At 44.9% G+C, this 256,087-nt stretch overlaps 4 protein-coding genes across 11 annotated transcripts; all 4 read left to right on the plus strand.

The window, feature by feature from the left end:
• The first annotated feature begins 11,605 nt into the window (after positions 1 to 11,605).
• LOC127582260 (inter-alpha-trypsin inhibitor-like) lies at positions 11,606 to 22,084 on the plus strand. Its single transcript, XM_052037426.1, has 4 exons — positions 11,606 to 11,691; positions 12,412 to 12,578; positions 20,589 to 20,762; positions 21,852 to 22,084. The coding sequence occupies exons 2-4, from the start codon at positions 12,485 to 12,487 to the stop codon at positions 21,881 to 21,883; spliced, it is 300 nt and encodes a 99-aa protein (XP_051893386.1). The 5' UTR covers positions 11,606 to 11,691; positions 12,412 to 12,484; the 3' UTR covers positions 21,884 to 22,084.
• A 1,503-nt stretch (positions 22,085 to 23,587) lies between these two features.
• Positions 23,588 to 161,209, plus strand: exd3 (exonuclease 3'-5' domain containing 3). 7 transcript variants are annotated; one of them, XM_052037328.1, is made up of 22 exons: positions 23,597 to 23,616; positions 33,821 to 33,889; positions 38,133 to 38,199; positions 50,372 to 50,436; positions 59,092 to 59,262; positions 62,888 to 63,055; positions 70,108 to 70,161; positions 71,706 to 71,845; positions 76,286 to 76,386; positions 84,119 to 84,192; positions 87,900 to 87,938; positions 95,696 to 95,862; positions 105,361 to 105,514; positions 106,380 to 106,593; positions 108,207 to 108,316; positions 112,280 to 112,490; positions 114,139 to 114,305; positions 117,357 to 117,524; positions 120,161 to 120,214; positions 120,394 to 120,525; positions 159,398 to 159,491; positions 160,203 to 161,209. In XM_052037328.1, exons 3-22 carry the CDS (start codon positions 38,166 to 38,168, stop codon positions 160,535 to 160,537), a joined length of 2,652 nt encoding a protein of 883 aa, XP_051893288.1. In that variant the 5' UTR covers positions 23,597 to 23,616; positions 33,821 to 33,889; positions 38,133 to 38,165; the 3' UTR covers positions 160,538 to 161,209. The 7 variants fall into 7 exon arrangements, with proteins under 7 accessions (XP_051893286.1, XP_051893290.1, XP_051893292.1 ...); XM_052037326.1 differs by lacking the exon at positions 33,821 to 33,889 and having other exon boundaries at positions 23,588 to 23,616; XM_052037330.1 differs by lacking the exon at positions 33,821 to 33,889 and having other exon boundaries at positions 23,588 to 23,616; positions 87,903 to 87,938.
• Positions 161,210 to 187,088: 25,879 nt separating this feature from the next.
• On the plus strand, positions 187,089 to 187,672 carry nrarpa (NOTCH regulated ankyrin repeat protein a). The gene has a single exon (XM_052036760.1). The coding sequence runs from the start codon at positions 187,099 to 187,101 to the stop codon at positions 187,438 to 187,440; it is 342 nt and encodes a 113-aa protein (XP_051892720.1). The 5' UTR covers positions 187,089 to 187,098; the 3' UTR covers positions 187,441 to 187,672.
• A 10,503-nt stretch (positions 187,673 to 198,175) lies between these two features.
• Positions 198,176 to 238,976, plus strand: LOC127581960 (NADPH oxidase activator 1-like). Of its 2 annotated transcripts, XM_052036757.1 has the most exons (11): positions 198,178 to 198,576; positions 205,501 to 205,583; positions 207,187 to 207,295; positions 211,461 to 211,595; positions 219,193 to 219,300; positions 223,380 to 223,439; positions 224,754 to 224,858; positions 227,279 to 227,424; positions 232,938 to 233,043; positions 235,040 to 235,163; positions 237,649 to 238,976. In XM_052036757.1, the coding sequence occupies exons 1-11, from the start codon at positions 198,403 to 198,405 to the stop codon at positions 237,828 to 237,830; spliced, it is 1,332 nt and encodes a 443-aa protein (XP_051892717.1). In that variant the 5' UTR covers positions 198,178 to 198,402; the 3' UTR covers positions 237,831 to 238,976. The 2 variants fall into 2 exon arrangements, with proteins under 2 accessions (XP_051892718.1, XP_051892717.1); XM_052036758.1 differs by lacking the exons at positions 223,380 to 223,439; positions 224,754 to 224,858 and having other exon boundaries at positions 198,176 to 198,576.
• The last annotated feature ends 17,111 nt before the right edge of the window (positions 238,977 to 256,087 follow it).

Raw genomic sequence — 256,087 nt, forward strand, 5'->3', positions numbered from 1 at the left:
ATGACAATAAACTAATCTGTAATCTACTGATTTTACCCCACATAACTCCACACTCAAAGTACTCGTTCGGACCCCACTCACTCTCCATATACATATTAATATCCCAGCTAGGCTTATTGTGCCCAACATTTATTTTAAATATAGCAATATACACCCTGCATCCAGCACCATTAATACCATGGCCAGTCTCACTTCACTCCATCATCTTGGGTGGCAGTCCAATCATCCTATGTGGGATGGACTGAGAATGGATCCGGCGTCCCACAACTGAGCATCCATCTTGACTTCCTCCTGAGATCCCCACTGCCACTGAAGCCAACTCAGTTCATTCCGCATGATATGAAGAATGGGCTGAGATCACTGGATACAGCAAAGGCTTCAGGAGCAGACAACATCCCAGCAGTGGTGCTGAAAACCTGCCTTCCCGGACTAGCTCTGCCTCCAGTCAAGTTTGTTTGATCCAGACCACCATCACCGTTATCATACTGATGATGGAAAGCAGACTGGGTAGTAAATTGGGTGCTGAAGTGCCATTGACGATGCTCTCAAGCAGCACTCACTGACCAATAACCTACTCACTGATGCCCAGTTCAGGTTTCACCAGGACCACTCAGCTCCAGATCTCATCTCACCCTTGGTCCTAATATGGATCAAAGAGATGAACTCCAGACATGAGGTGAGAGTGACTGCCCCTGACATCAAGTCAACATTTGTCTGTGTGTCAACAAGGAGTCCTGGTGGGACTGAAGTCACTGGGTATCAAAGGGAAAACTGGAGTCATTCCTCAAAAGAAGGTGGCCATGGTTGTTGGAGCTTCCATGGGTACTGACTATTTCTGGTTGTAGTTCCCACGGGCACTGCCCATGTCCTGCTATATTTCCCATGGCACTGAATATTTCTGGTTGTGGTTTCCGTTACTTCTCAGTATGTGTCCCACAGGCACTGATTATTTCTTGCTGTGATGTCCAAGGCATTGACAATTTCTTGCTCTGGTTCCTACAGGTGATGTTTATATCTGGGATGGTTTCCATGGGCACCACTTATTTCTCAGTCTGTTTTCCTGTTACTTCTTGGTACAAAACACAGAAACGTAGATAGAGCAGAAGTAGGCCATTCAGCCCCTCTATTCTACACAACCATGCTGATCGTCCAGATTCAGTATCATATCCCTTTGGCCATCAGTACCAGATCCAACTCCTTCTTGAATATATTTAGTGATTTGGCCTCAGCTGCTTTCTGTGGTACAGAATTCCACAGGTTCACCGCACTCTGGGTGAAGAAATTTCTCCTCATCTCAGTCCTAAATGGCTTATCCTGAATCCTTAGTCTGGACTTCCCTCACCATTGAGAGCATTGTTCCTGCATCTAATCTGCTCAATCCCGTCAGGAATGGATAAGTTTCAATGAGTTCTCATTCTCCTAAACTCCAGTGAACATAGGCACACCTATCCCAATCTCTATTCAACGTCAGTCCTTCCATCCCTAGGATCAGTCTGGTGGATCTTTGCTGAACTCCCTCTACAACAAGAACATCCTTCCTCAGATAAATTCAAAACTGCACACAATACTCAAGATGTGGTCTCACTAAGGCCCTGCACAATTGCAGCAAGACGCCCCTGCTCCTGTACTCGAATCCACTCACGATGAAGGCCGGTATACCACGCACCTTCTGGACCACCTGCTGCTCTTGTGTGCTTCCTTTCATCAATTGGAGCACAAGGGCTGCCAGTTCTCGTTGCAGTTCCCCCTTTCCTCATCTGTCATTGTTCAGGAAATAATCTGTCTTCCTGTTTTTGCTATGTGATATTAATCCTCATTACCCTGCATTTGACCATACATTCTCCCACTCCCTCAACCTGCCCAAATCACCCCGGAGCCTCTCTGCATCCTCCTCGCATCTCACCTTCACACCCCACTTTGTGTGGTCTGCAGACCTGGAGACATTACATTGAATTCCATCATCCCAATCATTAATATGTATCATGAATATACGTTTCCCACTGGTATTGATTATTTCTTGTCATAATTTCCATGGGCATTGTCTGTTTCTGAATAATGGTTTCTGTGGGCACTGACTATTGTTGGATGTGGCTTCCATGGAGACTGACTGTTTCTGGGAAAGGTTTCCAAGGGTACCAGCTACTTCTGGGAATGTTTTCCATGAGCACTGATTACCTCTGGGTGTAGTTTCCACGGGCACTGACTGTGCCCGGGAATGGTTTCCATGGGCACTGACTGTGCCTGAGAATGGTTTCCATGGGCACTGATATTTCTGGGATTGGGATACAATCGCTGGGGGTTTACATATGTAGTTCACGTCAAGTGGCAGGGCAGGTTTCAAGGTGGTTTCAAAATCTTACAGGTTCCTGCGCTCTATTAATAGAGGGACAGTACCTGTTTGCAAGCATGTCAAGATGATCCTTGAGAGAGCAATGGCTTGGCCAGAAATTGGAATACTTGCCCACTTCCTGGCACCACACTTTAAGACTGATGCAAAGGCTTTAGCAAGGGTGCGGAGAGATTTACTGAGATGATTGCAGAGATGAAGGGTCTGAGTCAGAGAAGCTGAGGTTGTCCCCTTTCGAACCGAGGAAGTTGTCAGGAGATCTGATTTAGATATCTGAAATTGTGCAAGGATTAGACAGAGTAGGTCGAGGGAAACTGTTCCCATTGATGGAAGGTCAAGAAACCAGGAGCACAGGATGAAGGTGATTGGCAAACAAACCACAACTAACATGAAAGGAACACGAGAGTGGTTGGGGTTTGGAATACAGCGCTGGGGGAGTCACGGGGCAGATTCATCTGCAGCCTTGAGTATTGGAGAGGGTAGAATTTGTGGGGCTGCGGTGAGACGGTGGGGAATGGGTCTTGCGTCCAGCACTGTTCCAATGAGGATTGCTCTTACACAGAGCTGGTATAGAATCAATAGGCTGAATGGCCTCCTTCTGTGCTGTAAACATACTGTGACATCACCATTCATCCTGAGATCACCACCAGTCTTTGCCCAGTTCCATTCAGCAACAGTAAAGGCTCTGGGATCAGGCACTGTCCCAGCTGAGGAGAGGGGGTCTGGAATGAACTCTTCCTTTGCAGCACCAAACGTGGTGAGGGTTAAAGTGGTATAGGACAGCTTAGAATTAGTGTTGTTGCAGAGAGATTCTCCATCCCACTCCCAATCTGACCTCTCTGTCTGTGGTCATCTCCATAGGCATGAGGAACATCTTCCATCTTCTATCTGAGCACATTGCAGCCCGCTGAGGTCAATGACTCCATGTCATATTCCATCTGTCATGTTGATGCCCAGTCACTCATCTCCCCTACATTCTCCTGAAACCTACTTACATTTTCTTCTGTACTCACGATCCTCCTTTCTGCCCAGTTTAGTATGGTCAGGAAGTTCCTATCTGCTGTTGGGTTTACTCGGAGAAAATGATGGATTCTTCAACAACCCTGATGGAGCAGATTTCTCAGGATTTTGCAGGGGATGGTCCCAGATACTCTCATTATCCTTCTGCCTTCATTTTGATCCCATCTGTTGTACCAAAGACCTATGCTCCAGAACTAGCTATACCTCTAACTGAGCTGTTCCAGTACAGTCACAACACTGGCGTCCACCCAACAATGTGGAAATTGCCGACTTGTTCACAAAAAGCAGGATAAGTCTGTGGTCAGCAGATGCAGCGATGTCATCACATGAATACATGAGGCACCTTGAAGTCAATCTTCAGGTATCACTGGATGGTGAGTACCCCAGTCAGTCAGACTCTTCTCTGGCAGAATCCCTTGACTCCAAGCAGAGGATGTGAGTCGGTGCATGTCCCAAGGGAAGCTCTGAGTCCATTCTCCATTATTCTGCTGATGCAGGTTTTATTCATGTTCATGTTGCTTTTTTGTATTGTTTCATATTCTTTCTTTACATGTGTTGTCAGAGCTGATTTTGCTGCCAGGTTATCCCTGGGGCACAGTGTGGGCAGCCCTTGGCAACTTGATTGACTTTCAAAATGGTTGCTAGAGTGGGAATCACACCTCCCAACAGTCGCTGTGTTTCAATGTTCCATTTTCTGATTTTTGCTCAAAGGCTTGTTTGTGATCCTTCTTATTGAATGAATCATTAACCAACTGAACACAAACCAGGAGTCAACGACTGCTAGTTTGCAGTTACGGCCACAGCAGCTGCTTGTTCCTCTCAGTCCAGTTTGTGCTGAGCACAAGGAGATCCTATCAAGACGACCTGGTTAATGACGTGACAATCCCTTGCAGTGGACTTTGGGTTAAGGATGTGAGATTTGGGTTAAGGATGTGGGAATCTCACATCCTTAACCCAAAGTCTTACCAATAACACAAAGATGGATGAAATAATGCATCATGTTTCTCTCTTTTGTGGGCAGAATTATCTATTTTTTGACTTTCACTCAAACCACTTTTCATCACAAAAACCAGTGTTCCAAGTGCTTGTCTACGTCTCATCTTCATTCAGACCTCATGACCTCCCCAACTTTGTATTTTGTTGATCTGATGTCAGGAGAGGGGAGAGGAAGGAATGCCCTGACACCTTCCCAGATGCCATTCCCAAGTAAGACTCATTAAATGTCTGGCCCCTCCCTGAGGAATTTGCAGACACCTCATGAGGTCCCTGTGTTTGCAGCCATCTCCATTACATACCTGAGCCAAATGAATGACTGAGCCCCTTCAGTCAGCTAACATGAGGGAGCTTCAGTTTGTAAGTCTGTGATTGTGATCGTCAATCAACAGGTTACGCCAGTGTTCAATCACAATTTACTGTGTCCATTCCATTCCTTTCTGTTTGCCTCTGCAAATTCACTTTGCTTTATAATGCAACATTTGCAAGAAATCCACGGCCATATCTAACCACTGTGAAGAGATTTATTCACCTACGAACAAGACTCCTGACCGTGTATATTTACACCTTCCAGACGTAGATATTTTAATTTCTTCTTGGCCAAATATCAAACATTCAATATTGAATGTGTGGCGACTCACCGTCTAATCGGGCGAACCGGCTTGGCAGTCGGGTTGCGCGGCGTCGGAGCGACGAGGCCCAAGATGGCGGCGGGCCTCGTCTTTCCGAGCGACGGGGAGAACCCGCGCGCGGGAAAGTCCTGATGACGTAGGACTTACGTCATTGCCGGTTGTTTTGGGCGGGAACATTCTCCCTTAAAGGGCCCGCGCAAGGCGGGAAAATAAACCAGTTCTGTTTGGCAATCCTCCGAGTAGAGTCTTGTTTTATTCCGCGGTAGCAACCGCTACAAATGAATAGAACTTCCTCAGATCCAATATTGGGAAGATCAATGCCTTTTTCTTGAGTCCCCTCTTCCCTAGCCAACCTCCATCCCTCACTCTGGACACTGCCTGTGGCATGTTTGTGCACCTTTGATTTTCACCTGATCTTGAGGCAAGTTTTTGACCACATTCACCTCCCTCACCAACCAATGCTTTCCATCTCCCTAACATTGCCCTTCTGTCACCGCCTACCCATCTGCGGTAGAAAGCTCAGTACTGTCCAATATCTGGACTCACCTTGGAGATATAGAGTCAGGAAAAGGCCATTTGACCCACCGTGTCCATGCCAACCATTGCACCCATCTATACTTATCCCGTTTACCCACATTAGATCCGGAGCCTTCTATTGCCTTGGCGATTCAAGTGCTTGTCTAGATTCTTCTTAGATGTTGTGAGGGTCTCTGCCTCCACCACTTCCTCAGCTTGGAATGGTTCCAGACTCCAACCACCCTCTGTGTGAAAGTCTTCCCCCTCCGATCCCCTGTAAATCTCCCACCTCTTGCCTTAAACCTGTGCCCTCTTGTCTTAGACACTCCCACCATGGGAAAACGATTCTTATTATCGACCCTATCTATCTGCCTTGTAATTTTGTATACCTGTTCACCCCCCTTCTGGCCAACTTCCATTCTCCACAAACTCCAACCCAATTTGCACGAGGTTTGAGTCAGCACTAGCCCAGCTGACCTACGTTGGCTCCAGTCTGTTAAAATTCTCATCCCTCTGTTCAAATTCCTCTGTAGCTTCATCTCTTTCTGCTCTGTATCTTCCTCAAACTCATTAATGTTCTGAGATTTCCTCCCCATCATGATTTGGACATCTCTGATTTTATTGTTTCACCATTGACAATTGAGCCCTAAGCTTTGGAATTCCCTCCCTAAGCTTCTTCAGGATGCTCTAGGATGCTCCTGTAACATATTCCAGAACTACATCCTATGGGCAAATGCAGGGTTTTTTTTCTGATTACACTGCTGTGAAAGACTTCACAAGGTAGCACTCTGGAAAAAAAATGATAAATGAAAATTGCTGTTTTAATGCAACAGGGTATTGTAAATTTATCGGAATTTACAATAGTCTATTAACAGTTGTTATCAGAAAGTGAAGAACACTTTCTAGATCGTGTTGTCAAACACTGTACCTGTTCCACAACAGAATTTAAGTGAACAGAAATATCACACAACTTTTCTGAGACAAAGAAATGTTCTGAATCGGAACCTCCCAGTTGGCTCATTGTTTTATTTATTTTCAGGATCTGTCTATCAGTGGCAAGACTGGCATTTATTGTCTATCCCTAATTGCCTTGGAGAAGGTTGTGTTGAACCACCTTTTTGAACCGCTGCAGTCCTTCTGGTGAAGGTGCCCCCACAGTGCTGTTGGGGAGGGAGTTCCAGGATTTAGACCCAATAGCGATGAAGGACTGGCGACTTGGAAGGGAACCTGCAGGTGGTGCCCTGCTGCCCTCATATTTCTTAGGGGATGTGGTCACAGGTTTGGGAGGCGCCATCGGAGTAGCCTGGGTGAGTAACTGCAGTGTGTTAGCAGATGGTGCACACTGCAGCCACTGTGTACTGGTGGTAGAGAGGATGAATGTTTCGGGTGGTGAATGGGGTGCCAATCAATGAGGCTGCTTTGTCCTTGAAAGTTGTTGGTTCTGTCCACATCCAAACGGGTGGAAGGTACTCCATCAGGCTCCCGACCTGTGTCTTGTAGATGATGGAATGGCCTTGGGGTGTCAGGAAGTGAGTCACTCACTGCAGGATACTCAGCCTCTGACCTGCTCTTGTAGTCACAGTATTTATGTGGCTGTTGCATTTGTGTTGCAATGGGGACCTCCAGGGTACAGATAGTGGGGGACTCGGTCATGGTCCATTGTTTGTCAAGGGGAGATGGTTGTTGTTGGCACTTTTGTTGCACAAATGTTACTTGGCGCTCATCAGCTGATGTTTCAATGTTGTCTCGGTCCTCCTGCATTCAGGGATGGGCTGCTTCGTTTGCTGAGGAGTTGTAAGTGTGCAATCATCAGTGGACATCCTGACTTCTTACTCTATAATCGAAGGAAAGGCATTGATGAAGCAGCAGAAGATGGTTGGGCCTGGACACTCCTGCAGCGATGTCCCCGAGATTGCCCTCCACCACCACAATCATCTTCCTTCGTGTGAGGAATGACTTGAGTCATTGGAGTGTTTTTGCTCTGATGCCCATTGACTTCAGCTTTACAAGGACCCCTTGATGCCACGCTCGGTCATATGGTCCCTTGATGTCAAGGGCAGTTTCTGTCACCTTACCTCTGGAACTCAGCTCTTTGGCCTAGTTTTGGACCAAGGCTGTGATGGGGTCTGGAGCCAAGTGGTCCTGGGGAAACCTGAACTGGGCATCAGTGAGTAGGTTATTGGTGACTGAGTGCAGGATAGTACTGTTGATGAAGCCTTCCGTTGAAAGTGGATCATTGGGCAGTAGTTAGCCACGCTGGGTTTGTCCTTTTCTGGGGGGTAGATACCAGTGTTGGAACAATTTGTCTGTAGGCACTGCTAGTTCTGGAGAGCTTTTGCAATATCCAGTTCGCCGAGCCATTTCTTGATATCTCACGGAGAGAATCGAATTGGCTGAAGCGACTGGATTCTGTGATGGTGCGGATCTCAGGAGGGGGAAATCTGAGATGGAACATCTATTCCACATTTGAACCAGCAGGGAATAGAGGGATATGGACCTTGTACAGGCAGATGGGATCATGGTCGGCACAGACATTGTAGGCTGAAGGGCCTGTTCTTCTGCTGTACTATTCTATGTTCTATGACACTTCTAGCTGAAAATGATCACAAATGCTTCAACCTTTTCTTTAGCATGCTGCGGCCTGCCATCATTGAGGGCGGGGATGGTCTCAGACCCCCCTCCTTCTGCTAAGCTGTTTAATTGTCCACCACTTCACTGTTCATGACCAGACTGTGGCGCTCTGGTCTGATCCACTGGTTGTGAGACTGATCATTCTGTCTGTCATATGCTGTTTTTGTTGCCTCGTACGCAACTAGTCCCGTGTTATGGGTTCACAAGGCTGTGCCTCAAGATGTTTCGGTGAGCCTGGTGTTGCTCCCAACATTCTCGTCTGCACTCCTTGTTGACCGGGGGCCGATCCTCTTGTTCGGTGAGGAGGGATAACAAGTAATAACCTGCACAGGGCTAAGATCACCAAATAATCCAATTCTCCTAATCAGTCTCTGACCTGGTTCTGATATCCCAAACTCAGACCGCTTGATGTGCCCCCTTAAGGGTTCTGCTGGTTTCTCCGTAACTCCAACAAGTTGTGATTAATGAGTAACAAAAAAAGTCAACATGGACCTTTGAGCAATCAGTGCTCCACATACACTGGGATTGGGACATCGTCTGCCTGATAACTCCCGGCCGTTCTACGTTACCGTCTTATTTTGGAACAGACCAACGACAATGTGGTGCATTCTGTCGCTCCTCCTTGCTGTGCAGTTGCTGGGGACAGGGAAAGCTATCCCACGGAATAGAAATGCTGATTTTCTGCTTTGGGAAAACTTTAATGTGAATCAGGTAATCCATGTTGGGTATAACTGGTACATGGGCTCTGGGACTGTAGTTACATAATAACTCTTGTACACTGGGTAAGGGACCACAGTTAATGCTGTAACTGGTATGTTGGGCTTAGAGACTGTAGTTAATGCAGTAACTCTGGTATACTAGGCTTAGGTTATGTAGTTAATGCTATCACTATTATCCTTGACTTGGTCTGTAGTTGTTGTAGGAACTCTGGTACATGGGGCTCAGGGCTTGTACTTACTGCTGTAACTCTGGAACATGGGGCTCAGAGACTATAATTAATTCTGTAACTCTAGAACACTGGCTTTAGACACTGAGGTTAATGCTGTAACTATTACAGTGGTATAAGGGACAGTAATTATTGTGACTGTTCTGGTACACTGGGCAATGGTTAATATAGTAACTGGTGAACTGAGCTAAGAGATTGTGGTTGATTTAGTAATTCAATACACTGGGATAAGGATCAGTAGTTAATTCAGTAACTCTTGTATACTATGCTCAGCAACTTAAGCTGATGCTGTGACTAGTATGCTGGTATAATCAACAGTAGTTATTGCAGTATCTCTGACATCCTGGCCTATGGAACAGTAGTTGATGCAATAACTCTGGTGCACTGGGCTTGGGAGCTGTAGTTAATATTCTAATTCTGGTGTACAGTCTGTAGTTAATGTAATAAATCTGGTACAGCAGGTTAGAGGGTTGTTGTTAATGGTGTAACTTGTGTACTTTGGACTGAACAGTGGCATTGATTGGTGCTTAACTCTGATAACCACTGGACATTAAATGCAGATTTAGATGGATTAGTGAAAAATTGAAGCAACCGGACAGGTTGGAGCCGACAACTCAAAATGACATCCTTTATGCAGATTCACAGCTTGCGCCGAATTACCTCAACAATTGCCTGTATGACATGACACAGCTTCACTTCCAGACTGTCTGGCCTTAGGACAAATGAACTGGACTGGGCTTATACAAAAGAGGAAAGTGAGGTGTAATTTAAAGGCAAGACCTTTCAGCTGCTGGAAATCTGACCTCAAACCGAAAATGCTGGAGATACTCAGCTGACCGGCCAGCATCCAAAAAGTTGACTCTGCTTCTCTCTCCACAGACACTGCCTGAAGGTGTAAGTTAATTGTGATACAAAACCATGGGAGCTCCAGTCAAGGTGAACTGGAAGGATTTAGTTCAATTGCCTGAGTGGTCCGTAACTGGTGGACAGCAGTCCTGTTGGCAGGGAGTGAGGAAATGTTACTCGGAGGGTTCAGGGTTTGGAGCTCATCGTCTGAAAGAGTGGTAGAGGCAGAAACCTCCATCTGGGTCAGCACCTGATGGCTCTAACCTGCCCAATACAGACCAAGGACTGGGAAGTGGGAGATCCCAAACCAGCTCCATTTTCACCTTGCTTGGACACAGTTGGCAGAGTGGCCTCCTCGTGTGGCATAAGTTCCTATCATTCTATACCTAAGCAGAACCTGTGCGTGACAGATAGGGAAGTGTTAGTGAGGGTAGAGTAACTTTAATAATGAGGAAGAATGGAACTAGGGTAATCAGGAAAATGAGACTGAATAGAATGAATACATAGAAAAAGAGTTGGTTGCTGAAGGGAGTAGTGATTTGACTGGCCAGTGGCAGTAGGGAAATGATTGGGGGATATTTTATCATACGGAGAAAGTGGAGGCTGAGTTTAATCCTTTAGGAAGTTTATTGTCTTCCAGCCTGCTGAGTGCACATGTCTGCAAACACAGCCCCTACCGAGAGCCAAAGATCAAAACAGCAGCTCAAGATAAGCCACCAAACTAGCCTGGGCCTCTGCTGGCTCACACCAAGGAGACTAATGTTCAATTAAAACAGAAAATGCTTGAAACACTCAACAGGTAAGGCAGCATCTGTGGAGAGAGAATGCAGAATGTCCTTTGTCAGAACTAATATTGAATCAGAGACAGGGATTCACTAAACTCTCTGTAAGTAAAATAACCGTAATAAAGAAAATAATAACACTAAATGCTGACAAATTCCTGGGATGAGATACTGTTCGCAAAACTATAACGGAAGCAGATGAGAACATTGCAGATTCCTACAATCTTCCATACTTGTCTCGACTTGGAAACTATTTCCTTAGATTGGAAAAATGTGAATGTTACTGTTATTTAAGCAAAATGAGCAGTGAAAGCAAAGAACTTATAAACCAAATGGCCCAAGATATATCGTCAGGAAATAACACCAGGATAAGAGACTGAACAGTTTCATGGTTGATGAATCTGACTGAAGGTTTTGAAGTAAATGATGAGACTGGACAAGGCAGACGTAACTTATACGGTCTTCAAGACGTTGGGCCTGAAGGGCCTGTTACCATGCTGTATATAAAATTTAAAAATAAAATTTAAAAAAAAGATCTCTGGACTACCTGAGAGGTGTACAGAATGGAGTGTTCCAGGGATCGGTGGCAGGAAATGTATTGAGCCAGTGTTCTCGGTTGCAATGTAACAAAAACTAGTTCAACCCATTAATGAACTGATTGGTTTAATGTTTCAAATTGCTTATGAATGTTCTTGCACACAAAAGGTTGAGAAGCATGGCAAATTTGCTTGTAGTGTGCCAGGACTGTTATTAAAAAACATCTAGTTTATAAAAGAAATGTGATTTTTATATAACTCTTAGGAATGATGCAGCTTAAACAAAGCAAGAAAATGCTTCATATTTCTGCACCATTTTTAGGGTCAGTGTCTAATCAAATCAGAACCTTTTCTTCATTCCTCTTTCTGTGCAAGGATCGTGCAAGGAGGGCGCTCGGAGATGTGGAAGGATCTGCTTTTGAGGCCACTGAGGCAAATGAAGGTGGGTGCAGCACTGGATACAGCGAAGGGCAAACCACTGCACTCATTACTGCAACCAGCAGGGCTCAGGGGAGGTGGGGGGTGGAGGCAAGAGGTAAATCAGCAATTTGGACATTAGTTGCAAGGTGCCACTAGTTACAGCACTGGGCCAACGCTGGTCACGGTGCTGGGAATTGCCCAGCGATGAGTTGATTACCAGATCAGGCATGGCGTTGGCTGCAAAAATGGTAACAGGACTAGTGGCACTGCCATGTACAAAGTGTGGTGTGTTGTACCAGGGCTGGGCAGCGTATTAAATACTGCTTTGGCACAGCACTGGTTAGAGTACTAGATGCTGCTTCAGGCAGAAGACCAGGCACAGCAGAATGTGGAGCAATAGGGTCATTCTGCACGGAAACGGGCCCTTGAGTCCACCAATCCCATTTACCAACACTTGGCCCATAACCTTCAATACCCATTTCTGACTATAAGGGACCTCGATGAAATCTCCTCTCAAACTGCTCAGCTCCAAGGAGAACAAACTCAGCTTCTCCAGTCTAATTGTGTAGCTGGAATTCCTGATTCCTGGACCCAATCTCAGGATCGAAGTGAGGGAGGTGGATTTGTTCCTATGTATCAGTATTTTGGCATAGGGTGACTAGCTTCCTGACTCCCTGTCATTTGGTTTGTATGTTTTGTACGTTTGTTAATGTTAACATTGTTGATTTCCTTTTGTACCAAGAATCCTGCCAACTTGAGCTGATACTGGTCCATGCTTCCAAGTTAATAACAAATTCTTCTATAACCAATCCTCGATGACCTGTGAACCGTTTACTTATGGCGGCTGTCTCGGAAACGCGAATAATTTTGTCACTGAACGGCAATGTTTGCACACCTGCCGGACTGTAGGTAAGTTACCAAGAACAAACTAATCCTCAGTAGGCATCTCATGGTAATTGTCAATGCACGTTCCTGTGGCTATAAAGGCAGAATAAGTCAATAGTCAACTCTCAGAGGGTGTCCTTTCCCATATTCTCACAGTAATGGCAAATCAACGTACCCCATGTAACAGCAAGTGTCCAGCCTATATTCTACAAAAACACCAAGCCAATAACCCTCTGGTAATAGTTTGTGTCAGTCTGTTTTGCAGTGGCAACAGTGAGTGAATAGGCCCCAGCCTGTATTCCCACAGTAATACTGAGATACACCCTCTTGTAATTGTGGGAATCCAGCCTGTGTTCCCATAGTAACCATGAGTCAAATCTCTCTTGTGACAGTGAGTGTCCATCCTGAATTACAATTGTAACAGCAGGCTAATATCTGTTTAGTGAGGGGGAATGTCCTGCTCTCACAACTCCACAGTCAGACAAACATCAGTCAATGTCCAGTTAGTATCAGTGTGTGTCAGCGCAAAGGGCCCTCTAGTAAGAGTACATTGCTATCTCTCTCGTCCTGGTGAGAGACCAGCCACCATTCCTACAGGAACAATGCCAGTATCCTTCTGGTTATGGTAACTATTCAGCTATTTACAACGTCAAAACTATTGAACAGATTTGTTAAGCATGATTTGCCTTTCACGAGTGTGCATTGACTCTGCCCAGTCCTACTATTATTTTCTATATCATTTTCTAAGTAATAGATCCTAGCATTTCCTCACTACTGATCTTAGACTAACTGGTTTGTCGTTCAAAAATGTGCTGCTGGAGGAATTCAAGCAGGTCAGGCAGCATCTGTCGGGGGAATCAGACAGTCGGCGTTTGGGTCGAGACCCTTCATCTGAATGGTTTGTCATTTTGTGTTTTCTCCCTCACCTCCATAGTGAGGTGTCATGTTCCAGACTATGCTTCCTTTGTGTCCTTCCCAATGAAGGGTCTTCTATCTAAAATGTTGACTCTGTTTCTTGTCCCACAGATGCGGTCTGACCTGCTGAGTGTTTCCAGCATTTTCTGCTGATGTTTTCTTGTGCCGCTTTTCATTTGCTCTTTCCTGAATCCCACCCCCCCCCCCCCCCCCCCCCCGCCACAGTCCCCACTCCACTTCCTACTTCCTTCTCTACACCTAATTTAAATCCCCATTTACTACCTTGGTCATCTGCTTTGCCAAAACACTGATTCTACATGTCAGCACTCTGTTACCATGGTGCCTCTTGAAGCAAAACCACTCTAAACCCTGCATTTAACTTTCTAATCTGCTTATCCTTGTGGTAAATAGCACGTGGCTCAGATAACAATCCAGCATTAACACCTCTGAGGTTCTGATTTTCCCCCACTTCCTCAAAGTCGTTCAGCAGAATCTTATTCTTAATTCTAACTTTGTCATTGGTTCCTGCATTGACAATTGGATTCTTCCCCTCCCACTCTGTTCTTCTCCAGCCTGGAGAAAATGTCATTAACCCTGGCACCAGGAACAGAACACAACCTCCAGAACTTCCAGTGTGGTTTCAGAGAACAGTATCTGTTCCTCTGACTGTACTGTCCCTCTGCACAGCTACATTCAGAGTCAGATGAATGTCAGATGGACTCTTGACCTCACAAGGGCAGGCACAGTGGTGTAGCGGTTAGCGTAACATTATTACAGTGCCAGTGACCTGTATTCAATTTGGCTAACTGTCTATAAGAAGATTGTACATTCTCCCTGTGTGTCTGTGTGGGTTTCCTCCGGGTGCTCCGGTTTCCTCCCACATTCCAAAGATGTACAGGTTAGGAAGTTGTGGGCATGCTATGTTGGCACCGGAAGCATGGCGACACTTGCGGGCTGCCCCCAGAACACTCTACACAAAAGATGCATTTCACTGTGTGTTTTGATGTACATGTGACTAATAAAGAAATCTTATTTTATCTTATCCACCTCGTTATGACCTTGCACCTTATTGTTTACCTGCACTGCACTTTCTCTGTAGCTGTTACACTTTATTCTGCATTCTGTTATTGTTTTACCTTGTAGTACATCGATGCACTGTGTAATGAATTGATCTGTATGAATGGTATGCATTCACTGTACCTCGGTACATGTGACAATAATAAACCAATTCCAATTCCTTTCTCAACACAACCAAAGGGCCATGTCAGTCTCTCAGACCATAGAATCCAGGCAGCTGCCCCCCCCCCCCCCCCCACCTTCCCTCATATTTCATCTCAGCAATTGTAATCTGTGGCTCCTGGACACTTGCTGCAGACTTACTTCTCCGGAGGCACAGAGGCCTCCAGGAACTCCACACACTGTCTGTTCTGCCATCTCAAATTGTCTTATTCTGTTGCATTGGATCACTAACTCCAGTTTACGATTTCTCCTCGGCTACTGAATTGATTAAGTTACGCGTGAATGAAACTCACTTAACGAATAAATAAAAAGCTTAAAATATTATAGCTATTAAATTACTCCTGGCCCTAGTGCTCGTCTCGTTTTTTATACTAAAAGCTCATTTAAATTCTCCTGCTCTGTGCCTGTGCTGATATTTTTGCTTCCTGCAGTAACAGCGATTTTATCCAAAATACAAAAAAAATGCAAATGATGGAATCCTGAAATAAAATGTTGGAACCTTTCATCAAGTCAGGCAGCATATGTGGAGAAAGACACAAAGTGAACACTTCAGATCAACAACCTTTCATCAGAAAATAAGTATGTTTTAAGTTGCAATATAGAGGAAGGGGTGGAGAGAACAGAGGAATGTCTGTAATACGGTGGAGGCCAATATTGTCCAGGTGACATAATGCTTTCTGACCCATCCAGTTAATAGAGAAGGTGGATAATTCGAGGGGGAATAAGAAACAGGGGGACATGCTGGAACTGTGAGAGGCACAACACAGCAGTTACTGGAAATCTGCAAAAACAGAGAATGCTGGAAACACCCCAGCAGATCAGGCAGTCCACCTGTCCTTTTAACTCATCCTTTACCACCATCCAGGGACCCAGACTGTCCTTTCAGGTGATACAGCGGTTCATTTGCACTTCTGTGTACTGTATTTGGTGCTCATGATGTGGTCTCCTCTACAAACCAAACGCAGATCGGTTGATCACTTTTCAGGACACCGTTGTTCAGTCTGTAAGCCTGACTCTGAGCTTCCAGTCCATCACTTCAATTCTCCCTCCAACTCCCATTCCCACCCCGGCTACACCGTTCCAACAAAGCCAAGTGTAACAACAAGGAACAGCACTGTATCTTCCACCGGGGTCTCTCGCAGCCCTCAGGACTCAGGACTCAATATTGAATTCAAATTTCAATAACCATCCCATGCCATGAACCAGCAAGTTCTGATGGAAGGTCATTAATTCAGTTTTTTTTCCCTCTGTGGAGGCTACTATATCTGCTGAGTATATCCAACACTATTTCAGATTTACAGCAACTACTGTGTTCTGTGGTTCACAATTTTACAATGTGAGTTTTATTGTCTCTTGAGCTACCGTCACTCAATCATTACTTAGCTTTGAGGCCATTGCTTCACCAGGACAACCTTGGTCTCCAACCGATCACTGACATTCCCTTTGTTCCCTTGACACCCCCCCCCCCCCCCCTTGCTGCAACTTAAAACATGATTGTCTTCCGATGCAGGGTCACTGACCTGAACCGTTAACTACATTTCTCTTTCCACACATGCTGGTTGATCTTCTGAGTATTTCCAGCACCAGAGATAATATCCTCAGGTTTGTGGTGTCCAGTCAGTGTGCCTAGTATCCCCCTGCAACAGCAAGTTTCAAGCACATATTTGGATACAGAGATTGTGTCCATAACCTGTGGTAATAGTGAGTATGCAGCCTGATTTTCTTAAGTAACTGCGACAGATTATCTCACAGATTATAGTAAATGCATAATCAACGTTCCTGCACATACAATGAGTCATTATACCAACACTACCATTGACCTGGAAATTGGACCCACTTGCACCAATTTTACAGGCAAGTTGAACATAAAAGTGACTTCACCCAATTAGATTGCCCTGGTGATCACCTCTGGGTAAAATTGTATCCATCAGGGAATTTGCTTGGGTACTTCCTGTGTGATCTACCTTGGCACAGCACAAATTTCTCCGGTTTCATTGGTTGGTTTAGGATGATTATAATAGAAGTAATGAGTAGATCTGCAGGGAGCAGCTGGCAACGAGTTACCACACTCCGGCATCATCTTGAGCCTAATTCACGGACCTGATGATAAGTCTCATGTACATCGAAACACACAGTGAAATGCATCTTTTGCGTAGAGTGTTCTGGGGGCAGCCCGCAAGTGTCGCCACGCTTCCGGCGCCAACATAGCACGCCCACAACTTCCTAACCCGTACGTCTTTGGAATGTGGAAGGAAACCGGAGCACCCGGAGGAAACCCACGCAGACACACAGGGAGAGCGTACAAACTCCTTACAGACAGCAGCTGAAATTGAATCCGGATCGCTGGCGGTGTAATAGTGTAATGCTAACCGCTACACTACCGTGACTGCCCTGCTAATGATGTGCAGCAGTGAGATTAGTCATCCTTGTTCCCAAGGGGACTGCCTAATATGTGTGTGTGTGTGTGTGTGTGTGTGTGTTCAGATGGCAGCCCGGGTGTGTCTCCTGATACACAGGAGCTCCATCTTGCTCTCTGTGCCTGCCACCATTACTCAGTGTCACTCTGAATATTGTGGAGTTCTCTCCCTCTCTCCTGCAGCCTCTCTCTTCCATGGCAACCAGAATGTGTCACCATTGTCTACTTACCTCAGTGAAGTAGCCTTTAAGTGCTGCTGCCCTTGTGTCAGAAATCGGGTGAGGTCTGCTCGAAACTGTGCAGGCGGTGTTTCAACACCTGATTCTGTGTTCAGACCATTATCATCAGTTCTGATGGTGCTTTTGGCAAATTTCATGAATCTTAGCTGGGGATTGGATTGGACATTAGTGCCATACACAGCAGATGTGCAGCACACCAGCAAAGGTTGAATCCAGTCTTTAGGCTATTGTGTCAGTGATCACTGTTAATAGTGAGTGTCCATTATAGTGAATTAAGAGTGAGTACCTTTACTGTAATGTTTGGTTAATAGCTCTCTGGTAATAGTTATTGTCTTACCTGCATTCCTACAGTGAAGATCCCCTCCCACCAGCCCCCCTGAACTTCCAGTGCACTCCTAGATCCCAGCTGGAGGAGTGCACTGGAAGTTCAGGAGGGCCGGTGGGAGAGGATCTTCTACTCTCACAGAGTGGAAGCACTTCATCCTTGATTGCAAGGGGCAGCCTAAGAAGAAGTAGACAGTGTGTCATTGGCCTGGATGCATTGACGCTGGCTGGCGATTTTGTAGAGAACTGTTGGCTCCAGTGCAGGTACCTGTGGTGGCACGAGAGACTGGAATCTCTGGCAACACACAAGATGCTGGAGGAACTCAGCGGGTCAGGCAGCATCTGTGGAGAGAAATGGACAGTTGACGTTTTAGGTTGAGACCCTTCGGCTGGACTCAGTACTGAGGAAGAACGCATGGCTGTGGTAGCGAGTATGGTCAAAGAGCTGGAGAGCAGCAGAGATCACAGAGGGGGAGCAGTGAGAGATGGTCTCACAGAAGTCATCGAAGAGAAGAGGAAAACTTCTTCAAAGTGGACATAGAGTAGAAAAATGGAAACACGAGAGACTGCAGATGCTCAGTCCAGATGAATGGTCTCAACTTGAAAAGTTGACTATTCATTTCCCACCCACAGATGCTGCCTGACCCACTGAGTTCCTCCAGCAGCTTGCTTGTTGGTCTGGTACCTGTAGTTCTTGGTCTGCCCTGAGCCGAGCACTGAGTCCAGCAGGGGTTCCATAAGGTACTGAGCTGCTGGGCTGGATACCTTGATATCTGCTCCTCAGCTTCACACCAACAATGACCGACACTGCAACATGGCCCCATTTGCTTCAATAGGGCTGCAGACCTGCACGGAGAGATAACCTGCGACTCAGGAGCTGGAGGAGCTGAGACATTTGTTCACTTGAACTAAATGAATGCTTTTATAAATTTTAACAAGTTATATGTTTTAAAATCAATTTATTATTTTTGTAACATAAATTTTAGTAAATGAATTTTGTTTTTTTTAAACTGTTTGCCTGTTTCTCCTGTCTCTTGAGAGAGATTTAGGAACAGTGGGATTGTCTTTTGAGTTGTCAGAGGCCATTAGGGCAGGAAGGGCCAGGGCCTGAGGCCTGGTCTGTAGTTGCAGCTCGAACTACCTCACCGAACAGCTGGGCATCTGCAAAGGGCAACGTAACAGTGGGCACCCCGTGGGAGTTGAATTCGAGGCAGGGGCCGGATCAAGCAAGCCCCACAGATTATCCCTCTGGTAATAGTGAGTCCAGCCTGTGGCTGGCCGGCATCATCTCACCTGCAGGAGATGATGGATTCCAACAGAACCCCAGAATCCATCAAGCTGCTTCAGGCGGGTACTCAGAATGAAAGACAGCCATTCCCCGAGGGATATACTATGGGCTGAGGTCTCTGGAGAGGCCACTTCACCTACAGCACCTCATCTGATGACTAAATGAGTCACTTCTGGAAAGAGAGTCGGGCACAGGTGTCACATCTCATTGGCTGATGATACTGGGTGACCTGAGACCTTTGATCGGTGTAGCCAACTATTGTGGAGCAACTGTTGAGACCACTGATTATTGTGGAAACATGCCCCTCCCTGGCAGGGCACCGATAACGTTTTGTTGTAGTTTATAGACCTGAAACGTTAACTGTTTCTCTCTGCCTGACTTGCTGAGTGTTTCCAGTATTTTCTGTTTTTATTTCAGAATCTGTGAGTTTTTATTATTCAGCTGTACTGTTTCCGCTTTTCAGTATCAATGTTGAAATGAGGTGAAGCTTTGTGCGCTCTGATCTTTGTTTAGGGCCAGCTCCCTGCACAGTATATCCTTCAGGAAATGGCAGTCTTTCATGCTGAGAATGTGGGGAAAATAACATTGGATTAATGTAGGATTGGTGTGGATGGATGGTTGATGGTCAGCATGGACTCGGTGGGCTGAAGGGCCTGCTTCCGTGTTGTGTCTCTCCATGTCTATGTCTCTGGTACCTGCTTGAACCAGCAGTACTCTTTGCTCAGTAAAGTCTGGGATTCTGCTCAGACAGAAAGTTAGGACAAGCCAGTATTGCTGCAGTAACTGTAGGCCAATACCCATTTGGAGAAGGACACCTTCCACTCCCCACCCTGTGTTTCTACACAAACACTGTGTCCATAATCCCCTAATGAGAGTTCATCCTGCAGCCCCTCTGTAACAGTACCCCTCTGTATGTGTCATCTCCTGTTTGTTTTCAAACAGCAAAAGTGAGTCAACAGCTGCCTGGTAATGATGAGAGTCTGACGGTATGGTGACTGTAAATGTGGATTAGTATTCCTTTGGTAATGGTGTGAATCCTATCTAAGTTACTTAAGTATCCATGGGTCATTATACATCTGATGAGAGTGGGTGTCCAGCCTGTCTGCTTACAAGATAATGTGTCAGTCACCCCGGTAATAGTGACCGTCCAGTAACTTTACACTGCTGTTCCTTGAAGTGTGCGCTTATTTCCGGGTCTGCACAGACATTGAGCATTAGCATCTCAGGGAATAATTGTTCCTTATTCCTGAGCGCCTACTGGCACAGCAAGTCAATGACCTACAAGTAAGGGTGAGCATCCCACCAGTGTCCCTTCATTAACAGTGCCATTATTTCTATAGTAACAGTGTCTACCGGCCTTTGATGTAAGGGCGGGAAACTGTCCAGTTTGTAACAGATTGTTGATTTCTCCATTGCTCGGTAAAGTTGTCACATTCGTGTATTACTGCGGTCTCAGTGGGAATAACTGGCTATATTTAGGGTCCATCACTCCTAGTGTAACAATCTGTCAGTATCGCACTGGTGACTCAGTGTCCTCTCCTGAGCTTTTTAACCAGTGTATAACCACTGCCATCAATCTTGCTTCTTATTCCTCTTTTCTTCCTCTGTCACAGCTGCCTGCAGATTGCCCATAGAAGTCGGCCCTTGCAGAAAGAGCATTGATCTCTGGGCATTTGATTCTGTTGCTGGCAAATGTGTCACCTTCATGTACGGTGGGTGTGAAGGCAACGGGAACAAGTTCTACACGAAGAAGGAGTGTGTGGAGTACTGCGACGCAATCCCAGAAGGTGCTGGATGTTCCTTGTAGTCTCCTGTTCCCACAAACTCCAGCTGATGATGGCTTTGAGCTGATTCGCCTCGTTATTTCAGCTCCATGGAACTGGATGAGGTCAAACTCGGGATCACCAACCACTGTGCTACCTCTGGTGTATTTTCATAGATTTATAGAGTTATACAGCACAGAAACAGGCCCTATAGCCCAACTGGTCCATGCCAACTAAGATGCTTATCCAAACTATTCCCATTTGCCTGTGTTTGGCCTGTTACCCTCTAACCTTTCCTATCTGTGTACCTGTCTGAATGTTTTTTAAATGTTGTAATTACCTGCCTCTACCACCTCCTCTGGCAGCTCGTTCCACATACCTACCACCCTCTGTGTGAAAAACCTGCCTTCAGATCTCCTTTAAATCTTTCCCCTCTCACCTTAACTCTATACCCTCCAGTTTTAGACTCCCCTACCCTAAAAAAAACTGTGACAATCTACCCTATCTATGCCCCTCATAATTTTTATAAACCTCTATAAGGTCACTCTTCAGTCTCTTATGCTCCATGAAAAGCAGCCCCAACTTATCCAATCTTGCCTTATAACTCAAGCCCTCCAGTCTAGGAAAACATCCTTATGAATTATTTCTGCACCGTTTCCAACTTAGTGACATGCTTCTTGAAGCCTGGTGGCCAAAACTGCGCACAATATTCCAAGTGTGGCCTAACCAATGTTCTGTACAACTCCAACATGACTCACAGCTGATGAAAGCAAGCGTGCCTTATGCCTTCTTCACCACCCTTTCTACCTGTGTTGCCACTTTCAGCAAACTATGTACTTGTACCCCTAGGTCTCTCTCTGTTCTACAACACTCCAAAGGGTCCTGCCATTTACTGTGTAAGCCTTGCCCTTGTTTAACTTCCCAAAATGCATCACTTTGCACTTATCTGAGTTAAATTCCATGACTCCTACCACCAAGCCAATTTTGTATCCAATTGGCTAGCTCACCCTGGATCCCATGTGATCTAATCTTCCAGACCATCCTCCAAGGTGTCACACTGTTGCGTTCTGCCTGTGACGAGCCAAAGGTAAATAATCTCTCTCTCTTTTCCAGGGGAGGATGAGCTTCTGGCTGTTCCAAAGTAAACCTAGCCAGGAATAAAAGTTTAAGGACAACACTGGAAGTAATGATTAGAAACAACGATTTAAAGCAGTGGCTCACACAGGGAACAAGAGTCTGATTCTAAAAACAAATGGCAGAGGCAAGGAACTTGCACATGCTCATGTTCAATAGAGTGACCATGTTCTTTAATATATTCATCAATAAACACCAAATAATCAAATGAATCTGTTGTCTGTCTCCAGAATGTGGATTGCTAAACGTGTAATAATCAGTTCCACACAAGTAATTCCCAGAGTCTTTCCTTGAAAATAGTTTTATTGTAGTGAGTATAATTTGTTGGGAGTCTGTGTGTAGTATGTAGAGTGGATGGGTGTAAATTTCAGGGTGTAGTATGTGTGACATTTATGGGGGGCTATGGGTGGTTTGTTGTGTTAAGTGTGGGTAGATTAAAGGATAGATTTTGTATTTGTTGTAGGGAGGGGTGTATGCAGTTGTAAGGAGAGGTGTATGTAGTTTGCAAGACAGCAGGAGTAGATTTTAGCAAAAACAAACTGCTGGAGGAACTCAGCAGGTCAGGCAGCATCCATGGAGGCAAAGGGATGGTTGAGCTTTCAGGTTGAGAGCCTGCATCAAGATATGTAGCTTGCAGACCTGGGTATGTGTGACTTGCAGGGTGCAATTTGTATAGTTGTAGGGCAGATTGTGTGTAATTTGTGGTGTTGGGTGAATGCAGTTTGAAGGGTCATTTATGTGGTGGTCTTAGGGTGGGTTATGTGTAATTTACAGGATTGGGCATGTATGATGTTGGGGTAATACATGTAGTTTATAGGCTGTAGTGTGTAGGGAGTGTTGTACAGTTTGTAAGGAGGGGTATGTACTTGTATAGATCGTAGCTAGGGTTGATGTACTTTGTAGGGTGTATGTGTGTACGGTTTGTAGTGTGGGCTGTGTGTAGTTTCCAGGGAGGGTTGTGCAGTTTGCAAGCTCTGTGCAGTTTGTAGAGGATGTTTGTGTAATTTGTAGGGTGAGAGTGTGGGGTAGGTTGTGTGGGGTTCTGTGGTTGGTGAGGTGGGGTTTGCTTTGCCTGTGTAATTTGTAGGCTGGGTGGTGTGAAGTTTGTAGAGTAGGGTTTGGTGCATTAGGGGCGTGTGAGGTTTTCGGTGTGTTGGAGGAATGGTTCATTGAGGGTGAAGAGCACATCTGGAGTGGGTGACAGTGCTTTCAGGGCGTAGCAACAACGAATGGGAGGTGGTTCATTGGGGGGAGGTGTGGTTATGGGTGCTCAGTGTGTTGCAGGCTGGGGCAAGGCATTGGGAGACTGTGTCTTTGGGGGGGGGGGAGGAGTTGGGGGAGTGTTTGGATGGGGCAGGGATTTGGGAGTTGTGGAGGCGGTGAGTGGGCAGGACAGTGAGTTCACTGGGTGGGGGTAATGGTGAACCGGGGCAGTGAGTTGGGAAGGCTGTGTCGCTGCGGTGGGGCAGGGTGGATGAGTTGGGGAAGGTGGGGAGTGGTGGAGGACGGTGTTGGGAAGAGTGGGGGGGGGGGGGCAGTGAGTTGTGGGTGGGGCTGAGGAGCCGGTACCTCCCGCCCCACAGCTCCAGGGACCTTGCCCTCATTAACATGGCGGCTGCCGCCGGACACCAACCTGGGAAAGAAGGTCTGAGCCTCTGAACAGGATATGAGGTAGGAGCTTCACCCCCTCCCCCGGAAGTGATTCTGCGGTTGACAACATGGGGGAAACAACGGCGGCAGCTCGGTGAGAGGACTGAATGGTGTTCGCTGTGAGGGGCCGGGCGGGGCGGGGAAGGAGCTCCCTCGGGGGTGGGGGGGGGGTCCCTCTGGGAATACCTCAGAGGGGAGGGGGCTCCCTCGGGGGGTGTGGGGTCCTTTGGGTGTTCCTCGGGGGTGGGGGCCCTCAGGGGGATCCGTGGTCTGGGTGTCCCTCGGGGGGGGGGCGGTGTCCCTCGGGGGTGGTGGTGGGTCCATCGGGGGGGGGGGAGGTGGACCCTCAGGGGGGTGCGGGGTCCTTTGGGTGTCTCTCAAAGGTACCTCAGACTTTTCCCCACATCCTGTTTACCCATTTCAGGTATTCCAGCGGCTGTGAAACATTAACGGCGTCCTGAGCCAGCAAATTTAACTTTCCCTTACAAGGATTTAAAATTCTCTATTTGTCCAGCTTCTTCTTTGTTCAAAATAATGGTCGTTTTTGAAATATATTGTGTAAGAAATCCTCCAGTTTGCTGGAGTCTGTGACCATCCTCCTCAGTGGTTACATTTCCGTGTTTTGTAATTATGATTGATCTGCCCAAGTTGAAGCAAATAAATACTTAAAGAAAAACCTTCGTGATACTATCTCCTGGCAAACAGCAACCTCCTTCTATCTGCAAAGCAACTGTTCGGCAATACTCTACTGTCCGTCTGTTAGCCATTTTCATATCCCCCATTGTCACTGTGCCTTTAGACTTAGAGGGTGTGATTTTGCTAATGTCTGATGTGGGACTGGAAGTCCAGGACTTGCTTCTGGAAGTTAATTTGCATGAAACTCGCCATTATCTCATGAAAGCCCAATCAAGTTTGTCAGATGCTGTTTTTCTTTAACAAATCTGTGTTCACTTTTATTGATTACTCTACCTTCTTCCAAGGGATCATGATTTTTTTGATATTGTTTTAGATTGTACGATGCTAGACTGATTCACTTTTAATTTCTGCGTTCATATCTCCTTTTTTGAATTGAGTGTTTGGATCCCTTCATTCTTTGGATCTCTGATCAAGCTATAATAGTTTGTATAAAATTTAGAAACATGCCAATCTCTTGTTTTTTAATGCTCAGTTCATTAATATTGGGAATACTGGATGCAAGTGGTACCAAGGCATGCATGCATAATTTAGAGGTTGCGTGGTTGTAAGTAAATGATGAGTTTCACAGCACTCTTGTGTAGGGACTATGTAGTTATATGTAATTGGAATTGGTTTATTATTGTCACATGTACCAAGGCACAGTGAAAAACTTGTCTTGCATACTATCAGCATGGTAGTGTAGCGGTTAGCATGATGCTATTACAGTGACCTGGTTTCAATTTCCGCTGCTGTCTGTAAGGAGTTTGTACATTCTCCCCATGTCTGCGTGGGTTTCCCCCGGGTGTTCTGGTTTCCTCACACATTCCAAAGACGTACAGGTTAGGAGATATGGGCATGCTATGTTGGCGCCAGAAGAGTGGCGACACTTGCGGGCTGCCCCCAGAACATTCAGTAATGCAGAAAGACGTGTTTCACTTGTGTTTTGATGTACATGTGACTAATAAATAAACATCTTATCTTATACAGATCAGTTCATTACACAGTGCATTGAGGTAGTAGAGGGTAAAACAATAACAGAATGCAAAATAAAGTATAGCAGCTACAGAGAAAGTGCAGTGCAGGTAGACAATAAGGTGCAAGGTCATAATGAGGTAGATTGTGAGGTCAGGAGTCCATCTGATCATATGAGTGAACCGTTCAATAGTCTTATAACATTAGGATAGAAGCTGTCCTTGAGCCTGGTGGTACCTTCTTTCAGGCTTTTGTATCTTTTGCCTGATAGGAGAGGGGAGAAGAGAGAACGTCTGGGGTGGGTGAGGTCTTTGATTATGCTGGCTGCTTTACCGAGGCAGTAAGAAGTATAGACAGAGACCATGGAGAGGAGGCTGGTTTCTGTAATGTGGGGAGCTGTGTCCACAACTCTCTGCAGGTTCTTGCGGTCATGGGCAGAGCAGTTGCCATAGAAAGCCATGATGCATCCAGATGGAATGCTTTCTATGGTGCATCGATAAAAATTGGTGAGGGTCGATGGGAACATGCCAAATTTCTTCAGCCTCCTGAGGAAGTAGAGGCACTGGTGAACTTTCTTGGCCATAGTGTCTACGTGGTTGGACCATGAGAGGCTAATGGTGATGTTCACTCCTGGGAACTCGAAGCTCTCAACCCTCTCGACCTCAGCACCATTAATGTAGACAGGTGCATGTACACTGCCCCCTTTCCTGAAGTCAATGACCAGCTCTGTTGTCATGACATCAAGTTACTAAGCTCTCTGTCTCCTTCCTGTACTCATCGTTATTTGAGATAGGGGCCAGTATGTCGATATCATCTGCAGACTTGTAGATGGAGTTAAAGCAGAATCTGGCCATGCAGTCATGAGTGTATAGGGGGCCGAGGACGCAGCCTTGTGGGGCACCAGTGTTGAGAATAATCGTGCTGGAGGTATCGCTGCCTATCCTCACTGATTGCGGTCTGTTGGTCAGGAAGTCAAGGATCCAATTGCAAAGGGAGGTGTTGAGTCCGAGGTCTCGGAGTTTGGTGATGAGTTTGCTTGGAATTATAGTATTGAAGGCAGAGCTGTGGTCAAATAACAATAATCTAACTTGCATGTCTTTACTGTCCAGATGCTCCAGAGATGAGTGTAGGGTCAGGGAGATGGCGTCCGCTGTAGACCTGTTTCAGCAGTAGGCAAATTGCTGTGGGTTGAGGGTGTCTGGGAGGCTGAAGTTAATGCGTGCCATGACCAGCCTCTCGAAGCACTTCATGATGGTGGATGTCAGAGCCACCGGGCGGTAGTCATTAAGGCATGTTGCCTTGTTCATCCTGGGTGCTGGGATGATAGTGGTCTTCTTAAAGCAGGTGGGAGCCTCAGATTGAAGCAAGGAGGGGTTAAAAATATCTGCAAATATCCCTGCCAGCTGATCTGCATAGGATCTGAGGACACAGCCGGGGACGCTGTCCAGGTCAGATGCTTTCCATGGGTTCACACTCCGGAAGACTGATCTTATGTCCTCAATCGTGACTATGGGTTCAGGTGCATTGGAGGCTGTCGGGGTGGATGGTGACAAACCAATCCCCTTCTGTTCAAAACATGCTTTAGGCTCATCGGGAAGGGATGCACTGCGGTTGGCAATGCTGCCCAACTTTGTTTTCTGGCCCGTTAAGGCATGTAAGCCCTGTCACAACTGACAGCTGGTCTGGGACTCTATTTTGGACTGGTGTTGTCTCTTGGCACCTCTGATAGCTTTATGGAGGTTTTATCTCAATTTCTTGTATAGGTCAGGGTCATCTGATTTGAATACTGCAGTCCTAGACTTCAGTAGGGAGCGGATCTCCAGTTTATCCATGATTTCTGGTTTGGGAACACCTGTATTGTCCTCTTTGGTACACACTCCTCAACACACTTGCTGATGAAGTCTGTGATGGTGGTGACATACTTATCAAGGCTGGCAGCTGAGTCTTTGAACATGGACCAGTCTACCAACTCAAAGCAATCGTGTAGAAGCTAATCTATTTCCTCAGACCAGCACTGTACGACTTTCTGTACTGGATCCTCCCGTTTCAGCTTCTGTTGTATGCAGGGAGGAGGAGCACAGCCTGGTGGTCTGACTTACCAAGTTGAGGGGGGGGGGGGGTGGCTTGGTAGGCATCTTTGGTTGTATAGCAATGGGCAAGGGTGTTTGGGTCCCTGGTGGGACAGAAGACATCACACATCAACCCTTTCTGATTCTGTCATACTTCTGCGAAGTCATGACAAATACTCAAAAACTAATTTTTTCAGGTTTTTAAAAGAGGAGAAAAAGGGTTTGGTCAGAAATGACAGAGGCTGAAATCTCTGAGACCGAAGTAAGAGGTGGCTAAGGAATAGAGGAAGGGTGTATAGGCTGAAGGACAGTGTTGATCTGGAAAAAGTGCATCACAACTCCGTGTATTAAGAAATAGCTATGAGCAGTGAATAATGCCAAGGCCAGTAAACCCAAGTACATTCTGGCTAAAAACATGTCCTTCAGAACCACCATTAATGAAGCCAATATAGCAATAACTGGCATCCCCAAGGTGGAAAATTGTTCATATGTATCCTTATTAATGGCCATCCCATCTGTCTGCTTTTCATTGGCAAATAATGGAAGATACAATTCACAATGGTATCTTGTCGCACTCACTTACCAAGGACTTGCTCACTGATGCTCAGTTTGAGTCTTACCAGGTACACTCGGCTTTTGACTTCATTGTAGCCTTGGCCCAAATGTGTACACAGAAAAAACCAAAAATGCCAGAGATGGGAGTGAGTGCATTTCACATCAAGGGAGCATTTGGCTGAGTGTGGCCTCAAAGGGCCCTGGTAAAAGTGGTCAATGGCAATCGAGAAGAAAACTTGTAGTTGATGTCATGGTTTATAGGGAGATCATTTTGGTTGTCGGAAGTCAGTCATGTGAGCCCTGGGAATTAATGACTTCCCAAGGTGCTCTCCAGGGCCAAGCTAACTTTTGGGTCATAGTTTCAAGAGTGCTTCAAGAGTGACTGTTCCTCCAGCAGAAAGTTGGAAGGCGGATTTATGTTCAGGGTAGCAATGGCAGAAAAGCTGCATCTTAACGTCATCCTATCAGTCCTGTGCGACTAAATGGACTGATTCAGTTCCTCAATGATATGCAAGTTCAATGAAGGAATTTGCAGTTCAACCTTACCCAAGTACATGGAGAGCTTGAGCTCATGTTGTCCTGTCTGTTCAGTAAATAGGCACATCTTCTGTGTACCATTCAAATTTGATTCGGCTGGCAACCTAGAAGCTTCACAGTCATTTCACTTGTTTATTGGATGTTAATACTGTCGAGTAGATATTGCATCTTTTGCTCTCGCCATCAGGTCATGCAAGCAGGTTTTTCATTGTCTCTGTACCTCACTGTACTTGTGCGTTTGACAATAAACTTGAATAGTTTAAGTGGGTGTGACTCAAAGCCTTCTTGGCTGAAACCATTTTTTATGGGATTTTAGGATCAGTCTCATTGTACTTTTGGACAATAACCTTGAAATTAAAAACAGAAAGTGCCAGAAATACTCAGGTCACACAGTGTTGGTGGAGAGAGAAACATAGTTAACGTTTCCACCCACGACCATCAGCAGAACTGGGAAAAACAGGAAATATAGAAAGTTTTAGGTTGAGGACAAAAGTGGGAAGGAGCAGTGGGAACTAAAAGGAAAGTCTGTGATAGGGTGGAGACAAGTGATGGCAGTACTGGTTGATAGAAGATGGTGGAGGCTTGTGAATAGCAGGCGGTGTGTCTGGAGCCATAAATAGGGGAAGATAAATGATATCGGAAATTACTGGAAGAGGAGAGAACAAAAAAATGAATGCTGGAAATGTGGTACAGAGCCAGAATGGATGATGATTTGAAATTGTAGAATTTGTTGTTGAGCCTGAAAGGTTGTAATTTATCTAGTTATCCTGTTCCACAAGTGTATGTTGAGTTTTGTTGGAATGGTGCAGGAGTCCAAAGGCAGGCCAGAGTGAGAATGGGAGAGCAAGTTAGTGACAGGAAAATGGAAGGCCAGGGAGGGATATTCAGCGTCAGCATTGATTTTAGAGAAGGTCTTATTAGCATAGAGCCATTGACCTGTATGTCAGGTGTGAGGACTTTGGACCAGACAGAAGCACAGTACTCAGATGCAGAGTGTACCAGGGCCTGGACTGATCTATATTCGTTAGGATTATTTCCTCAGGATGTTTCAGTAAGATTCTCTATAATGTTTACTCTTTGTGTCATTAATTTTTAAGTGATGGCTGTAATGAGAGATCAATCTAAAGTGACTTCAGAGTACTGCAGATGTCTTTTGTGTGTTACTTTTCCACAAATCTGTACATTTGGAATTCTGTTGGACTGAGATTTGTTACGGTGGAATAAGAAAATGGCTATCTTGACTGAATTAGGTTTATTTGATTTGATTTGAAGTACCGGGTTTGAAAATTTGCATTGTAGGGTGTGCAAGTTGTTATTGAGAATGGTTTGTACTGTTTCAAAGGAACCACATGGTGAGCATATTAAATATCATCAATGTGAAGAACAGACCAATGAGGAAGACCACCACTGAGCACTCAATAGCAGTTTAAATCCTCAGAAGTGCATGTGAAATGTACAGCTTGATAGGGACGCTTTGAATTGTGCAAAAATTGTTGTAAGTGGTCAATATTTTGATGATAGGGAAGTATACGGTGGGTTCCCCAGGACTTGGTACTAAGACTACTGCTTTTCTTGATAATGTTAATGACTTGGGTGTACAGGTACACTTTGTAAGTTTGCAGCTAGGATGAAACATGACCACATAGTGAACTATGAAAAGGATAGTAATAAACTTCAAGAAAATATGGACAGGCTACTGGAAAGGGCAGATGAAATTTAATGCTGACATATAGGGACTGTTACATTTTGTTTGGTCAGAACAAATTGCTTCTGGTGTTGGTGGGTGGCAGGAAAATCAGAAGGAGTTGATTGGAATGTGAGGGAGAATAGGTTATGGGGAAATGTGAGGGGATGGGACTGATGGGAATGCTCTGAGACCCGGCATAGACTTGATGGGCCTAATGGCCTCATTTGTCATAAGAAAATATGAGAATGTGAAGAACAGAGATTTGGGTAAAGTGTTCTGAATCTGACATTTATATTAAGAATCTCTTTTCGGTTTCATTTTGATCTCACTCTCCAGCATTATGCAATGCCTGAAATATCTCTTGTGAGGTCCTTCTATTGCTCATTTACTGTCTACCTCCTTATCTTTGATTGCAATCCGACAAAGCCTGACTTAACATCAAACTGCTCATGTAAACCTTTCATAATGGAATTTCCTCTGTTGTTTGTTTTAGTTTGTAAATGGACTAATAACATTATTCAGAAGAACACAAGAAAGTAGGAGCATGAGTGGGCCAGCAGCCCCCTCGAGCCTTGAATGTGATCCTGGCTGATCTACACTGGCCTCAACTCCTCTTCTATGCCAGTTCCCCAGAACTCTCAATTCCTCACTTTCAAATATTTATCTGTCTCGACCTTAAATATATCAAATGATCCGGCTTCCACTGCCCCAGGGGACAGAGAATTCTGGAGATTCACTACTCTCCAAGAGAAGTAATTTTGACATACCTCAGTTTTAAATGAATGGCCCCTCATTTTCTCAGGTTTTTAATTTTTTTTCTATTACTTTTTTCAGTGGTTGAAATTTATAAAAACATGGTTTCAAATGAGTAAGTTTTAATTGTTTTTTGAAGGTCTTGATATGGACTTGATAGTTTCTTCCAGATCCATGCTTTTAGTTGAGGCAAGATCTTGCAGTGTGAGCTTGCGTAGTCAATTTCCTGGAAGATATTGGCAACATTTAGATTTACAGATTGATAAAATTATTTTCTTACAGTCGCTAACAAAATCTGTTTGTCCATTCTGCAGAAATACTTGAAGAAAAGCATAAGGACAATATCAGGAGTCTAACTGTTTCTAATCTGTCTTCTAAGATTACAGTATATCTGACCCATGCCTCTATCACTTTCTGGATACTCCACCTGGCCCAGTATTCTATTATGTTCCCAGTTCCTGTATCTGATCTATGTACTAATCACAGCATCCAGCTACTGTCCTTGGCCGCCTCTGTCATTTTAGTCTCCAATTGTTGTCCTTGACCAGTCATAGATACTTACCCTGAATTATGTATTTAACCTCACTACTTACAAACTGTTCCTGAGGTGCATCTTCAGACTGAGTCTCTATCTGATGTATGTCTATGATCTCTCATTCCTGGCCCATGCCTGTAATCCATCTCCCAATACAGTGTGCAATTTTGTCACTTTGTCCTAAGATGCTGTTCCTGAACTACATTTCTCTTTACTGCATCTGACTCTACTGTACCTGATGTAGAGACTCTCAACTTCCTGATTTCCACCTGATTATGCCTTTAATGTCCCTTGATACTGCATCTGATCTGTATCCCTAAAATCAGTTTTCAGATACTGTGCTCTCTTCATTTCTCTAATTCTAGTCTTTAGATATTGTATTGAGTGCTGCATCTAGTCTAATACATTGGTAAAATCCTTCATCCCTTGAACCATTCTGGTAAATCTTCTGCATCCTTCCAGAATGTGGTGACCAGAACAGCAATATTTTAGATGTGGTTTAACCAGAGCATTATAAAGGTCCAACATCACTTCCTTGCTTTTGTACTCAACGTCTATATTTGTGAAGCCCAAGATCCCATTTACTTTGCTCATTACTTTCTCAATATGTCCATCATCTTCAAAGATCTATGCATATGAACCCCTAGGTACCTCTGCTCCTGCACCCTGTTTAGAACTGCATTGTCTCTCCCTTTTCTTGCTAAATTGTATTATCTAACCCTGCTCTGTATTAAATTCCATCTACCCTGTATCTTATCCTGTTGTAGTCAATTGGTACATCTCTAATATCACTCTCTGGATTCTACATCTGTAATTTCATTCTGCAGGCACCGTTTTTATTTATTCATTCTTCAGGATCTGGACATTGATTCCAAAGTCAGCATTTATTCCTCATTCTTTCTTGTCCTTGAAAAGGTGGTGAGCTATGTTCTTAAGCTGTTGCCATCCTGGTACCCACCCCCCACCTCCCCCCACAGTGCTATTGGGGAGGGAGTATCAGGATTTAGACCCAGCATGTTGATGGAACAACAAGATAGAATGGTGGAAAACTTGTGGTGGAACATGCAGGCAGTGGTGGTCTATCTGCCTGATCCCCATATCCTTCATGGTGGTAGACATTGTGGATATGGGATGTATTACCAGAGTAGACTAAACCAGTACCTGAAGTGCATTTTGCACACTATAGCCAATCTGCACCTGTGCTGAATGGGTTATGAGTCAGGTAGGTCATTTTGTCCTGGATAGTATTGAGCTTCTTGAATGTTCACACATCCAAGCAAGTGGATGATATTCCTTGTACATAGCAGAAAGTTATTGGTGTATCAAGAGATGACCCATTTGGCCAAACGTACCTGCTTGCTGACTGGCTCTTGTAGCTACATTATTTTTGGCCGTTGGTGACTCAGAGGATGTTGATGGTGATGACTTTGAATTTCAAGGATAGATAATTGGGTTCTCTTTAGTAGGAAATGGTCAGTGCCTGGCATTTCTGTGTTATGATTATTACTTGTACTTTACAGCACATGCCTGAATATTGGCTAGATCTTCCTGCATACATGTGTTGCTGCAGAGTTGCAAATGGAATTTAATATATTTGAACAATGCTGTAGGGAGGTCTGGAGATGAATGGTCCTTGGTAAACCCAAACAATATCAATGAACGGTTTATTGGAAGGTAGTATAGCCTTGTAGCACTGTGGACAACACCTTTGATCACTTTGCTGATGATTGACAGTAGACTGATTGGGGGTTGATTAAACATATTGAATTTGGCCTGCTTTTTGTGAACAGGATAGACTTGGACAATTTTCCACTAGATGCCATTGCTGGAACAGAGACACGGTTAGTTCTGGGCTGCAGACTGTCAGCTCTTTCGCGGAAATGTTGTCTGGTCACATTGCCTTTGCTGTATTAAGCGCTATCAGCTGTCCCTTGACATCACAAGGAGTGAATCGAATTGTCTGAGGACTTCTGCAATGGTGGGAGTATCAGGAGGCAGTTAAGGTGGATCATCTACTGAGTACATCTGTCTGTACAGCATTCCTAATACACCAGCCTTGTTTCCAGCAGTCACGTGCTATCAATAAGGATTGAGATGTTCTTGGAGCCTCTACCTAAGCAGTTTAATTGTCCACCATCAATCACAGCTAGATGTGGCAGCACTGCCGAGCTTTGATCTGATTTGTTGTTCATTGCATTGTTTAGCTCTGCCTGTAGCCCTCTGCTGTTTTTGCTATTTAACATGCATGTAGTGCTGTGTTTCATCATTTCATCAATATCTCATTTTTAGGTATGCCTGGTACTGCTCCCAACATGCCTCATGCCCTCTGCACTCCTCATTGAAACAGGATTTGTGATTTTTTTTACTAAATTCCCAGTTTGCTAAATATCTGTCATGTCTTAGACCCCTTGATATTGACTCTAATATCTATAAATATTGTAGATCCTGTATCTGACCTACATGTCCCTCCCTCCCTCCCCCTCTCACGCTCTCTCTCTTCAACAAACTTTTATAGATTTGAAGAACACTTTTACCATGTTGTCTTGAGAAAAGGCTCCCCAGCCTAATCCACTTCCGGTACCAGGTCTGTATCTCTGTTGGTCACAGCCCTTCAAGTATACATCCAAGTACAGTTAAAATGTGATGATGGTTTCTGTCTCCACTAGCCTCAAGCAGTGAGTTCTAGACTCCACTACGTGTCTGAATAAATCCTCTAATCCTTCTGCCCATTATCCTAAATCTATATTCCTTTGGTAATGGAGATAGGACTGTATTTACTCTTCCCAGGCCCATCATAATTTTACACAAGTCAGTTAAGTCTCGTCTCAGCACCCCACCCCATCTTTCCCCATAGCTACAATTTTCCAGTTCTGGCAACATTCTTTTAAATGTTCTTTGCAACCTATAGTGGAATCACATCTTTCCTGTAATGTGGTGACTAGATTACCATGTATTACTCAAGAATAACTAGTCGCATCCCATAAACACTTTTAACCACTATCTTTTAATGGTTTGTAGACATAGAATCCGAGTTCCCTCTGTTCCTCCACACGTTCAGTATCCTCCTATTTCTGTACGTTCTCGTTCCTTGTTGCATCTCTCCAAATGCATTACCTCACTTTTCTGGATTCAATTACATTTCCAACTTTTCTGCCCAACTGACCAGAACATCTATATCTTCCTTCAAACCACACAGGCAATTTTTGTATCATCTGCAAGCTTCTTATCATGCCCCCCCCCCCCCCCCCCCCCCAAATCATTATTATACGTTACAAAAGACATGGGATTGAATACAGAGCCCTGTGGAACCTAGTAATAACATGCTGGTCACAAAAACCTGTCAATCACCACCTTTTGTTTCCTGCCTCTGAGTTAACTTTGGATCCAATTTGCCACATTCTTTTGGATCATTTTTACATTATTGATCAGTCTGCTGTGTGAAGCCTTGTCCAAAGCGTTGCCAAAATCTGCGTAGACTATTTCAAATACACTGACCCTCCTTGTTACTGTCTTAAAAAGTATTATCATTAATCAGACATGACCTTTTCTTAACAAATCTAAGCTGATTGTTCTTGGTTAGTCTGTGCCTTTCTAAATTAAGTTTATAACAACCCTTAGAATTGATTCCAATAACTTGTCTACTTTTTAACTAACTAACTGGTTAACTAGCCTATAATTTTTTGGTTTATCCCTCCCTCTCCTTTTAAACAATGATACAACTTTAGCAGGCCTTCAATACTCTGGGCACCATTCCTGTAGCCAGGGAGGCTAGAAAATTGTTGTTAGAGCCTCTGCAATTCTCCCCATTGCTTCTATTAACAACTTTATCTGGGCCTGGTTACTTATCTGCTTTCAAAGATTTTTCTCCCTTACTATATTTATTCCATTAGGTATTTCACACTTGTCTCCTTAACTGTAAACCCAGCAGTACTGAGAACTTCTGTCATGAGAACTGCTGTAAAACATTCATTAAAAATCTTCCCCACATCCTCTGCCTTCAATGTGGGTTACCTTTTTGGTCTCTAGTAGGTCCTACTCTGTCTGTGAAGCATCTTTGGACTTTTTCTGATTTTAGTTGCCATTTTTTTTTCATGCCCTCTGTGTTTTCCTAATTGATCTTTTAACTTCATTGCTACACTCTTTATTCGTCCAGACACTCTGCTGCAGGAAGCTCTTGCTGCCTCTCATGAAATAAGCTTCCCTTTTTTCTTATCCTGTGTGTAGTTTGTCATCCATAGGACTCTACATTTGGCAGTCCAATTTCTTTTTGTGGGAATGTGTTAACTTTAATCGCCATGAATCTCCTTCTTTAATGCCTTCCATTGCTCTGAGACTGACTTACCTTCAATGGAACCAGGTGGGGGAGGGGGACAAAACTGGGCAAGGGGGGGGGGGTTTAAATGGGAAAAAAATAGAGGGTGGGAGGATCTAAGTGGATCTGAAGAAGGGTGGTGGGGGGGGGGGGGAGACTCAGGAGGGAAGGGTTACTTAAAGTTCGAAAATTCAATGGGATTGGGTTGGAGACTACCCAGGTGGAATATGAGGTGCTCTTCATGTTTGCATTGGGTCTCATGCCAGCAGTGGAGAAAGCTGAGGATGGCAGGTTGCTCGGGGAAGGGGAGTTGAAATGGCATGCATCTGGGAGCTCAGGATAGACACTGAAAACAGTGCACAAGTGCTCTGTGAGCCAGTTGCCTAGTCTATGCTTGGTCTCTCTGATGTAGAGAAGGCCATATGGAAAGCACTGAATACAGTAGATGAGATAGGAGGAAGTGCACGTGAATCTTTGCTTCATGTAGATGTTTAGGTCCCAGGATGATGGTGAGGAAGGAGGTGCAGGAACAAGTGTTGTACTTTAATATGCATGGGATCCACAGTGACTTGGCCATTTGGATTCAGAATGAACTTTTTGTAGAAGACAGAGGGTAGTGGTCAATGGGACTTATTCTGGCTGGAGGTCTGTGACTGGTGGTGTTCTGCAGGGATCTGTATTGGGACCTCTGCTGTATATAAATGACTTGGATGGGTGGGTTAGTAAGTTCGCGGGCAATACAAAGATTGGTGGCATTGTGGACAGTGTAGAAGATTGCATAAGGATACAGCGGGATATAGATCAGTTGCAGATATGGGGAGAGAAATGGCAGATGGAGTTTAATCCGGGCAAGTGTGAGGTGTCGCACTTTGGGAGATCAAATGTAAAGAGACAGTACATAGTTAATGGCAGGACCCTTACCAGTTTTGGTATACAGAGGGATCTTGGGGTCCAAGTCCATAGCTCCCTGAAAGTGACCGCACAGGTTGATACGGTGGAAAGAAGGCGTATGGTATGCTTACCTTTATTAATTGAGGCATGGAGTTCAAGAGTCAGGAAGTTATGTTGCAGCTTTATAAAACTCTGGTTTGATTGCATCTGGAGCATTTCATTCAATTCTATTCGCCCCATGATAGGAAGGATGTGGAAGCTTTAGAGAGGATGGTGAAGAGGTTTACCAGGTTGCTACCTGGATTAGAGGGCATGTGCTTTGAGGAGAAGTTGGACACACTTGGGTTGTTTCCTCTGGAATGGTGGAGGCTGAGGAGAGACCTGTAGAAGTTTATTCGATTCTGAGAGCCATAGATAGGGTAGACAGCCAGTATCTTTTTCCCAGGTTCGAAATGCTTAATACTAAAGGGCATGCATTTAAGATGAGAGAGGGCAAGTTCAAAGGAGATGTGCAGGGCAAGTTTTTTTTTTACACAGAGTGGTAGGTTCCTGGAATGCACTGCCAGGGTTGATGGTGGATGCAAATACGATAGAGGTATTTAAGAGGCTCTTAGATAGGCCCATGAATATGCAGAAAATAGAGGGATGTAGACATTGTATAGGCAGAAAGGACTAGTTTAGTTAGGCGCTTAATCACTAATTTAATAAGTTCGGTACAACATTATGGGCTGTAGGGCCTGTTCTTCTGCTGTACTGTTCAATGTAAAGTGCCAGGGGACGGCTGTGTGTTGTGGGAGAAGGTTCTCTCGAGTCTCAAAGGCAGAGGAATTCGGACACAGTCTTTGGACTTTAAAAAGGATTTATTTACAAAGACAAACGTGGGAACAGAATGAACAGGACCAAGGGAAAAACTCAATGCGGTGCCTGAACTCTCCCTGCCTCTGGAGAGACAATGGCTCTACGCTACTGGGAATCTACTTAAGAATGTCCCTAAACCCTGGATACGCTTACTCTTACCATTGGTCCCTTGACGTGGTTTCGACCCCGGCAGCAATCAAAAGAGGAAGAGCCACACATGTGGCATCCTTTATTGTGCTGGAGAGCTGGGTGGAGCTAGCTCAGGTAATTCAAGAAGTCCAATGAGTCATGGCCAAGTATGAGAGGTGTGGACGGGGACCAATGGTCAGAGTGTGCTGCTAATAGCTGGGTGGAGCTCGACCCTGATTGACAGTGGTGTTACTTTCGACCAGTACTCGATGGTGTCACGTGACAGCCATGACCTTTCACATTACAATGTGGAGAGTTTGAGAAGACCAGGGAGTCACGGAAAGAGTGGTCCCTATGGAAAGCTGAAAGGGGTGGGGAGGAGAAGATGTGACTGGCGGTGGGATCACATTGCAGCTGGTGGAAATGCCAAAAAATTATGTGCTGGATGTGGAGGGTAGTGGGGTGGAAGGTGAGGACCAAAGAAACGATCTCTGTTCTGTTGGAGAGGGGAGCGTGAGCTGAAGTCTGGGAAGTGGTGGAAATACAAGAGGCGTCCATCAACCCAAAGAACTACAGAACTCTGACTCTCCAGCTCTATCTAGGTCTACTGATTTTGGCTTGTGCTCTTTTGTTTCAGGATCTTGTTGGCTTGAATTTGAAGCCCAGCCCGATGATGAGTGACCCATGTACTGGTACTTGTGCAGGTATTCTGTGTAACAATGTGACTGAAATGTCAGTGCTGGGAAGGATCTATTGCAATAGACTACATGCAGTTAGATGTTTTTTCTACATTGTTCATTTTTCCCCTGTTTTTCCCCACCCTCTCTGTCTGCTTTTCACACTGTGGGGTACGGGTGACTTTTGCTAGTTACGTGTGGGAACACAGAAAGGAGCCATTTGGCCCATCAGGTTCATGCCATCTTCCATCAGAGTCACCCCATCAGTCCTGTTCCTTTTCTTATTTCTGTGTAGCCCTACAACATAGTCTCTCTCACGTATCCATTAACTTCCCCTTTGATTTTTTTCTCTCCATTTACCGATGCTGGGATAATTTACAGTAGCTAATTAACCTTATCCCAATTTAGAAACGTTACCCCTTTCTTATCTTTGTTCTTTTTCATGATTATGCTAAATGTACCTCAGTTGTGACGACTACCACAAAAATTGTAACAAATACTGTCACAGTCAAAAATATATAGCATGTCCTACATTTACAGAACTACTAACTATGAGATGGGGATGTCTTACTCTGATCACAGTCCCTCTCCTGATTTTGATCACAGTGGACAACTGAGTTGAGAACGCAATCACATTTAGTTGTGATGTGACCACAGATAGCATGCTCAAATTCACTGTCCTAGACTTGCAGTAGTTGTTGATGCTCTTAATTCACAGCTCCAGTGAACTGAACTTGATCCTGACCTCCAGTGCTATTGGTGTAGAGTTTGCATGTTCTCCCTGTGACTGTGTAGGTTTTTCTTGGATGTTGTGGCTTCCTCCTCCAGCATGCTGATGGTAGATTAATTGCCGTTGGAAATTACCCCTGGTGTAGGTGGCCAAGAGAAGAATCAAGGTAGAGGTAATGGACACGTGAGAAGGAAAAGGTTACAGAGATTAAAACACGGCTCAGTGATGGTTGCTACAGGGACTGGCAATCTGCATGTAACAGGGTTCTGCAAGACTCACTGCTGGGTCCCTAGCTTCCCATGTATACATTAATGATTTGGATTGAAATGTAGGGGTAACATTTTAAATGTTTGCATACTTCAGCCAAGTTTGGCAGTGTGGTTGGTAATAAGGAAGGTATTCAGGGTGCCGGAAGGGTAAACAGGGAGATGGTGAAGGCTTTAAACTAATGGTGGGGGTGGGATGGAATGGAATCTACAAAACGCATAAGCAGACTAAATATAAATAAAACAGGAAAGGGCAAAGGGAAAAAAGTAGGGGAGTATGTTGATGCCAAGCGAACAAATAAAGTTATTGAACAGCAGTCTAATACGATGGTTAACTATAAAATGAGAGGAAATCCTACTAAACTCCACAGAGTGTCTGTAATAAAACAGGGAAACTGGAGCCATTCTTTCATTGGGAGAAACCAGACATGATAGAGATTACTGAGATTTGGCTACCGAATTACCAGGATTAGGAATTAAACAATACAGGATATAACATACTCGGGGAAAAAAAGGGAGGGACAAGGGTTGGTTCTTATTAGGGATATAATGGCAGTCAAAAAAAGGGATGTACCATTAATGAAGATAAAAATAGAATTCATAATCAATGGAGATAAAAGGTAATAAAGGATCAATCACACTAATGAACACGTTCTACAAATTACTCAGAGAAAGGTGGAGGAAGAAATATTGGGGCAAATTAGGGAAATGAGTATAAAACATAGAATCATGAAGCACTTCCGCTATCCTGATATCATTTGGATCAAAGAGATAGGTAAAGGAGATAAAGAAGCATGTGGAGAACCATGGCTTAATTAGAGGCAGTCAGCATGGCTTTGGGCAGGGCAAGTCATGTCTTGATTGAGTTTTTTGAGGAGGTGACAAAGGTGATTGATAAAGGTAGAACTGTGGATGTTGTCTACATGAATTTTAGTAAGGCGCTTGACAAGGTCCCACGTGGTAGGCTCATCCAGAAGATTCAGATGCATGGGATCCACGGTGACTTGACTGTTTGGATTCAGAACTGGCTTGCCCATAGAAGACAGAGGGTAGTGGTCGATGGGACTTACTCTGGCTAGAGATCCATGACTAGTGGTGTTCTGCAGGGATCCATACTGGGACTTCTGCTGTTTGCGATGTATATAAATGACTTGGATGAAAACATGGAATAATGGATTAGTAAGTTCACAGGTGATACAAAGGTTGATGGCATTGTGGATAGTGTAGAGATTGCCAAAGGATACAGCGGGATATAGATCAGTTGAAGATATGGACGGAGAAGTGGCACTTGGAGTTTAATGTGTGGCCAAGTGTGAGGTGTTGCACTTTGGGAGATCAAATGTAAAGAGACAGTACACTTTTAATGGCAGGACCCTTAACAGCAGTGATGTACAGAGGGATCATGGGGTCCAAGTCCATAGCTCCCTGAAAGTAGCTGCACAAATGGATAGGGTAGTAAAGGTGGTATATGGCATGCTTATCTTTGTTAGTTGAGGCACCGAGTTCAGGAGTCAGGAAGTTCTGTTGCAGCTTTATAAAACTCTGCTTAGGCCGCATCTGGAGTATTGCATTCAATTCTGGTCGCTCCATCGTTGGATGGATATGGAGGCTTTGGAGAGGGTGCAGAAGAGGTTTACCAGGATGCTGCCTGGATTAGAGGGCATGTGCTACAAGGAAAGGTTGAACAAATTTGGTTTGTTTTCTCTGGAGCGGCGGAGGCTGAGGGGAGACCTGATAGAAGTTTATAAGATTATGAGCCCCGTAGATAGAGTGGACGGCCGGTATCTTTTTCCTAGGGTCGACGTGTCTAATACTAGAGGGCATGCATTTAGGCTGAGAGAGGGTAAGTTCAAAGGAGGTGTGTGGGGTAAGTTTTTTTACACCGAGTGTTAGGTGCTTGGTATGTGCTGCCTGGGGTGGTGGTAGAGGCATTTAAGAGGTTCTTAGGCACATGAATGTGCAGAGAATGGAGAGATATGGACATTGTGTAGGCAGAAGGGACTAGTTTGGTTAGGTGTTTAATTAGTTCAGCACAACATCGTGGGCTGAAAGGACTGTTCCTGTGTTCTATGAATGATGTTCATACGATGCATCTAGGACTCCTTTTTATATGAGAAAAGCCTAATGAAGGAGGAATTCCAGGAATGGGGAATGAACCAGAGCTGATGGGAGAAGTTAACATAGAGAAACATCTAGAAAATAATTTGCTTTAAGATGATAATAGAAGACATACTGTATGATGAAAATCATTTTAATAGTTTGGACAAGAGCTAAATCTGACAGGCAGGGAATAAAATGGGAAGATAAAATAGGCAACAATGAGAATTGTAAAAAAATTTGACTTGGGTTGTGGGGTGCAGGAAGCCTCTGACAGATTGTGAAATGTAGGGACACCCAGTTGTGGGTTAGAAGGGCCCCCGATACAAATTCCTGGATGGGTTGACACTCATTTACAAATTCTGGGATGCAAGAATCCTGTGATAGTGACTGTGGGCTTGAGAGACAGACACAGATACTGGGAAGCAGGAACACTTTGACATGGATTCTTGTATACAGGGACCCTCTGGTGCTGATTGTTGGTGTAGGCAACCTCTGATGCACATTCTGGGATGTGATGACTGTCTGCTGCAGATACTGTATGGCAGGAAACCTCTGTGTTCTGGACGGCAGGTAGCCTCTGAATAAATATTTGACAGAGATTCTATATTTACAGGCACCTGTTGATACAGATCCTACAGCTGCAGGAGCTATCTGATATAGATCTGGGATGCAATAACCCTCTGAAACAGGTTCAGTTCTTCAGGGAGCCTCGGCTCGGGGTTGTCGGGTGCAGGGAGCCTCGGCTCGAGGTTGTCGGGTGTATGGTACTGGCTACAAAACCTTTGGCAGGCGTTGGGGTTTGGTAGCAATATTATGGGATAACTCCACTATTTTGGTGGTTCAGTTATGATCTTTTTCAATATGAACTAAACTTACATTCTGAACTTTGACCAGTTGATTGAGTTTGTATGGTTTTTGTCTGATTGTTTTGGCTTCTTGCATCAATGTCATGAATTGCTAAAACCTATTTTTTCTTTGCTTTTTTGGTTGTACTCTTCTAACGACTCAGTTATTTCTTTCCTCTGAGTCTCCAGTGGATGGCATAGTGCTTCATCCAGATTTTCTTACACTTCTCTGATGGACAGCCTCACAGCCGAAGACTCGATCTCAGCTATTTCAGTTTTTGACATCACGTCATCTCGTTCCATGTTCCCTTCGTTGTTGTCATCTGCATTCTGTACTAGTTGTGCTATGCCTTCTGGCTCTCTATATTCACTTTAATGTTGGCTTTTTAGCATGTTCGTGTAACATACTCTGTGACTTTTCCTTTTGTCTGGAATACTAAGTACAGCCAGGATAAAATTCAGACGTCGCTAAATAATTAAGACATGGGGACTACATCATAGCAGGAACAGTAATCCAGGCTCTTCACTCGACTTGAGCTAGTGAGCTCCTGTTCCACTGCTTCCTTGAGCATGTTCTGCACACTTGCCTTGTTATTTAGCAATTGAATACCTCCATGCTGACACTGCCTGCCTGCCTTGTTATCGACAGAGTTGGAGCAGAGGATTGATAGTTTCTACTTAAATCTGAGACAGCCTCTTGCATGAAAGGAGAACTAAATGAGTGGTGTTTCTATAGAATGAATGTGATCACCTGCTGCCACAGTCATTTGAGTGAGGACAGGGAATGATAACATTTATGAAGAAGGGTCCTGACCCGAAGTGTTGACCATTAGTCCTGAAGAAGGGTCCTGGCCTGAAACATTGACTCTCTGCTTTTCTCCACAGATGCTGCCTGGCCTGCTGAGTTTCTCCAGCATCTTGTTGTCTTATCATCATAAAATTTATGATACATAAGGAGGCCATTCAACCCACCATATTTATGCTGGTTGAAATAATAATATCCCAGCCCAATGCCATCATCCAGCCTGGGTCTGTTATCCTGTAGGTCATTAGCTCTTCATATACTGTTTAAATGTGATGATAAGATAAGATCTTTATTAGTCACACGTACATGAAACACACAGTGAAATGCATCTTTGCGTAGAGTGTTCTGGGGGCAGCCCGCAAGTGTCGCCATGCTTCTAGCGCCAACTTAGCATGCCCACAACTTCCTAACCCGTACATCTTTGGAATGTGGGAGGAAACCAGAGCACCCGGAGGAAACCCACACAGACACGGGGAGAATGTACAAACTCCTTACAGACAGCGGCTGGAATTGAACCCGGGTTGCTGGCACTGTAATAGCGTTACGCTAACCACTACACCACCATGCTTGCCTGTGCACCACTGTGCCTGCTTCTACCATCCTTTCAGGCAATGAGTTCCAGTAACCTACCATCCTCCAGGCGAAAAAGATTACTTTAAATCTGTGCTCCCTGGTGTATGACTTCTCTGCTAAGGGAAGTGGGTCTCTCTTATCAAGGCCCTTATAATTTTATACACTTCAGTTAAGTTACTCTTCAGCTTTTGTTTCAATGAAAAACTCTACCTTGTTCATTCTTTCTTCGGACAACAATTTTCTGGTCCTGGCAACATTCTTATAAATTTGCTGCACGCTCTCTCAGCAAATGAAGGGAAGTTTCCCAGTTTTGGTATTGGTTCCAGGGCTGAAAATGCCTGAAACGCCCAGCAGGTCAAGGCAGCATCTGTGGAGAGAGAAACAGAGTTAACATTTAAGGGTAAAGATCTTTCATAAGAACTGGAAAAGAGAGAAAATAAGTTTGTTTTAAGTTGCAGGGAAGGTATTAATGGGACAAAGAGAATATCTCTGATAAGGTGAGGTCATGGTTGTAAACTGCTGATGAAGCCATCTGGTTGATAAATTAATGAGGGAATTTAGGGAGCGAGGCAAACAAAGGGATAGGTAAAAGCTTTGAAATGCAGTTCAGAGATTTCGGAAGTGCCCAGCAGGTCAGGCAGTATCAGGCCATGAAATGTCCTTGGCGAACAGGATCAAGGAGAATCCCAAGGCACTTTATACATATATTAAGAAAAAGACGATAACTAAGGAGAGGGTAGGTCCACTCAAAGATAAAAGAGGGAGTTTGTGCTTGGAGTCAGAGCAAGTGGCTGAGGTACTAAATGAGTACTTTGCATCAGTATTTACACAGGAGGAGGATTTGGAGGATAGTGAGAGCAGAGTGGGGGCATGCTAACGTGCTGGGACATTTTGAGATTATGGAGGAGGTAGTGCTGGGTCTTCTGAAAAGCATTAAGGTGGCTGGGTCCCCAGGGCTTGATGGCATATATCCCAGAATATTGAAAGAAGCAAGTGAGGAGATTGTTGAGGCTTTGACAAAGATCTTTGTATCCGCACCAGCAACAGGCGAGGTCCCAAAGGACTGGAGAGTAGCAAATGTTGTGCCTTAATTCAAGAAGGGAAATAGGGATAATTGAGGTAATTATTGGCCAGTGAGCGTCATGTCAGTAGTAGGGAAGCTATTGGAGCCGATACTCGGGTAGGATTTATGTGCATTTGGAAAAGCATGGTCGGCTTAGGAACAGTCAGCATGGCTTTGTGTGGGGCAAGTCATGCCTTACAAACTTGATTGAATATTTTGAGGAGGTGACAAAGGTGCTTGATGAGGGTAAGGCAGTGAATGTTATCTATATGGACTTTAGTAAGGCATTTGATAAGCTCCCTCATCTAGGTTGATTCAGAAGATAAAGGTGAATGGGATCCAGGGTGAACTGCAAGTTTGGATTCAGAACTGGCTTTCCCATTGAAAACAGAGTAGGGGTGGAAGGCAGTTATTCTGGCTGGAGGTCCATGAGCAGTGGTGTTCCGCAAGAATCGTTGCGACCTCCGTTGTTTGTCATATATATCAGTGATTTGAATGAAAATGTAGATGGGTGGATCAGCAAGTTCGTGGATGACACTAAGATTGGTGGGGCTGTGGACAGTGTAAAGGACTATCAAAGAATATAGCGGCATATAGATCAATTAGGTATATGGGCAGAGAAGTGGCAGATGGAGTTTAATCCGGGCAAGTGAGAGGTGTTGCACTTTGGGAGGTCAAATGAAAGGAGAAAGTATACAGTTAATGGTAGGCCCATAAGTAGCATTGAAGTAGAGAGGGATGTTGAGGTCCAAATCCATAGTTCACTGAAAGTGGCTATGCAAGTGGATAAGGTAGTAAAGAAGGCACATGGCATGCTTGTCTTCACTGGTAGAGGTGTTGAGTGTAAGAGAAAGGAAGTCATGTTGCAGCTATATAAAACTTTTAGTCAGACCACACTTTTTTGTTTTGTGTGCTGTTCTGGATGCCCCATTACAGGAAGGATGTGGAGACTGCAGAAAGGGTGCAGAAGAGGCTTACCAGGATGCTGCCTGGATTAGAGGGTATGAGCTATCAGAAAAGGTTAGGACAAACTTGGGTTGTTCTCCCTAGGGTGTCGGAGGCTAAGGGGAGACCTGATTGAGATTTTTAAATTTATGAGAGGCATAGATAGGGAAGACGATCAGAATCTTTTCCCCAGGGTAGAAATATCAAACACCAGAGGACATGCTTTTAAGGTCAGAGGCTGAAAGGTTAAAGACGATGTGAAGGGCAAGTTTTTTTTTAACAGAGTGGTAGGTGCCTGGAATGGGTTACCAGGGGTAGTAGTGGAAGCAGGCAGTTTGCTGGAGTTTAAGAGGCTTTTAGATAAACTCATGAATATGAAGGGAGTGGAGGGATATGGATGATACTCAGGATGAGGACATTTAGTATAAATTGGCATCAAGATCAGCACAATATCTTGGGCCAATGGCCTGTTCTGTGATGTACTGTTCCATCAGTGGAGAGAGAAAACCAGAATTATTATGACAGATAGATAACCTACACCAAGTTCTTTCGCCTCAAGAAAGTAAGTGTAGAAGTTGTTCAATATGAGAGCAAGTTCAGCCGGGCAAATGAGTGTGCTGGTGGAGGGGAACTGGTTGGGCCTCGGTTTAAGGAAGAATCAGAGGGTCCTCAGGCCATCCTGGTGTGAGATAGTGGTATTGAGGGATTGTACGTCTGTGGTAAAGATGAGCCAATTGGAACCAGGAAATTGAAAGTTGTGGAAGTGGTGGAGGGTGTCAGAGGTGTTACAGATGTACTGTAAGTGAGAAAGAGAGTGAAGTCAAGCTATGAAGAAATAATTTCAATGAGGCAATCATAAAATTATAGAAACATACAGCACAGAAATGGGTCCTTCAGCCTATCTCGTTCGTGCTGAACCTGATGCCTATCAACGCGAACCCCAGTGGACCACCTTAGGCCTGTAAACCTCTTTGTGTCAGATTTCCTTTAAATTCCTCCCCTCTCACCTTAAACCCGTCTAGACTCCCCTGCCCTAGGAAAAAGATTCTGATGATCTACCCTTTTTATGCCCCTCAATGTTATAAGGTCACCCCTCAGCTGAGAATAAACCCAGCCTATCCAATCTCTCCTTATCACTACAGCCATTCCAGGCAACATCCTGGTGAATCTCTTGTGCACTTGATTGCTACCACATACTTCGTGTGGTGTGGTGGTCTAAGCAATGTTTTGTACAACTACAACGTGATGTCCCAACTCTTATATTCGGTGCCTTGGCTTATGAAGGCAGGCGTGCGGAATGCCCTTTTCACTCCTGATCCACCTGTGTTGCCACTTTCAGGGACCTTTGGACTTGCATCCCAAAGCCTCTCTGTATGTCAACACTTCTGAGGTCCTATGAGAATTTGACCTCCCAAATTGCGCTACATTACTCTTGTCTGGATTAAATTCCATCTGCCTTCACACCACCCAACTTTCCAGCTGATCTATGTCCTGCTGTATCCTTAGCCAACTGTTTTCGCTATCTACAACTCCACCAATTTTTGTGTTATCAGCAAACTTACTAACCATAACACCTATATTCTCATTCAAGCCACTTATAAATATTACAAACAGCAAAGGTCCCAGCACCCATCCCTGTGGTACATAACTTGTTATAGATACCCTGTAGCTGTTCACACAACAGTACAGGCTCCTGCACAGTGGTCCAGACAATTTATACAGAAATAGTGGGTATCCTGTCGTACCAGCTGAGGGCAGTCAAGTTCTGCAGTAAAGGCAAATACTGCTACTTCCTTGTTTAAAGCTTCACTGTAAAACGCTGCTTATTTATTCAAAGCGTCTTTCAATTTCTATTCTTGTTTTCTTCCCCAGTGGCAAAACCGATGGTACTACTGTGCTGCGGTCACCCATTTAACAAAGAGTTGAGGCTAAATTTTTTTCTCTCAGACAGTGATGTCTTTGGAGATATCTTCGTCAAATGACAGTGAATATTTTTAAGGCAGGATCAGATAGGTGGTTGATAAGCAAGGGCTGAAAGGTGATTGCGGGTAGATGGGAATGCAGGGTTGAGGTTGCATTCGGTTCAGCCTTGAAATTGAATGGTGGAGCAGGTTTGAGGGGTACTGCAGGCCATTCGACCCATTGTGGCAAGTCTGCTCTTTGAAAAAGCTGTCCATCTCCCCTGATCTGTTCCCGGAGCCTGGCAGCTGTCCTATTTTACTTATTTATTCATTTTACAGAGTGTGGCCATTGTTAGCAAGGCCAGCAGTTATTAATCATCGCTAATTTGTCTTGAGAAGGCATTGGCTTATCTTGAACGAAAATGCTTGTTCTGGTTTGTTTTGTAAGTTGTTATTGAAGCTGTTTCCATCATCCTTTCTGGTAACGCATTCTAGATCTTAACACACTGCATAAAAAAAAGTCTCCTCAGTACCTATTGCTTTTATTAATTATTTTAAATCTGTGTCTGTTGATTACCCACCCTCTGCAACTAAAATGTTTCTTCTTATTAACTCTATGAAAGCCTCTTTTAATTTTGAGCAGCTACAGCTCTGCTTTAAGAAGAAAAAAACTCCAGCTTCTGCGTGGTTGCAGCTAAGTTAGGCCCTTCATTCTGTGTGCCATTCTGGTAAACCTTTTCATTCTCTTTTTCATTATTATGTATTTGTCCATCTATAATAACCTCCTTAACTGAGTGACCCATGGGGCCATGTCATATAGCACTGAAGAAACAACCACATTTCTGTGGATCTGGAGACACATTTGGGCTGGAGCAGATTGGGGTGGCAGAAGAATGTTGGTGAAGAAGATGGGTATCTATGATGATCTGTTAGCTTCATGAACACTGTTCTTAGTGCTGTTTTTTATTATTTATATTGTTCTGTAATATTAGTTAATATCTATTTAACTATTGAATTTAAATTCTCTGGTTGGGATTTGAATCTTTTTGTTTGGTTCAGTAAGCCAGGCGGCAGAAATGAAGGGGAGCAAATGACAGAAAAAGATGTGGGAATGAGGGGGACGGTTGGGGAGAGAAGGGTAGTTGGGGAAGGGAGAACGAAACAGTGGGGTTAAGGGAGGGGAGAGGTTGGTGAAATTGGTGAAGCTGCATTGGATGGCTGAGGGGGAGGGGCGGGTCGCATGGTGAAATGGTTTGGGAAGGAGTGGGTGAGCCCGAGGGTGGGAAGGGGAGAAGGGATGGAGGATTTGGTGAGGATAGAAGTGGTGGATGTAGAGGAGAGGGAAGCAGGGTGTTGGGCAGGAACAAACCTCTCAAGGAAAGACGGTTAACAGAGAGCTGGTGTTGACTAGTTTATACCTGGGAAATCCTGCCTGGAAGGAGGTTACTAAGAAAATTGATGAGGACAAGGAGGTAGGCATGGTGTACACAGACTTCCACAAGGTTTTTGACAAGGACCCACATGGTAGGCTGATACAGAAAGTTGGGTACATCGGATCCAAGGTGTTTTGGCAAACAATCCAAAATTGGCTTGGTGATAGGAGGCAGAGAAAAGTGATGAAGGGTTGTTTTTTCTGACTGGAAGTCTGTAACTAGTGGTGTACTGCCGGGATCAGTACTGGGACCTTTGTGGTTGATGTGTATATAAACGACTTGGATGAGAATGACTGTGGTTTGATAAGTATGTTTGCTGGTGGCACAAAGATTGGTGGAGTTGTAGATAATGAGAATGGTTGCCTAAATGTACAGGGGGATATAGTTCAGCTGGAAAATTGGGTGGAGCGGTGACAGACGGAATTTCACCCAGACAAGTGTGAGGTATTGCACTTTGGGTCGTCTAATACTGGCTGGACATGTATAGTAAACGGCAGGGATCTTAGAAGTGTTGATATACAGAGGGACCTTGGGGTGCAAGTTCATGGCTCCCTGAAAAAGGCGACACAGGTGGATGGGGTAGTGAAGGAGGCGTGTAGCTGGCTTGCCTTCATACGCAGGGATATTGAGTGTAAGAGATGGAATATCATGTTACAGCTGTACAAGACATTGGTTAGGCCACACTTGGAATACCGTGTGCATAGTTAGAGGTAGACAGTCATGTCTTTTTCCAAGGGTAGAAAACTAGTGGACAATGGGGTTAAGGTGAGAGTGGAAACATTTAAAGGAGACGTGAAGAGCAAGTTTTTCCACACAGAGGGTGGTGGGTGTCCGGTACGAGCTGCCAGAGGAGGTGGTAGAGGCAGGTACAGTCACAGTGTTTAAAAACCATTTGGACAAGTATGTGGATAGGAAAGGAATAGAAGGATGTGGGCCAAACACAGGAAAATGGGACTAGCGTGGATCAGCATATTGGTCGGCATGGAAGAGGCGGGCTGAAGGGCCTTTTTCTGTCCTCCAAAAATCTATGACTCTATAACTAAAACCAGTCCAATGACATCACTCTTGGGCAGGAAGTGAGTGATGACGAGTAGGGGCAAGGTGAAAGTTGATAGGCAGAGTGGATGAGAAATAATGTTAAGTAAGAAATTGACTAAATAAGTTCCGCCTCCTCTCCTACTGCACAGACTGGTCCCACTTCAGAAATGGTTGCGCTCTTTGTCTTTACTTTGCTGTACTTAACACACAGATCTGCTGTGTAGTGTGGCAGTTTGTTTAATAGTGTTAGACAGTGCACCTCTAGCATTACTGAGCAGTGACAGTCCTGCAGCCCCAACAAGGATTAATAAAATCATCCAATCGTGATGTTTGTTGGAGGTTTGTTTAGATTGTGAACGGGATTTGGCCACTAATCTTGAGTGACAGCTTGAAAGTTAGCAGTTTTCAAGGTGACACAAAGTGCCCATTCTGTGCTTAGTAACAATACTACAATGTCTCAAGTGCATCCTGTCACAAGCAATTAATCTATTTCTCCCCAGGCCTGGAGCCTCTTCACTTGCTTCGCATCCTGCAAGCACACTGGACAAAGAAGGAGATTCATGAGGTAAGCCCCCTATTGATAGAACCTTACAATAGGCCTTGGATTTATGCAGTGTGTGTCTGCAGCAAAACATGGGGGAGCATTATTCATGTAAGTTTGTGTTGATTGTATGAAGTAGGTTTGCACTGGAAATTGTAATTTAGGCAGAGGCCGGAGTTAGGAACGGGAGAAAACTTCAGAAAAGGAGCAATGATGCAAAACTATGAAAACTGCAAACCATTTTGATTTAATGGCTCAGTTCTTTACCTTTACTCACATCGTGTTATGAGTTCCAATTTTGTTATCGGAACTGGCTGGAGTAGTCAGGTATATTGTTTTGAACAGATCATTTTGGTTTCTGGAGGAAGGAGAGACCATTCAGGTGAATTTGCAGGAATGAAGACAGATCGCTCTATGTTTGTCACACCTGCTATACAGACATGGCACCTGTCCTTTTATCTCCTCCGTTCACCATCTCCCATCCCAATATCTGTGACCCCAAGTGCTCTTTACAGGTGAAGCAGGGATTTACTAGCCCTTAACTGATGTTCCTTAGTCAATATGAAGACTTGTAATTCAACAATTTACACTCAGTTGTTTATTTACCTGGCTCAGGCATTGTTGGGGTTTCTGCAGGTATCAGATAATTGATCAGTAGGCAAACAAACGAGATGTGGAATTAGAACACAGAACAGTACACCAGAGGAACAGGCCCTTCGGCCCACAATGTTATTCCAAACTAATTAATCTAGTAATTAAATGGTAAATTGGTTTATCATTGTCACATGTACCAAGGTACAGTGAAAAACTTTGTTTTGCATGCCATCCATGCAGATTATTTCATTACAGCAGTGCATTGAGGTAATAAGAAGGGAAAACAATAACAGAATGCAGAATAAAGTGTTACAGAGAAAGTGCAGTGCAGGCAGACAACAAGGTGCAAGGCCATTACGAGCTAAATTGTGAGGTCAAGAGTCCATCTTATCGTACTAGAGTTCAATAGTCTTATAACAGCAGGATTGAAGCTGTCCTTGAGCCTGGTGGTACGTGCTTTCAGGCTTTTGTATCTTCTACCCGATGGGAAGGGGGAGAAGAGAGACTACCTAATTAAACTAATCCTTTCTGCCTACACAATATCCATATCCCTCCGTTCTCTGCATGTTCGTCTGCCCATCTAAGAGACTCTTAAACACTCCTATCGTATTTGCCTCCACCACCACTCCTGGCAGCGCATTCCATGCACCTACCACTCTGTGTAAGAAAAAAATTCTTTCCCCACACATCTCTTTTGAACATACCCCCTCTCACCTTAAATGCATGCCCTCTAGTATTAGACATTTTGAGTCTGGGTAAAAGATACCGGCTGTCTACTCTATCTGTGCCTTGTGTAATCTTATAAACTTCTATCATGTCTCCCTTTAGCCTCTGCCGCTCCATAGAAAACAACCCAAGTTTGTCTAACCTCTCCTCATAGCACATGCCCTCTAATCCAGGTAGCATTCCTAGTAAACCTCTTCAGCACCCTTACCAAAGCTTCCACATCTTTCCTATAAAGGGGCGACCAGAATTGAATATAATTCAAGATATCCAGATGTGGCCTAACTAGAATTTTATAAAGCCGCAACATAATTTCCCAACTCTTGAATTCAATGCCTCGACTAATAAAGGTAAGCATGCCATACGCCTTCTTTATCACCCTATCAGCCTGTGCAGCCACTTTCAGGGAGCAATGGATTTAGACCCTAAGATTTCTCTGCACATCGACACTGTTAAGGGTCTTGCCATTAACAGTGTATTGTTTCTTTACATTTGATCTCCCAAAGTGGCGCACCTCACATTTGGCCAGATTAAACTCCATCTGCCGTTTCTCCACCCATATCTGCAACTGATCTGTATCCCACTGTATCCTTTGACAATCTTCTACATTATCCACAATGCCACAAATCTCTGTATCGTCTGCGAACTTACTAATGCACCCATCTACATTTTCATCCAGGTCATTTATATACATCGCAAACAGCAGAAGTCCCAGTATGGATCCCTGAGGAACACCACTAGTCACAGACCTCCAGCCAGAATAAGTCCCATCGACCACTACCCTCTGTCTTCTATGGGCAAGCCAATTCTGAATTCAAGTGGCCAAGTTACTGTGGATTCCATGCATATTAATCTTCTGGATGAGCCTCCCATGAGGGACCTTGTCAAATGCCTCACTAAAATCCATGTAGACAACATCCATAGCTCTAATTTCATCAATCACCTTTGCCACCTCCTTGAAAAACTCAATCGTTAGTAAGACACAACTTGCCCCGCACAAAGCTATGCTGACTGTCCCTAATTAGGCCATGGTTTTCCGAATGTTCATAAATCCTATCCCTAAGAATCCTCTCCAATAGCTTCCCTGCCACTGACGTGAGACTCACCAGTCTATAGTTTCTAGGATTATCCCTATTTCTCTTCTTGAATAATGGAACAACATTAGCTATTCGCCAGTCCTTCGGGATCTCGCATGTGGCTCAAGAGGACACGAAGATCTTGATCAAGATTTCTTCCTGTTCTTATGTATGTGAAACATATGAGCCACAATGCCCTCTTGCTCCCCATCTCTCCCTGCCCCACCGTCTCCCCTGCCCCTCTCTCACCTCCCCCACTGCCACTTCTTGACAACCTACCCACTCTTTCAACTCCCACACTTGCCTGCTCTTCTCAGCCTCCCTGCCTGTTCCAGTTGCCTCTGTCCACTCCTCTCACTGCTGCACTCATTATCTCTTCTCCCACCCACCCCTCTCTTCCTTTTCCTGCTTCTCTCACCCTGGCCCCCTCCTCTCGACCCCCCCCCCCCGATTCACCCTCTCTTCTCGCCCGCCCTCTCCTCTCTCCGTCACCCTCTTGCTGTCGCCACTGTCTGCTTGTCTTGCCCCTCTCATCAGAAAGCCATCTGACCAGGTGCTATCTTTATGTCTCCTCAAGCCATGTTTCCATAATAGCTAGAGTATCATGTGTTTATTGGTGCCTTCATCTCATCTGCCTTACTTACTCTTTTTCTCTGTAATTTTGGATGAATGTTCTGCATTCACTCAGTGATACCCTTGATCCTGGCACTAGGGAGGCAAATACCATGCTGGATTTGCAACTCCCACTGCAGCACTGCTTGTCAGCTGGCCGAACGATTGAATCCCCAATATCTCCATGGCAGAGGCAGCAAGGGGATATAGACAGGCCAGGTAAACCATATTGCAGTGGTCTTGGCTGTGGCTACTTTTCCGTGGGGAAACATCCCTCCATCTGTACTCAGAACCGAATATTGTTGAGAGAGTAAGGTGCTTTTAAGGATCTCCAGAAATGCATCCTTGCATTGTCAGTTCCTCTCTGCTGGTACCCTCTTGAGTTCTGGGATGATGACTTCCTGAAACATGCAATGCACGGAACAGAGCTTCATGATTGGGCTGTAGTGACGTCAGCTCCGAAACCAAGAGCTCGAACTTCTGTAGCTGGTGGCATTCCCCACACCTGAGGCTGTTCAGGATATTCAAAACTTCCTGGAGTTCCCACACGGCACGAACATGCATTCCATGCGTTTGATGTGCCCAGGCATACCTCCATTGATTGGGTTCATTCACGTGGTAGAAATAAACGGAGCTTCAAAACAAAAGCACTCAGCAACAAACCACAAACTGGCTACTTGCCTTGTGCTGGCAGCAACCAGTCCGTGTATTCCAGTGATGTCATACCTCAACAACTTTCACTCCATTATTCCCACTCTCAGCTCCCCATGTTTCCCAGTCTCTTGCTTTTTAAAGGAACAGAGCAACATCTCTTTCCTCTGTGCATCAGAATCCCACACTCACCAGATATCTAAGTTTAGTTCTCTAGAGAAACAAATTCTGGAGATTAGTTAAATAGAGAAACAGTCCCACTCCACAAATTCCTGAGTTTAGTTTTGTAAAGAAATAGTTTTCCTCAACAAATTCCGAAGTTCAGTACTCTGTAAAAGCAGTCCTTTTCCAAAGATCTGAGTGTTTGGTTCTGCATTGAAACTTTTCCTCAATGAATTCTGGAGTTTTGTTAAGAAGAGATGGTATTTTTCACTCACTCAGTTTCACTTTATGGGAGTTTGTGTTATCGTGGTCTCACTCTGTTGGGGTTGTGCTGTCAAAGATCTCATTCTATGTGGGTTTGTGTTATTGGGAGCCTCTGTGGCTATTTATATTATTGGGGTCTCTTTCTGTGCTATTTGCATTATCGGGGATCGACTCTTCGGCAGTTTGTGTCATCAGAGTTGTGTCATTGACATTTACTGTGGAGCTGCAAACTTTGTTTTTTTTCTAGTATTAAATGTTTCGATGATGTACACAAACTGCAATTTGTAAAGAAAGTTTGGATTAATATTACAAGTGTGAATGGTTCCATGATTCATTGATTCATCTCACAAGGAGAGAGAGAGAGAAAGACGATCCTCTTGATCTAGTTGGTGAGACATTTCTCCCCAGACAGTGAGGAGAGGCCCAGGTTGTCCTCCTTGGACAATCCCTCAGGATCGAGGAAGACCTCCTCCACTCTAATTTTGTGGGTTCTGAAGCGACTGATGAGGTCAGTGTAGAGACTGCAGACTCTCCCACAGATGGGGCAGGTAGTTGGTGAGGTGGCATGGTTCTGCCACTGTTTGTGCTGGGCTTGTGTGTACTTCAAATGCGTGCACCTGTGGTTCTCAGTATCATCTTAAATGCTCCTCTTCCACTGAGAGCAGTCATGGGCCAAGGATTCCCAGGAGTCAGAGCTTTTTCTGAGGAAGCTTTAAGCACATTCTGGAATCTTTGCTTCTGTCCACCTGGTAACTCTTTCTTGCAACAGAGCTCTTAATAGAGTATCTGTTTCAGGAGCCTGGTGTCGGATATGTGGATGGGATGGCATGGCCTGCCCTGCCCAATGTAGTCAGCTGTGTGGAATTAGTGCCTCAGTGCTGGGGGGAGGAGAGAACGCTAACAAGAAGTGTTGGAGGAACTCAGCAGGTCAGGCAACATCCATGGAGGGAAATAAACAGTCGAGGTTTTGGGTGGAGACCCCTCATCAGGACTGGAAAGGAAGAGGGCAGAAGCCAGAATAAGAAGGTGGGGGGAGGACCACACGCAGGTAGGTGATAGTTGAGTCCAGGTGAGGGGGGGTAGGTGGGTGGGGAAGGGGGAGGTGTAAGAAGCTAAGAAGTGATGGTTAGAAGAGGCAAAGGGCTGAAGGAGGAGGAATCCGGTAGGAGAGGGCAGTGGACCATGGAATAAAGGGAAAGAGGTGGGGAATAGAAGGGCAGGTCATGAGATCTGCGTCGGGTCTCACCGATGTCGAGGAGGCCGCACTGAATGCAATAAATGACACCCTCGGATTCACAGGTGAAGCGCTGCCTCACTTGGAAGGACTGTCTAGGGCCCAGAGTGTGGTGAGGGAGGACGTATAGGGGCAGGTGTAGTACTTAGTGCAGTTGCAGGGATAAGCGCCGGGAGGGTCATCAGTGGGGAGGGACGAGTGGACAAGGGAGTTGTGGCGAGAGCAATCCCTGCGGGGGAGGTGGGGGGGGTGAGGGGGGTAGGTGATGGGAAGGTGTGCCTGGTGATGGGATCCCGTTGGAGGCGGCAGAAGTTGAGATGCATTGGATGCTGAGGTTTGTGGGGTGGTAGGTGAGGACAAGGGAAACCCTGTCGCTGTTTTGTCAGGAGTAAGGGAAAGGGGGTGAGGAAAGACGTGCAGGAAGTAGAGGAGATGCGGGTGAAGGCAGCATTGACGGTGCTGGAAGGGAAACCCCGTTTACTGAAGGAGGACATCTCAGATGTCCTGGAGTGGAAAGCCTCATCGTGGGAACAGATGCAGTGGAGGCGAAGGAACCGTGAGACGGGGATGGCTTCCTTGCAAGTGAGAGGGTGGGATGAGGTGTAGTCAAGGTAACTGTGGGAGTCCCTGGGTTTGTAAAAGACGTCTATGGTTTGTCTGTCTCCGGAAATGGAGACAGAGAGATCCAGAAAGGGGAGAGGGGTGTTGGAGATGGACCAAGTGAATTTGAGGGAAGGGTGGAAGTTGGAGGCAAAATTGATGAAATTGCCAAGCTCAGCACGGGTGCAGGAAGCAGCCCCAATGCAGTCATCAATGTAGCGGAGAAAGAGTTGGGGAGCGTTACCGGTGTAGGCCTGGAACGTGGACTGCTCCACGTAGCTGATGAAAAGGCAGACATAGCTGGGGCCCATGTGAGTGCCCATGGCTACACCTCTGGTTTGGAGAAAGTGGGAGGAGCCAAAAGAGAAGTTGTTGAGGGTGAGTACCAGTTCTGCCAGATGCAGGAGTGTGGCGGTGGAGGGGAACTGGTTAGGTCTGTTGTCCAGAAAGAAGCGGAGAGCCTGAAGGCCTTCCTGATGGGGGATGGAAGTGTACAAAGACTCGACATCCACAGTGAAAATGAGGCGGTCAGGGCTGGGGAACCGTAAGTTGTTGAAGTAATGGAGGACGTGCGAAGTGTCACGAACGTAGGTGGGAAGGGACTGGACCAAGGGGGAACTTGGAGAATCTGAGGATGTAATTTATTGCAACCGGTGCTCCTGGTGCTGCCTTTATATTGTTGAGACCCAAAGCAGATTGGGTGACTGCTTCATTGAGCACCTTTGCTCTGTCCTCAGCAAAAGCGAGGATGTCCTGGTGGCCACCCACTTCAATTCTACATCCCACTCCCATACTGACATGTCTATTCATGGCCTCCTCTACTGTCTCACTGAAGCCAGACACAGGTTAGAGGAACAATACCTCATATTCCACCTTGGTAGTCTCCAACCTGATGGCCTCAACATCAATTTCTCTAACTTCCAGTAACCCGTCCCCTCTTCTTCCCCCCCTTTTTTCCCCCTCTTTCCTTCCCCCTTGTCTTCCCTCATTCCTGTGGCCCCTTCCCCTCTTCATTTTTCCCTTCGCCTGCCCTCATGACCTGCCCATCTATTTCCTACCTTCCCTTTACTCCATGGTCCACTGCCCTCTCCTGTCAGATTCCTCCTTCTTCAGCCCTTTGCTTCTTCTACCTATCACCTCTCAACTTCTTATGTCTCCCCCCCTCTCTCACTCATCTACCCTCCCCCCTCACCTGGACTCACCTATCCCCTGCCTGCATGTGCTCCTCCCCCTCCCCCTGACCTCCTTATTCTGGCTTCTGCCCTCTTCCTTTCCAGTCTTGATGAAGGGTCTCGACCTGAAACGTCGACTGTTTATTTCCCTCCGTGGATGCTGTCTGACCTGCTGAGTTCCTCCAGCACTTTGTGTGTGTGTGTGTTGCTCCAGATTCCAGCATCTGCAGAATCCCTTGCGTCTCCGTGGAGAGAACGCTGACATTGGTTTGCTTATTCTTCCAGTGAATTTGGAGCACATTGCGGAGACAGTTTTGGTGGTACCTTTCTGGTGCCTTAAAGTGTCGACTGTAGGTAGTTCAGGTCTCAGAAACATATAGGAAAGAATGGATCACTCAAAGTCAAAGTTGAGTTTATTTTCATATGCATAAGTACGTGTGTGCACAGGTGCAATGAAAAACTTACTTGCAGCAGCATCACAGGCACATAGTATTATATAAGTAGAATTCACCAGAAAAACATAAATTAAACATAAATTATACACAAATTTTACAAAGAAGAACACAATTAGAACATAAAAAACAAAGTCCATTGTAAATGCAAAGTGATCAGAGTGGTCACAGTGTTGCTATACTGAGGTAGTGATTAGGGTTGTGCCGGTTGGTTCAAGAACCAAATGGCTGAAGGGAAGTAGCTGTTCTTGATCCTTGTGGTGTGGGACTTCAGGCTTCTGTACCTCCTGCCCGATGATAGTTGTGAGAAGATGGCATGGCCCGGATGGTGGGGATCTTTGATGATGGATGTTGCCTTCTTGAGGCAGCGCCCCCCTGTAGATACTCCCGATGGTGGGAAGGGATGTGCCCGTGATGTATTGGGCTGAGTCCACTACTCTCTGCAGCTTCTTGCGTTCCTGCACATTTGAATTGCTGTACCAGACCGTGATGCGCCCAGTAACCACGAACTTTATGTTAAATCTGAGGTCTTGATCTCCAAACATTCTTTTCTGCGTTTGACCAAAGTCTGTGCTGGTGCTGTGAAGTTAGTGGTGAGTTTCATCATTGCTATTTTTGCGGAGAGCTGACTATGAGAAGTGGTCCATGTTTTCCAGGGCCTTGCTGTGAACATTTATTGTTGGAGGATGGGCCTGAGTACAGAGTGAGAGACACAGCACACTCAGACTGCAGAAAGATAGTTAGCACATTTGTTCCCTCCAGCTAGTTTCATGTCGTCATTCTTCGTTTCCTCCAACCAAGGGTTTGAAGGAATTTGGTCTATGAGCAGCTCCCTATAAAGCGTCTGTCTGCCCTGTGACTGCCAGGCGTTGAAAGCACCTTTTGTCTGTGATGGTGCAGGACATTGTGGCACTGTGCATGTTTACGGGTTAATTAGTGCAGACAATTGCCTTTGCACAGGCTGATGTTGAAGTGAAATGAAGTGTTAAGGAATCTGAATTGCTGTGCACTGTCACAGCAAGTGGGATGGGGGATAGAGAGTAACAGTTACCTCGCTGAATAAATTAGTAGGCTCTTTTTGTGATGTTTAGATCAAGGGCTTTCCTTTTGTTTTGTTCACCCTCTCTTTGTCTCCCCAGCTCTCGGAAGAAGCAAGGCGAGGATTTGCATCCCTCACCGATCCAGTGGAGGGTCTCCTGGTGATGCTGGAGAACTGCAATGACTGGAGAAAGGGAAAGAAACAGTCCCTGGCACATTTCCTCATTGGCCAGTTTAATAGTTGGATAAAAGAGAATGCAAAAGTTCAGCAGGTTGGCAAAGGAGCAACTAATTTCACTGATTGAGACTATGCTCAGTACTGCATGTGGTTCAGGTATTAAAGTTCATTTAAAACAGATCGATAGATTTCAAGGGATATGGAGATGATGCAGGAAAATAGCACTGAGGTCGAAGATCATCTTCGATCTTGATGAATGGTGGAGCAGGCTTTAAGGCTTTTCAATATAGTTTGAAGAGGTTAAAAAAAACTATAGTTTGTTACTTCAATCAAAAATTAAATCAAATTGATCAGACAGGTTCTCCCCCTATTCAAATCATGCTATCTTTGATTAATCCTTAAAAGGGCTTCAGTAATCCCTTGCCTCCCATAGCAGCCTGAGATGCATCTTGGCAGGAATTTATCCACTGTTAAGGCCGCTAAAACATCTAATACCTCCTCCCTGTTAATGATTAAATATACTAGAAATTCAGTCCCCCTTCCTGAATTCTCCAGCTTCAGTGCCCTTTTCCTTAGTGAATACAGATGAGAAGTATTCGCTTAAGGTGTCACCTATGTCCTGCAGCTCCACATGCAGATTGTTCTTATGGTCCCCACGGTTTACTTGGTTACCCTGTTGCTCTTAATATACTTATAACGTGGTGTGGGCTTTTCTTTAATCTTGTCCACTAGTGATATTTCTTACCCTCCTCCCCCCACCCCCAAATTTTTCTTTTAAATACCTCCTTAAACCTTTATTACTGCTGAAGGGTCTCTCCCATTTGGAGTTCTGTACACTTGCCAGATGCTACCTTTTTGTGTCAGTCCTCTATCCCTTGATTTCCAAGTTTCCTTGCACTTGCTGACTTTACCTTTCACCCTTTTTGGGAACGTGTTGACCCTGAACTCTCATTATTTCACTTTTGAATGACTCCCACTTGTCAGATACAAGTAGCTGCTCCCGGTCCACTTTTTCCAAGTCCTATGTTATGTTTCTGAAATTGAAATTCCTACAATTCAGGACCTTAACTTCCAAACCATTCTATTCATTTCCATAAATACCTTGGAACTTAACAAGTTATGGTCACTATCTTCAAAATGCTCTCCCATGGGCACTTTCATCACTAGCCTGGCTACATTGCCCAAGATTACATATTACACTGCCCCTTCTCCAGAAGGGGGAATTCTGGCTCAAACCCCCCGCACTGGAAGGACTTTAAGTTCCATCCCCTTTGAGTCTTTCATACTAAGGCAATCCCAGTTAATATTGGGGGGAGTTGAATTCCCTACTACTGTAACCCTGTCACTCTTGCACCTCCCTGTAATTTGTACCTGCTTCTCTATGTCTTGCTGACTGTAGGAATCCAGTAGTATACCCCCGGCAGAGTGATTGCCCCCTTTGTGTTCCTAAGTTCTGTCTGAATGGTCTTGTTTGAAGAGCTTTCCAGAATATCCTCCCTCATTACTGCAGTAATGGACTACCTCATCAGTATTGCAATGCTTTGTCCTCTTTTACATCCCCTCCCTATCACAGTTGAGGATTCTCTACTCAGGAACATGGAGTTGTCCCTGCTGCCCTTCATTCAACCATGTTCTTGTGATAGCAACAACACTCCCACGTGCTGAACAACACTCAAGGTTCATCTGCCTTGCTAGTCAAACTCCTTGCATTGAAGTAGATGCAATTTAACCTTCCATTTCTCCCATGTGCCTTCTGCACCCCCCTCCACCCATGTACCTCATCACGCCCACATCTGCTCTGTTTACTGGACTGGCAGTTTTCCTTCTATATTTTACTGTATCTTCCCTCTAATTGTACATCTACTGTGTCCCATTCCACTGCCAAATTAGTTTAAACCCTTCTCAACAGCAATTGCAAACCTTCCTGCAACAATGCTGCCCCTTTTCTAGTTCAGGTATAACCCCTCTAGCTTGTACAGTCCCACCTTGCCAGACACAGTCCTAGTGATCCAGAAATCTTAAGCCCTCCCTCCTACACCATCTCTTTAGCCACATATTCATCTGACCTGTCTTCCTTTTCCTATATCCATCAGTGTGTGACACCAGAAGTAATCCAGGGATTACAGCCTTAAAGTGTCCAGTTCTTTATCTGTGACTCAGCTCCATAAATTTGTGTTGCAGGACTTCATCCATTTTATTTTATGAATGTTGTTAGAAACAATGTGGACCATAATGTCTGTCTGTTCTTCCAGTGGTGTTGGTGAGGGAGTGCCAGGATTTAGACCTAGAGATGATGAAGGACCAGCTGTTTCTATGTCAGGATGGTGTGTGACTTGGAAGGGAATGTGCAAGTTCCCAAGCCCCTGTTGCCTTTGTGCTTCTTTGTGATATAATGATCATGTGTGAATAATTCTGGTTGTTGATTGTGAGTGGTCCTAATGAAAGATAGTTGATAGGGCCTGAGTCATGCTGGTCAAGATTGGGTGTGGGCAGCTCTATGAAATGATAATTGATCACTTATGGGTGTTGATGACCATTGACTGCATGTGAATCATACTACTTAACTGATTGAGTAGTATTGATCAATGATAATTTATCATGTGTGTGCTTCTGAGTAACAACAATTGATTGTGTGATCAATGGCAGTTGATTGCTTACGAGTAATGCTTAAAAATAATTAATCATATGTCAGTGATTCTGCTAAATGACAATTGTGCTTGAGAGGCTCTCACCAAAAATCATTAATCATGTGAGTCACTTTGATCAAAGAGCAGTTTTGAGCAATGATAATTAATCATTTGTGAGTAGTGTTTGGTACGATTATATGTGAGTGGTGTCGATCATTGAGTTGTTATGATCAATGAAATGATCATGTTTATGTATTTCTGATCAGTAATGATCATGTGGAAATGGAGTATCAATTAAATTCCAATAACCTACTGTCCAACTGTTTGGAAGAACCAATAGTTTAACATCTGGCTCACCAGATGATATTTGGGGAACTCACTTTCAGTTCACTGGGTCTCCAGTTTCCATGCTCCCTTTCAATGCACTGTGGCCCCGGTTCTCATGCTGTTTTTCAGTTCACTGGGACCTCAGTTCCTGCACTCCCTTTTGACTCGTTGGGACCCCAGTTCCCGTGCTTCCTTTCAACTCAGTGGGCCTCAGTTCCCAAGCTCCTTTTAAACTTCCTGCGTTCACTGGAAAATTTATTAAAATACAGTGAATTAAATGTGTGTTGGAGTATTTATAGGAATAACATCCAATAGTCTGGAAAATCTAAAAGTCTGGCACCACCAAAGTCCCGAGTGTGATAGTTTTAATGTGGTGCTAATCAATACTTGATCATGCAGTCGTGGTTGTTGTTGTAGATGACAATTGATTGTGTGTGTGAATTGTTCTGATCAATGCCATTGTATGTGAGTTCTGATCAGTACTGATTGTGAGCAATTCTGATCATTGATATATGTGTGATCCTGTGTAGTTGGTGCTGATTGATGATGATTGATTGTGGGTGAATATTGTTAGTTAAAGAAACTTGATAGTTAATGTTATCAGTGTGTGTGCAAGGTGGTAGTTATGTATGACTAGTGATTATTGCTGATAATTATGTTTGATGAGACTAATGAGGAAGTTGTTTTAACAGATGGCTTGTGAATAAAATGTAATGCTTCTTCCTCTTTTTTTTTCCCTGTCCACACCACTCACTTCTGCTAAAGCCATGTCAAAAGCGAAACATGCTGCAGCCCAGAATCATCTCTTTGTTCACCGTGGTTCCAACCAACTTGTTTGACCAGCTGATTTCCCTGTTTGAAATGGATATAGCTGACACGTCCTCCCTGCTCAGTCTGATCAAGATTCTGTGCATCAAGAGCAAGTATAAGGAGGTGAGGTGTGTCATACTGTTGAACGGAAAACACTTTCTCAGTTATTGATAACTTTCTGCCTCAGACTCCTGTTGCCTTGTTTCATTTATAAGTGAGAGGTGCTTTCCCTGCCAGCTGCCAATATCTTTTAGTTGTTAACTGAACAAAACTTGAAAGAAGCCAAAAAAATTATGTAGCAGCTTGATAAACATTTGAATAACATTAAGTAGTACTGTATAATGGAATGTGATAACTTACTCGGTTCTTGTCTCACAATTTACAGATGTTCATAATCTATTACCATCCTCTTTGGCAACATACTTAGACAGTTTCCTGTTCTTCACTAATACAATGTGATTTCTTGATTCTCCAATTCCATGCTCTGCTTTTCCCAAAGGATTTAACTGTTTTGCAGTTCAGGGCAGCTTGGATCTTTACGTGCATATTATTAATGATGTATTACCAAGGAATACTAAATGATGATGTATAAATATCAGTCTATTCAGTCATGGCCTGAGTTGTTGTAATCCTGTCACCTTCACCCAATTCAGTAAATACCTGCATCGTTGAATCCAATTGAGAACTTTGCTACATATCCTCCAACATGTGGTCAAGCAGTGCGGAACATGCTAATGTGTTGGGGCATTTTAAGATCAAGAAGGTGGTGCTGGGTCTCTTGCAGAGCATTAAAGTGGATATATCCCATGTTACTGAAAGAGGCAAGAGAGGAGATTGCTGGAGCCTTGACAAAGATGTTTATATCATCACTAGCAACAGGCGAGGTCTCAGAGGACTGAAGAGTAACCAATGTGTTCTTTTATTCGAGAAGGGAAATAGGGATAATCCAGGGAGTTATAGGCCGGTGAGCCTCACATCAGAGGCAGGGAAGCTATTGGAGAGGATTCTTAGAGATAGAATTTACTCAAATTTGGAAAAACATTGTCTTATTAGGGACAGTCAGCGTGGCTTTGTGCAGGGCAGGTCATGTCTTACAAACTTGATTGAGTTTTTTGAGGAAGTGATGAAGCTGGTTGATGAGGGAAGGCAGTGGGTGTTGTCTACATGGACTTCAGTAAAGCATTTGACATGGCCCCTCATGGTAGGCTGATCCAGAACATCAAGATGCATTTGGTTTCAGAGTTGGCTTGCCCATCGAAGACAGAGGCTGGAGGGGTGTTATTCTGGCTGGAGGTCTCTGACCGGTGGTGTTCCACAGGGATCTGTGCTGGGACCTCCGCTGTTTGTGATATACAGTATATAAATGACTTGGAAGGAACGGAGGGATATGGATCATATGCAGGCAGAAGAGAATTAGTTTAATTCGGCGTCGTGTTCAGCCCAGGTATCACGGACTAACGGGTCTGTTCGGGTGCTGTACATTGCCATGTCAAGCCCAGAAATCCCTTCTGGTGCTATGACACTGGCATTTTGTTGCTAGAGTTTTGCAGTCTTTTACAATGCAAATTATGATGATATCTCAGCTATATGTAAATTATTTAAAAGACTTTTATTGAGATGGATATATTAAATGACACATTGCAGCCCTCGGGTCACGGTGCCAGTTTCCTCCCATGTCCCAAAGATGTGCCAGTAGGTTAATTGGCTTAGTGTAAATTATCCCCAGTGTCGGTAAATGGCAAAAGGGGATTTGATGGGCACATGAGGGAGAATAGGATGTAGGGCTACAGGGTCATAAATTGGAGAATAGGACTGTTGGGATTGCTCACTTGGGAGCCAGCACAGACAAGATGGGCTGAATAGCCTACTTCTGGTTTGTAATAATTAAATAAGTATCTGAGCAGAGCAAGCTGTGCCAGGATGAGCAGAGGGAATGATCGACAGGACAGCTTGTGTAATGTGGTCATCTGCTCCCCTTTAAGGACAGAGAGGGTGTCTGGTTGCGAATTAATGAGACTTTTCAGTACTTTCCACACATTCCTTTGGGACGAAAAGAAATTCTTGTAACTGGCCTGTTGTCTGATGAGCAGGGCAGCTTGGCATAGTCCACTGCCCTATGATATTACTAGGTCTGCTGAAAATCCCCAATCAAAATATGTCACTTTTGATTTGAGGGTATCACAATGCAATTAGCAGTGATATTTTATAGCCAGAAGTGGAAACCTCTCCCTGGGGTTGCTGCTCACCATTGTGTGATATAGCTGGGATCATTTATCAATGCTGTATCATTCTGACCTATTGAACCCAAGGGGAAAGAAAACGCAAAACCTTTCTCATGTCCCTGCTCTTGCCTCACTTTTGAATTGCTGAGCAAAAAAGAACCATAATTTGAGCAAAGTGCTCTTTTTGCAGAGACTTTATGTATCCCAGGAATTCAGTATGCAGATTGTATCAATAGGACAGGATAATGAGACTGTGTTGAAGGCTCGCTGTTGGTCATTTACATGGTCTTATCTGTGGTAACTGTTTTTGTCCAGTCTGTCAGAGCTGGGTATTAACCCTTCATGCACTGTGTGCCACCCTGTTTGGTGCTGTGAAAATCTTTGCTATGTTTTGGGGGATATTCATTACCACTTGAGTTTTCAGTTTTTTTGTGACATTTTATTCAAGTAAGTGACAAAATGATGAGCTGCTTTGATGAAAAGAAATTGTTTCCAGAAGAATCGGAAGCAGCAGTTTTATTATAATTAGCAAGAGAATTTGTGGACTGGATTACATGTCAGAAAGGTTTGTGGAAGCAGATTCAATAGTTCTAAAGGAAATTGAATATATTTTTGAAAGGGATAAAATTTGCAGGCCTGTGAGGAAAAGCAATTAGGAAATCCTCAGTGGATGAGGATAGACATGGACCAAATTACCACCACGTGCTGTATCTTACTTTGATTTTGGTCTCGCCTAAACAATGAGCACTGTAATGGAACAGAGAGGGGGGGTTGCCCTTGTGAAGGAGCTATACTGGAATTAACACACAGGAGAGAAGCAATGTTTTGGCAGGTGGAGAATTGACAGCACATTCTGGTGCCGTGCCTTGGAATGATGCCTTGGCAATTCTGTTCAAGCTTCTGCATGTGGCATGTTCTCAGCACATCCAGCAATGGCAGAGTAAGGCAGATTTAGTTCTAGCTTCAGTGCTGCATACAGATTTCACTTGTAGACCAGACAGAAGACAGGAAATGAGGGGAAAATGCTATTAACCAAATTATGATAATATAACAATGTACTTAAAAAGGTTTATAAAATGGTGAATGAGATCAAAAGTAAACAGGTTTTTGTCTTATTGTTGGGTAGCAACCTACTAACTATATGTCCAACATTCATGCAATCAGGGGTCTAAACACAGACTGCAGGGCTTCAAGGAGGATGCTCATCACCACCACCTTAATGACTATTGGAGAAGGGAAATAAATGCTGACCTTGCCAGGAAAACTGCAGAATGATTAAAAGAAGAGTCTGCATTTGGACTCCCTGATATAGAGGCGGCCATGTCATAAGTAAAATTAGGACTAAAGCACGGCTTCACCTACAGATTGTGTTTGGGGTTCAATACGGTGGGGTAAGAGGGAAGATATTGTGCCTGTTGTGGTTTCACAGGAAGACATTGTGAGAAGAACATGCCAATGAATTGACGGAATGAGGGTGATAGAGAAGTGGACAAGGTGTTGTGAGCAGCCCCTTTGGGAACATGAAAAGGAGGTGGAAGTGGTTTTCTCACTCGCCTGGGAACAGCTCTGTGACCGGTCCAGGTTACAGGGCTACAAGGAAATAAGGGGAATGGGTTTGCTCTCTGCGAGCCAGCATAGACCTGATGGACCAAATGGTGTCCTTCTGTGTTGTAAGTAACTATGTAAGTAACTATGTAAGTTACTGAGCAAGCCAAGTTGTGCCAGGATGAATAGAGCCAAATTCACTGAAAGGATAACTTCAGTGTCCTCTCCCAGGCTAACGTGTCCAGTGTTGAAGCCCTGGTTACTCTTAGTCAGCTATGTTGGGCAAGCCACATCATTCACATGTTTGACACCAGACTCCTGAAACAAATACTTTTCCAAGCTCTGCCATGGCAGAGGTTACCAGACAGAAATAGATTTCAGGATGTCCTCAAAGATTCATTGAGGAAGTCTCATTGAGGAAGTCCCATCGAGTCCTGGGAATCTCTGGCCCATGACTGCTCAAAATGGAGAAGGAGTATTTGGAATAGTGTTGAGACTCTTGAGTCCTTTCATCGGAGCATGCAGGAACCCTGTGTAAATGGTAGAAGGAGTGCATCACCTCTCAAACTGGTGCATTGAAGGTGGAATTAACTCAAGGTAGACCTGGTAGGAAAATCAGTGAGCACACAGCTAGACCTGTGGAGAGGGCAATGGTTCGATATTTCTGACATCCAGAGCATTTATGGATTTCTGGAGAAGTTGTTGAGCATAAGGGACCTTTAACCTACACAGTACAAGTGGAAGATAGACATGTTCACATTCACATGGACCACTCCTGACCATCACAAGTTCCAACACGGTGACCTGATTATCTTGATTGGGAAGAATGAGACATGGATGACTTTGCTGCTACTCGTGGGACTGCAGCAGAACCTCGTCCGCAGGATAATGAACGTCTGGTCTCAGCAGCACCTTGTTACTCCTGAGTAAAGGTACTCACTGCAACAACAGACATCTCGCATCTACTGTGATGGAGTGTTTTGAGAGGTTGGTCATGGCTAGAATTAACTCCTGCCTGAGCAAGGACCTGGATCTGCTGCAATTTGCCTACCGCCACAACAGGTCTACAGCAGACGCATTCTCACTGGCTCTGCACTTGGCTTTGGAGCACCTAGACAACAGCAAAACATATGTCAGGCTGCTGTTTATTGTTTACAGCTCGGCTTTCAACACCATCTTCCCTCAGTGTTAATCAACAAGCTTCAAAACCTGGGCTTCTGTACCTCCCTCTGCAACTGGATCCTTGACTTCCTTATCGAGAGACCACAGTCAGTGTGGATCGGTAGTAACATCTCCTCCTGTGCTGACAGTCAACACAGGTGCACCTCAAGGATGTGTGTTTAGCCCACTGCTCTGCTCAATCAAGACTGTGGCTAGGCACAGCTCAGACACCATCTATAAATTCGCTGATGACACCACTGTTGTTGGCAGAATCTTAGATGGCGATGTGGCAAACAGGAGTGAGATAGATCAGCTGGATGAGTGGCGTCAACCAGCCTCGCGCTCAGTGTCAGCAAGACCAAGGAATTGATTGTGGACTTCAGGAAGGAGGAGTCGGGAGAACACACACGAGTCTTCATTGTAGGGTCAGTGGTGGGAAGGACGAGCAGCTTCAAGTCCCTGGGCATCAACATCTCAGAGGATCTATCTTGGGCCCAACACATTGATGCAGTCATGAAGAAGGCACGCCAGCGGCTGTACTTCATTAGAAGTTTGAGGATATTTGGTATGTCATCAAAGACTCTTGCAAATTTCTACAGATGTACGGTGGAGTACATTCTGACTGGTTGCATCACCGCCTGGTATGGAGGCTCCAATGTGCAGGATCAAAAGAGGCCACAGAGGGTTGTAGACTCGGCCAGCTTCATCATGGGCACAACCCTCCCCACCATAGAGGACATCTTCAAGAGGCAGTGCCTCAAGAAGGTGGCATTCTTCATTAAGGACCCTCACCACCCGGGACATGCCCTCTTCATATTATGACCATCGGGGAGGAGGTACAGGAGGTACAAGTTCCACACTCATCGGTTCAGGAACAGCTTCTTCCCCTCCGCCATTAGATTTCTGAACGGTCCATGAACCCATAAACACTACCTCGTTATTCCTCTTTTGCACTATTTATTTATTTTTGTAAATTATAGTAATTTTTATGTCTATGTCTTGCACTGTACTCCTGCCACAAAACAACAAATTTCACGACATATGTCAGTGGTAATAAACCTGATTCTGAACAGAAGGTATGAGAGAGACTTGACTTTTAAATTGGATCTATCTGATTGTGTTTGGTTAGTTGACAACAAGTTCTAATAAATGAGCAAAGTAATCCCCTGAACGTGATCTGGGGTTGATCAGTTTGTATCAGTGCAGGGTCTGTGCTGAGGAGCAGTTATAACCTGCATTCTCTTGTTGAGGGAAGTATAATGTGAGGGGAGGAGTGTAGTATATTGTGTTGTAGAATTCAGATGTGTAGGAATGTGAGAAGCTGCAGAGAGTAGTGGACTCTGCCCAATACATCACGGCACATCCCTCCCCACCATCGGGAGTATCTACAGGAGGTGCTGCCACAAGAAGGCAACATCCATCATCAAAAATCCCCACCATCCGGGCCATGCCATCTTCTTGGAGCTACCATTGGGCAGGAGGTACAGAGGCCTGAAGTCCCACACCACAGGGTTCAGGAACAGCTACTTCCCTTCAACCAATTGGTTCTTGAACCAACCAGCACAACCCTAAGCGCCACAGTTCAGCAACACGATGACCACTTTGCACTAAAATGGACTTTGTTTTTTTTCTGTTCTAATTGTGTTCTTGTAAAAATTGTGTATAATTTGTTTTTCTTGTGAATGCTGCTTATATGAAGCTCTGTGCCTGTGATGCAGCTGCAAGTAAGTTTTCTATTGCACCTGTGCACACATGTACTTGTGCATGTGACAATAAACTCGACTTTGCCTTTGCCTTTGACTTTGGTAGGAGTGTCTGTCTGCCTTGGGTTACCATAATGCTGACTTACCAGTGGATAACCAGCAGGGGGAGTCTGGAGGAGAAATAGAAATAAATACGGCTGCGCTCAGATGAACAACACATGGCTTGATATCCCTCTCTATTAAAATAATGAAGGTTATTGCACTTGGTTTTAAAATTGTTCAAATCAATCATTGCTTTCTCCCCTTCCTAGGCTCGTGCTTGTATCACTTCATTGAGCTTCAGGGTAGGTAGTTCAGTGAATGGGATTGATAAACAGGTAGCTCTATGGCACATATGCACTATCATTATTAATGCAGTCTGTCATACTCAGTGAAAATGCTGGGTCTCTCTGCCTTAAAGGTCATTCAAAAAACAACTGTTAATGAAATGCTATTAATAGCAATGTCTTGAGATCCTGACTATGTCTATTCACTTGATCCACAGGCTGTGCTACTGAGCATAAAACTGAATCTGCAGTCGCAGCTGAACATAGAGGAGGTAAGTAGGTAACTGGATTCACACTGGGAAATGGAGGAGTTAGCGGGAGGACAACAAAACTGCATTCCAGATCCATATAACTGTTGATTGGCCTGGGCTTGAAGATTTATTGGGGAGCATTCCCACTGCTGCTAGTTGCCGATAAGTTTCCATGTCTACAAGACATTAGCAGCAAAGTGCTACATTCCCTGCTTAATGTTTTTTCCCTCTATGGGGGCGAAACATGTTCATTGACGTTTCTGATCGAGACTTGGCATCAGGCCTGAGAAGGAACAGGAAAGATTGCCTGTATATCACAGAAAGAAGTGGGGTGGGTTAGAACTGGTAGGTGATAGCTGGAACCAGATGGGAGGAATGGACAAAGGGAGAAGAAAGCTGGGAGAATAGGTGAGTGTGTGTTGGTTACCTGAAACTGGAAAATTCAATATTCATGCCATTGGGTTGTAAGCCTCCCAAGTGGAATATGGGATGTTTTTCTTTCAATTTGTGTTTGGCCTCTGTAGCAATGGAGAAGGCTGAGGACAGACGGGTCAGTGTGGAAGTGGGAGAGAGAGAGTTAAAATGACATAAAATCAGAAGCTCGCGATGGCTGTTGCACTGTGGTCCGGTTATTCTGGACCTGTTTTTGCTCTGCCTTTATCATTTGCTGTCCCTTGTTGCTCTTAGTTTCTCGTGTCTACAGGTGTCACTCTGGGTCTCTCTTCTCCCTGCCCCTGTTCTTCGTCCAGGGAATCAAAAAACTGATGATACTCAAAATAAAAACACAAATGCTGGACATGTGCAGAAGAGGCAGCATCTGTGTTGAAGGTGACATAATGGCGCAGGTAATAGAACAGCTGCCTCACAGCTCCAGAGACTTGGGTTCAATCCTGAACTCCCAGACATTGCAGTCTGTGTAGAGTTTGCACGTACTCCCTGTGACCGGATGGGTTTCCCCTGGGTGTTCTGGTTTCCTCCCACCTCCCAAAGACATACGGGTTGGTAGGTTAATTGGACCCTGTAAATTGCCTCGAAGGTGTAGGTGAGTGGTATAATCTGAGGGTACTGGATGGGAACGTGGGGAGAATAAAATGAATTAGGGTAGGATTAGTGTAAAAATGGGTGCTTGTTGGTTGGCGTGAACTCAGTAGCCAGTTTTTCTGCTGTATCTTTCTGTGACTTTGTGACTAGGAGAAATTGGGTTTCAGGCCACTAACCTTTGTTCAGAGCCATGGTTCTCCCTTGGCTGTGTCTTTGTCCCTCTAGCGACAGTGCCTTTGACTTCGCTGCTCCCACTCTAGAATTCTCTTGCCTGTTCATCACTCCTTCCACACCTAAAATCCCCACTCTCATTCTTATGAATTTCAGCCGATTTTGTATTTTGTGGCCAGATGGTTCTGCCATATACAGTGTCATAAACCCTTCACTCTTTCCTTACCAGTCCATGTTAACTCTTCATATCCAAATAAATTTCTCCTTTTCTAGTATTTCTCTATCTAGCTGAATACCTCTTGGTACTCAATTCGAGAACCCAGTCTCAATATGAGTTCTTCTCTCTGGTACAGATGTGTATTCCCCTGCTCCTTCAGGATGATATGAGCCTGGTGGAGGCATACGTAGATGACTATCCAGAGCTACAGAATCGTTTGCTACAAGTGCTGGACTCGTTGTGCCACCCATCTGACAGCACAGGAAACACACAAAGGTACTCCTCCAGAGTCATCACTGAAAGATGCTCAGCAAAGATGGCTTGGCTGAGTTGGTAAATACAGTGGTACTGCCAATCGGTTGTGCTATGCTAGCATTTCTCGGGCAGGGTGGCACAAGGAAGCAATGATTGAGAGTGCTTCTGAAGTGCAAATAGTGGCTTCAAACAAGGTCATTTCCTTTTATCAGCAAGTTCTTGGAGAAGTGAGCATGCTTACAGCTTGCACTTGCATGAACCTCAGCTGATGGCTGCATTGCCTCTACAGTTAAATACTGTGCTTGTTGAATAAGGCATAAAAACAGCAGAGTAAAGCACCAGTGGGCTTCATCTTGACTGTAGATAGGAGAAAATGGGGCGGAGATGGGAGAGGGTGGGGCAGGGACTGGAGGTGGACGAGGGAGGCGCAGGGAGCGGAGGTGGGGAAGGTTGGTGCAGGGTCCAGAGATTGGGGAGGGTGGGACAGAGTCTGGAGATGGGGGAAGGCTTTGAGAGAACTGGCTATAAAGTTAGTGAATGCACTGGTTGCCATCTTCCAAAATTCCATGGATTCTAGAATGGTTCCCACAGATTAAAAGGTAGCATGGATCTATTTAAGATAGGAGGGAGAGAGGAAATGGGAAACAACAGATCAGTTCGCCTGATCCCACTATTAGGGAAATGCTAGAATCCATGTTTAAGGGAGGGATAATAGAGCACTTTGAAAATAATGTGATTAGACACGATATGGATTTATTGATGGGAAATAATTGACAAATATTGTAATTTGAGGTTGTAACTTGCAAAATAGATAAGGGGGATCCAAGGGATGTGATGTATTGGGAAATTTAGAAGACCTTTGATAAGGCGCCACACAGCATAAAATTAGAGCACATAGAATTGAGGTTAAAATACTGACATGGACTGAGCACTGGTGAATGGACCAAAAAGAATAAGGGGGTCATTTTTGGCTTGGGTGGCTGTGACTAGTGAGGTGTCATGAGGATCAGTGCTTGTGCTCCAGCTGTTCACAATCTATATCAATAATTTGCATGAGAGATCAAGTATAATAATCCAAGTTTACTGATGATGTAAAGCTGGGTGGTACTATGGGTTGTGAAAAGCATGTAGTGAGGCTTTAGAGGGATGTAGGTAGGCTGTGAATGGGTGAGAATGTGGCAGAGGAAGGAAAAATGAGTTCAGCCACCTTAGTAGATTTTTTAAATGGTGAGAGATTGAAAGATATTGCTGTTCAGAGGCACCTGTGTGTACTTGTACGCAGATCTCTGAAAGTTAATTTGCATGTACAGCTGGTGAATAGGCAGACAAATAATTTATTGGCCTGCATTGGAAGAGTATTTGAGTATAAAAGCTGTCTTTTGGATTGGGGTTTTAAATATTCAGGGATTGGATATTAAGGGAAACAAGGGACATGGGTTTAAGTGCAGGAAAGTGGTGTTGAGGGAAAGTAATCTTACTGAATGAAGCAACAGGCATGAAGTGTCAAATGGCCTACTTGTATTTCTTTTTCTTATGTTCCTATGTTCTTAGACTGGAGATCTGGTTTAGAGTTTTGGGGAAGGGGTGTGGGGGAGGGCTGGGGAAGAGTTGGAGGTTGGGAGGACTGGGAAGAGATCCAGGCTCAGGAGGGCTGGGGAAGCACAGGGGCTCGGAAGGGTCAGAATGTTAATTGTGGGCACAAAAATATTCAGTGGATATAGATAGGGTTTTCCTCTAAAATTCACTTTCTAGTTCCGAATATCAATTTTAAAAGCTCCGACTTTCCAACTTCTTCAAAGAATTATCACTTATTTCTGGAATCTTCACCATCTCCCTTTAAGGAGAAGCCTAGGTTTGCGACTGTAGGTCCTCATGAAATATGCCCCTTCATGTCATGAATCAGTCTCCCAAATGCCTCCAAGACCAAGATGTTGCCTGGGATGGAATGTTGCAGTTATGAAGAGAGACTGGGTGGGCTGGGTTTGTTTTCCTTGGAGGAGAAGAGGCTGAGGGAGGGCATGATAGGGGGATACAAAATTATGAGAGGCCTACACAGGATATCCTGAGAGTATGAAACTTCTCCCCGTGGCAGACCTGAGATTTAAGTAAGGAGTGAGAAGGTTATAGGGGTTTGAGGAAGAAATGTTTCACCCAGAAGGTGATTGCAGTTTGGAATGCACTGCCAGAGTTGGTGGATGTAGGTACACATATTTAAGCATGTAGACAAGCATTTGAATCGCCAAGGTATAATAGGCTGTGGATCAAGTGATAGTACATGGGATTGATACAGATAAATACTTTATGGTAACCATGGGCATGGCAGGCTGAAGTTCCTTCTCTATAACTCTATGATTCTATGACAAGTTCATATGTTTCCCCAAAGCTTGGCACAGTTCCCCAACCTCCTTGCAGTAAAGGCAAACATACCATTTGCCTTCCCACTTGCTTTCTGCATCTATGTATTTTCTTTCCATATTTGACGAGCCTGCACTCTGTAACAATGATGATTATTTTCTCATAATTTAAAAGCATTCTATTTTTCTAGTTCTGTTGAAGTGCAAAATCTTATATTTCTCCACACAGCAGAGCATCTACTAACTGATTTTTCCTTAATTAACCTGTTTTGATTTCTTTACAGGCACTTTGCTTTCTTTTTACTGTTGACTTTCCCACTGGCTTTGCATCATCAAGAAATTTTGATACACTATACTATATTTTTAGCTAAGCCATAAAAAGCTCTTGCAAACAACTGAGGGCCCAGTACCATTCCCTGTGGGTCCCTGGTTGTAGCAGCCTGCCAACCTGAAAAAGACATTTATTTCTATTCTTTATTTTCTGACAGATCAGTCTTGTCTCCGTGCTAATATGTACCCCGACCTCATGAGCCCTTATTTTATGAATTGCAGATGCGTTTTGAAAATCTAGTTACACCCAATCCATGTTTGCCCTTCCCACCCTGTGAGTTACAAACACCATTAAATTTGTCAAACACGATTTCCATTTCATAAAACCATGTTAACTATGCCTAATCATATTATGGTTTTCTGAGCATCAATCCAAGATTTTGTTAACAATTTGTGTTAAGTGAACTGATCCATGCTCCCCCGTTTTGCTTCTACCCCCTTTCTTGGATGTTTTACATTTGACAATCTGCTGGAACTTTTCTGCTTTTAAATCCCTTCACTATATCTTCATTGAACTGTTTCAAATCCTGAGCTGTTGGCTATTAGGTCCATTGGATTTATTGACTTATAGCACTATTGATTTCTTTGGTACTTTCTTTCTCATGGTGCTAATCGTTAATCATCGTCATTAAGATCCTTGGTTCTCCACTTTTTGCTACATTTATTGTGTCTTATTAGATTTCCCAAATGCACCACTTCACACTTATCAGGCTTAAATTCCACCTGCCATTGCTCTGCCCAGTTTACCAGCTGATCAGTATCATTCAGTAAACTAAGACTGCTGTCCTCACTATCAATAACACCACCAATTTTCATGTAGTCTGCAAGCTTACTGATAGTACCTCCTACATTCACATCCAAGTCATCAATGTATATAACAAGCAGTAAAGGTCCTAGCACCAACCCCTGTTGTCACAGGCTTCCATCACAAAAGGAAACACCTACCATCACCCTTCTATTACCAAGCCAATCTTGAAGCCAATTTGCCAACTTGCTGTGGATCCCATGGGTTCTAACCATTTGCACCAGCCTTCCATGTGGGACCTTGCCAAAGGCCTTTCTGAAGTCCCTGTTAATCATATCAACCGCACAGCCTTCATCAGTATATTTAGTTACCCCTTCAAAAAAAACTCACTTAAGCTGGTCAGACAGGATCTCCACCAACAAATCTGTGTTATCCCCCTGATCAATCACTGCCTTTGCAAGGATAGATTAATTCTGACTCTCAGAACTTTTTCTAATAATTTTCCTACCACTCATGTTAGACTAACTGGTCTGTAATTACCTGGTTTATTCCTGCTGCCCTACATGAATAAAAGTAACACATTTTATATTCTCTGGTTATCTGGTACCTCAGCTATGGCCAGTGAACATTTAAATATCTTGGTTAGGGCCCCAGCAATCTCCTCCCTTATCTCCCATAGCAACCTGGGATACATCTCATCGATCCCTGGGGATTTATCTACATTTATGCCTGCATAGACATCTAATACCTTTTTATGACCAGGTAGGAAAGCAGAGTTCTGGCCAAAATCAGAACAGCTCTGATCTTCTATCGCTGAATATGACCTTTTGCCTAGCTGTTTTATGAAGTTTCTGTGATCCACCTTGGAGCATCCTACAGTCCTAAAGATACACTATAGATGCAAGTTTTTGTTCATTTCCCAGGTGTATTAGTGATTTACGGCAGGACTCTTTCATGGAGATAAGCTGACATTGGGTCTTCAGTGCTCAATTATTATTATCATAATGTTGTAATCCTCTTTCTTTCCGGCAGGCACGATGGAAAGCTATCACGTTTGAGGTGTGACAAAATAAATTATAAGGTCTTGAGTAAACTGGTGTTCAGACTAATGGAACTTTACGGCCTTGGCACAGGTGTGTATGAGGTGAAGACAAGGTATGGGTTTTCACCATTCCATTTATTATTGTTAGGAATAAGCCCTTCAGCATTACATGTTACCTCTAACGTTACTCCTACTGATGCAAACTTGTGCCATTAGCACATTACCCATTTGTATACCACCAGATACCCTCACCAAGTACAAGTTACATTTGGAGTAACAGAATCTAGAGTTGTGTGGCTGAATTTCATTTTATGAAAATTAGACTTTTACACTGTTACGCTTCACAAATATTCCAGGGAAGGCACTAATATGGACATTGCCAATGAGCTGTGTGCAGGAAATCTCCTGCAGAAAGTGGGAATGTCCAGGGTAGTTTCAAGTAATTGTGATTGGAAGGGGTATGTGGTAGAGAAGTAGAGAGGTTTTGCTGGACCACTGTGTACCACTTTGGACTCGCTACTTAAAGAAAGATGTGCTTGCCTTGGAGCCAATGCACTCATCAAAATTATTCATGGGGTTATTTTATAAGGAAACATTAGTAGTTTAGAAGTATGGGATTTAAACTTATTGAGACTTATAGGATCTTGAAGGGATCTAACAGGGTACATGCTCAGGGAATGTTTCCTATGCTCGGGGAAAATGAAACAAGGGGACATTTTGTCAGGATGTAGGGTCACCATGTAAGACTGAAAAGGAGTTTCTTCTCAAAGGACCTTGAATCCTTGGAATTCTCTTTGCCAGGGAGCTGGGGAGACTGAATCATTAAGAATATTCAAAGCTGAGACAGACAAACTCTCAGACCCTAGGAAATAGAAGACGATGGATATCAGGCAGGAAAATGGAGTTGCCAAAATCAGATCTGCTCTGATCTTGTTCAATGGCAGAGCAGGCTCAAGGGCCCACTGCTGCTCCTATTTCTTTTGTTATATTCTTAATGTCCAATAAACAGAATCTAGACTGCATTTAGTTTCATGATCTATTGCTTACATTAACCTGCATGTTTCAATTGTGTGAGTAAAGTAAGGAAACTTAATTGGCAGTGGGCTAACAACAATAATATGAGAAAGGATCTGTTGAGGATAAAGTTAAACAAAATGTTGGGGGGTAAAACTGTCACGGAACAATGGGAGACTTTTAAAGAGATTCTGTTCAGACTAGGTACCCACAAGTGGGAAAGTTAGGGAAACCAAAGTCAGGGCTCCCTTGATGATCAGTGAGATGCAGAATACAATGAAACAAAAAAATGTGCATGACACATGTTGGTTGAATAATTCACATGAAAATCAGGCAGAATATAGTAAGCTGAGGGGTCATAGAATCGCAGAGTTGAACAGCACGCAAACAGGCCCTTCACCCCACCACATCCGTGCCAACCTCTTTGCCCATCCACACTAATCCCATTTGCCTGCATTAGGTTTGTATCCTTCTATGCCTTGTCTATTCAAGTGCCTTTCTAAATGGCTCTTAAATACAGTAATTGTATCTGCCTTCACCACCTCCTTTGGCAGCAAGTTCCGGATATCAGCCACTCTCTGTGTGGAAATACTTTCCCCTCAGGTCCCTTTTAAATTTCCTCCCTCTCACCTTAAACCTATGCCCTCTTGTTTTTGACACTGCTGCTGTGGGGGAGAAAGATTCTGACTATTTGCCCTATCTATGCCTCTCATAATTTTATATACCCCTAAGGTCACCCTCTTGGCCTCCTTTGCTCCAGGGAAAACAAGCCCGACCTGCTTAATCTCTTGTCATAACTAAAGTCCTCTCAAGAGGTGCAACGTCCTGGCGAATCTCCTCTGCACCCTCTCCAGTGCAGTTACATCCTCCTCATAGCATGGTGACCAGAACTGCACACCGTACTCTATAAATACTTCTGTATTCTATGTCCCATCCTAGGAAGGCAAGCATGCCATATGCCTTCTTCACTACCCGATGTACCTGTGTCGCCTCTTTCAGGAAACTGTGGATTTGTGCCCCAAGGTCTCTCTGTTCATCAACATTCCTTGGGGCCCTACCATTTACTGTATATATCCTACCCTCATTTGACTTTCCAAACTGCATCACCTCACATGGTCAGCTTTTCCAGCTGACTTGTATACTGCTGTCGCCTTGGACAACCGTAGACAACCTTTTCAGTCCAAGACACCACCAGTTTTCGTGCCATCTGCAAGCTTATTAGCTACACCTCCTGCAATCACATCCAAGTCGTTAATATATATCACATACAACAGAGGCCCCAGCATTGAGCCCTGCTGTGTACTACTTACAATCTGAAAAGCATCCGTTCGCTGCCTTCTTTCAGCAAGCCAATTTTGGATCCAATCAGCCAGCTTGTCTTGGATTCCATGTACCTTAACCAGCCTATCATTTGGGACCTTCTCAAAAGCCTTACAAAAGTTCATGTAGACAATGTCTGCTGCCCTGCATTGAAAAAGTGTGAAAAGGAAGTTAAAATTGGCAGAGAGAATGGTAGTTACCATAAAAAGGAACCGTAATGTCTCCCATAGGCATGTATACAGTAAGTAGGTAATAAAAACATAGTGCACATCAGAAGTAGAAGCAGGAGGAGGCCATTTGATCCCTTACACCAACTCCATTCAGAAGATCTGTCTTAAATATACTCAGCAGTGAGCCCCTACAGCAACCTTGGGTGGAGAATTCCAAAGGTTCTCTACCCACCTGGTGAAAAAAAAATTCTTGTAATGTCTGTCCTACAAGCAGGTTATCAGGGAAGTGGAGCCAGTTTGGGGCCATGGAAGGGGATGCATTAAGGTTATTCACCGTGGGTACTCCTTACAAATCTGTGACCTTGACCACCAAGAAGGACAAGGGCAGCAGCTGTATGGGAATACCACCACCTTCGTGTTCTCTGTGTCAACACCATTCTGACTTGCAAATATGTCACCATTCCTTCATTGTCACTGGGCCAAATCCTTACCCTTTACCTTCACCAGGACTGCTACTGTTAAAGGAGGTGGCTCACCTGGTCAAGTGGCCTCTTTCTGTGCCATGTGTTTCTTGGCAACTGCTGAGGAAAGCCGTGAGTTTAACAAAGTTGTACACTGTAGTGTGCGCTTGATTACTATTTGTAGTCTACTGTCTGTGTGGTCACAGTGCATAATATATGCAGAGGAATAGAATTTCTGTTAGCAGCACCTTTCATCAGTGCAGAAGGGCACAAAGTGCTTGAAACATATTGAAGTGTAGATAATATTAGAATGCAGTGCAATTGAAGTGTATGCTGATGCTGTATAACATCGGCAGTTCGTAGTTATCGGCATAATATGTGAGATGAATCTTCCCTGGATGTTGTCTGTGCGATTTTAGTGTGTTTAAATCCCAATCTCTGCTGCTTGTGCTTTGCAATTCAGCTAGATGGCAGTGTGTCTTCTCTGAAGCTGCTGGCCAATAATTCCAGGACAATCTGGTCCCCTCACTGAGTATTGCTGAGTCAGTTAATTGAATCACAGGTCTCAAGCTAGCCAATTGACAGTGATAGGGATCACAGTTAGTTCTAAAGGTGTAGGGTCCTTGACTTGGCTGTGGCTGGGATCAGCTAATTCAGCAGTCAAATCTGTGTGCATGTTCAAATTGATTATGATCTTTTCACCTCCCAAAATATGCATATTGAGAACACTTAAGGCTAGTAGAAGAACTAAGCTGCTGGTGAAATGTATGCTGCAATACCAGAGCCAGATGTTTGCATGAAGGGTTCTGTCTGATACCACTGCAGAAAGCTTTGCATATTGGCCTCTCCATTCTATTGGATTGGAGAGTATAAGCTACAAGGAGAGGTTGGATAAACTTGGTTTGTTTTCTCTTGAACATCAGAGGCCGAGGAGGCAATCTGATCGAAGTATATAAAATTATGAGAGGCATAAATAGAGTAGAGTCAGAGGGGGAAAGTATAAAGGAGATTTACGAGGCAAGTTTTGTATACAGAGAGTGGTAGCTGTCTGGAATGCGCTGCCAGGGGAGGTGGTAGAAGAAGATATGATAGCAACGTTTAAGAGGCATCAAGACTGACATGAACAGGCAGGGAATAGACCATGTGCATACAGATGGGATTATTTAGATTGGCATCCTAGTTGTCGCAGACATGGTGGGCCATAGGGCTTGTTCCCGTACTGGACTGTTTTAAAAAAGCGCTCTTCATTTTACCCATGGACAGTGGACTCCCTGTTCTGCTGGTGGGCACTGGACTCCCCATTCCACAGTTGGTACTGTGCTCTCCATCTATATATGAATATAGTGCTCTGTTCACTGTACTTGGCATAATGGCATATGTCTCATGACATAGAAGCCCATTGGGTCTACGTTGGCTCTTGGAGTAATCCCATCAACCCCATTTATCCACATTTCCTGGTAATGTATTCTCTCTCATTTGTCTGTAATTCCACTGCTAGCCATTTATACTCAGAGCAATTTACAGCAGCCAGTTTACCTTCCAACCAGCATGTCTTTGGGATGGGGAAGGAAATCAGAGCAGCCGGGGAAACCCACACGGTCATGGGGAGAATGTGCAAACTCCATACAGACAGCACTCGGGGTCTCTGGAGCTGTGAGGCAGCAAGGCTAGCCTCTGTGCCACCATGCCACACTGATCTCAACACCTGGATCTGCTATCAGGGTTTACTCTGTGGCCTGCTTTCAACAGTTCCTCAGGGAGTAAAATTTCAACATCCACCTGATGTCTGCTTTCAACTTATCATATCTTCTTACAATGTAGATGGAGGCCATTGGTCCCATCAGGTCAATGGTTGCTGTCAGAACAATCCCATAAAGCTCCTTCACCCACCCCCCAATGTCCCTGTAACTTATCTCTCTCACTTGCCCATCAGCTGTCCTCTGAATTACCTGCCATCCATCTACATGCACCCTGGATCCTGCTTTCATCACATATCCCAAGTCTTCCTTCAAACTGTATCCTGGGCAGTCTTTTCAGCTTGTACACTAAGGTCTGTTTTCCACATGTACACAGGGCTTTGCTTTCAGCATGTGTACTATGTGGAGAGACTAAAGGAGCTAGGGCTTTACTCTTTGGAGAGAAGGAGGATGAGGGGAGACATGATAGAGGTGCACAAAATATTAAGAGGAATAGATAGAGTAGACAGCCAGCGCCTCTTTCCCAGGGCACCAATGGTCAATACAAGAGGGCATGGCTTTAAGGTAATTGGGGGGGGGGGGGGGAGTTCAAGGGAGACTTCAGAGGGAGGTTTTTCACTCAGAGTGGTGGGTGCATGGAATGCATTGCCTGGGGTGGTGGTGGAGGCTGATATGTTGGTCAAGTTCAAGAGACCGTTAGATAAGCCTGTGGAGGAATTTAAGATAGAGGGATATGTGGGAGGAAGGGGTTAGATAGTCTTAGGTGTGGTTTGAAGGTCAGCACAACATTGTGGGCTGAAGGGCCTGTATTGTGCTGTATTGTTCTATGGTTCCATGGTAGTCACTGCTTTTGTCATATATCTTGCCCTCTTGTTTTAATTGTTTTGCTTTCAACATATATTTGGGCTTTGCTTTCTTTCTTAGTAGTTTCTTAGGGTCAAGGATAACTTGTTTCTATTTGTTTGTAATATATATAAGTGACTTGGATGAGAATGTTGAGGGTATGATTAGTAGGTTTGCAGGCAACACATACATTGGTGGAGTAGTAGATAAGGAGATGGTTGTTTAGATATGCAACGGGACATATATCAGCTGGAAAGTTGGGCAGAGTGGTGGCAGGTGGAATTTAATCCAGACAGGTGTGAGGTAGTGCATTTTGGTAGGTCAAATTGTGTTAGGATATATAAAGTAAATGGCAGGGATCTTAGCAGTGTTGATGTACAGAGCGACCTTGGGGTGCAAGTCCATAGCTCCCTGAAAGTACCGACAAAGGTGGATAGGGTAGTGAGAAAAGCATTTGGTATTCTTGCCCTTATAGGCTGAGATATTGAGTATGAGAGTTGGGGCGTCATGTGGTGGTTGTACAAAGTATTGGTTAGACTGCACTTAGAGTACTGTGCACAGTTCTGGTTGCCACACAACAGGAAGGATGTGGTAGCAATGGAGAGAGTGCAGAAGAGATTCACCAGGTGTTTCCTGGAATGGAGGGCTGTAGTTACAAGGAGAGATTGGATAGGCTGGGTTTTTTGTCACTTGGCCATAAGGGGCTGAGGGATGACCTTAAGGAGGTTTTTAAAATTATGAGGGGCATAGATAGGGTAGATGGTCTGGACTCCTCTGGGCAAGGGAGTCCAGACTTAGAGGGCACAAGTTTAAGGTGAGAAGGGAGAAATTCAAAGGTGATCTGAAGGGTAAGTTTTTCCACACGCTGAGTGGTGAATATTTGGAACGAGCTGCTGGAGTAGGTAGTGGAGGCAGATACAATTACAACATCTAAACGGCATTTGGACAGGTACTCGGTTAGGAAATGAATAGAAGGATATGGGCCTAAAGTGGACAAATGAGATTCGTGTAGATGAGCAACACAGTCAGCAGTGTGCTGGATGTTTCTATGATTCACCCCAGTTCTGTTGGCTTTTAAGTGGGTGATGAGGCCATGATGAAATCTCCACACTCTGCCACAGTTGGATTAGGACAGGTGGCTGGGCAGTACGGGAGGTGATGCACTCCTTCTGCTTTCTCTAGGGTTCCACATGCGCTTGTTGACGTGACAAAGTTCTCGATTCCATTTTAGTTCTCATGGGCCAGGGGTTTCCCTCGAGTCATTAAGCATGGTACACTTTTCAACAGTGCTTTGAAAACATCCTTGGATCGTTCCTTCTATCGTATTGATCGTCTCCTGTTGTGACAGAACTTGGAATAGAGTAGCAGTTTCAGGACTCTTGTGCTGGGCATGCAAACAATGTGGTCTGCCCACTGGAGTTGTTTATTTAATTAGCACCTAGACGCTGCGAATGTTGGCCTCGTAGTGGACGCTAACGACTTGAAATGCTGTGGTATAGAAGGCTAAGGGCCGAGTATTTAAAAAATGGAATTAGGATGGGTACTCACTGGCTGTAATGGACATGATGGGCTGAAGGTCCCGTTTCTGTGCTGTAGATTCCTTGAGTACTGTGACTCTAATTAATGGAGTTTTGACAGATCAGTCCCTGGATAAATTGATTACACCAAGATAAAGTATATCATCTTGGATAAATGCCTCCTTTGAGTTTATCCATTATAAACATGTGAAATATTGATGGATTCGAGACATGGAAGTTTGGGGGTAAAGTAATAAATTGCTGAGTCCCAGAAGGGAGCTGAGATATCAGAACAAGATGGTTTTGGCTGAGCACGAAGAGCGAATGGGATTTCAGAGGGAAGTGGGACAGGTAATTTAAGTTGAGACGGGGGTTAGTTGGTGTGAAGAATCGGCAGTTGAGGGAGGGGAGAGAAACAAAATGAGGCAGAGTGTGCAGAAACGTCTCAGAGAGAATTGGTGGATCTTTGACAGAATGGATTTGAAGGAATTAGTTTTTGGGATCGGTTTGCTGATTTGCTCCATTTTTATGTCTCCGGCACCATTTGCCGTCCATTCCATGACCAAGCTGGATATATTGCTTGGCATGGAGTCTTGATGGGATATTTGGCTATGAGAAATCACAGCAAGCTTGTACTCAATCCTGCTCTCAACCAAAGGTCCCTTTGCAAGTGTCACAGGCTGATAACTAGCTACACCCAGGAGCTAAAGACTAAAAGAACAGCTGGCAAAATGAGAGGAAAGAGTGGGTGAAAATTTGAGGTAAAGTACTAAAAAGATATTCTGTTCTTGCTGCCCACAGAGCTCTGCCCGAATGTGGTGAACCAACATTGTTTGGCTTCTATCAAATACCTCTTGTATAAGCACTTTGTGGAGGTAAGTTCCAGGTTGTGGGTGGTTTGAGCAAAGATTTGAATTGTCTTGGATACCAGTTTTTACTCTTTGTACTAGCACAGTGGCCCCAAAAGTTCTCTCTGTCTAAAAACAATGCTGGAAGAACTCAGTGGGTCAGCTGTGGAGGCAGGTGTAAGGTGACGTTTCAGGTCAAGACCCTGCATCAACACACGTTTTGTCTCTGCAGATGCTGCTTGCCCCACTGAGTTCTTCCAGTGTTCTGTTTGTTCCAGATTCCAGTATCTGCAGTCTCTTTGTCTTCTCTATGCACCTATATTATCTCTCTCTCTTTCTCTCTTGTTCTATTTGAAGTCATTCATTCATTTTTCAGGATCTAGGCATCGCTGGCACGGCCAGCATTTATTGCCTATCTTCACTTGCTCTTGAAGTAGTGTTGGCCGTGAGCTGTTGTCAGACTGCTGCAGTCCGTCAGGTAGTTGTGTTTCTAAGTGCCTGTTGCCTTTGTCCTTCTTGGTAGTTTAGGAGCCATTGGAGTACTTTCCCCTTGATCCCCATTGACTTCAGAATCAGATTTATTATCACTGACACATGACATGAAATTTGTTGTCTTGCGGCAGCAGTACAGTGCAAGACAGAAAAATTATTATGTTACAAAATAAATAGTGCAAAAGAGAGATAATGAGGTAGTGTTCATGGATCGTTCAGAAATCTGATGGCAGAGGGGAAGAAGCTGTTCCTAAAATGTTGAGTGTGGATCTTCAGGCTCCTGTACCTCCTCCCTGATGGTAGTAACATGAAGAGGGCATGTCCTGGGTGGTGAGGGTCCTTGATGATGGATGCCACCTTCTTGAGGTACCGCCTCTTGAAGATATCCTCGATGGCGGGAGGGTTGTGCCCATGACGGAGCTGGCTGAGTCTACAGCCCTCCGCAGCCTCTTTTGACCTTGTGCATTGGAGCCTCCATACTAAGCTGTGATGCTCTCCACAGTATATCTGTAGAAATTTGCGAGTCTTGGATGACGTACTAAATCTCCTCAAACTCCTAATGAGGTAGAGCCGCTGGTGTGCTTTCTTCATGATTGCATCAGTGTGTTGGGCCCGGGATTGAGATGTTGATGCCCGGGAACTTGAAGCTGCTCACCCTTTCCACTGCTGACCCTTCAATGAAGACTGGTGTGTGTTCTTCCGACTTCCCATTCCTGAAATCCACAATCAATTCCTTGGTCTTGCTGAGGTTGTTGTGACACCACTCAACCAGCCGATCTATCTCACTCCTGTACGTCTCCTCATCGCCATCTGAGATTCTGCCAACAACAGTGGTGTCATTGGTGAATTTATGGATGGCATTTGAGCTGTGCCTAGTCACACAGTCATGAGTGTAGAGAGAGTAGAGCAGTGGGCTAAGCACGCATCCTTGAGGTGCGCCTGTGTTGATTGTCAGCGAGGAGGAGGGGTTACTACCAATACGCACTGACTGTGGTCTGACTTCAGTTTTACCAGCACAGTCAGTTGAATACTTTCCGGTCAAAGGCTGTCAAGCTCACTTCATCTCTGGAATTTAGCTTTTTGGTCAATGCTTGGATCAAGGCTGCGATGAGGTCTGGCACCAGTTTTGAGTTGGCAGATCTATCTTGAATCTGAGCCATTTAGCATGATTGTATGGTTATAGCACGATGAAGGGTCTCCTTGGTATGAAGTCGGAACTTTTTCTCCCTAAGGACTGTGTAATGGCCACTTCCATCAGTGTTGGGATGGACAGATGTACCTGCTACAGGTAGGTTGGTAAAGACAAAGTGAAATCCCTTATGTTGATTTGATCACTACCTGCTACAAACCCAGGACTAATCTGTGCCAGGCCAGCTTGATCAGTGATTGAATTACCATAGCATTCCTGGTGATGTACATTGAAGAACCCACATAGAATACCGTGCTATTTCTTGTGCTTATTCCAAGTGTTGTTCAGAATGGAGGAGCATTGATCCATCAAGTGATGGAGGACAGTATGTGGAAATGAGGAGGAATTTCCTTGGCCATGTTTGATCTGATGCCATGAGACTTCATGGGCTCTGGAGTCAATGCTGGATTCTCCCAGCACTACTGCCATCTGCCTGAATGCCACTGTGCCACCGTGTCCAGTGGGTCTGCCCTGGCGGGACAATGATGTATTCATGAATTGTGATGGAGGAGTCTGGCACACTGTCTGTAAGGCGTGATTCCCTGAGTACAACTGTGTCAGGTTGTTGCTTAATTATTATGTGGGATCTCTTCCAATTTAGATACCAGAGTGCCCAGATATTTGCAAGGAAGACTTTGCAAGGTTGATTGGGGTGGGAGTGACTGCTGTGCCCAGGTCAATGCTGGGTGGCTGGTCTGTTTCTACTTTTGTTTACTTCAGTGTTGTGGTAATGGTACAGCTGGCTGACTTGCTGGGCCACTTCAGAGAGCATTTAATAGTCAACCAAAGTGGTGGGTTTGGAGCCGTAGATAGGCCAGCCTGGATAAGGATGCCAGGTTTTCTACCCTGAAGGATTTAAGAAGCAGAAAGGTATTTACAAGAATTTTACAGTAATTTTGTGGTCATCATTAATAATGATCATATTTTAAATCCCAGATTATCAACTGAATTTAAATTCCACAACAGTCATGGTGGGATTTGAACTTGAGCCTCTGGATTTTTAGTAGGAATTTTGAAAATGAGTAATGCCAAAGTTGAGAGCTGATGCCTCCTTGTGGAGCTGTGTCAATGAATGAGAGCATACACTAAACGCTATACCCACAACCATACATTGGTGCTGAAAATCCCAACACCATAATTTTCTTTCCCTCCTACACTCTCTCTCTCTCTCTCTCTCTCCCTCTCTCTCTCTTTCCCTCTCTCTCTCCCTCCCTCTCTCTCTCTTTCCCTCTCTCTCTCTTTCCCTCTCTCTCTCTCTCCCTCTCTCTCTCTCTCTCTCCCTCTCTCTCTCTCTCTTACTGTCTGCCTCTCTTATTTTCTGTATTTCTCACTCTGTCTCTGCCATCTTTCCCCCTTGTTTCACCCCCTTTTCATCTATGCTCCCTGTATCTTTCTCTTTAATGCCACTTTTTCTACCCCTCCCTTTGATCCTAAGTTTTCTCTCCCACCTATTCTCAGTATCTCACTTTCCCTGCCACCTTTCCTTTCTGTCTATCTGACCCCCCCCAACTTACTCTCCCTCTCTCCCTCTCTCCCTCTCTCCCTCTCTCCCTCCCTCCCTCCCTCCCTCCCTCCCTCTCTCCCTGAAGTATGCTTCTTTCTCCCTGCCTGTGATGTGTATACCGTATGTCTGTATAGCCCTACCTGCTCCTTGTAGATTTGACAGCATCAGCAGGATATATGACTCTTGTGTATCTCATTCTGCCATTATCAACAACACACCATGTGCTTACCAAGAGACATAGGTAACCTTCTTCGCTTCTCACCTTCCTTATCCAACTGTATAGCCCTACCTGACTAGGTTCAAAGGGCACTTCAAGCTTTCTGTCAACTTTGACTCAGTCGCACACCAGGTGATCCATTCTACATCTGCACATGTGGTGATTCATTTACACCCAGGCTATTGAATATTGTATTATCCCCTGTTCATTGACTGTATTGACATTTGGTTGATGCCAGTATTGTCAGCTGTAGTGTTCAGCCGGGGAGGGCGGTGTTGGAGGTAGCAAGTCACTTATTGTCTTCCTTAACACGATGCTTTTCCTCCTCTCAGCAGGGTATGACTGAAGAGATTTGGTCTGAACACACTGAGGTGAGTTTGGTTCACACTTTTCAAAAAGCTGTTGTAGAGCATTTCTATATTTTAGCAGCATTGATTCAGGGTTTGATGGAGTTTAATGATTCAACAGCAATGACATGTATTTAAGGGATGTCTTTTTTGTGGTAATATAATGAATGCTCTACTTTTACACTACATCCCTTATGCAATAAAAGGTAACATTCTATTTGCCTTCCTAATTATTTGCTTTACCGGCATGTTAGCTTTGTGATTGTTCACAAGGGCTCTGTACAGCAGTATTCTGATGTCTTTCTCCATTTAAGTGATGCAGTAAAACTCTGATAATCCGGCATGCTCCCAGGGCATTGGTGATGCTGGACTAGCAGGTTTACCGGACTACTGAATATTATTATATCAGAATCAGGTTTATTATCACTATTATATGACATGAAATTTGTTGATCTGCAGCAGCAGTACAGTGCAAAAACATAAAATTACTATAAATTACAAAAATAAATAGGGCACAAAAAGAAAGAATAATGAGAGAGTGTTCATGGACTGTTCAGAAATCTGATGGCAGAGGGGAAGAAGCTGTTGCTGAATCGTTTGGATCTTCAGGCTCCTGTACCTCCTTCCTGATGGTAGTAATGAGAAGAGGGCATGTCCCGGATGGTGAGGGTCCTTAATGATGGATGCCGCCTTCTTGAGGCACGGCCTCTTGAAGATGTCCTCGATGGTGGGGAGGGTTGTGTCCATGATGGAGCTGGCTGAGTCTATAACTCTCTGCAGACTCTTGTGATCCTGTGTATTGGAGCCTCCGTACCAGGTGGTGATGCAACCAGTCAGAATGCTCTCCACCGTACATCTATAGAAATTTGTAAGAGTCTTTGACATACCAAATCTCCTCAAACTCCTAACAAAGTAGAGCTGCTGGTGTGTCTTCTTTGTGATTGCATCAATGTGCTGGGCCCAGGACAGATCCTTGGAGATGTTGATGCCCACAATACACTTTTAATTCACATTTTTTTTAAAGATGTTACACAGTATTTTGCAGATTCTCCCCGGGTTACAGAAGGGTTCTATTCCTGTGAACCATTTGTAACCTGGATAGTTCGCAAGTCAGAAATGCCACTGTGAACCGAGTTCCCAGGTGGCAGAAGATGCCTGCAGCCAGTAAATCCATCCTGTCGGACTCCCAAACGCCTGTTCGTATGTACGAACTGTACATAAGTTGGGTGTTCCTAACCTGGGGAGGACCTGTGTTAATTTTCCCATGAACTGGGTAGGTTTTAATGGAATGTGGGAACTGAGGCCCCAGTGAGTGGAAAGGAAACACAGGAGCTGGAGCCCCAGACAGTTGGAACATGGAACTCGGGCCCTGGCGAGTGTAAAGAGTGTACAGGAACTGGGTGCTCCTTGACTGGGAAGGGATCAAGGTGAACATTACCTGATGAACCAGATGCTGAACTGTTGGGACTTCTGAGTCATCAGACCATGGATTATGGGAGTTTTACTGTACTGCTTTTCATTTATTTATACCAAGATGCATATTCCATTGCCAAATTATCACCTACCCTTTTAAACTATCTATATATCTTTGCATTGTCTATGCATCCTCCTCACAACTTGTTTTCCCACTTCTCTTTGTATCGTCAGTAAATTTAGCAACGATATCGTCAGTTCCTTCACCACTAACGTGGATTGTAAATAGTTGATGCCCCAGCACTGATCTCTACTAATTATAACTTTTCAACCTGAAAATGATCCATTTTTTCCTGATTCTGTTAGTTAGCCAGTCATTTATCAAAGCTAATATGTTGCCCCCAATGTCATGTTACCTTTTAGTTGGTACCTGGTTGAATGCCTCTGGAAGTCCAAAAACACCATGCCTGTGGCTTTCCCTGCTCATTACATCTTCAAAGGATTCTAATAAATATGTCAAACACTATTTCCCTTTCATAAAACCATGTTGAATCTACTTGATTGTGTTATTCTTTACTAAATGTCCTGCAACTACATCCTTAATAATGGATTCCAGTATTTCCCTGAAGACGGATGTCAGACTAACTGGCCCACAGTTTCCCATTTTCTTTTTCTTGTAAAGGCATTTCACTTGCAGCTTTCCATTCAGCTGGGACCTTTCCAAAATATTGGGAATTTTGGAAGGCCACAACCAATGCATTCACTTTCTCTGCAGTCATTTCATTTAACACCGCAGGATTTGGGCTGTCAGGTCCAGAGGTACTGCACCAGTATGGGGAAAGAGGCAGCTGTTCTAATTCATTCAGTCAGTCTGGGGCCATTGTCCAAATGAATAATTAGGGCTACAGGGTGTTGAACAATATAATGGGGAGGGAGGGTTCTGGTGGCCGGAAGTTTAGAAAATTAAGAAAAAAAGCGATGATTCAGGGTTGCAATCTGGGTTATTGATAACCAGCCTGCCAAAAAGAGACGCAACAAACAAATGTAAGGATATATTTCCTTTTAGAATTGGAGCAGGAGAAGATAATAAAATGGACTAAAATGAAGGTATTCCTCTGAATCCGTGCAGTATTCATGCTAGATAAGTAAATTATTGAGACAAATAGAAATAACTAGTTACTATCTAATAAGCATTACAGGGATGTGTTTGCATAGTGACCAAGATTGGGAATTAAATGTTCCAGGATACTTTGAAGAAATGGGCAAAATGGAAAAGGAGATGATATTAAAGTGTGATTAAAAGCAGGAGAGAGGAAGAGTTTTAGTCTGAATGTCAAGAAGAAGAATCAGTTTGGGTGGAGCAATGAAACAACAACGGATTGATAACAAACGTCTGGAGGCTGTCTCTAGGCCTCCAAGCAGTCATGATTAACGCAAGGCATGGCATAAATTAGGAAGTTAGAGGTGTATATAACAGGAGTAATACAGTAATCATGGGGGGTTTAATCTTTGTATAGACTGGGAAAATCAAGTGAGCAACAATAATGTGGAGGATGAATTCAAAAGAGATGGGTTTTTTAGATCAATATCTTGGGGAACTGGCTATCTTAAATCCAGTGATGTGGAATGAGGAAAGGGAGGATTGATGATCTGGTAGTGATTTATTTAAGTGTGAAATTATGACCCTAAATCTGAATTAAAAAAAACTATGAAGGTGTGTCAGAGAGTCATACAGCACAGAAGCAGCCCCTTCGTCCCACCATATCCATGCCTGCCATAAAATACCCATCTATACTAAAACCATTTACCAGCACCTGTGGTATGCATTGGTGATTCGAGTGCTCGTCTAGACACTTCACCACCACCCACTCAGATTCCAGATTCCAAACACCCTCTGGGTGAAAAAGTTCTTTGTTAGATACCCTATAAACCTCTACACTAAACCTGTGACTTCTAGTTTTAGACACCTCTGTTATGGGTAAACATCTCCATCTAATTACTCTATCTATACCCCTCATAATTTTGTGTACCTCTATCAGCCCCCCTCCCCCCACAAAACTGTGTTCAGTTCTGATTGCCATGCTTTAAGAAGGATGTGATTAAGCTGGGGAGGGTGCAGAAAAGATTTACAAGGATGTTGCTGGGACAGGAGGGCTTGAGTTATAAGGAGAGACTGGATGGGCTGGGACTGTTTTCCCTGGAGCAAAGGAAGCTGAGTTGTGATCTTATAGAGGTTTATAAAATCACGAGGGACATAGATAGGGTAGGTAGTCATAGTCTACCTCCTAGAGGGCATCGGTTTAAAGTTAAAGGGTAAAGATTTAAAGGGATCCTGAGGGGCAAATTTTTCACAGAGGGTGGTGGATATATGGAACAAGGAAGTGGTAGAGACAGATATAGTTACAACATGTAAAAGACATTTAGACAGGTACTTGGATAGGAAAGGTTTAGAGGAATATGGGCCAAATGCAGGCAAATGAGACCAGCTCAGGTAGGCACCTTGATTGAGTCATATTGATAGACCTGACTTGGACATGCCAAAGTATTGATTTAGGACCTCACCTATATCTTCTGGCTCAAAGCACAAACTGTCCCTAATGGACCCTACTCTTTCCCTAGTTATTCTTTTGCCCTTAATCTACTTGTAAAGCTCCTTTGGATTTATCTTAATCTTGTTGCTAGTGATATTTCGTGACTTCTCTTTGCCTTCTGAATTTTTATACCCTTAACCGACCTCCCCAGATTTTAGTTCTCTATACTTGCCATATACTTCCTTTTTTCTCTTTATCCAACCCTCAATATACATTGGTATCCAGAGTTTCCTGTACTTGTTATACTTGGCTTTCACCCTTACAGGAACATGTTGGTCGTGAATTCTCACTATATCTCCTTTGAATGCTTCCCACAGTGCAGATGTAGACTTGCTCCAAGTAGATGCTCCCAGTCTACCTGTGCCACGTCCTCTCTTATTTTAAAGAAATAGGAATTGCCTTCCTCCAATTTAAAACCTTTATTTCTGGTCCATCCCTATCTTTTTCCATAATCACTTTGAAATATACAAAGTTATGGTTGCTAACTCCAAAATGATCCCCCAGTGATACTCCCTCCAATTGACCGGCTATATTTCCCAAGATAAGGTCCAGTAATGTTCCTTCCCTTGTTGGTCAATCTATACATTGTGTCAAGAAGCTATCCTGGACACGCCACAAAAACTCTGCCCACTCTGAGCCTTTTACTCTAAGGCAATCCCAGTTAAGTTGAAATCCCCTTTTACTATAACCCAGTTTTTATTACATCTCTCTGCTATTTGGCAAAATATCTGTTCTAGCTTCTGTTCACTGTTAGAAGATCTTTAATATTCCCCCAACAAAGTGACAACACCCTGTTTGTTCCTAATCTCTACCCATACGGCCTTGTTTGAGGAGCCTTCTCGGATATCCTCCTCCAATACTGAAGTAATGCATTCCTTGACTAACAGCGCAATGCCACGTCCTCTCTTACATCCCCCTCTGCCTCACCTGAAAATTCTCTACCCTCGGGTACTGACTAGCAAGTCCTGCCCAGCTTTCAACCATGTCTCAGTGTTGGCAACAATATCATAGGCCAACGTGTTAATTAAAGTTTTGAGTTCATCCACCTTTCCAGTTAGACTCCTTGCATTAAAATAAATGCAATTTAACTTTGTTTTCTCCTGATGTACATTTACTCGCCTGCTCTTCCTACTGGACCAACTAACTATTCCTCCCCTGGGTGTCCATACCTCCCTATCTGAACATCTACTCTGAGCCCCACACTCCTGCCAACTTTGTTTAAGCTTTTCCCGACAGCACTTGCAAACCTCCTGCAAGGATTCGGTTCCATTCCGGTTTAGTTCCACCCATCCCTCTTGTGTAGATCCCACCTTCCCCAGAAATAGTCCCACTGATCCAGGAACCTAAAGACCAACCCCTGCACCATCACTTCAGCCACACATTCAGCTGACCTGTCCTTCTATTCTTATGCTCACTAGTTTGTGGCAGCAGAAGCAATCCAGAGGTTACAACCTTTGAGGTTCTGCTCTTTAAATGGTTACCTAGCTCCTTAAACTCCAGTTGCAGGACTTCATCCCTTCTCCTACCTGTGTCATTGGTACCAACATGTAAATTGGTTTATTTGTTATATGTACCAAGATACAGTGAAAAACTTTGTTTTGCATGCCATCCATACAGATCATTTCATTGCAACAGTGCATTGAGATAGTAAAAGGGAAAACAGGAACAGAATGCCAAATGAAGTGTTACAGTTACAGAGAAAGTGAAGTGCAGGCAGACAATAAAATGATAGGCCATAATGAGCTGATCGTGAGGTCAAAAGTCCATCTTATCGTACAGGGGATCGTTCAATAGTCTTATGACAGCGGGGTAGAAGCTGTCTTTGAGCCTGGTGGTATGTGCTTTCAGGCTTTGGTATCTTTTGCTCAATGGGAGGGGAGAGAAGAGAATGTCCGGGGTGGGTGGGGGTCTTTGATCACTGCTTTGTCGAGGCAGTGAGAAGTGTTGACGGAGTCCATGGAGGGGAGGCTGGTTTCCATGGTGTGCTGAGTTGTGTCCACAACTCTCTGCAGTTTCTTGCAGTCTCTGGCAGAGCAGTTGCCCTACCAAGCAGAACTACTGCCACTGGCTGTTCATCAGAATGTCCTGCAGCCACTCCGAGACATCCTTGACCCCACCACCAGAGAAGCATCAAACCATCCTGGAGTCTCGTTTGCGACCACAGAAATGCCTATCTGTCCCCCTTGCGATAGAGACCCCAGCACTATCGCTCTCCCAATCTTATTCCTCCCCTTCTGTGCATCAAAGCCCTGGGCTGTTGCTGCTGTTTTCCTCTGCAAGGTCATCCCTCCAACAGTTTCCAACACAGTGTTCCTGTTTGAGAGGGGAACGGTCACAGGAGAGATCTGCACTACCTGCCTGGTCTTATTGCCCTTTCTGCTGGTCACCCATCCCTTCCTGTACCTGTGGTATGACCAATGCACTAAATGTATTATCTACCACATAATCCACACCCCAGATACTCCACAGTGAGTCTACCCGCTGCTCCGACTGCTCTATATGGTCTGCCTGGAGCTGCAGCTGGACACATTCCTCCAGGTGTAGTCACCAGGGATATGTCCCTGATCTCCCACATCCTGCAGGAGGCGCATCCCACTGTCCTAGCTTCTATATCCTTTATCCCAGTCCTTTCTACTAAGAAAGAAAGAGAAGAGAAAGAAAAGCCTTACCTTTATCACTACTCACCCTCCTCACCGAAGCCTGATGTTCACCATAAATCAGGGCATTAGGTACAGGAGTTGGGATGTTATGTTGAAATTGTACAAGACTTTAGTGAGGCCAGATTTAGAGTATTGTGTGCAGTTCTGGCCACCAAAAGTTTTAATAAGCTTGAAAGAGTGCAGAGAACATTTACAAGGATGTTGCCGGGACTTGATGATGACCTGGGTTGTAGGGAAAGGCTGAATAGATTAGGACTTTATTCCCTGGAGCACAGGAGAATGAGGGGAGATCTTATAGAGGTAAACAAGATTGTGAAGAGTATAGAAAGGGTGAATGCATGCAAGATTTTTCCCCTCAGGTTGGCTGAGATTAGAACAAGAGGACATAGATTTAGGGTGAAAGGTGGAGTATATAAGGGGAATCTGAGGGGAAACTTCTTCACTCAGAGGGTGGTGCGAGTGTGGAACTGGCTGCCAGCAGAAGTGGTAGATGTGGGTTCAATTGTAACGTTTAAGAGAAGGTTGGATAGGTACATGGATGGGAGGGATTTGGAGGGATGTGGTCCATGTGCAGGTAGACAGAACTAGGCAGAAGATCAGGTCGGCATGGACTAGGTTGGCCAAAGGACCTGTTTCTATGCTGTAGTACTCTGTGACTCTGAAGCCCGCACTAACCGCAATCTCAGAAATGGCGCAAAATTGCTGCTCCAGTAAGGTTGTTCCTGCTGTATCTACCTTGTCTTTTTATAGCTCTTGTTGGCATTTGTAGACCTTACTTTGCTCCCTCTTGTGATCTCTGTTGTATTCCTGGTGTCTCTCCCTGGTCAGAGCTTCCCTGTGTCCTGGTCTGCTGCCAGTTCTGTTTCCTTCTCTGGGCTTCACCATTTTGCCATTGCATTAACCTACTGTGGATCTCACCATGTTCCTGCCTGACCGATGTCCCTTTAACCTGGGCCTCATAATGCGCCCATTCCATTAACTGCTATTGGGCTGATTGTGTTCCAGCTCCATCTCGTGCCTTGGAGCTCCATCTCGTGCCTTGGAGCTTCACCCTGACCAGACTCTGGATTTCACCACTTGCTCTGGATTTTATCCGACATAAGTGTTTGTCTTTCAGGCTTTGATTGGACAGAACACCTGGCTGCAGGGCCAGTTTTTGACCTTGCTGGCAAGATACACGGATATGGATACAGTGGCTCACTGGGCCTTGAGGTTAAATGTGCCACAAGAGAAATTATCGCGACATGTCGCTGAATGGATCAAGCAGCTGGAAAAAGACAAAGAGTGAGTTTTTCATTATTTTTCACACTTTTACCACAATTTGTCATCATCTTAAGTAATACCTCGAAACATCCTTGCAGTGTGATTTGTTGTTACTCTTCATTAAACTCACCATTGACACATTCTTATGCACCCCACAGTGCATTATGTCTCACCCTCACTCCCACTATTGATTACTCCATTTACTGGCATTTTATGAAGAAATGAAGGGTGATACAAAATGGATAAGAAGAGGTTACCTAGATGTGCCTCATTTGGGGCTGGAAGTAGTGGGTGTTGACAAGCTTCAGCAACGACAGGTTACAGTGACACCAGTAAATAAGCTGCCGTTTGTAAATACTTTTATTTCTTGAAATATAGGGCTATCAGATTTGTGAACATGTTTATCCAAAGGGCTCTGCTTTACACATCAGAAGTTAATATTTGCATATTTGTTTCTCTTTTCCACAAATGTTAGTAATCTGAATTGTAGTGTCTATGGGTTTCTTTTGTGTTGCTGCCTGCAAAGGAAAATATACAGAGGTAGAACTTTAACAGATCATCCTTTATTAAAGGCAGTAACTGTCAACTAAGCAGCAGGATCTGGATACAGCAATGTATTAGAATAATATAACTTGGTTCATAAAGGCATCCTGCACATGCATATAATGGTGTATTGTACATTCCTTAAAATGGAAATAACCCTTTCGACGTATATACTTGAAATTTTACAGTTGGTTAACTATTTACATTAGAATGCAGAGTAAATTCAACCATTTATGAATTCACTTGACCTTTAAGTCTCTTCATTCACTGAAGTCTTCACTACAAGCTTCACTTAGCATCCCTGAAGTATTTATTCCAGGCACTAAAGATTACAGTGGACCACGTACACATTTGGTCTCATCTCCTATCCTGCCGTTGTCGCCTCAAAATAATTATCTTAATGACTTTGAGTACATTGTATTATGTATTCTGGATCACTGTTTTCTTATGCAGTAAACTGTCCATAGAGCTTTCTTATCAATAACCACAGTGGTTACAATTACACTTTGTATTTGGTACATAACTGGTTACCATGAACTCAACTGCAAGAAACCCTACATTGGTTGCGTCTTAAACCTCTCTATTCTTCATTACTTAAACTGGCATGCATCCTGATTCCGACTGTGATTCACTATAAACCCAGGATCCTTGCTTTCTTGCTGTGACCTTTGCATTCTGAAAATCTCCAAATATCAGTGGTAGGGGAGATATTGAAAAATATTCCAATTGAGAGGATTAATCTACACTTAGAAAGGCAGGGGTTGATCAAAGACAGTCAATGTGACTTTGTTAGAGGAAGATAGTGTCTGACTGATTTAAATGAATTTTTCAAAAAGGTTACAAAATGTATTGATGGTAGAGTAGTAGATGAAGTTCATGTGGACATGGTCCCACATGGGAAACTGGTTCTAAAGGTTAGCCCCCATGATATGCAGCACAATTTGACAAATTGGACCCAAAATTGGCTGGGTAATAGGAGGCAGAAGGTGATGGTGGAAGGTTGTTTTTGTGATTGGAAGCCTGTGGTGTATCATGGGGATAGATGCTGGGACACTGACTGTTTGTTATATCCATCAATAATTTGACTACGAATGTAGTAGATATGATAAGATTGCAGATGCCACAAAAATTGGTGGTTTGTTGATGGAGAGGACAGTCCGAGGCTACAAGATGATATTGATCAGTTGTAAGACGGGCAGAGCAATGGAACTTAATCCTGGTAAGTGCAATGTGATGCACTTCAGAGGGCTAATAAGGGTAGGGCGCTAGGGAGTATCAAGGAACAAGGGTTTCTCGGTGTACAAGTCCAAAGATCCCTGAAGATGACAGTAAAGATAGATAAGGTGATGAAGAATTCGATTAAGATATCTTTATTAGTCACATGTACATCGAAGCACACAGTGAAATGCATCTTTTTACGTAGAGTGTTCTGGGGGCAGCCCCCAAGTGTCGCCACGCTTCCGGTGCCAACATAGCATGCCCACAACTTTCTAACCTGTACGTCTTTGGAACGTGGGAGGAAACTGGAGCACCCGGAGGAAACCCACGCAGACACGGGGAGAACGTACAAACTCCTTACAGACAGCATCCAGAATTGAACCCAGGTCGCTGGCGCTGTAATAACGTTACGCTAACCACTACACTACCTTGTGTGCCGTGATTACAGGATACTTGCTTTCATTTGACAGGGCATAGAATATAAGAGCATGGAGGTTATGGTTGGTTAGGCTACATCTGGAGTACTGTGTGCAATTCTGGTTGTCACACTATTGAAGGACATGATCGGACTGGAGAGGGTGAAAAGGAGATTCAGTAGGATGTTGCCTGGGATGGAGCATTTCAGTAATGAGGAGAGACTGGATAGGCAGTTTTTTCTTCATTGGAGCAGAGGAGGCTGAGGGGGGCACCTGACAGGACTGTACTAAATTATGAAGAGCATGGACAGGTAGGTAGTAGAAAACTTTCACCACAGTAGAGGTGTCTAAAACTTAGAGGCTATAAGTTGAGGGTAAAACATTTAGAGGGAATTTGAGGAGGATATTTTCTACCCAGGGGGTGATTGGAATTTGGAGTGATGAAGGTGTATGTAGATGACACTTGAATTGTTAAGGTATAGAAGTGTAGGGACCAAGTTTTGGAAAATGCGGTTAGTATAGATGGGTAACTTGATAGTCAGCATAGACGTGGTGTGCCAATGGGCCTGTTTCTGTGCTGTATGACTCTACGAACTTCTTTGACTTTCCCTTTCTGGTTTGTCAACAAGGCTTTCAGCATGACTGATTTCAGGCTATCCAGCACACTGTGGTTATGCTGCATCATTCAGAGCTTGCATTTAAACACACAAACATATAAATTAGGAGCTGGCATAGACCACTCAGCCCCTCTAGCCAACTCTGCTATTCATTGAAATTGTGGCTGATCCAATCATAACCTCAGCTGCACAGGTTACGGGATAGTTGACATTTTGGGTCGAGACCCTGCATAGTCCTGAAATGGTGACTGTCTGTTTGCCTCTGCAGCTGCTGCTTGATCCATTGAGTTCCCCCAACAGTTTGTTTTTTCACTCCAGATTCCAGCATCAGTAGTCTCTGCATCTGTGGTCTCTCTTGTGTCTCCTGGAATACTGTGCAAGTTTTGGTCCCCTTGCCTTAAAAAGAAAGGATATAGCTGCATTGGAGGCAGTCCATAGATTCACCAGGCTAATTCCTGGGATGGTCTAGACAGTTTGGGTCTATGTCCCATGGAGTTTAGAAGAATAAGAGGTGACCTTATTCAAACATATAATATCCTAAGGGGGCTTGATAGGGTAGATCCTGAGATATTTCCAGCAGTGGGAGAGTCACTAACAAGTGGATACAATTACAAGATAAAGGATGAGTCATTTAAAACTGAGGTGCTGAGAAATGTCTTCTCTCAGAGGGTAGTGAATCTCTAGAATTGTCTGCCCCAGAAGGTGGTGGAGGTCAGATCATTAGATATATAAGCATTTTAAAGATTGAGGAATTGAAGGCTGTAGGGAACTGGCATAGAAGAGGAATTGAGGCCAGCGTAGATCAGCCATGATCGCATTGAACGGCGGGGCAGGCTTAAGGGCCCTGATAGTCGACTTCTGCTCCTATTTACTTGCAAGTCGTCTGTGATCCTGAGAGACTAACCAAGAAGAGGATACTACTGAAGCATAAGTATTCTGTATTCATTTCCCCTCTCCATAAATAGTAATGTACTGTCGCGTTTCCTGATAACCTGCAGCACTTGCATGCCAGTTTTTTGTGAATCATACACTTGGGCATCCAGACCTCTCTGCATCTCAGAATGCTGCAATCTCTCATCATGTAGATAATGACTCTTATTTCTCCTGCCAAAATACTCTATTTGCCAGATGTGAAAATCAAACAAACTGCAGATGCTGGAAATCTGAAATAAAAACAGAAAATGCTGGAAATACTCAGAAGGTCAGTCTGGATCTGTGGGAGGAGAAACAGAACTAATGCTTTAGGTTGAAGATCCTTCACCAGTTCATCCAGATTGCAGACTTCCTCTGAACTGCTTGCCTTTGAGTTTGTAAATGGACCCATTGTTCTGAAGTGTCATGTTTCTGTTGAACTGATGGCTTAGTCTTAGGCTACTTATGGATGTCTTTGGGCCTGGACTCAAATCATCCTTTCCTCTGGGACACTTCACTCTTGTTGACTGATTCTCCTCCTTATCCAGTACACCAGCAAAACTATTCCACAATCTTGCATTTGAGCCATATCGTCACCTTGTCATCTTTATTTCTGACAAATGGTCTTCGACCTGAAACGTTAGCTCTGTTTCTTTTCCCATAATGCAGCCTGACCTGTTGAGTATTTCCAGCATTTTCTGTTTATATTTCATTTGCTGGACCTTTGCCTGCTCACTCAACTATCTATATTCCTTTGTCTCTGTATGACCCCTTCACATGTACTTACCTACCTATCTTTGTGTCATCAGTAAATTTAACAAACACACTTTGGTGCCTTCATCCAAGCCATTTGTACAAATTGTAAAAAGTTGAGGCGCCAGCACCAATCTGAGTGCCGTATTGCTTGTTACACCTTCTTGACCTGAAAAAGGCCCACTTATGCATCTTGCCTCTGTGATGCGATGCAATGCAATCCTCTCTCAAAGCTTCCACCATGATCTGCTTGATTCAGTGCATTCAGCAACTAGTACGGGACTTGTTGACATGGAGCTCTTTCCCAGAACCTGTGCAATCTTAGTTCCTGACACAATTGCTGTCCTTAAGCTTCACAGATTTGGTTCACTCATGCTGTTGAAACAAATTGCAGACTTCCTCTTAACTGCTTGCCTTTCAAGTTGTGAATAGTCCCATTGTTCTGAAATTGTCCAGTTTCTATCAAAATGATGGCTTTGTCTTAGCTACTCATAATGAATGTCTTTGGACCTGGACTCAAATCATCATTTCCTCTGGGACGTTTCACTCTTGTTGACTGACTCCCCCGTTTATCCAATATACCAGCAGGACTATTCCACAGTCTTGTCCACTTGCGTCTAAGCCATAACGTCGTCTGATCATCTAAATTGGATGTTACCTTCTTCAGGTATTTGGACACCTATGTATTGTGCCCTACCCTGTGAGAATTAAAGTACCAGGACATCTTGAACAGGCATTCTGAGCCATGTATTTCCTGTAATATCCACGGCAAGATCTTCTGTTTTGGGCAGCACACGACTTGCAGCCTTTCCTCCTTTGGCACTCGTGATTTGCTACCCAGCCCAATTTTAGCATCCATGTCACTGCCATGAACAGGAGACCACCACACCATTACCACTTCTGTGGGCTTGTTTCCTTCTTACACCCTGGAATCATGCCCTTAGTGAAACAGTCAATCTTAAGTGCAGTCTTCACGAGTGGCAATCCAACATGCTTTCCCATGTTAAATAGTCTAGCCTAAATTCTCTCATCTGCCAGTCTGGGGATCCTGCTTAAAAAGTCCTGGAAACTGCACCATTTATCCTATTTGTGGATTACTCGTTGTTTCCTCTGGTCCCTGGCTGCATGCACTGACATTGCAGCACTCAGAAATCTCAGACAGTCTCAGGTTGAGGTGTTCCTTCCATGGTTTTTGCTGTGCTTTCAGATGATACCTCTCCTATTGTTACAATAAAAACAGAAATGTTCGACCTGAACCATTAGCTCTGATCCTCTTCCCACAGATGTAGCCTAACCAGCTGAGTATTTCCTGCCTTTTCTGTTTTTATTTTAGATTTCCAGCATCTGCAGTTTTTTTGATTTTCCCTCATTTATAGTTAGTTGGGTGAATAGATTCATCAACATTTCATAAGTCAATTTCCTTACCACAGGCAACAATATCACCTGCCTCTTCTTGTGTGGTCATTTTTCTCTGTTCACTATGATGCCTTTATGAACATTTCCACTCATTCTGTGTACAGGACCAAAGGATGGTCTGCTCAGAACGTTAAAGCTCCCAGATGCATCCACTGCCGGCATTTCAGAGAACCCCATTCTCTGCTTTCCTCTAAGTCGCTGTCCTGTCACCTTCTCTAACAGTAACATCCCAAACTCATCATCAGTGTTGCGTCTGTGTGTTTCCTTCATGTTGCTGCTTGCAGGGAGACAGGTAAAATGGTGTACTAGAGTATGCTGTGTGATACAAACCAGTTCTTACCTAAGCCCTAATTCGTAAAGGTACTCTACATAAACATTTGAACCCTTGAGCTGCACACCCAATACCACTGGCATCCGTTGAGTGTCTTTTCAATTGAATTTATTTCTACCAGCTTTTCAGGTAATGTGTTACAGCTCATGAAAAAGATTTTCCTCATCCATCCTTTGGTTGCCAGTCCCCTTACATTTCTTCTTGTGCCCTCCATTAATGGGAACAGCATCTCTTTATTCACTTTGTCTAGACCCTTCATGATTTGAAATACATCTTTCAAATCATCTCTCAATGTTCTCTGCCCAAAGGAAAACAATGCTTTCAGTCAATGTAATTGAGGTTGCAAAATACTTAGACCCATTCTAGGATATCTTCCCTGCACATTCTCTGCCTTTACACCTTTCCTCGAATGCTGCACCCAGAATTTTCATCAGTGTTTTATAGAGTTTCAAACTGTTATATTCTTTGCTTCTATTTAGAAAGTCACGATAGAAACATACAAGATGAGCAGCTAAATGCTACCCTGCAGGTGGTGACATGGACCCTTAATTCCACTCCAGCTGAGAGTGGCTGCCAGCGCAGGCTATGTCACCCATTCCCTGTACTCCCAATGCCCTCACAAGATGGAAAACATTCATGAACACCAGCCTGCCATTCACGGAGTCTTGGCAAAAATCACCTCAAAAGAATTTAAAGTTATTCTGGCAATTCCAGGGAAAAGCAGACACCTGTGTCGCAGGGGCAAACTGATTATCCAGGTGAAAGGAACAGCGGGATGCCTCCAATGCAGGGAAAAAGTGCCTCATCACTAAGTAGCTTTGACCTCTCTGGAAAGTGGGGAACCCTCAATAGAATTCTGCTGCATAGATGGAAAACACTGCATGATCCAAAATGTCACTGTGGTCATGACTCTCAAACTATGGAACACATCACATCAACCCACCAAGGGAGATCCACTGCAGCAGGCAAATCATTTCTGCACTTGGTATCTCAGGAGACCAGTGACTGGGCAGTATGAGGCTTTCCATTACCATATGGAAGAAGATTTATAAGGCTCAGGGTCCCATGTGCTTTTCTTAAGCTGCTTTCCCAACCTGTCCCACCATTTTCAAAGAATTATGCATTGATGCCAGCCCTTCTCTTGCCACCCTTTCACTATTTTTGCCTCGAGACTTGGGCTTTTTTTGAGCATATTCCTTGTCTTTCCTCATACTCTTTCTCCAGTTCTTTTCAAATGCAACCTGGTTCTCTCTTGTATCATCAACCTGGCCTCTTCCAGACTCTACCAGAATGATCTCACGTTTAAAGTTGTTAAGGATATTGCTCACTCACCTGTCCCCTGAGACAGAAACACGGAAATTCAGAAAGGGAAAGGAGAGGCCAAGATCCCACAGACTGCGACAGCTACCTTTACTAAAGTTCCTCCAACCCTGCTTCCTGTAAGGATTCCGCTTCCTCCATCACGGTCACATTGCTCTGATGACACTTTCCACAAAGGTCTTGCTGTATCTACCATAGATGACAGAGCCTTCAACTGATTTTCATCTATTCCCTGCACTTCTACTCTCACTTCCCTCTCCCGGCTAGAACAAGGATTGAGTTCCCCTGGTTTTCACCTTCCAACCCACCATCTTCTGCATTCTCCATGGATCATCCTGTAGCATAGGTTTACGCTACAGGGTAGGAGACTTAGAGGGCATCTTTTTCACCCAGAGGGAATCTGGACTGCATGATCATCCTCCTTTTGTAAGTTTTGCCACCTTCAACAAAATTCCACCAGCAGATCATCTTAACCTCCCTTCCCTTTTTAGTATTCTAAAGGAACTATTTACATCAGTGTCTCCCTGTCCCAGCTCCACCTACCATTTGCCTCATGGTATTTTTCCATGCAACCTCAGGATACACAACACCTGTCCTTTTACCTCTTCACTGCCCACCATCCAGGCACCCAATCGGCCCTTCACTTCTTCCAATTTATCAAACTGCATTCAGTGTTTACATTGTGTTTTCCCCTACAGTGGAGAAAGAAACTACAGATTGAGTGACTGCTTTGCAGAATACCTGCATTCTGTCCCCAGGTCAATCACCTTCCAGTTATCTATCAGTTTACTTCTCCACCGCACTCTGACCTCTCCATCTATGGTCTCTTCCACTGTTCTAAGAAGGCCCAACATAAGCTTGAGGAATAACACCTTATCTTCCATCTCGGCACATTGCAGCCTTTGGGACTTAATAATGAGTTAACTCACTTTTTCAGTTTGTATCAGATCTGGCCAGTTCTGTTCTAAAATTATTCTTCTGTAATAGTAACTCAGTTATAATCTCTCCATAGACACTGCCTGATCCACTGGGCTTTTTCAGCATTCTTTTGGTTTCTGGTTTTGGGTATCAGCAACAGCGCATATATGTAACGCTTCAACGTGTCCCTTTGTGCCTGGGATGGAGCATTTCTTGATAGGCTGGGTTTGTTTTCCTTCGAGCGGAGAAAGATGAATGGGGTCCTGAGAGATGTATGCAGAATTGAGAATAGATAGCAGAGGTATCTTTAACCAGAGGGCATAGGTTTACGCTACAGGGTAGGAGACTTAGAGAGCACCTTTTTCACTCAGAGGGAATCTGGACTGCATGGTCTGAGGGGTTGGTGGAGGCAGAGACACTCCCAACATTTAAAAAGTATTCAGATGAGCACTTGAAAAGCCAGGGCAGAGAAGGCTGTGGGCTGAGTGCTCCTATTTGGGATTAGCATAGATAGGTATTTGATGGTTGGCATGGAGCCAACCAGCTGTTTCTGTGATCTATAACTCTATGATGTTGTGCTCTCGCTCGCTATCTGTAATCTTTGAAGTGTTTACCAGGTTCCATCAGGATTACATGGAAAACCTTGGCCTCGCCTATTAGATTCCCTTTCTTCTATCCATCCCTCCCCGCCCTCCTTGCAATTTAAAACTAATTTGTTTTCTCACTTTCCCAGTTCTGATGGATCTTCCCAGACCTGAATCATCAACTGTTTCACTTTCCACAGATGCTGCCTAATCTGCTGAGTGTTTCCAGAATTTTCTGTTGTTGTTTCGGGAACAATGGGCCTCTTGCAGGAGGACAGAGTTGAGATCAAGAATCAGCTCTCCCATTACCTGAGTGAATGGCAGTGCAGCCTTGAGGGCCCGAGTGGCCTCCTCCTCTTTATCCTCACGGTCTTGCGTACCTGCAGTCTAATACTGTTACCCTGCAGTTCTTATCAATTTACGTGACATCCCGAGAGAACCTCAATGTTACTTTTGTCTGTTGTACAGGAGTCTAATTTTTAAATTCACAGTTACAGAGTTGGTTTAAAGAACAGTCCCAAAGAGGAAAGTCTCTGGGAGAAAGAGAGAAAGGGGAACTTCTACCAGCTACCAATTCCCACCGAGAGTATTCACATCGTGGAGCACCTGGATCAGTTAAAGAGTTGTGCAGCTCAGGTTCTGCAGGTCAGAGCCACAAAATCCTTATATAATAGGTGTGACCAAACTCACCCAGCGCCAGTCAGTCTTCCTCTACTCTTTCCCATTCTCCCCTTCCTCATGCTAACCTCTCCTCCCTCTCCCTTCCCTACCGCCTCTCCTGTGTGCTTCATTCCCAACGTTCATTCCTTACCGCTGCTCCTGTCTCTTCACTTCCCCACCCCTGCCACTCAAGCTGCCCTCTCACTGGCCCCACCTGTCCCTCTCTCTATGCACCCAGTCCCCAGTACCTTTCTCTCCACCCTGTAGTGCTCCTATCCCTCCATGGCCCCCAATCCTTTCTCTTCCCCCCCCCCCCCCCCCACCCCAGTTCCCCTCTCTTGGCCCCTCAGACCTCCTACATCTGGCTCCCTATTGCCACTCTCTACCCCTAGTTACCCCTCTCTTCTCCCTCATTCCTCTCTCTCTGGGCCCCCACCAGTCCCCTTCTCTGTCCCTCCTCACCTAGTGTCTCTCTCCCCCTCTGCTGTGTTCCCCTTGTCATGTCTCCTCCACCGTCTCTCGCCCTACTGTGTTTCTCCCTCCCTGCTTGCAGAGTCTCTCTTCCCACCCGCTGTCTCTTTCCCTCCCTCCCATGAATCTCTCTCCCCCGCTCCTTTTCTTCCCCCATTCTTTTAACTCCGACTCGTACTCTTCCACTACACCTACTCACTTCTTCTTCACTGTTTCCCCTGCATTCTCTCTAAGTCTTGTACCTATCTTCCTTTGCCGAGGCTCTCCCCCGCATCCATGTGGTGCTTCCCATATTCTTGCGTGAATACTGCTTCTCCTTTCCATGGGTTAATGCTGCTTCCTGTCTGCCTCGATAACCATGTCTGTGTTTTTGCTGTAGGCCGGTGGTGTTGTGGGCATTGACATGGAATGGAGGCCCACATTTACGGCGTGGTCCAAAGCCCGGGTGTCTATCCTGCAGATTGCTTTGAAGGATCGTGTCTACCTCCTGGACCTGCCTCAGCTGGTGAAGGAGTCAGAATCTCCAGGCCGGGAACTTGAGTTTGCGCAGTTCATACAGTCTTTATTCAGTAGCAGAACTATAACTAAGCTAGGTATCTCGAATCAGAATGGCTTTTGAAGAACTTGTGCAGTTTTCATTTCATTTTTCAAGCTTTCCTGTGTTCCCAGTGTACTCCCTGCCATTCCAATTCTTGCCGTGCTCTCAGCTGTGCTTCCATTTCCCAGTGTCCTTCCCAGTCTCCTTACAGTTGTGTTCCCATTTTCTCGACCTTTTCCAGCAGAGGCCCCAGAACCCTGTACCAGTTCCCTGCTGGTGTCCCAAGTGGTGGTTCCCTGGTTCCCAATGAACTCTCAGCTGGAGACCCGGTTTCCTGTGCACATGTTGCTAGGGTATCCAATGCATTTCAAGCTGCAGTCCAAGTTTACACTGTACTCAGGCTACATTCCTGCTTCCTGTGCACTCTCAGCTGGGTCCCAGTTGCCAGTGTGCTCCTAGCAAGGAGTTCATGTTTCCAACGTGCTCCCACCGATGCTCCTCATTCCCAGTGCACTCCCAACTTTCGTTCCAGTTCCCAATGCACTTGCAGCTGAATTCCCAGATCTCATTGTATTCTCAGTTTCCAATGGAGAGCCAGCTTGCGGCTGGGAACCTGTTACGGGGTTACTTCTGGCAGAAGACTCAGTTCTCAATGCATTACCAGCTGGAGCTCTGATACCCAGTCCACTCCCATCTGCAATCCCATTTCCCAGTTAGTTCCTTTCACAGCTCCTGACCAGGAATCATTCTGCATGCTTTTTTCTGCAAAATGCTCCGCCACATGAAAGCCATTTGCCAACTGTACGAACAGTCCCCAAGACCTGAGGCAACGTTCTTCAGGTCAAACTGGGCTTCTAAGCTCTGAGTATGTTTCAGGAATTTGGTGAGTGTGCAGTCAGCTGGTCCCTTTATTGCTCGCAGTTTCCGGTGCAATTCTTGCAGGGATCCTGGTTCCCAGAGTATTCCCTACTGTGGCCCTCAGTTTTCTCTGTACTCCGAGCTCAGGTCTCTGTTCCCAGACAGTTGCAGGCACCAATGCACCCCACTCAGTTCCCAGTGTACACAAAGCCACAGTTTCAGTTCCCAGCTCCCAGCATACTCCCTGTTCACATTGGACACCCAATGGCAGTATGGGTCCCAGTACACTCCCAGCTGGAGTTCTAGCTCTCAGTGCACACCCACCTGGGCTCCCACTTTGCAGTGCATTCCCATTTTGGGATGCCATATCCTAGTTTACCTCTGACTGGCGTCCCTGTTCCAGTATACTCCTGGCTAGAAACTCAGTTCCCAATACTCTCCCAGCTGGAGTTCCAGTTTCCAGTGTGCTCCCACATCAGAAGTCCCAGTTCTAATTGCGGAGCTTCCAGTTCCCAGTTTAATTTTAGGTAGTTGACATGGCAGCATGCATCAAGTGTACCAGAATGGTGCACTTGAGCCATCATGTTTAAATTAACTTAGATTCTTTCTGGCATTGTATCTGTCATGATAATGAACTGAATTCACAATCCATTGTGATTTCGTACTATAGACCGTACACAAGCTTTCCATAGGACATGGCACATTTGTGATTATACTTCAGAACCAGCTCCACACTAGTTACGCAGAGATGTTCTGCTTAATATCCAGATCCTCCCAGGTGGATTAAGAGGCGTTGTTTTGTTTTTACAGGTTATGCTATGGCGGGGGATCTACGTTCTTTGTGTACATCTTACTCTGTTTTGAAGGATGTGGTGCAGATCACGGCTGGCATTGTAGACTTCCTAAATGTGCATAAAGAGGTTTGTTAATGTTCTTCAGGTCAGATCTGTTTTTGTTTTAAAACTCGAATTAACATTGGTCATCTCTTTCCTTTCAGCTCATGTGGTCCTTAGCACGTAGGAGGCCCAGATAACGTCCTCCCCAAGAAATGGCCGAGAAAACCATCACCCTGTGAAAACTGACAAATTTATCAATTCTTCAAAAAACATAACATATAGCAGTGGGAGTGGACCACTCCGTCCCTACGTACTGATCCATCAGTCAATAAGACGAGTGCATGTTGTGCCCAGCTGCACTTCCCATCTGTTCCCCATAACCACACACAGACCAAAATTTGGCCTGAGTTAGGGCCGAGTATATTCAATGATATTACATCTACAGCTGCTTTGGGTAGAGAATGTCAAAGATTCATTGCATAGCGAGAGAAGTTGTTCCTCTTCATTTCTCCCTTAAATTTATTCTGAAACAATGCTGCCTGGTTTGAGATTCCCCCAAGATTGTGAGCTCCTCACCCTCCTGTTCACAAACTGCCATGAAGGCAGCACTTCTGTCTGGGACAGAAGAAACATTTCTGTCTGGGACAGCGAACATTACAGGGTCATCTAACGTTTGGATGGGACAGAAGCATTTCTTGGCAGCTGTTATTGCAACTGAGCAGCCCTCTTTTAAAATCTGCTGTAGTGGCCTCGCATGGAAAGGAAATTAGAAGAGGTGACCTAATTGTATCCTGTTTACTTTTTCCTGATAAAGATGGTTGTGTCCAGTCGGGTCCCCTTTACTGTGGCTGGAAATCAACAAAGTTACAAACTCATCTTTGGGATTCGGAACAGTAAGACTTTCAGGGACAAATCTAATAGCGCAGATGCTAGAAATCTGAAATAAAAAAAATTCTGGAAACACTCAGCGTTTCATACCAAAGACGGCAAGGAAGACTCTTCGACCTGAAACTTTAACTCTGTTTCTCTTTCCACAAATGCTGCCTGACCCGAGTGTTTCCAGCATTTTCTGTTTTTATTACCCTAATAGTGGATGCTGAGGAGACTGCGATGCAATTATGACTGTTCTGAGCAAGGCCTGGCAAGCAGCAGAAAGGAAGCTCAAGGAAGACGGGATTATATCTTCATTTGGAAAGGAAATCAGGAGAAAGAATACCAACTTCAAGGAGTTGGTTTGCCACCTAGAGTAAACTCAAGCCCACCTCACTGGAATCAGTGAAAGCCTTATGACTCTCCATCTCAACTTGGTGGGAGCTGTCATCCATCTGCCTTTGCATAGACTCCAACTCCATACAGGCAATGACATCAAGAAGAAGTTCCATTTAACCTTGGCTAATTTTCTGGTATTCCAGAGAGAATAGGAAACATTCTTCTTGGCAACTTCAGTGACAGAGTTGGAAAGGATATCAATTACTTGAATAGAATCATCGATACATAAGGGGTAGGGAACATCAGCTTCATTAGCAGAATCCTCCTGTCCAAATGTGCAGAATGTGAGCCAACCAGCACCAACACGCTGATCTCCTTTGGACTTGTGTGCTGAATATGTTAGTTATTCACTGACTCTTATGCAGCTTCTTAGGGTGCTTTGCACTTTTCTGAGCATGGGTGTCACAATCTGCAATCATGGACATGTAGTACACCAAGCAGGCCTTTTCATTTGGTGATAGCAAGATCAAATTGATGCCAGTGGCCAGATCGTGGGTGACTCCATAATACTACTTCATGCTCTTTGCCCACGTAGTTGATGTTATTGATACAAGGGCTTTAAGGTGCAGAGTTTGAGAAAACATTGGCCATTTTCATTCATTTTCTCAATGCTATTGATGCCCTAGACAAGTTGGACACGAGTCATTGCCTGCATGTACTCGAGCATTAAACTCCCAAAGGATAAGTCACTGATTTAATGTTAATATCTTGATGAGGAGTAATGTAGCAGATGTCTTCATCTCACCCGTAAAGTTGGGACATAGGCACTAATGGTGTTAATTTAAAAAAAAACACTTAACTGCAGTTGGAGTGTGCTGATGCACAGTGATGTTTCATTTGGAGTCTGCTGGGTTAATCATGCTGTTGCTTACCGTGAATCTGATCTTCTGTTAGATGAATGCCTTCTTCTCTCCTGCCTTCTGATCAAAAGGTGAAGTTGTCTTCATGAATGAGCCTGTGTTTGCCAGTGTTGTCTCTTGCAAGGCTGGAATGTCAGTCCTAAACTCTCTCAGCTCAATTCCTCAATGTGTTCAGTCTTCTCATCCATCGTTCACCATCATTCCTGCCGCAATACATGGTCCGGACGCTCCAACTTACCTGGTGCCTTTCCTTGTCCGGTACTTCATTTGATCTGTTTTACAGCTTTTGGTCTTGCCCCATGCACCGTGAGTCAGGCAGACCAGAACAAGTCAGCACCCCACCAACTGACCCGATTGATAGCTGACCTGTGGAGCACAATTGAATTCTTCCATCAGCGAAGGTGACCCACAGTAATCTATGCTGAGTTGACCATACCTTGAACATTGTGCACAGTTTGGTTTGCTTATCTGAGGAAGGATGTTCTTGCTATGGAGGGAGTTTAGGAAATGTTCACCATATAGATTCCTGGGATGACAGTACTGACAATGAAGAGACATTGGATCAGTTAAGCTTGTGTTCACTGGAGTTGGAAGATTGAGAGGGGATCATAGAGTCATGCAGCATTCTAACAAGACTGGACAGACTGGATGCAGAAATGATGTTCCCAATGGTGGGGGCACCCAGAGCAAGAGTCACAGTATAAGGATGCAGGGTAGACCACATTGGACTGAGATGAGGAGAAATTACTTCACCAAGAGCGGTGACTCCTTGGAATCTCATCAACTCCTCCCCGCCCCCCCGCCCCCCCCCCCCCCCCCCCCCATGTTCTCAACCAATCAAAGCCAAATTATGAAATATATTGAAGGAAGAGTTAGATATTATTCTTCAGATAAAGGGATCAGGGGAGGGGAAAAATCAAGAACAGGATACTGACTTTGGATAATCAGCCATGGTCATGTTGAACGATAGAGAGGGCTCAAAGTACTGAAGAGCCTACTCCTACTTCCAAACTGCTTTGTTTCTGTATAGCCTAATACTGAACCTTGCAGGACATCATTGCATACAGCCTTCCAGTCACTAAAATTCTCATCAGCCATTGCCTTTGGGCTTCAGCCAGTGAAGGAATTTTTAATCCAGCTTGCCATTTTCCCCCTTGGAATTTTTCCAGCCGTCGAGTGCTGTATTGTCAGTGGTGCCATCTTTCAAATGAGACATTGAACATTGAATGATTGCCCTCTTGGATGGTTGCAAAAACTCCACAGGACTGTTGGAGCAGCAACCAATAGCACCAAAGAGTTTAAGGGATCATTTTTACACGGCAATTTGTGGATCCTTGTTTTACAGAAATTAGCTGCAATAGCATTTTCATTCCACAGGCAACTTAATTTTACTTTGATCAACCAGCTTGCTAAAATTCATGTGTACCACATCAAATGCTCTGACTTTATTGACTGTCCTTGTTACCTCCTCAAAAACATCAATTGATACTCAAATGTCCTCCTGCTCACATATCCTTGATTCCCTGCGCCTCTGTAAATGGTGATTTATGTTACCCCTCGTAACTCTTTCCAGCAGTTTACCCACCATCGATGTTAGGCTGATTGGCCTGCAGTTATGCAGTCTATCTATTTCTCCCTTACAAGTAATACTGCATCAGTAACCCTTCCCCTAGCACCTCACTGCATTCAAAGAACACTGGAAAATGACGCTCAGAGCCTGTGTTATTTTAGGAGACTGGGATACATTTTATTCGGGCCTGGTGTGTTCTATTCACTTTTAAAGATGCTGCACCATTAATGTGTTCTCTTTTGCTCCCACATGTCAATATCACCATCCTCTCTTCTATGACGACAAAGTATTCACAGAACTGTAGATGGTCTTTCTGGTTGCTTGAAATATTTTGTGTTCTGTGTTCAGTTGCATAGAGCGCCAGTTCACAGACAGGATTGCAGGGGAGCGGAGGATGTGCTTGTGTCAGTTGAGAACGGATTGGACTCTGGCTGCAGACAGCGGGAGAAGGGACTCAGTCTCCTTGTGCAGTATGTGTTGGGGAAACCACTGGATAAAACAGAGCAGTTATCCAACTGGGAGAAACGGCCTCTCCGGCTCAAGCAGATCATTTACGCAGGTGAGTAGCTCCCGGCTGCCTCAGTAGCCCGACGCTGGGTGTTCCTTACAACACATGGTGAGAGTTTGAGTGCCTGGAAGTCCCCGCCCGTCTTCATCGACTGAGCTGCTTTAATCTGGTATGAGAAACATAAATGGACCACAATTTATAATGGTTCAAAGCAAAATGTAGTTCTAGAGTCAGAGCCATACAGCATGGAAGTGGTCCCTTCAGCTCATTGCTGAACCATCAAGCACCCACTTACATTAATATCATTTTATTTTTCCACACTCTCATCAGCTCCCCCCACATTCTACCACTCTCCTACACAATTGATAATGTACAGTGGCCAACTATCCTGCCAACCCCTTTGGGATGGGGGAGGAAGCCGGAGCACCTGGAGGAAACTCGTGGTCACGGAGAACGTGCAAACACCATACAGAGAGCGGCAGATGTTGGGATTGAAACTGGGTTGCTGAAGCTGTGAGGCTGCAGCTCTGCTAGCTCCACCACTGCTTGTCAGTTTCATTGTCTGGGCTGTCACTTATCTGGTTGTAATTTGAATGTGAAAGCTAGTTAAGTGATTGAGGTCCCTGAGTGCAGTCCTGTGTCTGAAGTTGTGATAAACACTCACTGTGGTGTCAGTTGTGGCATGGTGGTCACGATGTTGTGTCAGAGCCAGAAGGTCATGAGTTCAAGCCTCACTCACTGGACTCCAGCCCAAACCTATCCTAATACTCCACTTATGCAATGGCAGAGTGCTGCACAGTCAGAGGTGCAACCTTTCAGATGAGACATTGCACATGTTATGACTGCCCTCCTGGGTGATGTAGAAATTCCACAGTATGGTTGGAGAAACAACTAACAGCTCAGTAACAGGTCGTTTTTACCATTTGTGTTAAGGTTAGATGCAGACTTTGTTTTGCACAAATTAGCAGCCATGTTTCAGTTCTCTGTTCTTTGCAATTATCTGTGCTCCCTCGGGCAAATCTATGTGCCTGATTTCAGTCCACAGTAGATCCGCAGGTCAGTAGGGTGCAGGCATTATGCTGAGCTATTTTGTTCAGGAGCTTGCAGGTCTCATTGCTCACCAGGTAGAGGAAATCATTGGGCCCCTGTTTTCTTATCATCATGTGTGAGTCATGGCTTTGCTACAATTGCATCTGCAGAGATCAGACACTAATACAGAAAATGCTGCATGGTCAGGCAGCATCTGTGAAGAGATGAAAACTGGGTTAACCTTACAGATTGATGACCTTGCATCAGAAACAGCCGATTCTGACGCAGGCTGGAAAGACTGGTTATCTGAAATTATTAAACTCAGTATTCAGCACTGAGAGCTGTCGCGTTTCCAGATGAAAGATAAGATGCTTTCCCTCTGTGGTGATTGGGTTTGAGCTAGGGTTTGGTGTCCATGATGAAGTCTGATGCACAGGAAGGATATCCATGTGGATTAGTTATTTGAGGAGACTATGTTGGTTTAACTGAATCCATTTGGAGTTGGTGTCAATAGACTGTGCCCCTGTGAGAGTCAAAGCCTACAGAATTATACGCAAATGAAACAGTGTTTCTGAAACTCGGCCCAGTGAGGTGCACCATCTTCAGGAGCTGCAGAGGGAAAAAATAATGGAAAGGGAGTGTAAATAACGAGGTGATTTTGTGCCTGCAGCGGCCGATGCCTACTGCCTGCTGGATCTTTATGATGCCTTGTATCAGGACATGCAGCATTTTGGACTGAGCTACAGCCTCGAAAACTGCTTGAAGTCGAAAGGGGAGAAGAGAAGAAAGGAAAATAAGCCAAAGAAAAACAAGAGCTGCATGGCCACCCCCGACCAGGTAGGAGCGTGGGTTTTCATAATTCATCACCTGCCGGCAAGCACCTGTGAGAAATAAAACACAGCTTGCAGGAAATACTCAGCAGGCCAGTGGGGAGACAAACAGTAAACGTTTGTGATGCAGCTTTCATTAGAAAGCATAAAGGTACAACAGTAATTTTGTTTTTTTTAATATTTGTTTTCCTTGCCACTGCTGATTCTTTTTGCTAATTCCATTGTATCCAAAGGAGTGAAGAGGCGGGTCAGAGGGCATGGATGGCTGGGGGTGGGGTGCGTAGGGATAGAGGCAGGAACAGAGAGGAGGAGGAGGGAGCAGGGACTCAGGAGGAGGCAGTAATGGAAAGCAGTGTGGCAGGGGCAGTAAGGAGAGTGGGGGTGCAGGGGGAGGAGACAAGGATGGAGAGGAGAGAGCAGTAACAGGGGGGGTCAGAACAGGTGGAGGGGTATTGATGGAGCGGAAGGAAAGAAAAGATATAGTGGACAAAGGTTGCAGAAATGCTGTTGGATGAGCTGTGAATGCGCACGGGACAGTTCTGAAAACCCTACTTAATCTCATCCTCACTGATCGACCTGTCGCAGATGCACCTGTCCACAACAGGATTGGTCGGAGTCGCCACCACACACAGTCATTGTGGAGACGAAATTCCATCTTCATAGTGAAAATACACTTCATATTGTGTGGCATCACCAACAGGCTAAATGGAGTGGACTGTGAACAGGCCTAGCAACTCGGGACTGGACATCCATGGGGTGCTGTGGGCCATCAGCAGCGGAATTGTACTCCTCCACAACCTACAGCCTCCTGGCCCATCATATCCCCCACTCTACCATCACCATCAAAGCAGGAGATCAACCCTGAGTCAATGAAGAGGGCAGGGAGAGCATGCCAGGAGCAGCACCAGCCCTTCCTCAGAGTGAGGGATTGACCTGGTGAAGCTACAAGACAGGACTACTTACATGCCAAACAATATAAACAGCATGCAATAGATAGCTGAGCAATTCCCCAATAAACAAATCAGATCTCAGCTCTGCAGTCCTGCCACATCCAGTCATGAATGGTGGTGGACAATTAAACAATTCACTAGAAGAGGAGGCTCCACAAATATCCCCATTCTCAGTGATGGGGGAGCCCAGCACATCAGTGCGAAGGTGCGAGCTGAAGCATTTGCAAAAATCTTCAGTCAGAAGTACCGAGTGGATGATCCATCTTGGGCTCCTCCAACAATCCCCAGCATGATAGATGATGGTCTTCAGCCAATTCGATTCGCTCCACGTGACGTCAAGAAATGGCCAAAGGCTTTGAATACAGTAAAGGCCACAGGCAATTGGTACTGAAGACGTGCTCCAGAACCTGCCACGCCCTTGTCCAAGCTGTTCCATTACAGTTACAATACTGGCATCTACCCGACAATGTGGAAAATTGCACAGCTATGTCCTGTCCACAAGAAGCCAATTATCACCCCATTAGTCTACCCCCGATCATGAGCAAAGTGATGGAAAGGATAATCGATAGTGCTACCAAGCAGCACTTGCTTGGCAACAACCTGTTCACAGAAACTCAGATTGGGTTACCCCAAAGTCACTTAGCACCTTACTTCATTGCAGCCTTGGTCCAAGTGTGGACAAAAGAGCTGCATTGCTGAGGTGATGAGAGAGTAATTGCTCTTGACATCGAGGCAGCATTTGACTGAGCTCTGGCTAAACTGGGGTCAATGGGAAGCAGGGAAAACCCTCCGGTAGTTGGAATCATACCTGGCATAAAGGAAGGTGGTTGTGGTGGTTGGAGGTCAATCATCTCAGCCACAGGACATCATTGTAGGAGTTCCTCAGGGCAGTGTCCGAGGCCCAACCATCTTCAGCTGCAGCCTCAACAACCTTCCTTTAGTTGTAAGGTCAGAAGTAGGGATGTTTACTGATGATTACGCCATTCACGACTCTTCAGATGATGAAGCAGTCCACATCCAAATGCAGCAAGACCTGAACACGTCCAAGCCTGGGCTGATGGGTGGCAAGTAACATTTGCGTCACACATGTGCCAGGCATTAATGATATCCGACAAGAGTTAATCCAGCTTTCTCTCACTGATGTTCAATGACATCACCATCACTGAATCTCCCACTATCAATATCCTGGGGATTATCACTGACTAGAAACTGAACTGGAGTAGCCGTATCCACAGTGTGGCTGCAAGAGCAGGTCAGAGGCTAGGAATCCTGCAGTGGTTAACTCCCCTCCTACCTCCCCAAGGCCTGTCCACCATCTACAAGGCTCAAGTCAGGAGTGTTACGGAACACTCTCCACTTGCCTGGATGAGTGCAGCTTCACAACACTCAAGAAACTTGACACCATACAGGACATAGCAGCCCACTTGATAGACACCCCATCCACAACCATTCACTCACTCCACCAACGATGCACAGCAGCGGTTTGTACCATCTACATGATGCACTGCAGCAGCTCACCAAGACTCCTTTGACATTGTGGGGGTATCTATCTCCACCACCCCCTCAAGCAGTGCCTTCCAGATTCCAGCCGTCTTCTGGGTCAAAAAAGTGCCTGCTGCATCTCCAACACAGGATAGCATAATGTCCTGTGGTTAGAGATACCGCTACCAAGGGGAGGAGTTTATCACTAAAGAAATGAGAAACGTTAAATCTATTTCTCTTCCCTCAGATTCAGCCTGACCTGCTGAGTATTTCCAGCATTTTATGTTTTATTTTGGATTTCTAGCATCTGGAGTTCTTTTGATTCTTTACCCTAGCTATGCCTTTCATAAGTTTGTCTGCATCAGGTCCTCAGTGAGCCTTCATTGCTCCAAGGAAGGCGAACCCAACTGTAGTGAATGTCTGTGAGATATTGGGATGTGATGTTTAGCTTTGGCACATACTGTATTGGTGATTGCTGTATGTTCAGTTTGGAGGGAGGAGAGATGGGTGCACATGGGTTATAGATGACCTGTTATTAAAATGTGACAGTGATGTTGTGAGCTGTTCTTCACTACAGGTTCTGGTTACTGATTCTGATACAGTCTGAACAACTGTCATTTATGTAGGACACTCAATCAGCACAGGAGCAGATACCACCGTCCTCCCCAGTGTCACCTGCAGATTTCAGAGTCATCTGTGACAACATGTTGCAGGGCCTTGGCCGATACCTTCGCTGTGTTGGAGTTGATGTGAAGATTCTAGCAAATGAAGATGATCACAGGGTTGCTGCTGAGGTAAGGTAGGGAAAACAGCACTTGGACTGAAGGGGAAAGAGTGAGAGTGCAAGAGGAGAGAATGTGCAGGGAGAGGAGGAGTGTGGTGAAATGTGAGAGGAGAGCAGGGAATTTGATGGAATAGGGAAGGGGGTGATGAGAGAATGGGGGGGGTGAAGGGGAGGGGAGAGAGAAAGGGGTGCAAGGAAGCAATGGAAGGATGAGAGTGGCTGAGTGCGGAGAGCGCATGAGGGAGAAGAGAGAAGGGGAGAACGTTAAGGGGAGAGGGAGAGTGAATAATTGAGGAGGGAGAGGAGGAAGGGAAAGGAGTATTGGAGATTGTGGAACAGGTATGGAGAGGGTTTAGTTTATAAGAGTGGTCAAGTATGGGAGAGGGGACACAGGAGAGCAGGTGAGAGAATGAGGGGCAAAACAGATATAGTCGTAGAGCAATGCTGTATTGCTCTATGACTATATTTTGGTGGTAAGACTCATTGGAAATGGTCATTTACTGGCATTCTTGTATGCTCATAGAGCAATGCAAGAATGCCAGTCAATGACCATTTCCAACAAGAGAGAGTCTCACCATGTACCCTTGACATTCAGTTGATTTTCACCACCAAGTCCTCCACTATCACTATCCTGAGGTTCACCATTGACCAGAAACTCAACTGAATCAACCATATAAATACTGTACCTACAAGAGTAGGTTAGAGGCTGGGTATCCTGCAGTAGGTGGCTCGCCTCCTGACACCCCAAAGCCTTTCCATCATCTATAAGACATAAGCGGGCAGCACGGTGGTGTAGCTTGTAGGGCTGCTGTCTTACAGCTCCAGCATTCTGGGCTCACTCCTGACCTCTGGTGCTATCCATATGGAGTTTTCACATTCTCTCTGTTTCTGTGTGTTTCCCCAGGTGCTTTGGTTTTCTCCCACATCCCAATGACATGTAGGTTGGTAGGTTAGCTGGCCACTATCAGTTGCCCCTAGTGTAGGTGGATGATAAAATCTGATGGAAGTGTGGGGAGAATGGGATACAGAGAAAACTAGTCAGGAATGGAATTGCCCTGTGAGCCTCCATGGTCTCAATTTACAACATACAACAAAATAGCTTTGTTGTATGTTGTAAAGATATATGGAAATGTGATGGAATGCTCTCCATTGGCCTGCAAGAGTACACCTCCAACATATCTCAAGAAGCTCAACACCAGCCAGGACAGGGCACCCCATCAGCCAAACATTCCTATTTGTCTACGTTCAGAATCCCTCCTGAATCTTCTACTTACCTTAAACCTGTTCCATCTGGTTATAGACACCACTGCTAAGGGGATAGGTTTCTCACCATGTACCCTGTTTGTACCCTCTACATTGGTGAGACCAAACACAGACTAGGTGACCGTTTCGCAGAACACCTGCGCTCCATCCGTACCCGCGACCTGCATCTTCCCGTTGCCTCCCACCCCATCACTGACATGTCAGTCCTCGGCCTCCTCCACTGCCAGGAGAATTCCAAGCGCAAACTGGAGGAACAGCACCTTACTTTCTGTCTTGGATCCTTGCAGCCTAACAGCATGACCATTAAATTCTCCAACTTTAAGTAATCCCCACCCCACTTCCCCACAACCTCCACCTTCCCCCCCCCACCATGCTTCTTCTCTTCTTCCCTTTCCTAGCCTCTCCCTTTTTTTTCTACCTTTTTATTCCTTTCTCTCCTTACCTTTGACCCATCCCCCAGTGGATCTGCTCTCCCCTCCTCCCCTGCACCTGCCTATCACTATCTCTTACCTGCATCCACCTATCACCACCCTGTGCCCACCCCACCTCCCCTCTTTTGTCCACCTATCACTGCTCTGCTTTTCCCTCCTATATCTTGGGCTTCCCCTTTTCCTGTCTTCAGTCCTGAAGAAGGGTCCTGACCTGAAACATTGACCGCCTGCTTTTCTCCACAGATGCTGCCTGGCCTGCTGAGTTCCTCCAGCATCATCGTGTTTTTCACTTAGAGGGTAGATGATCCTTTTTATTGGGAATCTTAGGGAAGAGAAGGGTAGATTATGTGCCAGACAAAGGACCTTGAGAAAGAATAGACATTGAGATAGTAAACTTAAGATAAGGGGTTGGTCATTTAGTTGAGGGGGATTTCCTTCTCTCAGATGATGCTGAACTTTAGGGATTCTCTACCACAGTGAATTACAGATGCTGAGATAGATTTTTGGAATGCAGCGGACCAAAGATTGTGAGGATCAGGTAGGAAGGTGGAGTTGAGACTAACTATCTGATGAGCTGTGATCTTATTTATTGGCTTGCGAGGTCATCCAACCAATGCCTCCTATTTCTCATGGACCATGGAAGACTGTTTCGAGAGAGAGATAGAGGATACATCATTTGGAAGATGATGTACAGGAGGGAAGCATAAGGTGCACTAGAAGGAAAGGAGTGGGTGCACAATATAGAAACGTACATTTCGCATGCACATGGGCCTATGTTTGCTTTTATTCAATTCTGATATGTGATGTAAGGAGTTAGTACCTGCCTATAATCCTATCAACTGACTTTGTGTGATGATAATGTGACATATGAATTGTGAGTACAAGATATTGTTTCATTACAATAGATACCCTGCCACTTTCTGAAATATTAATGAATAATTCCTTATTTTAGATTGCTCGTGAAGAAAACAGAGTTATCCTGACCTGTGGTTTACCTTATCAGACGGTGAGTGCACATGTTTTCGCCTTGCTACAGGCACAAGGTGTTGTGCAGTTCTGTTCATTGAGCTCAAAGTTCTCTGTGTGTCAGCAGGTAACACATGGATCCAGGGTGCCAGAGTGAGGTGATGGGACTGCAGCTGCCTCGGCCTGGACTGATTATTATTATTCTCACTTTCTCTTCAGCTGCGATCCCAGGTGGGAGAAGGCCGATGCCTCTCTGTGAATTGCTCGGAGAAAGCCAAGAACCAGGCCATTAATGTGTTGAGACACTTCAATGTGCAAGTCACCCCCAGAGACATCTTCAGCCGTTGTCAGGTAGGAGAGGACATCCTGGACGAAGAGCTTGGGGCTAGTCCAGTGGTGAACTAGAACTTTTCTGTGAGCGTATACTCTTCAATATTTTCTTTTAACTGCCCCTGATGTTTTAACAAAGGCTTGAGGTGTGCAAGGGAGTGAGGGAAGGGGAGAGCCATCCCATATTGCATTAATAACAGTGGTAGCACAGAGTCATTTTACCATGATCAGGAAACCTCACGATTGCATGTGGATCTGCTGGTGCTGTTGCCATTGGACATTACTGCAAGATGCTCTCCGTGATTCAAGCAGGGCTAATTATTTTCAAGGAGAGATCAGTCTGTTCCAACACAGTGGAAGACAACTTCCATTCGCCTTTTCAATATTGAAGGAGATCTTACTGCAGAAGGCTTTGACAAGGGTTAGTGGAGGTTGTACTTGGCAGCTGAGTTAGACTGGCACAAATTTCTCCTCTTGATTGGAATATGTGCCAACTTACTGTCTGTTCCACCATTTAACAAGGGAATAACCCTTCTGACAACCACTTACCCTGATAAGGAGGTTTCTGTAATTAAATGGCCCGGAGATGAAAGATTCTTCATATGAATCTTGTCTGGTTCATGTTTGCTGCAGGTAATGAACCAGTGACTCGTGACTAATGCTGGTGTCAGCAGAGTGCAGCCAGTTCACTATAGCTTCATACTAGAATCATGTTATGGATGATGGACCAAAGTTGTAATCGGTCTCCTTATGATAGAGAGTGGAAAAAGATTTAACATAAGTGTTCGAAACTACAAATGGGTTTAGATGGAGTAACTAAGGAGAAAGTTTCTCCCAGAGCAGAGGTGCTGATAACCTCAGACCCTGGCTTTAATGGACAATAGAGCCAGAGGTAAGAGGAGATTATTTTTTGCACACAGTGGATGAGGTGGGGATTGTACTGCTTAAAACGAGCGTGGAAGAAAGTAAAGATTCTGGTTATGGTGCGAGTCTCAGGATTGATGACAGTTTTAATGATATCATAACTCCACACATTCACACAGTGGAGGGGGTAATTTGTTCTATCCTGGTTAAGTCAGGAGTGAACTCCTGGATACAGTAAGGAGCAAGCTCTTGGATAAGCTCTTGGTGAATATTGAAGCAGAAACTGATCACAAAACATTTTAAATGAATGAACAAAATGTCACTCCTGTACATTATTAATTATATTATTTTTATCTTGCTGTGCAATGTTCAAAAGTTCAATTTGATGTTCCTTTGAAATACAAATAGAAAGCAAGGGTTTGGATGTTATTTATACAGAAATGGAATCCAATTAGTGGTATCAGATAATGCTGGATTACAGTGTCTGTGGGAGTTGCGTAATGGTAAAGTCAAAGCAATGGCTATCTGGTAACTTGAACAAAACAGAACTCCACAGTTTGGCTGCACCCCATCTAGTCTCACCATGGTTTTCACGAGAACCCAAGCACCACAACCTAGTTCCCACAGTTCATCAAGTTTCCTGCCAAGAATTTAGTGTCTTAAGAAAGCCACTGGTGCATGAAGGTCACTGAGTGAGAAAATATCAGGCTGTGGCGACTTCTATAAGGAACTCTGATGTCGTACTGTGAGGGCTTGGATGGAGGCACGCCAATGTGCTAGATTGTGTAACGTGTGGACACAGGGTCAGGGGCCACGATCGAATCTCTGTTAAGCATTTCAGCTGGCCGTTGGAAACTTTTCACTACTATGTTCCCTCTGCACATGATCTTTCTCCAGTAGAATTCCTTCTGGATAGCACAACCTTCCCTAAATGCCAGGATGTTTATCCAGTTTTCTGAGTGACCGACTGACCAGCCCAAGCATGGAGACAAAGGGGCAGTGTTTGACTACAACATAAATATCAGTACAATTAGGATAGAGTTGGCAGGGGCAATGTAAGAGATCAGAGAATTTTACCCCGAGGGTTAAGCCATAATCAGTAGCATTCATGTCTTCCATGATCTTTTATCCTTGCTCAAGATTCAATTTGCTCAAGTCAAGCCATGCCCTAAATGCTTGCCGCAACCTCGGAACAACAGTGTGTGCATTTCTGCTGAATGCACTGGTTAGGGAAGGTTCATTCCATGGGCAGAGAAGGCATTTCTTGAAACTTTTTTTCATATAGAAAGATTATTTTATGACTTAAGTTAACAACTGTATTGAACTGTTTATTCTCTGACATGATCCTTGACCACAATCCTTCCCTTGATCTGAAGGATGATTATTCTTTCAGCCGTATATAACCTCTCTTGGGATCTTGGGAATCTGGCATATGATGTGAAATCCAACTCTCAATATAAACCCACTCAAGAAAGATATTAACAAATAGAACTGGACAAAAAGTTGTGTTTAAAATACAGGTTCTGGGGTGGAGTGGGAGAAAGATGCTCAGAGCTGAACCAGGGGTGGCAATTGTGTCTACGATAAAACCCGAACATAAGCACCTGTGGAAAGAGATGCAAGACTTAATGTTTCAGATCTGGGACCCTTCAGGTCTGACAAAGGGTCTCCAACCTGAAACATTAACTCTGTTTCTCTTTCCACAGACGCTACCCGACCTGCTGAGTGTTACCAGCATTTTCAGTTTTTATTTCAGGTTTCCAGCATATGCAGTTTATTTTGATTTTTCAGTTGCGCCTACAGTTTCTGCTCATAGTTAGAAATTGTGCCAAGGAAATAAAGTGCTGATAGTTCTTCGCTGTCCTACTCCCAGTTCCATGACATTTTACCATAACATGGTAACACAATTCAGGAAATGGGCCCAGAACCACAACACAACATATTCATTCTTTCCCTCTCGCTGGTTTGTGAGCCTCCTTCACCGTCACCCTCTTCCACATCCTCACCTCATCCTATGCTCTTCACTTAATCCTCACCCTCATCACCTTCCCCTCACTCCTTGTCCTTCCCCTCACTCTGCTCTTCACCCCTCATCCAGCACGTGAATGTGTTAACAAACTATCACCCTGTATGGAAGGTTTCAACCTGAACTACGACTGTGACCACACTGTCTTTAAGCATTAAGGCAAATGACTGTGACAAACTACACCCTGAGTGAATGTGTCGCAAATGTGCATTGCATTAAAGTAGTTTGCTCAGATTTCCTTCATCCCAATCGAGGTACAGGGGGTTTGGTCTCATGTCATGTTGATATTAAGTATATCTCTGGAAGTCTTGCCAGATTTTGTGCTGCAGCCCACAGCTACACCAACACAATCCCTCCCAGCATTACAGCCCACAGCTCCACCAACACAACATTGGCATCACCCTTAGTCCTTGTGCATCTTTAACAATCAACTCTGCAGGTTCATTTTGTCCCTCTGGAAATGAAACCCTAATCTCTATACAAGCTAATACATCCATAAACTGTCGCTCAAGACCTGAACCATTCTGTAATGCTTTAAGCTCAGCACTTGGATTATCCTTGTCGAGTGTTTGATGGCTGAAAAGACCAGTCTTTGAACCACGCATTCTGTAGTAGACACCACGGACAGTGATCAACAGAAGGGTGAGACCATGAGTGTCTAGGCCTTGAAACCTTGAAACCTTTCCTTCTGTGTCTGCCATTTTTTCTGTCTCCAAGCCAGAACACTTGTCCTCTCGCACAAGGCCATGCCTGCGCTAATACCTTCCAGTTTCTGGTTCCTGTGCCACCCTTCTTAAAGTTTGTTTTGAGTGTGTCCTTAATGTGCTGCTTCTGTTGCTGTTACTATAACAGTTGTTTGGGTGGGCGTACATCAGGCATGCGCACACAGTGTATTATTTGGTTAGGACAGGTCATCCGGCTTTTATCCATCTATGCTCAGGATTTGGACGATCCCTTTATTAACCCTTATCCTGCTAAAGTATCCTGTTACTTCCTATAGTTAGTTCTTCCAACTCTGAAATTGGATTGTCCTACTGTTAACTCTTTCACTTCGCAATTTGAATTCATCCTGTTCTTTATCTTGAACTATTTTCCCAGAAACTCATTCAACTATCTTATCGTTTGAACCCTTCTGCTTGTATTTGGACCATCCTCCCATTAACTTCACTTTGGGAGTTAGACTGTTAAGTCTTTAGGCGTGTGATTCAGCTTGTCCTAACATTGACAACTTTGGCTCAGGACACATACTGTCTTATTAAACCTTTCATCTTGTATATCAGATTCTTCAACTCAGGGCTTGAACTAGCCATACATTAGCTACTTCTCTGATTCCTCCTATTAATTCATTTAACCCCAGACTCGAACATCCTTTAATTGATTTATCTCTCTCCTGCATCATGTCACCTATTCGCACTTTCATTTAGGGACTTTGACTAACTTCCCATTTACCTTTCTGCTGAGTCATCAGGCTGTCCTTCAGTTAACTGTTTCGGCTCCATTCTGGGATTCCCCTCCATGTTGTCAGACCATCCTGCTTTTAGCTCTTTCAGCTCCTGTCTCTGATTCCTCCCATTAACCTTCAATTCTGGGCTCAGATTATCATGTTGTTAACTTGTTCAGCTCAGGATTCAGACTATTTACCTCTTTCTGGTCAGGTATCAGGATATTCCTTTAACCCTTTGATTCAGAGTTCAATCTGTCACCCTGTAAGTTCAGGGTTCAGGTTGGCCTGTTCATTCCTTCACCTCAGAACTCCTGTCTAATGCTGGGTTCCAGATTTGGACTATCTTTTTCTTAACCCTTTTGGTATCTTACACAGATTTATTTCCTCTTAACACCTTCAGATCCGGATTCGGGTTGTTTATTCTTTCAGCGGAGGGTTTGGACAGTCATTGTGTTAAGTGCATTGGCTCAGGACTCTGAACTGCTTCAGCCTAGGTGTGTGATTAGTCGTTTAACCCTTCAGCTCAGCGCTTGGGCTGTTCTCTTTCAGATCAGGTATCAGATTGTACTTTTAATCCTTCAACTCAGAACTCGGACAATCCTCCTGTTAAGTCTCCCAGATAACACACAGATTGCCTTCCACTTAACTCTTTTAGATCAGAAACTCGTATTGTCCTGTTTATTCTTTTGGCACAAGTTGGACTGCACAGATGTTAACACTTTCAGTCAAGACATTCAGACCTTTTGCTACATCATAATATAAGTTGCAGATATTTGAGGTCACAGCCCTGTTCCCTGTAGCACCCCAATAGTTACAGCTTACTAAACCAAAAATAACCCACTTATACCTTCTGTCTGTTAACCAATCCTGGCATAAACTACCCTGTCATTAACTCTTTCATCTCTGGACAAGAACTGCCTTTGAACTCCTTCAGCTCAGGACTCTGGCCATAATCTTGTTAACTCTTTCCTGTTGTTGGCATCTCCTCCCATTGTCTCCTTCAGCTCAGTATTTGGCCTGTCCTCTGATAACTCCTTCAGCTCAGTTGGCTGCAAGCATGAGAAGGCACCCAACTCCACTGATCGAGGAAGAGAATGTAGAGCACAAATGTTTACCACTCATTGTTCATGCTCACTGCTGTCACGCTCATTGTCCACACTCATTGCCATCAATGTGTGCCGCATCCACATTGACTGCCCTAGTGGCAATAACCATTACACAGTCCTTTTTCACAAAAAAAAGCAGGACATATAAAATCTGGCCAACTACTGCCCAATCAGCCTACTGTCTGTGTTAGAAGACATCCTTTGCAGTGAGCTCAAGTGGCATTTAGTCTCCAGACACATACTCACTGATGCACGGTTTGGTTTCACCAGTAGTACTTGGCTAAAGAGGATGTTTGCTAGTGATTGTACAGTGTTCAATTCTAATTGTATTTCCTCAGCAATTGAAATATCCCGTGCCTGCATGCGGCAAGACCCAAACAACGTCAAGGTATAAGCTGATGAGTGGCATGTAACATTTGCAGACACCAAAGTGCTAGGCAATGACCGTCTCGAATGGGAGGAAGTCTAACCATCTACTGTTGACGTTCATTGTCATTATCTTCCTGGAGTCCCCTGGTGGTCACTGTTGACCAGCCACATAAATGCTGTAGCTACAGGAGTAGGTCAGAATCTGTGCATTTTGCAGCAATAACTTGCCTCCTCTCACCCAAATGTCCACTATCTACAAAACACAAGTCGGGAGAGTGATGGAATACTTGGTGAGTGCGACTCCAGCAACTCTGAAGAGGCTTCACACCATCCAGGACAAAGCAGCCCACTTAATTAGCACCCTATGAACTACAGTAAACGTCTACTATATCTGCCGCCAGCACACTGTGTATATCACCTACAAAGTGTACTGCAGATACTCGCCCCAGGCTACTCTGACAGTGCCTCCCAAACCCGTGATCTCTATCACCAAAAAGGGCAAACACCGCCAGCAAATGGGAACACCAACACCTTCAGGATTCCCTCCAAGTTGTGGACATCCTCTTTGGAAATATATCACCAGTCTTCATTGTTGTTGGATTTAAATCCTGGAACTCCCTGCCCAATAGCACTGTCAGAGTATCTGCAGCAGTTCAAGAAGGTGGCTCACCACCATCTTGTTAAGGGCAATTAGAGATGGGCAATCAATGCCAGCCTCGCTGGTAATGCCCTGATCCTCAAAGTGTTTATAAAAAGTACTATCTTAAGTATTGAGACAAAGTTTGTACCCAGTGCTCCAAGTGCTGTGTCAGCGATGCCCTGTAAAGTTGGATCAGACCTTCTTTACTTTTAAGTCCATACTCCTATAAAGGTAGCATTCCATCAACCTTTCTAATTATTTCCTTTACCTGCTGGGCAACCCTTTGTGTTTTTCATGCACTAGAATCTCAGATCCCTTTGTACCATAATATTTAATAGTCTTGTTCTATTTAAATATGAATTTGCTTTTTCATTTTTGTAATTTCAAAATGGATAACCTCCTACTTTCCCCATCAAATGCTCTATAAATTTGTTAAGCAAGGGGATTCTTCATGTAGATGGAAATGCAGAGTTGAGGTTACAATGATCTTATTAAATGCTGGAGCAGGCTTGATTGGCCAAGTAGCTCTGTCTGTTCCCAGTTCATATTTTTATATGAAGAAGCTGTAGTTGGAAATCCTGCTGAAGAGTGAAGAGTTTCCCAGTGGCTGCTAAACAGCCAGAAATCTGGGCAAAGTTGCTCAGATTTTTTTTCAACTCCGCAGTTCCTTTTTGTTTTGGAGCCAAGCAAATGAATTTCTAGGCTTTCTGGAGGAATCCACTTCTCCATTTGTACTTTTTTTTTAGATAAAATTGAAAATTGAAAAGCACTGTTGAAGTGTTACAAAGAGTTACAAGTGTACAGCAAACAGTTTTACCCAAACTGCGCTGGATATACACAGAACTGAGATTGCAAGAAAGGGCAACTGTTAGATTATCAAATTAAAAGTAAAAAAAACTCCCACAACTTTGCCAAGTGGAGGTTGTTCTCAGCATGGATATTCACCAAGTCAAGTCTGGCTGTGCCAGCTCTTTGTTGCTTATCATTGCCTTATTTTCAGTGTGGGAACTTTCTGAAATCCATTTCCATCTAAATATATTTAGCTAGAGGAATAGCAAGAAATTGTTACCTGGCAACACAAACTAACTGGTGGACCTTTAAACTTAAAGCAGGGTAGGAAGGTCTAAAAGTCAAATGGGAAGTGGTCTCGCAGGACAGGACGTGGATGCCAGTTATCTCCATCTCCAGGGCACATTCCAGCCCAGGGGAGAAGTTCAACTGGATACAACACCCACAGTACTTTGGCCTCACTCTGCCAAGAAGGTGAATTTGATAAGCACCATTGCCATTTGACCAAGAAGGAGATGCTTTGGTTGGGTAAGAGTGAGAGTGCTCCAGTGTATTCTTATTTACCGCAGACAGAAGGCAGCTGAGACTTTTTATGTGATAATGAGGAAGCATGAACTTGCAAACTGTTTGTCAACAAAGGGACTTTAATCCTTGAAGTGTCAGGTGCCCCAGGCAGAGTTTATCTTGGTATCAGGACTCGTTATTACTTCCAGACAATTGATAGCACATTCATTTCTTAGTGACAAGCAGATCTTTCAGTTATGTGCAGCAGTATATACAGGAATGCTCAGTGGTACATGTTGGTGTATCCTGTATATATTGATATATAGAGCATTAGATCTTATATTTTATACAATGGTGCTATATCTTGCGCAGTATATAGGGCATATAACCTGTAATATTTTGGGCTGTGCATGGTTTAATAGACGTGTGTAACATGATTGTTTATTGTATGGTGTTCAGGTACAACATATATATTCTGTTATGTGCAGGGAAGTATATTCTGCATTCTAAAGGATTATATTGGAAGGATACCCTGAAAAGATGTACTGAAACACGTGGCTTTATATTCTGTAATGTACAGTGCTGCATTTTCTGAGGTTTGCAGGTGCACAAGGCCTCCCATCTGATAATGTACATATGTATAGGATAGTATAGCCTATAATGGGCATATATCAATAGTAGACTACCTTGTAATAATCAATTTACAGAACAGTATTTCCTATATTCTGGTGTATAGCACAATATATCCCATAACGTGCATGGAATTATACAGTCCATAAGATATAGGAGCAGAATTAGGCCACTTGGCCCATCGAGTCTGCTCCGCCATTCGATCATGGCTGATTTTTTTTTTGTTTCAACTCCATTCATAAAATTATAGAACAGTACAGCACAATACAGGCCCTTTGGCCCACAGTGTTGTGCCGACCTTTAAACCACGCCTAAGACTATCTAACCCCTTCCTCCCACATATCCCTCTATTTTAAATTCCTCCATATGCTTATCTGGATATGCCATCCCCATTCTCCCGCCTTCTCCCCGTAACCCTCAACCCCTTACCAATCAAGAAACTGTCAATCTCTGCCTTAAATACACCCAATCACAGCCATCTCTGGCAACGAATTCCACAGATTCACCACCCTCTGGCTGAAGAAATTCCTCCTAACCTCCTCTCCACCTCCACTGTACCCAGGCCTTCCAGTCTTGGAGTCATACAGGAAAAAACAGGCCCTATGGCCCCCCACGTCCATGCTGACCAGCAAGTATCCATCTATATTAATCCCATTTACTACGTACTATGGTCTGTAGCCCTCCGTGCCTGGTTGATTCAAGAGTTTGTACTTGTTAAATATTCTGACAGTACCTGCTTCCACTGCTGCTCAGGCGGTGCATTCCGGATTCCAACCAACCTCTGGGTGAAAAAATTCTTCGTCTGGTGCCCCCTAAACATCCTACCCTAAACCTTTGCCCTCTAGTTTTTGACACCACTGTTATGAGAAAAAAGTTTCATACTATCTACATTGTCCATGCCCCTGATAATTTTGTATTAAATCCCCTTTCTCCGCTCCAAGGAAAACCAAACCGGCCAATCCAGGCAACATCCTAATGAATCTCCTCAGCATTCTCTCCAGTGCAATCACATCCTTCCTATAGTGTGGTGACCATACTGTTATAAATATATACTATTTATATGCTATGATGTATGTGTCCTAAATATATGACCTGTAATTGTACAAGTGTCACAGGGAACTAGTTTTTATAATATTCAGGAGCACAGTTTGGTACCAGGCTTTGGTGAGACTACCTGGAGTACTGAGACAGCACTTGTGTTTTTAAGGCTGAGCTCTAAGCTATTGTTGACTCATTCACTGAAGCATGCAAGAGGATGGGCCTCGCGCGTAGTATCTGCAGGACAAAGGTCCTCTACCAAACTGCCCCTGCTGCACCACACACTGCCCTCTGACTATAAAGGTTCACTGTGAGACACTGAAAAACGTGGACCACCTCCCATACTTCAAGAGCCACATTCACTGATGGCAGACATTCTATCTTCAGTGCATCAGCACAGCTTTTGGTTTATTGAAGAAGAGGGTAAGGCCTCAGACCTGGTACAAAACTCATGATCTACTGAACAGCAGTGATCCCTGCCTTCCAACATACACCTGGGATCTGGACCACCTACACTGACATTTCAAGGCACCGGAGAGCTATCATCAGTGCTGTCTGCAAAATTCTCCCAATTCACTGAAAGGATATGCCTCTCCCAAGCCAATATCCCCAGCATTGAGGCCCTAGTTAGACTCAGTTGGCTGTGTTGGACAGACCATGTTGATCGCGTGCCTGACGCCAAACTCCCAAAACACTGTATTTTGAGTACTGTTGCAGGAAGAGACAAGTAGATACACAGAGGAAAATATTCAAGGCTATGTTTGTAACATCCTTGGAAAAAATTGCAACATTCCTACTGACTCTGGGATAAGGAACAATCAGGATGGTGTTGAGAACCTTGGGGCCATGCAGTGGGAGTAGAAAGAAGCCCTACATAAAGAATAGAGGGATCACACCACCTCATAATCTATCCACCCACCAGACGCCACCTAAACCATCTGTGGAAGAATCTGTGATTCCCTCACTGGTATCATCAGTCACCTCAAAACCCACAAAACTGGAATGCATCCTTGATCCCAAGGGACTGCCTAAGAGGAAGATGAATGCAGACAGGAGTGACGTATTTGCCTTGGAGGCTGCATGGTCTGGAGCTTAGAAGAATAAGAGGTGATGTCATAAGGTGCTTGACAGGGTAAGCAATGTGAGGAACTCTCCCGGCCCCCTGAGGAGACACAGTGTCAGAACAAGGGATTAACCATTTGAGAGGAATTCTTTCTCTCTGTGAATCTTTGGAATTTTAACCCCCTGCCCCAGAGAGTGATGGTGCTGAGTCAATGGGGAAGATCTTCCAATGATCAGCAAACCACCTGAACTCAAAAGTCGCCTGGCTTCAGACCACACTCTTTTGTCCCAGGCTCGATTGTATATATTGTGCCCCTCCCAGTTGGTCATTAGGATCCCGCACAGCACAGGGCTTTCCCAATTGTGAATGGCTGGCTCTGCCTTGAATGACCCGGTCAACTTGTGAGACTCGAGCACCAGGCTCACCAGCTGTCAAATGCTATTGCTGGTCTGGGACTGCAGACGTGAAGTAAGTGTTAATGGTGGGAAGTGTGGCAGGGTTAGACCTGTTTGGTGAAATGGTTCCCCACATTTGCAATGTCATTATAGCTTACAGTGGAGTATGAGGTATTTCAAGCAAGCTGTAAGGATTGAGCAAGAGTATGAGAATTTGACCAATAACATCTTGATAGGCTGTACTCACGTACTGAACCACAGTCACCAAGTATCATCCACCAGCCCTTCACTCGTATTTAACCAGCTCACATTCAGCAGTAGAACCGTGATTTCCCAGGAGGGGTGAGGTGCAGAACAGCTTGAAATCATCTAATACATTCAGCATAACAGAAACACTCAAATTGCTTCACAGTGGATAAGGATGTGACTCAGGCAGGGGCTGGAGTCCATGTCAGATGGAACTCTCTGATGATCATGTAGCTGACCCTTTCAAAGCAGAGATTCAGTAATCAAAACACTCCTCGAATCTGGCAGCATCTATGGAAAGGGGAACAGAATTAATGTGTCAGGTTGAAGACCCTTTGTCACATATGTATTTGTAGTTTTTCTTGTTTTCAATACCTGGCCTATGTTTTATTAGCTGATGCAAGATGATATAACCATGAAGGTACTAAAACTCAGCAGGCTTTCCTGTACGAGGCACAAAAATATGATCATGAGGAAATCTTGATATCTTTGATATGATAAGAATGATCCAGCAGTTCAGTGTTTGAATTGGGAGAAGGCAGATTTCAACATCATTAGACAGCGCCCGGTAAACATAGACTCTGGGAGCAGCTACTTTAGGTAAATCTACTTTGGGAAGTGGGAGTCTTTTAAAAGTGAAATAGTGAGATTTCAGGGCCAACAGTGATGGTAAGGACAGCAAGTCCAGGGAACCCTGGATGGGAAGAGGATTGCAGGTTTGATAAAGGAAATAAAGCATAGTTATGGTAGGTATAGGGCACTAAAAAACAGGGGAAACCTTTCAGGAGTATAGAGAATGTAGGAAGGTGCTTAAAAAAAAGAAATAAGGGCAAAGAAGAGCCATGAATTATCCCTGGCAGATAGACTAAGGAAAATCCCAAGGCATTTTATATGTATAGTAAGAGCAAGGGGGAGACCACGGAAAGAGCGAGGTCCATTAAGAACCAAAAAGGCAATCTGTGCATGGAGCCAGGGGACATGGGCACAGCCTTAAATGAAAAACCTTTCAACTGTTTTCACTCAGACATTGTAGTTGAAGATTTCAGTTGGGACAGTGAAACTCTAGAGCACATTAAGGTTAAAAAGGAGGAGGTATTAGATGTCTAAGTGGGTATAAAGATAGATAAATCCCCAGGGCCTGATAAGATGTATCCCAGGCTGCTATGGAAGGCAAGGGAGGAGATTGCTGGGGCCCTGTTGGAGAGATTTAAATCTTTGCTGCCCACAGGTGAGGTTCCAGATGACTGGAAGACAATAAATGTGGTACCTTTATTTAAGAAATGCAGCAGGGATAGGTCAGGTAATTATAGGCCAGCTAGTCTGACGTCAGTGGTCAGGAAATTAGTGGAAAAGTTATGAGATAGAGGATTAATCTGCACTTGGGAAGGCAGGGATTGATCAGGGATAGCATGGATTTGTTAAGGGAGATCCTGTCTGACCAATTTGATTGAATTTTTCCAGAGGTAACAAAATGTGTTGATGAGGACAATGCAGTTGATGTGGTTTACATAGACTTCAGTCAGACTTCTGACAAGGTCCCACAGGGAAGGCTAGTTCAAGGGTTAAAACTCAGGGGTCCAAGGTAAATTGGCAAATTGGATCCAAAATTGGCCTGGTAATAGGAAACCGCGGGTGATGGTGGAGGGTTACTATTGTTGCTGACGCAAATATTTGTATTCATTAGTGTTGGCTCTTCCAACAACTGATTAGGTCCTATCATCACTGGGATTACACAGCCAACTTCCCTGCAAACTTCCGGAGTATAGTCCCCAAAGATGAGTCTTCCTGTTCAGTTTGTTCCCAAGTCCAACTGTTCCTAACTAGCAAGGGCTCTGAACAGTCCATTAGTCCTTGTGCTGCAAACACTTTACTGTACGGTTTCCTAGACTTGCATGTTAGACACAAAGTGTGGCTTTATTAGTAAATGTAGCAACTGTCTTGCAACTAGTATGATTTGATAAGCAGGAAGCCTGTGAACTGACAGAGAGAGAGATATCAGTTAAAGAGACAAAGATTGTCAACTTTTGAAATTATACCCTATCCTCCAAAATGGGCGGATGGAGCTTTCACAAACATCTCACCAGAAAAACATCTGTAGCCATGTGGCAGTCCTTTCCCAAACCTGGGACTGTTTTCTTGAACATCTAAGAGTACTGCCATATCCACCCCTCAACCTAAGGAAGGCCAGAAGGAGGACAATCGGATTCTCAACTTTGTGATGAAGGGGATGAAAATATGTTTCTTACTCTGGTCAAAGTTGCATGAAAGCTCAAAACAAGAGGGGATTGTCCATAGAGGAGAAATTTCCCCAGGAACAACAGGAAAAGTGGTAGGGATTTTTCCCAGCTCTAATTTCAACACGCTAATGACTGGCTTTCACCAAGGCTCCTTGGCTGTCTGGTGCAAACTAACAGTGAAGACACTTGAGCCCGTTTGACTTGAAAGAAAGTGTCTGGATTTGCAATCACGTCACCCTGTGAAGGCACTGGGTTGCACTGATCATGCCTCAGCGACAGTTGCTGATCACAAGCCTGAATGTAAGCTAAGTCTCTTACACGGAATGATACCAGTATGTGTTCGAGAGAGGAAGAGAGAATCTCACCAAATATCTTTACAGTTTCCCAAAGAGAACTCTTCAATCTCTTTGTATAGTAGCCAGGCAAGGGGGATTGTTATAAATAGTCGTGACAGCCTTTCACCCACATGTTGGTTGGGCACACTCCGGAAATGGGCAGTGACGAAAAAGTGCAGATGTTGTTAGTGTGCAGATGTTGTTAGTTTACAGATGCAGGAGTTCGTTTACTCGTTACCATGAAGTGAGTCCAGCCCTGGGAAATAACCAAGCTCTGACTCTGTTGGATGCATTCTGATGCAGTGCTGGAAAGGCACAGGATAGGGGCTGCTTTATCGGGGAGACCAATGCCATTTGGAGCACAGCCATAATTGCTCAGACTGTCTAGCTTTACTCTTGAGTCTTATATAGAAATGTCCAAATCCTGATAAGCACATTGGAACCAGATGTTACTGCTACTTAAACATATTCTGTAGTCCCCTGTTCGTTTTTTTTAAGCATCCTTGTTTGGTTGTGCTCTGGAACCAGCCTCAGTCTGATGTCCCCTCACTCAGCTATACACTTGTAAACTTCAGAAGTGATCATGCTCCACAGGCCGCAGTGTGCATGGCCATAAAAAGTGGTCACTGACCAAAATGTCCCCATAACCCATCGTCAACAGTGATTCATCTCTAACCATGTTCTGTCATTGACCAAACATTCTGTCACTGACTGAAGCCTCCATTACTGACTATAACGATCCATCACTGGCCACAGCAGCTTATCATTGTCCATAATGACATACCACTGATCATTAGGTCCCAACATTGACCAAAGTCTTGTCACTAACCCAAACACTCTCACTGACCATAACAACACTTAAGAGCTATGGCGATAGAGAATGAGCAGACGCTGCCCATAAAGACTAATAATTGGTCATGAGTGACCAGAACAAAAACCCAAATTGGCCATAAAGACCCTGAGTGACAAGTTGGCTTGTCTCACTCGGAAGTGAATTATGTTGTGGCTGGATTTTTCAGTCATTGATAAATCTGTAGAGTCAGTGAGGTCGTTCCGATCATTGGTGGCTCATGTTCTACAGTGAAACTCATTACAATCAATGATGGATCGTTACAGTCATTTCATTGACCGATTGTTATTGTCAGTACAGGTCAACTCATTCAGTGACAAATACCTATTCACACAGTTATAAAAAATTGTATCCATCTACTTTAAAATGAATCTATGCCCCCTAGTTGTTCAACCGTCTGTGAAGGGGAATAGATCCCTCAATTTACTGTATCCAGGCCACTAATAATTTCATACACCTCAGAGGTCTTCCCTCAGTCTCCTCTGACCCAAAGAAAATAACCCCAGCCTATCCAACCTTTCCTCCTAGCTAATTTTCTTCCAATGTGGCAACACCTTCACAAATCTCCTCTGCACCCACACCAGTGTAACCACATCTTTCCTGTAAGTTGGTGACCAGAAATGTACACGGTACTCAGGCTGTGGTCTAACTAGTGTCATATATAGTTCAACCCTCTCAGTTATATTCTGTTTTAACGAATCAAGGAAAGCACCCAGTATGCCTTTTTCAGGTTACCTTATTGATATATCCTGCTACCATTAAGGAACATTCCCTTCACAAATTCCATCACCACACTTTCTCTCTGCACCAATGTTTCCATATTCTGTTTGATCAAATTGGGTAAGTCTTTCAAAGAGGTAAAAAAAAATGTATTGGTGAGGGCAGTACAGTTGATGGACTTGTCAGTCCTTTGATAAAGCTTCATGTGGGTGATGGGTGGGGTGTTGGTTTTGTGATTGGAATCCAGAGGGATTGGTATTTGATATGTACATTGCAGTTTGGATATGAATGTAGGAGGTATGATTCGTGAAGTTGCAAATGACGTGAAATTCAATGGTGTTATTGACAGGAGGATCATCATAGGCTACAGGATGATATTAATCAGTGTAATAATAGATTAAATGTAATGCTTATGTCTGAGGTGTAAGGTGTGTAATGGAAAGGCCCCAAGGAGTACTGAAGAACACGTGTACAAACCCAGAATTCCTGAAGGTGGCAGCACAGGTAGATGGGGTGATGAGGAAGACGGCCCTAATCTAGGGCACAGAATAAAAACGCAGGGAGATTATGGTATAACTTCATAAAACATTGTTTGGGCCACAGCTAAGTGTTGTCTGCAGTTGTGGTCGCCACTCCATAGGGAAGACATGATGGCATTGTAGAGGGTGCAGTGGAGATTCACCGGGACGTTGCCCGGGATGGAGCGTTTCAGTTATGAGGAGAGACTGGATAGTCTGAGCTGTTTATTCTTGGAGCCTGGGGGGACCTGAGAGAGGTACACGGTTATGGGGGGCATGGACAGGGTAGGTAGTTGGAAACCTTTTGCCATATTAGAGGTATCTAAAACTAGAGATTTAAGGGTAGGGCATAAGACATTTAGCGGGGATCTGAGGAAGAATTTGTTTACCCAGTGGGTGGTTGGCGGAAAGCTGGAACGCACTGCCTGAAGGGGTGGTGGAAGAAGTACCTGGACGAGCACTAGAATTGGCAAGGCACAGATGGCCGCAGACCAAGTGCTGGTAAAAGGGGTTAGTGTCGATAGGTACATTATGGTTAATATAGATGTGGTGGGCTGAAGGGCCTGTTTCTGTGCTGTGTCATTGTGTGCGTGCGTGGAACTTCCTAATAGCTGCCCCCACTCCAGCATTACCCACCATATCATATCACATGTGTGGCAGAGGGGCTGTGTGGGCAAGATGGGCGCACGTGGGGGGGCAATGTGTGTGGAGTCGGAATGTGTGTGTGGGGAGGAGGAGGAGGAGGTGTTTAAGCGCCAGCCCCCTCCCCCGCCCACTCCCCCCGCATGCATGCGCACACCCCTCGCAAGCACATGCACACACTCCCCCCGCACGCACACTCCCCCCCCCATATACATACTCCCCCGCACACTCTGTGCACAATACCCCTCTGCGCACATACACACACACGTACACACACACACCCTTGCCTCCAGCACCGTCACACCTCAGACTTCCTCTCCACACATTTGTTGGGATATTCAGGACGGTTCGGTGTGAAGGGATTTTTGTCCTTGTTGGAAGTGCTAAGTTTGTCAGTTCCCAGTGACGAAGTGGTGTGTGTGTCAGTGTTGTGGGTGCTGCTCTGAAATTACCTTTTGTTTCAGGTGATCTTCCTGTTTCTCCCCAGCAGTGGCCTCCCTTCGGAATGTAGACTTTACTGCTGTGTAAATCTGAGTGAAACCTGACTCTGCTCTGCCCCATCCCCCCACTTTCCCACAGTGGTTAGAAGTCAGCAGGCTTTCTCACACACCTCCCCTGGGGCCAGGGAGAGGACACGGTGCTCTCTCTATTTCTCTCTGTGCCTGTGAACTGCCTGTCTTTGCTCTTTCATGTTTTAGTTTCACTCTCCAGCAGATCTTTGCGCTGTTCCTGTCCTTTCAAACACAGGGAAACTCAGAGGCACGCAAAAACCACTCACAGACAGGAGTGCTTTTGAGAGTGTTACAACTTTGAATCAAAGAGCTTTGGTACATAGACCACAGGGACTGTTGCCTCTGACTCTCAACCGTTGGAGGAATCTGGTGATGAGGTGAAGCCAAAGCAGCCACACTACTGTGGGTGAGCTCTGCTGCACGGAGACAAAACTTCAACCCGATGCTGCCTGATTCCAAACAAATGGCGTGCCATCCCTGTCTGACCTTATCCTATCTACCTATGTCAATGACGACAAATTCCAGTCGCTGTGAGAAAGGAAATAATTGGAACTGGCAAAGTCTTTTCTGTGTTTCAGAAAGGCAGACCCAATGTGTAAATTGATAGGCAGCCCATGCATCTACATTTCTGGCAGGCCCCGTGAATGTAATGAAGATGGGTAGTGACAATATACTGGTTCGGTGCCTGTGTTTCGACTCATGATGTTGCCATGAGGTAGTGAATTTACTCCTTTGACAAAACAGGGTGCTGGCTTTACAAGGCTGTGCTCCAAGCACATTTTTTTTTCAAGAGAAGGACCCTATTGGAGTTGGTCTTTTCCGCCTTTGGTGATCGTGCCCTGTGGGGGGGTTTTACCTCTTCCCACCCTGGCGTTGAAGTTGCCCAGGAGGATTGGTTTGTCTCCATTTGGGATGTGAACCAGAGTCTTCTCGTGGTGGGAGCAGCCGTTTTCCTTGGCCTCATCTGAAGTTTCCAGGGGTTGGGCCACGTTCACTAATGACGGTTGGTGTGTTGGTTTTGTGTAAGATCGAACTTCAGGGTCAGAGGACGTTTCCACAAGGGGAGTCACCAAGGCTCATTGTTGATGAGCAAAGCTCGCTGTGTGAAGTAAATGTTACTCGCGTGTGGAGAAAGGCAGTACCATCTCAGCAATAAGCAGCCCATGTATATAAGGAAAGAGAGGTTGCACCTGTGTATACATCTGAGATGGGCAAAACTGGTGCTTATAGGAAGCCGCAGGGAATATCATAGAGACAGGAAGCACCTGTGTACAGATAAGAGATATGTAGCACCAGTGCTTACAATGAAGATAGGCATCTCTGTGTAAGTAATAGAGATAGCCAGGCCCGATGTATATGATCGATAGGCAGTGCCTTTATATGTAATGGCAATGGGCAGCTCCTCGGTATACAACAGTAATAGGAACATTTATGTAAATAATAGAGAGCCAGATATTGTATATAAGAGTCTAGGGTATACCCTTTGCATATAAAAGCTAGGCAGCACCTGTATATATAGGCAAGAATCATGTTACTTTTACAGCACAGAAGGGAGATGCTCAGCCATGAAGTGCATGCAAAGTCCAAACCCCATCAACGTCATTCCCCTGCTCCTTCACCATAGCCATGGATATTGTTTCCTGTCAAGTGCTAGTCGAATCTAATCTGATCCAATTCACTTTTGAAAACCCTGATTGATTATTTTTCCACTACTCCAATAGACAGAGAGTTCCAGATCATAATTAACCCGTGTTTAAACGAATTTCCTCACATACATCCTGTAATCTATCTTCCAGAATGTTGAATCTGTTCCCCTTAGTCCTGCTAATGGGAAAGGTTCTTCTATATTTCCCTTATCCAAACAGTAATGACTCTTGAAAAGCAAAACAGGTTGCAGATGCTGGATACCTGAAATAAAGACAAAATGCTGGACAGCGGGTCATGTGGCAGCTGTGGAGAGAGAAACAGAGATAATGTTTCAGATCAATGACCCATCATCAGAACTGGAAGTAGAAAACAAGCACGTTTTAAGGTGTGTTTGGTTTGGTTTCTCCAAGGAAGAGGTGCAACAGCTGCCCATTGGCCTCTACCCAGGAAGCCAAGTTATCCCAGGTGAAACAGTGCTTTACTTGCACTTCTTCCAATCTAGTGCACTGCATTCAGTGTTCACCAAACCTCGTGAAGCACTTTCTTTGAGTCTGCAGGAGCAGCCCTCAGTTTCCAGTTGCCTGTCACTTTATTTCTCAATCCCAAGAACTGCACTTGGGATTGAGAAATGAATCCAGGCTTGATGCATCCCTTGGGATTCAATATTGAATTCAGCTATTTCAGATAACCAATTTGTGTCAGATCACCTTTGTGTGCCAGAACTGCCGGTTCTGGTCTAAGGTCATCAGCGTGCTGCCTTCACGTTCTTCTGACAGGAGGCCAGCACCCAGGTGGGGCACTGAGCGCACGTTGCTCCTCTCCTAAATAACAGTTGAAAGGTAGCTTCTTGGTACCTTTATTCTAAGATTCTTGAAGAGTAAACCAAGTTTTAATGTACTCTTAGTGCATTAGTACCACGTCATGTAATATTCTTTTATGAGTCTGAAATAAAAATCAGAAAGTGCTGAGACGCTCAGCAGATCGGTCTGCATGTGCGGAGGTTGCAGCAGTGTTAGACCTGTCAGGTCATGGCTGTTCATCAGGACTGAAGGGTACTTCCAACACTTGTTTTTATTTCATTTCCCATTACTCTGCTTTCTGCCTTTCGGACTGTTTCCTACTTGTGCTACTACTGACTCTGTTGTTCCATGTTGCTTAGTTTTGCAGTGAGACGTCTTTTGTGAAACTTCCTAAACACCATCTGAAAATCCACTTGGATGGGATGTCCTGTTGTCCCTTCATCACTGTTCTCTGTTACCTCATCAGAAAATGCAATCAGTCAAGTATGATGTGCCTTCAACAAATCCATACTGGCACTCTCCTATAAACAAAATTACTTTGAGACACCATTAATGTTTTTCCCTGATCAGTGTTTCTGAAGGTTTCCGTGCCTCTGAAGCTAAATTGACTAACCTGTAGTTACGCATCATGTTCCTATACTTTTTGAACTGGAGCGTTACATTTGCCATTGTTCAATGCAGTGGCACTTCCCCTGTATCTAGGGATGATTGGAAACTTGTTGCAAAACATTCTGCTATCTCTACCCTCGCCTTCTTGAGCAACCTCGGGTGCCTACTATCCAGTTGATTTGCTTAATTTAAGTATAGTTACTCTTTCTTGTACCTCCTCATTAATATTCAACCCATATTCACCTACTGCCTTCCCTTTTACTTGGGTTTTGGCAGCATCGTGTTCCTTGGTAAAGACCCATATAAAGTACACATTTGGCTTTCAAGAGCTGCCTTCTATGTCTGTACATTGATTCCTATTTGCCCCCACCTGCTACTGTTTACAACCTTTGATTCCCATCAGCCTGGAGGAGATAATGGAATACTGCCCTCAGATTTGGTTGCCCACAGAGATTTGTCACCACTACAGTTTTGCTCCCTGATGACATGTGAGCCATGATGCTAACCAGTGGGGGCCTACAACAGAGCTAACGTCAGCGAAGTTAGGTATCAAACAAGGCTGCTTTATTGCCTTGACACCTTTCTCAATCTTTCTCGCAGCAATGTTGCACTTCATCTCCAAAAGATTTCCCTCAGAAGTGGAGTTAATCTTTAGAACTGATGAAAAACTGCTCAACCTGTGCTGACTGCACTTGGAAACTAAGGTCACACCAGTCTCAGCAGTCAAGCTGCTGCTCGCCGATGATGTGCACACTCAGAGGCCAACCTACCAAGCTATCATCGACTCATAACTGAAGTGTTTCAGAGAATGGGCCTTACACTCAACATTCACAAAACAAAGGTGCTCCACCAACCTACCCTCGCTGCACCACACTGCCCTCAACAATAGAAATTCATGGCTAGATCCTGCAAAAATTGGACGATTTCCCATATCCGAGGAGTCACGTCTCAACAAAAGGCAGATGTCAGTGATGAAATTCATTGCATCTTCAGTGTGCCAGCACAGCCACCGGTCAATTGATTAAAAAGAGTGTTTGAAGATTAAGACTTCAGATGTGGTAGAAAACCCATGGGCTACAATGTAGCAGCGATCCCGTGCTCTTGTACACCTCTGAGACCTGAGCAATCTTCAGCAGAGCTGAAGGCACTTGAAAGATACCATCAGTGCTGGTCCACAGAATCCTCCAAATTCACTGGAAGAATAAATGAACCAGCATCAGTGTTCTCTCCCAGGTCAACATTCCCAGCCTTGGGGCCGTACCTAATTAGTTAGACAGCCCACATTGTTCACATGTCCAACACCAGACTCTCAATCTAGAATACTCTATTCTATAATCTGTCAGGAGAAGAGATTACCAGGTGATAGAGGAAAAGATTCAAGGATGTTCTCAATGCAACGTCTCCACTGATTCCTGGAAACCTCTGGCTCACAGCCACTCAAAGTGGAGAAAGAACATCCAGGCATCTCAAATCCGTGCATAGGGAGCTCACTGCAGCCCTGTGTAAATGGCAGACGGACTTCATCTCTTCATAATCTACCACCAATCAGCCTCCTTCTGGCCCAACAATTCCCACATTGGCATCATTTCCATCACAACCCGCTAAACAGGAATGGAAGCGAATTCCTAGAATCTACCCTGTCTATACCTCTCATAATTTGTATACTTCAGGCAGGTCCCCACCTCAGCTTCTTCCACTGCAAGGAAAACAAAACCAACCTATCTAGTCTCTCATCAGAAATGGAATGCTCCATCCCAGGCAACATCCAGGTGAATCTCCTCTGCACCCTCTCCAGTGCAAGCAGATCCTTCCTATAGTGTTTTATATAGTTGTGCCATAACCTCAGCACAGTAGTGTAGTGGTTAGCATAATGCTTTACAGCGCCAGCGACCCGGGTTCAAATCCGGCCACTGTCTGTAAGGAGTTTATACATTCTCCCCTTGTCTGCGTGGGTTTCCTCCGGGTGCTCCAGTTTCCTCCCACATTCCAAAGACGTACAGGTTAGGAAGTTGTGGGCATGCTATGTTGGCGCCAGAAGCGTGGTGACATTTGCAAGCTGTCCCCAGAACACTCTACGCAAAAGATGCATTTCACTGTGTGTCTCGATGTACATGTGACGGATAAAGATATCTCATCTTATCTCCCCTCCCTGCTCTTGTATTCTGTGCCTCAGCAAGTATTCTATTTGCCTTCTTCACTACCACATCTCCGTGTCCTGCTGGGATCTTTGTACAGGTCCACTAAGGTCCCTCTGCTCAGTAATCTCTAGGACCCTGTCATTCATTGTGCTTAACCTTATCAGTGTTCCCAAAAGTGTTCACATTTTTCAGGATTAAATTCCAACTACCATTTCTCTGCCCATTTTAGCAACTCATCCATATCATTCTGTACCTGAAGAGCACCTTCCTCATCCTCAACCACAACACCAATTTTCTCGTCGTCTGTAAACTTAGGAAACATGTTGTTTTCTGATCACTTTGGATTCAGGAATATTAAGTGACTAATCTTGCCCTTTTCTGCGAGTCATGTTTCAATGAACACCATGTGTTATAATCCCACACTGCTATTTGTGCTTGCAAATCACCGGCTTCATTCATCATACTTTTTGTTTAAATACATGCATTTTAAACCTGTTGTTGTATTCCTAGCAATCTCTCTTAATCTGCTCCCATTTAATATTATATTGCTTCCTTCTCTATTGCTGTTTAACACTTTATGCACTCAGTTCTTTTCTTTTAAACTTCTGTTTGACCTTGGCCATTCCCTTGCTACTTTAGTTTCATCCCTCCCTAACCACACCAGTGAACCAGGTTTGTTGGCCCTTGTCTTATTAAAGTACAACTTATCCATCTTCAATAGGTCCCTTCTGCCCAGAACTGATCCAAGAGCTCCAAGAACCTGAAGTCATTCCTCCTGCATCATCTCCTTAGTCATGAATAAATCTGCCTGATCTTCCTATTCTCACTAGGATGTGGCACTAGGGGTGATCCAACATTCAAAGCCTCTCCTCTTTACTTTCTCCTTACCTCTGAGAACTCAGTAGGACTGCAACCCAACTTTCCTGTGTCATTCGTTCCAATATGAAGCACAACCCTTGGCTCCTCCCCTTCCCCTTCAGAATGTCTGCATCCTATCTCTGATGTAAATGTAGGCAGCAGGAGATGCAACACACCAAATGAGATAAGAATAAAAATGCTGGAAACACTCAGCAGGTCAGGCAGTACCTGTGGAGGGGGAAAGTTTCTGAACTGGGGAAGTGAGTAACCAAGTTGGTTTAAAGTTGTGGAGAGGACAGGAAAAGGTTGGACGGGACGAAGAAAATACCTCTGACTGGGTGAAGCAAGAGTGCCCAAGTGACCCCAATGTATACGTCTTGTTAATAAATTAATGAAGACAGAGATAGAAAAAACAAGGGGATATGTAAGTGAGAATTTATCCATCCACCCTTGACATTCAGTGGCAAGTCCCCAACCATCAATATCTTCGGACCCAACAACAGAAACTCGATGGGATTGTCGTCGTCATGGCTATCCGTTGAGGTCGAGGATGATGGTCTTCGTTCCGTTGATCTATTTATGGGCTCTCAAGTGGCCTGATCGACGGGATCAGGCACATAAGTAATGCTAGAGCAGGCCAGAGGTTGGGCACCCATCTCACCTCCTTACACCCACTATCCACTATCTACAAGTCACAAGCCAGGAGAGTGATGGAATATTCTTCATGTGCCTGGATGAGTGCAGCACCAACAACTGTCAAGAAGTTTGACACCATCCAGGAGGAGGCACCTCCCCTTGTTCTGCACCCCGTCAACCTCTCTAAACACTCTGTCCCTCCACCACCAGCACACAGCGGCCGCAGTCTGCACCATCTATAAAGTACACAGCACTTACTCGCCCAGGCTACTCTGACAGTGCTTCCAAAACTGGCAACCTCAGCCCCAAAAAAGGACAGGAGCAGCAGGCACGTGGGAACACGACCAACTGCAGCATTCCCTCCCTGAGAAACAAATGAGTAATGTTCCCGAAATCTGTCTATGAAATAATTTGTTTGCAAGTTGGAACGTGTTCTTAACTTCCATGTCTGGTGTCACAGAGCCAGCCTCCTTGTCTAGTGCTGCTGATGTGCCCTTAGCACCTAGTCTTACTAACCTGTTCCCCACTGACCTGTGACCTCAGTGCCAGGGTCACTGACCCTCCCTCATAGCCTAGGGTTACTGACCTGTGACCTCAGTGCCAGGGTCACTGACCCTCCCTTACAGCCCAGGGTCACTGACCTGTGACCTCAGTGCCAGGGTCACTGACCCTCCCTAACCTGTGATCTCAGTGACTGACCCTCCCTTAGTGCCTGGGGTGACTGACCTCTGACCTTAATAACTCGGGTCACTAACCCTCCCCTAGTGCCCTGGCTCATTGACCTGTGACCTCAATGCCAAGGTCACTGACTTGTTCCTCATGCTTTCAGTTAACTCTTTGAATGAAACATAATTTGTCATGGCTTTGATTTCAGGGCTGGCGTAATCTGTTGGTTTCCATTTTTTAAATCACTATCTTTATATGTATTGGAACCTCAATGCAAATGCCTGCACTTATGACCAAACCATAAAGGGACACAGCACTTCATCCATTGATAAATGCAGACATTCCCACATTGGATGTTGGAGTTTAGTCTGAGCAAGTGTGAGGTGTTATACTTTGGGAAGCCTAAGGTAAGGGGAAACCATACAATTAATGGCAGGACACGTAACAGCACTGATGTACAGAGGGATCTTGGGGTCTAAGTCCATAGCTCACTGAAAGTAGCCACACAAGTAGATAGGGTGGTAAAGGAGACACACGGCATGCTTGCCTTCACTGGTCGGGGTATTAAGTACAGGAGTCAGGAAGTCATGTTGCAGCTGTATAAAACTTTAGTTAGGCTGCACTTGGAGTATTGTGTGCAGTTCTGGTCGCCCCATTACAGGAAGGATGTGGAGGCTTTGGAAAGGGTGCAGAAGAGGTTTACCAGGATGCTGCCTGGATTAAAGGGCATGAGCTATCAGGAGAGGTTGGACAAACTTGGGTTGTTTCTCTGGAGCGTCGGAGGCTGAAGGAAGTTTATAAGATTGTGAGAGGCATAGATAGGGTAGACAGTCAGAATCTTTCTCCCAGGGTGGAAATGTCAAATTCTAGAGGACATGCATTTAAAGTGAGAGCGGGAAATTTTCTTTTATATACAGAGAGTGGTGGGTACCTGGAATGGGCTGCCAGGGGTGCTGGTGGAGGCAGATATGATAGTGGTGTTTAAGAGGCTGTTAGACACATGAATATGCAGGATATGGATCACGTACAGGCAGACGAGATTAATCTAATTTAGCATCGTGTTTGGTGCAGACATTGTGGGCCGAAGGGCCTGTTCCTGTGCTGTACTGATCTATGATACGTCAGGGAGTATCTCAACAGAGGACACAATAGCACAGCAAACTCACAGCTCCAGCGACCCAGGTTCGATCCTGATCTACAGTGCTGTCTGTATGGAACGTGCACGTACTCCCTGTGACCGCGTGGATTGCCCCCCGAGTGCTGTGGTTTCCTCCCACGTCCTAAGATGTGTAGGTTGGTAGGTAAATTGTCTACTGTGAGCTATCCCTTGTGTAAGTGGGTAGAAGGAGAATCGGGGAGTTGAAGGACGTGTGAGAGAATAGGTTACAAGGAAGAAAGTGTGGGAGTGTGATTGATGGGAATGTTCTGAGAGGCACTATAGACTTGATGGGTCGAATGGCCTCCTATATCATAAGATATATAATAAAATATGGAAAAATTGTCAGAATAAATAGGTGGCTGTGAAGATGGCAGATGGAAAATAATGTGGAAAAGTGTGAGTTCCTGCATTTTGGTGGACAAAACAAAAAGGCAGAGTATCTTTTAAATAGATTGAGAAGCATTGATATTCAAAGGGACCTGGGTGGTCTGGTACTCAAATCATTGAGAGCTAACGTGCAGTGCTGCAGGTGAGTAGGAGATAAATGGTATATTGGCTTTCATAGCAAGAGGATTTGAGTTTATAGCAAAGATGGCTTGCTGCATTTGTATAGCTGCATGTTTCTGAACATTTGAGGCCACACCTGGAGTATTATGTTCAGTTTTGATCTCTGTATGTAAAAAAGGAACGCTCTGGCTATAGAGGGAATGCAGCCAAGATTCACCAGCAGAAAGAAAACAAGATGCTGGAGGAACTCAGCGAGTCAGGCAGCGTCTATGGAGGGAAATGGACAGTCGACATTTTGGGTTGAGATTCACCAGTTCCTGGGATGGCAGCCTTGCTCTGTGAGGAGAGATTGAGCAGATTAGACCTGAGTTCTCTAGATTTTAGAAGAATGAGAGGTGATTCCATTGGTACTTGCAAAATTCTTACAGAGCTTGACAGGCTGAATGCAGGGAGGATGTGTAGGACCAAGGGTAGGCCTTTTAGGACTGAGATGAGAGACTTCTTCACTCTGAGGTTGCTGAAACTTTGGAATTCTCTCCTGGAGGGCTGTGGGAGCTCCATCACTGAGTTCATTCAGAACAGAGATTGACAGGTTTCAGGATATTCGCGCTATCGAGGAATATGGGGAAAGTGCTGGAAAATGTCACTGAGGTGGACCATCAGCCATGATCTTAAATGGTGGAGCAGGCTCGAAGGGTCAGGTGGCCAATTCCTGCTTCGAATTCTTACGTTATTATTTGCCCTCTCTAAACCTGAACTGGCTCTAAATACCTCTGTCAAATCCGCCGAGAGAGGTGATATGTATGGAAGCTTGCTGTTGGATTGTTTCTTTACTGGTGTGCCAGAGCACAAGAGTGCGCTTGCAGAAATGAATAGGTCTGCTGCTGAATTTTGGAAAAGATCATTTAGAGAGAAATGAACAGATGAAACAGCAGTTGTGGTTGTTGTGTGTTGCAGGAAGCTTTCATTCATGCTTTGGCCTGACAAAGTTTGGGAAGGAGGTTGGAGAACAGCAACCACTTTGAATGCCACAGAGATCATCAGACACATTGAATATTACAGAAAATAGCATCCCCTGTATATAGTAGGGAGACCAGCAGCCCCTTTCTGTCTGGCAAAGAATAGTAGTCTATCTATTTATTGTAGAGATTATCATGTCTTGTGTATATTTCAGAGAAGAACCAACCCTGTAGATTTTCTGGAAAGTGACACCGATTGTCCAGATTATAAAAGATAACAGCCTAAATGTAATACATAAATTGTAACCCCAGCTCCTGTGAATATAGCCTCTACATATTTTGTTAGCATCTGCATGTCTAGAGGGATCATTTAAATTAGGACTAATAATTTTACTTGAGAATAGCAGTCCCACTGCATTTTGTAATTAGCACCCCTTGTGTGTTTTAAAGAGAATGGCAGTTATTCTATACAATAGAGTTGGGGATACACGATATGTATTACTGTGTGCGCTACTAACATTAGCAGTTCAGTGTTGAATTTAGAAAGCAGCAGTCCCTGTGTACATTGAGAATTACATGCTCAGTGTATGATATGAAGAAGAGTAGATCCTGCAGATTTTACACAGCATAGCAGTCCCTTTAGGTATTACTGGGGATAGCAGACCATGCATGTTTTACAGAGACCAGCAGCCTCATTGTATGCTAAAGAACAGCTTTTGTGTACATTATGTATCTTAACAGCTGTTGTCATTTTATAGAAAATAGCAGCTCCTAAGTATTTTATGAAGTAAGTTCAGTAACCCATGTATAATGTGGAGGATGGCAAGATTGGTAATCCCAGTTGAAATTGCAGAGAATAGCTGTTTTTCATATTGTAGAAGCCAGCAGATCTTTTGTTTATTGGGGATTATAACAGCTTCCTTGTATATTTAAGACTGTACCGACTATTTTGCAAGTTAGAAATTATGCATTTATTATAGGTGTGTTTATAGATTTGCAGCTCCTGCATATGTTATAACAGAACAGCAAAACCTGTGACTGTTACAGAGAATAGCAGTCCATGTGTGTATTGTAATCAGGGCCTCCATGTGTATTGTAGAATCAAAGAATTGATACGCCATAGAAAAAAAGCATTCCCAATTTCAATTAGAGATGAACAGGCCTTCTAAATATTGTAATGACTACCAGACCCTGGGTATATTGTAGCGAAAGCAGACCTTGTATCTATTACAGTAAAAAGCAGCTTATATATGCTACAGAGATTACAGTCCCAGTGTGTAGAATTGAGACAAGCAGCCTGTCTGTATTGTAGAGATTAACATCTCTATTTCAGAGAACTGTATTGCCTATGCATATCATAGAATAGCAACTGTTCTTTGTATGGTGGTGTTCATGGAAAACGGGACAAATGCAAGCAAGCTAATCAGTCTGCTCTAGATCATTAGCAAAGTGATGGAAGTTATCATTGATAAAAGAGCTGTTAAATAGTACTTCCTTACCAATAACCTCCTCTTGAGGATGCCCAGGTTGTGTTTTGCCTGGACAACTGGGTTTCAGACCTCATCAAAGCCTTGGTGTAAACACGGACCTAAGAGCTGAATTCTAAAGGTGAGGTGAGATTGACTTGGTCAAGGCAGCACTTGACCGAGTGTAGCGTCATGAGTCCTGTTCAAACTGGAATTAATAGACATCAAAGGAAAAACACTCCAGTGACTGGAGCCATACCTTGCACAAAAGAAGATGATTGTAGCCCCAGCACCAATCCCTACAGAACCCCACTGGTCACTGGCTCCACAGGCAAAAATTTATTCCTGTCCCCCAGTGAGAATCAGTGACAGTGGGACCGTCCTCCAGTGAGGGTTGGTGTGTATGGGACTGTCCCCCAGTGAGGGTCAGTGACAGTGGGACCGTCCCTCAGTGAGGGTCAATGTGTGTGGACCGTCCCCCAGTGAGGGTCGGTGTGTGTGGGATCGTCCCCCAGTGAGGGTCGATGTGTGTGGGACCGTCCCCCGGTGAGGGTCAGTGTGTGGGGGGGACGACTGCCCCCCGGGGAGGGTCAGTGTGTGGGGGGGACGACTGCCCCCCGGGGAGGGTCAGTGTGTGGGGGGGGGACTGTCCCCCGGGGAGGGTCAGTGTGTGTGGGACTGCCCCCCGGTGGGGGGCGGTGTGTGTGGGACTGTCCCCCGGTGAGGGTCAGTGTGTGTGGGACTGTCCCCCGGTGAGGGTCAGTGTGTGTGGGACTGTACCCCTGTGAGAGTCGAACTGTATTCCGGTGATGGTGGCTGTAGGTCTTGTGTTCCTTTGTAAGGTCAGGGTAGGAGTAAAAAGAAAGATCTTGTCTTCTTATAACAATATCAAATTACACAATTTATGTTATAAAGTGAAAATAAGCAGTAATGAAGTTGATGGATTTCTTATCTCTGGTTCTGAGTGGTTTGGTTTGAGATGAGGTGGGAATATGTGTGATTCTCCTGAGACCTACAACTAATAAAAAGTTTCTGAAAAATAAGTTGAATACAATAACATCAGGTAAATCTTGGCACATTTTATAAAAGTAAGGGCCAAAGGAATTTATTTAAGCAGATTAAAGTCCCTTTATTTGTTCAAAATTTGCTTCAAGTTTTCATTCCTTGGCACCCAAAGCAGCAGTCTAGAAGGAGCAATGAAACATTGTACGTCCTTGAGGCCAGAAAATGTTTAAGTGATCGCGTTTACACTGCAACAGAAGAAGAGGGAGAGGCTGTTTGTAATGAACTGACACCAAGAGACCTTATATTAAAAAAAAGCAGGAGGTCTTTTTTCAAAGAACAGGAGAAAGCTCTTCAAGATTCAAAAAAAGGGGAGGGAAAAGAGCAAGCTGCTGACTAGCTGGTCAGTAGCAACTGATCTATGTACTGAATTAGGACAGAGTTAAATATAATGAACTGCATTGCAAGGGACTCTCTCATACTCAAACCCTTAGCTTATGCTAGGAAGATATGGGGAAAAGTAAAAATGGGATAGGGTTAGTTCAATCTGGGTAACAAGTGTATAATAAGCCTATTTGAAAAGAGAGTGAGGAAGAAATATAAACTGTTCTACATCCTAGATGGGCAGCTGAGAGCTGTGTTTGATATTGCTGCACTATGAAGGAACTTAAGGGGCAGGTGTCCTGGGGAAGGACCTGTGCAGGAAATGCTTCCAGCTGATCGAGCTCGCAGGATGAGAAGTGGCCAGCTTCATTGATAGTGGGAGGCAGTGTTTCCTGGATCATTTGTCCCAAGAAAATTCAGCCAGAAAGACTTCAGGATAGTAAGTGGGCAGGCAGGGGTAGGAACCTTCAGGGTGTGGCTTTCTCAAACTGGGATTCAGCAGTAACGGAGGGTGAGGATGGTGGCATCTTGAAGAAGTGCAATCCAGACCATGGGACCTCGGGGCAAAGCACTGCACAGATGAAGCAGCAGTCACGGTTGTGGGAGCAGGGGAATGGGTAGCACAGGCTGGTATTTCTGTGACCACCACTTGAATCCTCTGGTGTGTTGCCTCTCTGGTTGCAGGGTAAAGGACGTCATGGCTGCAGAAAATTCTGAGGAGGGTAGAGAGCAGCTGGAGGCCATTGTACATACTGTGACACATGAATAACTGAAGACCTACAGTCAGAGTTTCAGCAGTTGGACCTTGAGGGGAGAAATCTCTGGATTATTCCTGGTGCTAGTAAGAACAGAAGTAGGCAGGTTAGTGCATGGCTGAAAGGTGTGATGCAAGAGGGAGGGCTTTAGATTCCTGCAGCATTGGGACCAGTTCTGGGGCAGGAGGGACCTGTTGCAAGTTGGATATGGTTTGCATTAATAGGATGGTAACAGTCCAACTATGTGGCTAGGGAGGGTTTAAATTAGGTTTGCAGGGGGAATTAAAATTGCAGGGACATAACACTATAGAAAAGAGGATTAAGTTGCAGAAAGAAAGCTAATGTTAAGAGGAAAAAGTAGTATGGTATTAGATAGGAGAAAACAGGAACGTTGAGGAAAACAAAAATAGATTTAGAAAACAGGTACATAAACACACAAATGGGCATGTAGGAATGTGGCAACAAACTAGGCCTGGGCAAATTAATGTTCCAGGAGCACAATATTCAGAAAGACTGGGAAATTAAATGAATGTGGCAGTATCACTTAAGGAAGATGTAGAGCTTGGAGAGTGAGGATGCCCTTCAAGGATCATGAGCACAGTCTATTTGGTTGTAGTTAAGCAAGGAGAGAGCTATCACAGTAGTGTGGGTATTCTATAGGTCACCAAGTAGTGAGAGAGAGGTAGAAGAGCACACGTGCAAGTATATTACAGAGATGTAGAACGGTATCACTGGAGGGGTCCAATTATTACAATATCGAAGGGAGGAATTTCTGAACCATGTTCATAAGAACCTCCTGAACAGTATGTTTCCAGTGCATTGAGAAAGGAATCTTTCCTGGATCTGGTTGTGGGGAATGAAGGTGGGCTGAATCGCCACAATTCAGCAGGAGCACGCCTGGGGAACAGTGATCACCTGGTCACAAGGGTTGGATTGATAATGGAGAAGAGCAAGGAGCAATATGAGAGCAATTTAACTAAAGAAAGACTAACTTCACTGGGGTGAGAGGGGATCTGGCCTGGGTAAAGTGGAACCAAACATTGGCACGTTTGATTGTAACAGGACACTGGGTGACCTTTAAAGAGATCTTTAAGTACAGGCTAGGTACATTCTCACAAATGACTACATTGTATTGGTCCTTACCAAGGGACAGGATGCTGCCAAAATCTAAGCAGAAGTAGAACTAGTAGAGGTGATGGGGGTGAAAATTAACAGGGAGGAGTCCTTAGAGTAAGCTCGTCCCTAGATCTGTTTGGGATACATTCTTGTTTGCCTGGGATGGTGGGCTTTGCAGAAGAATTTGCCATAATCTTCCAATCCTTCCTGGGTGAGGAGGTGACAGAGGACTGGAATATGGCAAATGTAGTATTTCTGTTCAAAACTGGGTGCGAGGGCATGCAGCAACAGTTTAACTTTGCTGGTGAAGAAGCCTTTAGAAACAGTAATCAGGGGGAAAAATTGAGAGAGTGAAGCCAGTGCAGATTGCTTGAAGCAAATTGTGTCTGAAGAGGTAGTGGAGAAAGTCGATAAAGGGAATGAAGAAGATGTTGTCCATGTGGATTTTCAGGTGTCATTTGAGTAAAGGAATGGTTGCAGGAATGGCAGTTTTGCAATAAGAGGAGAGGTTAAATAGACTACGTCTGTGTTCCCTAGAGTTTAGAATGAGAGGCGATCTCATCAAAATGTACAAAATTCTTACACAGCTCAACAGGCTGATGCAGAATTTCCCCTGATTGAAGAGTTTAGAACCAAAGGCCACAGTTTCAGTAAAAGGAATAGGCCATTTAGGACTGAGATGTGAAGAAATAGCTTCACCCAGAGTGACGAATCTTTGGAATTTTGTACCTCAGTCATTGAGTTCATTCAAAACAGAGATTTCTGGACATTGAGGGATAAGGGGATGGTGCTGGAGAATTACACTGTGGTAGGTCAGTTGTGATCTTGATCAATGGCGGAGCAAGCTCAAAGGGCCAAATGGCTCACTCCTGCTGTTAGTTCCTTTGTTCTTATGAGTGCAGCTACAACAGCATTCAAGAAGCTTGACACCATCCAGGACAAAGCATCCCACTTGATTGTACTCCATCTATCACCCTAAACATCCAGTTCCTCCACACCAGCGCACAATGGCTGCAGTGTGTACAATCTGCAAAATGGACTGCAGTTACTTGCCAAGGCTACCCCCACGGCACCTCCCAGATCCACAGCCTCTGCCACCACAGGCATCAGGCACATGGGAACACCACCATCTGCAGGAAGTACAGGTTACACACCACCTTGACCTTCATTGTCACTGGATATAAATCCTTGAACTCCCTCCCCAATAGCACTGTGGGAGTATCTTCACCAGAAAGTCATCAACAGTTGTAAAAAAAAAAGCTCTCCGTCATCTTCTCAGAGGCATTTAGCAATAAATGCTGGCCTTATCACCAATGCCCAGATCCTGAAAAATGAATGTAAAAAGTAACCTGGGCAAAGATGTAGTAAATGGCACAACTTACTGAGAGAGCAGTTGGTAAAGCATGTGAGATCTTGAGACATATTTTACAAAACCAGGGAGTTCATTGTTGTACCTTTGCAAAACACTAGTTGGGCCACAACTGGAGTATTGCATCCAGTGCACCTCAGGAAGAACTTGGGTGTCCTCTTGTGAGTGCAGAAGACATTTGCAGACAAAGAATTTCACCTGGAGAAGTTATGGTTGTTCTTGTAATAAAACAGACAGAGAAGATTTAATAGATCCTGAAGGATTTAGGTGGGGTGTGTAGGGAGAAGATGGTCCCATAAACAAATTGTTCAAGAACCAGGTGTCACAATTTTAAAGTAATGGCAAATTTATGTTGGGAGATTGGGGAAAAAAAATTACACAAAGTAGTTCCCAAAAGGGTGAAAGTCCAAGGGCCCCTGGATGTCAAGGGATATTGAAAGCTGGATAAAGACAAATAAAGAGGCATGTGACAGGTATAGAGAACTGACAACAGGGGAGGACCTTTACAAGTACAGAAAGTATAGAAGGGTATTTAAGTAAGGAATTAGGAGAGCAAAGAGAGAGCACAAAATATCATTGGCAGACAAAATTAAGGGAAGCCCCAAACCATTGCTTAAATATATTAAGGGCAAGGGGGTAAACGTGGAAAAAGTGGGGCCCATTAGGGACCAAGGTGGCAATCTTTGCGTGGAGCCAGAAGACTTCTTTAAGGTAAAGGATGTTGCGGTTGGAGAATTCAGGAAGGGGGATAGTAACATTTTGGAATGTACTCTAATTAAAAAGAAAGAGGTATTAGATGTCATAGTGGGCATAAAGGTAGATAAATCCCCAGGGCCTGATGAGAGGAATCCCAGGCAAGGGAGGAGATTGCAGGGGTCCTGACAGATTTTTAAATCTTCTCATGGACATTAGTGATGTGCCAGATGACTGGCGGAAAGCAAGTACAGTACCATTATTCAAGAAGGGCAGTAGGGATAAGCCAGTTAATCATCAGTGGTAGGGAAATCACTGGAAAAAAAAGTCTGGGAGACAGGATTAATCTACACTTGGAAAGGCAGGCATTAATCAAAGGTAATCAGCGTGGTTTTGTTAGGGGGAGATCCTGTCTGACCAATTTGATTGAATTTTTCGAAGAGGTATCGAAATGTATTAATGAGGGCATTGTCATTGACATGGTCTACATGGACTTCAGTTAGGCATTTGACAAGGTCCCATATGCAAGACTGGTCTGAAAGGTTAGAGTACAGAGGATCCTGGTCAAGTTAGCAAATTGGATCCGAAATTGACTTGGTGATAGGAGGCAGCTGGGTGAAAATAGGTTGTTTTTTTTTGTGATGGGAAGCCTATAACTCATAGTGTACCACAGACATTGGTGCTGGGACCCTTAATTTTTTTTTGTATACTTTAATAATTTGAATATGATTAGCAAGATGGCAGGTGACATGAAAATTGGTGGTGGTGTTGATATTGAAGAGGATACGCATAGCCTACAAGATGATATTGATCAGTTGGTAGGATAGACAAAGCAATGGCAGATGGAATTTAATCCTGATAAGTACAAGATGATTCACTTTGGGAAGGCTAATGAGGTTAGGACATACACAATGAATCGTAGAGCCCTAAGGAACACTGAGGAATAGAGGGACCTCAATGTACAAGTCCAAGGATCCTTGAAGGTGGCAGCATAGGTAGATAAGGTGGTGAAGAAGGCATACAGAATACTTGCCTTTCTCAGGCATGGAATATAAGAACATGTAGGTTTGGTACACGATTTTAAAACACTGATTAGGTTACAGCTGTGTGCAGTTCAAGTCACCACATGATAGGAAGGATGTGATTGCACTGGAGAGGTGCAGAAGAGTTTTACCAGGATAAGAGGGGAACCTGATGAAGGTATACAAAATTGAGAGGCATAGGCAATGTATATAAGTGGGAAACTTTTCCCCACAGAAGAGCATCAGAAGGCATATATTTAGGGTAAGGGGTAAGAGGTTTATAGGGGATGTGAGGAAGAACTTTCTTACCTAGATTGTGGTTGGAAAGTGGAGCACTTCACCTCTGTGGATGGTGGAGGCAAGTGCTCTCAGAACATTGAAGAAGTACAATAAAACTCCAATAATTCTTTATCCAATTGTTTGGAAATCATGATGGTTCAGTATTTAGCTCACAGGACCTTGTTTTCCGCACTCCCTTTAACGCACAGGGGTCCTGTGAATTTATAGTGTGTTGGGATATTTATAGGAGCAAAATCTGCCAGTCTGGCATCACAATAGTCCCAAGGTTTTCAGATTGTCACCAGAGTTTTACTGAATGTTGGTGTGCACTTGAATCACTAAGGCATAGGAGACTAAGCCACTATGACTTTGAGAGCTGAGTGTCAGACCAAACCTGGGCTCCTTGCTGCTTTTGGTAGGGGAGTGGTAATAATATTAACAAGAAGTAGTCAGAAAATCAGTGTGGTTCCTGTTACTGATCCATGATTTATTTTATGTCTAACAATAGTGGTGTTGAAGAGATAGTGGTAAACTTCCCTCATTCTTTCAACATATTGACGTGTCTACAGTCAGCATGTGACCATTCCATTCTAATCTAGTCCCTCTCCACCACTGTTGAGGTGGGTGAGTGCACACTCACCTGGTTTCACCCTTAATCATCCAGATGTAGCATGGAAATCTATCCTTGAATCTATCCATGGATCTATTCTTGGCCTTTCCTGTTTTCCCATCAACATACTGTCCGTGGAGTCAAAGAGTCATTATGGCAGTGAAGGAGAAAACATGAGATTGGTTTGGGGCAGGGGCAACTTGAACACGTGGTCATAGGGAGAACGTGCAAACACCTCACAAACAGCAGCTGAAGTCCGGAGCGAATCCAGGTCACAGGAGTTGTGTGGCAACTGCACTAGTTACTACACTACTGTTAAGTAATAATCTTGTTAAGGGGCCTTGGGATTAAAATTGAAAGTAATATAGGTCATTCCAAAACCAGAGTCTAAAATCTAAACAAGCAATCAATCAACTATTGGCATGAGTTGGCTGTGGTTGACAGGAAACTGCATTCAGGAGGTATGACAGTAAACGAGCATGGCCATCATTTAATGAATGAATACATAGCTTACAACAAATATCCAATTAAGGCCCAAGAAACCCCAACAGGAAAAGTAGTCCAAATGTGGCCAAGAGATAAAGACAGTATTAGATAAAAGGAAAAGGCTTATAATGTTGCCAAATAGTGCAGTAAGCTGGAGGATTGGGAAAATTTCAGAAAACATTAAAAGAGAGCCAGAAAATTGAAAAGGAAGGGAAAGTTAGAACATAAAAAACATACTGTTGGAGCTTTTTCAAATTACTGAAAAGAGTAAAATTAAAGTAAATGTAGGTCTCATACAGGCTGAGGCAGAATAAACTATGTTGGTGAATAATAAAATAGCAGAGAAATTAAATGAATATTGTTTGTCTGTCTTCTCTGAAGAAACCAAAAAACCTCCAGGAAATGGTGGAAAACAACAGGTCTGAAGGGGAGGAGCTGACAGAAATTAGCATTAGTTAAAAATGGAGAAATTAATTAGACTGAAAGCCAATAAAACTGATGACCTGCATTCCAAGGTTGCTAATGAAATGGTTATGGAGATGATGGATTTACTGGTTGTCATCTTCCATAATTCCGTAACTTCCAGAACATGTCCCAGAGACTGGAAGATAATTAATGTAGCCCCATTATTTTAAAGGAGAGAGAGAGAAAGCAGGGAATTAGCTTGACATCAGTTCTTGAGAAAATGCTGAAATCAATTCTGAACGAAGTGCTAACAGACCACTTAAAAAGATAATGGGATTGGGCAGAGTCAGCAGGGATTTATGAAAGGGGAGTCATGTTTGACAAATCTGCTAGTGTCATTTGAGGTTGTAGCTAGCAGAATAGATACTCAGTGAATGTGGTGCATGTGGAGTTTCAGCATGTATTTGATATGATGCCAGACAAGAGGTTATTAAATAAAAATGACAGCACTTGAGATTGGAGGTAATATGTTAGCGTGGATTGAGGATTGGTTAAGGGAGTTACGGGGCAGAAATCTGATGGGCAATAAACGCTGATCTTGCAGACACCAACTCAGGTCCCAAAAATGAATTAACAAATCAACTAGTGGGAGTGACTCGGCTCATTGCTGGGGCCTTGCATGTTCACAACCTGTACTAGTTGGGAGGAAATTTGCTGATGATACAAAGCTGGCTGAAATCTGAGCTGTGAGGGGAATCCAGAGAGGATACAAGGACAGGCACAGTGCACTAAGGTAAAAGATCTGCTGTGATCTTTATTGAATGGCAGAACTAGTGTGAGGGGCTGAATGGGCTACTGGTTCTATCTGATATGGTCCATGTTCTTATGTTTTCTCATCAAAACATTCGGTCAGGTGAGTCAAACATGATTTTCCTTAAATCAACTCAAACTTCTCCAAGTGGCTTTTCACTTTGTTCCTGATTATTATTTACAGAATCTTCCCCTCAGTCAAGGTTAAACCGATCGTTTTTACATGCCTGGCATGTCCCTACACCTCTTCTTGATCCACTTTCTCCAGTACTCGTGTTTCTACTGAGAAGACAGCAATGTCCTCGTCCTTGGCAAATACCCACACAAAACACACATTTAGTATTCCAGTTCAATCTTCTGCCTCTCCACAGATCACGTTCTTTATCCCTAATTGGCTCCACCCCTCCTCTTATAACCCACTTTCTACTTGCATCCCTTTAGGAGATTTCTGGGTTCCCTTTTATGGTAACTGCTATTCTCATATTCTTTTTAAATTTTTGCACTCAGTTTACTGTATTCAGGTTGGTGCTCACTAGAGTTATTCACCTGATTTGTTTCATTCATTATCTTCTCTCTTTCCTTTGTCATTTTAGGAAGCTCTGCCTTCAGGCTCCCTTACCTTTTCCCTTGTGAGAATGTACCTATGCTCAACCCAGGAACATCTCTTTAAGATCGTTGTTTCTCTATGGCTTTACCTATTTAATTCTACTTTCTGTCTAAAATCCTTCTCATCCCATTGAATTTAGCCCAACTCCAATTTCAATTTCTCCTTGTCCTTCTCAATTATTAACCTAAACCTGATTCCTGTTTCACAGATGTTCTCCCACTGACACTTTGCCCAGGTTCCCTACATTTCCCAGAACCAGATCCAGCAATGCTTCCTTTGGGCTGGAAAATGTCGATCAGGGAACTTCTCCTGAACACTTCACAAAGTCCTTCCTTTCCATGTCCTTCACTCTCACATCAGGGGTAATTAAAATCCTTGATAGCTCTTGCACATTTCTGTAGTTTCCCCACAGATTTGCTCCTCCATCTCCTCACTATCTGGGGGCCTGTAGGGATAGTGTCTCCCTCCTTACTACTTAATTCTAAACGAGCAGATTCTGCAGTTGATCTCTCAAGGTCATCCTCTCTCTCCAGCTCCACGTAACATCCCTGCTCAGCGTTGCTGCCTCACTTTCATTCTTCCTTTCCCCTATCCTTTCTGGAACGCTTCAGTATTAATCAGTCCTGTCTTTTTTTTTAAAGCCATTTTTAGCTACTATTGTAACATCATAATCTCATATGGCTGCAGCTCACCAATCTAATTCACCATAAATTATTCATTTGCCTGTGGAACACATCCCGACTCTACACCACCACACTGTCAGCGAGTGATTCTGGCCCCACTGAAAGCCTGCATTTCTTTGTTAATCTCATTGCTGCTTTGATTTTACTGGTGGAGTTGCAGGTAGTTGTAATGATGTGTTGCTCCTGGCCTCCTGTCATTCATTCCAGTGGCTGGTTGTCCATTCCCTTGGGATCATCAGCAGTCATTGGGTGGATCCTTCCAAGGTGCTGGACCTCAATAACCCTTCCTCTCTCTGCAGGTCTGCAATGGGTCTGAGTATCTGAAGCTGTCGGTTGAAGATATGGTACAAGCCGTGAAGTTAAGCACTGCCTCGGGAAAGACAGAGAGTTCAGGTAGCCTGAGTGGATGGAATGTGGATTCTGAAGTGTAACCTGGGGTGGGAATGGGGTGGAGCCTTGGGTGTCCTGGGATAGGTGAAGATCTCTTGGGGGAGTGAGTTCTCCAGGAAGGAGTTCCAAAGGATGAGCAAGTATGTAAGATTCCAGGAAGGGAGATCCATAGGGAGTGGGACCACGCGGGGCACCTTGCAGAAAGGGAACCTCAAGGGGAGAGTGGTCCTTGTGGAAAGATGTATGTGGTAATTTTGCAAGGATGGGAGAACTGCACGGGGGAGAGGGGAGCCCAGTGAGGGCCTCACCACCGTCAGTTCAGTTGCAAGGTGTTTCCTGGAGGAAGGGGGCAGCTGCAACATGCAGTCCCCTCGGAAATGCTGCTTCTCACAGGAGGCGGCAGTGAGAAGACTCAAGGCAAGGTGATGTGTACAGAGATGTGGTGAATTTTCTCAAAGAGGAAAGGTCTTCCAGGTTACCTGACATATTGTGTGGTTCATGGTGATGCACTCATTTCGAATGGTGCAGTGCCTATTGGCCCCTTTGTTGAACAGTGCAGAGTCTGATGCTCTGTTGACAAATGGTACAGAGCCTGATGTCCTTTTATTGAACAATGCAGAGATAATTGACCGAGAGGCCCAGGACTCTCATGTTGAGTGGTTCAAAATTTAAGTTTATCAGCTACCAAACACTTTTTTTTTCATTATTTTCCAGATCCTCCATCCACTGGGAGTATTAAATTCTCCAGTCAAGGTAAACACAAGGTGCATTCACAGACTAATCCTGGTTGTCCTGGTGTCTCCTCCTATTCCCCCAATTGTCACTGGGCAGAGAGATCAGGGTTAAACATGAAGACCCTAATGTTTACAAGTGGTGCATCTTTGCAGGTGAGGGCCATTCCACCTGGTATTTTGGACAAGGTCCCCTGGTTCTACTGCTGCACCACATGCGGCAAAGTGTTTTGGGAAGGTTCCCACTTTCGTCGTGTGCTATCTCAGTTCCAGGAGGTGCTGCACATCACAAATGATTCAACACATTTCCAAGTTTAATCTTTCTTCATTTTGCACAAGCTGTTTATTCTTAACTTGAATGGCAGCCTTCATCTTCCACAGAGAAAATCGACCTTGTCAAAGCCCAGTTATGGTGTTTCGGGAACAGCCCGGTCACCGCTATTCCACAAGAACTGCATCTTCTACATGAATCTGGTCAGAAACACAGCTCCGAGGACCTTCCACATTTCTTCACATCTCTTGGTGCATCCAATCAGAGCTTCCGTGCCTCACGCCTTCCCACCCTAGGCATCCCCTTCTTCCTATCTTGCCTCTGCCCTGTTCCCCTGTCCCACTGCCCCACTTTGCCCTGATCCACTGATACACTTCTTCCTGTCTCACTAATCCCAACCCACTCAGTCCACCTGAACCACTCGGCATCATCCCCCTTAAACGATCCACCTCGTTCCATCAGTCCAACGGAGCCACTGAGCCACTCATCACCCACTGACCGAACCTGCTCTGTCCCACTGACCCACTCCGCACAGTCCCAAACGACCCAACTTGCCTTATCCCATTGGCCGACAGCTCCCCATGCCCCTGGCCCAACCTACCTTGTCCTGCTGACCCCTCCTCCCTATCCTCTTGAGCCGGCCTGTTCCAGGTTGCCCAGCAAGCCGATTCATCATTGTACCCAGTCCACCAGTGGAAACATTCCCCTCCCCCACTCCCCCCCCCCACTCCCCCTCCCATTCCCCTCCCCCACTCCCCCTCCCATTCCCCTCCCCCACTCCCCCTCCCACTCCCCCCCCACTCCCCCTCTCATTCCCCTCCCCCCACTCCCCCCCAATCCCCCCCAATCCCCCCCCCACTCCCCTCCCCCCACTCCCCCACTCCCCCACTCCCCACTCCCCCACTCCCCACTCCCCCTCCCACTCCCCTACCCCCACTCCCTCTCCCACTCCCCTACCCCACTCTCTCTCCCCCTCCCCACTCCCCCACCCACTCCCCCACCCCACTCCTTCTCCCTCTCCCACTCCCCCTCCCATTCCCCCCCCACTCCCCCTCCCATTCCCCCCCCACTCCCCCTCCCATTCACCCCCCACTCCCCCTCCCATTCCCCCCCCACTCCCTCTCCCACTCCCCACTCCCCCCCCACTCCCCCTCCCATTCCCCCCCACTCCCCCTCCCATTCCCCCCCACTCCCCCTCCCATTCCTCTCCCCTCCCTCTCCCCTCCCTCTCCCCTCCCTCTCCCCTCCCTCTCCCCTCCCTCTCCCCTCCCTCTCCCCTCCCTCTCCCCTCCCCCTCCCAATCCCCCTCCCACTCCCCCTCCCACTCCCCCCCCACTCCCCCTCCCCTCCCCCTCCCCCTCCCCTCCCCCTCCCTCCCCCACTCCCCCTCCCACTCCCCCTCCCCACTCCCCCTCCCACTCCCCCTCCCCACTCCCCCTCCCCACTCCCCCTCCCCACTCCCCCTCCCCACTCCCCCTCCCCACTCCCCCCCAATCCCCCCCCACTCCCCTCCCCCACTCCCCACTCCCCCACTCCCCACTCCCCCTCCCCACTCCCCCTCCCACTCCCCTACCCCCACTCCCTCTCCCACTCCCCTACCCCCACTCTCTCTCCCCCTCCCCACTCCCCCACCCACTCCCCCACCCCACTCCTTCTCCCTCTCCCACTCCCCCCTCCCATTCCCCCACCCCACTCTCCCCTCTCCCGTTCCACACCACTCTGCTCTCCTGTCACACTCCCCATCAGACTCTCCCTATCCCAGTTCCCGCTGTTCCCCTCCCATCCTGTTCCCTCTGTACTGCTTTCACTCTCCCACTTTCCCCATCGCATATTCTGTTATTGATGGATCTCACAAATTGAGCTTTGAATCACACACCTGAAATTCTGCTGCTCTGCTCCCAGCTCCCGTTGGAGGTTTCAGATCAATTTTTCTTTTTATTGAAATTATTGTACTGCATTTTTGCTAATAAAATGCTTCCCTGCAAAGCTGATGTGCTGCTTATTATTTGTGAATAAAGAAATTGTTCCACTTACAAAGTAGCAACACTAAAAGTGCTTCTGAAGATTTCCTCTCTTAAGAATATTTTTTTAAATCTGAAGTATAACTAAAAGACAAGCTAATTTGAGAAAATCAAATTCTGGGATTACAGAAGGAGATTGAGAAGATATGTTTCATGACCAAAGCGAATAAGCCTTCACTGCTCTACAATCATGACACGTGGGATAGACTCAGAAGAAAACTGGGTGTCCATGAGGTGTTGGGAATCGTCACAATTTGTAACCTCAAGACCTGGAATATCTCTCACTCTAACATTACTTTCAAGCCAGGTTCAACAAGGAGTTCAGAAGGACTTACCAACCACCAGTATTAGGAAAAATTGATGAGGTGTCAGCCTTGGCAGCTGCATCACAGGGATACATGCGTGTAAAGCAGCAAAACCAGCAAGAAATGGATAAATCTAAGTGACCTCACAACTAATGGATCAGACAGAACCCCAACAGTGCTACCAGTAAAGTAGTGAATAGGTGATGGTGGACGATTTCACAGCTAACGGGTGGTCAAGGCTCCAGGAGTATCTCCATTGTCAGCGATGGTGGGGCGCAGTGTATGAGTGCTGAAGAATAGGTTGAAGCATTTGCAATGATGTTCATCCAGAAGTGCCAAGTAGATGATCCATCTCAACTTCTGCCTGAGATCCCCATCATCACACTGGCTCCCGATAACTGGATTCACTCCACAGGATGTCAAGGCGTGGCTGAGAACACTGGATACAGCAAAGGCAAAGGGGCCATTCCAGCTGTAGCACTGAAGACCTGTGCTCCAGAACTAGCCATGTGTTCCGTTACTGTGACTACACTGGTTTCTACTGAACAAAGTGGAAAACTGTTGCTGTTCACGTAAAGAAGGAGAAATCCACCCTGGGCTGATCAGTCCACTCTCAATAATCAGCAGTCAGCAACAGTGCTATCAAGTGTTACTTACCCTCTAATAACCTAATCATCAGTGCCTGGTTCGGGTATCACCAGGACCACCCAGTTCCAGATCTCATCACACCCTTGGTCAAAACATGGAGGTGAATTGAGAGTGACTGCCCTTTGAGGTAGCATTTGATGGAGTGGCATGGAGGAGTCCTGGTGAAACTGAAGTCAATGGGCTTCAAGGGCAAAACACTCCAGCGCCTGTACAAAGGAAGATGGTTGTTGTTGGAGGTTAACCCTCCAAGCCCTAGGACCTCAGTGCAGTGTCCTCGGCCCCACCATCTTATGCTGCTTCATCAATGACCTTCCTGTCATCAGAAGGACAAAAGTAGGTGGCACAATGGCACAGCTGCCTCTCAGTTCCACTGATCCAGATTCAATCCTGAGCTCTGGTGCTGTCTCTGTGGAGTTTGCACATTCTCCCTGTGACTGCATTGTGCACATAACTCAGGGTGTTCAACCACTCCTGCATCCCAAAGAGAAGTGGGTTGGTAGAAGAATTGGCTGCCTTAAATTACCCCTAGTGTATAGGTAGGTGTTAGAATCTGGGGAGTTAATAGGAATGTGGAAAGAATAGGTAAAGGGGAAGGTTGGTGGGGGAATATGATCGCTGTAAACTGGCAAAGACTCTGTCGGCCAAATGTCCTCCTACCATGTAAGGAAGTATGGGAAAAAGTGGCGATGTTCACCAGTGCTTGCACAATATTCAATTCCATTTACACTTCCTCATCAAATGAAGTCCGTATGCAGCAATACCAAGACTACCTGCAGGGGTGGGCTGACAAGTACCAAGTAACATTTGTGCCGCACATGTCCCAGGCAATGAACATCTTCAACAAGAGAATCTAACCGTCTGCTCTTAACGTGCCACAGGTCTCCGCATATAACTCTCAACATATTACCTAGTCTCCATCCATCAGTATCCTGGGGGTCACCATTAACCAGAAATTCAACTGGACCAGCCACATAAATTACCCCAGGTATCTTCCTGTGAGTGATTCACATCCTGACAGCTCAAAGTCTTTCCACCATCTGGAGGGTACAAGTCGGGAGTTTGATGGAATACTCTCCACTTGCCTGAATGAGTGAAGCTTCAACAACGGTCAAGATGTTCAACACCATCCAGGGCAAAGCAGCCCACTTGATTGGCGCTCCATCAACACCCTAAACATTTATTGGCTCCCGCACACAGTGGCTACAATGTGTACTGTCTACAAATGCACTGCAGTTAGTCACCCACGCTATACCAACAGCCTCTCTCAAACCCATGACCAAGATGGATAAGGGCAACAGATGCATGGGAACACCACCACTTGCAGGTTCCCCTCCAAGTTGCACACCGTGCTGATTTGGAAATATGTTGCGGTTCTTCATCGTCGCTGGGTCTAACTCCCAGAACTCCCTCCACAGCAGCACCATGGGAGCACCTTTACCAGAAGGACTGCTGTGACTTAGGAAGATGGCTCACTACCACCCCCACCTCAGGGACAGTTAGAGATGGGCAATAACAGGTAGTATTCCCAATGACACTCAAAAATGAGTAAATAAATCTTGAAAAGTCCCGTTGCTATCTCCTCAGTCTATTTCTGATTAGGATCTCTGAACATCTGTATCATATTTGAATACTTAAGAGTGACTGTATTTGTGTGTCTCATTGATAGTGAATAATCAACTGTCTGTATCCATGTGATTATCAGAGAGTCTATATGTTTTTGAATATATGAGAATACCTTGTATTCGTGGGAGTAATTATCGGTCTATTTCTGATTATTGTAGAGGAACTGGATGTGTTAATAAATGTCTGGATAGTGTGCCTATCAGATTATCTGTGGGTAGCAGATTTTCTGAATGTGTTTCTGAATATTTGAATCTGGTTATGCATATCTAATTATATTAATTAAGGTATTTCTTTATCTGTGTCTTTGATATCTGAAAATCTCTGCATATTTGATTGTCTGTGTGGTCTGAATATCACGCGACCAGGAGCGGGTCACTTGACCCCTCAAGATTGCTACACCATTCAAGAAGATCACATATGATCATATTTTCCTGTGAGATTCTGATTATCAGCCTATTTCTGATTATTGTAGAGAAATGAATAACTGTATAAATATTAGATTATCTGCAATGCCTGAAAACCTATGGGTATGTGTATATCTGGATATGTTCATGCAACTCATTATCTGCATTTGAATTTCTGAATATCTATTTATAACATACCTAGTGAGTATCTGAACAGCCTGTGTATCTGATTATCTCCGAGTATAGGTATATCAGTGCATATCTGAATGCCTGGAAGTGTATGATTTTCCTATCTTTATCAGTTTATTTCTGATTAATTTAGGGTATTTGAATATGCATTCGTATCAGATTACCTGAACATATCTGAATGCCTTGGAACCTCTGACTATAACTGTGGGCCTCACTGACTGTGAGCATACATGTATCGAACCCAATAGCTGCACCACTGTGCCACCCTAATTGTTTATGTGCTTCTTGAATATCTGAGAGAATCTGATGATCTCGTGAGTATCTGTGTGTAACTGAACATCTGAGAATATCAGATTATCTGTGTGTATCTTGGTAATCTTTGACTATCTAGATATTTGTGTGTATTATCTGGGAAGATCTATATGGGTCTGAAAATCCGATGCCTGATTGCTTTCGAGTGTCTAATTATCTTTCCACTTTTGGTTCTTGTTTGAGAATCTGAGTATCTGTGGCTTTCAAGTTACCTGAAAGTATGTGAAATTCTCAGAACATCTGACTCGGTGTGGGGGTGTGCGTGTGTGTGCATTTGTGTGTTGTGTGCGCATACGTCTATGTGTGTCTGTGTGCTGGTTGCAACCATTGCAAATCAAGCTTAGTGTAGGTGCATGGCTGGAGAGTTATGGAGGAGTTGAAGGGCATGTGAGAGAGAATAGGTTGTGGGGGAATGGGACCGATAGGAATGGTCTGACAGCTGGCATAGGCTTGATGGGCTGAATGCTCTCATTCTACGTCATAAAGAGAAATATAAGTAATGTGTGCTATGGATAACAGGAGTTGGTGGACATCCTTAGATTTCCAGAAGGCATTTGATAAGGTGATACATCAAAGGCTACTGAGAAAAATAAACACTCATGGTATAGGAGGTAACATTTTGGGGTGGATCGAAGATTGGCTGGCTCACAGGAAGCAGAGCGTGAACACAATGAGGTCCTTTTCTGGTGGATGGCAGGATATAATGAGTGATGTGTCGAGGGGATTGGTGCTGGGGCCTCAGCGTTTTACAATTTATCTAAATGACCGATGAAGACAGTAGTCACTAAATTTGCTGATGGAAAGCTAGGTGGGAACGTATGTTGTGAAGAGAACGTAAGGAGGCTACAAATGGTTATAGAGGGGTTAAGCACACAGGTTCGGGCGGGTGGAGTATAATGTGGGAAAACATGAACTTCCCCATTTTGGCAGGAAAAATTTAAAAAAGAAGCAGATTCTCTAAATGTTGTACAGATGACATCTACATATTTGTGTCTCTGATTATGTACCTCATTTTTGGAATGTCTGTTCCTAGATGTCTGAGAGCATCTAATTGTCAAGTTGTGCCTAAGTGTCTGTGTGTATCTGAATACATGAGAAAATCTGATTTCCTTGTGAGTATTTGATTAATAATCAATTTCTAACAGATGTATGAACAAGCAAACACATGAATCAGGAGCAGGAGTCGGCCACTCAGCCCTCAAGCCTCCAGAGCCATTCTGTAGTGGCATTGTGACCACCCACCCTGTGCTCCTTGTGTAGAGTTCTCCATACCCAACAGAACTGCGTCTTAGGTTGAGGTAAATTGTTCTGACAAGTGCATTAATGCTCTGTGCGTGGAAGTAACCAGATTAGGAACCTTCTTATCACAAAGTTATTCACTTGTGGGAAATTACATCGTACATTGAGAATAAGCATTGCAGGTAGTGGGAGAGGCACCTTTTGAACCAACCAAATTACTGCACACACTGATAATGGCTTTGGCAGTGTAGCTTACTCTCTTTCAAAGTAATCAAGGATGAAGCACTCTAGTTTTGTATGTTCCCCAAGTTTTACCTCATCTCGGTCTTAAATGGATAACCATTTTAAACAATGACCCCTGGTTTTAGATTCTCCCACAATCCTCTCCACATCCACCCTATCAAGACCCCACAGGTAGTTGCATGTTTCAGTCAGGTCCCTTCTCCCTCTTCCAAACTCCAAGCCTAGCCTGCCCAATCTTTCCTCTTGACAACCCGCCCATTCAAGGTATTAGTCTTGTGAACATTCTCTAAACTGCTTCCAAGGCATTAACCTACTTCCTTAGACAAGGAAACCAATACTGCACGCAGTACACTAGAAGTGATGTAACCAGTCCCCTAAATAACTGAAGCATCATGTTGAGCTTCCTATTTTTGTATTTCAGTTCCCCTAGCAATAAACAATAACATTCTGTTAGCTTTCCTAATTGCTTGCAATACCTGCATATTAGCCTCTTGCAAATCAAAACAATGAAGCTCAGATCCCTCGGTATCTCTGAAATCTCTCAGATTTTTTGTTATTTTTCATGGCATTATGGACCACTTCAAATTTTCCCACGTGATACTCCACGTTTGCCAGACCTTCTTATCACAAATCACTTAACCTGAGGGAAATGGCTTCACGTGTTAAGAAAGGCCTTTGCTGATGGTGGTGTACTCCACTTCAGAACCAGTCAATCAGATAGATTGCTATCCACAAGGTTTGCAATGATCCAAACAGGGTCACATCTTATGTTGCTCTGAAGTGTTCTAATCAGTACAGTATTGCTCTTCTGTTGACGAGAATTAAGATAGAAACCTTATTGTGAATTGATTGTTGGAAACTGCTTCATATATTGACAATGAGCTTTGTTGATGGTGGTACAGTCTACTTTATTATCCTTAAATAAAATAGAATGCTTCATATTAGATTTGTAACAAATTAAAGAGAGCCACGCCTTCCATTGGGAGAAACTGTTTTGGCAAGCATAGAATTGCTCCAAATCTGAAGGTAAACAGATTATCTCTGATGGCTTCACTTGAGGGAAATTATTTCATACATTGAGACTGAGCTTTTCTAATGATGGTATACTGTACTCCCCAGCTAATTAGATGAATCCTTCATATTAGCAATGAACTAAGCAGAGCCAGACTTTCCATTGAGATTAAGTGTTCTAATCAATGCAGTATTGCTCTTTAATTGAAGAGCGGTAGACTAGACCACTTAATTGAAATTATTTCATATTCTGAGAATGAGCTTTGCTGACAGTGCTGATAGTCTCCTTCAGTACCAACAAAGTCTAAATTTGATGTAAACTAAAGAAAGTAATGTATTATTGGGAGAAACTTTTCTGGCAAGTGCAGAATGCTCCATGTACAGAACAGGTCCCTTCTTATGATTCACTTGAAGAAAATTAATTCATAATTGAGATTGAGCTTTTCTGGTGCTGGTTTATATTTTCCCAAGTAAATTGGACATTCTGCTACATACTGGATTTGCCATGTCTTACACTGAGGTAAAGTATTCGAACCAATGTACACAAACATTAGCAGGCGGAGGCTACTCAGAACCTGAACCTGCTTCGCCTTTCCAAAAGGTCATGACTGATGCATTCTTGACCTCTACACAACTTTCCCACGCTCTCCTCGTACCCCTTGACTCCCCGGTAGATCAAATACCTCTGCTTTGAACGTATTCAGTGACTCGGCCTGCACAGCTCTCTGGGATAGAGAGTTCCAGAGATTTGTGACCCTTTGAGCAAAGAAATTCCTCCTCATTGCCATCTTAACTGGGTGAACCCTTATTCTGAATCTATGCCCCCGGGTTCTAGATACCCCCACTGGGAAAACACCCTGTCAATCCCCCTCAATGTTTTAGTAAGAGCACCTCCCATTTCTCGAAACTCCAATTATAGGCCCAACCGACTCAGCCACCATTCATTCATTAACCCTTTCATCCCAGAAATTAACATTATCTGACACCAATGCAAGTACATCCTTTCTTAAAGATTATAGAATGGTTAGACCACCGAAGGAGGCCACAGCCATTGTGTCCATGCCTGCCCTCTACTAGAGCAACTCTCTCGTTCTACCTCCCTGGCCTCTTCTCTGCAGCCTTGCAAATTTTTTCTCACCATGTATATTTAGCCATTTCCTTCTGAAAGCCACAATGGAACCTGCCTCCATCACACGTGCAGGCAGTGCATTCCAGATTGCAACCACATGGTGCATTAAGTCATTTTTTCTCATGTTACTCGTAATCCTCTTCCCCTTTATTTTACATCTGTGACCTTGACCCCTCCACCGAAGAGCACAGTCTCTCACTATCCACTCTGTCCAGACACTTCATCATTTTATATATTCTTATATCAAATCTCCCCTCTAAAGAAAACAGTCCCAGCCTCTCCAGTCTATCAATGTAACTGTAGTCCCTCATCCCAGGAACCATTCTTGGAAATCTTTTCTGGGCCCTCTCTAGTGCTTTCACGTCCTTTCTGTAATGAGGTGACCAGAATTGAACACAATACTCCAGCTGAGGCTGGACCAGTGCTTTATAAAGGTTCAGTGTGACTTCCCTGCTCTTTGTCTCTATTGATGAAGCCAAGGATCATCTAGGAAGAGAAACAGAGTTAATGTTCGAGGTCCCAGACCCTTCGTCAGGCTATAAGATCTGAAATGTTAACCGTTTCTCTTTCCACAACTGCTGCCTGATCTGCTGAATGTTTCCTGTATTTTCTATTTTCAGATTTCCAGCAACAGTCTTTTTTCTAGAATCCTCTGCTTTCTCCACCTGCCCTGCCACTTTCAATGACCTGTGCACACTAGGTCCCTCTGCTCCCGCATCCATTTTCAAACAGTGTCCTTTATGCTCTTGCTTCTCATTCTTCATGTCAAAATTCATCACCTTCCATTTCTCCATGTTAAACACCATCTGCCACACAACTGCCCATTCTACCAGTCTGTTTATATCCTGCTGCAATCGATCACTAACCTCTTCACAGTTCACAATACTGCCAAGTTTTGGGCAGGCACGGTAGTGTAGCAGTTAGCGTAACGCTTTACAGCGCCAGCGACCCAGATTCAATTCCGGCCACTATCTGTATGGAGTTTGTATGTTCTCCCTGTGTCCGCGTGGGTTTCCTCCGGGTGCTCCGGTTTCCTCCCACATTCCAAAGACGTACGGGTTAGGAAGTTGTGGGCATGCTATGCTGGCGCCGGAAGCGTGGCGACACTTGTGGGCTGCCCCCAGAACGTGCTACACAAAGATGCATTTCACTGTGTGTTTTGGTGTACATGTGACTAATAAAGAAATCAAATCTTAAGTTTTCTGTCAGCCTCAAATTTGGACATTCTGCCTTGCACCCACAAGTAGTTCAAAAACAATGGCCCTAACACTATTCACACCTCAGTTACCCGTTAGCCAACTTCATATCCATGCCTTTTGTCATGTCAATGCCCCTTTTATGCCATGCACCAACTTTTCTTGTAAGCCTGTTATGTGGCACCTTATCCAAAACCTTCTGGAAGTCCATGAGCACCACATTGTCTGCATTATCCTCATCAATTCTGTATTTATCTCATGAAAAAATTCTTTCAAGTTGGTTAAACACAATTTGCCTTTAAAAAAAATCTGTGCTAGTTTGCCTTAATTAATCCATTTTCCTGTATAGATGACTACTAATCCTGTCCCAGAACAATGTCTCCAAAGAGTTTACCCACCACCCAGGTTGAACTGACCAGCCTGTACTTGCTGGGCTTATCCTTACTCCCGTTTTTTGAACAAGGAAGTAACATTTGCTACTCTCCAGTTCTCTGGCACCATCCACATAACCAAGAAGCATTGAAAGATTATGGTCGGGCCCCTGAGATGTCTTCCCTCAAAATTTCACCTGGTCCTGCTGACTTACTTATTTTAAGCTCAGCCAACTTCACTAATACCTGTGGGCTGTCAATCTTCAACAAACCTTGTGACTCAACTATCCCCTCTCTCACTCACTTTGGAAGCAGCCTCTTCCCCCATGAACACAGAGGCAAAGTACTCATTTCGTACGTAACACTGCCCTCAGCTTCCATGTGCATTTCCATTTTTGTTCCTCCATGTACTACCCTTTTCCTGCCTATATGCCTTTAGAACACTTCTGAATCCCCATTTATGTTGGCAAGTAATCTTTCGTCATACACTCTCATTGTCCTTTCTTTAACTTTCACACCCCTTCTGATTCTTTTGTAATCAGCCTGGTCCCCACTGGTGTTTACAAACCAACACTGGTCACACAGAGCTTTTCATTGCTTTATCTTCCTCTGTACCTCTTTCCTCATCCAGGGAGCTCTGAATTTGTTTGATCTTCCTTTACCCTCTCATGGGAGCCTGCTTTGGCTGTACCTGAACCAAAAGGCAGCCCACTGTTCTGCAGCCAACTTGCCTGTCAATTTTTGGTTCCAATTTACCTGCACCAGATCCACTCTCATCCCACTGAAATTGGCCTCACTGCCATTAGCTATTTTCACTTTGGATGGCTTCTCCTTTCCTGTAGCTAACCTAAATATTATGATGATGTGCTCACTATCTCCTAAATGTTATGGAAAACAAAACAGCATGCAGTACTCCAGACACAAGAAACTGCAGATGCTGGAAATCTGGAGCAACACACAAAACACTGGAGGAACTCAGCAGGTCAGGCAGTATCTATGGAGGGAAATGGACAGTCGACATTTCCGGTCGAGACCCTTCGCTGCGTACTTCCAGCTCCTTTGTGCGTTGCTGCAGTACTCCTGTGCAGCCTCTATAAAGTTGCATCAAAACTTCCCTGATTTTATATTCTATATATCTGTTGCAATATAAGCCAACATTTCATGGTCTCCCTTAGTCCCAACTAAATCAGCTAAAATGCTTCAGAATCAATTTGCAGTGAACTGTTTATATTGTAGTAAAGTGTTCTAATCACTGTCGTTCTGCTCTTCACTTGAAGAGAAATAGATCAGAAATCTTGTCGTAAATCAATTTCCTTGAGGAAAATTAATTCATACATTGAGAATAGTTTTGCTAATGATGGTATATTTTCCCATGGCCCCAACCAAATCAGATAGTGTGCTTCATAGTAGATTAGTAAGGAACTAACGTGAGCTAAGTCTGAAACAATCTGCTGGAAGAACTCAGTGGGTTGACCAGCATCTGTGGGCAGGGTTTCAACCCAAAACATCGACCATTCCTTTCCTCCCACAGATGCTGCTCAATCCTCTGAGTTCTTCCAACAGATTGTCTGTTGCACCAGATTCCAGTATCCGCAGTCTCTTGTGTCTCCATTGACCTAAGTCCTACGTAAAGCAGTATTGCTCTTCACTCAAACAGAAGTTGATTTAAGTGTTTCTTTCAACAAATCTATTACTTTGGTGGAAACATCTTTGCACATTCAGAATGGGCTTTGCCCTCAGTTTAGCCTCCATTAGACATCTTCAAATAAGGTGGAATGTTTCATATAAGAATTGCAATTAACTATAAGGAGCCACAACTTGCATTAAGATAAAGTTGGTGTAATCTAGGATTTCTCAACGGCAGGATCCTCACCAGTCCATGAGAGATTAGAAAGCAAAATGAATGAATAAGTACTACATTTTAGTAAAAGAAAGAACGACACAGCATTCTTCAATGATGAAAAACACGATGATGCTGGAGAAACTCAGCAGGCCAGGCAGCATCGGTGTAGAAAAGTAGGCGGTCAACATTTCGGATCAGGACCCTTCTTCAGGATTCTTCAATTCTTCAATTTCTGATAGGAGTGGATTTCTCAAAATCCCAAAGAGCGCACCTTCTGATCCAGTGCTACTCTGCTGCAGTTCTTTCACTGAGAATTATGTTTGCTCACGGTTTTCATGGGGAATTTACAGAAGTACAAACCAAGTTAAACAAGGATTTTAAGCTGTCCATGCAGTATGTCAGGACAGGTATAATTGGTATTGGTATCGGTTTATTATTGTCACTTGTACCGAGGTACAGTGAAAAGCTTGTCTTACAAACCGATCGTACAGATCAATTCACTACACAGTGCAGTTGCGTTGAGTCAGTACAGAGTGCATTGATGTAGTACAGGTAAAAACAATAACAGTACAGAGTAAAGTGTCACAGCTACAGAGAAAGTACAGTGTAATAAGGTGTGAGGTCACAACAAGGTAGATCGTGAGGTCACAGTCCATCTCATTGTATAAGGGAACTGTTCAATAGTCTTATCACAGTTGGATAGAAGCTGTCCTTAAGTCTGGTGGTACGTGCCTTCAGGCTCCTGTATCTTCTACCCGATGGAAGAGGAGAGAAGAGAGAATGTCCCGGGTGGGTGGGGTCTTTGATTATGCTGGCTGCTTCACCAAGACAACGAGAGGTCCAAGGAGGGGAGGCTGGTGTCTGTATTGCGCTGGGCTGTGTCCACAACTATCTGCAGTTTCTTGCGATCATGGGCAGAGCAGTTGCCGTACCAAGCCTTGATACATCCAGATAGGATGCTTTCTATGGTGCATAGGTAAAAGTTGGTGAGAGTCAAAGGGAACAAACCAGATTTCTTTAGCCTCCTGAGGAAGTAGAGGCACTGGTGAGCTTTCTTGGCCATGGCATCCATGTGATTTGACCAGGACAGGTTGTTGGTGATGTTCACTCCCAGGAACTTGAAGCTGCCAACCCTCTCGACCTCAGCACCATTGATGTAGACAGATGCATGTACGCCACCCCCTTTCCTGAAGTCAATGACCAGCTCTTTTGTTTACATTAAGGGCAAGGTTGTTGTCATGACACCATTCCACTAAGCTCTCTATCTCCTTCCTGTACTCCGACTCATTGCTGTCTAAGATATGGCCTACAATGGTGGTATCATCTGCAAACTTGTAGATGGAGTTAGAGCAGAATCTGGCCACACAGTCGTGAGTGTATAGGGAGTAGAGTAGAAGGCTGAAGATGCAGCCTTGTGGGGCACCAGTGTTGAGAATAATCATGCCGGAGGTATTGCTGCCTATCCTCACTGATTGCGGTCTGTTTGTTAAAAAGTCAAGGATCCAGTTACAGAGGGAGGTGTTGAGTCCTAGGTCTTGGAGTTTGGTAACAAGCTTACTTGGAATTATTGTATTGAAGGCAGAGCTGTAGTCAACAAACAATAGTCTAATGTATGTGTCTTTACTGTCCAGATGCTCCAGAGCAGAGTGTAGGGCCAGGGAGATGGCATCCGCTATAGACCTGTTTCGGCGATAGGCGAATTGCAATGGGTCCAGGTTGTCTGGTAGGCTGGAGTTGATGCGTTTCATGACCAGCCTCTCAAAGCACTTCATGACGGTGGATGTCAGTGCCACTGGTCATTTAGTTGGAATTCATAAAAGAGGTGGTGGTCAATATAATGAAAGAAAAGTCGAAAACGACAAGAAAGTATTTGGGCTTTAACAGAAAACACATGTAAGGTCTGGGTTTATTATGAGCAGACATGTGGGCTGCCCCAAAGCTCACTGAGTTGTGTGTGGTGTGATTCTGCACAGCAATGCTATGAAACCTTCCATAATGATTTGTCACTTAACTTAAAAGACAGGCCAGTGGAATTTTTCGAATGGAGTGACGACTCAACAAAAGCTGTTGCATAAATAGCGACAGATGAAGGTGTGCCAAAAGTGTCGTACCTCTTGATCCATTGCAATGCCTAATGCAAATCAGCACTTACAATAAGGGAAGACTTCAATGATGCCTTCGGTGACAGAGGGCTGTCATTCAGTCTTGGAGGACTGAGCTGCCAAGAAAATCAGTGGTATTTATTTTTCAAATGATACTGTCTGGTGTAAAATTACTGATATTACAAAGATATTGAAGCCCAAGAAATTGCCTCCAGAATTTAACAGTGTCCTCACTATAGTAATGAGATTTGTAAATGTTGTGAAAGCCATTGTCATCAGTTGCTGAGTGAAGAAATGGGAGGGTGATACTTGCACACTGACCCTCTTGTGGCTCTCTTGTGTAAACTACTAAACCAACTGCGCTGCAAGGTGAATTGGAAGCCTTTCTGTCTCAAAAGAAGTCTCCTTTGGTAGAATTTTTTTGGGATTTACAACAGTTGGCCAAACTTACACATCTGGCTTTTGTATCTGGTACCTAAGTCTATTACAAAGGGAAGTGTATCCAGTATGTTTGAAACAGTGGACAAGATTACAGCTTTTAAAAATCTTAAAGCCTAGGAAGTGTTGGATGTGTACCCATCTCTTGGATAGATGGTTACAGATGACAGTGAAGATGTCAATCTTATTCTTCAAAACAAAATAACACCATCCCATCTAAAACCAGCTCTCCAAGAGCTCCAAGAGTATTTCCCCTCCGACTCTGATCCACAAAAAGTAAAGCAACGGATTGGTGACCCATTCTAAGCTGTGGGCACCCCGACCTCACGGTTGCTAATAATACGGAGGTTACTTGGGCTGGTTCAAGTGATGAGGGCCTCGATTAAACTCAATACAGAATATCCAGAACTTGGTGAATTTACTGCCGTTTCATTCCACTGACCATTGCAAAGGTAGAATTTTGGCAAAAATTGCAACAAAAGTCAAGTATCAAAGCTGAGCATTGGAAAGATACTGTGAGTGCACTGGTCTGATTACAAAGTGCTTGTGTCAACATGGCAGGCACAGAAACCTCATTAAGATATGGTAAGTGAATCATTTTTTTAAATTAAATTATCTGTAATGTGCAAATGTAAAATAATAGAGTCATAGAGAGATATTGCATGGAAACAGCCTTTCAGCCTAAGTCTGCAATAGCCATCTAGCACCCATGTATGCACTAATCCTAACCTTCGTTCTCCCCATCCCATTAATTCCTCCCCCCCCCACCAAAAACTCTGCCATACATCTACACATGAGAAACAATTTACAGTTACCCATTAACCTACCAACCCACACATCTTTGGGATGTGGGAGGAAACTGGAACTCCCAGAGGAAACCCACGTGTGATAGCGGGAGAGATTGATCATTGTTGTTATGCTTTGAATTATGTTTTTGTAAAAGTGATGCAGTGATATCCACAGTTTACTTTGGGAGTGGAATGTGTGTAAAAATAAAGCATTCTCCCCGACTGTACCAAACAGATAGGCCCTATATGTCAGAGAAGTGACCATACTCACTTCAGGCAAAGGTTTCTTCTGAAATACAACATTTCGAGAGGTTTTTTATTGTTATCTGTAATAGAGCGAGTTTCAGGTTATTTAACTTCATTAAACCCCAGTGTGTGAACCTTCATTTCAAGCTATTTTGCACACATCCAGCACTAAAAATAGACAAAAATAGCTGGAGCTTACAAGGAGCCCGTGTCAATTCAGGAAGGTAGCCAGCTGGTCCAAAGAAACACTGTTTTAATCGATGCAGTATTGCTCTCAGTTGAAGAAATGTTGATTAGAAACCTTCTTAATATACACTGATTCCAGTAATGGACCAACTTCATGAGGTTTGTTGATGGTTATCATCTACAGACCATACCAAGGAAGGTACAGTGCTGAATGGGCAATGAACTATGTTTAGTATTGAGAAAATGTATTCTAAATAACAAAATATTGCTTTTGGCTTAAAGAGAGAGAGATTGGAATGCTTCTTGAGACCCCATCAAATAAGGTAGCGATTTATAGAAGATTTGCAGTAAACAGCAAAGATGTACAATGAGCTAAATTGTTGCGACAAATGCAACATTGATATTTAATTGAAGATATAGACCAGAATATTTCTTAGAACAAATTGATTCACTGGATGTTATCTCCTTTATACATCAAGAATGAGTTTTGCCAATGGTGGCTTGGTCTCTCTTAGTCCATCAAACAAGACAGAGATTTGCAATGTACTAAACAAAGCCATGCCTTACATTGGGATGAACTCTCCTGATCATGGCAGTATGGCTCTCTACTTGAAGAGGAGTGGATTAGAATGTTATGTACAACAAATTGAATCCTTCGGTGGAATTTACATAATACATTGAGAGTAAGCTTTACCGATGGTGGTATTGTCTTCTTCAGACCCCCACCAAGATACAGTGCTTCATGGTACATTTGAAAAAATAGAGCTACACCTTACATTGAAAGCTATTGTTCTAATTAATGCACCATTGCTCTTGAAGAAAGGTTATTTTTAAACATTGTAACAAATCAATTCACCAGGTGGAAATTACTTCATGAATTGGGAATAAACTTTACCAATGGTCATGTGGTCTCCTGTTGACCTCACAAATTAGATGGATTGCTTCATACTACCTTGCAAAGAGCCATAGTGACCAGTGTTACCTTGATAGTAACTAAAGAATGGTATATTGTAATGCAGTATTGCCCTTTTATCGAGGAGAAGACAATTAGAATGCTTCTACCGACAAATCAATGTAGTTCATAGAAATGAATTCTCACATTGAGAATGAGCATTTCTGATGATGGTACAGTTTCCTTTAGACACCATCAAGTGAGCTGGTGTGGTTCATAGTAATTTGGCAATGAATCAAAAGCATTTAAACATGTAAAAATCATCTTACATTGACATAAGGTAATGTAGTATTGGTCTTTAGTGAGGAGGAGTTAATTAGGAAGCTTCTCATATCAGATAATCCAGACACTGGAAAGATGCCAAACAAACTACCTCTGCAAAATCCTCCAAATCCTGGAAGGATAAGTGAACCAAGATCAGTGCCTGCTGCCAGGCAACAATCCCCAGTAATGAAACCCTAATTGTACTCAGTCGATTCTATTAGACCAGCCATGTTGTTCACGTGTCCAACATCAAACTCCTAAAACACACTACAAGCTCTGTCACAGGAAGAGGTTGCCAGGTGGACAGAGGAAAAGATCCAAGGACGTTCTCAAAGCCTCCTTGAGGAAAAGCAACGTCCCCACTGACTCCTGGGAATCCCTGGCCCATGGCCCAAGTGGAGAAGGAACTTTTGGGAAAGGAGAACCTTAAGTCTGTGTGTCAGGATCAGGCAGAAGCTTAAGCGTAAATGGCGTAAGGAGCGCACCACCTCCCAAACTACTCACTCACCTGACCTCTTGGGCATCTCCTGCCCATCTGTGCAAGGGTCTGAGGCCCAGTCGGTCACCTCAGAACCCTGGAGTGAAAGCAAGTCATCATCAATCCTGAGGACCTGTCTGAGAAGAAGAGGCAATTCCAGTATTTTCTGTGTTTTTATGATTTTCTCTCCCATTCCTATTTTTTTTTTCCTTTTTACTCTGACATCGTTCCAATCGGTATTGGAGTAATTGAAATCCCCAATGCCACTCTATTGCCTTTCCACACCTCCATTCCTTTCTCTCTCTTTCTCTCCCTCTCTCTCTTTCTTTCTCTGTCTCTCGCTCCTCTCTCTCTCCCTCTCTCTGTCTCTCTCCCTCTTTCTCTCTCTGTCTCTCTCTCTCTCTCCCTCCCCCTGTCTGTCTGTCTCTCTCCCTCTCTCTCTTTGTCTCTGTCGCTCACTCTGTCTCTCTCTCTGTCTCTGTCTCTCACTCTGTCTCTCACTCACTCTCTCTCCCTCCTCCCCCTCTCTTTCACTACTGGAGCCCCAGCAGCCTGATCGCTCTTTCCTTACTTCACAACTTTAATGCCTTGGCATGTTGACAAAATGATTAGTAAAGGATATGGGTCCATGGATTCATAAATAGAGGCAAAGACCATCAAAGCAGGGAAATTATGTTGAAGCTGCACAAAATACTGGTTAGGCCATTGCTGCAGTAATTTGGTAGTCACAGTTCAGGAAGGTCCCAGACAGGGTGCAGAAAAGATTTACTCGGATTATTCCAGGGAGGAGGGTTAGCCTGGAAAAGCCAAGATTGTTGTTCTTGGAATGAAGGAAGTTGATAAGAGATTTTTAAAATCATAACTGCTTTAAGTAGAGTAAATAGCAAAAGAGTTGTTCCCATTAACAGATGAATAAAGAACCAGGAGGCACAGATTTAAAAATCTTGAACAAATGATTCAAGTGGAATGTGAAAGGCACTTTTATACTCACGCAGTTTAATCTGAAATTCACGGTTTGTGTGGAAGAAAAATTAATCAGTGTCTTCAAAAGAGAATTAGACAGTTGAGAGAGAATGATATGCAGGACTGTGGGAAAGAGCAGGGTAATGGGATTCACAGGACTGCTCTACTAGGAGCAAGCATAGACTTGATGGGCCAAATGCACTCTGTGGTATAACAATTCCATGATTCTCTAAGTGCCTTACTGTTTGTACATGAATATGATTATGGGTGATCTCATCCTAAATTTTAGTTCAGTTCTATGTTTGAAACGTAACTTCAATGTTTAACTTCCGATATTAGTCAATGGTAAACAGGTTACCTGTCAGTGGCAATTAATAGGTGATTAGGTGGTCACCATGTTCTCTGAATACTTGGTAATTATTGTCCGCAGAGGTGCAGTCAGTTGTCAGGGAATTTGGGTGTGGCTGGAATAGATTTTACAGACACACAGAGTGCAGTTTCAATACACGAGTTTGAAGAGAGTGTGAGGGCTGGAACTGTGGTCAGGTTGGTGAAAGAGGTGCCGATTGGAAATAAAGAGTATAAATAACTCAGGATAAACTGAGAACAACATGGCACTTGGCTGCTCTACTGATTCATTTAAATGTAAACGCTAAGTGTTAGCCTGAGAGAGTTTTTAGATTTGTAGTTATTCTACTAAATAGCAACATGGCAGGAATCCTCTGTCCCATGGAATGCACATCCTGTGTCAGATGGGAAATCCAGGATGCTTCTCACATCCTGGACAACCACAAATGCAGGAAGTATCGGCAACTGCAGGAGCTCAAGATCTGAGTTCAGACCTTGTGCAGTAGCTGACGTGACTTACAGCGACTACAGGAGGCAGAGTGTTGGGTGAAAAATTCATCTTAGGAGATGGCCATCCCATAATTAACCTCCTGGGGGGTAGAGAGGGAATGAGTGACCACTAGGCAGACCTGGATGTTAGTGTAGGAGTCTCCTGAATGCGTTTTGCTATCTAACCAATAGTCATCTCTGAATGGTTCATCAGAGGAGTGCAGAGAGAGGTGTCCATTGCTCTCCAGGTGTTTCTATGGACACGGGCTGTGACTTGGGCTGATGTGTGGCTTCCTGATGCCAGAATCAATTCAAGAACATTCTGAGGAGGAGAGTGAACCGCCAAGTATTGTGGTCCATATTTGTAAAAATAGAAAGAAGGATGAGGTCCTTCAGGCAGATTCCAGTAAATTTGCGATTGAAAATCAGAACGTCAAAGGTAGCAATCTCCATCCATGAAAGGAGGTGAGTGCTTAGATGAAGCAATGATCATTGGGTAGGGGTTGGATTCCTACAGCATCAGGACCAATTCCAGAGAATTGGGGCCTGTACAGGTTGAAGAGGTTGCAGCTGAAAAGGCCTGGACCAACCTCCCTTTTGCTGGCGTGACTGAGGAGGTTTTAAACCAGTTTGGCAGTAAGATGGGAACCTGACAGCAGAGTCAGGGAGAGGAAGCAAAGGTGGATGTGGAAGGTAGGGGTTTCATGAGTTTGGAAGGTAGAGGAAACAAAGGCCAGAATTAAGGAAACAGAGAGGTCTGGCAATGCTTAATTGTTTCTACCTTAGTGAAAGGTACAGGGCTGAGGGAGCAGGAATACATGGGGCAGTGTGATATTGTGGCTTCACTGAAACATGGCTTAAAGGTGACAGAGAATGGCAGACCAACGTTTCCGGTTACAGGATTTTAAAAGGTGGTGGAGGTGTGAGAGAAATAGGAGGGGCTATATTTGGGGTCTGAATTGAAAACCCAATGGATATTGAAGAATATACAGGGAAGAAGGAGGTGGGGAAGGGAAGTTTATGACTTATACCAAGAGCTCAACACAGCAGAAAGGTTGGAAGACAATAAAAAGTGCAGGGTGAAATTGGCAGGTAAAGTCTTCAGATTTTTTTTAGAAATATGTGAAAGGAAGCAGGTTAAGAAGGACATTTATTTCATGATAATTTACTATTAAAATTTATTTCATGATAAATTAATTATTAAAATGTATTCATGAGGTTTTCCTGTTAGAAACGAAAGCAGTAGTCTGTGTGTGTGGGTGGAAGGGTGCATTGTTCCAGATGAATAATTTGTCTGTCTTCGAGGAAGACGGGGATGATGCCAGTGTTCTCATGAAGAAGGAACAATGTAAGGTGCAGGAAATGACACGCATAGAAAGTGGATAAATCATTAGATTCAGGTAAAATGTATCCCAGGCCCTTAAAGGCAGGAAGGAAATAGTGCAGGTTCTGACTCATATCTTCAATCCTCGTTTGCTACTGGCATGATGCCAGAAGTGAGAATAATTGAGAAAGACATGAACTGAGTAACTGCAGGCCAGTGTAAAGCAGCACTTCGAGGGTTAATCAAAGACAGCACAGATTTGTTAAGGAACGGTTATTTCTAACTAACAATTGACTTTTTTTTGAGGTGGTATCAAGAAGGGTCGATGAGGTTTATGGTCTACGTGGATTTGACTGAGACCCAGGGAAAGCAAAGGGCCATAAAATGCAGACAAAAGAGGCAATGTAGATTAAAAATTTGTCTCAGTGGGTGAAAACTATGGGGAATGGTCACTGGGAGACTCGGTGACTGGAAGTCTGTGTGTTTTGTGACTTACTACTAGACCCTTGCTTTTCATGACCTATGTTAATAAATTTGACATAATGTCTTGAACATCGATGTTGGGGCTGTGATTCAGAAGTTAGCCATTGATTGCGGTATAGTCAGTATAGTTGGAATTGGTTTATTATTGTCACTTGTACCGACGTGCAGTGAAAAACCTTTCTTGCATACCGATCGTACAGGTCAATTCATTACACAGTGCATTGAGGTAGTACAGGGTAAAACAATAACAGAATACAGAGTAAAGTGTCACAGCTACAGAGGAAGTGCATTGCAGGTAGACAATAAGGTGTAGGGTCATAACAAGGTACATTGTGAGGTCAAGAGTCCATCTTATTGTATGAGGGAACCGTTCAATAGTCTTATCACCATGGGATAGAAGCTGTCCTTGAGCCTGGTGGCATGTGCCTCAGCTCCTGTATCTTCTGCCTGATGGGAGAGGGAAGAAGAGGGAATGACCCGGGTGGGTGGGGTCTTTGATTATGCTGGCTGCTTCACCGAAGCAGTGAGAAGTATAGACAAAGTCCATGGAGGGGAAGCTGGTGTCTGTGATGCGCTGGGCTGTGTCCACAACTCTCTGCAGCTTCTTGTGGTCCTGGGCAGAGCAGTTGCCGTACCAAGCCATGATGCATCCAGATAGGATGCTTTCTATGGTGCATCGGTAAAAGTTGGTGAGTGTCAAAGGGGACATGCCAAATTCTAGACTGCAGGAAGATGTAAATGGACTAGTGAAATGGCAAGTGAAATTCAGTCCAGAGAAGTGTGAAGGCATCTGTTGAAAGAAAGTGAAGCAAGGAAACACAAGCTAAATGATAAGGTATTAATAAGTTTAGAGGAGCAGAAAGATGTCGGATTAGCAGTCCCACAGAGGAGACTGTCCAAAAGGTTAGAGCCCATGGGATTCACAGCAGTTTGACAAATCTAAAGTTGGCTTGGTAATAGGAGGCAGAGGGTGATGCTGGAGGGTTGTTGTTGTGATCGGAAGCCTGTGACCAGCGGTGTGCCACAGGGATCGGTGCTGGGGCCCTTACTGTTTGTTATATACATTAAGAATTTGGATATGAATGTTGGAAGCTATGATTAGTTTGCAGACAACACAGAAATCAGTAGAATTGTTGACAGTGAGGAGAGTCACAGGCTACAGAGGGATATTGATCAGTTGGTAAGATGGGCAGAGTGTTGGCAGATGGAATTTATAACTGTTAAGCGCGAGGTGGTGCACTCTGACGGGACTAATCTAAATTCTAGGGAGTATTGAAGAACAGAGACCAAGGGTCCCTGAAGGTGGCAGCACAGGTAGATTGGCTGATGAAGACATTCAGGTTACTTGCTTTCATTAGCAGGGGCACAGACTGCAAGAGCAGGGAGGTTATGATTATAAAACCTTGGTTCGACCACAGCTGGAGTACTGTGTGCAGTTCTGGTTGGCACGCTATAGGAAGGACGTGATTGTAATGGAGAGGGTGCAGAGGAGATTTCCCAGGCTGTTGCCTGAGATGGAACGCTTCAGTTATGAGGAGAGACTGGACAGGCTGGGTTTGTTTCCTTGGAGCAGGGGAGGCTGAGAGGGGACTTGAGAGAGGTGTACAAAATTAGTAAGGGCATAGATTTAGGATAAGGAGTTTCGAAATCAAAGGAAGAACTTTTTCACCCAGAGAGTGTTTGGAATCTGGAACGTGCTTCCTGAGGGGGCGGTGGAGGCAGCTACTCCCACAACATTTAAGAATTATCGAGTCAAGCACTTGAATCACCAAGGCAGAGGAGGTTATGGACTAAGTGCTGGTCGATGGGATTAATCTAGGAAGGTACTTAGTCAACATCTAAGGATGGGCCAAAGGGTCTGTTTCTGTGCTGCATTACCCTGTGACTCTCTAAGGTGACACAGCTGATAGAGCAGCTGCCTCACAACCGTGACCTCAGGTGCTGGCTGCGTGGAGTTTGCACGTTCTCCCTGCAACCACGTGTTTCCCTTAGGTGCTCCGGTTTCCTCCCACATCCCAAAAACGTGCAGCTTGGTAGGGTAATTAGCTGCTATAAACTGCCTTTAATGGGTAGGTGAGTGGTAGAATCTTGGGGGGTTGGTGGGAACATGGGTTGGTGTAAATGGGTGTTTCATGTGGTTTCATTGGGCTGGAGGGACCTGTACTGCGTGACTCTATGACTAAAATGTCCAAGATCCCAAAGGTGGTAGACAGGCAGATTACATGATTAATAAAGCACAGATACATGCCTTTATTGGCCAACACATAGAATGTAAGAGTGGGAAAGTCATGCTGGAACTGCATCAATTCAAGCTCAGAGCACAGTGAGAGTATCAACACATTACAGGAAGCTCAGGAAAGGGTGAAGAGGATTTCTGAGGCTGTAGAACATTTAGTTATGAAGAGAGACTGACGAGGCTGGAGTCGTGTTTTGGAGTAAGGAGGACTGAGGAGATCTGAGGTGTACAAACTAACAAGGGGTCTGGATAAGGTGAAGGGGCAGGGACCTAATTGGCAGTCAGGGGCTGTACCTAAGTGCTAGACTTAAATTAACAGGTAGAATGATTGGAGAGGGAAATTAGGAAAAAAAATCTTTTACAAGCAAAGTGTAGTTAGTGGGGATCTGGAACTCACTGCCTGAAAGGGTAGAAGAGGCAGAAACCCTCATCAGGTTTAAAACGTATGTGGATGTGCAGCCCTAAGACTGTAACCGTCTAACCTCGGGAGCAAACACTGGCAAGTGGGAGTTCCCGAAACAGGGCATGAACATGAGGAGGAAATGGCCTCCTCCTCTGCTGTGGATCGCCAGGATTCCATAAGTGACAGAGAACATGTGATATCCCTGTACTTACCTGACAGTCTCTGAATGTGTAAATGTGTCAGCATGAATCTAAACATCACAGAATCTAACTATCTCTGAGAGTCTAAATATCACAGCCTGTGTGTCTGAAAATCTCTGCCGATCTGAGGATATCTGCATATCATTGTATCGAAATATTACTTAATGTCCCTGGATTCATCTAAATCTGAATATTAATATATCTATGATTATGTGAACCCACCTTTGGGTTCCTAAAGATCTCAGAACCCCAATATTTCTGAAAACCTGCAACATCTGAATGACAGAAGGCTGTTCAGCCCATCGTAACCTTGTCAAGCATCGTTTGTTAGCTGCACAGCTCAGAGTTCTTCATGAGCACACCTCAGTACTGTTTAAGTGCCAGGAGTGTGCCTGCCTCCAACACTCTTTCAGGCAGAGAGTTCCAGCCCCCTACCATTCTCTGAGCAAAAAACATTTTCCTCATCTGCCCTCTAATCCTGCAACCAAACTCTGCCTGTGTTTTGTGGCCCTTCTGCTTGAGAAAAACGTCTCTCTACAGCCCTCGTAATTCTACACATTTCAGTTATGTTTCCCCTCAGAGAAAACAACCCCTATCTTTCCTGCCCTATCCTTCCTCAGCTTCAGTTTTCCAGTCCTGGTAACATCCTTGTAAATCTATGCACCGCCTCTCCAGTGCGATCATGTTGTTTCTGTAACGTGGTGATGCAGTGCTCGAGCTGTGGCCTTGGTAATGTTTTCTACAGTTCCAGCACAACTTCCCTGCTTCTATATGCTATGCCTCAGTTGATACTTAATTAACTAGCCTGTTACTTTTAAGGAAACATAGACATACACTCTTAGGTCGCTGTTCCTACACACTGCTTGATATTATCCCATTAACTGTACATTTTTTGACTTCTTCCACTTCCCTGATGCACTAACCTCTTTTCCCAGCTGACCAGACCATCTACATCTTACTGCGATCTCAACCTTTCTTCCTCTTACCCACATGGCCAAGTTTTATATCACTTACAAGCATTTGGTATCATGCCTGGTATATTTAAGTCTAAATCTAACTGTGCAATGCAAAGAGCAAGGCAGTTAGTTCCTGTGCACCACCACAGTTTACCAATGGCAAAAAAAACCAACCCATCAGATATTACCCTAGGCCTTTTTTTTGTACAGCCTACCATGTGGAACCATGTCAAAAAGTCTTGCTAAAATCCAGGTGGGCCACTGTCCTCACCCCACTCTCCTCTGCAGCAGTAGCTCCGCATCTAAAGTTCTGAATATCACTGTCAATCAATATATCCGGATGCGTGTGTGTGAATATCACTACCTGCATTCTAATAATATTTCTGTGATCATTTTATTATCTCTGTGGGCATCTGAGTACATCTTAAGCCGTCGGAATCTCACTATCTGTTTACCTGCTTCGCTCCGTGCCTGTCCATGTCTGTGAGCATCAATCTTTGAATGCATGTGCGGCCGTGCGAGTGTTGCTGCGTGTATCTGACTTTCACTGTTTCTGAGTTACCTTTGCATATTTTAATATGTGAATATTTGTGTAATTATTTGGATATCTGTGTGAATATCGCCGTATAACTGCGTGTGTCAGTGTCTGGGCGTATTTGAGTATCTCTGTGAATATCTGCCTCTCTCTCTGGGAAGATCGTCTCTCTCTGTTCCCACGCTCTAGAATTTTAATGAATTAATAGAGGCCCCGCCCCCTGTCACAGAGCTGCAATCGCTGCCGATGTTCCACGTGGGTCGCAGCCAATGGCGCCGAGCGGGGGAGGGGAGGCGGGCGCCCATTGGCCGGCTGCGGGCGAGAGCGAGCGGGCCAGCGTTCCATTGTCATGGTAATCCGCCCGCTCGGCGGTGAAAAGCAGCGGCGCCTGGGGCACAATCACACCAGGGAGCGGAGCGGCGGCGAGAGCGGAGCGGAGCGGGACGGGACGGGACAGCCCGGGCCGGCCGGGACAGGAGAGGACAGGACGGGACCATGAGCCGGGCAGCTGGGCCGCGGCCGGCCGGTCGCCACAGCGGTTGACAGCGGCAGCCCAGGGCCGGACAAAGGAGCGGCGGCGAGCGGGCGGGAGCAGCAGCGGCGCCGCGGAGCGCAGCATCGAGCGAGCCGCCCGGCCCCCGCCCCCGGTGCCGGTCCCGGGTGGAGAGCGGGAGGCCGGAGCCATGAGCCAGGCCGAGGTGTCCCCGGCCGCCGCCCCGCAGCGCATGTTCCAGGAGGCGGTGCGGCGCGGCAACACGCGGGAGCTGCAGTCGCTGCTGCAGAACATGACCGACTGTCACTTCAACGTCAACTCGTTCGGGCCCGAGGGCCAGACGGCGCTGCACCAGTCGGTGATCGCCGGCAACCTGGAGCTCGTCAAGCTGCTCGTCAAGTTCGGCGCCGACATCCGCCTGGCCAACCGCGACGGCTGGAGCGCGCTGCACATCGCGGCCTTCGGCGGCCACCAGGACATCGTGCTCTACCTCATCACCAAGGCCAAGTACGGGGCCAGCGGCGGCCGGTGAGGCCGGGACTGGTGGGGCCCAGGCTCAGGCCGCGGGCCCGGGCCGACACGCACACGGCCCGGGCGGCCAGACTGACTTTAGGGCCGGGCTGGGCCGGCTGGTTGATTCACTTGTCGGCTCCCTGCTATCTACCTCACGGGGCCGGACTCGGGAGGAGCGGAGCGCCTGCAGGCGGCGGAGGGCACAGGGCCAGGATGTGGGCCGGAGGGCGGGGCCCGGGCGGGCGGGGCGGGGCCTGCGGCAGCGGCCACAAAGGGGCGACGATGTATCAATAAACGATGTAAACCACGGAGACGGTGTCGGCGTCTGGTGTCGGGACTGGGGGCCGGGCCGGGGGCAGCAGGGTGTCCCGTCTCCGGGGGTGGGGAGAGGGCTGCCGGCGCCCTGCCTGCTCCGGGGAGGTGCTCCGTCTACCTGAGGTGTTCCTGCCCCCTCCCCAGAGCAACAACCGTTTGTTGTTCAGAAAACATCTGGTTCGCTGCATTTGCTTTAACCGTGTTTCTTTTTTCGAGCAGTCAGATCACAGCTCCCAGGGATTGCTGAGAGCCTCTAGACTCAAACTTGGCATTAATCTTAGATCAATGGTTACAGACTGCCCTGCCATCAGAAACCTCCACTTTTTCGCCCACCTTCGTTTGTATTCTCCATTTAGATATTTGTATAACCTATGCGCAATTGAAAGGGCAGTCGGTGGTGTCCCACGTGTTTGAAGCGGGGCTTCACTGCCCTGTTACACTGGCCGTGATTCTGAGGCGTGCCCTCCTTGCACAGTGCTGCTGTTTCATCTGTTGGCCCCACCGCCCTAACCCCATGTTAATCTCCTGGGTATGCTGCATATACTGTGTATTTTTGCCCATGTGACCTCCCGGTACTGTCCCCACTACGTGTACTCCTCTCCCTGTATGTGCTCTGTACAGACTTTTACATGCATGTGTTTAGCTAGTAAAGCCCTGTTGCTCATGTGCTATCGAGTAATCTGTACAGGTGGCTGGCTGTACTGGAACGGCATTTGTTGCCCTGGTCTGGTGACTGAGCTGTTCTGCCCAGATTGCACCATCACCTTGTATGTGCTGCTCACTCTGATTGTATACCCCCTCTGCCTGTGTATGTTGCCTGTATCACTGTGGGCTAATGTACTCCAGTGCTTGCAGTGCCCATGTCAAGTTCCCATTGCTCCTTCTGTTGGCTAGTTTACAAGCAAGTGGATGTCTGTTCAAGCCTCGCATTGGAGACGAGAACACAGGACAGATCCACTGGCATTTGCTTGGATGTGATATTAAACGGAGGCCTTATTTGCCCCTCATGCCCCTTTGCCTACATACAGTGCATGTAATCACCCTTTGTGTGCTTTTACAGATGGTTTGCTGTGCCACCATTTCGTGCTGCACTGCCCCCTCTGCTGTCTCTGCCATTACCCCACTGCCGATGTGCTGCTGTCTCTGCCATTACCCCACTGCCGATGTGCTGTTGAAACCCCATCTTTGCACATTGCTTGAAGCAAAAAGCTGTGTGCTCTGAATCAGTTCTGATGAAGCATCATTGCCTTGAAACATCAGTTCTGTTTGTGGCTACTGCCTGATCTGCTGAGTGTTTCTGGACTTTTTTTTGTTCCCCATGCCCTGCACTTTGTTGACACAGCTAATGCAAATCTGCCTGCATCCCCTGCACCTGGCTCTTGGGTGCTGCCCATACCATTCCTATTCGCACGTAGACTTTGTACTTTCCATTTTGTTTGTGATGTTGCCTGTATGACTGCACTGCCTGTACAATTTCCACCCCCACCACACATGTTTTGCCTGCAACCTCTCTGCTTCTGTTTACTGCCTCTACAGACTCCTGATGGTCTGCAGCCTGGCTAATAATTTAAATTCTGAAAACTAGTGTCCTTCTGACAGCCGTAAGCCTCTACCACATTTCCGAAAGTCTAATCTCGAACTTCCCTTTACTGAACTGGAGCTGTTGATTTTTGTCTGTAGACCGATTTCTTGTGATTTTTGGTTGGATTTGTGCATGTTCACAATTTAATGCCAGCTGTACATTAAAACACGTGGAACAGCGTTTTACTTTGCTCAATACAAGTCCAACTGGAGCAGCTCCTTCCCACTAACAATCCCAGCACGGCCTGCACCCTCTCTGTTACAGTCGGGGCTGGCTTGGGAGAAGTACAATAAAGTTGATTAATATTTAGTAGCTGCTCTGAAAACAATACTCAACCTCCAGACCAGCCGTATTATGGGAGACTTCATCAGACGTTCAGACTGGTCATGACCTAACTGGAGGGCCTTTGCTGAAGTTCCTGGCCCTTGTGTTTCCTTAGAGCTAAAATTTGTTTGCTAGTTTGTTCACTTTTTCAATTGAAGAAACTTGATTTGAACCCTCTTGACTGTAGTACAAATTCCCTGGATGGGCACCACCTGCAGTAATGAATTTGCTGGCTGGTGGTTTAATGAGTAACACACTTTCTAATTACCTACCTTCAACCTTGTTCTTTAATAAAGTTAATGCCTTGTTATGAGTGCCAAGAATGGTGAGCGATTGCCAACACATGGAAGTGATAGTTCAGTGACGCTCAGCAGACGGGGATGTGGTTGAGTTTCTGGTTTTTTTCTTGCAGGTGTAAGTGCTTCTGCCGGCGGAAGTGAGGCGGATACCTTCATCGGCTGCCTCTCCCTGGCCATCTGGCTCTCCCCAGTTGACTGATTATCCTAGACAAGCTGGCATTGTGGCCTGATGCTGATTCGATGCTTGCCCCGATTGTATGCTGCCTGCCTGTCTCACGACTCTCCTCCTTTCCACCCCTCCCCTCCCCTCCCCCGCCTTTTTTTGCTCTCTGGGCTCGGCCCTGACAGCTGCTATGCTAATGAGGACGACCAGGCAATGCCATCAGACTCCACTGAGTTAAAAAAACCCAGCAAGAAGAATTTGACAAAGCAGAACTCTTATTTTTCACGTTCAAATCAAGGAACAGAAGCAGTGGTGAGCAGTTGCACTTCAGTGACGAACTTAAACTGCGAGTGATAAACGCAGTTAGGGCGACGGGTTAACAAATGAACCATGGTCTTAATTACAAGCCAAGAACTGGGGTTTAGTGGGTCTGCACTTTGATGTCTCCCCATAGGTTGCAGTTTGAATTAACGTCCCTATTTCGGTTTACTAAACTACAATCCAATCTGCAGAAGGTGGACTGATGACGTAGACCAAAGTTCCCCCACCCCACCCCACCGGCCCCGACTACACTGTAAAGTAGGTCTTGGGAAACACATCGCTTATCGATTGTGGAATCAGATCTTCAAAATAAGTGTTAAGATAAGAAGCTTGCTGTCTCATCAGCGCTCCCTGCTGATCTCTCACACGCGGCGGCACCCACACTGAAATGACTTCTGACTCTCCCGGGCCTGCAGTCACAATGAAAATGAGTCTGTAATTGGGCGGAGCAGGCAGCTGAGACGTGAAACATTGGAGAGCGTCGAGATTTAAAATGACAGAGTTTCCAGCGTTAATGAGAAGTTTGGGGGGAGGTGGAGGGGAAGTGCGGTGGCTGAATTTTGTAGAGCCAGATCTTTGCAATTGTCTGAGACCTGACAGATTTCAGAGTGCCGCATTCATCAGCAGTTCAGTGCGACAAAGGATTTGTGTATCACTGGAGCTGGCATCGTGATACTGAGCAATAGGAATTTACGCACAGAAGACCAAGCAAAGGTTCTTTGATAGTGAACCTTAGAGTGCAACAGTCTCAAAGTGCGGGAGGTGAGTGACTGGGATAGGTATATCATTAAGCTTATCCTAAGTTCACAGTCAAAGCTAGTACCTTTTACACGTTAATCTTTGGGTATTTTTTCAGTAAAGCAAAACAGAACTACTGGAGGAACTCAGCGGGTTGACAGCCCTGGTCTCCACAGATGCTCCCAATACGTCGGTCATCCCTCTGCCCGCACAGAGGCTGCCTGACCCACTGAGTTCCTCCAGCAGTTTGTTTCTGCTCCAGATTCCAGCGTGTGTCTGTTTCTTGCAGTAGAAGCTTGCAGTTCTGGGTGAGGAGGTAAACTTGTACCTTCAGTGTAATTGTGGCATTCTCAATTAAGTTCAGCTGAGTGCATTAGAGGTGCCTGGATACATTAGGGAGGCAGCAAACCAGAGCATGGTCCTTGCACCATGGTCTCAGAGTGTGGGCTTTGGTGAGTGAGGGGCACCTCAACACTGGCCTTCAGTTGGAGAGGGTGACATCAGTGCCAGTCAGACTGGTAGCTGGTGAGTATATTCACTCTTACAGCAGTAATACAGTATTGTTACAGATTACAGTACATCGTAAAGACCCCTTTCTAAACGAAACCTATGGCAGGAGTTCAGTCCTATGTGTTGTACAGTCTATGGGAGTTCTGTGACACTTTGTGCAGTCTGGATGATCACGTCTGTGGGAGTGGCCTGTGTTTTGGTTTCTGGAGGCACTGAGGTGTACCTGAGGCTGCAAGTGATGTGAATAGAGGTGGACAGAGCAGCTTAAGGAAAGGTAGTTGGAAAGGAATGGGTGATCGCCTGCAGAAGAAGGGAGGCGGGAATCTCGCTTCACAATCTTTGCCCATGTTGGAAGTTGGAGCATGGAATATATCTCTGAGGAGTCCAGCCAGACCCAAGATCGCAGTAATGTGGGTGACGCGGCTGCACAAGGGGGAGGGGGCAAGGGTACAAGGGCACTGGTGGTAGGAGACTCCATAGTGAGGGGAAGAGACGGGGGCTTCTGTAGCGGTAGACGTGCATCCAGATGGTGTGTGGCCTCCCTGATGTTGTAATTAAGAACATCACAGAATGGGTGCAAGTCATCCTGAAGAGGGAGGGTAAACAGCCAGTGGTTGTGGTTTTCATTGGTACCAACAGCATGGGTAGAAAGAGGGAGAAGGTCATCTAGAGCAATGCCAGATGGAATTTAATCCTCAGCAGGTCGGGCAGCATCTAAGGAGGGAAATAAACAGTCGATGCTTCGGGCCGAGACCCCTCATCAGGACTGGAGAGGAAGAGGGCAGAAGCCAGAATGAGGAGGTCTGAGGAGGAGCACGAGGGGGTAGGTGAGTGGGGGGGGATGAAAGGGAGTGATGTGAGGAGCTGGAAGAGGCAAAGGGCTGAAGAATCCGGTGGGAGAGGGCAGTGGACCATGGAATAAAGGGAAGGAGGTGGGGAATAGATGGGCAGGTCATGAGGGTGGGGGAGGGGAAAGAGAAGGGATGAGGGGGCCACAGGAATGAGGGAAAACGGGGGTGGAAAGAGGGGAGGGGTTGTCAGAAACTAGAGAAATCGATGTTGTGGCCACCGGGTTGGGGTCTACCAAGGCAGAATATGAGGTGTTGCTCTTCCAACCTGTGTTTGGCTTGAACATAGCATTAGAGGAGGCCGTGGACAGACGTGTCAGTATGGGATGTGGAGTTGAAGTGGCTGGCCACTGGGAGATCCTGGCTTTTGCAGCAGACAGTGAGGGTGACCACTTCGTCAAGCACCTAATCTGCGTCGGGTTTCACCGATGTAGAGGAAGCCACACCGGATGCAATAAATGACACCCTCGGGTTCACAGGTGAAGCGCTGCCTCACCTGGAAGGACTGCCTCAAGCCCTGAATGGAGGCGAGGGAGGTGGTGTAGGGACAAGTGTAGCACTTAGTGCGGTTGCAGGGATAAGTGCTGGGAGGGTCGTCAGTGGGGAGGGATGAACGGACGAGGGAGTCACAGAGAGAGCGATCCCTGTGAAGAGAGGTGGGGGAAGGGGAAGATGTGCCTGGTGGTGTGGTCCCATTGGAGGTGGCAGAAGTTGCAGAGAATGATGTGTTGGATGCGGAGGCTTGTGGGGTGGCAGGTGAGGACAACGGGAACCCTGTTATGTCGGGGGTGGGGGTGGGGATGGAATGAGGGCAGATGTATGGGAAATGAAAGAGGTGCGGGTGGGGGCTGCACTTATCCCTGCAACTGTACAACCTTCCATGGGGGTTGCTCTCTCCACGACTCCCTTGTCCGCTTGACCATACAAATCGATGCAGTCCATATTCTGATCACCCTCTGGGTGAAAGAGTTGCCCCTCCAGTTCCTATTAAATCTTTCCCCTCTCACTTTAAACCTATGCCCTCTAGTTCTTGATTACTCAACCCTGGGAAAGAGGCTGAGTGCATTCACCCTGTCTATGCCCCTCATGATTATATACACCTCTTATAAGATCATGAGGGGCATAGACAGGGTGAATGCACTCAACCTTTTTCCTAAATTCCCATCCTGTCCATCTTCTCCCTTTAACTCAGTCCCTCGAGTCCTGGCAACATCTTTAATGACATCTTTCCTATAGCAAGGTGACCAAAACTGTACGCAATACTCCCATAACCTCCCAACTTTTCATAGAATCATAGAGCAGTACAGCACAAAACAGGCACTTCGGCCCACAATGTTGTGCCGACCTTTAAAACCTCTCATAAGACTGTCTAACCCCTTCCCCCCACATATCACTCTATTTTAAATTCCTCCATGTGCTTACCTAGCAATGCCTTGAACTTGACCAATGTACCCGCCTCCACCACCACCCCAGGCAGCGCATTCCATGCCCCAACCACCCTCTGGGTAAAAAAACCTCACTCTGATATCTCCCATGAACTTCCCACCCATTACTTTAAAGCCATGCCCTCTTGTATTGAGCATTGGTGCCCTAGGAAAGAGGTGCTGGCTGTCCACTCTATCTATTCCTCTTAATATTTTGTACACCTCTATCATGTCTCCTCTTGTCCTCTTCTCTCCAAAGAGGAAAGCCCTAGCTCCCTTAGTCTCTCCTCATAATCCATACTCTCTAAACCAGGCAGCATCCTGGTAAATCTCCTCCGCACCATTTCCAACGCTTCCACATCCTTCCTATAATGAGGCGACCAGAACTGGACACAGTACTCCAAGTGTGGTCTAACCAGAGTTTTGTAGAGCTGCATCATTACCTCGCGGATGTTAAACTCGGTCCCACGATTTATGGGATGTTAGCATTCATAAGCCTTTTTAACTACCCTATCCACCTGTGAGGCAACTTTCAGGGATTTGTGGATATGAACCCCCAGATCCCTCCGCTCCTCCACACTGCCCAGAATCCTGCCATTGAGTTTGTACTCCACCCAGGAGTTTGTCACTCCCTGCCCTGACTGATGAAGGCCAGTGTGCCAAAAGTCGCCTTCACCACCCTGTCTACTTGTGCCTCCACTTTCAGGGAACCATGTACCTGAACTCCAAGGTCCCTCTGTTCTACAATCCTCCCAGGGCCCTACTATTCACTGTGAAAGTCCTACCTTGATTTGACTTTGAAAATGCAACACCTCACACTTATCTTAATTAAACTCTATTTGCCATTCCTCAGCCCACTTACCCAGCTGATCAAGATCCCCCTGTAACTTACTAATCATGCCTCGTACATTCTCATCCAAATTGTTGATATTGAAGGCAAACGGTGGGCCCAGCACTGACCCCTGAGACACACCACTGGTCATGGGCCTCCAGTCTGAGAAACAACCTTTACCATCAGCCTCTGCTTTCTATCATCAAGCCAACTGTGTATCCATTTAGCCAGCTCTCCCTAGATCATGCGATCTAACCTCTCAAAGCAGCCTACCATGTGGAACCTTATCAAAGGCCTTACTGAAGTCCATATAAACCATGTTTACTGCCCTGCCCGTATCAACCTTCTTGGTTGCATCAATAAAAAAATTCAATCAAGTTTGTAAGCCATGATCCCCCAAACACAAAGCTATACCCTAATTAACCCCTGTCTTTCTAGATATGCGTATATCTTATCCTTCAGAATCCTCTCCGGTAACTTGCCTACCACAGATGTTAGGCTTACTGGGATATAAAATTATGAGGTGCATAAATAGGGTAGATAGTCGGTGTCTTTTGTCCCCCCCAGGGTGAAAATGTCAAATACTAGAGGGCACAGCTTTCAGGTGAGAGGGGGAGATGTGCAAGGCAAGTTTTATTTTTCAGAGTGTGGTAGGTGCTTGGAATGCACTGCCAGGAGAAGTGGTGGCAGCAGATCTGATAGCATTGTTTAAGATGCAGAGACGTGAACAGGCAGGGAATGGAGGGATATGAACCATGTACAGGAGGATAGGATTAGTTTAGATTGGCATCATGGTCAGCACACACATAGTGGGCCGAAGGGCCTGATACTGTGCTATACTGTTCTGTGTTATACTGGGCAAGTTGAAATCCCCTACTACTATGACCTATCACTCTTGCAGCTCTGTGATTTGTATACACATCTGCTGTCTGTTGGGAGACACCCCCAGCAAAAGGACAACCCCATTTTTGTGGCCCTGGCCCCTGTCTCACCCCTCCCCTCTCCTACTAGCTTTCTCTCCTCCCGGTCCTGACGCAGGGTTTTGACTCAAAGCGTTGACTATTCCTTTCATCCACAGATGCTGTTTGACCTGCTGAGTTCCTCCAGCAGATTGTTTGTTGCTACAGATCCCAGCACCCTGGTCTCCTGTGGTCCCATTTTTGTTTCTCCATTTCCTGCTGACCGTTAGGCCTGTGGTACACCCCCAGCAAAAGGGCAGCACCCATGTGGCCTTGCTTGCAGAGCTTTCTAGGATATCCTCCCTCAGTATTGTGGTAATGGAGTCGTGAATCAATTCTGTAATGCCACCACTCCTGTCACACCCGAACGTTCCCTACCCCGGACTGTTGAGTTGCCAGTCCTGTCCTCCTTTCAACCATGTCTCTGCAATGGAACAATATCACGTTCCCATGTGCTGATCAATGCTGTAATTTACCAGTCAGACTGCTTGCATTAAACTAGATATAATTTAGCCTTTGGTTTCTCCCATGTGCCTTATGATGCCCATGTCTGCTCTGCCTTCTGGACTGATTTAGTTTCTCTTCGATATTTGACTGTACTCCCTCCTTCCCCAACTGTATGTCTCCTCCATATCCCATCCTCCTGACAAATTAATTTAAACCCTTCCCAACAGCACGAGTAAACCTCCCTGCAAGGTTCCGGTTCAGTTGTCCAGCTGGAAACGGATCCACCTTCTCTGGAAACAGTCCCAGTGACCCTGAACTCTGAAGCCCTGCCTCTGCGCCACCCTTTGGCCACACATTCCTCTGACTGATCCTCCTATTCCTCTACTCATGAGCATGTGGCACTGGAGGTGATCCAGAGATTAGAACCTGAGAGGTCCTGCTCTTTACTCTGTGACCTAGCTCCCTAAATTCATGCTGTAGGACCTCATCCCTACTTTTACCCCTGTCGTTAGTACCCTGTGAACCATGGCCTCTGGCTGTTTCCCCTCCCCACTTTAGAATGTCCTGCTATGTCCTCTGAGCTTGTTGATCCCGGCACCAGGGAGGCAATACACCATCCTTCTACTCCCCTTGCTGTCAGGTCTCTTCGCTCCATTGCCCTTGGACTCCTGCCTCTCTCTCCTTGCTGAGCCACCCCCACTGCCATGATCTTAGCCCTGTGGGTGGCTTCAGAGGTCTGTTCTACCCACCAATTTCCAACACACAGAAACAGTTTCGGAGTGAGCTGCACTCTGAGGTTTTCCTGACAACCTGCCTGCCTCCCTTCCTCTGCCTACTAGACACCCATTCTTTCTCTGACAGCCTTGCCTTAAGGTGAGGAGTGACCACCAATAAGTATGTGTTCTCCACGTAACTTTCAGCGTTGTGGAATGCACTGTAGACTCTTCAGCTGGTACTTGGGATCTGAACTGTGTCCAAGCTGAGAGACTGGAGCTACCTCTCACATAGCTGCCCTCTCTTTCTCCCCCCCCCCACCTCACTATCCCGCTCCTTCTCTTCCTCCCCCCCCCCCCCATTTCTCACCCCACCATCAAGGACATCTACAAGAGGTGATATCTCAGGAAGGTGGCATCTGTCATTAAGGACCTCCACCATCTGGGCCATGCCCTCTTCTCGACGCTGCCATCAGGCAGGTGGTACAGGGGCCTGAAGACCCACACCTCGAGGTTCAACAACAGCTTCTTCCCCACTGCCGTCAGGTTCTTGAACCGACTTGAAAATCCCCACGTTACCTCGGACAGTTTTTTCTCTCTCGATCTTGCACCAGTGTCCTCGTGTTTATTCTGTTGTTTATTTTGCACGTGTGTAAGTTGTGAATAATTTATGTTAATTAATTTCATGTTAACATGCGTTTCTTTCTTTTTCAATCTCTTTATTAGTTTTCAAATTAATACAGCTTGATATATAACATCGATGTTTGTACATGTAATACAAAGAGATCAGGAGAACAATCATTGGCAGAGATAATCATAAAGAACAATAAAATATAAAAAAAATCTGTAGATCCAACGATCTCTTAGTAAATGAATATAATATAGAAGAAAGGAAAGAAAACGATTTATTATATAAATTTAAAAAAAGAAAGGAAAAAAACCCCAAATCAATAAGAAAAATTATAAACAATATAAACTAAACGAAACAGAAAAATTGCAAAAAAAACAAACAAACAAAAAGAAAAAAAACTGGGCTAAAATGTCTCAGCAGAAACAGAGCAATGTTATGTCGTCAACTCCGTTCCTCTAAGTTGGAAAGTTATTGAAAGGGGATCTACATCATGTGAAAATACTGAATAAATGGACTCCCAAATATCTTCAAATTTCAGCGAAGGATACGTGCGTTTGTCCTCGTCCTGTAACGTACTGAGCTGTTGCTACAAAGAAACCTAACTTTCACGGCATTTGTACCCCGGGAATGTGTGCGTGTGACAGTAAACTTGAACTGCCCATCTCCCTCTCCCAGTCCTCCCGTCTCTCTCCCTTCCCAGTTCTCTCTCATTCCCTCCCTCCACCACCTCTCTTGCATCCTCATTTTCTGTCCCGCCCTCGCACCTCTCCCTCCTTTCCCTGCCCCCCCCCCCTCCCCTCGGATGCCTCTGCGGGGAGGGGCATCTCCAGGTATCTCCACTTCCTGGTGAGGGTGCGGGACGGAGCGGAGGCCCGATGTCTTACCGGGACCTGATCGGGGACTGGGACCGGGCCGTGCGGGCCATCGACCGGCGGGACTGGCTCTCTGCCCGCGACTGTCTGAGCAGCGTCGCCGAACCCAACTCCAGGATCTACTTCAACCTCGGCTGCGTCCGGCTGCACCTGGGAGACCTGCCCGGGGCCCTGAAGGTCGGGGGGAGAGATGGGTGGTGAAGGGGGGGGAGAGAGGGGTGGTGAAGGGGGGGGGAGAGAGGGGTGGTGAAGGTCGGGGGGAGAGATGGGTGGTGAAGGGGGGGGAGAGAGGGGTGGTGAAGGGGGGGGAGAGAGGGGTGGTGAAGGTCGGGGGGAGAGATGGGTGGTGAAGGGGGGGGGAGAGAGGGGTGGTGAAGGTCGGGGGGAGAGAGGGGTGGTGAAGGGGGGGAGAGAGGGGTGGTGAAGGTCGGGGGGAGAGAGGGGTGGTGAAGAGGGGGAGAGAGGGGTGGTGAAGGTCGGGGGAGAGAGGGGTGGTGAAGGGGGGGAGAGAGGGGTGGTGAAGGGGGGGAGAGAGGGGTGGTGAAGGTCGGGGGGAGAGAGGGGTGGTGAAGGTCGGGGGGAGAGAGGGGTGGTGAAGGGGGGGAGAGAGGGGTGGTGAAGGTCGGGGGGAGAGAGGGGTGGTGAAGGTCGGGGGGAGAGAGGGGTGGTGAAGGGGGGGGAGAGAGGGGTGGTGAAGGTCGGGGGGAGAGAGGGGTGGTGAAGGGGGGGGAGAGAGGGGTGGTGAAGGTCGGGGGGAGAGAGGGGTGGTGAAGGGGGGGAGAGAGGGGTGGTGAAGGTCGGGGGAGAGAGGGGTGGTGAAGGTCGGGGGGGAGAGAGGGGTGGTGAAGGTCGGGGGGAGAGAGGGGCGGTGAAGGGGGGGAGAGAGGGGTGGTGAAGGGGGGGAGAGAGGGGTGGTGAAGGTCGGGGGGAGAGAGGGGTGGTGAAGGGGGGGAGAGAGGGGTGGTGAAGGTCGGGGGGAGAGAGGGGCGGTGAAGGGGGGGACAATTGATGGGAGACGGGGAGTGTTTGTAAAGCGGGAGTCTCTGATCCATATTTCTCTCTGTACTGCCTCTCCTCTTTTCCTCATCATCCCCTCCCTCCCCTCCCCTCCACACCTGTCCACCCCCCTCCCTCACACCCTCCTCCCTCTGCCTGTTTCCTTCTCTCTCTCACTTGTCCTCCACTCTCACTCACTCGCTCGCATGCTCCTCCCTCTGTTTCCCCTGCCCTTGTTTCCTCTCTCCCCGTCCTTCCCCTAAGTTGGTGAAGTGCCAGAGTCCAGTCTAAAGGATGTAATAGCAGAGCATTTGGGAAACAGTAACAGGGTCAGTCAGGGAAGGGAAATCATGTGGTACCATTTTACTGGAATTTTTTGAGGATGTAACAAGCCTGACGTCAGTGGAAGGGAAAATGCTGGGCTGGAATCTATTAAGGAAGTGGTAACAAGGCACTTGGAAAATAATGATAGGATTGGGCAATCAGCAGGGACTTATGAAAGGGAGACAGACCTGTTGACATTTCTTGAGGTTATAACCTAGCTCTTGTTAAGGTGTCATACGAGAATGGTGAAGTACTGGCTTGTACTGGGGATTGATTAATGGGCAGAAAATGGAGTACCAATAAACAGGTCATTTTCAGCTTGGGAGTCTGTGGCCTGTGACCAGTGGGCTGCCCAAGGAATTGGTGCCGAGGCTCAATTTGTGTCAATGATTTAGACAAAGGTATCAAGTACAATATATCCAGGTTTCCTGAAGATACAAAGGTAGGTGTGGGACATTAGGAGGAAGCAGATGAGCCTCAGTCATCAGCTGGGATGGTCAACGAGGATGATGCCAGTCGGGTTTGACTGATCTTCTGCCAACCGAGGAGCCTGACTCTGGATGCCAGGTTCTTCAGCAGTGGGGTACATTGTTGTTTGGAGGAGTGGGATTTGCAGCCTTGGTTGGTCCCCTCCTTCCTCTGCTGTCACTGTTCCACCTCGGCACTGAATTGTTGGGCGGTAAAGTTTTATGCACCTTGATGGAGCAGGTGTGGCCATGCTGAGAAGAGCTTGCTGCCCCCAGACAGTGCTGCTGATGTCTTCATGCTGGACAGCAGCCTATATCTTGTCTCTGTACTGCTTCTTTTGGCCATTGTTTGAGCATTGGCAAGTTGGGAGAAAAGAACCTGATGAGGAAGACAGTTCTTGGGAATCTGGACACAGTGGCCTGTTCATCGAAACTTATTCCTGTAGAGCAAGGCTTCAGCATTGGTGGATGCAGGTTTATGAGGGACACTTGTGTTGGTCTGGTGGAAGCACTGTTGGTGAAAGAATTACGGCAACAGCAGATGAGGGTCATCAATGCAACAGATCTATAAACCAGGACCTTCCGGCTTCTGAAGGCCACTGTATTCAAAGACATGTTGTTGCAACTTGAAGAAAGTTGCATTGGCATTTGACCCAGAGCTGGACATGGAGCCGTACAGGACAGAAACGAACCCTTCAGCCCAACTATCCATGCCAGCCGTGATGGCGATCTACACTAATCCTATTTGCCTGTGTTAGGTCGATATCCCTGTACCCCTTTCCTATCCATGTACCTGTCCAAATGCATCTTAAACAAATTAATTGTATCTGACTCCACCTCCTCTGGCAGCTCATTCCATATACCCACCACCCCCTGTGTGGAAAAACTTGCCCCTCAGGTACCCTCTCACTTTAAACCTGTGCCCTCCAGGTTTAGATTCCCCGACTCTGGAGGGGGGGGGCAAAGAATCTATCTACCCTTCCTCTGCTCCTCATAATTCTGTAAACCTCTACAAGGTTGCCCCTCAGCCTTCTACGTTCCAGAGAGAATAAACCCTGCGTATCCAATCACTTCTTGTAACTATAGCCCTCCATTCCAGGCAACATCCTGGTGAATTATTTTCTACACTCTCTGTAATGCTGCTACATCCTTCCTCTAGCATGATGACCAGAGCTGTCCATAATAGTCCAAGTGTGGCCTGGCCAATGTTTTGTACAGCTGCAATGTGACGTCCCAACTCTTGCATTCAGTGCTTTGGCCTTTGAAGGTGAACATACCAAATGCCTTCTTCATTACCCTATCTACCTGTGTCATCATTTTCAAGGAGCTATGAATTTACACCTCAGGGTCCCTCTGTACATCAACACTGCTGAGGTCTCTGTCACTTACTGTCTATGTCCTGTTGGTATTTGATGCCCCAAAATGATTTACCTCACACTTGTCTGGATTAAATTCCATCTGCCACTGCACTGCCCAACTTTCCCACTGATTTATATCCCTCTGTATCCTTCCAGAACCTTCTTTGCTATCTACTCCATCAATTTTTGTGTCGACAGGAAAATTACTAATTAGTCCACCTACATTCTCATCCAAGTCATTTATATACATGACAAACAACAAAGGTCCTAGCACTGACTCCTGTGGTACACCACTGTTTACAGACCTCCAGTCAGAAATACACCCGTCCACCCCTTGACCACTATCTCTATCACTGCCGATTTTGGATTCAGTTTGCTAACACACCTTGCAACCCATGTACCCTAACCTGGACCAGCCTACTGTGTGGGACTTTGTCAAAAGCATTCCTAGAGTCCATATAGAACATGTCTACTGTGCTGCTTTCATCAATTTTCTTCGTTACTTCCTCAAAAAACTCAGATTTGTGAGACAGGGTTTCTCTGCATAAAACCATGCTGACTCCTGATCAGTCCCCGCCTCTCCAAGTGAACGTAAATTCTGTCCCTTTAGAATTTTTTCCAATATTTTCCCCTGCTATCGATGTAGAAGTCTCACTGGCATGCAGATTCCTGGCTGTTTCTTCTGCTCTTTTTGAACAAGGGGACAACATTAGCTGTCCTCCAGTCTTCTGCTACTTCATCCGTGCCTAACAAAGGTGCAAAAATCTGCGTCAGAGCCTCAGCAATCTCCTCCCTTGCTTCTCTTAACATCCTTGGATAGATCCTGTCAGGCCCTGGGGACTTATCAACCCTAATGTGTGCCAATATTTTGTACTTCTTGACACAGACGTGTTCCAGTCTACCAGCGAACCCTTCCCCTAACTCTCCAACATCAAGATCTTTCTCCCTGGTGAATACTGATGAGAAGTATTCATTTAGGATCCCACTCATATCTCCTGGCTGTGCACACAGTTTACCCCTTGTGTTCCTGAGGGGACCTGCTCTTTCCCTAGCTACGTTCTGGCTTCTAATATACTTATAAAAGGTTTTGGGATTTTCCTTCATCAAAGGCAGCCCACTGGCTCCACGTATGCCTTAACCATCCAGTCTGCGTGGATGGTGTGGTGACTAGAGATGCTTGCACCAGATGCTGGTGAGACCGTATCTGGAAATTGTGCAGAGGTCTTCCATCTTCCACCTTTCTTGTTAACCATGGTTCCTTCACCCTACCATCCTTTCCTTGTCTCAATGGGACAAACCGATCTAGAACCCCATGTAAGTGGTCCTTAAACAACCTCCACGTTTCTGCGGTGCGTTTACTAGGGGACATCTGTTCCCAGTTTACGCTCCCAAGTCCTTGCCTAATACCATCATAATTTGCCCTCCCCCAATTAAATACTTTCCCATAACATCTGTATTTTAGGTATTAAGCTAACTAAGGGATATGGGGTTAGTGCAGAATGAGGTAACTGATCGGCCACGATCTCAGGGAGTGGTGGAGCAGGCAAGATGGACAGAATAGCCTACTGCTGCTTCGATGTTGTTATTCCACATTTGACGTATTATACGTGGGTTTAGCGAGGTATTTAACAAAACATCACATGGATCCAAGGGAAAGCAGCAAGTTGGATTCAACATTGGTTTAATGCTGGAAAACAAAGAGTCCCGATGGCGAGTTTCATTGGCTGCAGGGCTTTGTACAGTGGGGTTCTGCAGTGCTGAGGACAGCCTTGTCTGTTGTGGGGTATGTATGTGATGTAGGGGCCACAATTGCCAGTGATATTGGCCTTGTTCTTGATCATGAGGAAAAATAGTTCTCGGCTACAGGAAGAGATCAGTGGACTGGTCAGGTGGGTACGAACGTGACAATGGAGTTCAATCCAGAGGTAATGCATTTGGAGAGGGCAGTCAAGGTGAGGGAATACTCGTAACAAAATGGGAGAAGGCCATTTGACCCATACAGTCCATGTACTCCGTCCATGGAGGGGGAGAGGGGAAAACAGGGAGGGATGAGGCAGTGGGTGAGGGAGAGAGGTCAAAGCGGACACTGGAATTAATGTGTTAAGTATGTGGGGTGAAGGAGACCGTGAGTGGGCATGGGAAGTAGGGCAGTGGGGGAGGATGAATAGGCAAAGGGTAGGACCCGCGGAAGGAGAAGTGGCCACAGCTGGAATACTCTGTACAGTTTTGGTGGCCACATTATTGGAAAGAAGGTGATTGCACTGGAGAGGGTGCAGAGGAGATTCGCCAGGATGTTGCCGAGGATAGAATGTTTCAAGAACACAACAAAATAGGAGCAGGAGTTGGTCAGCGGATCCCTCAAGCCTGCCCCACCATTCAATATGATCATGGCTATTCTGGCCTCAGCTCCTCTTCTGTGCAAGTTCCCCATGGCCTTGATTCCCCAGTGTCCCAAATGTATATCTACCTCCACCTCAGATACTTTGAACGATCTATCCTCCACAACTCACTGGGGTGGAGAATTCCGGAGATTCAGCACCCTCTGCGAAAAGAAATTTCTATGTGTCTCAGCTTTAACCGACCCTGCCCTTGTCTTGTAACTGTGTCCCCTCTTTTGAAGTTCTCCCACTGATGAAAACATCTCAACATCTACCCTGGCATCTCAACATCTACCCTGTCAAGCCCTTTGGAATGTTCAATGTCACCATCAGTCTTCTAAACTCCAAAGAATACAGGCACAAACTGTTTAACCTCTCTTGATAGGACAACCTTCTCATTTCCAGGAATTAGTCCGGTGAACCTTCTTTGCAATGCCTCCTATGTTACTATATCCATTTTTAGGTAAGGGGAGCAATTAAGAGGAGAGACTGGATAGACTGGGTTTATTTTCCTTGGAACCAAGGAAGCTCAGGGGAGATGTGATAGTCGAAGCAGAGGCATCTAAAATAGAGACTATAGGTTTAGGGCAAGGAATAAGAAACTTAGAAGGGATTTGAGGAAGAACTTTTTCACCCAGCGGGTGATTAGAATCTGGAACACACTGCCTGAGGGGGTGGTGGAGGCAGGAACTCTTACAACATTTAAGCATCTAGAGCACTTGAATCACAAGGCACAGAAGGCACAGACCAAGTGCTGGTAAATGGGATTAGTATAGATACTATATGATATGGATGTGGTGGGCTGAAGAGCTTGTTTCTGTGCTGTTTGACAATGACTCCATGTGGTCTGGAATGGGGGAGTGGTGAATGAGAGGGAATGGAAGTGTTATGGGTTACGGTGAGAGAGAAAGGCAACTGCATGTGGGGAGCTATGGCAGAGGGTTAAGGAAAGTGGAGGCAAGAGGTGAAGGTGAGGGGTAGCAGAGAGGGTGGGTATGTGATTGGGTGAGACAGCTTGTGAAGAGTATGACATAGAGCAGAGAGTAAAGGTGGAGTTGGTGATGGAAATAGCGAGGGAGGTGGGTGAAGAAAATGAGTAGGCAGGGTTTGAGGGTGGTTGGGACAAAGGATTGGAATAATGGTGCAGGCTGCGAGCATGTGAGCTCGGGAGAAGGAGAGGCAGAAAGGATATGTTGGTTGGCAACGATCTAAGCAGGCCATGTTACAGGGTGACGTGGATGTGGGGAGAGCATTGTGGGAGAGGGTGAGCAGCCTGAGAGGGAGAGGCGTGAGTGGGATTGGGGAATATCTAAGAGGTCATGGTCAAGGGGGTGCAGGTGAAGTGGGCGAGATTGAAGGAGAGAGCGGAGGTGAGGTATGTCGGGGAAGGGTGAGTGGTTGTGGGGACTTTGTAAGAGTGAAGGGGTGTGATCGTTGGTAGAAGGAGGTGGGTTTAAGGAGTACATGGTGAGACTCTGATCTTGTACCATAGAGCCATGACTGATCCATGGATTATAACCCTTGTGATGATTTCATATCCTTGTCCCACTGGCTAACATTTTTGCCGTTCCTCTGCAGGCTTTTGACCTAACCATAGCTAAAGATGAGCGGCTGGCAGTCTGTTTCTTCCAGAGAGGCATCGTTCATCTGCGACTGAACATGTAAGAACACACCACAGGCAAACATGTGGCTGCTGAGATTATCTTGGAAGTTAGAAGCAGATGGTGGTCCAGGATTGTCCTTTGTCCTAACCCTGGCACTGGGGCAGTGTGTAGGGTGCTTTCCACTGTCTCTACACTGAGCTGTACTGGCATTGTTGGTTTGGGAGCTGACACAGGGAGGGTTGAATGGGACTTGTGAGTAGCAGACATTTGGATAGGCAAATTTATAAGAGATGGAGGTTGGGGGACGGTGAAGAGAACAACAGAATAGTCAAGCTCCAGACGTAGCAGAGACGTGGATGAGGATTTCAGAGGCTGGTGTGGCAATTAGAAGTTCAAGGTCAGATATGAATCCATGGATAGTGTTCATGTTCACAGTGTTCCCCAGGACAGGGATAGTGGTGGGAGAAGCTGGGATAAGCGATGATGGGGCCAAGCTAACTTCTTGTGCAGTCAAAGTCTCGATCATCATTTTTATGACTCTGATAATCAGAGACATTTAAAAACAGTTTACACATCTCAATAATTTAAAAATAAAAACGATAATGAATTTCTTTAAAAATTGGTCTGTTGTTAGTTGGTTGAAAACATAAATCTACAGTAAAATAAACAAAAATCCTTACCAAACTTGCCCTTTTCCCGAATGCCAACAACACCATTCAAATGAATGGGGCTATGATAAAGGTGCCAGCGTGGCTGGTGTACATCTGAGGGGCCAGATGTGAAGGGTATCGGTCCTTGTCTCTGCATCCTGCAGAATGACATTGGGCTCGATGATAAGGTCCACCGCATCCTGTGCTCCAACACCACAGTGTGCAGGTGGAACTCTGAACACTTTGGTATGCACACTGCCCCTGAGCATAATGTGGCCCACAGGTTTCGTACTACATACGCTCCGCCTCTAACAGCTTGTTCAACAATAACATCTAGCAACTGCATAATCTTCTCTGGACATGCAGTAGAACAGTGCTCGGGCATGCTACACTGGCCCTGAGAGTGTTTGAGGGATAGGAAAGTGACATGTTTACTCCATCTCTGATCCGTGCTTGAAACATTTGATGCGAGAGTGTATAGGGAGCCACACACTGTACTTCACAGATGCAGTACCTGCTCTACAAGTGTTTGAGTCCCTCTGGTTCCCTATATTTTAACTTGGAATCACTCCTTCTCCCTACACTTTAATCGGGAGTCATTCCTGATCGCCTTCCTTTCATCTGGATTCACTCCCTTGCCCTTCATTTTAGCCTGGAGTTACGCTCTTGGCTGTACCCAGTTATCTTCTCTGCATGTATGGTAGTGTAGTGGTTAGTATAATGCCAGCAGCCCGGGTTCAATTCCGGCTGCTGTCTGCAAGGAGTTTGTACGTTCTCCCCGTGTCTGCGTGGGTTTCCTCCGGGTGCTCTGGTTTCCTCCCACATTCCAAAGACGTACGGGTTAGGAAGTTGTGGGCATGCTATGTTGGCGCCAGAAGCATGGCGACACATGCGGGCTGCCCCCAGAACACTCTACACAAAGATGCATTTCACTGTGTGTTTCGATGTATATGTGACTAATAAAGATATCTTATCTTATGTATAGTAACACCTTTCTTTTTGAACTTCAGGTTTGATGAGGCAGAGGGAGATTTTAGACACGCTCTGACCAATTTACGAGGTCATTCAGTGATTGACTATACCCAGCTTGGACTCAGACACAGACTGTACTCCTGGGAGGTAATTGGAATTGGTTTATTATTGTCACATGTACCAAAGTACAGTGAAAAACTTGTCTTGCAAACCGTTCTTACAGATCATTACACAGTGCATTGAGGTAGTACAAGGTAAAACAATTTATCCCTTTATTTTCTTCACACTAGTTGCTGGAGTATAGCAATGCACCTAACTGTGTAATAGCTTCTCAATTGTTACTTAAATCAAACCAATCAGTTTCTTGCCCCCGAAATATATTATCCCCCTCTAGTGTTGTTAAACCCAACTGGAAGGAGCAGCTTTTGCAGTATAAACAGAATGCGGAATACGGTGTAACAGCTACAGGGAAGTGCGGTGCAGGTAGACAATAAGGTGCAAGGTCATAACGAGGTAGATTGTGAGGTCAAGAGGACAACCACCATGTTTCAAATGTAATTTTCCGTTTAGTTTCCTTTTGGTGGGCATGGGTTGGTTATACTTGGCAACAAATTTAAATGATCGGGTCCACTCCAAATGTAGCAACCCTAATGTGAGATTTTCCATGGAGACTCAAACAATGCGTGAAAGGACATGGCCCTGTTGACTCTATGATACCAAGGAACAGTCATGGACAATGAGATAAAATTAATTAGGGCAGGCTCAAAGCCCCCTGTGGACTATTGCTGCTCTTATTTCTTTTTCAGTTAGATATTTTCACCTTTGATTAGTCCTTGGCCTTGCCCAGAACTGCTCTAAACCTGAATATTATGATCGCCATTCCATAAACACATTCTCACTGATGACAGGCTCTATTTCCTCCACAACATTCCCCAGGACCATTTTGGAGTAAGCTGGATTGACCAGTGAGCAAATGCTGCTCCTTCCAGTTGGGTACTACAGCACTAGAAGGGGATAATATATTTCGGGGGCAAGAAACTGATTGGTTTGATTTAAGTAACAATTGAGGAGCTATTACACAGTATACTCCGGGAACTAGTGTGAAGAAAATAGAGGGATAAATTTACAGGCTAGTTACAGAAGACTGAAGTAACAGAGTAGTAACATGGGCTTCAATTATCTTAATAAAGATTGGTGTCGCAGCAATGGCAAAAAGGAAGAGGGCTTCCTGAAATATGTACAAGAGAACTGTCTCCATCAATGCATTTCCAGCTCAACATGAAAAAGCAATGGTAGACATGGTCTTGCGGAATGCTTTGAGCCTGCCCTAATTAATTTTATCTCATTGTCCACGACTGTTCTCTGGTATCATAGAGTCACAGATTCATAGAGTTATATAGCATAGAAATAGGTCCTTTGGCCCACAGAGTCCACACCGGCCCATTTGAACTAATCCTATCCTAACCCGTTTTATTCTACCCTCAACTCCCCCACCCCTGAATCTACCACTCACCTACACACCAATGGTATCATGATGGAAACATGTCTCAAATACATTCTTGAACTCATTCTCAAATGTAACTTTGCCAGTTTCATAAACCAAAGCTATTAAAGAATTAGGGACCAATTAGTGGTCATCTGAGGGTTATTAACATGGCTTGTATCTTGATGAGAGGAAAAAAGTACTGGGCAAATTGGAAATAAGCTGAAGGCAGTGGGGATATTGCACTGAATAAAAGTGGAGCTGCTTAAAAGTTTAGTAGTTCTTTAAAAATATGCTGTTAACTTGGTGAAGCTGCAAATACATGTGTAGCAAGCAGCAAAAGAAGCATGTAATAGACAAAGTGAGCTCAATCCCAGCTCTCAAAATAATGTGTCCGGCTATTTTTCTGTAACCTATTCGCCTTCACATGCCCATTAAAACCTAACTCATTCTACTACCACCCACTCACCAGGGTCAATCTAAGTGGTTAATTAACCCACCAATCCCCACATCTTTGGGATGTGGGAGGAAACTGGAGCAACCAGGGGAAACCCACTTGGTCACAGGGGGAACATGCAAGCTCCACACACACAGCACCCGAGGTCAGGATTGAACCCAGGTCACTGAAGCAGCAAATGCAGTAGCTCGATCTGCAGACCACCATGCCATCCTTGTGATGGTGACCCCAGCGCATGAGGGCTGGAAGGTTCACAGCCATGTTCAGACAGAAGTGATGAATGGATGATCCATCTTGGTTTCCTCCAGAGATCCCCACCGTCACACTGGTCGTTCTTCAACCAAATCATTCTCTCTGCATGATATCAAGAAATGGCTGAGAGCGATGGATGCAGCAAAGTCTATGGGACCAGGCAACATCTCAGCTGTGGTACTGAAGAGCTATGCTCCAGATCCAGCTCTGCCTCCGAGCTCAGTACAGTTACAACACTGGTATCTACCCAGTGATGTGATAAATTGCCCAGGTCTGTCCTGCTTACGAAAAGCAGGCAAACCAAAGTGGCTTATACCACCCAATCAGTTTACTCTCGACCATCAACAAAGCGATGGAAGGTGTCATTGACAGTACTATTGAGTGGCTGTTCTCACCAATAAACTGCTTGCCTCTGTCCAGTTCGGGTTTCACCAGGATCAGTAGCTCCAGACCTCATCACAGCCTTGGTCCAAACATGGACCAAAGGGTTGAATTCAAGAGTGGAGGTGAGAATGACTGCCCTTGATGCCATAGAGTCATACAACACAGTTCACTTTTGCCAACCATTAAGGACCTATCTGCACTACCTGCCCGAAATGTCGACAGTTCCTTTCCCCCCACAGATGCTGCTCCACCCGCTGAGTTCCTCCAGCAGACTGTTTGTTTACCCCTCCTGCACTAATCTCATTGACCAACACCTGGTCTGTAGCCTTCAGTATTTTGCTGATTCAATTGCTCAACAGTGCTATGAGAGTGGCTGCCTTCACTACCCCTTCAGGCAGTGCGTTTCAGATTCCAATCACCCTCTTGGTGAAAAAGCTCTTCCTAAGATCCCCTTTAAACCTTTTACCTCTTACTGTAAACCTATGCCCCCCAGTTTTGAATATCTGTACTGTGGGGAAATGTTTTCCTGATATCTACCCTATGTATGCCCCTTTATCAGGTCCTCTCTCAGCCTTTTCTGCTCCAAAGAAAACAAATCCAGCCTATCCGGTCTCTCCTCATAACTGAAATGCTCCATGCCAGCCAACATTCTGGTGAATCTTTTCTGCACCTTCTCCAGTATAGTCATGTTCTTCCTATTGTGTGGGGACCAGAACTCCATACAGTACTCCAGTTGTGGCCAGACCAATGTTTTGTGAAGTTATAAAGAGAGGCTACAGTATATGCCCTGGCTAATGAAGGCAAGTCACCTCAATGTCGTCTTCAGCACCCTAACAATCTGTGCTGCCAACTTCAGGGATCCTTGGTCTTGTATCTCTGTTCCTCAGTACTCCCAAGGACCCTAACATTGATTGCTTATGTCCTACCCTTGTTGGTCCTCCCAAAGCGCATTATCTCACATTTAACAGTCTTAAATTCTATCTGCCATAGCTCCTTTTTAATGATAGTATGTTCTAGAATTTCACTATTCCCCTCTCTGAGTTCTCCAACTACAATGTCCTTATCCTTGAAGGTGGTTTATGTTACTGATAATAAGGGAAAATCAAATAACTGCAAATGCTACAAATCTGAAACAAAACCAGAAAATGCTGGAAACACTCAACAGTTCAGGCAGCATCTGTGTAAGTGTTAACATTTCAGGTTGAAGAGCCCTGGTCAAGCCCTTGGTTACATGGAGATGGGGAAGAAATTGGCATTTTTTTTCTCCTTTGAGCACAAGGAAGAAGAAACTCAAGAAAATAACAAAAAAGCAAGAGTGTTTTTTTAAACAAAGTGAATTATGATCTGGATTGAGGTGCCTAAAAGGGCGACGTAAACAGATTCAGTAGTAATTTTCAGAAGAGAATTAGATAAATGCATCTGGGGTGGGTGGGTGAGACTGAGGTTGCTATTGGGATACATCAAGGTTGTGGAATCATTTAGGTAAGCCTTTTGAAGAGTATGAGTGCAGTGAATGGACTCCTGTCCTGTCACTGCACAGTTCTACGAAACCCCACTGTACAACTGCAAGCTGTTAAAATCACTGAGGGCCCCATCAGACTCTATCACCAGTTTAAGAAAATGCAGGAATCCTTTTTTTTGAACCATATTCCATCACCTTGGGTAACAGCTAAAAATCATAAGCTGAGAGTTGTCTGAAGGTGAGTGTAAACCTTGGCCTTGTCATCGTTCCACAGGTTCTGTACAACATGGCTGCAGTTTACTCCAGACTCGGTCAGTGGGCAAAGGCCCAGCAAGCACTGACAGAAGCAGTGTGTCTGAAAGTTCCGGGCAGCAATGCCAAGCTGGACAGTGCACTATCCAAGGTGAAGGTAAGACTGCCTGAGGATTTAGAGTCACAGAGTCATAGAGCAATACAGCATGGATACAGGCCCTTCAGCCCAACAAGTCCATGCCGACCATGGTGCCCACCCATTTAGTCCCAATTTCCTGTGTTCGGCACATATCCCTTTAAGCCCCTCCCATGCATGTACCTATCCAAGTGCTTCTTAACTGATACTGTTGTACCTGCCACAACCACTTCCTCTGGCAGCTTGTTCCTTATACTCACCGCCCTCTGCATGAAAAAGTTGCCCTTCAAGTCCCCTCTTTAAATCTTTCTCGTCTCACCCTAAATCTGTGCCCCTTAGTTTTGGACTCCCCTACCCTGGTGAAAAGACTGTTACCGTCCACCTTATCAATGCCCCTCATGATTTTATAAACCTCTATAAGGTCGCCCCTCATTCTCCTACGCTCCCAGCTAGCTTGCCCACCCTCTCCCTATAACTCAGGCCCTCTAGTCCTTGCAACGTCCTTGTAAATCTTCTCTGCACTCTTTCCAGTTTAACCACGTCTTTCATATAACAGGGTGACCAAAACTGTACACAGTACTCGAAGTACGGCCTCGCCAACGACTTATACTGCTGCAACATAATGTCCCAACTCCTATACTCAGTGCCTTGACTGATGAAGGCCAGTGTGCAAAATGCCTTTTTCACCACCCTGTCTACCTGTGATGCTGCTTTCAACAAACTATGTACTTGTACTCCTAGGTCCCTCTGTTCCATTACACTCCCTGGTGCCCTACCATTCACAGTACAAGTCCTATACTGGTTTGACTTTCCAAAATGCATCACCTCACAATTATCTGTATTGAAATCCATTTGCCACTCCTCAGCCCTCTTCCCTAACTGATCAAGATCCCCCTGTAATCCACGATAACTTTCTTCACTATCAACAACACCTCCTAATTTTGTGTCATCCACAAACTTACTGGTCATGCCTTGTGCATTTGCATCCAAGTAATTTAAATAAATAATGAAGGGTCCCAACACCGACCCCTGCGGCACACCACTAGTCACCGACCTCCATTCCAAGAAACAACTTTCAACCATCACCCTCTGCTCCCTACCTCCAAGCTAATTTTGGGTCCTTTTTGAATCAATTTTGAATTTATTGCTGAGCGAGAATTGACCATGAATACAAAGGACCAGGGTAGATGGGTGAGTGTGAAGCAGGGTGTGTTGAGGTAGTTGAATGTGTTAAGTGTGGTCAAGTGGGTGTGTCAGGATGGATAAAGTGTACGCTCCAAGAATCAGAATCGGATTCATGGGTGTGATGTCAGGGAGGACGTAAGCTGGTGTACAGGGTAGGTGGGGATACTCTGGGTGTAGAGGCATGGTGGGAGATCATGTCAGGGGTAATGTGAGTGGGAGTGAAGGGGTGGGGGCAGGGTAAGAGGGACTGTAGAGATGAGTTGAGGAGGTGGTGTGGTCGGGGGTTGAGGCAGTCACAGATTGTAGGATTGATGAGGGCTTTGCTGGGATATGTAGAATGTGCAAGTACTATGTGACCACTGGTCAGGGGAGAAGATGTTGATGGGAGCTGGGGCTGGGGTATGAGTGGTGCAGGAATGGGAATACAGGTGTTATCTGGTCCTGAGTGTTGGAGGAAGAGTTGGAGAATAGGTTTAGGAGTGAGATGTTGAGCTGGGTAGGTGTTTGGGTGGTGTGGGCGGTGTAGGGACAGGTTGGAATAGCAAATGTAACATTTCAGGCTGGGTATGAATTTCAGGAGGATTGGTGTGTTGATTTTCACACCATGACTCAGTTTATAAACCACTGCCGTATTTCACGACCTGATGGTGGTCATCTACTTGAGCAAGGGGCAACTCATCTCCTTGAGGCAAGAGCAGCATGTGGTACAGGCACCTGGATCTGAGAGAGAGTGGGGTTTCCAGAGGCTCAGGGATCATCGGATCAAGGCTCCACATGTGAACTGTTCATTCGTAGAACATTTCTCTCGCTCAATGACTGAACAAGTATTGAAATGCATAAGAAGGCAGGTCCTCGTCAACACATACAGACCTCCCAGCTCCTTGCAGTGATTCGGAAATATAATCCTGAATACAATCTGTCGTTCATCATCTCAGTCTCGCCTTGAGGACAAACCATGAATAAAGAAAACAGTCGGATGAACTCTGTACATCTAACCAATAGCAAAATGTGTGCCTTTGCCTGCTGACTACATCAATGCAATGCTCGTTAGGTGGCTGCACTTACTGAGAGTTGCTCCTTGCAGTGGAGCAGACAGCAGGTGGCTGTGTAGGATGTCCACGGGTAGTTCAGTGGAACAGATGGTGAATGGCTGTACAAATGCACACTTGGTTCTGAGCTGAAGTGGCCACCTTGTGACTGCACCTTCTTACCATGAGCGATAGCAGCTTGTATCAGTTGGCTGATGACCATCAGTGAGGGTACTGTTAGACTTTAGTGGTGTCATCATATTTGTACCTCACAGTACTTCTGTCCCTCCCCTGGGACAGAGAATCAGCTGCCCTATAGTGCGCTGAGGAGTAGACGGTGTGCCATAACACTCCTTCCCCAGGGTAACTGCAGGAGGTGAGTACTTACCCTATAGGTGGTGTCAGCTTGACTTTGATCAGGTAACTTTCAAACACTGCACAGAATTTCACAAACAACATCTAGTCCTTGTGTAATAGTGTGTAAAACAAGATAATTGATAGCACTTAAATACTCAGATCATTCTAGCATTTCAGAAAGTTTCATTTCCACAGCATGTTTCCAGACAAGTGCAATGTCAATACAGAGTAAGTACAGGAAAACTTTGTTAAACCAGCACGCTTGGTGGTGCTGGACGGGCAGATTTTCCAGACGATAGGATGCTATTCAATACTCCAACTCCTGATATTCACCTTTTTTTAGATGTCACACAGTAGTATAATGAATTTTCCAGCAAACACAGTGAGTTTAAAGAAGGCATTGGAAACAGGGTCCTGGTAAATTTCAAGGGAGCAGAGAACAGAACAGGTGAGTTTTGTGTGGAAGCAAGACCCTGGTGAGCTTAAAGGGAGTGTGGGAACCAGGGCCTGCTGAACGTAAAGGAAGTCAGGAACAGGGGCCTCTGTGTTTAAGGGAGCATGAGAAGCTGGATCCCGGTGTGTTAAAGGGAGCACAGAAGTTTAAATGGAGCCTGGGAACTGGGGCCCCGTTGTGTTACAGAGAGCACAGGAATCAGCACCCGGTGAGTCAAAGGCCGAACCATTGGGATTTCTAAACAATTGGATAGCAGATTATCAGAGTTTTACTGTACATTGGAATCCAAGTTATCATTCCTTGTTGCTCCAATGCATTCTCCCCTTTTTCTGCCTTTGATCACCACGACCCGCTCCCCAGTCCATTGGGCATGGAAGTCAATGAGCTGTCTGCTCATGTCGCTGTGACTTACCAAGTCCTTTGGTACAAAGTGATTCATCCTCCTTTGCAAGGGTGCACACCAGGCTTGTGTCCAAGAGACAAAAATAGAACAGCAGCAGAGGTTCTAAATTGTCAGAGGCCAATTTTACCGGCCTGGGAAGTATTTTAACAGAAGTCAACTGGAAACAGCTACTCGTAGGGAAATCAAAGTGATGAGGTGGGGCTGCCAAACCTGGAGCCCACTGGATGTCAAGAGGGGGGGATAAGGGAAGCTTGCAGGATACATTGAGAGGATCATGCAGCAGAGCACTAGGAAGGGCATGGAAAATGTAGGAGTGAAATAAAAGGGAAATTAGGAGTGCAGAGAGGAGGAATGAAGAATTACTGGCAAGTAAAATCCAAGAAAATTGTAAGTTTTTTGTAAGCCCATGAAAAGCAAGTTAGTAGTGAAAGCAAAGTAGTTAGTACTGCTGCCACACAACTCCAATATCCTCAGGGTCAATCCTGACCTCCAGTGCCCTCTGTGTGGAGTTTGCATGTTCTTCCTGTGAATGTGTGGGTTTCCCTCGGGTGCTTTGGCTTCCTCCCACATCCCAGAGATTGCTATGTTAATTGGTCACTACAAATTGCCTTTACACCAGGCCATAATTAACTGTATTCAATTTGCCTTGTTTTCTTTGTGGTTAGGATATACTTGCAACACCACACTGATCACAGCTTCATGTCTTCAAAATAATTGGTTTATTCCTATACTCTGTCTAGTAACTAATCTTCATGCTGGTACATTACTCCTAATACTGTGCCCTCTAATTTTGTTTTATAATTTCTTGTGTGGTACCTTATCCAAAGGTCTTCTGCAATTCCAAATAGTTAACATCCACTGGTTTGCTCTCATCTATTCTGCTAGTTACAACCTCAAAAAAAAAAGCCTGACCAATGTTTGCTGTGTTCTTCTGATGGTGTTAAGTGAAGAATTGCTTTGTGATCTCAGTAAAGCTCGACAATGTGAACTGTAGATTTTCTACCCGGATCCCAGTGGAGATCAAGGGAGAGTTGAGTTCACCAGTGGTTGAAGTTATCTCTCCCATAAGATGCTCTAGTTCTGCTGGATTCCACATGGAGATGTTCTTATTACAAAGGGGGAGGTTCAGCAGGGGTTTGGAGTTAAATATGGGTACACAAATGCTGTGCATTTATTGACCCTGGTAATTTACTTGCTCACAGGATGAGGACATTGCTGGTAGGCTATTGTTGTTTGTCCCAAACTGGAACTGAACTTAGTGGCCCAACAGGCCATTTCAGTGAGCAACATTGGTGGGCCTGGAGTCACATATAGGCCAGGCTGAGTAGGGACAGCAGATTCCCTTCCCTGAAGGATAGGAGTGAACTGAGTGAATTTTTACAACAGTCCAGAAGTTTTGCTATTATTAATGGCAGGCTAATCTTTATAATTATTTATAACTGTAAGTGTTTTTATTTTAAAAAATTATTTCAATGACTTCAGTTGTAATAGTCTGTTTAACTTTCTTTCCATTCTGAATATCAGAAGAATTTAAAAACAATTAAGTTAATGATGGTTTTCACATCCAGCAAAGCCTCGCCCCCAGGCTTGCCTGCTGTCAGCCGTGCTGAGGGAGTGCTGCCCACAGCCCAGCCCCACACGGCTGGAATCTGAGGTAGGCCCTCTGCATTCATTTTAAGGAGAGAGTAGGTCCTCTTAAGGATCAGTGTGGTCATCTATGTATGGAACCATGGGAGATGGGTGAGGTCTTAATTGAATACTTACCGTCTGCATTTATCTTGGAGAAGGTCTTGGAAGCTACTGAGTTGACATCACAAAAGAGGAGGTGTTGGCAGTCTTGAAGCATATAAAGGTGGATAAATCCCCAGTGCCTGACCAAGTGTATCCTAGGATATTGTGGGTAGCAAGGAAAGAAATTGCTGGGGCTCTTGCATCATCTTTAGCCACAGGTGAGGTACCGGGAGACTGGAGGGTGGCTTATGTTGTGGCTTTATTTAAGCAGGGCTGCAAGGACCAGCCAGGGAACTACAGGACAGTGAGCAAAACATCAGTGGTGGTAAAGTTACTGGAGGGGATTCTGAGAGGCAGGTTCTATCTGCATTTGGAAAGGCAACAACTGATTAGGAATAGTCAGCATGGCTTTGTGCGTGGGAAATAGTGCCTCACGAATTTAGTTGAGTTTATTGAAGAGGTAACCAGGAGGATTGACAAGGGCAGGGTGATAGACATTGTCTATGTGAACTTTAGCAAAGTTTTCAACAAGGTCCTACGTGATAGACCTGTCTGTTTGGTGAGATCACATGGGATCCAATTGGATACAAAATTAGCTTGGTGGTAGGAGGCAGAGGGTGGTAGTAGAGGGTTGTCTGTCAGCTTGTGATCAGTGGTGTGCTGCAGGGATCAGTGTTGGGTCACCTGTTGTTTCTCATATATATTAAACAGTTGAATGAGAATATAGGTAATATAATTGGTAAGACTGCAGCTGACATCAAAATTGTTGGGATAGTGGACAGTGAAGAAGGTTGTCTAAGGTTACAACAGGATCTAGATCAACTGGGGAAGTGGACAAAGGAATGGCAGATAGAATGTAACTCAGAGAAGTGCAAAGTGGTGATTTTTGGGAAGTAAACCAAGGCAGGACTTGCACAGTTAATGACAGGGCCCTGGGGAGTGCTGTAGAACAGAGAGACCTAGGGATATAAGTACATAGTTCACTGAAAGTGGTGACACAGATAGGGTGGTGAAGAAGGCATATGGCACAATTGTCTTCATTGGTCGGGGCATTGAGTACAAGCATTGAGACATCATGTTACAGCTGTACAAATCATTGGTGAGACCACACCTGGAGTATTGTTTGCTGTTCTGGTTGCCATGCTATAGCTGGAGAGGGTGTAAAAAAGGTTCACAAGGTTGTTGCTGGGACAGGAAGGCTTAAGTTATACGGAGAGATTGGATAGGCTGGGACTGTTTTCCCTGGAGCAAAGGAGGTGGAGGGGTGACCTTATAGAGGTTTATGAAATTACGAGAGGCATAGATAGGGTGGATGATCAATTTTTTTTCCCCCGGGGTAGGGGATTCTAAAACTAGAGGGCACTAGGATTCAGATGAGAGGGTAAAGATTTAAAAGGGACCTGAGGGGTAAGAGTTTCACACAGAGGGTGGCGGGTATATGGAACGATCTGCCAGAGGAAGTGGTAGGGGCAGGTACTATTACAATATTTAAAAGACAAATAATCTGTTGGAGGAACTCAGTGGGTTGAGCAGCATCCTTGGGGGAAAGGAACTGTCAATGTTTCAGGTCGAAACCCTGCATCAGACCTGAAGCATTGACAATTACACCCACAGACGCTGCTCCACCCACTAAGTTCCTCCAGCAGATTGATTGTTGCTCCAGATTCCAGCATCTGCAGTCTCTTGTGTCTCCATGTTTAAAAGACATTTGGACAGGTATGTGGAAAGGAAAAGTTTAGAGGGATATGGGCTAAATGCAAGCAAATAGGACTAGCTCAGGTAGACACCTTGGTCGATGTGAACGAGTTGGGCCGAAGGTCCTGTTTCCGTGCTGTATAGCTCCATGACAAGGGAAGTGCAGGATTGGGGGATGCAGTGATCGTTTTGGGTGGGGTACCGGATAGAAACCATCTGCTCTTTGTTTATTCGAGTGGTGGTTTGCTGACCTTTTCAGAGGGAAGTCATGGGTGGGCCACATTGATGCCCCAACTGGGTAAGGCTGGCGATTTCCTTTTCTAGAGGACAGTAGTGAATGAGGTGAGATTTTGCAGCAATCCGGTAGTTTCATGGACATCATAAGTAGTTTTATTTATTTCATTAAGTGATCTTAAGTTCCCACTTTGTCATGATTAGATCGGAGCACATCTTTGTATCACGAAACTAGACCATCGGATTTGCAACCCAGTAACATGATCAGTACACCACTGTGCCAAGCTGACATGCCCACCCAAACAGGCTGTGCTGAACAGTGCCCCAGCATCTCCTTCTGTTCACTTCTATTACTTTCTGCTGCCTGCTGTTCCACTGATGGTCCCAGCTTCCTCTTCCCTTGCTAACTCCTCTCTGCTTCCTGCCCCCACCCTGCACTATTAACTTCCTTGACCCACTGCTGCTGCCCCACTGCCTGGCAAGGCTGCTGTTGACATTGATGTTGATTGACCTTTAGTTCGTTTCTTTCAGTGCAGAAACACTTTTGAACTGGTTGATGTGCCTGAGGGAATCGTGTTCAGACCGAGCAAACACGAGGTGGACGAACTGAAACTCAAGGACTTCCTGGGAACATCCAAAGTAAGTGGTTTATTTGGGGCTGGAAGTTGGTCCAAATCCCACTCAGTGTTGACCTATTAAATGGAGTCTAGTGATTGATGACAATTCACTGAGAAATGTTTGTAAATTAAAATTATAGCTTCTCATAAGAGGCACAATATATTTCTCCATTTCACCCCATTACACGATTGAATGAACTTGGTGTGAATAGTGCACTTTGTCTTTGTTTGTCCTTTGAGTATCTCACACTATGTAGCCTGCTCTGGTGTTTGGGCAAGTGCCTCCCCATCCACCTCACAGTTTGTTGCTGCTGAGCACGGAGCCAGAGTCTGTGCTGGAATACTGGATGAGTACTTACCTTCACCAAGGAAGAGGAATCTGGTAAAACCTTGGTGGAAGGGGAGGTATAGAGATAACACTGGGGTGAAAATTCATCAGATACAGTATGAGAAAAGCTGGCTTTGTTTGAAATCAGCAGGTCACCTGGTCTGGATGCACAGCATCCGTGGTTGCAGTGGGAGTGGAGGTTGCTGTAATCTTCCAATCCTCCTGACATACAGGAGATTAAAAATTACCCTTGTTCAAAAAGGAATGAAGAGACACTCCAGCAAACGATAGGTTTAACCACAGGTCTGGGAAGTCTTTTAGAAACAGTTATAAAGGGAAACAATAATAGGCACTTGGAGGAGTTTGAGTTGATAAAAGAGAGTCATCACAAGTTTGTTCAAGGCAAATTGTGTTTGATTAATCCAGTTGCATTTCTTGATGAGTTAATGAGGAGGCGGATCAAGTGGATGGCATTTACATTGATTTGCGGAAGGTGTTCAATAAAATCCCAAGCAAAAGATTGGTTAGCTGAGTCCTGTGGCATTTAAAGGGTCATTAGAGTTAGGGTTAACCCCCAATGCATTAAATGTAGCAGCAGCGTGGATAGAAAATAGGCTTAAACACAGAATGCAAATCCATTGGAAAGACAACAAGTTAATGTCAGGCTGACATCTCCAGCATAGAGGCCCAAACTACACATACCCAGCTCAGATAGGTGGACCACATTATCTGTATGTCTGATACCAGTTTTGGAGCAGACGCTCTCTACTAAATTCAGTCACAATGACACATTTCCAGGAGCACAGGGAGAAAATGCCTCAAAGATGTTCTCAAGGGCCCTTCGGAAAAAGTGTAACGATCCTTTGCAGTTCTTGGGAATCTCAGGACTGTGATGGTTGCAAGTGGAGTTGGAGCATCTAGGAAGGTACTGGGGACCTTCAGTCTCTTTATTAGGAGCATGCAGAAGCCAATTAAGAACAGCAGAAAGAGCAGATCACCTCCCAGACAATCCACCCACCTGTCCTGTTAAGCACCACCTTGTCCTACCTATGCAAAAGCTCACATTGCCCTCATTGCCCCGGAACACATGGAAGTAGACTGGAAGCAGGTCATTCTCAATCCCAAAGGATTCCCAAGAAGGATAGGAAAGTAGCTTAAAGGTAGAAAGTAATGAGAGATGGTTTTTCAGACTGGAGGTGGACAGTGGTGTTCCCTTGGAGTCAGTTCTAGGAACACTTGTTTTTGTGGATATAGATTAATGACTTAGGCATGGTTTGTTTAGGGTTACACTTCCAAATTTTCAAATGACAAAAACCTTGGATGTCTGGTAAACAATTAAAAGGATATTAATAGACTACGTAAAAACACGGACAGGCTGGTGGGAATGATAAGCAGCAGGTGACATTTAATGCAGAGAAGTGTGAAGTGGTACATTTTGGCAGAAAGGATAAGGAGAGACAATATGGACCAAATGGAACAGTTCTAATGGACGTGCAGGAACAGAGGGACCAGGGTGTATAATTGCATTACTCTTTGGAAAAGGCGGAGCATTTTGAGAGAATAGTGGGATTTTTGGATTGACTACAAAGAAAGGGAAATTGTGTCAAATTTGTATAAAATATGGGTTAAGTCGCAACAGAAATAATTTATCCAGTTCTGTTCATTTTAAGAACATTATGAAGATCCTAGATAAGATATCTTTATTAGACACATGTACATCGAAACACACAGTGAAATGCATCTTTTGCGTAGAGTGTTCTGGGGGCAGCCCGCAAGTGTTGCCATGCTTCCGGTACCAACATAGCACGCCCACAACTTCCTAACCCGTACGTCTTTGGATTGTGGGAGGAAACTGGAGCACCCGGAGGAAACCCACGCATGCATGGGGAGAACATACAAACTCCTCACAGACAGTGACCGGAATTGAACCCAGGTCGCTGGCACTGTAATAGTGTTACACTAACTGCTACGTTACTGTGCAGTCAAATTTTACTTGAACAATTCCAGGGACAAGAGATTTCAGCTCCAATGAGCAAAGGAAGTTGAGAGGAGATTTTATAGATGTGTACAAGATCTTGAGCAATTTAGATAGAGAAAAATGGTTTAAAACTAGTTTACATAGAAAGAGTCAGAGTTATACTGCCTAGAAACAGGCCCTTTGGCCCAACATGTCCATGCCAACCAAGGTGCCTTCTTGAGCTAGGATTTGGCCCATCTCCCTCTGAACTCTTCTTATCCATGAACCTGTCTTTTAAATGTTGTAGTTGTACCTGCCTCTGCCACTTCACCTTAGTTATGTCCCTCATAATTATATAAACCTCTATAAGATCAACCGTCAGCCTCCTTTGCTCCAGGGAGACAGCCCCAGTCTATCTAGTCTCTCCTTATAACTCAAGCCCTCCAGTCCTAGCAACATCCTGTTCTGCACCATCTGTAGCTTAATCGCATCCTTCCTATGGTCTGCTGACCAGAATTGTACACAATATTCCAGATGTGGTCTCACCAGCATTCTATACAGCAGTAACATGATGTCCCAACTCTTGTACTCAGTGCCCTGCCCGAATGAAGACAAGCGTGCCATAAGCATTCTTCACAACTTTCAGGGAACTATGTACTTGTACCCCAAGGTGTCTCTGTTCTATAACACTCCCCAGGGCCCTGTCATTTACTGTGTAAAACCTGCCCTGGTTGAATTTTTCAAAATGTATTATTTCGCATGTGTCTGAGTTAAATTCCATCTGCCACTCCTTTGCCCACTTTCCCAGTTGATCTAGATCTTGTAACCTGAAGGAACCTTCTTCACTGTCCACCACACCACCAATTTTGGTGTCATCCACAAACTTATTAATGATGCCACCTACACTGTCATCTAGATCATTAATGGATATGATAAACAACTGTAGCCCCAGCACCGATCCCTGCGGCACATCACTCGTCACAGGCCTCCAATCTGAAAAACAACCCTCTACTACCACCCTCTGACTCCTTCCACCAAGCCAATTATGTATCCAATTGGATAGCTCACCCTGGATCCCATGGGATCTCACCTATGGATCAATCTACCATGTGGGACCTTGTCAAAAGCCTTGCTAAAGTCCATGCAGACAACATCTACCACCCTGTCCTCACCAATCCTCTTGGTTACCTTTTCAAAAAAACTCAATTAAGTTCATGAAACATGATTTCCTATACACAAAGCCATGCTGACTATACCTAATCAGTCCTTGTCTTTCCAAATGCAGATGAATCCTGTCTCTCAGAATCCCCTCCAGTAACTATCCCACCACTTATTTTAGGCTCAGTGGCCTGTTGTTCCTTAGCTTGTCCTTGTAGCCCTTCTTAAATAAAGACACAACATTAGCCACCCTCCAGTCTTCTAGTACCTCACCCATACAAGGGGAAACTATTTCTATTAGTTGGAAAGCAAAAATGTGCAATTACTATAAATCATAAGTAAAAACAGAAAATGCTGGAAATACCCGGCAGATCAAGCAGCGTCTGTGGAGGGAGAGTTAATATTTCAGGTCGATGACAATTGGCATGAAAGGTCATTGACCTGAAACATTAACTCTGTTCAAAGACTGGAGGGCACAGATTTTAAATTTTGGGCAAATGACACAAGGGGGATGTGACAAAACACTTTTTAAATCAGGCAGTAGTTATAATGTGGAATTCATGACCTGTGTGGTAACAGAATTAATCAGTGTCTTCACTGTACTGTAAAATGCAAGCTTTTGGCTTCCAGCTGATTAACAGATAGACTTGCTCTGCAGGTGATCTCCTCCATTGTCCCAAATGACAGCTTTGCTGGATTTGGACCTCTTCGCCCAATGGTATGTTTGTGTATATAATTATCAATTACAATTGGAGGGGTAGGTGAGAGGAGAGGAGCTGGAAGTGGCACAGTGGAAGTGGGAGGAGCAGGAAGAAAGGAATGGGAGATACTTCTGTGCCCTTGCTTATGAAATTTGGTAAATTTCAGAGTAGTTATGGAAAGAACTACGGATAGTCCAGAAATTAAGGTTCTGAATTGGGTAAAGGCAGATTTCAATACCATTAGAAAGGGCATGGCAAACTTAGACTGGGAGCAGCTACTTGGAGATAAATCTACATGTGGGGAGTCTTTTAAATGTGAAATTGCAAGAGTTCAGCACCAGTGTGTTCTGGAAGGGGACCTAGGTGCAATCTGTGCATGGAGCCAGATGACGCGGACAATTTCTTACATAAATATTTTTCAACTCTTTTCACTGAGGAGAAAGACATTGTAGTTGGAGATTTCATTTGGGACAGTGAGTGAAATTTTAGAGCATGTTAAGATCAAAAAGAAGGAGATACTAGATATCTTAGCAGGCATAAAGGTGGGTAGATCCCCAAGGACTGATGAGGTGTGTCCTTGGCTCCCTAGGGAGGCAAGGGAGAAGATTGCTGTGGCCCTGATGGAGATCATCCACTTCAGTATCTTTTCCCACCTTCTCCCCATATCCCTCGGTTCCAAGTGTGATGAGTTTTTTTCCCTCGTGTATATACAAAGGGGTGCTTGTCCACTGCAACCTATTGGGGAATGTGTTTGTTCATGAAGTAAGCTCATGTTTTAAATTGGTTAAGCACACTTCCCACCTACTAGTCTCACCGTAAAAACTGAGCTCTGGTGATCCGAGAGAGGAACTCCAATGCCACAGTTTGAAGGTATGACGGCTTACTAAGGAATATTAAATTTTAAAATTTTATGGAAAGTAACCTGTTTAAGCAGGAACAGCAGGAACATGAGGCATCTAAATTAGTGAGAAGAACATTTAAAATTGATAACTCAGAGAGGGAAAGCCTTCTCCTGATTGCTGGTTGGTGACCCCTGAGTTAAAGAGAAGGGAATTGTGCCAGGGTTTCTCCTCCTCTTTATGAAACAGTGATCTCTGGGTTAGCAAGCTCGAAAGTCAGTTGAGGGTATTGATTCTGGTCCTGACCTTGATGGGAAGTGGTGGGAGCAGGTGGGGGATAGATGGTGGGGAGGGCAAGGTCTGTGTCAGAGTGAGTGCAGCAGGTAGCTTCATGCATGGGGCAATAGTGGAGGGTAATATGCAGGCTTTTGCCAAATAATAGCAGAATTAGTAATCTACAGGCTTCAGAATATTCTGCTTTGTCCTTACCAGGGTCTTGCCTCTGCTGAAACAAGTACCGCTCCCCAGACATTTCCTAGCACACCAGCAGAAACTGCAGCACAAATGACTCCTGCATCAGCAGCTGCACTCAGGAAGGTAACAAAGGATAATATTAAGTCTTGCTATTTAAGAGTTAACAGACAAATGACTGATGTTATCCAAGACCCAAACAACAGCCCTTTTCTTACTGACCCAGGACTCTCCATTCCCCATCGAGAGCCTCCACTCTCTGCCCACAACGCAATCACCCCAGTTCCTTCTGCTCCCTGACCCCTCCCCAGGACCCTTCACTCCTCACACTCCCTGCCAGGGCCCCTCATTACCCTAGCATCCCTAATGACCCTCCACTCTCTCTCCTCTCCCCTCCCGGGACCCTTCACTCCCCCACCCTGACGATTTCTGACCACTGTGTCCCTAAGCCTGTCCATGTGTACCTCTGTGATCTCTAAAACAGGTTAGGGAGTGAGGTGGCCTGTGGTACCTTTTAGTAATGCCCTCTGGGTACAGACAGGAACAAAAGAATAGCCACCTTGTCCCCCAAGCTTATTCTGCCAGGTTGTTGACTGATCTGTGACTGAAATCTGTATCTACTACTTCGTCTCAGGCAATTTAATACACTGGTAGCTTGTGCAATTGATCCTCCAGTCTGAACATTCACAGATGTGATCCCATTACTTAACCAGGGCTGCTGTTCCAAAAACGTGGTGTAAACCCCTGTCTCAGTTGGTCCTTTCCACCAGTGAACCGTCCCAGGTCTCAGTGTAGAGAGGCTGCCTGGTGTTTGGTGGGGGCGGGGTGGTGGTGAGGGGACACACCTTGGCAAGTGATGCAGTGGCTGATTGCTGAGGTGTGGGATTCAGGACTGCAGCCCGGCCAGAATGGTTATTGCTGAGGACTAGCAGCAGCTGCTGCTGCTGGGAGAGATGGAGCTGCTGTTTCCTTTGTTTTTTGACTGTACAGAGAGAGGTCATCACACGAAGCAGCCCCTACCAGTCCCCAGCAATGCACTGAGTGGCTGCATCACACACCAAATCCTGGTGGGTACCAACCCTCACAGGCAGCCCCTGCACACTGAGCCGTGGGTCATTCATGGCTGGATTTGTGCCAAGTCCCAGCACAGCAGCTGTGTCAGCAAAACATCGCACTGACCCTCTAATGACCCCTATTAGCACTGAACCCATTAGTGCTCTCATTCCTGGCACAGGTTCTGAGTGCCAAGTGAGGTACCAGTGTAGCTTGCTTGCTTATTACGACACAGAAGAAAACATTCAGCCCATCGGGATCATGCTGGCTCCCAGCAGAGCAATCAGATCAGTGCCATTCCTCCTCTCTTTTATTTCCCCGTGGCCCTGTGACCTATTCTTTGCCACAACTTCCTTTTGATTCTTTTCTGCTACTTACCACACATTAGTTAACAAATCCATTAATCCCGAGTTTCAAATTAACATTTGACTCGGCATCAATAGTTGTGGATAATGTTCCAAATTCCTATTGTTGCCTTTGTGTAAAAGTGTTTTTTCACTCATGAGACACCACATTTAACCAGTGGCCTCTGGTGCTAGTCACCCCCACCAATTGAAATCACTGCTCCAGCAACCATATCGGCTTCCCCTTAGTACCATGTGGAGTTTGATCAAATCGTAATGATCTAACTTTCAGAGGAAAAACCCTAGTTTATGTAATCTTTCTTTGTAATTTAACCCTTTAAGTCCAAATATCATTCTGGTAAGTCTACTTTGCATTCTTCAAGGCCAATATATATTTCCTAGGGTGTAGTGCCCACAACTACCTGCAGTAAAACTAATCAGGGGTTTATATTTTCAGTGGTATAACTTCTACACCCTTTCACTTCCGATCTCCATCCAGCAGTTCATTTGTCATGACACTTCAGCCATGTACAGTGACCCCTAAAATCTCTTTGGACCTCCATTATTTCTAGCTATTCACCATTCAGAAAATTCTCTGTTCTTAAGTCCAGTGGATGAGCTCACATTTCCAGTTTTGCTTTTTCTTATTCTTGACAATGTACACCAACATGTCCATCTACATGCATTGCTGCCTACTTGTATGTCATTGACAAACATGAATATATATGGTCTTCAAACCCATCATTATCATTTCTAAATATGTGTAGCTTATCGCCAGCCTGAATATCTGCTTGTTGCCCGTGGCGCTGTCTCTTGCCACTCAGCCAATTTGCTCACAACATCACCACCAAATTCATAACTTTTCACCTTGGCAATTTGTTTACTGCAGGGCACTTCAATGAATTCCTCTGAAGGCCTACAGAAAAAGTCAATCAGGTTGGCTAGCTCTGGTCTGTGAGGCAGTAGCTCTACTAGTGCATAGTGGCTCAGTTAGTTCGCATGTTCTTCCTGTTAATGCATAGGTTTTCTCCAGGTGCTCAAGTTTCCTCCCATATCCCAAAGAATGAAAAATATGAGGTAGTAAAATTGTAATTGGTTCCAATTTCTGTACCTTCTTGTATTATGAAATTGTTTTTTTAATCAAATCAGGTCTCGCCAAACCCTGACTCGGTGATAATGAAGGTTCACTACGAGTATACAGTGGCAACGAGAGTGGAACCTGGCACATCCTATACCGATCTTCTAAACATCATCAAATCCAAACTAGGCCACCAGTCAGGACGGATGCAATTAAGGTGTGAGGGAAGGGGAGAATACACTGAACAATTTTAACACTGACTTTCCTTTTGTGCTCAGTACCTCTGTTTGTGAAGCCCAAGATCAAATATTCTGATGCAGTTAATTTCTCTAATTCTTTTCATTCTATTATTTCCCTCTAAATATCGCTGGAGTCAATCTTTCTTTAATCCTCACTTTGTCCAAACAATGACAAAAGAACTGAATTTCGGGGATTGAGTGAGTGTGACTGACAGCGTTTGGTCAAGTGTGGCACCACAGAACAGTTGGTAAATTTGGAGTCAGTAGGAATTCACGGGAAAACCATCACTGGCAGAAGTTATACCCAGCTCAAAAAAAAGGATGATTATGAATGTTGAACGTGTCAACTTAGCCCCAAAACATTGAAGCAGGAGTTGCTCAAAGCAGTGCCCTAGACCCATCCACTTTCAGCTGCTACATCAATCCCCTCTCCTCCGTCAGGAAGTCAGAATGCTCAGTGGTGATTGCAAAGTGTTATATACAACTCACAAAATAGTGAAGGCATCCATGCCTTCATACATCTAGATCTTTACAACATTCAGGCATGGAGTGGTAGGTGTCAAGTACCATTTGTGCCAGACAAGTGGCTAGTGATAACCCTGTCCAGCAGAGAGAATGTAATCACTTGCTCTTATCACTCAACAGCATTATTACCATTGTCAAATTCACATCAACATTCTGGGATATAGGTTACAGGGAAAATTAGTGGGGAATGCGATTGCTTTGTATGCCCGCATAGACCCGATGGGCCAAAATGGCCTCCTTTGTGTTGTAAGGAGTCATCATTGACCAGAAACTTAACTAGACCAGCCTCGGTGGCTACAAGGGCAGATCCAGAGGCTAGGTATCCTAAGGCAAGTAACTCCCCTCTTGGCTCACCAGAATCTTTCCACAAACCAAAAGGCACCAGTCAGGAGTGCGATGAAGTAGCCTCCACATATCTGGATGAGTGCAATTCCAAAACCTGTCAATAACCTCGACACCAACCAGGGCAAGGCAGCCCACTTGTAAAATTCCTCCTCCATTGGTCCTACAGTCTGTACAATCTACTAAATGCACCACTTCCAATTGCCAACACCTCTCAAACCTTTAATCTCTGTCACCTACAACAAGGGGAGCTGGTATATGGGGACACCACATGCATTTCCTCCCACATCCCAAAGACATGCAGGTTGGTGGTTTAATTGGCCACTGTAAATTGCCCCTGGTGGGTAGGTTAGTGGTGGCAGGCACAGTAGAGTAGCAGTTAGTGTAACGCTATTACAGCACCAGTGACCTGGGTTCAATTCCGGCCGCTGTCTGTAAGGAGTTTGTACGTTCTCCCTGTGTCTGCGTGGGTTTCCTCCAGGTGCTCCGGTTTCCTCCCACATTCCAAAGACGTACGGGTTAGGAAGTTGTGGGCATGCTATGTTGGCGCCGGAAGCGTGGCGACACCTGCGGGCTGCCCCCAGAAGACTCTACACAAAAGATGCATTTCACTGTGTGTTTCGATGTACATGTGACTGATAAAGAGATCTTAATCTTAGAATCTGTGGGGAGTTGATGAGAATGTGAGGAGAACAAACTAAATCAGTTTAATGTAGAATTAGTGTAAATGGGTGGCTCAAACGCCATCTATAAATTTTCACAGCATATGTCAGTGATAATAAATCTGATTCTGATCGATGGTTGGCGAGGGCCTGTTTCCATGCTGTATGTTTCTATGACTCAGAGTCATACAGCACAGAAACAGGCCCGCCAGCCTACCGGATTCCCATCTAAGGTAGTCCCTTTTGTCACTATTTGGCCCATATCCCTCTAAGCCATGTACCTACAGTAGCATGCAAAAGTTTGGGCAGCCCTGGTCAAAATTTCTGTTACTGTGAATAGCTGAGCGAGTAAAAGATGACCTGATTTCCAAAAGGCATAAAGTTAAAGATGACACATTTCTTTAATATTTTAAGCAAGATTACTTTTGTACTTCCATCTTTTACAGTTTCAAAATAACAAAAAAGGAAAAGGGCCTGAAGCAAAAGTTTGGGCACCCTGCATGGTCAGTACTTAGGCAAGTATCACAGCTTGTAAATGCTTTCTGCAGTCAGCATAAAGAGTCTTTCAGTTCTTGTTTGGGGGATCTTTTTCCCATTCTTCCTTGCGAAAGGCTTCTAGTTCTGTGAGATTCTTGGGCCGCCTTGCATGCACTGCTCCTTTGAGGTCTATCCACAGATTTTCAATAATGTTTAGGTCGGGGAACTGTGAGGGCCATGGCAAAACCTTCAGCCTGTGCCTCCTGATGTCGTCCATTGTGGATTTTGAGGTGTGTTTAGGATCATTATCCTTTTGTAGAAGCCATCCTCTTTTCATCTTCAGCTTTTTTACAGACGGTGTGATGTTTGCTTCCAGAATTTGCTGGTATTTAATTGAATTCATTCTTCTCTCTACCAGTGAAATGTTCCCGTGCCACTGGCTGCAACACAAGCCCAAAGCATGATCGATCCAGCCCCGTGCTTAACAGTTGGAGAGGTGTTCTTTTCATGAAATTCTGCACCCTTTTTTCTCCAAACATACCTTTGCTCATTGCAGCCAAAAAGTTCTATTTTAACTTCATTAGTCCACAGGACTTGTTTCCAAAATGCATCCGGCTTGTTTAGATGTTTCTTTGCAAACTTCTGACACTGAATTTTGTGGTGAGGATGCAGGAAAGTTTGGAGTAAAAAGGGTGCAGAATTTCATGAAAAGAGCACCTCTCCAACTGTTAAGCACGGGGCTGGATCGATCATGCTTTGGGCTTGTGTTGCAGCCAGTGGCACAGGGAACATTTCACTGGTAGAGGGAAGAATGAATTCAATTAAATACCAGCAAATTCTGGAAGCAAACATCACACCGTCTGTAAAAAAAAAGCTGAAGATGAAAAGAGGATGGCTTCTACAACAGGATAACGATCCTAAACACACCTCAAAATCTACAATCTCAAGAGGCACAAGCTGAAGGTTTTGCCATGGCCCTCACAGTCCCCCAACCTAAACATAGTCGAAAATCTGTGGGGAGACCTCAAAAGAGCAGAGCATGCAAGACGGCCCAAGAATCTCACAGAACCAGAAGCCTTTTGCAAGGAAGAATGGGCGAAAATCCCCCAAACAAGAATTGAAGGACTCTTAGCTGGCTACAGAAAGCGTTTACAAGCTGTGATACTTGCCAAGGGGGGTGTTACTAAGTACTGACCATGCAGGGTGCCCAAACTTTTACTTCAGGCCCTTTTCCTTTTTTGTTATTTTGAAACTGTAAAAGATGGAAATAAAAAAGTAATCTTGCTTAAAATATTAAAGAAATGTGTCATCTTTAACTTTATGCCTTTTGGAAATCAGGTCATCTTTTACTCGTTCAGCTATTCACAGTAACAGAAATTTTGACCAGGGCTGCCCAAACTTTTGAATGCCACTGTATCCATGTACCTGTCCATGGACTCTAAGGAGAATTTTTTGATGAAGTAACAAGGAAGGTTGTTGAAGGATATGTGGTGGTTACTGGCTACATAGATTTTAAGATGGTGTTTCATGAAACACCACATAAAGGCTGGTTAATAAAGCTGAGGCTTATGGAATAGGAGGGTCAGTCTCAGCTTGAACAAAGTTTTACCTTAAGGACAGAAAACATTAAGTTGTGGTAAATGATAAAAAAAAAACTGCAGATGCTGGAAATCTGGAATAATGACAGAAAATGCTGGAAACGCTCAGTAGGTCAGGCAGCATCTTTGGAAACTAGAGTTAATTTTCAAGTCCATCAGAAGTGCGAAAGATGCTGCCTTACCTGCTGAGTGTATTCAGCATTTTCTGTTTTTATCTTAAGTTGTAGTAAATGGTTGTTTTTCAGAGTTAAGTATGGTAGATAATAACGTTTCTTCAGTTATCAGCGGTGGACCACTGTTTTCTTAATAGATATAAATTACATGAATATCAGAATATAGATTAAAATTTCAGAATTTGGTGATGGCCTCACATTTAAGATAGGACAAACAGTGAGGTTGATAGGAATCAACTGCACCAGGTCAAATGGCAGACTATGGTAGATGGTATTCAGTACTGAGAAGTGTGAGGTGATGCATTTGGCAGAAGCGATGGGAAGGTACAACATTCAATCTAATGGCACAATTCTAAAAAGTATGCCTGAAAAGAGGGACTTGAGGGTTCATAGATCTTGAAGATGACAGGACATATGTCAATAATGGTTCACCAGACTGGTTTCAGGAACGGTGGGTTTGTCATGAGGGGAGAGACTGAGTAGACTAGGGCTATATTCTCTAGAGGCCATTTCATTAAAACTTTCAAAATTTTTATAGGACTTGACGGGCTGGACATAGGGAGGATGCTTCCCCTGGCTGAACGTAGGATCGAGGGTCTCAGAATGAGTGATGGGTTGGTTAGGACTAAAATGAGGAGAACATTCTTCACTGAGGATGGTGAATCTTTGGAATTCTCTACCCTGGAGAGCCTTGGGGACACAGTCTTTGAGTTCATTCAAAACAGAGATTGATAGATTTCTAGATATTAAGGGTATCAAAGGCTATGGGGAGAGTGAAGGACTTAATTCTGAAGGAGAAGATCAGCCATAATCTTGACAAATGAAGGAGCAGGCTCAAAGGGCCAGATGGGCTACTCCTGTTCATAATTCTTATGAGAAAATGGTTAGCAAAGCATGTTTGATCTTGGGCTTCACAAACAGAGGTACTGAGCACAAAAGGAAAGTCACAGTGAATCTTTATGAAGCCGTAGTTATGCCACAGCTAGAGTATTGTGTCCAATTTAGTCAGCACATTTCAGGAAGAATGTACAGATACTAGAGAGACTGCAGAGCAAATTTGCCGTTGGGATTCCAGTGTTGAGGGATCTCAGTTACGAGGTCAAGTTGGAGAAGCTGGGAATCTCCTTGGAAAAGAGGAGGCTGAAAGGAGATTTGATACAGGTAGACAAGGTTTAGGTAAGATAGGCAAAGAAAAGTTGTTCTTCCAGCTGATGTCACAAGGAATTGAGGACAGGGATTAAACTTGTGGGCAGGAGATGTGGGAAAATGCAGAGAACTTGTTAAAACAGTGAGTGGCGATGACCTGGAACTTGTTGCTGATGAGGGTGGTGAAAGCAGAGACCAACAATGATTTCAAAAGGAAATTGGATCAGCATGAAGGAAAAAAAACTTGCAGGAGAGAGAGGGGGAGGGAATGACACCCTTCCTTGTGATTATGACATCGTAATCCCCATACACTTGTCCTGCTTTGCAAATATGGTGTCATTCCTCTGTTATAGACTGCCCAACCTAGCTTACCTTAGAGTATCATGGGAGTACCTTCATTACAAGGACTGCAGTGGCTAAGAAGAAAGCACATTACTGCCTTTCAAGAGCCATTAGGGATGGCTAGTAAATACTGGCCTCACCAGTGATGTCTACATCCTACGTGTCATTAACTTTGTCTAACACTTGCTCTCTTTCGTTCTGATCATCACATCCACTTCTTTCCCAGTTACAAAGACGAGGAGAAACAAGAGCTGGCACCCATCAGAGGAGAGGCAGACCTTGAAAAGATGTGGAATCAGATTGTTGAAAGACATATTACTGTCTGGTGCAAGGTAAGAATGTGAAGTTAATTCTGGTTTGATACAAATGATATTCTGCAGACAAGCAAAGTTTGCTTGGGCTATGCATTTAAGAGGTGATAACAAATGACCAAACAAAATGATAAAGACAGAAAGTGAAAGTAAATTATCAATAAATATGAACAATAAGTGGTATTTTCTAAAACTATGTAAGAAAAAGAGGCTGGCAAAAAAATTTGGCCTGTTGAGGCAAATGCAGGAGATATTATTTGGGCAAATAAAGACATAGTTGTGGCTTTGAACAAGCTTTGTATCATGGCAGAAAGAGGTGAACTAAGGGCTTAATAACAGTGAGGAATGTAAACTTCATTAATATTGCTAAAGGGAAGCAATTGGGAAGTTGAGTGAATGAGAGCTGGGCAAACCTCTTACGCCTGCTAGACCACATCCCAGGGTTCTAAACAAAAAGGTGGCTGCAGAGATGGTGAATGCCTTCAGATGTTTGGTGATGACCTTTCAACATACTTGTAGCAGTCTCAGCAGACTGAAGAGCTGAAAATATAATACTGCTATATAAAAAAGAAGGGAGAAAAATCCATCATGAAAGATATTATCACAGGGCACTTAGAAAATAAAACCATCCCAATTGCCCAATCATATTATGTTATAAAGATCATGTTGAACACTTTATTTTGAGGATATAACCAGCAAGATATACAATGGGGTACAAGTGGATGTTGAATATTTGATTTTATAAAAGTAATTTGATGAGGTACCACACAAAAGATTGTTACACAAAATAAGTGGTTGGGAGTAATAATACGCTTACCTACAGTATACTCAGACTAGAGTACCCATGGTATTATGGTGGTTAGTATTGAAAGAATACCAAAGGCAAGTGTGGGCACCTTACAGACAGAGACAGAGAATTTATAACTGGGAATAAGGAAATGACAGAGTTCTTTAGATCGTTGAATTGTTCCTGTGAATTGGTGGAGACCCAATGCTCATTGAGACCTATGCCCATTGTTATATACATTAATGATCTGGTTATGAATGTAGAGATATACATAATTGGTAAGTTTGTAGATGACACAGAAATTGACAGTGTTATTCGTAATGAGGAGGGTAGACTTCAGCTACTTAACAATACTGATAAGTTGGTAAGTTGGCAGATAGAATTTAATCCTAAAAAGTGAGAAGTATTGCATTTTGGGAGGACCAATAAAGCCAGGACATACACAATGTATGGTAGGGTCCCAGGATGTACTGAGGAACAGGGGGACCTTGGTAATATATGTCCAAGGATCCCTTAAGCTATAGGACAGGTGGATTAAGAAGGCATGTGCGATACTTGCCTTCATTAGAAAGGGCACAGAATACAAGAGCAGGGAGGTTATAGTATAAGTATATAAAATAAGTTAGGCCAGAGCTGGAGTATTATGTGTCGTTCTGGTTGCCACATGATAAGAAGGATCTGATTGCACTGGAGAGGGTGCAGAGGAGATTTGCCAGGATATTGCCTGGGATGAAATGTTCAGCTTAGAGGAGAGACCAGATAGGCAGGGTTTGTTTTCCTTCGACTGGAAAAAGCTGATAGGGGACCAGATTGAGGTTAAAAAAAGATTATGAAAGGCATGGACAGTAGGAAGAGACTTTTCCCCTTAGCAGAGATGTCTGTAACGGAAGGGTGTGGCTTTAAGGAAGGGGTAGGAGATTTAGAGGGGACTTGAGGAAGAGTTTTTTTCATTCAATGCAGTGCACTCACTGCAGCGCACATTCACTGCAGCGCACATTCACTGCAGCACACACTGCAGTTCACACTTGCTGCAGCACGCACTCACTGCAGCACACAGTGCAGAAGACATTAACTACGGTGCAAACTCATTGGGATACACAGTATAGCACACACCTTCAGTGCAGATACTGACTCTGCAGCTCATATTATTGCCTTATACTTGATTGCGACTGCAGGTTCACACTTACTGCAGTTCATATTCTGGCTTTTCTAACTTAGATCCTTTATTAGTCTGCAGACCCTTTGGCTGGCCGCCAGGTGCTCTATAAAACCCTGGCCCTTTACAACTACAGTGGACAAGGTCCTGAGGATATGGAGTTTAATGAGGGCGATGTCATTGATGTGTTATCTGAAGGTAAAATGTAATCTGTCTTAATCTGCCATTGGCATCTAACGCATCATATTTTAAACAAATGTGGTCTACCAAGGACCCCTCCCATCAAGACAACCACATTCCCCCACATACACATTTATACCTCAATCATCCTTTCTTGATCGCTGCAGTGTCCAGAAGGACAATAATTGACCTTTGTGCTTACCCCCCAACACTCATGAGGTGACATTTGTTAGAACAATAAATATCAGGTTACCAACAGCCATGTGAGTTAAGTCATACACTAAATCATCTTCTGCATAAGTAAAAGGTGTAGGCAGCAAAGGAGAGATTCAGACTGCCCAGCACATTGTGAAGAATTTCCTTCTCCACTTCCCTATATGAGTCCTGTCTTGTGGGACCAGTGAAATAGCTCGAAGCTCTCGGAACATTTCAGATTGTTTCATGCATACAAAATTAATAAATACAGCTTCCCTCCCCTGTAAACGCAGCGCTTTGTATATCAGTAAACTACTACTGCCCTACAATCCATCCCACCAATACAATCCACCGACATGCCCATCAACAGAGAGGATAGCTGGTGAGTAAGGCCTTCCACCAGTAATATGTCATTCCTGATCCAAGGATTATTCTGTCAATATTCCCCCACTCTCGTGAATGCAGCTCCTCTCATTAATAGAGTAGTTCTATCATTCCAAATCAAATAATTTCCCATAATCTTCATCAAAACAATCCCTCCCTCATTAATACAGCTTCTTCCCCCAAGGACAAAGGCTCTTCCTCCAGCAGAGTAAGTTCTCAATCAGTAGGGTCCACAGCATACACGTCAATCAGCAAACCAACATCACCACCAGTGCAGCCACCCCCACCACCCCATCACTGCAGCATGTCCCCCCTTCCTCCCTGCCAGTGCAGCCTCTCCCCTGGCAAACTGGCAACACACCCTTGATATCAATACAGCCCATCCCGTCAATACAGCAGCCCATCCTCACCTGTAGTATAACCCCAATTTACCCTGTCAGTGTAGCAATTCCCTTGTCATTATAAACCTTCCAGCCTCACCATAAATACATCTGCGTCTCATCAACACAACCTCTCAATGCAGCCCATTCCCATTTGAGAGTTCCCCCATCCACCCTGTCAACACAGCTCTTCCACATCAGCACAGCTGCTTTCCTATCAATACAACCCTTCTCCTGTCAGTACTCTCCTATTGGTACAACCCTGCCTGACAACGTGGTCTTTCAGCTTAATTTAAGACCTTCCCCAATCAGTCTCATAGCACAGAACTGGGCCCATTCAGCCGTCCTGGTCCATGCCGACCATGATACCTATCTATGCTAATCCCATTTGCCTGCATTAGGCCTATATCCCTCTGTGCCTTTCCTGCTCAAATACCTGTCCAGGCAACATTGTGGTTGTATTTGCTTTCACTACCTCCTCTGGCAGCTCATTCCTGATATTTATAACACACCGTGTGGAAAAACTCACCCCTCACACCTTTGCCCTTTTGTTCTAGACTCTCCTGCCCTGGAAAAAGTTTCTGGCCATCTATGCTCCATAATTTTATACCCCACCATCCCTGCCCATACAACTCCAGTCCATCAATGATAGACCATCCTTTTTTGTTTACACGAATGCCATCCTCCCTGTCAAATGCTCACACTGTCTTTCAGTGCTTTTTTGTCAGTGGACTCCACCCTCTCTGTAAAAACAATTCTTCCCTGTAACTATAAACCTCAACATCTCTATCTTTTTGGGATCTGGGTGTTGTTGCCAAGGCCAGCATATTTTGCCCACCCCTAATTGTCCTTGAGAGGATGGTGGTGAGTTGATACTGTAAGTCCTGATGAAGGTACTCTCCCACAGAGCTGTTAGGGAGTGGCAACAGCTCCATGGCAGCACTTTCACCAGGACCCAATGACAATAAAGGACCAGCAGTATAGATTCAGAGAGTAAAACAGCACAGAAACAGGCCCTTTGGTCCAATTTGTCCATGCAAACCTAGATGCCTATCTAAGCTAATCCCGTTTGCCTGTGTTTGGCCCATATCCCTCTAAGCCTTTACTACTCATGTTTCCAAGTTTGAATGGTGTATGACTTAGAACAGATTCATGGTTGTGCTGCTAATATGGTCCCACTAATACAGCCCTCAACCTCCCCATCAATGCAATTTCTGCCCTGTCAATATAGAATCCCACCATCCTTGCCCTTCCCCATTAATCCAGTCTCCTTCCACGACGGCCCTTCCTCCATCAGTAGAAACTACAACCCCTCTCTCAATACATATTCTCTTTCTATCCAGCCCACCCCATAAATACATCCTGTCCCCCATTAACACAGAACCTCTGCTGTCAATAGTCCCCCTTTAATAGTACCCCTTTAATAGGGTATCAGTGAAACCCTGACATATCGTGCCTACCCTCCCCTTCTGAATAGCTGACAATACAACACATCAAATTCTCTTTCAAGAAGCCTTTTCTTACTTTAATCTGTTTCCTTGCAGTGAATGAAGAGTGGCTGGAGGGACATTCCAATGGGAATATCGGCATTTTCCCTAGGTGTTTTGTAGGACCACAGAAGCTGGAAACCACTGACTCCAAGAAACCATCTTGTTCTGAAGTTACCAACTGCACACAAACAGGGGCTTCTAGGAAGGTGTATTTTGTAGAGGGGTGCCGTGAGTGATAGACAGATACTATGAACAAAACACTTGGGAACCCTATGAGGTGGGAGAGGGAGGTCTAACCGGTTACTGGCGGAGGTGGTGGGTTCTACTCTGTTTCGGAAGGGATGTATGTTTGACCTCAGGGAGGAGATGAGGCTGGCCTATATGAAACACAATCTCCAGTGGAGGGAGGGGAAATCCTAGGTCTCTGGGTGAAGTTGGGATTTGATCGATCTCTGGAGGACTGAAGGCCTCTGATCTAAGAGTGGTGGTGGGGTGGGGCGGGGTGTGGAGGTTGGTTTATTTGTCCTCTGGGAGAGCAGAGCTTGATCATTCTCTGTGGAGGAGAGGAATCCTTGGGTTGAGCTGGGGAATTGCTTTTGGGGTCAGTGGAGGTTTGGTTGGTCTGTGGGAAGGGTCCGTTCAGTCTCTTAGGGAGAGTGGGGTAGGGTTGCTGAACAATCCCAGGGATATCATTCTCCTTCCCCGAGAAACAATATGGGTGTCATAGAGGGCATGCAGCAACGATCCACTAGACTGGTTTCAGGGGTATTGGGGTTGCTTATTAGGAAATATTGTATTCTCTAGAGTTTAGAAGAATAGGAGATCTCATTGAAACTTTAAAAACTGATTAAAGGGTTTGATAGTCCAGAAGCAGAAAGGATATTTCTCCTGTCAGAGGAGTCTAGGACAAGGGGCCCAGTTTGTGAATAAAGGTTAGGTTTAGAATTGAGATGAGGAGAACTTCTTTCACTCAGAGGTGGTGAACCTTTGAAATTCTGTATCCCATTCAAAACATGGATAGATTTCCGGGCATTAAGGTAAGCAAGGGATATGGGAATAAAGTAGGAAACTGACACTGAGGTGGAAGATCAGCATGGTCTTGATGAATAGTGGAGTAGGCACGAAGGGCTGGATCACCTATTTTTTTAAATGTTCTTATGCATTGCAAGGGGAAGGAAGATCTCTTTGGGAGATGGAGTTCTCAAATATTTCTGCTATTAAAGAGTTTGGGTCTTCATGCTTTCCCTCTCAAATTTGGATTATACTTGTTAAAACATTTTTCATTGAGTGAAATGTTTGTGTTCCATTGATATATTTTTTAAATCAATAACTTACAATCCTTTAACTACTTGTTAGACAATGAAAATAAATCTTAGGATGAAGCCTTATCCTTACCAGACTATTATTTTACAATTCAACTTGCTTTTGGATTAACTTGGTCAAAAGGACATCTTACATTGGGGATAAGAATTGTCCTCCAACAATTACTGCTTTTTACTTGAGAAGGAATAACCAACAACCGTTAAATCATTTACTGATTCATTTGAAGAAAACAACCATATATTTAGAATATACTTTCTCATTAATAGAATATAAGTTTTAACCAAGTAAGTTACAGTACTTTATCCCAGATTTTGACTGACTTGGTTAAAGCAACTGCTTGTATTGAGATGAAGCTTTTTGTTTGCGATCCAAGGGAAAGTGGGAAGTTAGTTTAAAAGCTGGCTCACTGGAATAAAGTGGAGGGTAATGGTCAAGGGCACCTTTCATAAAGAGAGTGCTTCAAATATTAGGAGCAGTGTAGGAGACAAGCCCTCTAAGGACTGAATGCAATGTGGAAAGAGCACCCGTGGCTTAAGGGGCTATGTGGAATACAGGGGGTCATGGGTTTAGGTGCAGGATGTGAGATAGGGACCCTGTGAATAGTGGAGCAGCGCGGGGGACAAGGGGCCCTGTGAGAGGGTCCATTGCAGGAGACGGAGCGTCATGGGGTTAGCCGCAGCGCAGTACACAGAGGAGAGGGGGACCCGGTGGATTTAAGGGAATACGGGAGACCGAGGACTCATGAGTTCAGGAGCAGCGAGGGAGAAAGGGTTTACAGGGAGAGGGAAGCCCCTTCAGTTAAGGAGCAGAGCAGAGAAACACGGTCCTGTGGGGTTAGGGACCGGGAAAGAGATGGAGACCCCCGTGGGTTTAGGGAGGATGTGAGGCAGAGGCCCCTTGAATAGCAGGGCAGCACGGAGAGGGCTTCAGTGGAGTAAAGTCTTTAGTGGCAGCACGGTGGGCAGACATCCCATGGAGTTAAGGGCAGTGAGAGACACAGCCCCCCACTCCACCTTGGGTGAGGGGTAACATGAGGGTGAGGTCCCGTGGGAAGATGGAAGGACTTTCTGTTTAGGGACATTGAAGGGGGCTTCCATCAAAGGAAACAACCTGCCACCAGAAGCATTATAACCTTCTCTTGTCAATGCCCTACTACATTAGAATAGTGTACCTCTGTTTATTGGCTGTTTGGTTCACTATATATTTGGAAAGAAGCACTCTGTCTTATTCAAAGGCCCCTAAAGTTTATTCTCAATCTATCAAGTAATATCAATCAATTGATTTGATTTATTATGTGTTCTGATCTTCTTCCCCTTTCATGTAAATAGTCTCCTTCTAAGGCTGTCTATTGGAACCAAGGGTAATTTCACTCCAGTTTTGTGAGTTCCTTGGTGACTAACGAGGGCAATGTAGGAATCATAGATTCTTCCACAGATGTGATGGGTGGTGGCTGATAGGGTGGGTGAGATAGCTCCTGAGATATGGGATGGGCCCACATTTTCCAGGCCCTTACAATCCAGTTTTATTGTTGGAGGGTAGTGTGGTGCAGCAAGGCAGGTTGGTAGAGGACCTTTGCCATGCAGATGTTCAGCGAAAGCATTGCCAGCTCAGTGTATGCAAATGCAAAAGTCAACTGCATCCTGCAGCTTGAGTGGTTTGGATGACCTTGCTTCTGGAGTGTAGTCGCTGCAGGTAGATCAGCTCCACTGCTGCAGGAAGTTTGGAGTTCTGATGCAACATTAAATAAGATGCTGGGGCAATGACGTAGCCTTGTTGGACACCAGTCTTCATAGGGAATGGTTATAAAGCCACTGGAGCAGGTGTAAGATAGAAATGAATTTCTGTGGGCAGCTGAATTTGAGGAGCGTGTTCCACAGTCCGTTCTGGTTGATCGAGTCAGAGGCTCCACTGAAGTTGAAGAAGGCCATGTGTAGTGGCTGGTGCTTCTCATTCATTTTCTGAGAGTTGTTGTACAGTGAACATTATGCCCGTTGTGCCTCCGAATGGACAGAATCAAAACTGCGATTCAGGGAGCAGCTGTTCTGCCACTGGGGAGGAATCCAGCGATGGCTTTCCCTGTGTCAGACAGCAGGAAACCCCTGCAACACCCTCCACTCCTCTCCCACAGGCGATCTCTTCTTTCTTGAAAATGGTCACAATGACAGCATCTCTGTAGTAATATCCTAATCTTCTCAGATGTACATGATGAGACTTTGGATTTGTGACTGAAGCTTTACACTACCAAGCTTTAGGATTTCAGAGGAGAGACCATCTGTTCCCATGGCCTTGGCAGTCCCTCAGATGGCTACGTTAGGCAGGCCATGTCATTCACATGCCTGACACCAGACCCCTTAAACACTTTATTCCAAACTGTGTTATGAGAAGAGATTACTAGGCTGACAGTGGTCTCCCAGCTTCATGTTGGGTCATGAGTGACGACCAGGCTGGTCTGGGTAGGCTGCTGTGGGATGGTGTAAAGTATGCTCCATCTCACACAGTCTTAGTCGAAGCAAACTTCTAAGTGCTCCTTTCACCAGACGTGGGCTACCTCTCCATCCTTGATGAGTTCACCCCCATTCTTGGTTCTCAGTAGGGACGGTGTTGGGGCTACAGATGGTTTTTACAGTACTCAGGTTGCCATGGCTGTCTGTGAATGGCTGAGCCTCCTGCACTCACTCCATCCCTCCACCATCCATTTTTCTGGTTCGGGGTTTCCTACTAAATGTCCAACTTCAGATACCTGTAGAGCTGTTTCTTTTCCCTTGAAGAAAGATGGAGCTTCCAGTCCAGGAACGTCTTTCATCTGCAGTTAATTAGCTCCTTGGTCTCTTGGTTGATAGGTTATTTTTCAGGTGCTGTCTGAAAGGAGATGACTTTGTGGGGTCCTTGAGAGCTTCAACATTAATCCTTTTCTGGCAATGCTTCTGATGGTGCTGATGTTTTGGGACCAGGTTGATGGAGATAACAGAGCCAATTAGACAATATTCAGTAAATAAAGGAGCTGCTGGAAGAAAGTGGGTCTGTGGAGGAAATGGGCAGTCAACATTTCAGATCGAGACCCTTCATTTGGACTGCACACCTTCCACCCCTCTATCCCTTGCCACAGGCAGACTTCTCTCATTTTTGCTCCAGTTTCCGGCATTTGCAGTTTCTTGTGTCTCCATTTTTAAGTCCAGCAGTTATTAATGTCTGTCATGGCATGGGTAATACAGAAATCTTTGAGGTTTCTCACTTGAATGTTGATGTAATTTAGCAGGTGCCAGTGCTTTGTTTTAACCATTAGGCTTTGTGCTTGTCTCTCTGACGGAACAGGATATTTGCTTTGACAAGAGAAAATCCCTGTTGATGTTAGCCTTCCCTAGTTCCTCTTTGCCACTCGGGCCTTGCCAGAGGGTTGAAGTTGCCCAAACTGGAAACGGACAACTCCCTCTGGCAGTTTGCTTCCCTTTGGAATGTAGATCAGAATCTTTTCTACTAGAAGCTCTCCTCGGCTTCATCAGAAACTTCAAGGGTTGGGGCATGTGTAGTGATGACTGTATGTTAGAGTGTTCCATGTTAGAGTGAGCCAGAGGATCACAAAGTATTCACTAAATCTTCAGGGTGAGTCAATAAGATGTTGAAGCTCATGTTGTGGAGGTAGCATTCCTCTTCCAGTCTGTCCCTCCAGAAGAAAGTGTCCATCACCTTTCTCTTTAAACTGGCCATCTGCCCTTGTTGTGCCTCACTCAGTGAAGTCAATGTTAAAGCATTCTGAGTTCTATGATAGCAGAGCCGCGTTCAGGCCTGGCACTAGTGGGAATGTCCATGAGGGTCCTGACATTTTAGGTCCCAAAACTCATGCTGTGGAATGAAAGTTGCCAGTATTCAGTTTTTTTGTGGGGTAGTTGTTCACCAGCTACCACATGGTAACATAGTCTTGATCCAGTGGCAAGGTAGCCCAAGATAATTGGAGACAAGGCTCTGTTGTATGGGAATTAATGCTCTTGCATTCGTGGGTGCAGTGTAGGTGCTGCCTGACATGCGCACACCGCTTGTGCAGGAGCCCTTGTCCACTGCCTCCTGCCAGGCTTCTCACCCACTTGCCCATGCTTCAGACACTACTCTCAAGCCCAGCTGTATACAAGGTCCTCTTCCTGATTTCTCCTGCACACTCAATCATGACCTTGGCTTTGGTTCTAGCCACACACTTAAACAATTCCTGGTCCCTGGCTATGGCCACACAACTAAGGATATTACGGTACTCAGTTCCACCAGCACATCTAACAGCATTTGGGTTCCTGGCTCCACCCACGTATATAATCATGCCAACCCCTTGATCCACCCCATATACTTAACTGAATTCTGGTCCCCACTCCGGCCATGCACTTACCCACACCAGTCTCCGACACTGACCTCTCACCCAACCACACCGGTCTCCGACACTGACCTCTCACCCAACCACACCGGTCTCCGACACTGACCTCTCACCCAACCACGGTAGTCTCCGACACTGACCTCTCACCCAACCACACCGGTCTCCGACACTGACCTCTCACCCAACCACAGCAGTCTCCGACACTGACCTCTCACCCATCCACAGCAGTCTCCGACACTGACCTCTCACCCAACCACACCGGTCTCTGACTCTGGCCTCTCACCCAACCACACCAGTCTCTGACTCTGGCTTCTCACCCAAAGACACCAGGCCCCAGCTGCGCCATCGCACCCAGGTACAAAACAGCAATTTGTAACAATGTAAGACCTGGCTCCCAAGAACAGTACAGCACTGGACAGGCTATTCTGCCTAGTGTTGTGCCGATCACTACACTGTATTCAGTTAAATGCAGTGTAGTTTGAAGCACTTGATCTAAAATAGACCATCATACCATGCTCAAACGTATGAAGTAATTTCTATCAATGGAAGCATTCTAATCTAATTCTCTTCCGGTAAAGAGTCATACTACATTAGTTAGAACAGATTATCTTAGTGCAGCTCTATTTAATTTACACTTCTGAAATGATGCACTCTGTCTTATCCAAAGGCATTCAAAACAGAGATGTGCAAAGCTCATTCAGAAAATTTGACATAATTTCCATCAACTGAATTGATTTGTTATAAAATGTACTTATCTCTCTTCATGTCAAAATGTACTCTAATTTACCTCTCAGGATGACGGCTTCTTCAAAAACACGTGGACTCTTTTTCAGAAACTGGATATCTAATCTTGAACTTTCTAGTGGAACTCCAGTTTCAGGTGGATAAAGGCAAGTAGAATTGGACTAAAGGCAAATTGAATTGGACTGAAGGCAATGAAAACACGGGCTAAATCAAAGTTGCAGTTACCAATGAGGCCAATAATCCTGTATGTTGAAATTAACAAACACAAGAGGGGCTATTGTCCCAGTGCTGGCAAACTGACACCCTAACATCATAAGTGACATGATTTTATCAATTTTGTCTTAGAAATGCCAGTAATGATGGCAGTGTAATGACAGGTGGAGTTTAATCCTAAAAGTAAGGTGATGCATTTGGAAGAACTGATAAGACCAGGACATAACAAAATGAATGGTAGGACTCTGGAAAGTACCGTGGAACAGAGGAATCTTAGTGTAATATCCAAGGACCCCCCAAAGGCAGCAGCACAGAATCAGAATTATTATCATTGACATATGACATGAAATTTGTCTGCAAGAAACATCAATAAAGTTGTTCTCCACTTCCCCCTCCCCCCCACAATACCCTAACCTTAAGTTGGCTCCCACCCCAATATTTCCCTAACCCTAAATTGCCCTAAGGCCCAGCATTACTTTAATCCTAAATTACTCGCACTGTAACTTTGTGCTTGGAACAGACTGCCAGAGGTGGTAATGGAAGCAGATACGACAGTGATATTTAAGAGGCTTTTTAGACAGGCACATGAATATGCAGGGAATGGAGGGATATGGAGCATGTGCAGGCAGAAGGGATTAGTTTAATTTGGCATCATGCCCGGTACAGACATCGTGGACTGAAGGGCCTGTCCCTGTGCTGTACCGTTCTATGTTCTGTGTAACTTTACCCCAATGCTATGTTGCCTTGACTCAATCAGAATTGGACACAATACATCAGTAATGGCCCAGCCAGTGTCATAGAGTCATACAGCATGGAAACAGGCCCCTTGGCCTAACTGGTCCATGCTGACCAAGATGCCCCATCCAAGCTAGTCCCATTTGCCAGTGTTTGGCCCATAACCTTCGAAACCTTTCCTATCCATGTACCTGTCCAACTGTCTTTTAAATGTTGTTATTATATCTGCCTCAACCACTTCTTCTGGCAGCTCGTTCCATATACATATCACCCTCTGTGTGAGGAAGTTGCCCCTCAGGTCCCTTCTAAATCTTTCCTCTCTCACCTTAAACTTATGCCCTCAAGTTTTTGATTCCCTTTCTCTAAGAAAAAGAGTGTGCGTTCACCCTATCTAAGCCCCTCATGATTTTATACACCTCTATAAGATCACCTCTCAGTCTCCTATGCTCTAAGGAATAAGGTCCTAGCCTGTCCAACCTCTCCCTATAATTCAGTCCCTTAAGTTCTGGGAGAATCCTTGTAAATCTTTTCTGCATTCTTTCCAGTTTAATAACTTCTTTCCTATAGCAGGGCAACCAAAACTGAACACAATACTCCACGTGCAGCCTCAACAGCATCCTGTACAACTGCACTTTCATTGTGGTTTCACCATTGTTCATAAAGATTCATCGTAACTTCCTTAAATTTTGCCTTTATTTATAAAGCCCAGGAACGTGTATTCTTATAATCACTTTCACTACGTGCCGTCACTTCCAACAAACTTTCCACATATCCCCTCAGATTACTCTGTTCATGTCCCTCTTTTAGAATTGTGGCCTCTGGTTTATATCGCCTCATTCCATTCTTCCTACCAAAGGGTAATATTTACATTTCTCAGCATTAAGTTTCATCTGCCACCAGTCTGCCCATTCCATCAGTTGGCCTGTAGCATTTCAAAATGTCTCACTATCCTCCTCACAGTGTACTGATTTTTGTGTCACCTGCAAAGTTGGAAATTGTGCACTGTAAACCCAAGTCAAAGCCATTCAAACAAAAAAAGCTAGCATCAACCCCTGTAGAACTCCACATACATTTCCCTGTAGTCTGATAAACAACTTTTCACTAATAGATTGGCCATGATCATACTGAATGGTGGAGCAGGTTCAAAGGGCCAAATTATCATTACTGTTATACTGTTTGGGGACCTATGTACAACTCTCAGTTATGACTTCTGGCACTTGTTTCTTACTTCCTCCAAAACTGTTTCTACTTTATGATTTTCTTCTCTCTACCTATTCTTTAGTACCAGGGCTATATCCCCTCCTTTTCCATTTACCCATCACATCTAAAATCTAAGAATATTTAATCACTTTGCAACCATTCCTCCATAATGGTTATTAGATTGTACCTAATTATTGAATTTTTGTCCCATTTTTCCCTGCTCTGACTGGAAAAATTAATTGAAGATATACTCTTATGTTTGTGTGCACTGTTCCTTCCTCACAGACTCTAGTTATCATTAGCAAAACATAAGTTCTAGAGGAACTCAGCAGCTCAGGCAGTATCTGTGGAGGGAAATGGACAGTTGACGTTTTGAGTCAAGACCCTTCATCTGGACTGAGAGTAGAGGTGAGAGGGTGGGATGGGGCAAGAGCATGCAAGGAATAGGTGGATCCAGGTGAGGAGGGGTTGATTGGCAGATGGAGTCAGGTGGGAGAAGGAAGAGATACCGATATCGATGGAGATAGTGATAGAAGCTGAGAGGTGTAGGCAACAGAGGGTTGCATACGATGGAATCTGATAAGAAAGGAAGGTGAAGTGGAACCAAATAAGAGAGGAGGGGTGGGCAGGTGGAAACAGCAGGGGGAGGGGACTAAGTGGGAGGGGTGTGTGGGTGATGGGCAGATGCAGTAGGTGGGGGAGGGGACAGAAACTGGGAGATGGGGGCAGGAGAGGGGTAGCTTGGAAAGAAGCATGTGTGTGAGAGGGCCTGGGTAGATCAGAAGTAGAGAGAAAGCAAGAGAGGGGAGCAGGTTATCTGAAATTGGAGAATTCAATGTTCATGCCTTCAGGTTGTAGACTACCCAGGCGGAATATGAGGTGCTGTTCTTCCAGTTTGCTTCTGGCCTCACCCTGGCAGTGGAGGGAGCTGAGGACAGACAGGTCAGTGTGGGTATGGGGAGGGGAATTAAAATAGCCTGCAACCGGGAGCTCCAGATGGCCAGGGCAGGCAGCGCACAGGTGCTTGGCAAAGCAGTCACCTAATCTATTCTTGGTCTCACTGATGTAGAGGTGGCCACATCGAGAGAATTAAGTGGAATAGACAAGGTTGGAAGAGATGCATGTGGCTCTCTGCCTCACCTGGAAGGGCTGTTTAGGTCCCTGGATGGAAGTAAGGGAGGACGTGAAGGGACAGATGCTACATCTTTTATAGTTGCAGGGGATAAAGACTGGTTATCTCCCCGCCAGTTTCTCAGTCCAGATGAAGGGTCTCAACCCAATTTTGAGTTACTCAATTCACCAGGATTCTAGTCTCATCCTGATTCAAACGATGCCCATCCCAATGGAGCAGCTTCCTATTTCCCAAGTTTTGGTGCCAGTGCCACCTGAATTGAAACCCATCTCTCCCACACCAAGTTTTGAATCACAAATTCAATTCTCTGACTCATTTACCCTGTGCCAAATTGCAAATTCTGAGTAGGAATCCAGCGATCATCAACTTTTGTGGTTCTACATTTTAATTTTCTAGTTTGCCCCATATATTTTATTGCTTCTCACATCTACCAAGTTATTTTATTTTCAACTCCAAGTTCCTCTCCAACCCCGAGAAGTCTACAATCCCAGCAACAAGCTTGCAACACAGCCTTCAGGATGCACATTTTCAGCTGCAGAGAGTAGTATCTATCCCCTCCCCCCCAAATATACTATCCCCTATTAAATTAGAATGCAAAAACTAGGAGTTGGAGTAGGCCGTTTGACTCTTGAGCTGATTCCACTGGTCAACAAGGAAGTAATAGGCACTTGGCCCCTGGAACTTCTCTGGCATTTAATAAAATCATGATTGATCTGATTGTAACCCCCACCTCAACACCACTTTCTGCCTCTTCTCCATGATGTTGAACATAGTTCCAGGATAACCTACCCACTTTTATATTCTGTGCCTTGATTAATAAATGAAAGCATTCCGTATGCCTTATTGAGCTGTGCTGCTGTCCTTAAGGATGTGTTCAAACACTCCCAGGTCCCTCTGTTCTTTCGAACCCACATCATTTACATGATTGCCTTTCATTAATTTCTCCAATACTACTTTTTTACTAAAGTTAATTTCTTTGACCTCCTCATTTACTTTAGACTCAGTCCTCAATTATTTCCAGGAGGCTTTCTCTATCTTTCATGAAGATAAAATGAATTTGTATCTCCCCAAGTTCATTACCTCACACTTCTCTGGATTAAATTTCATTTTCTACTTTTCTCCCCAACCCAACCAATCATATCTTCCTGCAATCAAAAGCTTTGCTCATCACAATCAACCATACAACAAGCTTTGTATTATCTGCAAATTTCTTTAACATGCCCCAAGACTGAATCATAAATATATACTACTAAAAGCAAGCGACTGAGTACTGAGCCATATGGAACCTCACTGGTAATAGTAGGTCATTCACAAAACACTCAGCAACCATTATCCTTTTCTACTGCTATTTTCCCTTGGATCCCACAGGCTTTTTTCTTTTTGACTAGCCTGCCATGTTAAAAATCTCTGTGGAATACATCAAATGCACTCCATTATCAACTCTTCTTGTTATCACCTCAAAAATTCAATCATCAGACACTACATTTTGATTCTTAGTGTCCTTGATTAATCTGTGGAGCAAAACACTGCAAAAATCGCTGGAAGAACAGATCAGGCAGCATCTGTAGGGAATCTTTCAGGTCAGTGATTCTCCATCAGAACTGGAAAAATGGGAACAAATTTTTGTTTTTCTTAATTTTTCTAAAAGCAAACAGTTGAGTACTGAGTCACGTGGAACCCCACTGGTAATAGTGTGTCAGTCACAAAACACTCAGCAACCATTATCCTTTTCTATTACTGTTTTCCCTCGGATCCCATGGACTTTTATTTTTTCGGCTATGCTGCCATGTTAATCAGTTCTGATTAACATGAATTAAGAATCTGTTAAATTTATAAAATTTAGAATCAGTTCTGATTCCAATATACTAAAAATGTCAAGAACATATTTTATCACAGCCCAACTGCAGTTTCTGATTCAAAACACAAACAGTCTTCACCTCACATCTTCTTCATCCAACAACCATAAGGTAAAGGTCCTGTGTACGGCATTGTAAATTTGTTGAGTATCATCGCAAGGAGTGAGTTTCACGGGAAAGTGAACACTTCACCTTTACTTAGGCAAGACATTAAACAAAGGCTCTCTGAAGAAGGTGTAAAAATAACATACTTGAAAATGAGCATGGTGTTCTCCCTGGCATCCTGGTTAAGTTTTATTCTTCAGTTAATATTAAACATCATAATCATTCTCTATTTTACAAAGCATTGATATTCCAGACAAACAGACAGACAGAATAAACTGAAAGGAAGCTGTCAAAGAGTTTTGAATGGGAGTCTGGGGAAGCAATTTAAAATGTTTCAGGTCCCATGACTGAACAGGCACACGCTCAAAATAATTAGGTACAGGCACTCAAGAGTGGAGTGCTCAGGTTTTCTTCCCAGGAATCAATTCTTGTAAAGACATTACAGAATCCAGCTGCAGCCTGTTAAACTTTAGTATCAGAGCTCATCACTGAATTTTATTCAAAGCAGTTGGGCTAGTGAGCACAGAAAAGGTACAGCACTATTCAGAATGAGGCTCCTGGAGCAGGTCTCAGTCCAGTGTTCTCCTTGGGTCCCCCATGACCATCTGACAACCCTTATCCTGATTTCCTGCTAACACACTCTTCCCTACCCTCTTGGCCACATTTTCCACATCACTTTTCTCTACACATGCAGCTCTTGACCTCTCAATAATACAACACCAACTCACTCAACCTTAAAGCTGTCCTGATTCACAGTTCCATTTCCATTTTTTGCTACATGCAGTGTTTCAACAGTAGAATTTCGCTCACAAAGGATCAACCCCAATATTATCAAACCTACTGACAAGAGTGGTGCTGCTGTGATTTGCTGAACTGATGTCGATCATGCAAAGACCGGGTGTTAGGTGTCCCACTGGACTCTGACCCTACAAATGAACATCAGGCTATCGTCACTCAGACAGTCTCAACATCATTTCCTCAGATCATCTTCCCTCCACAGTATCCAGCCTCAGCCCCCCATTACTGCACAGCACACTTCAGCCTCCTCCCCAACATCCACAAGCAGGAGTCTCCTGGTGGATTCAGTGTTTCAATCTATTCTTGTCCCACAGAACTTCTTACCCTGAGTCTATACTTTCTGTCCTTCCCTCTTACGTCTGTGACACCTCTAATCCCTCTGCCATTTCGACAGCTTCCAGTTTCCTAGTCCCCATTGGCTCATCTTTACCATGAGCGTCCAATGCTCATCCCATATCACCAATGACATAGGTAGGAAGGGGGATGAGGTCCTGAAGAGTGAGTTCAGGGAGCTAGGCAGAAAATTGAGGAACAGGACCTCAAGGGTAGCAATCTCGGGATTGCTGCCAGTGCCACGTGATAGTGAATGTAGGAATAGGAGGAGGTGGCAGATAAATGCGTGGCTGAGAAGCTGGTGCAGGAGGGAGGGTTTTAGATTTCTGGATCATTGGGATCTCTTCTCGGGAAGGTGGGACCTGTACAGAGAGGATGGGTTACACCCGAACCAGAAGGGGGCCAATATCCTTGCGGCAAGATTTGCTAGGGTGGTTCGGGAGGGTTTAAACTAGTTTGTGAGGGGGAAGGGAACCAGAGGAGTAGGTCAGAGGAAGAAGGGGATGGGGAAAAGTTAGCTCAAACAGGTAGAGAGGCTTTGGGGAAGGAGAAGCAGAATACAGGCTGTAAAAGTAGTAAGGTAGATGGACTGAAGTGTGTTTACTTAAATGCAAGAAGTGTCAGGAATAAGGGGGATGAACTGAGGGCTTGGATAAGTATGGGGGACTATGATATCGTGGCTATTACTGAGACGTGGCTGACGTCAGGAGAGGAGTGGATATTGAATATTCCTGGTTTTCGGTGTTTTAAGAGGGATAGGGAAGGGGGGAGAAGAGGAGGAGGGGTGGCGATACTGGTCAGGGACACTGTTACGGCCGTGGAAAAGGTGGATGTTGTAGAAGGATCATCTCTAGAGTCCGTATGGGTGGAATTAAGGAACAAGAAAGGAGCAGTTACTCTACTAGGAGTATTCTATAGGCCCGCCGGTAGCAGTAGAGATATAGAGGAGCGGATTGGCAGGCAGTGTTTGGAGGGAAGCAGAAATAACAGGGTTGTTATAATGGGAGACTTCAACTTCCCAAATATAGACTGGAACCTGCTTAGTGCCAAAGGTTTGGATGGGACGGAATTTGTTAAGTGTGTCCAGGAGCGATTCCTGACGCAGTATGTTGACAGGCCGACTAGAGGGAATGCCATGTTAGATCTAGTTTTAGGAAATGAACCGGGACAGGTGAAGGATCTATTGGTGGGTGAGCATTTGGGGGACAGTGACCATTGCTCCATAACCTTTAAAATTGTCATGGACAGGGACAGGTGCAGAGAGGACAAGAGGTTTTTCAATTGGGGAAGGGCTAACTACGAGGCTATAAGGAGAGAACTTGGGAGTGTAAATTGGGATGTCCTTTTTGAAGGAAAATGTACCATGGGGATGTGGTCGATATTCAGGGATCTTATGCAGGATGTTAGGGATAAATATGTCCCGGTGAGGCAGAGAAGGAATGGCAGGGTGAAGGAACCGTGGGTGACGAGAGAGGTGGAACGACTTGTTAGGGAGAAGAAGGTAGCATACGTGAGGTATAAGCAGCAAAGTTCAGACAGGGCCCGTGAGGAATATAGGGTAGCGAGGAAGGAACTTAAGAAAGGGCTGAGGAGAGCTAGAAGGGGACATGAAAAGGCTTTGGCTAGTAGGGTTAAGGAAAATCCCAAGGCCTTTTTCAAGTACGTGAAGGGTAGGAGGATGGCTAGGGTAAAGGTAGGTCCGATTAAGGACAAAGGTGGGAGAATTTGCCTGGAGGCGGCGGAAGTGGGAGAAGTTCTGAATGAGTACTCCTCTTCGGTATTCACCAGGGAGAGGGGTCTTGATGATGCGGAAGGGAGTGCTGGTAGGGGTAATGTTCTCGAGGTTGTTGATATCAAGAGAGAGGATGTGTTGAAATTGTTAAAGAATATTAAGACAGATAAATCTCCAGGGCCTGACGGGATTTTCCCCAGGCTGCTTCGAGAGGCTAGGGAGGAGATTGCTGAACCGCTGGTAAGGATCTTTGAGTCCTCGTTGTCTACGGGGGTGGTGCCGGAGGATTGGAGGGTTGCGAATGTGGTCCCCTTGTTCAAAAAAGGTAATAGGGATAGGCCAGGGAATTATAGACCGGTGAGTCTCACGTCTGTGGTGGGTAAGCTGTTAGAAAGGATTCTAAGGGATAGGATTTATGAACACCTTGAGAATCATGGACTGATTAGGAACAGCCAGCATGGCTTTGTGAAGGGAAGATCTTGCCTCACAAGCCTGATAGAGTTCTTTGAGGAGGTGACCAGGAAGATTGATGAGGGCAGTGCGGTGGATGTAGTTTACATGGATTTTAGTAAGGCATATGATAAGGTTCCTCATGGTAGGCTTCTTCAGAATGTCAGAGGCCAAGGGATCCAAGGAAGCTTGGCTGTGTGGATTAGGAATTGGCTTGCATGTAGAAAGCAGAGGGTTGTGGTGGAAGGAGTGCCCTCGGATTGGACGGCAGTGACTAGTGGTGTCCCGCAGGGATCGGTTCTGGGACCTCTACTTTTTGTGATATTTATAGATGACTTAGATGAGGGGGTGGAAGGCTGGGTTAGTAAGTTTGCGGACGACACTAAGATAGGCGGTGTTGTGGATAGTGTGGAGGGTTGTCGGAGCTTACAGAGGGATATTGATAGGATGCAGAGCTGGGCTGACAAGTGGCAGATGGAGTTCAATCCAGAGAAGTGTGAGGTGGTACACTTTGGAAGGACAAACTCCAGGGCAGAGTACTGGGTAAATGGCAAGGTACTTGGCAGTGTGGAGGAGCAGAGGGATCTGGGGGTTCATATTCACTGTTCATTGAAAGTTGCCTCACAGGTGGAAAGAGCAGTTAAGAAGGCCAATGGGATGTTGGCTTTCATAAGTTGCGGGATTGAGTTTAAGAGCCGTGAGGTGATGATGCAGCTTTACAAAACTCTAGTTAGACCACACTTAGAGTACTGTGTTCAGTTCTGGTCGCCTCATTATAGGAAGGATGTGGAGGCATTGGAGAGGGTGCAGAGGAGATTTACCAGGATGCTGCACCAGGATGCTGCCTGGATTGGAGAGTATTGAATATGAGGAGAGGCTTAAGGTGCTAGGGCTTTATTCACTGGAAAGGAGGAGGATGAGAGGAGACATGATAGAGGTATATAAAATATTGAGAGGAATAGATAGAGTAGACAGTCAGCGCCTCCTTCCCAGGGCACCAATGCTCAAGACGAGAGGTCATGGCTTTAAGGTTATGGGTGGGAGGTTCAGGGGAGATGTCAGAGGGAGGTTTTTCACCCAAAGAGTGGTTGGTGCATGGAATGCACTGCCTGGGGTGGTGGTGGAGGCAGATACATTGAACAGGTTCAAGAGCTTGTTGAATAGGCATATGGAGGAACGTGAGATAGAGGGATATGCGGGAGGAAGGGGTTAGGTAGTGTGAGGGTGGTCTGATGGACGGCACAACATGGTGGGCCGAAGGACCTGTTTTGTGCTGTATGGTTCTATGGCCTGAGGACCCTTCACTTCTTCCTTGAACGGTTCCCCTTTACCGCCACCTTTATTCTCCTGACTGAATTTTATATTAAATAACTTCCCCTTTAGCTCCACTCATTTTCTCCAAATTAAAGGTGTAGCTATGGGAACTAGCCATGGGCCTAAGTTCTGTCTGTGTCTCTCTACGATACGTGAAATAGTCTTTGTTTCAGTTCTACTTGGGCCCCTTCTATCACCTCTTTTTCCATTACATTAATGACTGTATCGGTGCTGCTACCTGCATTCATCCAGAAGTTGGAAATCTCATAATCCTTTGCTGCTAATTTTCATCTTCACATGACGCATATCTGATGCTTTCCTTCCCTTGACTTTTTTATCTCCATCTCAAGGGATATGTTGGTGACCATATTCATTACAAGACCACAAACTCCCACTCCTTTCTTGACGACCACACCTCCTCTCACCTTGTTTCCTTTAAGGACTCCATTCCACTCTCCTGGTTTCTCCATCTGTCGTATCTGCTGTGATGATGGAGCTTTTCACAACAGTGCTTCTGCGATGTCTTCCTTTCTCCTTGACCATGGTTTCCCTTATATCATAACTGTTTCTCCTATTTCTTTGCTTAGACCTCTATTCCCAGGCAAATCAAGGATAGGGTTCCCCTTGTCCTCACCATCTGCGCCACCAGCCTCCATGTTCAATGAAACAACCTCCACAACTTCTGCCATCTTCAACTAGACTCCATCACCAGACATATCTTCCCCTCCCTTGCCTTTTCAATATTCTGAAAGGTCCATTCCCTTCAGGACTCCACCATTCCACCCCACCAACCACTCCCCTTCTCATGGCACTTTCCCATGCAACCCAAAACGTGCAAACACCTTGTCATTTACCATCACCCAGGGACCTAACTAGTTCTTCAAGGTGAAGCAACAATTCATTTGCACTTCTTGCAATATCATGTATGTATTCAGTGCTCACAATGTGGTCTTCTCTACATGGGGGAAACTTTGCAGACCACCTCCATTCAGTCTGCTAGGGTAACCCTGAACTTCCAGTTGTCTGTCACTTCAGTTCTCCATCCCACTTCCACTCTGAACTCCTTTGGTCTCTTACACTGTTCCAAAGAAGCCTGACGTAAGCTTGAGGAACAGCACCTTATCTTCCCTCTAGACACGTTGCCGCCTTTGGGCTCAATACAGAATTCAACAACTTCAGATAACTGGCCTTTTTTGTGTCAGAACTGGACAATTCTCATGCAGGCCATTCCTATGTAACATTAACTCACTTCTTTTCTCACCACAGTTGTTACCTGACCTGCTAAGTATTTACAGCATTCTCTTTCAATTTATATTTCCAGCAATTGCTGTGTTCTGCAAGTTATTGTATTACTTTTCCATCTAATTACCCTCATTCATTCTCCTCTATTCACACATCTCTGTACAGATCAAAGTCAAAGTCGAATTTATTGTCTTATCTACAAGTCCATGTGTGCACAGGTGCAATGAAAAACTTACTTGCAGCAGCATCACAGGCACATAGCATCATGTGACCTGCATTCATAAGAAAAACATAAATTAAACACAATTTTTACAAGAAAGAACACAATTAGAACAAAAAGAAAGTCCATTTTAGTGCAAAGTGGTCATAGTGTTGCTAAACTGTAGTTTAACAGCATTCATTCCCCTCTCTCAGATGGCAAACACGTCATCAAGACAACCCAGGTCTTCACCCTGTCACTGATGTTCTCTTTGTTCTCTCCACCCCTCCCACTCTTTGCAATTTAAACACACTTGTTTTTCTCACTTTCCTAATAAAAGGTCACTGATCTGAAACATTAATAAAGTTTATCTCTCCACAGATGCTGCCACGTAGATGATTACAGCAGCGTTCAGGCCCTTCGGCCCACAATGTTGTGCCGACATTTTATCCTGCTCTGATATCTATTAAGGATCTACTAAGTATCTCCAGCATTTTGTTTTTATTTCCTCAGCTCAGCCTTTGCCTTACTCTCCAGAGACTTCAGCACAAAAATATAAGCTGACACTCCAGTTCTGCCCTATTGGAGGTAACATCTTTTGTTAGAAACATCACTTCTACTTCATCTGCTTTTGCAGGTCGGCTTAAATGATCGCATGATTCTGTCGGAAGTAAGGCCCCACTAGTAGTCTAACCAAAATTTAATTCTGAACTCACACTTAAACAAATTATCTTTAAACATTATGGTACCTTGTGGTGTATAA

This window comes from Pristis pectinata, chromosome 23 (assembly GCF_009764475.1).
Source record: "Pristis pectinata isolate sPriPec2 chromosome 23, sPriPec2.1.pri, whole genome shotgun sequence".
NCBI classification, from domain to species: Eukaryota; Metazoa; Chordata; class Chondrichthyes; order Rhinopristiformes; family Pristidae; genus Pristis; species Pristis pectinata.

What these genes read in the sequence shown, in the direction of transcription:
- LOC127582260 (XM_052037426.1), top strand. Translation starts at nt 12,485, where the DNA reads ATGACCTGTGAACCGTTTACTTATGGCGGCTGTCTCGGAAACGCGAAT. An exon ending in GCACACCTGCCGGACTGTAG is followed by an intron (nt 12,579 to 20,588) that starts GTAAGTTACCAA and finishes CCTCTGTCACAG; the next exon opens with CTGCCTGCAGATTGCCCATA. An exon ending in CTGCGACGCAATCCCAGAAG is followed by an intron (nt 20,763 to 21,851) that starts GTGCTGGATGTT and finishes TCTCTTTTCCAG; the next exon opens with GGGAGGATGAGCTTCTGGCT.
- exd3 (XM_052037326.1), top strand. Translation starts at nt 38,166, where the DNA reads ATGATGAGTGACCCATGTACTGGTACTTGTGCAG. An exon ending in GTGCAGCTCAGGTTCTGCAG is followed by an intron (nt 105,515 to 106,379) that starts GTCAGAGCCACA and finishes TTTTTGCTGTAG; the next exon opens with GCCGGTGGTGTTGTGGGCAT. An exon ending in GCATGGCCACCCCCGACCAG is followed by an intron (nt 114,306 to 117,356) that starts GTAGGAGCGTGG and finishes TCATTTATGTAG; the next exon opens with GACACTCAATCAGCACAGGA.
- nrarpa (XM_052036760.1), top strand. Translation starts at nt 187,099, where the DNA reads ATGAGCCAGGCCGAGGTGTCCCCGGCCGCCGCCCCGCAGCGCATGTTC.
- LOC127581960 (XM_052036757.1), top strand. Translation starts at nt 198,403, where the DNA reads ATGTCTTACCGGGACCTGATCGGGGACTGGGACCGGGCCGTGCGGGCC. An exon ending in GTTCATCTGCGACTGAACAT is followed by an intron (nt 205,584 to 207,186) that starts GTAAGAACACAC and finishes TTTGAACTTCAG; the next exon opens with GTTTGATGAGGCAGAGGGAG. An exon ending in CAGCAGCTGCACTCAGGAAG is followed by an intron (nt 224,859 to 227,278) that starts GTAACAAAGGAT and finishes TAATCAAATCAG; the next exon opens with GTCTCGCCAAACCCTGACTC.